Below are 276,212 nucleotides of genomic sequence, written 5' to 3' on the forward strand. Positions count from 1 at the left end.
TATTAGATTTGATTAATCTACTCTTGTCTGGCATCCATGTCAACAAGGAAGATGATTGATGTCATTGTGAGACCACTCATTCATCTTTGAGACACCAGTTAGGAGGGTTCCTTAAACCTGAATAAGGGCAACTACCATTCATATCTTAAAGAACAAGTTCACAGAAAAACATTTTGAATTCCTCACTAGTGAAAGATTAAACAGAACCTCCAATTCCACAAAGCAATGGCATGTATGTTTGACTTCAGAGTTTCTTGTTGTTGTAGAATGTGCTGCATGTGAAGTTCTTACATCCAAAGGAAGACTTGTCAGCCTGCCTGACAGAATTGTCCTGAGAGAAAAATTCGTTTTCCACAGATGATAACTTCCTAGCCTGTCTGACAATTGTTTGCAACTGTGTAGGTAATAAACATCTTTCTGTCCTATAATCTCACTCTCACCTGCTCTGACATACTAAAGAGACCTATTCAATTTACCGCAGAAATTGTAAATTACCCCGACACCATCCGAAGTATTTAGTGAAAAATTTTACTTTGGTAGTATATTTGAAAATGTATTCAGTAAATTAGTTTCCTGTCAAGTTTTCTGGACAATCTGTGTTACATTTTTGTTCTACAGTTTGGATTCCCAAGGCTACTTCAAAATACATTGTCTTAGTATTTTAGTATCACTTCTGAATGTGGAACTTCTGCAGCTCCTAAAGTAGTAAAACTAATTGAAGTATTAGCAAATAATCTACCACTTCTTTCATGTATTACAGTCCTATTGGCCTCCTTAGAAACAAAGAAGCAGTGGCCTTTTCTGGATTTGATTTACAGACACAAAAGCATTCCATGAGGTGCAGAATGAGTATTTTAACTTGCCCAAACCCAACACAGGTCATAAAAAGTTGAGAAGAACCTGACTACATAAAAACAACTCATGCAAAGAAGTATAAATAAAAGTAACTCTTTAATTCTATTTCTGCTATAAACTGCTTTTCAAAGTGATGGGATTTTTGTTTTGTTTTGTTTGTTTGTTTTTAATAGTTTAATTGAACCTTAAATAAATGACAGCCACTTGAAATACAGGGATTGTTGAAGAGCATATTGAGTAGAAATCATAATTTTCTGCAGACTGTTGCAAGGTAAGGAAGTTAAGAAGGCTCTGGTAGAAGAGAAAAGCCATTCTTTATTGACAGAGGGGGTTTTTTACCTTTTAAATGAATTTTTAGAAGAATTTTGAAAGGTAATTTGACTATATGGAAAACTGGGTAGTCAAGAGCTTTTGAAGCTCTTTTGAAGCTCTTGGACCCCCCAAAATCTTCTCTTTCCCTCCTAAAACAGCAACGGGTTTATGACTGAATTCTATACAGAAGGTGAGATATTGCACCATTTTCCCCTATTTAAGTGTCAAAGTAATCTACATTCTGAACACATAGAAAGCACCCATTCAGCTGCCTTATCACAAAATACATTAACTTGACTTTTTCTTCCCCTGGCTAATCAAGGCAGTAGCAACTATGTGAATGCTTATTTTTCCAGTCAGAGTTCAGTTTTCTTTCTAATACTTGATAGTGTTAGAGATCTATTTCCTTGCAACAGCACACCTGAGCACTGATCTGCTGGAGGAAAGCAACTGGATCCAGATGCAAGATGTGCCTTTTACAGTGGGAACTTTTGACTAACATGTCCAAACCAGCTGAGAATGGCTTTGGCTATAACCTCAGCCCCCAGACTGTAGTAATGAGCAGGTCAAGGAAGGGCAATGTCATCCAGGCAGGCCAGGAGGCTGAGATGTAGATTGGCACTCCTATAGCACTACTGAGGCAGGACTGACAGCCCCAAGCTAAGCTGACAAACAAACATTCTATTTATTCTCATTGTTTTGTGTGTCACGAGTTTCTGCATCACACACTTTTCAACTGTTCCTCTGACAACAGATGTATTATTTCTCTCCTTACGCTTTTTACAATCGCGTGGAAGTTTCTTAAAGTAATAATTTACATTTACACACCTCTCAGAAAAGTGAGAGTATTAGTCTTCTCTGTCTCTGCCCTCAATGTACAGAGTGTACTCTCCTCCCTCCTCTGCTCCTACAGAGTAGAACTGAAGTACAACCAGATTAGACTGGATGGTGTCTACTCATTCCAAATGTCAATTCAGAGATACCAAAGACCAGGTATTTTATATAGGTATTGTGTTAGTTCAGCACATTTCTCATACTGATTTGTACCTGTAAGAATTCAACAGACTTATAAACTTAACAATAATGCCTTGAATAAGCCAGCTAAAAGAATTCAGTTTGACAATTAGATATGAAAATCTTATTTTAGTGATCAGCACAGTTATCATCCAGCAATTTAATAGCAAAAACAGTGACACAGAACTGGATGATTTAGGGACCAGCTTTCTCTTCCCTAAAACTTTGATCATTGCTTCCCTGCTGTCTTGTAAAACACAGGATATACAGACTAGGACGGTCATCTCCAGTACATCTGGTACAGTCTGGGGCAAGACTGCTCTTGATGGGGGGTATTTTACTGACTGTTCACTAAGTATGCTGAAAGAGGCAAAAATGATGACTGAAAAACCTTAAAACTAGTAGCCTCTATAATTTGAGGGTTGTATAGCCCTAAACATCTACTTTGTGTCATAGCCCTGATCATGTGTCTTGTCAAATCAAAAATTGCAAGCCAGCGCACCCCAGTGATACACAGAGGGGTGGAACATAGAGATATCTGTCCCTTCAGCTCAGGAAATAACTGAAGGAGAGAAAACAGTTGTGCAGAAGGAAAGAGAAAATATACTCTAGGTAGGCCTCTAGCTAAATTCTAAATCTTTACCAATTTTGAATATGTTCTAATGGATCATAGTCCTTTGCTTGTGATTTTTTAGGGGAAAAAAAAAGACGATGTTTAACATCATCTGCCTTCTTCTCCTGCAGACCCCTTATTTATAGCCCCATTTGTCTTATATTACTCATAGCATTAGAGAAAGGCTCTGATTTTCATGACTCAGTCCCCCCAGCTGCTACTTCCAGCAGCATTCCTCATGAAACTAGTACCCTTCAATTTTCAGTTCAGCTTCTTATGCTCCTCATATCTTTGGGCTTCACAGCATTCTCAGCAATCCACTGGCCCAGTATCAGCCAGTATCAATTTATTCTGTCATTCTTCCCTATTTTCTCCCTATATCTTTTCCCTTCTGAATCCCTTCCTGCCTCTCTAACCCTTAATCACTGTTTGACAGTAAGAGTTGTCTCATTCACATCATCCCACCCACCCCTCCCAAATATTGTATGCAATCTTCATCTCTCACTTCTTCCTGGGGAAGTTGTTTAAAGTTACTTAAACTCCACAAGATCTGGTGAAAGGACAAGTCAATCCATTACTGTAATTTTCTGAACTATTAGCACATTCATAGTACACAGGCTTGTTCTCAAAGTTGCATGAGAAAGTTGGTCACAGCAAAAGGGAAACATGCTGGTCTTCTTAGCTTTTCAGAACTTGTGTGGAAACTAAAATTCAAATGTCGGGCTGAAATAAAGAGAATCGGTAGAAATCAAATTCTTACTATCACCACAAGGAGATGTACTCCTGTCACCTATGGTCTGGATGGCCCAATAAAAAAATTATACTGTCATTGCTAGTAAGAAAACCAATGCTAGCATTGCAAGGCCACAAGAACTGGTGGGCTGTTAGGTTTGTTATTAGTTTGAGTGAATTTACTCAGTGCAAACTGAAATTGGCACCAGGTGTCTTTTCTTATGATATAGAGTTTAAGTGTGGGATAATACCAGAGACCTTGAAAATATGTGCACAGGCAAAAAACAGAGGCCACAAGACTATAAACATCTCACTGGCAGTCTGTTTCTGGTTCTTGACAATTAGAATCTTAAGTGCTGAGAACACTTCTTTAGACATAACAAGGAGCACGAGGAAGCAATCAACAGCAAATGCATGTAGATTATGCACTGCTTATGAATAAGACAGATAGATTATGTGGTCATGGGAAGTTAACACCCCCAGAATTGCAGAGTATATCATCCAAGGAAAGGAGACCAGAGAATTAAAATTCACTGACAAAGTCAAGCTTTTTTGAAATGTACTAGATCTTGATATTTGAAAGGAATTGCTGCTGGCAAATGGTTGTCATCACTGGATTATCATGGAATTTTCTTCCTAAAAACTATATCAAAGCTGCAAGCACATCATCTGTTTCAAGGACCAAGGCTCTTCAAATATCTTTTATCATGCCAGTCAAGTTTTAGCGCTGTATAGAAGTCTGTGTCTGAGTACATAAACTACATGCACTGGTTGTCTCAAGCTCTGTAATTCCTGAATAAAGCATTACTGCATGTAAATTCAGTTTGCCTAGTGTGATAATTATCAGTGTGACAATCATCACACTGACAAGCCATGAAATGGTCAAGCAATTGCACTAAACAATCATTGTAGTGTCTTCCAGCTGGAAGTATTCCATTGTATTCTCTGTATGCTTCTCATTATTGTCTGTAAATACATCCATCAAATCCTCAGTGTGAGTTGGCTCTCCCACTGAAATAAAAGACAAACCTGCAACAGAACCAGGGTTTTAGACATCACACAGGAACACAGTTTCACAGAATACAATGTTGGAATTATTGTGCCCTGACCTTCATTAGGAAGTGTTAGGGAGTGTAAAACTGCCTGGTTTGGAAAAGTTCACAGTTTCTGTACTGTTATTATTTGTTTCTTACTTTAGTGCTTTACATTAGAAATATTTATATATGTGTGTGTATATATATATATATATATATATATATATATCACTGTGTGTCATCTTACTCCATTCTACTGCTTTAATACCAAATAATTAAAAGCACAGAGGCTCAATCTTCTCTCATTTTTAGGCTATACTACACAAAATGTTATTATGCCATTGCAAAATTACTCCAGAAGTTAATTACTTGTGTTCTGGAGGCATTTTTTTCCTGCTTCTTTACCTGATGACTGAACAAGGAACTTGCCCCAGGAAAGACGGGTGTGCCTGTTCTGTGGAGCTGGTGGTAAATGTTTGTGCAGGAAGAACCTAGAGCACCTAAGGAACTACAAGAACAAACTGGGCTTTTGGCCTCAAGCCATGTAGTTTAGTTGGAGAAATGTCTCATGGGGTAGGTCATATATTACAGTGTAAACTAAAATTCAGTGAAACGTAGCACATTAGAGGCTTGCTTCAGATACCACAATTTAGAAACACTTAAGGAGCTGCTTTTTCAATCAGCAAACTTTTGGGGTAAACTTCATTATAATTATTCGCAGTGATTGTATGCAAGCAGTATTAAGGTTACATTCACAAATTGTTTTGCAAAGCCAATATTGAGTGTCAGTTTTCATAAATCATTCATTTTTAGTATCCTAAAGTTCAACAGACTACAGTATCAACTCTGTAATTCCTGACATTATACTGTTTTAGCCCATATGGGGTACATCACTAATACCTGCAGTACATATACCTTCTATATTTTCTCTGGAAAATTTTCATTAAAATTTTCCAAAAAATTTTCATATATTTTTTCATAACAAATTTCATACACACAAGGTTTTTTATAGGGACTGTATTTTACTCAGATCTCTTTCTGTAACAGTCATTCAGCACCCCTAAGAAATCTATGCCTGCATTTGTATCCACCTGTGACTGTAGTCAATGTAATTGACCAGTAGAAATGGTTAGTAGGAGTTCCGTTGTCAGGAAACTTTCTCTTGTATGAGACAGCCTCAGGCAACTGACCTGCTTCTAGAGAACTGGCTGGTTTTATACAGATACAAACATTTTATATGTTTATATGGTCTGCAATTCTTGGTCACACAAAGAGGAAAAAAATTATATTTATATGGTGTTCTCATCATAATTTATAAAATTCAATCCTTTGTAAAAGGCAACATCCTTTTCAAGAGCCACTGGCATATTGCAGTGTATCACTCATCAAGACCATTTCTGATTTTAAACTGAGGCAATGTCTTAGGCTATCTCTCATGTAGTACTACACAGCTTAGAATCTGCTAGTTGTGTTCAATTAGTCACTGGAGTCTCTCAGAAGGATGCAGTTCTCCTTGGGGAACAGTCAATACCAGCAAAAATAATTACTGTACTGTAACTGTAGGACTAACATTGTGTGTCAATGAGACTCCATATCACTCACCAAAACAAAACAAATGAGATAAAACAAACAAAAAAACACGAGGCATGTACCATAAAATCATAACAATTGAAATTACTGATTTTCAGTTCCATTGAAAACCTCACAGATAGGCCCAGAATGTCACAAGTGTCAGTCAGAGAAGGATTTTGGAGTAAAATTATCTCAGAAGTGGTCTTAGCCATTGCTTTTACCACTTATTTCCATGTATCATGGAAAGTTTTGACTGAACCAAGTCTCTGCAACTCCTGAAAGGAGGGTGTAGTGAGGTGGGGGTCGGTGTCTCCTGTCAGGCCTGGCAGTGAGAGGACAAGAGGAAATGGCCTTAAGGTGAGACAGGGGAGATTCAGATTAGATACTAGAAAAAAAAATTGTCATTGTCAGGGTGGTCAGGCACTGGAATAGGTTTCCCGGAGGTGGTGGTGTCACCATCCCTGTAAGTTTTTAAGGGTCTGCTGGGTGCAGCGGCCAGCTACCGTGTGTTTCCTGGGAAGCCGCTGCCGTGGCTGCAGTGCCCGTGTCCCTGCGGCGGGTGCAGACGGGAAGCGCTGAGGGCGCGGTGCCGCGGCGCCCCCTGCCGGCCTCCCGGGGGCAGGTAGGCCTTGGGGAGGGAGTCCGCGGCCGCCGGCGGCGCCGACTGCTGCGGCTGGGAGAAGGCGCGGCCGGACCGGCAATGTCGGCGCCTATTGGTGCGGCTGGGAAGAGGCGCGGCGTGGCCGGGAGCGGCAGTGCCAATTGGTGCGGCTGGGAAGAGGCGCGGCGTGGCCGGGAGCGGCGGCGCAGTCGCGGGCGGGTCGTGGGGCTGCCGCCATCTCACCATGGCTCGCGAGTTCGAGCTGTGCCCTGGGCGGCGCGTCGGCGGCGACCAGCCCTGCTTCATCATCGCCGAGATCGGGCAAAACCACCAGGGCGACCTGGACATCGCCAAGCGTATGATCCGCATGGTCAAGGTGCGTGTGGGGGGAGGAGGGTGAGCGAGAGCGCCGGGGCGCGGCCTGGGTTTATTCCAAACACAGATTGTCTGCAGGGAGACCCTTGCATTTGACTTTGATGAAGGGTCTGGAATGCTTGTCCTGTGAGGAGCGGCTGAGGGAGCTGTGCTTGTTCAGCCTGGGGAAAAGGAGGCTCAAGGGTGACATCATCACTTTCTACAACTCCCTGAGAGGAGCTTGTGGCCAGGTGGGGATCGGCCTCTTCTACCGGGCAGCTAGTGGCAGGATGAGAGGACGTGGCCTCAAGCTGTGCCGCAGAGGTTAAGGCTGGACATCAGCAAGAATTTCTTCACAAAAAGGCCGAACAAACATCGGCATGAGCTGCCCAGAGAGGTGGTGGAGTCACTCTTCGTGGAGGAGTTTAAGGAAAGACTGGACGTGGCTCTTGGTGCCATGGTGTATTTGACAAGGCGGTGTTCAGTCACCTCAAGGACTCGATAATCTCAGACGTCCTCTCCAGCCAATTCATTGTGTGATCTTGTGTCATGGCTGCAGCCCCCAGCTGGGGCATGAGTTTATGGGGAATTTAGGAAGTATCAGGTGGCTGCTGAACCATCTCTAATGAACCTCCAGTTTGACTTGGTTGACATCAGACCTTTATAGCAGTAAAGCTTGTGTCATCCAGTAAGACAGCTAAACTGCTTTCAAATTTGATGTTATATCCATTAGATAGAAAATCACACATCATCACTGCTTGGGGCATGGTGTATTCAGTTCTGTGTAAGTGGAGACTGCTCTAATCAGGATATGTCTTCACTGTGTGACTTCAAATTAATTATTTCAGGAGGTGTTCCAGAGGTGTCTGGTGCTAGTGATGTGATCTAGAGGTAACTGTGGTGATGCTGGGTGGATAGTTGGACTGAATGACCTTAAAAGTTTCTTCCAACCTTCATGATTCTGTTTCAGATACATACTCCATGTTCCACAGAATCCTGTGTCCTTTTTTAATGTAAAATTATCAGTGACAGCTAATCTGGGAAAAACACTCCAGAAGCCAGCTCTTTGAATAAGCATAATGCATAGCTAAGTAGTTTTGTAGGTTTAATATGATTTCTCTGAACTGCTGCTCTACTAAGTGTATCAGGACTTTGAAACAAAAGGGTTCATGTGTGTGTAGGTCCACAGTAGCTCTGTGTTCATTACTGTTTCTGTGATTGCTCTGATGATAATGTGAAAACTCCACAACAGATGAGCACATCAGTTACTCACTCCTTGCCTTCAGAGTTAGGTGAGTGCAGATTCACTTGCATTTCCATTCAGTGTGCACCAGCTTGTCTTGCAGGACTGTGGAGCAGACTGTGCTAAGTTCCAGAAGAGTGAACTGGAGTACAAATTCAACAAGAAAGCCTTAGAGAGGCCCTATACCTCTAAACACTCCTGGGGAAAGACTTATGGGGAACACAAGCGCCACTTGGAGTTCAGTCATGACCAATATAGAGAGCTAAAGAAGTATGCAGAGGAGATTGGCATTTTCTTCACAGCTTCTGGCATGGATGAGGTATGTAAGCCATACTGGAATGACAAGGGGAGTCTGACTGTTGTGTCTGTTGGGTTTTACTTAGGTGTGATAGTTCTTACAGAAAAAGAATATATGGACAATCAATTTCTAACTGAGAGACCTAGAGTAATTTGCCCGTTCACCTGTGTCTCTACAATGGTTGGCTGAATATTTTGGAAGACTTGCCACCTGTGTTGAGATACATATACACAGTAAGTAATATTAGGGACAAGGCTTCATTTTGACCTTCAGCAGTTGGGGCTTTGAGAGAATAGATCAAGATGGCAATCAGACTGCTCTCTGGTGTGTTGGTTTCAAGAATATCAAACTTCGTTCTGTATTTAAACCAGATTCCTTTCTTGATCTAATCCCTCTTATTTCCCTCTTGTTTTCCTCCCTCCTTATTGTTTTCTAGATCCCCTGTGGTCTTTCTACGCAGCAGAAGTGTTTATGCCTCTATTTCTTTTACTAATCTCATGGGTGGGCTCAGCACCTTGTCCTATTACTACTGAATTATTTACTGATTTTTGCCAGTGGGTTCTTGAACAGTCAGTCACCGGCTTCACAACTCCATGAAACTCCTGCTGCTGTTCCCCCTTAAGACATGTATACTTGTAGCTGTTGCATGTCACTTGCCTCAGAATAATGATAGTGACAGTATTAACAAATGCAACATACAGTTGATATGCATAAGCTGTAAAGGTCAGGTAACACTTCAACTTCAGTATAGATGAGAGATTACAGATTTATTTTTCTCTGTGGCCTAGAAAATACAGAGAACCAAATGGAAAGAGACCCTACCAGAAGTAAGCTAGCCACTCTTGCATATGGCCAGCAGAGCAATGTCCCTGGCTTTCTGGAAGTAGACATATCCAGGATAGGACAAGGATGTGATTTTCTAAATGTTTTAAGGCAATCTATCCTGTGTTTCACTTTGCAATCAGAGACAATTCCTGATACATCAGTGTTACTTCTTCTCATTTGTTCTCCCTCTTCATCTGACGATAGACAAATATGTTTTGCGTATATGGTAATAGCTCAGTGCCATGGATTCAGAATTAGATCTGTGAAAAGAGAGTGTGGTGATGTTTCTTTTATTGCTGTCTTCACATCTAGAAGACCTACTGAACAACATTCACTCCTTTTAGAAAGGAGTAAATGAACCCAGGAGTCTTGGACTTCTGTATCTGGGATCTTAAAAGACCCATGTACCTTTGGGGGGGAAAAAAAACCCCCACATTTCTTCTTTGATGTTAAAACCTCTGGTTTCTAAAGGCTGTAGTGCAACACAGAACACCTTTTATAGGCAGCCACTGAGATCACTTTCTGCTGTTGAGATCCCTCTTTTTCTCTGCTGTGCTCCCTTGTATGTGGCTTTATCAGCTAATTAACAGAAGTGATACATGTTTGTGCCTTTTTTGAGCAGTAATTACATTACACAACTCCTAATATTTCTGGTGGCGTTTCTGCAGGACAGGGGTTTGGAACCTAAAATATTGCATAAATTGACATAAAAACTCTTTAAGAATACATTAACTCCTGGAAGTTTTTATACATTGACTTCTGTAAATTTAACATAATCTCTGGAAGTCCAGTTATGTCAAAGAGGTTAAATTTGTGTGTTTAACTATATGAGGAAATTATTTCAGTGATGTGTGAAATAAATAAAAAAAGCCTATTAATAACTTCTTTATCTATTCTGTTCCAGTGTGTACTGGAGACAAAGCAGGATCTCATTGAACCACTCCCTTTAATGTCATTCCTGTTATTTGAAATTACTTCCTGGTTCTTGAATCTCTTAAAGAAGAGCTGCTAATTTACAGAGATATTTACCTAATGAAGAGTGGCCTTAGATGCAAGGTCTACCTGTAATATTTAATTTTTTGCCATCTCCTCAGATAAGATCTGTGCCATTTTAATATAGAATACTAATTGTCTTTACGCACAATGCATCTGTATAAACTATACTAAATATTTAATAGAGAGATGTTATACATCACGGGTACAAGAAATTTAATCTCCATCATCCTGATGATAGAAAAATGAGACCGAATAAGATGTGATTATCTTCGTGGACATAAGCATTCTTTCTCTCGCATTAAGTAAATGTAACTGCAGCAAGGAAAGAGCTGAAGAAATTAAAAGTGTTTGTGGGTGGTTGATCAGGGGCATAGGTAAAATTTCATTACTTTCTCCAGAGGTGAATGGAGGATTTAAATACCTCTTGCATGTGATAGATTTGGAATTTAAATTTTCTTCCAATAAAGTGCTAATTTTTAAAAGTCTACTTACTGATGTAATACCTGTTTTCAGGAAGCCTCTAATAATTCTTGAATTGTCTTCAATATAACACTCATATTTTTAGACAAAGGCCAAGTATAATTAGCATTTAAATAAACAGTTTTATAGTCTTTGCTTTGGCATATTTTATCATCTAGTATCTCTCCTTAAAGCAAACTAATTTTGGATTTCCCTTTTTGGGCACTTTTGGGTTTTTTTTCTGGTACTTATTTAATATACTCATACAAGTTTTCAGTGTGATGAATCTATTCTACTACCTGTAGTCTTAAACACTCTGTGGCTTAATATTTCTGACCTGCAGGACGTGTGTGGCAGTGAAACTGTCTCCATGCTTGTATCACATTTCTTCTTCAACAGGCAGACTTCCATCTGCAGGTAGTTGCTCTCTCTGGTAGTGTTTTAAAAAAGAGAGAAAAAAGCAAGAATGTCATGATAGACAACAGGTTCATCTTCAAGCTGAGATGGAGCTCCCTAAGCAGCAGAATGTACAGCTGGTGTGACCAGAGACTGCCTTGAGACAGTGATCCCAGTCAAAACTCTGCACTAAAATAGAAGTACGAAAGAAGGCGTCATAATTATACTTCACCTGGAGGGAAATCAGAAACTAAAATTGTCAAGATAGCAAATGTTACTTCAGGAGCAGTGTTTTTTGGGAAGATGTCTATAATACTGACCTGTTTAATTAAGCATTGCCATGTTAAAAGGTTGTTTATTTCCAAACACAGTAGTTATTTATCCCTTTATCCAGCTGAAGTGGAGTCTTAAAACACAGTGATTTCTTCTCCTGTAGATGGCTGTGGAATTTCTACATGAACTGGATGTTCCATTTTTCAAAGTAGGATCAGGAGATACAAATAATTTTCCATATTTGGAAAAGACTGCAAAGAAAGGTAAGCATTTTCTTTGAGCCATCTTGGTGAACATCAGTAGTTCAGTTATTACATTTTTCCTCCAGTTGATTTTTGGGGAAAAAATCTGAAGTTTCTTTTAAAGAAACTCACCCTCAGACTTTGGAAAAAAAATAGTTTTACCGAGCATTCTTTTCTAGTTTTACTGAATTAATTTACTTAAAGAATTTAATTTAATCTTGGGTAGCTTTCTTGTAGACCTAGGACAAAACTTGTGAATATTTTCTAATGGCTAGGTCGCCCAATGGTGATTTCCAGTGGGATGCAGTCGATGAACACAATGCATCAGGTTTATCAGATTGTGAAGCCCATAAATCCAAACTTCTGCTTCCTGCAGTGCACCAGCGCATACCCACTTCAGCCAGAGGACGTCAATCTCCGTGTCATATCGGTCAGTGAGTAACCCAGAGCATGCTGTCGGTAGGGTAGCAGAGAAGGGTGGTGTCCTTTTAATGAGATACACTTCCAGGTCTTAAGGTGTGCTGGAATTAGCTTCTGAGAAGTTACAAGATGTGTCATGTTCCTCTAATTCACACTGAAGTAAAAAGATCCACCAGGTCTTTTTTTAGCAGAACTCATCTTTGAGGAATATGATAAAGGGTATTGCTGGAGTATTCACAGTTCATCAGAGGAAAACATGACATGTTAACAGGTTAACACTGTGGTTTATAATGCTAAGAAAAATCATGTAGACTGTTGCTGTTAAGAAGGTGCATGAAGTGAGAATGTAATTCTAAATAGGGAGCTAGACCAGAATTTTGTTAAAAAAGTTTTGTGGCAAGCACATTTCTCTCTCTCTCTCAGGATCTTTTATTGAGGTGCACAGAGAGAAATGAAAGAGAAAACAATTTCTGTTTCTGCTCCTTGTTTTTCTCTTGAGATGTGTTTGCTCTCTTTTGCAGGACCCTGCAGAAGAATTGCAGATGCAGTTTTTTTTTTTTTTATTTTTTTTAATTTATACTAAAACGGTGATATGTGACAAGCACATTTCTCTCTCTCTCTCAGGATCTTTTATTGAGGTGCACAGAGAGAAATGAAAGAGAAAACAATTTCTATTTCTGCTCCTTGTTTTTCTCTTGTGGAATGTGTTTGGAGAATTGTTTACCCAGAGTGAGCGCTTGGTTGGATCATGATGGATTGTTTGGGCCTGACGGCCAATCGGATCCACCTGTGTCTGGGCTCTGGAGAACAGGGTCACGAGTTGTGAGTTGAGATGTTAGAGAGTTAGCTATGATAGTTAGAGAAAGTAGCATGTAGTATTTAGTATCCTCTTTTATATAGCATATTAATGTATTATAACATAATAAAGCAATCATTCAGCCTTCTGGAATGGAGTTAGACATCATTATTCTTCCCATTGGGTTCACCGACATCTACAACAAAGTTTCATGTGACTATCAGAGCCATGAAGAAAATTGATTTGACCCTACTGTAGTTTCCTTCATTTGAAATGTTACTTGGATATGCTAAATAGCGATGTAAGAAAGTTTTCCCAAACTGTCCAGTGCTGAAGCACTACCTTAGATCTATGCACACATAATACATTATTTTTAATAGAATGCCACATGGCTGCATTTAAGTGCCTTTAGGATTTGGTGACTGTTCTCTATGCATGGATAAAAAGATTGCTTCAGATTTTAAATACAATGTTGAAGAAATCTGGTTTGGATACAGATTAACCAATCCACTGGGTTCTTGGATAAAAACAGGATACTATTACTGTTACATAAACTGATACAGACTTTGAAGACTTGGAGTAATAGAACTGAATTAAAAGGAGAAACAAATTATAGATGAGAACATGCTGCCTTTTTCTTGTCAGTATTGATAATATTAGTCAAATTTGGAATGTGGAGATCAGTAATGCAGTGTGACTTGTTGAATTTAACCAACTGCTTGTTTTATGGCACAGTATTTATCCACTGCAATTACCACTGTTAAATTTGCTTTGTCTTTGAAACTGCTACCTTGGTAATTCAGACCAACTCTGTCGTGATTCAAGGCATATCAGTCAGCATTTCCTGATATCCCCATTGGCTATTCGGGGCATGAAACTGGCATAGCCATTTCAGTGGCAGCTGTTGCTATGGGTGCTAAAGTACTGGAACGCCACGTGACTCTCGACAAAACATGGAAAGGAAGCGACCACCAAGCATCTCTGGAGCCAAATGAACTGGCGGAGTTAGTGAAAGCCATCCGTACTGTGGAAAAAGCAATGGGTTCTCCAATCAAACAACTCTTGCCCTGTGAAATAGCTTGCAATGAAAAGGTAACTTTTGATTTTGGTTTGTGTAAACCTGCAACTAATTTAGACCTATAGCTAATAACTCTATAATCAGAAAAATAGCTTGCAAATTGTTTATTGCAGTAGTGTTTCTGCCTCTGCATTTAAAAAATTTCACACTGCATAATGTTAGCAGTTTTGATTATAATAGAGTTCTATGTTTATAATCCAGTGGTTAACTAACTTGAGTAACAGCATGGAATCATTTAGGTTGGAAAAGACCCATGAGGTCATTCAGTCCAACTTAACACTGCCAAGTCCAACCATGTATGTTCCTAAGTGCCATGTCTACATGTTTTAAATAACTTCAGGTATCATTTCTCAATTTCTTCAATGTTCTAGACTGTTTGAGTGCTTGATCACCCTTTTAGAAAACAAATTTTTCCTAGTATCCAGTCTAACCCTCCCCTAGCATAGCTTGAGCCATTTTCTCTTGTTCTGTCACTTGCTGCCTGGGACAAGAGACCAACCTCCACCTGACTACAGCCTCCTTTCATGGAGTTGTAGAGAGTGATAAGGTCCCCTCTGAGCCTTGTTTTCTTCAGGCTAAACAACCCTAGCTCCCTCAGCCACTCTTCAAAGGACTTGTGCTCCAGACCTTTCACCAGCTTTGTGGCCCTTCTCTGGATTCACTCCAGCACTTCAATATCCTTCTTGTAATCAGGGGCCCAGAACTGGACACAGGACTCAAGGTGTGGCCTCACCAGTGCCAGGTACTTGGCAATAGTAATAGGAATAATATCTCTGTGATTGTATATGAGCTGCTTTTACACTGAGCTAAAATACCAGTTGTTCTAATCAGATTCCCTCCATTGTGATTTTGAAAAATTCCAGTGAGCCACTATCCAGTTTCAGGAAACATCTGCATGTTCCTGGCAGCTTAATTACAGTGAAAGTAACCATCTAAATTAATCTTGGAATAAGTAATGGAGAAGGCAGTTCTACACAACCCGTTCTGAAATAACTGCAGAATATTTTTTATCCTTTTTTGTTATACTAAGCTAGCAATAAATTTAACTTTAATATTGGTTTTTTTTCTCCCTTTCCTATAGCTGGGAAAGTCGGTAGTGGCAAAAGCGGCAATTCCTGAAGGTGCAATATTGACCCTTGACATGCTGACGGTGAAGGTGGGAGAGCCGAAGGGATTTCCCCCAGAATGCATCTTTGATCTGGTGGGCCAGAAGGTTAAAAAAAATATTGAAGAAGATGAAACCATCACTGAGCAAGTAGTGGAAAATCTTGTAAAAAAAGTGAAGTGCTAAACCAAAGCACTCCATTCCATATTTCTCAATGTACTACCATGCAACGTGTTTGAGAATAGCAGCATGGTAGATTAGAAGAAAGGGGTGTAATTATGAGGGTGCAAACAGGTTAGAATTTTCAGGTTCTCATTAGCAGGAAGTTTTAGAAGCAAGGGGATATAAATTATGAAGATTTTATTAGAAATTGTATAGCATTGTGCCTAGGAAATGCCATGGTCCTCTCTTGTCCGTTTCACTTAACCTAGATTAATTTGGAGTTCTGCCAAATAAAGGACCACAGTCTGCTGCTTTCCAGCTTCTCTTTTCTGTTAAGAATACAGTAAATCATGAGAATTTTATCTACACATGAATTGTTCTAGCTCTGTACCTTTTCATACTCCTCTCTTTTCTGCCATTTGCTGAGCCCCTGTGATAGCAGGACTTTAATTGGAGGACTAATGATTGGAGTTGAATACAGATAAGTAAAAGTTCACATACCCTGAACTGAAAACTACAAATGCAACCTGGATGGATTTATTTTGAAGATGAAAGTCTTAAAAGTGTCATGATAAAACAGTGGGTTGCAAGAATCTGTATTCTGTGGGAAAATGGGCTTCTTCAGAAACCTAAGTTCTCAGGAGACAGTACAAGGAAAGGAAGCGTAGGGATATATGAAAGGTTCCATTTAAGGGACAAGAGAGCCTTTTGTGAACTGAAAGACCAAAAGGTAAGCCAGAGAGATTGAGCAGGGAAGAAAAACAGATCTGAGATGAGTCAGTAGAAATAAGTTTAACTTATGCTTCAGAAATTGTGTAAAATATCTATTGCAAATTGAGTGAAGTCTGGACTATTAAGTCGATTCTGCAGAGCACTGGGTGCCTCTCTTTGGACCTGGGGGGCAACTTCTCAGGTAGGAAGCCAAATGCTGGTGAAGTTGAGCAGCTTTTTTTTTTCTGTACTAACCAGCAAATCCTCTACATTGGGGTTTTTCTCCCAACGCTGGTGTGTGAGATGGCTGAGGCTGACTGCCTGACTACATCACACCATTATGCTTCAGCATGATGATCAGTACACGCTTTGCGTGGTCTGCTCTTGCATCCCACGGGAGAAATGCAATGCCACTCCTATCACCTGCTGCCTTTCCCTGTGACCAGAAGGGAGCCATATAGCAGCAGCTGCAAACCATTCATTTTTCAACTACCTTGCTTAGCACAGAACTGCTTTGCAATAAGTCATCTGCTTTTTTTCTGTGGTGGAATCATTTACTAGTGATGGTTACTTGGAACTTGCTACCTTTTCTTCGTGAGTCGGTGAAGTATCTTGAATTTGGTGGTGAATGGTTTTGTACCTATAAACTGTTTACTTTCCAAATGTTTACCCTTGTGCATTTCTGAGGAAACTGTATTCATATCTTTAAATGGGGAAGCAGAGTCATATACTTCACCATATGTGAGCTGTGACTGATGCAGCATGCTTGCCTTACATTAAAAAAAACTACTCAATTGTTAAAAGATGTTTTTTTCATTTCAAATTTGAAAAATAAATTTAGCTTATAAAACAAGCTCTTGTTTCTGCATTTCAGCCTATGGTCAGACCTTGCCTTTGCCAGCACTGGTGATGAAGAGCCTTTAGTATTTGAACACTGTAAGATTACCTGACCAGTGTCAAGTAGCAGTGCTTTTTCACTCTGGGCTGGTCCTGGAGACTGCTGTAAGCAAAAGCTCCAGATATTTCCAGGACTTTAATTAATGTATTGGTGGGGGGAGAAATATCCATATACAGAAACTTGCAGCTGTGTTCCCTAGTTTGAATGATGCAAATATGAATGTGTATTTGCATTCATATCCTAATATGAATGTTGCAAATTGGACACAAAGATAAATGGGCTACAAATGTATTTCTGGCCTGGTGTTTTTATTGTACCTGTGAGCCCTCCAGACATTTCATCCTCTGTTAGGGGTTGTACACAGCTTTTTCTCATGCTTCCACTCAATGGAAAGAATAGGGCCACCCAGAAGTTCAATTCAGAGCTTCTGTCACATGTAAGACCAGCTAGTGACTATTAAATGTAGCCACAGAAGCTCCAACATCAGAAGAGACATTTGCAAGAGTCAGTACCAGACTTTGATTTTTCCAAGATGACACTTAAATATGAGCTAATTCACTTAGTGCATTTATTTTCCAAATGTGGCCTTGTCAATGATAACAATATGCAGTATATAATCTTGAAGCTTGAACCAAACTAAACCTGTTGCCATACACAATTGCAGGCTCTCCAGGCCGATGGGAGGAGGGAGTTCATTAAAAAAAAAAAAATCAAAAAGTCAATATCCATGTTCCAGTCTGAGTTGTAATTTGTTTCTTTCAACCTGACTTCTTCCACTTTGCAAGTTGAAAAATACTACATACAGCACTTCAGGTGGTACAGCAACACCATTTATAAGTCAAATCATCTTCCCCCATTGAAAAATATATTGGTCTTCGTGAATTTACTGTTACAAGTTGAAAAAGTACAACAGTATTACATACTGCACTTTGAGTGGTATGTCAACATCATTTCTAAAAGTCAGGTCACCTTCCCTCACTGAAAAAAAAATACACATTAAAAATCACAGTTGGTTTTCCTAAACTTACGTTACCTTCTAAAAGCATCATAATTACAACTTTGATACAACAGAGATGAATTCATTAGAGATTCAACAGAGATGAAGTGGCATTAGTAGAAAAAGCATGAAATAGTGGGCTTTATTTCACTTTGTTTCTTACGTTAGTTTGCATGTTCTAATGGACCCTTCCCAGAGTCTCAGGGCTGGATAAATTGGTTCTGTGAACTTGCAGCAGAAGGTGTGCAAATGAGCTATGCCATCGCTAACATTGTAGAATGAAAGGATTCCTGACTCATAATCTAGAAAAATGCCAATGCAATCAGGATCATCTTGTATCAGGATGGGGATTCTTTCTCCCTTGTGAAATGCCCAGTATTCAAAATCAGACTTCTTAAGGCACCAAGATGCTCTATTCCAGCCCAGTCGACAGGTTTCAGAGTCTCCTTTCCTGCCAATGGTAGGGTAGGCTGCGCCAATCCACCATGCTGCTCCAGCCTGAAGCAGGTCAACCTCCTAGTAATGGCTCCCAGAAAGGAATGCGTCTCTGCTTAGCACTTGCCATAATTTATCAAATCTCTGGGGACTACAGGGGTAAAATATTTTCCTCCAGCTACAGCTTACTTCAAGACAGTCATCTGACAACTTCAGTCTTGGGTGAATTCCTGTCGTATTCCCAGGTTGGTGATCTTGCATCTGCAGTCAAAGCCATAAACATACTTGCTACATTTCTCATGACCCTTGGAAGAAGTCCAAGTTTTAAAACACCTGCAGAGGAGCCCACAGTTGGAAGTGTCTTGGGACAGTCAGAAAGCCTGCAGTCCCAGGAACACAGGCTGGAAAAGGCCTGCCAAGGGGATCACAGCAGGGCACTAACATTGCTGCCTCCACACCTTTGTGATCTGGGCCAACCATGGTAATGGGGACCTCAGCCACAGCACCAAGGTTGCTTTACATTTAGGGTTAGGGCTCAGCCAGAAAGGCCACAGGTCCAAGGACATTGATCTGGAAAAGGCATTCCAGTGTGAGCAAGGCAGGGCCCCAACATTGCTGATTCTACGTTAGGTAGGGATGGGATTCAGCTAGCCAGATCCTACAGCTCCAAGGACACTGGAGCTGGAAAATATGCCAAGTGCATAAAGCAGCGAACCAACATTGCTGTCCCCACACCTTTCTAACCTAGGGCACCAATGTGATGGGCACCTCAACCACAGCATTAAGCTGCCATTTGGGCTAAGATCAGGATTCAGAGAGCCACAGAGCCTACAGCTCCAGAGACACTGGGACTGCAAAAGGTGTGCCAAGGGAATCACAGCAGGGCACCAATACTGATGCCTCCACACATTTCTAATTTGGGTCACTCATGGTGATGGGATAAGGTGAAGTCATACACAGAGAGTTAAGAGTCCCGTGGTCTGTTCAGCCTGGAGGAGACTGAGGGGAAACCTCATTGCAGTTCACAACCTTCTTGTGAGGGGGGAGAGAAGGGGCAGACACTGATCTCTTCTCTGTGGTGACAATGACAGGACCCAAGGGAATGACCTGAAAGATCTGTCAAGCAAGGTTCACAGAACCCCAGAGTGGGCACTAGAACAGACTCCCCAGGGAAGTGATCACAGTACCAACCCTGACAGAGTTCAAGAAGCACTTGGACAACACTCTCTAGACACATGGTCCTGTGCAGGCCCAGGAGTTGTACCCTAGTGATTTCTGTGGGTCCATTCCAGCTCAGTGATTCTAGAACTCCAGCATAACCATACTTACATTTTAAGAAAAGCAACCGATCAATAGAAGTCATGGTTTTCAGCACTGTCCCAGGCTCCTTCTTTGCAGTGGGATTAAGGCTACTGAAAATATCTGGGCAAAGATGAGAAGGAACAGCTTAGGGAGTCTGCCAGTTTTTCAACTATCATTTTCCAACTTCATGGACAAACTATGTTACTTTTTCTGAAGAGGGGCTACTCACTCTGTATGCTTTCAGTGCTCTTTGTATAGCATGGAGATGCTGGATTAATGTTGCCACAGAAATTCACAATTGAGCACAACACCACGTAATCAAACCTGATTTGTTTAAAAGTAGCACTTATCAGATTAAAATAGGCAGCTGAAGATAGCTGCAAGTGCTTGCTGCAGAGCACCTCCACCATGCTTTCTAGCACTCCTACACACATCCTGCAGTGGTCTTTCAGATCAGATCTGACCATATGCCCCAGCAACCTGCTAGAGTCTTTTCGGTGGCAATTCTCTGATAAGGGATTAAAAGGCAGCTGGGTGAAATGTGATGGCCACTGTTGCCTGCTCACTCAAAGAGCAGCAGGATTTTCCCATGGTTATTTAGTTTTGTGGCTCTGTGCCCCATTAGGAAAAACTCCTTGCCTTAATCATGCCAAAGGTCATTTAAGGATGAAGTAACAGCTCAAAGACAAAAGGATTTCTAAATAGAACATGTCAGCTCAGCTTTACAGTACTAAAAATCATCATTTTTTTTCAGACTGAGGCAGATCACCAGGTACATCAATTAGAAGAAGTTTTCAAATTTTAGAGGTACCCCAATGCCAGAGCACCTACATTCAATTGTAAGTGTAATTGTAAGTAACTGAGAGAATACATAAATTCGATAGGTGTGATGGTCTGCATTAAATTGTATTGAAATACCTGATAGAACTCTATCAGTTCTATCTGGGTGGTGGGGGGAAGAGCCAGCAGACAAACCAAAGATAATTTTCAGGGTTGGAAGAGAAATCTTACGTTCCTAAATCACCACTGCTATAACAGCATTACACCCATGCTGTCAGAAAGCAGTATCCATGCCTGAAACACTGTTGTTTCTCCAGATTATCTGGTAAAAAAATCCTGTTCTTACTTAAAAAGTACACTTTATTTGCAAAGAGAGCAGAGGAAAACAAAATTCAGTGCACTCTCCCAGGTACCTTCTTTAAGCCGGGCTTCCAATGGTTTCTGTAGAATGGACTGAAGAAGTCTGATGAAGTGTTTATAATGGTTAAGTAAGTGTTCAAACGAGAGAGGTACTGGATGCCACTTTTCTAACGGGTGCCTGGATTCCTTAATTTCCTTCTCAATTTCTGTGTACTTCTGAGGGCAGAAAGCCAAACACTACAATTAGCAGAGACTGTGACATTAAAGGACATGAAAGGACAGCTCCCATACACACATCCAGAGCAAGGACAGCGCCAACACTAGGTAAACCTATGGGCCATAACTGGCAAACTTTGCTGAGATCAGCCTGCCTTTTAGCTCATTAGCCTGCCCATTACCTCCTCCTGCCAGTGGAGCCACACCAGACACGGAGAACCCAACAGCCATCGTTAAAGAGATCCCTCCAGGATGGAAATTAGTTTAGCCTGGCCAGGACCCATTGTGGGAAATCCCATCAATGGCAAAATCAAACTATAAAATTTTAAAAGCAATCTGAAGAATAAAATCCAACCTCCCCACAAGAAAATCTCCACAAAATCACAAAGAGCACCTCCTGTATGGAAGTATGTTGCTAGCACACACAGCAAAATGCCAGGGCCATATCACAGCAATGGAAACTCAAGTCTGACACATTACAAGGATGCAAAAATGCTCCAGAGGAATCATCCTGTAAGAAATTGCATCTTTTGTCTTATGTCAGGTCATAAGCACATAGCAATACAATCTTTCCAAGGAAGGTGAAGATCATTATCTGTAGGCAAAAAGAACAACATTGCCCCCTCTGGTGAAGTGGAGGCTTATGGTGATTAGGATTTCTTGCAATTAAGGAAATTACATATTTTAACTTCCCTCCTGAGGTTTCCCGAGGGCTGGCTTTTCTCATATCTTCATATTTCACTGGACAAGAAAGACTTGATACAGCATTTGTCTTCAAGATTAAGAGACATGTATCTGTCTTTTCCATCTGTGCTTAAAATTAACATGAATTTCATACATACCTGAAATCCATGCCATAGCAGGAAGACCTAATAGCTCAAAAATCAGGAACCAAATTTGTTCACCAAAACACCAACACAAAGCAAATTAAAAAGCACTTAGGGAGATGCTGCTTACATACAGAAGGATCTATAGAAGACATCACTAGAGAAATTTAGGACTGTCAGGGTAGGAGGTAGAAAGAGAGCATACCATACCACCTCCAGCAAATTAATAGGATCACTGTCCTGTTGTATTTGTCTGATCTGATGTGTGAAGGTCTCTAGGGCTGCAAGCTGTTCTTGACAGGACCTCAAATGCTGATCATGTGTTCCCACGGCTTGCTGAGTCTTTTCATCAATGAAGTTTTTTGCCAGACTCTCTTCTTCCCGAAGAAGTAACTGAAGATCAGTCATTTTTTCTGACAGTTGCTATTTAACCATATCAACATGGGCCTATGGATAAAGCAGAAGAATGTCTCCCCCCTGCTGAACCATAAACATTTCAGACATTTCTCTTTCAGGCTTTCAGTTCTATGTTTTGGTTGAATTTTATGATTTTCTCCATCTCTTCAGAAACATGTCTCTACTCCTTAAGGGAGCACAGACATGATCTACCTGCTGATGTCTGGATGGAAACGAATGAGGGAAGATTCCAAGATGCCTATTTATGTCAAAAAATCTGTTTTCAGCTGGAATTAACAGGGTACCAACTGCAACAAGAAGCAGACCTTGTCCTTCAGTAGCAAGACTGACTGCTTTTAAAGCAAGCTAGAGACAAGTAGCTGGTAGGAAGAGAAAGGCTCCAAAACAAAGCGGCATCAGACCAAGTCTCTAAAGCCCCCTCAAGCTCTTACTGACATTTCTGTAACAGAACTGCCTAGTGATGTTCCTTAGAGCAGAAGTCATTTCATGCTCTATAAATGAGATGCAGCTTAGCATACATTCCCATTCTTAAGACAGAATCAGCAGAACTGTTCTTGTGTTAACTCTGAATCCAGAAAATTCAATAGTGCAGTTCAGTGCAATACAAGAAACGTAAGTGTAGCCAGAATAACATAGGCAGCTGGGGCTACCCACTATTCCTCTGCATAAAAATTTCACCCTTGGTCTTCCAGAGATGTTCAGCTGATCAAAGAATGAAGTCTTTGGAGACTCTCCCTCTTCCCTCTCTTCGGTAGTGTAATATATCATGATGAATACAAGGAATACATTCTTCTCCTGAGAAGTAGAGTAGCCACCCAATAGATGGCTGAGTCTTTGCATAGCTACAGAGAAAACAAAATGTCTCCCCATGGAAAATGACCATCCAGTGGAGAACGAAACCACACTTTACCTTCACATCATTTACAGCCTCCTCCATGCTCCTTCTGTTGCCATCTTCTTCCTCTTTTCTCTCTTCTAGATTCTTCAAACACAATGCCATGAGTTCCTATACAACAATGGAACAAAATAAAACACTCTTTCATAACAACATCTGTAAAAACTACAAACAACTCTCCAGCTTGATTTCCATATAGGGGGGCACTGAAATACTCCATTTCAAAATCAGAATATTTTGAATTGGAAGGTGAAACTCTTAAACAAATGGCCTTTTATGAGGCTTATTAAGGCCAGTATAGTGATGAACCATAAGGATATCAGCATTTCACCTGGTGGTTATACTGGTAAGGTTTAAACAGTTGGGCAAATTAGCACCACCTTCTTAAAGCACAGGGAAACCTAAAGTGAAAAAAACATATGCTATGATGCTGCGTATTTCAATTACGTGCTAATGCATTTAGCAGCTGAAGGGCAACTAAGTACTTTTATTGAGAGGATAAGTGGAAGGCTCCATTTAGACTCAAAATCAAATGAATGTTCAGGATGCTTCCCAGCGTACAAATGACCAATCAGATACCCCACTATCGCCACAGTGATGCTTAGTCTGAACGTCTGCAACAGCTAATAGTGTCAGCATGGCTGGTAATCAGTCACAGTATCTGTGACCCTTTGGTGTGCCCAGCACAGCATAATCAATGTTCTGCTTATGTCTTGTGCCAGTTTCTCACCTGCAGCCCTCTGAAATTGGCTGCCCTCTGCCCAGCAGGTTGAACAGTCTTGGTATGCGTCCTAATGCATTTTTGCCATCACTAACGTGAAGGATACAGTCAATGCTGCCCCACACTCTCAGTGCACTGGTGCTAAAGCAGGCCCTCAGTAAATACCAGGTAAGCTAGCACCAGCTGTAGCTGCTATCAGTGTCCTCTTCTGCAGCTGAGACCCAGTCAACAACACCTGCACGCACATCTACAAGTTCAGTGCAACAGCCCCAGGGCAGCACAGCATTTAAACTCTGCAGCATGGACAAACAGAGCATGAAGTTTCTCCTGCTCTGATGCTTGACCATCCTCAGAAAGAAAGATTTTCCTACTGTCAATCAACATTTTTCTCATTACAGCTGGAGCCATGTTGTTTCACTGTGCCTTTCTAAGGGGAGTTTTAATCTCATCTTCTCCATACGCCCATAAAGGAGCTGTAGACACCACTGAGTTCTCTGACAGAGGCTGAACAATTCCAGTTCTTTGTCTGTGTGTTTTGAAACGCTAAGCTTCAGCTCCACTACTGTGTTTGCAGCTTCTGCAGGAGGGTTTGCCTGATGGAGTCTGTGTGTGTCCTGTCCAGAGGAACGTATGTGTTAAGTAAACGTTCCCATCTGACCATTCAGGAACACTCTTGTCAGTCACACCACCAGAGACTGTAACTGCTGGGACTGAGGCCCCTTCTCAGGGGTCTCTCCAATGAGCCAAAGTAGGAGCCTGTCTCCTACTCACCTCACAGTCACACAGTCAGACAAGGCTTCCTTAACAGTTCAACCCCAGGTTTCCAGTAGCAGAATCTTAGACCTCTGGATTCCTGAAGAGATTTATTTATGGTTCAGTAACAGAGTAACAGCTCCAGCTGGTGCCTAAAGTAGGAATCCTGAACAGAGGATTACCTGGACTTTTATACCCTCACAGAAAGTCTGGGGTCTTCCTGCTGAGTCCTTGGCTCTGGCAGTGCCTCAGTGTCCAGTCACCTGGCTGGTCACAGATCCCTGTGCCCTTTGCTGTGCTATTGCTATTGGCAATTCTGGACCTCTTGCCTCAGGCTCCCAGTCAGAGCTCAGTGTGCAGCTCCCACTGCAGCTGCACCCCAAGCTACCTTCACAGAATATTCGCCCCTTTTTTGGATTGAGCATATCTGCTAATATATTAAAAGGGAAAAAGAAAGCTTTCACAACATTTTACACTGCCCTTACTTAAAACATTATTGCAAGTAACAGAATTAAGGCTAACATTGTTGTCATAGGGTAGAAATTATTGTTAAGACCATTATTATTAAGATCATGAAAGATGCTTGAAAATTATTTATTGTCCAACTTATTAATCATTCACTACTTGTTGGACATGAGACAGGTGTATCCAGTTTTCCTAACACAAAATTTTAACAACAAAATGAAAATGTTAAAGAACACAGAAAGACAGCATATGGTCCCTGCCATTTAGATTCTAATTTGAGTTTTTTGTGAGAATATCTTGCTTAGCACTACATCTGCAGGTTGTGTATAATTTACTTCTATTTCAAGTGGGCTGTGTTGATACTATTGTGCATACTTTCTTAATTCCTCTAACCCTCTCTGTATTTTATATATAAAATACTGGGTCAGGCATTCTTTTCCATGCAGAAGGTTGATCTTAGCTGGAATATAAGTTCCTGACATAGCTGAGTGGCTTCCAAAGAAACTTTCTGCCAGTGCCATGGATTGTGATGGAACATTCCAAACATTCCACAGTGCCAAATTTAAGGTTTGTGGCCATTTCAGATAAGCTCATGTGCATATTTTTTGTGTCCTGTTCATCCCCTCTACTTGTCCTGAAGATTGTGAGTGATACAGTTAGATGTAATTTTCTCTGTATTCTCAAGGACTTACACAACTGATTGTTTATATTAGCTGTAAAATGAGCACCCCTGTCTGATTCAATAGACTCTGTAGAACCCTGTATGTAGGTTTAACTTTTTAAGCCAAGGCCTTTTGTGCTCCTCTTGTGCCAGCCCTTTTTGCTGAAAAGGCTTCTGCCCAGCCTGATAGCTGATCTGCTATCACTGGCAAATGCTTACATGCAGCTGTAGGTGTCCACAGACTCTATCTGCAGTCACTGAAAAGGGAAGTAGATTCATAGTTAGTCATCTTATCTCTGAGCTTGACCTGATACTTGAGAACTTCTGGTAGACTGGGAAGCTATTGGTGATCCTTCTTGCAGCGGCATAAATTCCTGTAGCTGCGCATTTTCTTTTCTTTTTTTTATTTGGCTAGCTGTTGCCTCTGCCTCTCCACCTACTTTATTGTGAAACCTTCTAACCACACAGATTAAATATCTCTTTGGAAGAGTTGGCTTCCCCTCTGTAGACCACATTCCATCATAATCTTGTGTCACTTCCCACTTTTCCCACTTTTCTTTTCTTTTGTTGAGCAGTCCTTCTCATATATGGTCTTAGGATCTCTCAAATTTGGCCATTCACTCTGGCTAACCAGAGCCACAACAGCATGTTCTCTATCATCAGGTAGAGACATTAGGCTCACTGGATTCAATGTGTTACATCTTTTTAATATTATGTGCCATTGTGAAGATCAGTTCATATCTATGTGCCCATTGTGCTGTTAGAGCTTGGGCTGCAGACAGTCAACAGTATCTCCACATCATGTGGGATATGAACTGTTTCAGGATATAGAAGGGGAATAACTAATTTCTAATATTTTTGCTGTTGTTGTCACTGACTTAGGCTGGTGTTTCTGCTGCAAGTGAAGCTAATTTAACTGAGTAATATGCAAATGGTCTCTGATAGGGTCCTAAATTATGCTTTACCCCTCCACTGGCTATTCCTTTACATTCATGTACATACAGATTGAAGGGTTTTGTATATATAACCTAGGAGCCCAAGACCAGGAGCAGACACCAGAGCTCCTTTTATTGCTGTGTAAACTTATTCTTTCTCTAGATCCTATGCAATAGACTTTATGTCTTTGTTCTTGGTTTCCTCAGTCAGAGGCTTAGTCAATTCCTCTACTGCAGGAATATATGGCCAACAAAATCCCACAGTTCTGAGCAAACCTGGTACATGCTTTTTGTGACTGGATGTGAGCTGTCAGAGCTCTTCTCAGAGCTCCTGAGGTTATGCTCTACTGCATTGGGTGCCCCATGACACCCATCTCTGCCAGTCTGGATGCAGGGATCTGAACCCAACACCCGACTGATTGGTAGAGAGCAGGGCAGTCATTGCTCATTCATTCAGAATGGTGTTTGCCTGTCGCTCATGAGGGTATCAGCCGGGTCTCTGGTTACAAGTAATTTAATCCTGGTGTAGTAACAAAGTAAGAGTTCGAGCTGGTGCCTCGAGGAGAAACCCTGAACAAAGGATTACCTGGGCATTTATACCCTCACAGTTTGTATGCCAGAAAGTCTGGGGTCTTCCAACTAAGTCTTTGGCTCCTGCTGTGTCTCAGTGTCCAGTCCCCAGGCTGGTGCCACAGGTCCCTGTGCCCTTTCTTGTGCCAAGGGTCGGTAGTTCATGGCCTCTTGCCTCTGGCTCCCATCCAGGGCTCAGCCTGCAGCTCTCACTGCAACTGCATCCTGAGCTAACTGCACTGAATGTGTTCCTCAACATATGGCTGGTCTTCATCACCACAAAGCCACACAATGCTGATGGAAGATATCCAGCTCAGGACTCAGGTTCCTTTTCTGGAAAACTGAATCCCTGGCCTGTTGGTGCCCAGTCTTAAATGTTGCAGAGTCACTCCATGGGTTGGATAATCCCAGACACGTCTTGATCTTTGTGAAGTTCATGCTGGTGCTTTCTGCAGCACCTCACAGTCCCTCAGAAGACTGCCTGCCTGCCACTTAATCTTTCCTCATCCTCTGTTTCATACCCTCCTTGTTTGTAATGACAGCAAACTCTGAGGGCATATTCCAACCTATTGCCCTGGTTGCTGATAAGAACATTAAGGCACATTGGGCTCATCTTCTGTCCCAGAGGAATGACACTAGTACCCAGCTGCCAGTTCAGGCGTTCTAGTCTATCTATCCAAACTCAAACATAAGGTTGTCTGTAAGGACATTTCAAGACCTATTACTTGCAGCATTAGAATTTGCAAGTTATTAGTACCTAGGGAATTTCCCATTACAAATAAACTTATTGAGCTAGATTCTCTGTGCTTTCTAGTGTTTTAAATTGTTTACTGTGGAGAAGAGAGTTGTAATAAAACTAAGTCTGTTTTAGTGTACTGTTTACAGGACTTGGTGCAGATCTGGATATCTTTGCAGCCATCTACAAAAAACCAACCAACTAACTCAAAACCAAGTGGAATCACCACTTCAGCAAAGACATTGAGGACTGTAATTTGAATGGCACTAATACACCATCTAGCACCTGGTGTTCTAAACCCCAGACAGGAATGAGGCTGCATATCCAGCATGGAGATGCTCAGATCAAGGAAGACTGGTTTCATGTAGTTTAGGTGGAAGAAACAGCTAGGAAGATACAGCAAGTTTCAATGTAAACACACAGTCTGGATATGCAGCTGGGAAAGAGATTGCCACTTAAGGATAGAAAATGTAGAATTTCTGCTTGACATTCTTATCTATGCATCCCAAATGCCCACTCACCCTATTTTGTAGTGACTTAATTTTATTTTCTTCTTTTCTCTTACTTTTTTCTTGCTTCAACCATGGATTCTTTCTGTGACATCCTCTGTTTGCTACAGAGAATGCTCTAACTGGCAATGAGGCAAAGATCTTTTATTCCTTGTATTATCTTTTTCCATCTACCTCTATTTATGACAACATTCTGATTTCACTTTCTTTTTTTTCTATTTTGCTTGTTCACCAGGTTATTGATTAACATTAGCATCAAAAACACTCTCCTAGTACAGCCCTGCAAAGGTAGCATGGAAATCCCTCTGCATTCATTGGGAATTGAAATTTTCTTAAAATAGGTGTTCTCTCTGTCCTCTGCTTATTCATATTATCCTGGTGATCAGTTCTGTGTAATACTTGCTCAACACTGCCAACTGCAGAGCAGGTGGTTCTTGCCTGAATAACAGATTGTTGTCTTTTAGGGGCCAAAGTACAGCAGCTGAAGTTGCTACGCAAAAGGCACGTAACACATCTCCCCTGAAAATTTCCAGGGAAATAGAAACTGGCCCACTGAGCTGTGGCAGACAACAAGCTACAGATTTTTGGAAAAAGAGTCCATGAATATCAGCAGCTATGTAGGTACCATTTATGTACCATCTGAGGTGCAAGATATGTAATAATGTATTTTTACTATAATAAGAACAATGTAATTATTACTGTGAAATAATGGTAGCCACAGCTGCATATACACACTTAGTTCAGTCCTGCCTTACTTGTATTCAAAACCACACCAATAAATCTACATCTCAATCTGCCATAATTTAGATGCCCTGTCAATGAAATGATGCCATTTATGAACAACTTACATGGAAACCACCCTTTCAAAATGAAATATGCTCCTACACACCACTTTCCTTTTCACAGAGTCTGTCTTTCATGGAAAATGTTGGTACCTAAGGGCAGAAAGGATGCCAAGCAGAACACTTCCTGTTTGAGGACTGTGCCTTACACAGTCTGCTTGCTGCCAATTTGCAGCCCATTTTTGCCACAGTGACCCTGTCCCTCTGCATAGCCCACTCCCAGTCTCATTCACCTAATAGCAATGCTAGCAACATTTCTGAGGAGGAAAGGTACTATCTAATGTCATGGCTGTGCCAGAGAGCTTCAGCAGGACTGTAAAAGATTCAACACTTTCTGCAACATTCACAGCACCCTCCATAGCATCTAAGAGTGAGCTTAGAGACTGGTTTCCCCCAGCAGTACCATGTGGCAGCAAGGCTGAGCTGTCTGCACAGCTCACAAGGAGCTTTGTCACACTGGCAGCAATATTGTCCTTAGCTGTGTCTGTTCTGTGCTGTCATTGTCACAACAGGGAGGAAATTGGTTCAGCTTGGCAATAAACCATGACCCCTCCCACTACTGAAGGGGAGACACACGATGTGGGGAGGTGGGGGAAGACAAAAGGGAGGAGGAGGACTGGGAGTATGTAGAACTCGCATTGCATTTGAACGTTTGAACTGCAGCTCTGAGACACAGCCAGATGCACAGGGCAGTGGAGACAATGCCCCGTGCAGAAAGAATTAGTTGTTGAATTGCTGCCATCTGCAGTTCCTAGGGAGACCTGGAAGCCTTCTGCTGGTGAATGCATTTTGCCTCATCCAACGTGCACAGAGCAGCAGGAGCTCCTTGTACCTGGATACAGTCTTCTCAACCTCTCTTTGGCTAGTTTTTTCCTCCAGGTCCCAAAACAAGAACTAAATGGAAGTGTATCTTTCCATTTCCACTCTCCTACAGAGCCACCTACCTAACAGTCCATGAAATGAGGGCAGAAATTCTAGCTAACAGACTCAGCAGTGTTCCTAAAGCTCAGGGATACTGTGATATGTACCATTTGATGCTGAGATTCCCCCTAGCAACAGATCTTGCAAAATCCATCATAAGCAAAATTATGGGCTCACTGAGACAATCCCCAGGAAGACCAGAGCCCAAGGGTATTTGGTATAAGTGGATTCCCAAGGAACGGTCTCCTCAAGCTTGTGCTTGAGGGCCACACAGGACTGGAGTGGGGCTTCCCCCTTCGCTGAAGTGGCTATTTGTGAGAGCACTGGGCACGTGTGTTGCTTGTGCTTGAGGGTCACAAGGTCTGGGGCAGGGCTTCCTCCGTCACTGAGTAGCAGGCTGATTAAAAGAGGCATCTAGGGAGTGCAGTGAACAGGAGAGGGCAAACAGGGGTGTGGCACGTCTCTGAGGGCATAGCATAGCACAGCATGGCACGGCATGGCATGGCAGTTAGCGCAGGCAGGGTTGCAGGGTTTCTTGCTAGTAAGGTTCACTGTTCGTTGTACACGGTGCTTCTGTTGGTTGGTAGGTTTTAGCATTTCTGGTAGTAATGGTTTGTACACAATCAAAAACTGTAGTTAGTACAAGTGCATGTAATCAAATGGAACCCTCCAAAAAGGATGAATCTGTCCAGACCCATTCCTGTGGGGACTGTTTGAGCTTATCTGTGGTTCCAGGGGGATGTTTTGGTGGAAACCTGCCTGGGGTGTGAACAGGTGAACAACCTTCTTCTGCTTGGAAGGAGATTAGAGAGGCTGAGCTTAGAGAGGAAGTTGAAAGACTAAGGAGTATCAGGGAAAGTGAAAGGGAAATCGATTGGTGGAGTTCAGCTCTTCCATCCTTGAGGGAGGCCCACCAAGAGCTAGAGGACTCCCATGCCTCTCACTGTCAGACAATAGAAGGACACTTGGTAGATGACGAGGAGTGTAAGTGGGTACCTACTCAAGGAGGTAATAATAAAAATTCCTCCCAACCCCCACTCCCAAGCCAGGTGCCATTTCAGAATAGGTATGAACCCTGGGATCTAGAGAGTCATGATTTAGAAGCCACATGATTTAGAAGAAAATTATCTGCACAGTGAGCTTCCCAATTATGATTCATCTGTGAGAAGATTTACCACCTCTAACATCAAAAAGGAAGGAAGGGTAATCGTGGTGGGTGATTCCCTTCTCCGGGGAACAGAGAGCCCCGTATATCGACTGGACCCACCCCACAGAGAAGTTTGCTGCCTCCCTGGGACCCAGGTATGAGATATTACTGAGAGACTTTCTGGGCTGACTCAGCCCTCTGATTATTACCCACTGTTCATACTCCATGCTGGCAGTGATGAGATTGAAAAGTGGAGTGTCAAGGCAATTAAAAGGGACTTTAGGGCACTGGGACAAGTAGTTGATAGGACAGGGGTACAGGTAGTCTTTTCCTCAGTCCCTTTGCTGGCTGAGAAAACAGTGAAAGGAATGGGAGAGCTCACATTATCAATAAGTGGGTCAAGGGTTGGTGCCATCGTCAGAATTTTGGGTTCTTTGATCATGGGGCAACTTTTACAGCTCCTAGCCTGCTGGAACCAGATGGGCTCCATCTCTCTGTTAAGGGCAGAAGGTTTTTAGCTTGTGAACTGGCAGAACTTGTTGAGAGGGCTTTAAACTAGCTTTGAAGGGGGAAGAGAATGCAGTTGGGCTGTCTGGAAGCTGGCCCAAGGTTGGTAAGCCTGAGTTAGGGGTGAAATCAGCAGCCCAGCTGAGGTGCATGTGCACTAATGCACATGCACACAGCATGGGGACAAGAAGAAGAGCTGGAGGCCATGGTGCAGCAGCAGAACTATGATGTAGTTGCCATCACAGAAACCTGGTGGGATGACTCACATAGTTGGAGCACTGCACTAGATGGCTACAAGCTCTTCAGAAGAGACAGAAAAGGGAGAAGAGGTGGAGGGGTGGCCCTTTATATTAGGGAGGCTTTGGATGCCATAGATATTGTAACTTATGATGACGAAGTTGAGTCCCTATGGGTGAGAATTAAGGAGAAGGCCAACAAGATTGACATCCTACTGGGAGTCTGTTATTGTCCACCCAACCAGGAAGAAGAGGTGGACAATTCATTCTTTAAGCAGCTAAAGAATGTTTCTGGATCATCTTGTTGGCAATTTCAACCTGCCAGACATTTGCTGGGAACTCAATACAGCTGAAAAGAGGCAGTCTAGGAAATTTTTAGAGTGTATGGAGGACAGCTTTTTGTCGCAGCTGGTGAATGAGCCCGCCAGGGAAGGGACTATCTTCTGTTATTTGACAATAGAGATGAGTAGTTGGGAGATGTGGTGGTTGGAGGCTGCTTGGGGCATAGTGATCATGAAATTATAAAATTCTCAATATTTGGTGAAGTCAAGAGGAACATTAATAAGACTTTTACACTGGACTTTTGGAGGGCAGACTTTGGCCTATTCAGAAGACTTATTCAGAGAGTTCCTTGGGAAATAGTCCTTAAAAACAAGGGAGTTCAGAAAGGGTGGACGTACTTCAAACTGGAGATCTTGAGGGCACAGGAACAGACTGTCCCTGAGTGCCGAAAGACAAGTCAATGAGGCAAACGTCCAGCCTGGATGGGCAAAGAGGTTTTGGAGGAACTCGGGAGTAAAAAAGGATTTATTATGCTTGGAAGGAGGGTCAAGTTTCTCAGGTAGTACTTAAGAGGGCTGCTAGAGTACGTAGGAAAAAATTAGGGAGGCTAAAGTTCAGTTTGAATTTAAAATGGTGACTTTTGTAAAAGATAACAAAAAATGTTTTTATAAATATATTAATGGTAAAAGGAAGAGTAAGATTAACCTTTGTTCTTTATTAAATGCAGAAGGGAACTTTGTTACTGCAGATGAGGAGGAGGCAGAGGTGCTTAATGCCTTGTCTCAGTTTTTAGTGAGAAGACTTGCCTTCAGGATAACTGTCTTCTTGGGTTGCTCAATGATATCAGGGAGCAGAACGTTCCCCCCATTATCCAAGAGAAGGCAGTCAGAGAACTGCTGGGCCGCTTGGATATTCATAAATCTATGGGCTCAGAAGGGATCCATCCCAGGGTGATGAGGGAGCTGGTAGATGAAGCTTTGAAGCCACTCTCCATCATTTACCAGCAGTCCTGGCTCACTGGGGAGGTTCCAGATGACTGGAAGCTGGCCAATGTGACACCCATTCACAAAAAGGGTGGGAAGGGGGATCCTGGTAATCATAGACCAGTCAGGCTGATCTCAGTATCCAGCAAGGTAATGAAACAGTTTATACTGTGTGCCATCATGCAGCACTTAGAGGATGGCCAGGGTATCAGACCCAGCCAGCATGGGTTTAGGAGGGGTAGGTCGTGTCTGACCAATCTGATCTCCTTTTATGATCAAGTGACTCGCCTGGTGGATGCAGGAAAGGCTGTGGATGTTGTGTACCTGGACTTCAGCAAGGCCTTTGACACTGTCTCCCAGCACACTCCTGGAAAAGCTGGCAGGACATGAGCACTCTTTGCTGGGTTGGGAACTCACGGGATGGCCGGGCCCAGAGAGTGGTAGTGAATGCTGCTGCATTCAGCTGGAGCCAGTCACCAGTGGTGTCCCTCAGGGCTCTGTGCTGGGGCCAGCCAGTCCTGTTCAATATTTTTATTGATGACATGGATGAGGGTATTGAGCCTTTCATTAGCAGATTTGCAGATGACACTAAGCTGGGATCGTGTGTTGATCTGTTGGAAGGTAGGAGGGCTCTGCAGAGAGACCTGGAACAGTTGGATGGATGGGCAGAGTCCAATAAGATGAAGTTTAATAAATCCAAGTGCCGAGTCCTGCATTTTGGCCACAATAACCCCCTGCTATGCTATAGGCTGGGGATGGTGTGGCTGGACAGTACCCAGGCAGAAAGGGACCTGGGGGTAATGGCTGACAGCCAGCTGAACATGAGCCAGCAGTGTGCCCTGGTGGCCAAGAATGCCCAACGGCATCCTGGCCTTTATCAGGAATAGTGTGGCCAGCAGGAGCAGAGAGGTTATCCTTCCCCTATATTTGGGACAGGTGAGGCCGCACCTTGAGTGCTGTGTCCAGTTCTGGCCCCTCAGTTTAGGAAGGACATTGAGATGCCTGAGCATGTCCAGAGGAGGGCAGCGAGGCTGGTGAGGGGCTTGGAACACAAAGCCTGTGAGGAACAGCTGAGGGAGCTGAGGGTGTTTAGCCTGGAGAAAAGGAGACTCAGAGGTGACCTTATCACTCTCTACAACTCCCTGAAAGGTGGCTGTAGTCAGGTGGGGTTGGTCTCCAGACAGCAAGTGATAGAATCAGAGGACACAGTCTCAAGCTGCACCAAGGGAAATACAGGTTGGATATTAAGAAAAAGTTTTTTACAGGAAGGGTGATAGTTCTGGAATGGTCTGCCTGGGGAGGTGGTGGAGTCACCATCCCTGGATGTTTAAAAGATTGGATATAGCGCTCAGTGACATGGTTTAGTTGACGTGTTAGGGCATGGGTTGAACTCAATGATCTTTAAGGTCTCTTCCAACCTAGTCATTCTGTGAATTCTGTGTGAATTAATTAGCAAATAGTCTCCTTAATTCAGCAAATCTTGTCTGTGCTCTGAATTTCTCATACCCTGAGAAAGATCTACCAAAGCACATCATTCTTTCTTTTCTTAATGTATTCAGACAGGTTGTACCTTTCACTTCAGGTATGGAGTTCTGTCAAAATAGCACTCCTACCTGCTACCTCAGGATGAATTTAGCAGCTAATCATTCCACATGACCTTTAGTTAACCTGAAGGCTTGTGCTTCTGGCTCTCATCCCTAGCCCCCGCACCGTGGTAAACTGAAGTCACACAACAATTCTTTATCTGTTTCACTCTTCTTCTATTAGTAAATTGATGAAACTTGATTTGTTGAGGACATTACTCAAAAATGAGGGTACACAAATTTATATGACTATACAAATTCATTACTGTGATTGTGTTTCCTGTGACTTCCTCAGCATCTGGTATTGATATTCATGAGTAAATGTCAAACCCTACAGAAGTTGTATGGTTTCCTGTCCTTTCATGTACACTTAATGATTGTGCATTGTAGAAGCACATGCATTTGCTGAATGAAACACCCCATTAATAACAGACAGATGGTCTGGTCATAGAATTCATTTTAGCATGTGAGCGAGCAACCATCCAAGACCAAAACTGACATCTTTATTTTTAGATGCTGTGTCACTTGTAGTATTCAACTGCATTTACTCCTTTTGTGGCAAACTGATCATTCTCCATGCTGAAGTCTTAAAGACGAAGTACAATCACTTCTTTTCATGCTCTGCAACCTCCTTTCACAGCTCTGTTTCCTTAAATCTGTTCATGCTGGCCCAAGATGCAATGGTATACAGAGGAAGATGAAAAGCAGTTTGCAGTAACTAGTTTTTAAATTTGGCCTTGCTCTTCAGAAGGAAAAGACATAGCAAAATGCCTTAAGGCCAAGCAAAATGAAATCATACACACCCAAAGTGCTCCTGGCCCTGCATGTTGGACCAGATCTGGGTAGGAAGGAAGTGTATGTTGCAACAGAGTAGTAATAACCTCTGTACACAGAAGGGATATGGTCTATGATCAACAGCAGGTCAGTAAATTGCAGAACAAGAGCAAGCTGAGAGAGAACCAATACTTCAGATATTGCAAAAACATGTGTTTTAGCAGCACCAGAATGCATAATTGCTTCTTTCAATTAGCATGATTGTTTCCTGAATTCTTACAGAAATACTTCCTAATTACAATGCAACACTATCACAGCTACTTGCTAAGGATTTTTTTGAAGATGGTAGACCATATAAACATTATGGTCTATGTACCTCATCTCATTACTAGTTTGTTGCACATGAAAAAAAATTCCATTCCTTGTTTTGAGTACAGTTCCTTCTCATTTCTCTTGCTGAACTAACAGATTTATATTCAGTTTTTAAATAAGACTATATGATGGCCCAAGCTCCTAGTACTCAAATGAGCTGTGAATTGCTTCTTCTCTCTCCATATTCTTGCCTTAACTGCCTCTCAAAAAAAAATTAAACATTCTCCAAACCCTAGCAAACATGGTGTGGTGAAAATGGTTCTCCTGCACACACAAATCTATGGGAAGAAACAGTGTGACAGAGGAACTTGTGGGGTATGTCCCAGGACATTTATCATGGAGGAATGTGCTGGCTTGGGGATCTGCAGAACTGTTAACTTTAGACTCTTCTAGTGGTGCCAGGATGAGACTTTCCAAGATGTCCATTTCAAAATGAAGATTTGCTGAATTTTGTTCTAGGTACTAAAAGTCTGATAGTACTGGAGTTCTTTTACAATTGGAAACCGCACTTTGAGACACAATGATGTGTTAAGTGGCACACAGTGCAATCCATTGCAAAGGCCAGCATGTGAGACTGGCCTTTAATGAAGCTGTTGAAGAGCACAGGACTGAGGATGGAGCCCTGTGGACCACCACCAGTGATAGGTCACACCAGTCTGATGTCACCCCATTCACTATTGCCCTTTGTGCCTGATCCTTGAGCCAGCTGCTCACCCATCACGTGTTTATCCAGCTGTGGGCTGGGTGTTTTGTCCAGAAAGATACTGACAGAGACAGTATGGAAAGCTTTACTGAAACCCAAAAAGATTACATCACCTGGTTTTGCTTGGTCAGCTAGGTGGGTTATGTTGCTGTAGAAGGAAATCAGATTGGACAAGCAGGACTTTCCCCTCATGAAGCCGTGGTGGCTGTGACTGATGACTGGGTTGTCCTCCAAGTGTTTTTCAGTACTCCAAGAATAATCTTTTCCACAATTTTACCTGGCAGTGAAGTGAGACCTGTAACAGGTTGCTGTTATTTTCAACACTGCCTTTTGCCATTAATATATTTGAAAAGACTGTTTTTATTGTCCCTGTTTCTGGCCAGCTTCCACTCCAGTAGAGCTTTGGCTGCATAAATTTTCTAACTACAATGGGAGGCAGCACCTCTGCATTCTCTCTATGTTACCTGACCTTACTTCATAGGGCATATACCTTACTTTTTGCCTTATTTCCAAGAGAAGATGCCCCACCTCCCTGACTTCCAACTTTTAGGAATTGCCTGTTAACTGTGCTCCTAGGTGATGTTTAAAAAGTGACCAGCACTGATGGACCCCAGCATCTGCCTGAACATTTTCCCAGACGATTTAACTTACTAGTTCCCCGAGCAATCTGCTCTCATGTTCAGAGCTGAGATTTTGCTGGGATTTTCCCCTCACATCAACAAAGATTTTAACCACTTTGAGGTCACTGTGGCCAAGACGGAGCCAATCTCCATCCACAAGACCTCTCTGTTGACAAGGTCAAGGAGGGAATCTTTCCCAGCTGGCTCCCTTCGCTTCTGTAAAGCTGTCACCAAGGTTTTTAAGAATGTTATGACCTGGGTTGTACCACCTGTGTGATGGCTCCCAGCTGATTTCTGGCAAGTTGAAGTCCCCTGTAAGGACAAGGGCAGTTGATTTGGAAGTGTCCCCTAATTCCTCAAAGAATCAAAGACAAGGGAAGATTCTTATACTGTTAAATAAATACATCTACATCTACCAAGGTTAGCAAAGGCTAGAATTGGACAAAAGCTGCAGCAATGCCACTGCTCCTGAAAAGCCAAGCCTGTCTATTGCATATGTAAGACTAAATAAGAAATGGTATCTTAAGCATTCCTGAATCAGTTGAAAAGCAATGTGGGCATGGAAGTCATGAATGTGCAAGGCTAATCAGTTGCAAGGAAATACCACATCTGAAAGTCAGATGGTTGTGTGCATCATAGTGTGAGCTGTGGGAGAAGGAGGGTTACAGCAGACACATGAGATAGAGAAACTAGAGCTGTAGGCAGTAGTTGAAAGCAAGAAAGGAAAACAGAATCACAAAGAGTACACAGGATGCAGTATCTGGTGGCAGTGATATGATTTACTAGAAGTTAGCAACAGAAATTGTCAGCTAACTAATGAGAACGCCAGGAGACTCTCAAGGAGTGGTAACACAGGCTTGTGAGCAAAGACGGCCATTGCACAGGCTGAGGAAGAGACTGAGATGCTGTGACACAAAGGTGGGGAGCATAGACCAGATCAGGAGAGAGGAGCAGGGCAATTCTGCTCTTCAGGCTAGGACTGATCATGGCCAAACTACTGATGATGCTGGAAGCTGCTCTACAATATAGTCACGTGCAAAAATGTGACTTTGCAAGTATCTGAGCTCACAGATTGATACCTTTCTCTTTTCCAACAATTCCAAAATCCAAAAGGTATGTATGTGGACCTGCATAAGAATTCTCAAAAGTACGAATTAATCTTCAAATATGACTGAGTACCTAGAACACCTGCTATAGATGCAGCTATTAAAATTTCCTATGTAAATGAAAACCTCTTAAATAACTACATCTGTCAACTTAGATTACATTATCTTAAAATCAAAATCACACAACTCCACTTTTTTTTCTTTCTTTTTGGTTTTGTTTTACTACCAGTTTCTTGTGTGACCCTGGTTAATTAAACCATCATAATTCAGGATGCATCACTTACTATTGTTAAGGCACTGCAAAAGTGTAACACATCTCTTCAGCTGATTCACAGTGCAAATAGTATGCCTAACAAGCACTTTCATCCCTGCAAAGTTTCTTCTGGCTAAGTAAATAAGATCTTTAGAACACAAGGATTTGGGTATGTTGAATTCTCACACTCTCAGAAACATGTTACAGCATTTCAGATCAGTTTCTGAGGCTCTCTCAACATAAGGATAAAGAAAAAGTTGTGTGCTACAGTTAAGGTGGCAAAATACCTACAACACAAGTGACTGTTGCCAGTAATATTTCAATTTGCATGATGATGCACAGAAATATGCCCACTATTAAAAAAAAACCTCAGAGAAAGAACAGAACAAAATTGTGTAAGTGTACATCATACATTTATTACCGAACAACTCTCTCAACTCCAAAATTGGGCACAGGGATTAAAAATAAAAATTCATTGCACTACCTAGTAAAGCATTACTAGTAACTCTCATAAAAAAGGTACAAATTTTGTTAAAAATTTATCAAGCCTTCAAATGATTTGGTTACAGATATTTAGAATACATTTAAAACTACATGTTACATGATACAATAGCACATGATTTAAAGAAAACACTTAACAAAATATGATTCCAACAAAAACCATAAGCTGTCATAATTAGCAAGTCTGAAACACAAGTAGCAAAATGAGGTAACAATGTACCAAAGGAAAAAAACCACAGCTTTTACAAAGGCCCAAAGATAACTCAGTTAAAACTGTTTTCTACAATTAAAACAGTTGTTAAGTCTCATCCCAAGTAATATGCTTTGTGTTAACAGCTGTGAAGTCACATTCAAAAGCATGTACAAAATGACATACAACATATGGCCTTACTTCTTTTTCTAAAGAAAGCCAAAAAGTGAGACACTGGAATTATCTGTAGGCCTTGATATCCACCAAAATGTCAAATTAAATTGACAGTTTATGCAAAAAACCACAGCAATGCCAATATGATAAAGCAAACATATTGGAGGTTGAGCATTTTTGTTTTTTTTTTGATAAGTCATTGGATGGCAGAAAGGCAACAAACATAAAAGAAGTGTTGCTGAATTCAGGTGCTATCAGGCACCACGGCAGCTGTGCATAATATATGGCAATTAAGAGCTGAACATAAATCCCCTGCCCTTGACAGCCACCACAGAAGATGTGGTTGTAGCCTGTCTGAGCTAATTCAAAATATAAGCATGTGTGCTCTTTGTACACATTAACCATGGGAAGCAAGTCCCCATTCATCCAAGCAAACCAAAGAACCATTCCAGAAGAGATGAGCCATAGGAGTGCAACAATTCATTGCAGGATTTTACCAACTTAGACCATCTCCTAGATCTCCCATTGTCTTAATAAATTTTAGAGGGGGAAAAGGGACATTTCTCCAGTTCCAGAAAGAGAACTACTTTCCCTCAGCTTCAGAAGTATGTGTCCTGTTCACTTGTATCAAGTAAAGTACTCTCTTTCCATGCTTTGAACTGAATACTAAACACAGAAATGTTAGTCATGTTTGAATCTGTACACAGATTCTTTTTGTTTTGCAGATATATAAAAGAGGCTAAGTTTTGTAAGACATACGTGGCATATGCTTTTAAAACATGATTTTATTTGTTAAAAAAATAAATTTTATTACATGTAATTAAACTGCTAGGTGCTATTGTGAAAAGCCTATTCTTTAACTCCATTGGAAGAGAGGAAAAAGAAATTCTAGTATTTTGAAGTGGAAGTAACAGCATTTTTATTTATTTAGTGTTCCTAAGTATGGACAGGTATATAAAGCATCACTGCTTTTCAGAACTACGTGCATAACTAAACAGAGGGAAAAACAACTGAAACAGGGCAAAATTGTGCTTTTATTTAGCTGCACCAAGGGCTGTGACTGGTGTGTAAAATCTTCAAAGAGGAAAACCAGCATGGAGAACATCTAACACTGTTTGAAATTTTAACTGATACTAAAGCATAGCAGCATACAAAAGCATCAGAAATTATAAAGAATAAACTTAAAGTTGAGACTGGCAGCAAGTTGTAGCAATACTGGTAATTGTGCCACTTGTGCTGCTGCTGCAACCAAAGAAATGACATTGAATTTATGAGAAAAGTTTCCTTGCAAAAAGTGTATCCTTTTAATAATTGTGGCATATGCAGACCTAACTATTTTGCTAGAACACATCAGAGACGTTAACAGTGTGAATGTTACAAAAAAAGCTCATTTTTTTCAATGGCCCAAATAAAATATTACTCAGACCACTTGAATAGACGTTATCCCCTCCTTTTTCACAGCATTGTTCTGGAAAGTATTCCAAATTTCTCCTCTAGTGAAGCACTCTGGAAACTTGACTGCAATAACCTTGGAGTTCCTTCTTCCTATTACACTCATCATGAAATAAGGAAGGGAAAGAAGCAGCATCTGGGCAACTGAATTCTGCAGGTTATGACCAAAACCTACTTTGTCTTGTGATAGGGTGAAAGAAATATGAAATTCTACTTCTCTGAGAAAACGCTAAAAAATGTATTTTATTCATGAAGTCGCAGGAATAAAATTGTAACCTTTTACAAGTTATTTTAGTTACATACCAACTTCCTTGTAGATGACAAAGAACGAATGTGATTAAAGCCAATGTTTATAAGCTAAAAGATGATGTCCTTAGCAAGTACAATGGGCAAAAGTTAAGAATGTTCCACAAGACCAGGACACCCTCAGTGTACTTCCTGCTTCCCTTCATGAAAGAAACATGTAACTGGTAAACCCAGCTAGAAAAATTTGAAAGGAAAACAGAAAAACACTGATATATTAGCAATTGAAAACATTAATATTGCTAAGTATGATACTGTGACTCTACATTGATAAAATAACTTGTAAATCAGCCATTAAAAAAATCCAGACTTTTAAACATATGATAAAACCTCCAAGGTTACTCATGTATGAAGAATGAATTCATTCTTTAGTGTTACACACTTAAAGCCTCCAGTGAAGGGGAAGCATAACAGCTGTTTGAATAGTAGTAGGTAGAAAGGTCTTTACACCTGTAAGTACGTTGGGGACAAAATACTAAATGTCTGTAATTGCTGCACCCATCACATTCAGTGTGCAACTGCAAACACAAGGAAGGGAACCAGTGTACAGTACTAGTACTGTTTAAATAACTCACAAGATTATACATTGCAGCATAATTATTACTACACACATACGTTCTCAGTACATGCTGGTATATAGGTTCTCAAACACACAGGCACACCCAGTCACAAGCACACTTCACTCACCCCTCTCTCAGGCAAACACACATTCACACCATTCATATCCACTCACAGTATCTGAAGGCTCTATATAAGGTAGATTGCTATATTGTTTGGAGCTACCACTTTTTTTCCTTTTTTTTTTATATAAAAGCACATGCTAAAAGATCACATCCACAGTAATCTCGCAGCAACACTTGGAATGATCACACAAAACCCAGGGAATGTTAGTGCACACATAAAATTAAGCTAAAAAAAAATCTTTGGAGTTCCAATCACACTTGTTAGTATAACAATCCCGTAACTGTGAAGACTAATTATAAGCTTTATAATTGATTAAGTCACACAGTGCAAAGTAAGGTCCATTGACCCTTTTGTGTAAAGGGTAGGCTGGAAGCCACATGGGTAGGTAAGTTCAATAGAGAGTTCATATATACATGTGACCAGAAACACCCGAACCAGATTTGTTTGTGCTCTTAGATTGGTCATTCTGAATCACGATGCACTTCTGAAGCATCAGCTCTACAAATCGGGCAGGTACGATTTGCCTGTAAAACCAGAAAAATAGAATAGGGTTAATCAGACTGACAAATACATTGTTAAAGTAATTTGTATGTGACACTGACATCTGTGACCACTGAAGAGCAATTCAAGAGAAGACAGAATGTGCTTATGCCTTTTCTTAATTTGTTTTGTTATGTTTGAATAGTGTGGTGAGTTTGTCAATTCAAAATTACATTTACAAAAAAAATAATTGTGCCTTTTATCTTTAAAGCCAAAGCAAGACAACAAATAAGGCTCTAGCTAAGTGATGGTGGTTTCATTAACATGGATTCACAATTACAGTATATTGCAGTCAGATGGATGCAACTAACAACCTGTACTGTATGCCAAAGAAAACCACCAAAACAAACTGAGACACCCTGGGCTCAAATAAACATTTTGTTTGAAGATGTCATATTGCTACAAACTGTATTGATGAGGAATGACACCATACTCTGTTTATTCGGTTATCGTCACAGAATATATTATACAGACTTGGTCAAAGCTGAAAGAAAACCAGGGGAAAAGGGAGGGCCTTTTAGTCAAGGGGAAGGGGAATAAAAAAAATAAATAAAGAAAAGATGACCCGACCAAGCAGGTATTCAAGTAACTCACACCAGCAGGTCTAGATTTAACTTTTTAGTAAAGCACACTGAAAATATGTCCTCTGACTCACTTTTCGACTTCTACTCTATTTACTTTTCTAGCTTCCTTAAAAAGTAAGACAGATAAGAAGTAATATTCCTTAAGCTACTGGGAAAGTATTTCTGCCTTCTCATTACCCTTTTAAAATACTGGCTAATTTCATTTTAGTAAATAATGAGAAAAAGCCCCAGAAAAATGAGTCAATACTTCCCTTGCAAAGTGAAAAGTGAAGAGAGCTCTTCCCTGTCACAAATTTTCTACTTCATAGTTACCAAAACTGCAGGACCAACCACTGTACTCCAAGTCTTCTAAGGCAACAGATTTTTCAATGAAAATACAAGTGAAGAGTATCAAGAAATATGATTCTGTAGGCCAGAATTCATAATTCTTTGTCAAATATTTTAAATCCAAACAATAACTAATCCAATGAAAGTACTATGTTATTTATTACTGAAAAACATTATTCAGTAATGGAAGTTAAAGTTACAGTTTAGTTTTCCTGTCAATTTTCCTGCTGTCAACTGTTAGCACTGTCCGTACATTTTATTGCTTTGTAATTTTTGTAAATCATGAATTGGAGTATCAATTAAACTTAGATTTCTTGCTCTTTCACTAGCAGTTTCAAAATATACTTCAAAATGTCCTTAGTCAGTCATTTCATTTCATTCCATTTAATTTAATTTAATTTAATTTAATTTCATTTCATTTCATTTCATTGCATTTCATTGCATTTCATGTGCCTGATTCTAAACTGGCTAATATAATGTTTAAAATAAAAAGGTATGTTCTTAAACATTCAGTGGATTAATGAATCAAAAGCTATTAGTTTAGGTTGGTACTGAAGTAACAACCACTTGCACCACAGAACACCATTCAGTAGGAGTAATTTCCTGACAGGAATTGCAGACATAGACCTACTGGGCCAGGATTAAAATGAATACTCATGGACACCAAGCCACTGCTTTTAAAGTAACTTTTCAAGATCCTACATGAACATCTGCTTTAACTTTAGTTGCATTATTGTGTCTTTCATGAAATTAATTTCCCCCTCCTGGCATTTCATATGACTCTTTGACACCAAAAGAGGAGTGAGGGGGACATAATATTTTAATACTGACCTTCTAACTTGCCACTCTTCCAGGCAGACTTAATTTTGTGCTGTAACTACAGAGTGCGGCACAATGAATTGATTTTTTAAAAATATTTTATAGAAATTTATAGTTAAAGTGAACTGCATTTAGAATAACAAAACTATAGGGCTACTAGAATCCTCTAAAAAGCATTGCACTACATTGGTGTTAGTCTATCAGAAATAAGTTGAAGTATAGTTACAGTTTGTCTTTTCTTATATATAATACAGCATTTCCTCGTATGTTAAATATAAAGGCAGGTTGTCCTTTTAACATTGTTCTCAATTACTTTTATTTTATAGAAGAACACACTTCTCATGTGTTCATACTTGACTAGAAGAGGATATAGGGTAAGAAGGAGCCGAATACTGTGAAGCACGGGAATTGGGAATACTACAAAAAGTGAAAGGATAACCTGTCTCTTTTTAATTCTTTTGTTTCCTCCACTGTATTATATCTTCTCTTGTAAAGTCTTTGAGTTTGTTTAAATAGGGAAGTATTTTAGCTGAAGTGGGTAACTTAATGCACTGTTATAGAACATTTCCTCTTACTTGCTCTTTCTACTTACTTGCCACCTAAAAAGATAGTACCGTCACATATTCCATGCATACACAAAACACAAGCCAAAAAACATTTTTAGAGAGTTTTTTTACTTCGCCATCATCACCAACAGGCAACCCAAGAAGAATATTTTTAAAGTACTCAGTTGAATCACTAACCTTTTATTTATATCTTCCACTAAAGTGACATATGGTGAAACTTAAAAAAATTAATTTGACTCCATAGTTCTAGAAATAGTCCTAGATAACAAATACATTCTTCAAAGAAATGAGATTAAATTAGTAAAAAATAGTGACTAACCGATAATTTTTTGTCTACTTAGTGGAGTAAACATTACAAATACTGAAAGCTACAATTTTAATTTTCCCTTGTACAATTTATGAACATGATGTTGGCTGGATGATGTGAATTAGGTAGATGTGGATATAATTATACAATCAAGATACATTAAAAAAAGCTCTCAAATTCATAAAAAATGGACAGAAGCAAAACTAAAGCACAAAATATTTTCCAGTTATTATCACTTCCAGATGTTAGCTTCTTAACTGCAACCAAGTTTAGACAGAAGCAGTAACTAAAACAGACTGCTATTACAGGTTATTCGTTAGAGCTTCCAAAGCAAAATAGTGTTTATTTGCAGACACCATCTTTGTACCAGTGTAACTGAGCCCACATGGTGTAAAAGTAGTCTATTAGTGAACCTACACTATGATGGTTTAATGTTGTCTATCTTATTTTGCACTCAGCTCTGGAAAAACAATGTCAATGCAAATTCTACCAGGTTTAACTGCACCCCTCAACATTTGGATTGCGTATCTTGCACCTCATTCTAAAGACAACCTTAACAAAATACTATAGGTGAAGATCTGTTAGAAAATGTAGATTCTAAGATGGGACAGGAACATCAACAAAACAATTTCACTGCTAGAATAGTACACTATGATTATGAAAACTGACTAAACTAAATTTGGTTTTTTCACTTTGCAGTTCCAAAGTCTATTGCCAGTTCATTAGCAATTGAAAGGACTAACTCTTAACTTTTAAAGTAACACACTGAATCCAAAAGAGATTAACTCAACATGCTTGTCTGACCCCTCAGTGGGATGTCAGGTAAGAAAAGAACATTAAGAAAAAGACAAACACGCATGGTACTTTCCTGATGTGTTCCTCTAACTTCCAGAAAACTGCAGATCAGGGGTTCTATGAATCAGAGGTATATTTTTTTTTGCATTAATAGCCTGGGAAGAACTGTCTTTAAAAAAATCCACATAATAAACCTATAGCATCCACTATCTCACATGCTATGTCAGATGACATTTTCTTTTTGTTTCCCCTTCTTTCCATAAAGTGGAGAGAATACTATCCCTGGATACTCACTGTCCACACCACAACTGACTTAGACAATTTCATGCCATGAAACATTGACACATGTAGTGTGGATGCTGCTTGAGAAGAGAAGGGGGACATTGAAGACACCACTTTGATATGTATAGACTCTACTCTGAATTTATAGTAAGTGAAAAAAACTGCATACATCTAGCAGAGAAAAACTGATAATGTTATGTGGAGTCTGTGCATGTAGCTTCTTAGTATGACAATAAAACAACCAGGTGTTTAGATTACTCTTGCTGATACTTGAGCATGTGAATTCAGATACTTTTGGACCATTTCTACCAAAAACTATGAACATTACAAGCAGTTACACTAGTCCTAGATTTTGTAGGAGCTTTAGACTTAGACTGTAGACAAAGGGCAATTTGACATCCCCTGTTTTCAAATCCTTCTCATTATTCTTGGGATCTTCTTAGGAAAAAAATACTGTCAATATTGACTTGATTTTTTTCATTGTCTGCACTTTTAGCACTTGCCAAAGATATGATGCCATATTTATGATGCCGCAAAGGCAAGGGGGGTTTATTTCTTTTTCCAAAACAACAAACACCATCTGTAATTTTCTAGGGACCATATCAACATAGGATCACTGCAGTTTCGGAGGTTCCACACAATAGACTAAATGGATTAAAGCTGAATAGAATATAACAGTTAAAAAACTGAGGCAAGATGAGAATCAATACCTTGCTGGCAATAGATATGGCTCAATGCAGCCTGTAGAAATGTCTGCCATAATCTACTTGTATTTCTTGTTCTTCTCACCTTCTGCACAGCTGCTATTTAATCAGTAAGTATTTAATTAGTAAGAGCTATTTAATTAGTAAGAGCTCTTACTGGGTGGTCCTGACTCTTGAGCCTTTTTTGCTCAAATCCTCTTCGATGGGTAAATTATTTTGTACAACTGTAGTTTTTATCTATATATATTACATTTCTGTGTATATACATATACATAAATGTACATATGTAACCCACTTAATTTGCCCCAGAAACCAACATTAACAGCAAAGTGGGGAAGGAAATGTGTTGGTACTCATTCTTGCTAGGCAAGGAATGTAAAACAGTTGAAGCCACCATCATCATCAAACTCTATATCATACCTCCTATATTATTTACTTTTTCTCAAGTCTTCTTTAATGTTGTGTATTACTCAAACGCAGGGTTATTGTTTTAAGCAAATAGAAAACACAGTAAGAGCTGTCAATGAAAACAATTGTATTCATTTTCCATTGTGCCAAATATTGTGAAGAAACAATCTTCATAATTATTAGAATAATATAATATCTAGGCAGTGCTTCCATTCTGCTGGCATTTCTAAGAATCAGAAACACAAAACAAGACAAAATGAAGCTTAACAGCAAAATATCCCCACCCACTCCTATTAAACCACATAATCTATTTCATCTAAGATAGGATTACTTTTCTTACCTTCAGCCATTTATCAACACACTTGGCATGGAACTCGTGGTTACAGGGTAAGACTCTAAGTAGCTGCCTTGACTCAAAATCACACATGCACACCACACATCTAAAAAAGACAATGAAGTTCAAATGTATCTGCTATGTAAGAACAACAAATATGCAATTCCATACAAAACCTTACAGGTATGATTGCAACAAGTAGCTACTTTACTCCTTCAGAACTACAGTGATCTACAACTGACAATGGAAACTGAGAATTGACTGTGGGGTTCTATGGGTGTTTAGTTGTTTTTTTTTATTTACTGTGCTTTCACATCACAAATCAAGTATTCTTGCTCTTCTCACCTAGCTGTGACTGCAAGTTAAAGAAATGAAAATCAAGCCACCTAAATTATGGATCCTTGAAAGAGACCAATATACTTACAATGTCTGCTCTGACTGGTGATTGTTTGGATTGAACCTGTAGGATGGAAGCTGCTCAATGTCTGCTTTTGTTAATCCCCGTGGTTTGGCTTCTCCCAGACGTTCTGCTAAATTCAGCAGTGCCTGCAAAACATGGAAACTAGACATTTAAAAATTCACTGATCAAACAGGCTCTGGTTCCATTAGTGTTGGGCACTACCATCACATCTCACTACACCAGCTGCTAGCACAGAACACCCTTCTATCAAGAAATGTTTAGAAGCTTAGTTCTCCCACACAATACAAGCTCCTTGGAAAGTCTTTCAGAGCTTAACCATCTTTGTAATTATATAAGGTATTATCTCTGGGATTTCAAAACCCACTTCCCAAGGACCCAATTTCCTATCTGCATACACAGCTCAATAAATCGCTTCTGAGGGATCGTCTCTCCCTGCTATGAAATTAACAGTGCCAGTAACCAGAAAGAAATTGTCAATTTCTTTCGTAGGAATATGTGAATTTGGTCTTGTGAGAGAAATCATAAATTTAATGGGACAGTTTATGATTCCCACTCCATGTCTTGGGCTAGTTGAATTAAAATATGGAGATTTTATCCTCAATCTGGAAAACAAATACATATCATCAAACTTTAGGCACTTTTTTGGCTGCTAATTTTTATGTTAATTTTCTGTAAGCCAACTATTGCAACTAAAATCCTTTCATGTATATAATTTGCAATCTGTCATGTATTTAACTCACACTCCTTCATGAGGGGCCTAGGAAATGACATGAGTGTGACAGACAATCAATGCAGAGAGAAGATACTATGAAAGCTGAAAATGGTATTGATTTCTTACAGTATTGAACCTAGGGCCAAATTCTCAGAAGACATTGCTGCTTCTGAACCACCACAGAAGTTATTACAAAAGTGCTCATTGTTGAACTGAAGATGTGCAACTACACAGATATCTTAACGAGAGCACAGGCAAAGAGATGCAAAAGTCACAGTTAATGATGACTAATTCAAGAGAAATCAAATGGAATCCACTAGCTTCAGAACCAGCAAAGAAACAATAGCTGGAACAGCCCCATAATTATCTAGGATATTTAAGAGGGTTCTGCATTTCTAGATGTGAATTACCATCCCCTCCAGAGGGCAAGAAGAAAAGGCAGTAAGGCAATTTTATAAACATTATGTTTAGATTAATTAATCCTCTATTAAAACTACTCTGACAGTTACACTCATAGAACCAGTAACTTACCCTTTTCTTTTGAAAGTGCTTCACTTCTGTTTGGTATTTAAAAACAATTAAATTTTGAAAGGAGACGAGTAGCATGGAGAACATAAAAGTTGAACAATTTAATGATTACTAACCTGGAAAGGTGAATTCTGGGAAAGAGCAATAGACAAGAAAGAAAGCTAAACACTTCTTATATTCAGTATTATAAAAAAAATCTGAAAGTACAATTTTTGGATTCTGTCTTCACAGTCACTACATTTATTTGAAAAGCAAAACCAGGATTAAAAGCAAAATATAATAAAATTTTATCTATTGTTTGAGCTAACATCTGTTCTTTAAAGGTAGCTGTAGTTCACACACCAACCTCATAGTTTTCTACCTCTCCATCTTCCACATCCAACTCAAAGCTGAAAGCTGGTCCAACTGCCGGTGGCACTGGGAGCATTGATCTACCACAAGAGCAAACAAGGATAAGGTTCAGCATCTTGCTGAAGGAAAGCACAGAAACATCTGGCAGAGGTAATCTTCCTGATGCCTCTCAAATCAACATGTTCTCAGAACTGGCAAAAATGTTATGTTTGAAGTCAAGAATAGACATTTGAAGTGAAAGAGTCACAGGAAAATGCTTTTTCTGCTACTTTCTTATATTGGGTGTGCTGACTTATTAACTGCATGCATGTTTCACTTGATACTTTTAACCAAGCTCAGCTTTATTATAAAAATTAATCTCTTAATTATCACAGACTATAGAGACCTAAAAATGACAAAAAAATGACATTCTGGTTTTAATTAAGTTTTATTTCCTTAAGTGGATAGAAGACCATCGAAGTGGAATACTAAGTCCATTTAGATCTCAAACATAAAAGTCTTGCAACTTCTGCAAGCCTGAAACACACAGTGAAGATAAATAGGGTTTTCTACTGGACAAACCTGTCCTGAAGATAAGCACAAATTCACTTTCTCATGTACTGTGATGTTGGTAAAAGCAGAATCCCTTCAGACTGAGAGATCAAAGAGATGTTTTTCTGGTTGTACATTCAATAAGTCTTTTTATCCCCCCCAAAGTAGTACAGTGGGTCAAAACTTCATGCACAGACATGGAAATCATAAATTTAAAAGCACTAATATAGTAGAATCAGGAATTCCTGTGCCACATCATGTCCTCAATGAATAGGCAAGAAGCTATGACACTACTCCTCAGACTGCAAGATGAAAAGTTGAACAACTTTGCTGAATCAGATTTCTGGTGCCATTTTCATACTGCGTCTGATGTTGCACAGAGAGAATCTACAGATCTGGTGTCAGTGCTTGATTATTTCTTTGTCAATGTCACCTTTGTCATCAGAAACTTAATCTTTGTTTTCCAAACATTTAATTCTTACTTCTAATACAGAACACATACAGAACTCATGTCATAGACCCAAACTCTCTTCCAGAGAGTCTACCATAGCACACTACAGATAATTCCAAAATGTTAATTGTCCCACATCTTTTCCACAAACAGCTAATCAGAGGCAGAACAGAAATGTGACAGCTGTGACAAAGTAGCACTTTAGCCAATAAAGAGTAACACATCACAGCAGTCCCCACTCTTGTGTTTTATAATTAAGAACAGAACCAAATTAATTTATTCTGTAAGTGAAGACACCTACAACTTGATCAGAAACAAGAGGCTACTGTGCCTCAAAATACAAAACTACACTGGACAAAAACTGTTCACTTGTATTTTTCCTTGCTCATTGGTGTTGGTTATTAAAAATTTACACAGAAATGGAAGTTCTCTGAGACAAGTGAAATATGCCTGGTCTCTGGTAGAGTCCTACCATAAAAAGTGCCAAGATGCTTTCTGACTTCTTAATATCTTACATGGAAACAAATGTACTTTTCACTTACAGCACATAAGGTAATAGGCTGGGATGGTAAGGGTGTGGTGGTATTGGCTGCTGTGATCGGTATCTGCTGCGCCCTGTGAGTCTTCGAGTCATAAAAGGTGGGTAAGGCTGCAAGAAAGAAGAAAATAAGCTTCAACTGAAACTTGTGTCCAGTTCTGGGCTCCCCAGCACAAGACAGACATGGACATACTGGAGAGAGTCTAACAAAAGGTCACTAAGATGGGACCGGAGCATCTCATGTGTGCAAAAAGGCTGAAACAGCTGAACCTGTTCAGTCTGGAGAAGACAGGGCTCAGGGGGATCCTATCAATGTATATAAATACCAGAAGGGAGGGTGCAAAGAAGACGGAGCCAGGCTCTTTTCAGTGGTACCCAGTGGCAGGACCAGAGACATTGGGTACAGACTGAAACACAGGAGGCTCCGTCTGAACATCAGGAAACACTTCTTTACTCTGAGGGTGACTGAGTACTGGCACAGGTAGCCCAGGGAGATGGTGAAGTCTCTCTTCCTGGAGATACTCAAAAGCTGGCTGGACATAGTCCTGGACACCCAGTTTTAGGTGGCCCTGCTTGATCAGATGATCTCCTTTCCAACCTTATCCAATCTGTGAGCCCATGATTTGACATTTTCTATTCTTAATCAATAATGAAATAATGAAATCAACTTTCAATAAAGCATTGTTTAAAAAATTCAGCATCTGCAAAAATCCAACAGAATCTCAGCCTCAATTTGAAATTACTATTCCCATCTATAATATACAATCATACCAATTCATGTGAAAAAGTGGTAATAGACAACAGAAATCCTTACAAGTTCTTGTGTGTTTAGTCTACAGTTAGTATAGTTTAGGAAACAGGACAAGAATGGCTGAACCTCTTGTAAATATAAAAGGCTCAGGCGCTATTATACAGGCCTGTACATAAGCAGTTGAGTAAAGAAGCCCTTAAAAAACTCTTTAAAAATGAGAACTAAAAAAAAAAAGTCTTAAAAAAAACCTCTAACTTTTAAGTAATGGTATATACTTATATTTAGGCTTAAACGCTTGAAGCCTTTCAGGTGTAAGTAGAAGGTTTAATCAGTACAATTTCTGCAGCTGGACCACACGTGGAGAGACACTCAAGCCCAAAGTTTCAAGGCATTCATTCCATGGATAAATCAGGGCACTTTTTGTCATCTTTTACTACAATGTTTTTGTATTTTCTACAACTAATGTTTTTGAATTTTCTACAATATTTATGTATCCCTATTAAATTCATATTTGAGGGCCTTAAGACTTTTTTTTATTTGAAAGAACCCTTTAAGCCTTTACTAATATGTTTTCTTCCTACATGTTTGAAATTTGAAAGCACAAGAGCCCAACACCCCCAATGACTAATCTAAAACCCCCTAATTTTACAATAGAAACATTATGATTAGGTAGCCACGGTCATACATAAAATTAACATATGAATATGAACATATGAACATAAGAACAATGCAAAAGAGCCAAGCTTTAGTATTAGTTTATTTATTTATTTATTTATTTATTTATTATACTTTATTATTTATTTTAGTATTACTTTATAAAAGGCCACATAGTTACTTGTAATATGTCTCTATTCTACTCTTTAGCAATAAACAACACAGAGCTGAAGTATCAGAGAGGACATCTGCACAAAATGGTTATTATGTTCCTTATCTACTTTAAAAACCAAACTTAAAAATGAAGAAGTCTGACTCCAAGCAAAACATGTATGATTAGACTAGTTCATCTAACAAGCATACTGAATAAAATATAAGCAGTTTATGGAAGCTTTCAAGTGTCCTGGACTCCAGAGTGTCTCATAGTACCTGAACACTTCATTGAAAATTTGTACACCTTTAGATTAGGAGTAAGTTGGTCACTTTTTGAAATGGTGGACGTTTACTTGAACCTTTATGAAAACTGCAAGCAACCATTTGACTAGATTCTGTGATTTCAAGAAGAATAATTGAAGACAACATATCTGTATATTCCGCAGCTGCAGGGCCTAAAATTTAATTATAATTCAAAATTTAAATGACAATATGACCCTAAAACCACTGACAACTTGATGTACGTGTCAAACAATAAAAAATTTCACCACCTAAACTTGGGATCTAGCTATTTCTCCCAGCATCACACAGGCAGGAGAGGGGGTATTTTGTTTTTTTAAAGAAGTGACCTGCACAATACAACCACAACAAGAACAACAAAACCCTGATGCATCTCAGGACTAGTATAATTGTAGATTGAAGTACAAGACAAAGATCCTAGAAGCAGCACCACTGGACACACCACAGAAGCACACAATTCAACAAAATTCAACACAGACTTTATCCTGCACCACTTTTAATTTTATTTTGTGCCACTGCAGTTGAACTGCCTGTCGATCCCCTAAAAGCTGAGTTAAATCAAGCTTTATAACATATCTTTATAATATATGGTATGGTCTAAATTATGGAAGCCCTCTACAGCTGCTTAAAGAGAACTGGTTTTAAAGCATTCTGGCTTTCCCGTGCTGTGGAAACTCAACATATGATGAAGAATTAATTAGAAGTGACAACAGTTTTTCTGAACTGTACTAACCAATACCTGCAACAGAAGTCCTGGACTATGTGACAACATAGAAAGTTTTCTAAGTAAATGCTGCTGCACTCTGCAAATGATGTTATTGAAAGTAATTTTCTGGTGTCATTAAATTACCCTTAACTTGATTAACTTAGGCTTAAAGAAAATGCCACAATATGCAGCTATTCCAATAAGGGAACATGATTGCAAAAGTGTGAATTTTTCAACAAAATATACTACAGAATAAAGATCAAGAATGTCAATGCAGTATGAAAGAGAATGTAGCACAGAAAACAATACTTACTACCCCAAATGACATCTCCTGGTGTAACGGATCATGGGCTAAGAATTGAAGAGGAGCTGAGGGAGGCAAGGTTGGTGGATGGGCTGAGGGAGGATATGTAAAACCTCCTACAGGAAGATGTTCTCCAAGCAATTCTACATCATTTTCTATCCTTTGAAGTGGCTACAAAAAAAACCAGAGATAGTCTTTGTTGCAATAACAGAGATGAAATTTTTCCCCTATAAAGAACTGCAGTCCCAGCAGTATATTCTGTGCTGCCATAATCAATTTTATAGTAACTCGGTGAGCAATTCCTAGGTCATTAACACTACCCAAAAAAGCAAAGACAACACTACACATTTGATATAAATTCACCTTTTCCAGCTAGCCATGCTTATAGACCAGGAATTTATGCGATTTAGCAAATATAGGAGTGGCTGTAATTTCCTGTATCTTGCATTTTTCAGGACAAATATTTGTTCTCCTTCTTGCCAGGCTGCTCTCACTGTATAACTATGCAAGAAAAAAAAAAATAAACAACCATAGACAAGAACTGAAATTGTGCCAGAAAACTTAGAAGTGGAGGGGAATAACGATGGTTCCAGTAGATGAAACTGATAATGATATTTAGAAAGCAAGCAGATGCTTTCCTAGGAGGGTCATGCGAGCAGTCCTGAGATTTCAGAGGCATGGGATTCCAGACTGGTTTTGTTGCTAGTCAAATCTATTATATTAGTGAGGTTCAAAAGTGCCCAAGAAGCAACCAGGAATTCTCATTGTTTCACAAATACACCATTTCACAAATACACCGTTATTGACACTGAATTTCACCATTTCAAGAAATTCAGCTAAGAAAGCCACCTTGTGGAAACCAAAGGAATATACTGTTTTCCTGTAATACAGAACAAGATATTCTTAAACCACTATGATGCAAGGTTTTTGGCAGAACTGAAAGCAGACAGGCAAGCCTAGTTAAAAACCTAAGTAAGCAACTCAAAGTAAAACCTGAGTCCATAAATTTTCTAAAGCTAAGTCTCGCAAAGATTTCTACCACAAAAAACCACTTTGTTAGGATGACAGAAATTGTTCTCTCATCACTGTAATGAAGTGATTACCATCCTATCCACAACAGAGACATAGCATGAAGGAGTCTCAGCAGTGTTTGCAATAAAAAAGCTATATCCTATTTCTGTGTTACTGAAATACCTGCATCTTTTACTCAACAGGGAAAACAAATGGATACGTACTCAGATAACCACACAGAAAGAGTTGTAGGCCAGAACTGTAAATCTGATTTCCCCCTAAATTCAAAACAGAGTCACATTTTCCTGTGTTTGCATAGTCCATTTCACTAAGCCAAATCTGCTTAAGCAATATCAGTAACTTTCATAAGAGTAAAGAAAATGTCCTAGGAAAAGGACTGGTTATTTAAAAATTAATCAAGAAGTAATACAAAAGAAACATGTAATAAAAGCCACACTCTGTGCCTTTTTCTCTGCTAAGCTTTTCTCTGAGATGCCTACTATGCTTACACAACCTCCTCTGGATTCTATTCTGCTTCCTGGGAAAGAAATACCTGATAGTGAAGGAAATACCCATCTTTCTGAGAGAAGTAAAAGCGTATGGACAAACAGCACAGGCAATGACAAAACCTGAAGTGAAAAACTGAACTTCAGAAGTATTTTTTCATCTTCATAGAAAGCAGTCACAATTTGAAAGAAAATCCTTGTTTCTTCAATCAGGTATCAGTACCATGTGCCCATCCAGCCCACCAGTTCTACTGAGAGTGGGATAAGAAGCATTACTTACCGACCGTGACTGTTGTGCTTGGAAAGGAACAAACTGTCCTGGAGGAGGTAAGTGAGGAGGGTGGTGTGTAGAGATATGAGAAGGATGCAAAAGGAATGGGTCATTAGAAATGAGGGGTGGAAATGCTGCATATGGTACAGGTAGGTGCTGGACTGAGCACGCCTGAAGCATCTGAAATAAAATGAAAACAATACATTTTTGTAGCACAAACATTCCCTACACAATGATCCATATTCTATGTATTTATTACGTAAAGATATAAGTGTAACAGAACGGTTCTTTAGCCTTGCTGAAAAAGCCTCTAAAATACACATAAATAATAACTCATTAAAATACCCAAGAACAGTGATTACTACCGAACTTTTAGGAAGCTTTTACTACAGGCTTTAGGAAGCAGCATAGTATGACATCTGCTAGTTGCTCATGAGGTCACCAGGAGACTGGATTTTCAATACTCCAGGACCAGACAGGCTCCTAAGTGATGAAAAGATACAGTTATCCTAGTTAGTTTTATTTTTCCCACATACCATCATCAAAAGAACATGCCAAAGCAATGGTCTTGCAAGCACTGTAAGCTCTAGATGTAGATAAGGGACTCAGCTGTCAGACTGTGCCTAAAGACCTCTGTTGCCTCAAATACTATGAACAACTCATACAGTCTGCTTCGTTTTGCAATTTTGGGCGAGTCCTATGCTCTAAAAGCAGCTCCCTAGTGACAGATACTACAGGAAATAGCTCTTTTTCTTGCCTCCTTTAAAATGCTGAGAAAAAAGCAACTTTTGGCACTAATGTTTGAACAACAAAATGCTGAAAGCACTGCAGGGGAACAGGAATGTATTTTGTGGCATTGTTCAATTTTACTTCCACCTTTCTATACGGAGAAGCAAGGAACCTGTCATCTCCTTTTTGTTGCACTTTGATCCATTATGAGAATGTCAGGCATTTCTTTTATACCTGTAACAATTACAATAGCATTTAATTAAGATATTCATTATCAAATCTTGAAAAGAAAGATTACCCAGTTTTGATATCTCACTTTTTTTTTCTTATTAGTAGTGTCACACAGCATACATTTACATATTGACTATAATAACATAAAATGGTAAAAGGAATTAATTTAAAATTAGATTTCAGTAGTGGAGGTGAAATGATCATCTCAATTTGCTATGATCACAACCAAACAGAAACCTCCAAATGCACCAAAATACTAGTAGATTAATTTGATCCAACTATTATTTTTAATTTAAATACTGACTATTCTTTTCTTTCAGTTACTACATCATTCTTCTAAAAAATAAATACCATAAACAAGTGTTTCTATGGTTATAATAAATTTTTATTGTATTTTACTAAATTGAAAACTGTTCTCTGAAATAGCTGAAGATAGATTTGCAGGTAGAACATCTCACAGTCCTCTTCAAAGCATGTGATTTTTTGGGAAACACTGAAATAGGATTCTACATGGTAAAGATTACCATAGCTCCTATATATGTTTGATTTGTGCTATGCCCATGTCACTTTTTAAAGCCAGAGCAAATGAGGCGACACTAACTTCCAAGCAGAAAGAAATGAAAATTACCTGTTTATTCATTCAAGCTTTTAAAAAAGTTCTTCAGTTTGGACATATCATAGAATGACCTGGGTTGGAAGGTACCTTAAAGATCATTTTGTTCCAAATCCCCTGCCATGGGAAGGGACACCTTTCACTAGACCAGGTTGCTCAGAGCTTCATCCAACCTGGCCTTGAACACTTTCAGGGATGTGGCATCCATAACTTTTCTGGGCAGCCTGTTCCAGTGCCTCACCACCCTCAAAGTAAAGAAATTTCTTTTCCTAATATATAATTTAAACTTACTCTTTTTCAGTTTAAAACCATTCCCCATCTTGTTCTGTCACTACATGCCCTTGTAAAAAGTCTTGGTCCACCATTCTTGTAGGCTCCCTTCAAGTACTGAAATTAGGGTAACCCAAAGCTGCCTCTTTTCCAGGCTGAACAAACCCAATTCTCTCAGCCTTTCATCACAGGAGAGGCGCTTCCCTCTGTGATCCCTCTGATCATCTTGGTCTCTCTCCTCTGGACTCACTCCAACAGGTCCATGTCCTTCTTGTGCTGGGACCTCAGAGCTGGATGCAGGGTTCCAGGTGGGATCTGTGGGATCTCACCAGAGCAGAGCAGAGGGACAGAATCCCCTCCCTCCCCTGCTGCCCACGCTGCTTTGGATGCAGCCCAGGACACGTTTGTCTTTATGGGCTGGGAGTGCCCGTGGCTGGATCATGTCCAGCGTCTCACCCACCAGCACCCCCAAGGCCTTCTCACAGGGCTGCTCTCCATCTGTTCATCCCCAGCCCTGTGTTGGTACAACCCAGGTGCAGCACTTTGTGTTTGGTCTTGTTACACCTCATGAGATTTCACATGAGCCCATTTCTCAAGCTTGTCTATGTCCCTCTGGATGCCTTAGTCTTTGAAGAACTTTTAAAACTGATAAAGGTATTTAAATATGGTATTTGTTTACTTCATAGTTACGCATTCAGTGAGATAGACAAATATTGTGAAAATAACAAAAGGAAACTGGGAAGTTCACAGATTAAGCTGGAGGGCATGTGCTACCTTGAGATGTATTTTTATAGGCTGGAGAAATTGGCTGACAGGAACTATTTCAAGTTCAAAGGCAAACATGAAGTCTGGCACTGGAAAAGAGTAACTCCATAGATCAGGACACTCTGAGACGAATTGGTTGCAGTCAGATTTGCAGGAAAAAAAATGAGGTTGTGGTGGACACATACATAATACCCATAGTGTACTCAACCAAAAGGCCTATGGCATGCATGGCTAAGAAAGCAACTGGTGAAACTAGTGAAGTGATTCTGCCCCTCCATTCAGAAACTGTAACATTTATCTCAAGTCCTGGGCCCAGTTTTTGGGCGTCCCAGTGCCAAACATAGAATAGACAACATGATGACAAGGTCTTGGTGAAAGTCACGATGACCAGTGACTTGGAGAGAACTGCATAAAAGAGGCAGCAAAACTAGACTTGTTCTTCTTTAAAAAGAGAAAAGTAAGCAAATATCTTACCCCTATGTGTAACTACTTCCTGAGAATGGACAGGAAGAATCCAAGACCTCCTCAAGAAGCAAAGCGAAAGAGCACAAGACCAATGGGACAAAGATGCAACAAAGAAAACTCAACCAGACATACAGAGGAAATTCTTTATCACAAGGACAGTCAAACACTGAAGCAGAAACAGGCACTGTGAAATCGCCACATTTGGAAGTTGGTACTGCACCAGGTAGGCCACTAGACAACCTCCAGAGTACCCTCTTAACTTAAAACTATTCCTCAATTTTATGCTTTAACAGAAGAAAGCATAAAGTCTGCCTGCTGATACTACAGAAACCTAACTGTTTATATTCATTTGTACTGGATCTTTTCTCTCAACACACTTGATTAACTATTGTACATTCAGAACAAAAACCAGAGCTTTACTCCTATATGTATTAAAAGGACAACTGCATTGTTGAATTACAAAACCTTTTATGAATTGCACAGATAATATACCTATTCAAAGCATAGGGTAAGATTATTAGTATGGGTTGGATGGATTTCCCTACGCCCAGTACAGTTTCATATTTTTCTCTGTTGTTTCTCAGGACATGTTGCTTTTTTCCTTGCTGAATTTACTATGTAAATTTTGTTCCAGTCTCTGGGTATTCATTCTGAGATTGCTTTGCTCCACTACCACCACCAGTAAACAGAAGAAAAAGCCTGTCTCTCATGCTGCTTCAGGGATACACACCAGCTTATATAACAGATTTTCACCAATTTGACAGGTAAGGAACAGATTCTCTCAAGTACTCCAGACTAGCCAGCACCATGCTGCAGACCTTGTTACCTCTCATGGGGATAAATGTTATCTGGGCATGATAAACGCAGATTACCCTTACTCTTCAATGAGCAACCTAAAGAAATAGTTGGGTCATATCAAGGGTCACAGGCTTATTCATGTCACAGAATGCACACAGGAAAAGCAAAGTTCCACACTGCTGGCAGAGATCAACATTATACCACCATCAAAAATGTTCACTAGATGCTGTATATAGTACTGTGTATGACAGATCTGTACTAGAAAAATAGATTGAAGCTGGTGTCGTTAAGAGAGACACACTTACTGGGGGAGGCACACTGCAAACTGGAAGGTGCTGGCCACTGAAAACCACTGAGCACCCTGGGACCTGTTGCGTGCTGCAGGCTGGAATGTGCTGGCCTGTGCAAAGTGGTATCCCATGTGGAGCCACAGTTGTCACTGTGTATGAAACAGGAACTGTGCCCTGATGGATCTGCAGCAAAAGGAAAAAAAATGTATTTAATAACTTACTGCAAAGACTTAACACTGTTGTACAGCACAGTAAGATAACAAGTGTTACTTACATATCAGAAAAATAATATATTCACAAAGGAAGTGTAATAGGAGGTACATGGTTGTCATTTCTGTTCATTAAAATGTTTTAATCAATGGAATGTTATTTATTGATCAGAATTTCTGGGCAAGAGGGATCTCTCAGCTTAACATGCTAAAACTTCAGTGGCACCTTAGTCACTCACAAGCCTGCCTACCCTCCCTTCTCTCCCCCAGGTTAATTATGAAATTAACCTTCTTATGAAATAAGAAGGTGGTAACTCCCACATAAAAAGCTAATCTACAAGCAGCTCAAGAATTTTCTCAGTTCTGAAGGGACTGATATAATATTAATTCAAGGAACTTGTATCTTTGAACAACAGAACAACTTTCCAGATTTTCTTTCTTCCTTGATTAACTCTCTTGATCCACTTTCAGGTCAGCATTTAAGCTAAATTCCTCATTTAAGTAACAGAATAGCTAACTAAAAAGCTGAAAAGCAAAAGTTAACATGACTAAGAGGCAGCAGACCCTAACTGTCCAGATTCATATTAGGAAACCACGTTACCCAATTTTCTAACTAGTGGCAATCCCTAAAATTTAATCATCAAACAAAGATCCAAAGGTATTCTGGACCTAGAAACCACATGGGATGTTTGTTTGTTTGAAATTTTGTTGCTGGTTTTGTTGGATTTTTTAAACACTGAACAATCTTTTAACACTTTTATGTTCTAATAAAACTGAAAAGGCTTAAGAGTCAGGCAGCACAGATTAATTGAAAGCTTATTAATTATTTCAAAGCTCTCTCTTCCTTCATGATCAGCCAAAACAGAACCTTCTTATTTAAAATGGAACAACAACAGCTCCTCATGAAGGTGAGAATGAGTAAAGAGAGCTAAACTACCAAACTGGTAGTATACAGCCAGATAAAGAGACCACAGATAAAATAGAACACAGATCACTGAACACAGGTTAAAATCCCAAATGTCAATAATGACAGAAACCAGGCTCAGAAAAGTCACTGAACTTGAACCAGTTTTGGCTCTGCTACAAAAGTTATTTGTAAATAAGTGCAATGCTATATGTGATCCTGGAATGTTCATGCCCCTGAATTGGAAAGTAGCACCGTGGAATACCTCAGTCAGTCTGGAAATACTGACATCTGATCACAGATGGTGTTTGGCAGTAGGATGGAAATCTGTTCAATCACGCTTGTCATGAACTTACAACATAAAGCAAGAGCATTATTGGATGCCAGCAGAAGAACTGTTAAAAATGTAAGTTTGTGAGACTGCTAGAATGGCATTGGCTTCCATCCTTTCACTTGGTCCCAAATGCAAATACTTCCCTGCTGAGAACTGCTCTGCACATATAGTACGACACACCAGTGCTATGCATCTGCAGTGAATGCAAACCAGCTTTTAAGCATAGATGTTACAACTGCATTTTGTGCGCGTGCAGCTTCCGATGTGGACATCTACAGTCTATTCATAGCTATGTAGCAAGTAATGTACTTGTGCTGTGGCCTGTTAATTTAGTAAACAACAAAGGTTACCTCAACAGGATCACAGAATCATTTAGGCTGGAAAAGACCACTAAGTTCATCAAGTCCAACCATTAACCCAGCACTGCCATCCCTAAATCACATCTCTAATTGCCACACCTATGTCTCTTTTAAACACCTCCAGGCATGGTGATTCCACCACTTCCCTAGGAAGTTCCAACGCCTGACAACCCTTTCAGTAATTTTTCATAATATCCAATCTACACTACCCTTGTGCAATTTCTTCCTGTCCTGTCACTTGTTACTTGGGAAACCAATGCCCACCAGGTTACAACCTCCTTTCATGTGGTTTTAGAGATTGGTAAGGTCTTCCCAGAGCCTCCTTTTCTCCAGGCTAAACACACCCAGCTCCCTCAGTTGCTCCTTATATGATTTGTGCTCCACACCCTTTATCAGTTCCACTGCTCTTCCAAGGACATGTTCCATCAACGCAATGTGCTTCTTGTAGTGAGAGGCCCAAAACTTCTTTTATAGCTCTTCAGTTACAGAATTCTATACAAAATACTGTCACAGAGAGGAATTATTTATTTTCTGGACCAACTAGTATATCATTTTTTCATATAATTTAAGGAGGAGTTGATTAGGCATGGAGACTTAATTTAGTTATGCAACAAAACTATTGTGAGTTCTGCTGCTAGGTAGCAACCAACTATAGGTATTGTGAATTCTACCTCTAAATAATACATTTTAACTATTTAATGACTCCTAAGATACAGTGAAGTAATTCACGTGAAATAGAGGACATAATTAATAAGTATCATATCACATTTTTATTGCAAGACAGAGACAGAGAAATATGCCAATTCATGCACTGACAATTTGTTAAGTATGAATTGTTAAGTATCAATCTTGTTTATTAAGTGTGAACTTTTTGGGTTTTTTTTTCACTGCCTATTGCAATGCTTCATACACATAATATTCAACAAAGATTACTCTGTAAGAAGTCAAATAGAAATTATTGCTCTGTGACTTATATTGTCAACTATGAAATGAGATTATTTGGTGAGGAGAGATCTTGAAGATGGTGGGAAAAAGCCCTTAAAACCAAACACCACCTCTTGAACAGCCTTCTGATTGTGCTCTAAAAATTTTACCTGATCATGAATGTCAACCATCACTGCATTCTGCTGTGGTGGGTGAGCAGCTGGGTGCAACATACAAGGAGATACATTCGGTGGGCGAAAGGCTCGAGGCTCTTCTATTGCTTGCTGCTGTCCATAGGAGAGATGGTGATAGTTTTCATCCTGGCTAATAGAATTATGTCTAGACAAACGATCTCTCCTTGTTCTCTGACGTCGAACAGGAGGACTGGAAATGCATTTAAAAAATTAGAGGTTATATAAATGGCACAAATCCTTCTTAATAACTAAAACGACAGGAGAATCAAATATCAAGGAATTTTTTAAACTGGAAAATTTTACTAGAACAAGTTTATTAGATTGGAATAAATTTTTTTACTAACAGAACTGCTAGAATCTGTATAAATTACACTTTTTTCAGTATGGAAATTCTTAACAGAGCATAACTTAATGCTGTTAGGGAAACCAAGAAAAGAACTCCTATGTAAAATATCACCTTGTGAAAAAAATGACAGATTGCCACAGTAGTGCTCAAAAGTCAAGATAGCAATGTTCATTATATTCCCATGCCTTTATTCTACCTAGGTAAAAATCCTTCATTAAATGATAACAGATTTCCCCAGGGTCTTTGTTTCAACCATGCCACAGAATGATTGCTTGCTTAGTGACAGCACACAAAGCTGTAGACTTCTTTGAAGAAACAAATTAATTTTTCAGCTCTCTCATGTTGACTACATAACTGAATGCATTCTAAAATTCTCTCCAGGAGATCCCAGGAAATTATGATTGTGGTATTGTTTCTTTTCCAGAGTGGAGAACTTCTGTAGATATAGACTTAGACCAGACCATATACATGTTTGAGCAACTGATCTACATGTGTAGGATTTGATTATGTATTCTTATATAATTGTGTGCAAGTTCTGAGTAGAACTGCAACTATCTTGAGCCAAAACTTCTAGAAATCAGAGACCACTGGTTCAGGTTCAGCACTCAGAAAATTATGCATACAGATGTGATAAACTCACAGTGAGAAGTTACGAACAAGTCAGTTCTCATTTATTTGGAAGGGGAAAGCACTGAGAGCACAAAATGATCCTGCAGTACTTTCAGCACATGCCTTTCAATCTCCATAACACACACAAGTTACAGGTCCCAGAAGCAACAGCATATTAAAGCTACATGGGGTGAAATGGTTTCCCTTTTATGAAAAAAGCTAAAGGACTTAAACTGCAGAGAAGAGACAAAAAGGATCTGTGATCATTATTAGAACATGTCCTCTCCAACACTGCATGCAACAGAACTGCAATCACCAAATAAAAATCATATAAACCTGCAACCTGTTGGCAAATCCCAGATACTTCTCAGGCTGAGTCTAACTTTTGGGCTGAATGAAACAGATATACTTGGGGAAAGTGAGACCATAGCACCAGCTACCCAGATGCAACTGTGAGCATATGATAAAATGTGTCAAGCCACTATTTTTCTACCCTACCTCACAGAGATTTTTTGACACTATTGCCTCTCTTAGAACTGAAACAAATGGTAATTCTCAACAGGTAAGACAGAAAGCATAAGGCCAGGCTGTAATACAGCAAAGAAAAATCCAAACAAATTAAAAAATGAATAGCCGCCTTTATTTTTATAAAACACCATGGCAGAACATACAAGCTGTGCTTTCTTTTAACCATTGAGAACGTAAATTTTAGTTCTTACTAATGTATTTTAAATCCAGTTTTCTTTCCCGGAGTTTTTGCTGCATTCTGTATTGCTTTATTACTAATATGATACAACTGCTACATTCTCCTTAAGTAAAATTGGCATATATAATTCTAATCATGGAACTAGTAATGCAGAAGATTACTAATGAGTTTGGAGTACTCAGTTGTTTTAAATTTGCTATTTCCTGCTATGAAACAGAAATGGTCTGAATATTTTAACATAAAAATACCTATGTGAGGATTTTTTCTTTGGAAAAGCTCCAAAAATAGAGGAAAGCTACAAAAGACAGTACCAGTGCTTCAGAAGAACAGAAATTCTCCGAACTGTCGCCAGCAGTTAGACAAGGTGGCTTCTTAAACAAGGTAGTTCTCATAAACCTAGTCTTGCCTCTGTCTTGGTTGAAGGCCTGGTTTTACTTTTCCATGAACCCAGAATTATGAAAAAGCCAACAAAGGCTGGCAAAACTTCTGGAGTGTCTTTTAAAACAAATTAGTAAGTATCATTCCCTGGATAAAAGCAAAGCTGGATTTCTTCCTGTGCAGAATTATAAATATACTATCCTTTCTATCAGCAAAATTCAGAACACCTGGATACATAGCTTTATTAGCTTCTGAATTATTGGAAATTACTTCAGAATAATTGCCAAGACATGGGTCTAAACTATTACTGAACTTCAGTAATGAATTTGTGCTTGAAGTCTAAAAACAGCCACAAAAAATCCTCTGTTACTACATACACAGTATAAACATGGTAAATGCCAGGTTAAAACAAAGAGACAGGATGAAAATGGTGAAAAAATTGCAGGAATTCCTACCCTCAGGTAAGAACAGCCATCAAAAGGCATCCATAATTGCAGAGTTAGTATGTGCAGATCTTAGTATTTCTAACAAGGGTGATTTCTTTGCAGTAAGACATTCTTGAATCCCTTGAGTTCAGAATTACATTGAAGACAAGGAGGAAAGGAAGCACAGATGAAAGGTAAGGCACAACAATGGTACAGATACCCCCATTTCACAAGGGCGGATAAAGATAAATTGGAATGGCCTTCTCTGTTTCACATAGGCATGCATTATGCTTTTCCATTCATAACTTATCTGTACTATATATTTGTATCTAGACAAAAATCATCTTTCTGCAAATTCACACCAGAAGGCTATCTTTATTAATGCAGTATTTGTTTGCTTACAATGAATCAGAATAAAAAACCACAACAAATCGGGGCACTCTTGTGTTAGGCACAGTACAAAATCACTGATACCAAGAGGTAAGGTCAAAACAGTAAGGCAGGTAATGAAAAAAAAATCCAGGTAATAAAAATATGCAAGACAGACTGTCCTGACCAACAGGAGTAAACTGGTAGGACGAAGGAGTTAATGCTGATGACACTAGGGCAGTGATGTCCACACTAGACACACTTCAAAGGTTTTGCCTGCCCTTGCCCTAGCCTGTTTCCTTGAGCTCAATGACCATTTGCAGCTGGAGTGCACCTTTCATCTTAACTTAACCTGAAAAACTGGTGAACTCTGAAGCCATTCTGCAATGAGAAGAGAAAACAAAGCAGGGAAAACAAAAAATTTGCTTCAAAAGCATAGGCATAACCTCACCTAAAGCATTAATAACAGATGCACTCATAACAATCTTAAGGACTCAAGTTTTTGATCTATGAGAATGGCAATTAGTTCTGGTGTGATTCCAGAGCACTCTTAAGACTCAGAATGACTCCTGCAATACAAGAAACATGTATGTATTGCTCTCCCTAAAAACCCTGGTTCTAGAAGAAACTAGGTGCAATGCTATTGTGGAACTGACCTGGAGCTAGCTCAAATGCAACACTGCACCCAAGCTAAAAAATGCCCTGTCTCAAGTGCAGGGAAACAAAGTACTGACACATTTAAGTGTCTCTGATTAGAGCAAAAACTTATGTTATTACCCAGCAGCAGGTGAGCTGGCTCTAGAAAGAGTAATGTTTGTGTTCATAAACCTGCCGCCAACCTAACAGTTCCTGTCAGACTGAAGACGGCTTTACCATGACGTGTCTCCCTCTTTGCAAGTGGCTTACTTGCAAAAAGCCACAGGCTACTACTTCATTAGCACTTGACTGCATCTGAACATCAAGACACTTGTCCCATGCACATTCAGTTGCTACACATTTCCATTCTTATCCCACAGTACATCCAAACTGTCTAGGATTCTGCTATCTAGCATTAACCTAGCTAGATAGCTAGTTAGTTAGTTAAGCATGCTGTTTAACTCTGCAGATGTTAATGAACACTGCAAAGAAATCTGTGTAAGCTGACTGAACACCAAACAAAAATGACTGAATGCGCATAATCTAGGCATCTCAGTTCAAAACATTTGAGGTCAAGATCATTTTGTGGGCCAAATGCCCCTAACAGAGCATCCTTGTACTGAACTATATGAAAGGTATGATCTTCTGTCTTCACAACAACCCTTTTAAGTTCAGAATTTAACCTCTTTCCTAAGTCTGACAAGCTGCACTGCGAGCTGCATATTTTACATGCCACTGACTGAAAGTTTTCAAATTCGTGAAGTTGAAGCAAAGATACAAAACTAGCACCCTCTAAGCTCTCTTGCTTCAAAACTACTGGCTGATCATTGTTGCCAAATTTGATTTGTGGAATCTGAAGAAAACTAGCTAAATACATCTTAAGCCTAAATTTCATATTAATGAAAAAGGACAGACACTTTTTATTTTAGTACAAACCAAGCCAAAACATTTCTTAGAAGCAAACAGAGACAGAGTGTTTTAACTTGCATAAGATGACTCAGTATTTTTGAGGCAGAATGTGAGGCAATGAAATCTTTTGTTTTGGATCATTTGTTTAACTATAACAGCAAAAAAATCTGTGAGTTTATGTTTTGCTAGACTATCATCCATCCAGGCCCCAGTTCCAATTTCTCTCTTCCATGACGACTGGAACTTATTCCAAAATCTCTGCTTTGAGAAGTTAATGAGCTACAAGCTAAAACCAACATGAAAATCTAATTACTGCTACATGTGAATCAACCACCTCAGCAAACATTTGACAATATGCTAACCTTCTCATCTCCCCAGCTGGTGTCTCTCATCTTGATTGGTTTTAAGTACTAAAATTGTGACTGTAATGAAAATGATGGTATTACACTACATTCTTAACACCTTTAAAAGTACCCTGGTGAGAAAGATTTTGCCTTGCACTTTTCTACATGCTTTTTGCCTCAGCGCAGAGTAACAGAGAATTACATTCATGATAAAACATGTTTGGAGCGCTCTTTTCCTCAAGCTGACTTTTCACATAAATCACAAGCCTGAAATACTTCCAGTAGCCTTTTAGTCACAACTGCATTATCTTACAGCTCAAAGGAAATGTTAACATATTTACCATGTGTAATCTAGTCAGTGCCACCCAGAACACACCTTCCTTGAGCTAAAATCAGAAAGAATATGAATTTGTTTCCCAAGCTACACAGCTTCCTTACCTCCTCCTGTTTCGTGCAGGTGTGTTGCATCGTTCCCCTGAGAAGTGGTGTTGGTTGGGTCGAGCCAAAGGAGGCTGCCTATTTGATGTCATCTCCCATGGTCGCATTGGTGGTGATGGGGCTGGTGATGCTGATGTGTAGTCAAAGACTGAATGGGAAAGGCGTTGTCGCTTGGGACTAGGACTGTCTTCACTCTAAGCCAGTGCAAAGAAAACCAAACCAAAACAAAAACAAAACCAACCTCAGATGAGTGAATTGCAATCCATACTTCAGTATTCCTTTGCACCTAGCATTAAGAGTGACTCATTGAAGACACCATTAAATTTAGTACCTGCAAGTATTCACCTTTATATTGCGTTTATAAACACAGATTTTTCATGGTTCTATAACCCCTAGAAAAATTACTACTTAAACAACACTTTAGCAGCACTAAAATATTAAATTCCAACATCTATGCAAAATCAAAACTCTTATCAGAAAAGAGTAACATGAGGAAAATAAGGCATCACCTATTTTACATTCCTCCTACCTTAGCATTTACAGGCTACAGAAGCATGGGAAGATGTATAAACACAGTCTTCACAGTAATGGTATCTGTACTAGTCAGTAGGCAGCTGCCACACAGAGTTTGCTCTCTGCATTGGACCTCCTTCCTATCAGGTCTGTACCTAGCTAATCAGACATTTGCTCTGTACTGCAGCTATTTTAATTCTGATAACTCAGCACAGAGGTGCTTCATTCTTCTAGTTATTCATGTAATTATAACCATTCATACACATAACTGGAAAAAAAAAAATCATCAATCTCCGGTTATTTCTGTCTACTTAAAACTCCACAAGGCCTACAAAGTCCCTGAAATTTTCAGTGCTAGTGATGTGAAGGTCATTCACCTCCAAGCAATGTTTTCCCAGTTGGTTATGAACACACTTTCACTGTGTGTCCATGCTATCTAACAATTTAATAGAGTTGTCATTCTTCTCGGAAGGTCCCACCAATGCCTATGAAGCCAGCAGAAAATGCAATAAACTTCCCTCCCCTCCACCCCACTATTCTGCCAAAATTAAAACACATCATGCTGTTAATAGACATGACAACTGAAAATACAGAAAAGTACACATCATACTTCAGAGACCAGTAACTGAACAAAAAAAACGAAAACCACGTGAACTGCCAGTGGAACTATCCTTGAGTCTAAGCACCACATGAACTTCTCTGACAGAATTCCTACTGCAAGCAAACTCATAGTATTTAGCTGTCCTCCAACTTCTCAAGTTCCTCCACCACTTCCATTTCAGTCTACCACCACACTATTTCAATTACATTTGCATGTAATTGCAGATAGCTGAAGCAGAGAAAACAACTTGTCTGCAATGGCTGTGCGTTCCAGAACTGCCCCCTCCCCCTAGATTGTTAGAGGTCTCACTTCAGACTTAACTGTAGACTGGACTATGGACCTCTCCTGGCTCTTGGCTTTACAGGGGCATTTTATTTTCTGAACTGTATTCAGTTGCTTCTTGGTAGGTTTCCATCAACATATAGTTTGTACTCCAATACAAAAGTTTGTATTCTTTCCAATGCAAAGACATTCCTTTCAAGAACTAGAAGTTTTGTTCAGGTGTTCAAGAGACAAAAGGTATTTTTCCTCTCTTTGACTTGTGGCCATTTTTTACAAAATTTTACAGCTTTTCAGTCTCTTGTCTTCAAATACTTCAACACAGATTGTAGTTTCCCCTACTGTATCTTATCTAAAACAGTCAGCTTCCTTAGAGAACCAGCTGATAATGCATACATCTGCTTGTTGCTCAATCTCTTCTGAACTCCTTAACCACCTGCAATTTAATTTTTTAAAGAAAAATAGGTCAAAAGGCAGGTATGCACCTAATGGTTCAGGACAGCAGATGTCCAGGTAAAGGGTGACTCTTCCAGAAGACTGCTTGCCCTGAGAGGCTCAACACCAAAAAAAAACCAACCAAAAAAACCACCAAAAAAAAAAAAAAAAAAACAAAAAAAAAAAAAAAAACAAAAAAAAAAAAAAAAAAAACAAAAAACAAAAAAAAAAAAACAAAAAAAAACCAAAAAAAAACCACAAACCAAACCAAACCAAACCAAAAAAAAAAAACCAGGAACACACAGAAGCACAACTTCTGTGAAAATACATATTTTATTAGATTTCAGAGAACACTGCCAAAGGACAAATCTTAAAGGAACTATGCTACAAGAGTCAGAGAAGGATTATTTTTGGCCCAACTTTTTATACCATGATGACTAAGCCTATTCAAAGAGAAAGACAGATAATAAAAATGCTGGTAAATTAGGTATGCTGGGATTTTGTGAGTGCAAAAGAAAATGTCAAATGGAGGAAGGAAAAAAGTGATTTAGTGAAACTGGCAGAAAACAAAACCTTGAAAGAAGACAATAACCACTCCTGTCCTAACACAATCTATAGGTGCCTTTGGCTGGGGATTTCCCACTGCTACTGCCCTAATTTACATGTGACACCCATCCCAAGCATTAACACTAATATACCTTGCTCCATAGAAAGCAGTCTACTTTGTAAAAACAGTTCTTCTATTACTATTTTTTCCCTTTTGCATCAGGAGTGCACTATTTCAAAGACTGTGGAGATGTAAACTGCTAAGTAGTCTGCCTTCATCATCACTCCAGATTACTAACTCTCACAGATATTTCGAACTCTGTAAGTGCTAACTCCCTTCTGCAGTAAGCAACAGTAATTTTACTCAAAATTGTTTCCTAATAGAAAGAAAATAAAGGTAAAATAATGTTTTGGAACTACATGTACCGAGATTTAAAATGTGTCTTTTCTGTACTGAAAAAGAAGTAACCTAAAACTAAGTTCAACTTATTTGCAAACAGATGTTATAAAAACCCCAATACAAACCTAATAAATTGACGACTTGGTGTTTTGTCTTAGTTTTTATTAAGAAACCAATTCTCATGTGGTAATTGTATCAAGATAGTAGTATCATGCAGGAAAGTACAAGGAGCTAATAAGATACATATATCCTGTATAATTTTGTTTTCAGATTATTTTCAATCAGCATGTGAAATAACTATATATTGACAGTATGCTTTTTCAGTCGACATTGTTATTGCTCATTAAGTTCAGTAGTTTATTTGTGGAATATGATACTTTCCACAATGACAAGAGCTCTCCAAATCCCAAATAACTCTTATTGTTTCTTGTTAGTACTCAAAATATTTTCTAGGACTACTGTTACTTTTTCCAGCCATACGCTATGTATTTTTCTCATGTCCAACACACAAAAAGAACAGACTGGATGGCAGTCATCAAGAACACTCTTTAACTAACAAGATAAACTAGCTTAAACTAACAAGAACACCTAGCTTTAACTAACAAGATAAACTCACTGCCCTTTAAAAAAACACTGAAGCGAAAGAGCACAATGAACAGGAATACAGATTACTTCGTATTTAAAGGAACCAGTATCAGGACAAAGTCATCAGATCGTTACTAGTAAAAGAAGCAGCATATGTCAAAACACGAAAACCCTAAAAGTCAGCATTTCACTGACATTCCTAAAAGTTATCATTTCACTGACATACTGTTTGTATATTTCACTGACATACAACTGACATAGTTGTCTAATTCTCATCTGTATACCCCATAAACTCTCATAACTGTAATGGTAATAAAGGTGAATACAGAGTATGCCTGTTTGTAAAAATCCCCTTTAGAAGTGTTTGTTCTATTTCAGTATATGTTTCTTGTAGTAATGTTTTATCTGAAAGCTTTTCCATTTTATTTGCGAAAACCAGGTATTTTCACCAAGACAACACCCTGTGAGGTTTGTTTTTTTCACTGTCCTTTTCCAGTAAAATTATAAATATTGCAGCCACACACTGATTATTAACCATCACAGAAGGGAATTATTACCAAAGCAATTACTCCAAATATCTGAAAATCATTTTCCTCTCCTCTCCCTATTTATTTCCACTTAATGGTCCTGCGAAACACAACAAACTTCTCCGTATCTCCCACCTCAAATTCAGAGAATAATCTACATCTATCCTGTAGCCCACAAAAGACCTGTATTTTAAAAGTAAACTAATACTTCAGGAGTATTTTCATGCATAGCCCATAGAAGCCTTTACATAAGGACAATCTGATAGGTATACCCTATAAAACCCTACCACAGGCTGACTAGAAATCATCAGCTACATGTTTCCTCTTCATGTGTGCATACTGAAATTATTTTTCCCCATGACAATGAAGCCTTAAGTTTTAGTTTTCATATTTTTCAGATTCTGTGCTGCACAGGTATGTAGTTCTGAGCTTCATATTAAGTGTTGGTAAGCACTCTTCACAGAGTAGCTAGACAAAACAACTCCTTTTCTATCTTAGGACCTTTTCTAGCTAAGGACAACTGTTACAAGATTCAGACCCAAGAGTATAAACGACAGTGAACTGAAGAGAGAAAACGAGAAGAATGGGACTTCATAATCTGAAGTTGTAATTGGACAATTAACCCAAATATGCAAATGGACCAAAACTTAAGGAAGTGTGGGACCTTGTAACTGGTCATCCATTTTGTGACCATTTTGGGTTCATCTTGGGTGTAGCCCTGGACAGGCTCTTATACTGCCCAAGGTGTATCCTTTAAGGCCTTTTAATTTATGCCTACTTTATTCTTTAACTCTGTCTAGCCTCTGTTCTAGGTCAGCCTTCTCAAAGCATCAATACAAGTTGGTAAACATCAACTTTTTCAAGTATTTTCAAATTTAATTATAGGCATCTAATGGGCTAGCAAACTGAGTATTCTGCATATCCTACCTGCAATTCTAACAACTGTAATTTGAATTACATTTTAACATTTCTGTTGGTCTGATTGTACCTACAATAACAGTAAATTCTTGGACTGAACAGACAGTTACATCCAAATGCAGTGGCTTGTTCATAATCCAAGACAAAACTAATAATAAGCACATTTTTTTGGCCTAGGTCAAGTAAGTTCTGGAAGAGCTGTTCCCCCACAGCCCTAAAACCAAAGCAAGGGAAATCACTTATGTGACAGATGGAGCCATTGCATGCCAGATGGCTTTCTAAGCATTACTGTCTTCTTCCATCTCTCCCACAGAAAGCAGCAGCTGCAGAAGTTTAAATTCGGTGTGACTTACAAAATAGAGTTTACAAGCTCACACAACTCCGCTATAGCTGGCACTATAGATACAAATTCTGTAGGAAACCAACAAAATAATTCAGATAGCTACAGCCCCTCCAGCTCCTGCCACCAAAAGCCTCAATCACTTCTACCACTGGCACTGCAAACCTGGTTGTTGCCAACATCTCCAGTGAGACTCCAGCTGCTGGCCTAGTTTCTACTCAAACTGGTCTCACCTAGCCCCTGCAGCACTTACACACACGGTATAGAAAGTGAAATTACATAGAGGGGGCAGTTAAGAAAAGAGCTAATAAAACAGGACAGATTGCAGAGATCAGGCAGAGGGCTCAGCCAAACAAGCATAAAGACTGGCCACAGTTTGCCTGCATCAGCCCTTTTTCTGTCTGGCCCCGTTTTGTCCCTTTTACAACTTCCTTCCCTTGCAGATCACCTTCTCAGATTGCATAGTCTCACTGACCTGCCCCAACATCCTAGACTCTCAGGTTTGCATCCTTATCAGTCACAGAATCCTTGTTTGTGTGCACATTTCTAATAGCTCATCAGTTACTGTGACAGGCCAGGTTTTGTTTCTTGTCTTTGCCTCCACAAAATTTGCTGGGCAGGTTTGTGTGTCTCTCCATATTTTGTTTATGGCTTCCTCCTTTCTCTTATAATGCCATGTGATGAGGTCTACAATCAAATAATTTCACTGAATTAAACATCGCTACAATCCACATACCGTCTTCAATTACTGACTGATCAGGTGTCATCCTTTTATCTGCCTCCATTATTTTTTGGCTCAACAGATTTGTGCCTTAAAATGTTCTTAAAATTTATTACTCCTTTTCTTTTTATCCCCTTATGGCACTCAGAAGTTCCTTGACCAGACACAACTTACACAAGCTGATGTCTCTCCTTCCACATTCCCTTACATATCACAAAACTCTTTCAACGAACAACACAGAGCACAACCGTAACCACTCTGTCAGTCCAGGAAGAGTGAAATGAAGGTTACTTCTGAAAACAGTAAAAACTAAGAAGAATATGGGAATAAACAACAGCCCTTCACCCTTGCCCTAAACAAGAATATTTAATAAAATCAAAGGGTTGGTGTAGGGGATGAGAAGAATTTGTTATGGTAAACCAGAAAGTTTATCTCTCCCATCCAGATATGTAAAGTCCAAAGGACATTATATCTTCTTGCCATGATAACCCAGGATAGTTCACACACCCCCATCTGTATGTACTTTAACACTAGTACACATGACAGATGCCAGCTGCAGTTCTTGGAATCCAGACAGCAGCACCTGCACTCATCAGCCAGTTCCCTAATGAGCAAAACAGGACACTGCGTATACACTGTGTACTAATAAGCACAGGTTTTATCATCCTTCCCTGCTGCGCTTTCCCTTGAGCTTCACTCCCAATCAGGTCCCCATTTGATCAGCACTGGTGTCCTGGGTTCCCACAGTGGTAACTCTCAGCTTTCATGAAAGCCAAAGCTTTCACATGCTCATTGTCCTGCCTTAGTCCTGAGGGATCCACATCTACATTTTGTGTAACAGTGGCATCATATTAACCTGTAAGCTGACAGATGAGAAGCTCTTGGGGACCATGAAGTTTGACATTTCCTTTAAATATAGTCTTAAAATACTAGCTTTAGATAAAACCAGGAAGGAGCTACTATAAGAAGCAACAATGGGGCAGTAAATTAAAAGCCCTGTGCCACAAGTGGCAAAAAGTAACAGATTTTATGAACAAGTGGACTACTTCCAAGCCTAACTGGTGTGCTTTTTTCCAAAACAAAATAAACAAGGATTATCCAGTTGGACTCAAAGCTGTATGACAAAGGACCTGTCCATGTATAAAGATTTGCCAGCAGAATTATACTGTAATGACACACATCTTTCACTAGCAAAAGCTCTTTAGAGGAACTTCAGCTGACAAAATAAACAACAGGAATAAGAATCTTTTACTAGTATAATTTTATTTGCTCAAAGAATTTTGCTGACTTAACTGCATTGGCCAACATAGTGATATTTTTGAACCTGCCAACTGTGTGCCAGTCCAATTAGAGCATATAACATTGCCTGTTCAACTTCTGCAGGGTAAGCAGGATTCAGAACCTTTGCTTCAACTCACCACCATTCACATAACCATTACACCTCTTTTTATGAACAAGAGAACATCTGGAACAGATACAGTGACTTCTCTAGTAAGAACTGCAAATTGTTACAGCTGTTGACAATGAGTACAATCTTGGTATAACATAGTCATGAAGTCAAGGTAAATGGGTACATGGTGAGAAAATAAAAATTCTAGTATTGATGTCCACATCCTGCATCCTCCAGGCACTAGATAGAAATCCTAGAATGTAAATAATGCTTCATGGTTTAAAAAAAAAAAAAAAAAATCAAATTTTACCTAAAAACCTCACTATCAGTAATATTCAGAGCCATTTTTTATTAGCCAAGCTTTTATTTCAGAGTTGTGACCAGGACACAACTTGGAAACGTGACTGTCTGGGCACATGCTAGACAACTTTCTAATGAAGGAACAGTAAGGGAAATCTGAATTTGGTCTAATAAAAAATTGGCAAAGAAGTGCAGACTATCCCAAATCTGCAAACTGTTTCAATAAAAGCAGGTGACTGAAAGGAAGGCCAAAATGAGCCAATTCTTGCAAAGTCCTAGGAGACAGCATGTGCAGTACTGTGTGCAGTTCTGGGCTCCCCACCACAAGAGAAACACTGACATACTGGAGTCCAATGAAGGGTCACAGAGATGATGAAGCACCTAGAGCACCTCTTGTGTACATAAAGGCTGAGACAGCCTTGGACTGACTCATCAGCTTAGAAAAGAGAAGCCTCAGGGCTATGACATAGCAGGCTCCATCTAAACATGAGTTACTTGACTGTGGAGAGTGACTGAGCACCGGCACAGATTTCACAGAGGCTGTGGAGTCTTTCTTCCTGGATTACCTCAAAAGCCATGGTCCTCGGCATTTAGCTCTACCTAGCTCTGTTTCAGTAGAAATGCTGGACCAGATGACCTCCAGAAGTCCCTTCCAACTTCAGCCACTGTGATTCTGTAGTTGATTTTCATGTAATGCTAAACACAAGGCTTTTTGAAGCTTTACTCCTGTGAGAGAAGCAAAGTGCAACTCATAGGACTTCAGGGTACTTCAAGATATACCCTTGAGATATGAAGCATCCCTGTATCTACAGTTCCCCACTGAACACTAGATACATCTGAATATTCAAAAAAGGAAGATAATTTCTTTCTGCACTTCAGAACTTTTTTCATAATTTTTTGTCTTAATTCTTACACTGTCAAGAATTAAGGAAATGAATCTGTAACTAGCACTTAGGATGAAAATTCCACAGAGAACAAAAAACACTAAGCATGACAATAAAAAAATCTAAAAAAAGAAAAGGGCAGTTAAAAAAACTCATGCTCCTGGTGACATCTCTATTGATTTATGAAGAAAGTATATCAATTTGGAAAGAACAGTGCTTAGCAAGGCACATCATTCTGAAAAGAAGCCTACAATATTTTCTTTAACTTGCTTCTGAAATATGATTATGTGGCAAGAAGAAAACTAGTCACTACATCTTAATATGGAAACCAGTATTCAATAGCCATGTCAGATTGCTGGTACAAAATCTCCTGTAGCAGCTTTATATATATATCAGGTTTCTTAGTAATTTATGTGAATTAAAGAGCCCTGCTGACAGTGAAACAGCAGAACTTTCCACAATATTTAGTAAAAGGAACATAATTTGTAAAACAAGAGCAATATTACCAAACATGGTAAAAAGAAGATACAAGTTCGTATCTTTTTTTTGGTCTTTCGAAGCCATAATGGTATATATCAATTACATTGTATGTATCAATTATAGCTGTATCAACTGTACCAAGAACATGCCTCAGTAATCTTTCTGGCCATCCATGACTCACTTCTGGCTAACAGGATTAATTCATTATTTACTGACAGTGGACAGAAAAACCAATTTGTTCTTCAGCAATCAGAACTGACAATGAATCCTTCATGCAAAGTTTGTCAGTGAAGATCTGAGGCATGCAATAGCAAGTCACATAGCAATCGTACAGAACTGTTTTAAAAAAAAAGCAGGTGATTGAAAGAAAGGCCAAAAAGAGAGAATTCTTGCAGAAGTCCTAGGAGATAGGCTCTGGAGTATTGTGTGCAGTTCTGGGCTCCTACTACAAAAGAAACACTGACATACAGGTCAGTCCAATGAAGACTTGTTCTTCTTATGGTCAAAACACTATTAAATAAGCTGAATATTTGATTTGTTTCTTATTCTACATCAGATTGACACTTCTGTGTTTTTCCAGTGTCTTCTCCGTATCAGTTTCTTCTCTGAAATGCATTTCTCACTTAAGTGAATGTTTAGGATGTACAAAAAACAACGTTAAGAGACAGCTACATCTGAACTGCTGAAGTTTCACACAGTAAGTACTTGAAACACTCCTAAGAATTTGATTATTAGATACCAAATTTTCATTCCAAACACTGTAATATTACTTTGCTGCATATGAATTTAAAATACACAAAGGCACTGGAAAAATGTAAAAATATTAGCATCCTATTTAGCACTGCAGGACTCAATAGCATTTAAAAAGGAAGGAAAATTATTTAATAAGACTACATGTTTCTCATTTTCAAGTTGTACTGCTCATACAAAATGGACAGTAAAATCCATACATCACAACTGTAGCACCTCCTTTTTTAACAGTGAAGCAGGTTTAAGAACCAAGGCAGCACACAGCCATTTCAAAGTTCTTAATATTAAATTAGTATTTGCAACTGCTTGCAGTACTTGCTGCATGCAAATAATCCTTTGAAATATGAAAAGGCTTTGCAATCATTTTTTGCAGGAATGAATCAAAGCACATTAAATGCTCCAAACTCACAAAGATGTTAGCAAGTATTTATTTTTGCATCACATCATCGTATTTCTTCTGAATGGGAATCTTTAATTCTCAAATCAAAAACACCAACCAAACATCAACATGGGAAGAAACCTCAGCTATACCTCCTGTCATGGTTTGACATTGGTGCAATGTTAGTGCTCTTATGAAAATACACTTTCTTAAATAAATGCTGTGAGATGTTATTAGGAACAGAGTAGAGTAGGCTTAAGCTTAATAATAAAGGAAAAAAAATTTATTAAATTATTACTACTATAGAAGACATATATATTAAATTTAGGATGAGGACTTTTTAAAACACTTCTTCTTCTTCTTAATTTCTAAAATAATTACTATGAAATATTACTTGGGATTCTTGATTAAATTATTACTTTTTAGATAATTAATATTTAGTTTATTAAGGGAGAGAGGAATCTCTTTTGTGCTATAGACCCCCCCCCCCCAAGGAAATACAGTTGCTACTTCTTGTGTCTTTATGTTATACATGGCAACTGCTTGGAGAAAATTTGTTAGTGTGATATTTTCTTTTTTATGTTACAGTGCTCTTATTACTGTGCATGGACAGACTGTCTATAGGGCTTTTTAAAGGATGCTTTGCTATGGACTAAAAGAGGTAATAGTTTAGCTTCTTATTTTGGGACTACAGTCCCCCCTATTTTTTGTGGGGGTTAAGGGTCTAGGAACAGAGATCATTTTCTTCTTGAAGACAGAGGGCATCACTATTTTCTTTTTAGCTTTCTTTTGTTCTTGTTATTCTTGTGCTGGTGGTTGCTGAAGTAGGTTTCTTTGGGTTACTACTGCAGTTTTTATTGTAGGAGAATTTGGTTTAGTTTATGGTTAATAAGAAAAGCTTAGCTAAAAGCTACTCTATTATTTCTTCTTTTTTTCTTCTAACATCTTGGGTCTTGGACTGTCTTTCTTCTATTACAAATTGAGGAGGAGTAATATTTTATAAAGCTTTTATTTTTTAGGAAAGGGTTAAAAGTTTAGATTTTTTGGATGGCTGAAATTTTTGTTTAGTATTCTTGACTCTTACACTGAGCATTATCTCCTTCTTTTTTCTTTCTTTTCTGCTGGCAAATTTTTAGGCGTTGTCAGGCTTTCTGTCTCTTTTCCTCTGGTGTGGGGATAAAGGCATTTTTGGTTTTTTTTACTTTTCTGTCTGTAGGAGCTGGCTTAGTTTTAAACTTTCAGCTTTTTTGGCTTACTTGGATAAGGTTACATGGCTTTTCTTCTCTTACTTAGCGTGAGGCTGAATAGGAGAGAGTCTGTACTTTTTAATGACTAGAATTAAAAAGAGTTTTCCCCTAAGAGTTTTTACTTTTAACTCCCTGTGTTCTCAGAAGCATGTCTATACTTCTAGTAGTCACCCGAGGTACTAATATCCAAACCTGACCACTGACTGGTTTGACCCAACTTCCTGAAAAAAAAATTCACTTCCATATCAAACCACAACACCTCCCTATTTAAAAAAATCCAATTGCTGGAAGAATATTAATTTTACCTTAAAATCCTAATTTATGGTCACAGTTTTCAACTCAACTTTGTCAGTGGTGTGTGTGATAGAAAATGGAAAAAAAATTGTGCTATTTCTGCAGATGTTCCCTGCAATTAGTATGTTCTATGATAGCAAACATTTCAAGCTCTCTTAAAACTGAAATTGAAAGAGTTATGCAACCAACAGTACTGGTATCCAAAAAGACCTTAAAAAATATTTTCCACTGATAATTTTTATCAATCTCCAAAATGCCTACCAAAATCTGAGGTAAAATGTCCATGTTTTGACACCCACACCACCTTACACAATACATAAAGTGGTATTTCAAGTGACCGTGTTAAAAGCTATCTCTGGGCCTCCACAGAGTCCTGATCCCCTCTTACATATGTAAGCAGAAAAGAAATTTTAAATTACAGAATTACAGATATAAACTCATTTTCCTATATACAAAGCTGAAACACATAAAACTTTGCACCTGTACCATTAAAATGTAGTCATTACTGTAAGGAAATTTCTTTAAATGTCATAAAAGGTGCTGAAATTATACTTAAAATAATGCCAGGGCAAGAGTAAAGTGGGGAAATAAAGACAAGGTGTTCAGGTATAGACACATCTGAAAAAGATCACACTTTCAATTTTAAACATAATTATGCACTTTCTCCTTTGATGGGATTGGGTATCTGAAGAGAATCTGGCTCAAAACTGCTTAACAGCAAAGTCTACACACAGTTTGCATATTCAGTGTGTATTCATTAATGATTTTGCCATTTAGACATATGAAATTAACAATACAGGTACTTCAGCAGCGACAGGGTAATTAGGATATTCATTACAAGTAAAAAACCAAAATCACACTCTTTCAAGATTTTTTTTCCCTGTGTTAAACTACACATATACAGATGCATACAGGTATGCACACACATATATGAAACACAACATATGTAAATAGACAAGCCATCTTGAGCACTGAAGACTGAAATCTTTTATTTGTGTTAATGGACATTATACTGACCGTATTTGTTGACAAAGCATCAAGAGAATATCCAAACATTTATATCAATAAAAACATTTCTCACACTACTATAACTGATGTTCCCAATAGGCACAAGGACAAGTCAGCATTTGAAATCTGTTCCTAGTGAGAGGATTATGGGCATAATAACTCAACCTCTATTGTGGTAACATGTATTTATACTTGTCTGCCTTCACTGTTGTTGCTTGTCATAACAATACTGAACTGCATTATTGGAAGATGGAAGTACCTGGTCAGCACACCATACTGTTAAAAATTTCTGTGTGTAATGCAGTTTTACATGTTCTCAGTTCATGCCACAATTTTTTCTCTACATTGCTTCAGTCTCTCTGTATTGTTAGAAATTTGAAGCCCCAACAAATACTCTTCAGAAAACTACACAATGAATCCACAAAAACCTACCTACCCTACCTACTTACCTAATCAGTACAACCAAATTGTCATGTTAACAAGAAAATGCTCTTCAATATACTCACACTGGTATTAGTGGGGAAAAAAAACCCAAAAAACAAGAGAAGCAAGTCTTAAAGGATACAGCTTAAAAGAGTTGTATTTAAACACAAGCTTGAAAATTCAAAGGTCAAGATACTGAATTGTAAGAATAAGGCACTCTAAGTACAGCCTTCTTCAATTTCCTTTTTTTATGGGGAGATGCCACTGAACGAGGGAGAAAATACATCCCAAATGGCACACAGTACAACTGCAACTCTTGTCCTTAACTGTCACAGCAACCTCCAACACCAAACCTCTCACCCTGTGCATTCAGTTCTGTCCTCCTATTTATGATGCTTGATTTATTATTTCCTTATTCAACAGAATTTTATACACAAAAGCAATTTTTCACAGGTGAAATAAATACCAAGGCTTTACTCTGCTTCTTACACAGTTTAGGACAAGTAAACTCTTCATCACCTATGGCTGGACACAGCGCATCACCGAGCAAAATGTTATGATTAACATTTTGTTAAACTATTTTTTTTAAAAATTAATTTATTTTCACTACAGAGTACTACATGTTGGTACACTGCAGAAATATCCTTAACGACAGTACAATCTAGGACTCCAGGTCATAGCAGCTCATTACTTAAAAAGATGTCCTCTTTCCTTGGTAAAGAACTGGCTGAATGGCTCAGCCTAGAAAATTCTGGTGAATGGAGTTATATCCAGTTGGTGTCTGGTGACAAGTGGTATTCACAGGACTCAGTACTGGGGCCAGCCCTGCATAACATCTCTATCAACAAACTGGACAAGGTGATCAAATGACTCCTCAGTAAGTTTGCAGATTACACCAAGTTGGGCAGAAGTTGACCTGCTGGAAGGTAAGAAGGCTCTGCAGATGTAACTGGACAGGATGTACCAACACACTGAGATCAAAGTTCACAAGGCCAAGTGGCGGGTCCTGCCATTGGGTCACAACAACCCCATGCAGTGCCTAAGGCTGGGGCAGTGTCTGGAAAAGTGCCTAGCAAAAAGGATCTGGGGCTGCTGGCTGACAGCCACTGAACAGAAGCCAGGAGTGTGCCCAGGTGGCCAAGAAGGCCAGTGGCACCTGGCCTGTGTCATCAGTAGTGTGACCAGCAGGACCAGGGCAGGGATTGGCCCCCTGTACTTGGCACTGGTGAGGGCACATCTTGAGTGCGGTGTCCAGTTCTGGGCCCCTCACAACAAGAGGGGTTCCAGCACTGAGGTGCTGGAACATGGTGGGTCTGGAGCACAGGACTTATGATGAGCAGCTGAAGGAGCTGGGGTAGTTTAACCAGGAGGAAAGGAGACTCAGGGGAGACCTTCTCTCTCTCCACAGCTACCTGAAAAAACAGGCTGCAGCAAGGTAGGAGTTGATCTGTTTTCCAAGTGACAGGACAAGAAGAAATGACCTCAGTTTGCACCAGAGATGGTTTAAATCAGATACTAGGAAAATTTTCTTCACCATAAGGATTGTCAAGCATTGGAATAGGCTTCCAAGGAAAGCAGTTGAGTCACTATCCCTGGAGGTAATAAAAAAGATGTATAGACATAGGGAGGTAATTTAGTACTAGACTTGACAGTACAAGCTTAATAGCTGGACATGATGATCGTATGGATCTTTTTCGACCCAAATGATTCTTTTACGCTTTTCAAAACTCATCCAATTTAGACTATGTGCTACATAATAAAAACTACTTGATTTAAATATATACACATAATTTAGATTTTATTAACAGCTTGGATAAATTAGTAAATGTTGCTTTAAAAAGCTTAGGAGAAAAAAATGTTCTTCTCTAGAGCTGGGATTTAAACACACCTTTTATCCTTAATAGCTTGCAGAACTTCCTTTTTTACATGTGTCACACTCAGTACATGCCCTGTAACTACTGCATTATAATTATACTGCATAATGTAACTACATTAACTACTGCAATAGTGGCTGGTTCCTCTGCCCCTACAAAACACACATGTTGGGAGGCTGTCATCAAACAGGTCATGTAAATGGGTAAAGAACTCACTCCTCAATGTAAGCGACAAATTATTTGAGATAACAAAACCAAGAAAGAATTGGCATTTTCTGCTAAGTTAACCAAAACAAGGAACATGTGAGAAAACATTGCAGGTTCTCAACTTCAAAAAAGAGCTTCTACTTGTGTAGATCTTTTAATTTACTTTAGAAAACAAGATTATTCTCACACAAAGTCACGGGAAGGTCAATAAAAAACAAACCACATGATACACATTAGATGATAGGCAAACGAACATGATCATTGCTCCCCCAAACACACTCAAATATGCAGTTTGCTGACTCACTTCTTAAACCTTATTCCACATCTTTTGTAAGGAGAAAAAAATAGGCATTAAGAACTTAAACCATATAAGAAATTTGGTAAGATGTGTCCTTTTTTAAAACACTCTCAAGTCCTGCCCAATGTTGAACAAAACAACAGATAAATTTAAATATTCACTTATAGAAAGCAGACCCAAAGAGTACAAACATTACACTAGGTCTCTGTATTTGAATTCGAGAAAAAGTGCTCTGGCTGTTCTCTGATACAGTAAGGAAATTAAAAAATAGGAAGAAAGCTTCACATATGATCTGTAACCTGCGCTCAGTAGAGTTTCACATACAAAATGACTAAACGCCCATTGGTCTTACCAGGTCCTTTATGCCCATATCTGAATGTTTTTCCCAAAGCCATACTCATTCACTTGGCACTTACTTGTCTTCACAAATGCTTACAGAACACAATCTTAAATGAATTTTCTAGTCTTTTATGTCTCACATCTCTTCACTTCCCATCTTGCTTTGTATTCAGTTCTGATGTTTTACCAAGACACAAACACAGAAGACAGATCAAAAATGCCCTCCCTCAGTACATGTGAACAAAATAGTCTCAAATCTCTTTGTAAGACATTCATTTGCAAGAATTAGATTTTGAAAATGCAGCTCATCAAAAATATTCATCACACCACAAATTTTTTAAAGAACAGTCCCAACATAGGTCATCTCATAAAGTCACCTGAATAAGGAAGAAAAGTCTCAAATTTTTATCTAGAAAGCCATCTCCTAAACCTTTCATGAAGACTGCCAGAGCATCTGCTTAGCAGCACCATAAATTGTGCCATGAATGTTATCCCTTCTCACACAATTTACAGTTATTGCAGTGACCAAAAAAAAAAAAAACCCAAAACAAAACAAAAAAACAAACAAACAAAAAAAAAAAAAAAATTGGCCACTTCTGTCAGAAATTAACAAAGCTGTCAAAGATAAACCACATGGTCAAGGTAAGAGGTTCTGTAGGAAGAATGTAGCAATTCCTGAGTTTTTCTAGGACAGAGGTGTTCACAGATTTTGCAAAGGAACAAAACTGCAAGACTGATAAAATGAAAGAACTACTTAAACAGAAAGTAAGCAAAGCACAGCCTATGTAGTGGTGCTCACATGAAGCACTGGTTATTTTTTGTAGTATCTGAGGTACTAGTGGGAAATACAAAAAAAAAGCAAAGTTACTGAAAATAAACAAGAAGATAAAAAATTCTGAGACAGCAAACCTGGACTGTATTTACTGACAATCAGGAACTAAATACACTAAAGAAAGAATGTCCCTATTCTTCTGAAAGGAGAAAAGCAAAGGAATCAGTCTTTCTACTGCTACAATGCCAATAGAAGACAGTATGCAAGTCAGATATATGCTGCTTACCCACTTTTCTACCAGGTGAGGTACAGTTCCAACACAATCCAGACAGACTGGTTGGAAGGCAAATAGCAAAATACTCAAGGTGTAAAAGGGCTTCACTCTTTCCCCTTTCCACTGCTTTTAAAGAGCAGCTGTTGTTAGCATTCAGTGCTATTAAAGGCCAAAACCAGCACCAGTTTTCAGTGCTCTGACAAATAGGCAGCAGTAGAGGGCACCAAAAAGCAAAACAAGTTTCCTTATCGTTAAAGAGCTTAGTAAAAGAGGAACCTATGCGCTCCCATGAGAAACTGAAGAGTAAAAAAACTGAAAACCATCCTGTTAAATCACAGACCTCATCAAATTCTGCCCACATCAGAATTTAAATATTCTGTATTAGATAATTTAACTTCATATAAATTCTTATATAGAGAAGAAAACCACAAGTTCTACTTCCATATGAACTGATTAAGTCAAACCTGTATCTTCCACAAATTTTAAGAATCTTTCCCCCACAGTCAAAACAACTTTCTGACTAAAAATAGGAAAAAAAGAAGTTCTATCTTTCCTCTATCCTTATTTCTGCCTTTCAAATCCTTCTGAGGCAAGGTGGGGATGGTAAAGCTACACACAAATACTACCTGAGAAGTCTGTAACTCAAAAACCTGCTCTGTACAAATTCTCACTAGATCCCCAGCAATTCAGTCCACATAGTCTCTACAAACATGTATGATATATCTGACTTACAACAAGACAACAGTCTCATAGTACAAGACTACAATTCAATAGCAGGTAGATCTGAAGAAGTAACTTCCCTCCCTAACAAACACAATTTTTATATTTTAGCAAGACTTTGCATAAAAACCATCACAACTCTTAAAAGACTTTTTTAGCAAAGAGTTGAAAAAAAACTTGACTGCCTCAACAGTCCACATTAAATCATAAAATTTATCTCTTATTTTAATGTCAATAAGCCACATTAAAAAAACATACTGAGATAAGCTGACACATAAACTTGACAAATCACAACAGTAACTAAATAAACTAATATAAGCTTCTGAGCCAAATCCTTGTATTTCAGAAGACAATTATATACTGTGACTTCCATACCACTGCAGGTACAAAGCAAGGACTTAACAACATGCAACTTCAATTCAGTATTTATTATACTTTGGTTAATTAAAAAACCCCACAAAGTGAACCAGATAAGAATCAAATGAAGTTTAACCTACTCTGTAAGTCCATGAGGTAACAAAGTAAGATTCACAAAGGAGATAATGAAATCTTTACTTTTTAAGACCTTTTTATTTACATACAATTTTTCACAATTGACACTTTTCACAAGTAGTATAACTCCAAGTAACAATTCCCTGAAAACTTTCTTCATGTTATTCTATGTATGCATATATTTCATTTTTTGCCAGATATTTCGTGTGTAAGAAGATCAAAAACATTATGAACTATCACCAGCCATTAAACCTGTCACAGAACCTACTTGCTCTTCCATCTTGGACTTCATCGTCTAATGACTGCACCCTCCTTTCTCTTACTGCACACACTAGTATCCGAACAGTTTTTTACTCTCTCAGAACAGCAAATCTCCAAAACCACAGCTGCAATACCCCTCAAAGGTAAAAAAAGGTAATGTAATGTAATGCTGCGAAGCAGTTAAGGAGTCTGTTGGGTCAACAGATAGCAAGATCCCCGGCATGTGGATAAATACCATAAATTTGGCAAACTAAACCAAAGCAGTTGCTTCAGTGAATGACATTTAAGTATAAGCACATCATCAGCAACACCAAATCAAATTGTGATGTAATTGTATTCAGTACTTGAATAAGGAAAACTTCTATTAATCCGGTTCATCTTACCATCACAGTTGCCCCACTCTACATGTGAAGAACTTAGAAAATGCAGGTTTGCTTCAAATACCACCTTCAAAAACAAAAAATCTCTTTCAAAATGCAAACGGTATATATTCATAAACATTGTCATGACTTCCAGTTCAATGAATTTCTGTGTAAGTAATAATTAAGATACTTGCTCTAAACAGTTACAATTTGAAATTGGTGTCCTCAGTTAAGAACTCAATGCAGAGTCAGTTTAAAAACACACTTCTTAAGGAAACAAGATATAACTTTACAGTTCAAGAATAAAAAAAAAAAAAAAAAAAAGAAATCCCGTTTGTGTTGTTTAGGAATAGGAATTAACTCACGCGTACTAAGAAATACCGAATGCCCTAACGTGTATGCTTGCTAAATCAGTATTTCTTTAAACAGTTGCTCTTTGGACTAATTTAAAGGGCTCACAGATACCTATAGACATCAATTTACTAAATGGATGGCAGGATGTTCAGCGCTTCAGAAACACTCGCTACCGCCTTGCAAATTAACCGGCCTGTCTTGCAGACAGCACAGCAATTCAGTCCTGGATAGTCTGTTAATTTTCAGGTTCCAGTTCTGCCTTTTGCCAAACAAGATAAAGCAACTTTAACAAGATCGGACAATTACATCCCTTTCCCAGCTCTAGTCCACCTCGTGGGCCGCCCACGTGGAAGGAACTCGGGCTTCCCGTCGGCCTAGGCCACACGGCCTCCTTCACGCTCTACCTGGACGGAGGGCGGCCCGGCGCCGCCGGGACATCGCCCTCCCCGGCTGACGAGCCGCGGGCACCAGGCGGCGCCGGCGAGGCCTTGCCCCGCGCGCGCCGCCGCTCCCTGCGCCGGTACCTGGGGCCCCGCCGCCTCCGCCGCGGGGACTGCCCCGCCTCAACCTCGGGGCCGCCGCGGCCACCCCGGGCCGGGCCTGACCCTTCCGCCAGCGCTTCCGGGAGCGCGGCCCCCCACCCCCGGGTCGGTGACGTCACGCCCCGCTGGCCAGTGACGTAACACCACACCCGGCGCGAGGCGTCCTTTGCGGCCGGCGGCGGCCGCGGACCGAACGCGCTTGCGCACCGCCGAGACGGCGCGGCCCCCCCCCCCGGCCCGTCCTCATTTTACTTTCGGTTTCACAGGATCGGGGAGCGGACAACCTCGGGAGAGACCTCCGAGATCCTGCGGGCCAAGGCCAGCCTTGTCAACCAGACCGTGGCACCGGGTGTCACGTCCAGTCTTTCCTTAAACACCTTCCACGACGGCGACTCCAGCGCCTCCCCGGGCAGCCCGTTCTAGTGTGTGACTACCCGCTGAAGAAGTCCTTCCTCATGTCCAACCCAAACCTCCCCTGGCGCAGCTTGAGGCCACGTCCTCTGGTTCTGTCAATTGAGGAGACCGACCCTCACCTGGCTCTAAGTCCCTTTCGAGAGTCACTGGAGAAACAGGATCTGCCTTCTGCTGGCGGTGCCACACGAGTACGGGCTCTGGATGCAGCCCTGATCAGCAAAGGCAGCAAACGGAGCCTCACAGAACTGATTTACTCAAGCTGGTCCCCTCAAATAAGATATTACCGCCTTATTTTTCACCTTTCCAACCTCCCTGCACTCACTACCTCAGCATAGTTAAAGTTTTTCCCAACTCTGATCCAGGAAAACAACATCTGCTGTAGGTATAAAGAATTAACATTCTAAAGCAGATGACTCACTAGGCACAAAAATGGTTGAAAATTGGTAAATGACATCCTTGCAGCTGCCAGAGGTGAAATGAAAAAGGTGTAAAGCTGCTCAAAAAACACAGACAGAATGACCTGGGATTAAGAGTGTGTGGGTGTGCAGATATGACACCAATACACGCCATAAAGAATGAATCTGACCTGTCCTAATTGGACAAGAAAATTTTCCAGTTTTGAAACTGGAGGGTACAAAAGAAATTCCTCCTAATATTCCCATAGAAATTCCTCCTAATATTCCCATTTTTCTATGTACTGCCCCTCACACATTCCCCACAAGAGGTGTAGTCCTATATAATACATCATCTATAAATAAATGTGATGGGTCCTTCAAATATCTGAATTTGTGAATCCTTTTTTGTTCAGCTATGTGTGAATTTTGTAGGCTAATGCTGCCCGACATTGCACCATCCAAAGTGGAACACAAAGCTGATCATTTTTACTTTAGGATTAGAACTTAGAAATACTTCTCTTCTTGTGAAAACATCTTTTTAATGAGTTGACAGGCCTCTGTATTACAGACTGAGTACCTAATGTCCATGACAATGTCATTCAGACAAGCAAATGTGAGTAAGTTCATAGAAGCACAGAATAGTTAGGGTTAGAAGGGACCTCGGGAGATTATCCTATCCAATTCCCCTGTCAAGGCAGGGTCACCTTGAGCAGGTGACACAAAATGTGTGTGGAAGATGTACAAACTATAGCTGGGAAATTTAAAGGTTAGAAATAGTAAAATAAATTATGTAGCTAGGTATTTCAGTCGTAAGCATCAAACTGCAAAAAGAAAAAAAAATCTTTACACACTGTGAAAGTAAAATAAATGAAAAAAAGATAAAAAGGAGAAAAAAAGAGTGTAATTACCTTAGTACTAGTAAAAAAATTCCAGTGGATTGCCCCACAGTGATTTTTTTTTTTTTTTTTGTCATTACTACTAGGTGGCCAGTTTGGTTTTTAACTGCATGGAATAGATAACTTGATGAGATCTGTGAAAAGAGATGTTGCAAGAATAGTTAAGGGTTGCATCTTTGGACTTTCTTTTCAAGATGAGTTAGCATTCTTTAACGGAAGCACACCACTGGTGAAACAGCTACCCAAGGGACAAAAAAGTATTTTAAAAGCTAAATAAACTTGGTATGATTGAAAGGCTCTGCAGGATGATATACCTGCAGAGTATATAGCAATGTATCTCTAAACCTAGTAGGAATCCACTGCAGTAATATACTAAGGAATACCATTTCCTTCTTACAACTATCTTTCCCTAAATGCTTTGCTCAATAAAGAAACTTACTCAGTTCTTTAATATTTATACTTAAAAGCAAAAATCAAAGAAATTACAAACATGAAAAAACACTGCCCTGACTCATGCACTGAGCTTTACAAGTTCCCACCACCAAAGCAACAATTATTTTTAAATAAATCTCAATTCTAATCACTTAACTACACCAAATAAAATGGGAAATGTATTTTATGCCTATGCTGTATTAGATTTCTCTGTAATTCAAGTACTGCTTTTGGTGCTACAAAATTAGACAAGTTCTTAGTACTACCAATAATGCTCTCAACAATAACACATCCCTCTTAATGCAGTGAGTCTACACATGAAAAATCTTACACTTTGGTTTCCTGCTGATTGACTGAACATGAATTCAAGATTCTCATGTGCCAAGTCAACAAAATCAAGTAATTGGGGTGGAAGCCTGGGAATTGTTTTCATTAAGACTGCAACATTCCTTTAGCATGTGTGGTGTGGAACTTTTCTCATGCTGTTGTCCAGAAAATGACATCTGGGCTTCTGGAGAAACTACTGTAAAATATATGTGGATTGCCAGTCAAATACAAACCTTTACATTTCTTCTAAAATGCAAAAAACAGTTATGCACAATCAGGCAAAAAGCAGTAAATTATTTTGCTGAAATATGCCTATTGACTAATCAAACTATTTTAAATGCATGCTTTTCATAAAGTTTCCAGAATTAATACAAAAAGACCTAACAATTAATAAATTTGTAGATAAATCAATTAAATCCAGCATTTAGTATGATTTAAATGATATTCATACCAAAACAAACAGGTGGTATCTCTCAGTAATGGCAGAATAAATCAGAACCTGATTTTCAAAGTGATTCACAGTGGAAACTGTGATCAAAACTAACACAAGAATCTAGGCATATGTGAATACAAGTAAGGCATGAGAGGCAATTGCGAATGTACCCTAGTACAGGCTACTTTTTAGGAAGCACTGCTTGTGAATTAAAAAAAGTCTAAACATATACACAAACCCTTTAAAAAAACCCCAACAAACCCCAATCAGTGGGCATCCAGAGGGCAGTGGCCAAAAGCTCAGAGTCCCAATGGACATCAGTGACAGGTTGTGTCCCACAGGGATCTGTATCAGGACCAGTGTTACTCAGTACTTTTTTATCAGTGAAACAGATGAAGGGATCGAGTGCACCCTCATCAAATCTGCAGATGACACCAAGCTGAGTGATGTGGTTGACACTCCTGAAGGACAGGATGCCATCCAGAGGGACCTGGACAAGATGACTGCTGTTTTTCCAAACAAGTCACAAAATAAAAGTGTTGATTTTAATCAAGGAATCAACTAGAATTTCCTATAAAATCAAAGTCAGACAGCTTCACATATTCTAACAGGAAAATCAAACCCTAACCAAGTAAACCTGAAACCTGAGGGAAAAACATGTCTTTTAAATAGACCCAAAACCACATTCTTTCTGCTTTTTATACTAGGTCTTCTTAAGTAAAATTTACAGTTGGAAGTTCTTTCTCAATTGGTGCAGAATCAACCCTAACGAGAAAGATTGTTTTCTTTCACCATCTCTAAATATGCAAAAAATAACATTTGGCCCAGTTCCTCTATTAATATGGAGGCAGGTGGTGTGCCAAACAATTACTCTTCTGAAACTTATACCAGGTAAGCTGCCACACCCCTTCCTGCTCCCCTGCCCCCAAACCAGTGAAGCACCTAACAAATGGATTTTCCAACAAGATTTAAACCAGTTTAATTGCCTTGATATTAAATAAAAGTAAGGAAAGACAATCAGTGTAACACAAGAAATGGTCTTCCATGTAATGATTCACAAAAGGAAAATGGTTAGGTTGGTGCACTAGGATGGCTCTGAAATTAAATTTCCCCCACCCATTACTCACCCAAGAATCTTCCACTGCAGAGTACACAAGGCCCAAAAAACAAAGCAGGGAATACGGTTGAATATAGCTAACCAGAAAATCAATTGGAAACTTAAAATAATGTTAGCCATGTTCTAGATAGCATGTTTGATCAGTATCTGTAGGATGAACCAGTAACCAAATCTAAAAATAAAAATTAAACCTAAAAATACCTAAAAATAAAATTAAACTAAAAAACTAAACCACACAAAAAAACAACACCTCGAACAAAACAAAACAAAACAAAACAACCAACAAATACACACACACTACAAAAACCCAAAAACCCCCTCAAAAAATGCCAAACAAACAAAAAAAACCCCTTAAAACCCCTACAAAACAAAACAAATAAACCAACAAAAAACTCTCCATAAAACTAGAGAGAGTGAGAGAGGGAAAAAAAAATAGTAAGGCAGTAGATCAGTAAAAGAAGCTCTCTCTGAAAACAACACTAGCTCTAAGATAAGCTACAACAACTATATAATTAACTTATCCCAGAGTTTCAAAGCACAATGATTAGTGCACTTATTAAGGCAGTGCCACACAGGTTGCCTTTCACTGCGTACTCTCTTTCTTCCCGGTCTGGGGCAGCTCCGACGCCCTCCGGCGCTGCCTCCCCCCAGACTTCCGGGTCCGCTGCTTCTCTCCCGCGTGCCGCTGGCACCGGCACCCGGGTCGGGGTCTGCCGGGTTCTGTCGCCCACGCTACAGGTACAAGGTAAAGAGGGAAGGAATGTCCAGATAACCCACAAGGAGAGCAGGAAGGCTTTATTGTCTCAGAGAGCTCCAGTGGGGGGTAGCAACCCACGCTTCCCACTCCACATGAGGGAAATGGCCGTGGCACCCGGGAGGGAGCGGGATGATATAGGGGATGTGATAGGGAGGGCAGACACCACCCCCCAATGATGACGTAGGACAGCGACCAATCAGGGAACCACAGGGGCGGGCACTGAGCCTCGGGCTGAGTGGGATCGTGGGGATGGGGCAGTGGGCACGGGGTTTCCCGGGGCTGGACAGGGGAGTAATTACAGGAGCGGCAGAGGGGAGGAAATCCAACGGCAGGCAGCATGGGACCAGAAACCAGGGGGGCAGGGGGGAACGACACGGGGGAAGTGCGGGGGTACACAGGACTCGGCTAGCTAACACAAGTAAGAACCCCTAAAACCCAATCCCAGGATGCAACATTTCACTTCCCAAGAAAAATTATTTAGAATTTGACCAATACCCACCCCTTTCGAGACATGTCAAGCCAAGAAGTTAGTTTACTATTACATGTCATACTTGTATACAATGTAAGACACATTACATGTTGAACTAAAGTTAATCCATTTGCAGTATTTACAGACAATAAAGCTTAAGGTGAAACCATCAACAGCCAGTCTCACAAGCAGTTAAATGTCAAAATTACTCCTTTCTGTATGTCACAATTACAGTAGTGATCCAAGTATCACTGAACGTTTAATACCCAGTACTCTACTGACCCCCAAGCAAACTAATTTGCAAATGTGCCAAAAAAGCATTAGGGAAACTCATGCACATGACTAGACATGTTGCTATTTTGAAGCTGCACCACTGAACAAGAAGTTCCAATTTTTAAAAGCTTCAATTCCCAATTAAAAAACAGGAAAATACATCTACTGTGAAAAACAAACAAACAAACAAAAAAAAGCTTTGAGCACTTAGCTAGGATCTAATCTCTAAAGTCAGAAGAAATAAGACACCCTACCTTATATAGAAATTGGCAAAGCCATTACTGTTTTTTATTAACTGAGGGTGTCAATATGGCAAAGCAATACAAGCAAAAATAAAAACACAATATTAAGTCAAATTTCTCATTAAATGTCTAAAAAATTGTTTGGAGAAAAATATAAATCTTACTACAATAGAGACAGTTCAAAAAGTAACTCTGAAAACTGACTGCTATATCTGCAAAGCAATACATCTTTGTGTAGTAAAAGCAATATATAAAGTCCCTGCATATGCATCTTGTGGATGAAACATTCACATAAATCTCACCTTGTCACTGTCATCAGTACAAATGTGATCTTCATGGATTGAGTGGCATTGAAACGATGTACCAATACTACCTGGAAAACAAGGAGGGAAGGGAGAAAAAAAATAACTGAAGTGATAACCCAATTTCTGTGAACACTAAAAATAAAGGTAAATTTAGCAAACTTTCTTTTCTCTAAGATTTAGTTGCCAAACAGCTAGGTTTGATAACAGAAAAAGCATCCAAGGGACATTTTACAAGTGTGCCAATGTATTCACATAGATTTTTTAAAAATAATTTTAAATGGAATAAAAATATAGCTAGCTCATCAATCCAAAACAAACAAATGAAGTAAAGTACATATGCGCATATAAAAATAAGGAGAAGCTATGCAATTCAAGGTTATATACTGTACTACAGGACATTTTCAGCACCCTGGGTGATCACAAACCACCAGCCTCATTCTAGCAATAAATTAAGAATAAAAGAGGAACATTCCAAGGCTAAAGTTTTAATTGTGTCCAGTTTTCTTGTAATGGAATTTCTGCCTGCTTAATACTTCTATACAAGTTTCTTTAGGCGTAGGAACAAAAGGGACAGTACACACCTCCAAAGGTTTACCCCACTCCTGAGACTTCTGTCCAAAGAACATATGAAAATACTTTACAAAGCTTCTTTCTGACTTACCACTTCAGAAAAAAAAAATTATTTTGCTGTAGGAGTCATTGTACTGCCTTGAACAGAAGTAGTGCATGATTATACTGTATATTTTTTGTAGGAAGGGAAGGCAAAGAAGAAATCACTATACAGCTGAAGTTTCAAGGTGAAAATGGAAAAAATGAACCTGTTTTAAACTGTTTGAAATATGCAGTGCTCCCCTTCCACTTGATTTAGACTTTTGCAAACCTCAAGTGTTTCACTACGAGCACTCCATATATTTTCTTGAACTGGAATCAGTTCAAGCTCAAAAGCAAGCTACAAAACTCAGGAGAACACAGTGTTAAAGGTAAGGCTTGATATCTTTCTGACCATTAACCCAGAGGCAGAATTGATGTAAAATATAACCTTTTGAATTGGTCTAAAATAAGAAAATAGGCAACAAAAAAATAGTTAAGTTCAGCCAAATTACAACAAATACATATAAACTTGTTTCAGGCATCCACGCATGTGGATAATGAAAGGAATTTCCAGAGGTTAAATTCTTAAGACTTACTCCTGAACAAATTAAAATTCATAAATGTGGACCTTGCATTACAGGCTACATTATATACTTTACAGATAGGCTTTTCACGAAATGTGATTGCATGCACCATCACAATGATAAGCTGACTTTTTTCTAGCTATAATAGATACCAACAGTAGCAACATAGCTCCAGCAGAGCAGAGCTTCCAGTTAGTTATGCAACGTAAGACACCTGGGCAGCTCATCAGTTTTCATTATGCCATACCTTCAATTCTAACAATATCCATATTACAAAAAAAAAAAAAAAAAAAAAAAAAAAAAAAAAAAAAAAAAAAAAAAAAAATCTAGTTTGGGTTTTATCTACATGTTCCAGTCAAACTCAACTGTTCTGCAGACAACCAACCAATCTGTTCTACAGTTAGCAATGTTTTCCTTTACATTAGTTGTTTTTTTTTTTTCTCTTAACAGGATTATTCATGGCCTTTTTGACATATTTGTTTCATTTGCAGTCAATTAATACCCTACAGTACAATAACAAGATATAAGACACAATCCCTGACTGCGAGAAGTGAAGGCATTACACATATCCTGGCTGCTCTGCACCAGTGAGCTGGCTGACCTCACCAACAGCCTCACCAAAAGCTGGTTTTGGATAAGGATTTACGTGAAAGACAGCATTGATAATACAGTCCCTTGCATGAGCCAGCAGAGGTAACAGATCTGAAGACACTGACACAGCAGACTACCAGCTAAAGGCTCTGCTTCATGACAACGCAATCTATAATGTTGAGTTAAATGGTCAGGAAAATCCTGTAGGACTTTTCTGATCTTAAAAATATTTTTATATTTATACACATAAAATACAAAAGCAGTTTTTAATAACTGAGTTATGTTTCATTTTCTTTCTGACAGATTGCACTGAGACAAACCTGAAGACAGGTTAATCACATTTCACCTACCTGCAAGGAAGATCAGAGTCAGAATCTCAAAAGATGACCTCAGCAGCTCTCTAGTCTGTGTCAAAGACTTTTCAATTGTTGTTTAACTGTTAAAGATGCCCGAGGACTGAAAGGAACAAAAGGCAATTTGCATTGCACCGACTGCAGGGAGTAGATACAAATTCAGTTAAACTACCTTCATATCCCCAAATTTACAGGGAATTTCAGACCAGCTCAAGACCAACTGCACTCCAGGGCTAGCATATCCTAGGGCTACTACAATCAAAGCTTTAATTCTGACTGAAGAATTATCACTGCAAAGCTGACTTAGAGTGGAGAAAATGCCATCAAGACTCCTACATATGGGGCAGAATGTAGCAGGCAGGCCACTGCCCACAGCACCTTCCCAAACACACTTCCTTGCTACTGTGTTCAGGAGATGCAACTATGAGGTCTAATGCCCATCATTTTCTCAAAACTAGTCCCAGTTTGAACTTCCTCTCTCTCATGATCCAAAGCAATTTCCATGCTGTGCAAGTAACAGGGCACCTTGTAACCGTCAGCTGGTTTTCTCAGACTCACAGCTTCTAATACCTAGGTGACAAAAGAGTAGCTTCAATTTATTCTGAGACACCACCAAAACACAGCAGGCGTATGTGAAACATTAGATCAGGCATTCCTTCACCACTACCAGTATCAGACAGGGTAGAGAGTAATGCCCTTCAATTGATGCACTATATGTATATATAAAACCTCTTTAAACACAGTAAACTCTTTTGCACGCCCTTCTTCAAATAAAGTGATATACCCAGCTAAGTATTATGGCTTGTACTCCAGTTCTTTTGGAACAGGCAAGAAAGAAAGTGTGCTATGCTCCCCAGCTACCACAGGAAAGGGATTGTTTCTCTTCTAAACCCACACATTACACTGAACAGCAAAAAGGATCTTCAGAATTTCATGGGTGCTGTCTAACTTCTGCATTTTAATAAAAGGAAAATCAGTATCAGGCCTGAAAGGCCTGCTTCATGCTTGCCAATTTAAACCATCCAAACACACACAATGCTGGTCCAAAGGAAAAAGAGGTGTGAATTCAAACCTTTTAATACAGTAACTTCAATGCTACTGGAAGTATCTCATTGTTTAAATGAATGACACTGATTAGACTCTCCAGCACCAGTCTCATTATGAAATTGTTTGTGTATGACACCTGTACTATTAAACCTACTTTATCTAGAGTAAAGCTGTTGAGTCTTACTAACTTGCATGAATCAGACAAGTTCTGGTTGAAGTGTTTAATTTGCAGACTAGAGTCGGGAAAGTAGGAAATGCATGGAAACAAAATCTGAATTGGATCAAGCTTAGACTCTCAAGTAACTGTTCTCTTTAAAAAAACTTTGAGTTGAATGGAGTATATAGATATATCTGGTGAGATAAAGCCATGAATGGCTAGTCTACTTGAAAAAATACAAGGAAGGGATTATTATCTGTGATCTAAGAGCCTCAACTGCCAACAAAATAATGCAAACCACTCCTGCGGATTATTATAATATGCTAGTCAACAATGTTCCTCTACCTGTGGCACATTATTTAGATTTTAGATGCTCCTTCTAATTCAAGAACCTTTCAAACTGCAATGAAGAAGTTACTCAATTGGTAAACAGAATACTTTGCTGTTACAACAGAAAAGTTAGAGGTGAGTTCAATAAAAGATACAGCTTGGTCAAGTAAGAACAAGGCTGCAAATTAAGTATATTATAATACTTTTAAACTTCTTTCCCTATGTGTGCAGATCTGATCACAAAGAAGAAACATGATACCTTGTATGCTAGCTGCATACAATTCATACTAGGATTGCCATTCTTCCCTTTTTTCTTCCACTCATTTTTTTATAAACTCCAACAAATTGAAATTCCCATGGATTTGCATCCCCTTTAACTTAGGTTGTCAAAAGAATTTATTACACTCTAAGAAGTGCTAATATTTTTCAATTGCATGGTATGGGACACAAACACTGATAATTTAAAGCAACTTCTCAGCATGGAGTATACATATCTAAAGCATTGTGATAAAGTTCTGTAACACCTTCTAGCCAGGAAGCAGCCTAAAGTCACTAAAGCAGAAAAAAAAAGGTAAAATGCCTCCTGAGCTTCTCTCCTTCCTTTCCCCCTGCTTCTTCTACTTGTAAAGAAATCCATGGTCTTGTCAAACTGCAACTAGCATAGGTTTGCTGATGTATTCTGAGTTCTGGTGTCCCCTTCAATACTCTGGCCCAGTCAACCTTACTGGTTTCCCCATCACAATGCTCAGCCAGGGAATGCTGTCCTCAATTCCACACACCCAGTGAAAACTCAGATGTCTAGTAATCATCAGGAAGCATGGTAACACTCTGCAAGAAAAGCTCCCTCAGTTTTTCCTTTTTCTGCAGCTATCAGAGAAACACACAGCATGCTTACTAACCAGCAAGAAAATGGGATGAAAAGTACACAACTGAGTGTTCAAAAAAAAATCTGGGCCTACATTAGTTTCATATAAACTAAGTGTATCTTCCAGTCAAACTTCTGACTGAATGACACCTCTCAGACACTTCTGGAGAAAAGGAGAGGAACGTAAAGGGCTCTTTGTATTTTAAAAACATGAAGTCTGACATATTTTAACAATACCAGAGCTTAAAAAAAAAAGAACATACAAACTTACTTTAGTACAGCAAAAAGCCTGATTTTGAGGCAGGCCTCTGCTTCAAAAACAAAACTCATCTATAAATCAGAACTCAGGAAAGATCTTTTTACCTGAAGTTTCTGCTTTTCTCTACAAGACTGCATACACACTTTTACTTCAAGGAACATCTAATTTAAATTTGCAGGTACAAACTGGACAGCTTACTCCAGGAACTATCCACAAAATGGCCCTTACAGCAGCCATCTAATATAACCCCATCTACATACCGTTTACCTTAAGTGTTGAAAATTTTATATTATTTGGAAGTAGAAATCAGTAACTTGAATTGTTAGGATGCAAGCTGAACTTTATCTGAACTATAAGGCTATGTTGTGTAAGTCAAGGAGGTATTAAAGTAAAAACCTGGAGCTAAAAATCTGAACATTACTAATAGTTAGTAAAGACAAACCTAGCAACTTAAATAGTATTTTTAAGTAAATAGCTAGAGTAGACAGCCCATAGCTTGTGATTTATGAACAGTAACAATCATATTTCAACATGGACTATAAAACCAACAGAAACTCCCACCAAAACCAATCTAAGATGCGTGAAGATGACCACATGGCCCCTACTGGGTAACAAACGATGCACCAATGAAGAGCAAGACCCCAGACCATAACATTGCTATTTGTCCAGACTGTCACACGAGAGATGGCCAATAAACCTACCTAATGGAGATGAGAACATAGTGTCAAAAATTTCTTCAACACTGTGCTTGCAAACACGCTTATAATAATGGCCCCCTCACCTCATACAAGAAGTACTGTTGCCTAGCTATTGCCTTCTTCCTTCTCCACTAACTTTAGCAGCTACATGTTTTTTTAGTGAAGAGAACAACTACACTTCAGATGGACTGGTAACCCACAGAGTCAGCCATATAGCTTCATCCCCTCCACAGCAGTCTGGGACAAGGAAAGAGGCCACTGCTTTGGCAGCCACCCAACTTCACCTTGCAAGGTCCAAATTCTGAAAAGATCTGCATATTTTTAAGCTAAACACATACCTGCAAAAAAAAAAAAGTGAGTCACTTGCACAGGATAAAGTGTCTGAAGGATTCAAATCATCAGCAGCTTGCTTCCCCACATACCCTAACAGCTCAAGTCAGGTATCAAGTACAACATCAAAAGACTTTTTCCTGAACTAACAATGCAGCATTACTGAATAACCAAAGACTCAATAACCATGAGGTATTCTAAAATTTGTGGTTTCATATCTTTATAGTGCACATATACAAGCAAGAATTGTTTTCCATAGATTTATTGACTGCAGTTGCTTTGCTCTGGGGATCATTTTTTCCTGCTAATTCAAGGAGCTGTTCAGCAAGAAATTATCCAGTGAAAAAATTTACAGCATCAATAAACCTTCAGGAAATCAGCTTAATGCAGAAATACTACTACACCCATAAACACAGTACCAGTATGTTACTGGTGCTCTTAACACTCAAAATTTCAAGATATGAATGGTATCTGAAGAGACTACACAGCCAAGCATCAACAAAATGTTAGCAGAGTGTTAAGTCTGGTTCCTAGTAGAAGGTCAAAATTGGAGAAAAATAACTATATAAATAAGAACAGTAGAAGCACTATTTGTGTCAGATAAGCTAGTTAGACCATTCCCTCTCTGTTACCTTTGTATCCTCCTATTTCTGATGAACCGAGTTCATAAAAATCACACTGTTTCCAGCTGTCTCTTGCAAGTGTCAAACATGGAAGACTGGCAATAAATCAGGACCAGGAAATCATTTAAGAACTTTGCAACCAAAAAACCTGCATCAGATGACAGTTCAAGTCCACTGAGAAAATTCACTACTCATTCATTAGGGTACAAGCTAATTTCAAAGAATCATGGAGCCATTTGGATTTTAAGGAACCTTTAAATACCATCTAATGTAGCTATCATTAGACCAGGTTGCTCAAAACACTGTTCAACCTGCCTTTAATACTTTCTGAGATGGAATTTCTACAACTTTTCTACAACATCCACATGAGGGCAACCAGCTCCAGTATTTCTCCACCCTCACTGTCAAAACCTTCTTCCTTCCATCCTCCTTATATTATTAAATCTACCCTCTTTCCATTTAAAACCACAAAGACCACAGAGCTGGATGCAGTACTATAGATGGGGTCTCAACAGAGTGCAGTAGAAGGAGCAGAATCACCTCTCTTGACCTGCTGGCCGTCTTGCGACAGCCTCTTGCGACAGCTGAGGACATGGTTGTGAGTTGTAAACACACACTGCTGGCTCATGTGAATGTTCATCCACCAGTACACCCAAAGTTTTTCTTTGCAGGGCTGCATTCAGTCAATTCATCCGCCAGCCTCCATGGAAATGGGGGATCACACTGACCCAGAGGCAGGACTTTGCACCTGGTCAAACCATGACACCTTGTTAAACCCCATGAGGTTGACATGGCTCAATGCCATCTAGCGATGGATGACATCCCTTTCATCAACTGCACCACTCAGTGTGGTGTCATCCACAAACTTGCTGAGGTTCTGCTCAATTATTTTATGCCATTGGTTAAGGTATCAAAATGTCCCAGCAGAGACCCCTAAGAGACACCACTCCTTACTGGTTTTCACACGGATACTGAAATGTTGACTGTAACTCTTGAGACATGGCCAGCCAGCCTATGTCTTACCCATCAAACAGTACATTCATCAGATCCTATTCCCTCCAATTCAGCAACAAGAGCTGTTGTGGGTTGGTTTTATTTAGACAGTTGTTTTATTAATGTTAGTTAGGTTTGTTCCTTGTACTCCCCCATTTCTCCCCTCACAGTGGTTTGCTCCAAGTTGTTTACCCTGAGAGTTCCTGCTACTTGGATCCACAGTTACCTGTCAATGTTTCTTTTTTCCTTATTTGGTTCCATCAGTCAAGGTTTGTTCACTCCCTATTGGTTGTCAATCCTGTAACCACCCCCAGTTTCTTCAAGAAAGTTCTGTATCAATCACTCTACCTTAGCCCTTCTATTTGTCCCCGGACTCTGTACCCACCTCTGTTATGTTACCATTGGTTGTTATAATTGATGTCATCCCTCTATCATTTGTCCCCACTGGGTGAAGCAGGTTTCCACCCCTGTCCGCCCACCCCCTATTTAATCTGCTGCCATCCTGTTTTATTGGCATTTGTCTCTGCATCCGCCCCAACAGCACCTTTGTTCCTGTCCCACCTGAGGGAATAAAGACTCTTTGGGCTCGCAAACAAGTGTCCTTCTCTCATCTCTTTATCTCCTCTCAGCATGTGAAGCCACCAAAGCTGTGTTACCCACGCTGCAGCACTCAGCACTACCAGGGTGGCAGACGCCGTTTCCCTGGAGTGCCCACACACGTGGCGGCCACCCGGCCCCACACGGGCAGTGCTAGCCGGCACATCTTGACTGCTTGAGGTCACGGCAGGTAGCCGCTGCAAAGAACACTGTGTGTGACCATGTCAAAGGCTTTGCGGAAGTCCAGGGAGATAAAGCTCTTCCCTTGTCCATTGATGCAGTGGACAAGGGAAGGTCAGGCATGATTTGCCCTAGGTGAAGCCCTGCTGTCTGTCTCCAGGTACCTCCATGTCTTCCTTATGATTTGACATAGCTACCAGTAGGATCTGTTCTATGATCTTGCTGAGCACAGAGGTGAGGCTGACAAGTCAGTAATTTCCAGGGCCCTTCTTCTTACCCTTTTAAAAAGGGTGTGTGCAGAAGAAAGCCAAAAGTGCCTGCGGGATTATTGGTTTGAGGTACATGAATCTCAACCATCTCAACTGCTCTAAGGACATACAGAAATAACACCTAATATATAAACCAACCTTTGTGTGGGGAAGGGAACAATTTTCCAAAAACTGACTTAGTCCCACAATCAGTACATGTTTCTTAAGATGTACAGATTCAGCAGAGATTACTCCCATGGACATGGCAGTCAGGTACTTGAACCAAGCGAACAACACAATCACCAGTTTCTCCCCCACTAAGCTGTCATTCTCTTTAGATCTCCTCTCCTGATAAAATCATTCTGAGGTGATTTTCTGAAGAACTGACATAAACTTAAGTTGCATAACTGACATAAACTTAAGTTGCAGCTTGAAACATAGGACCTCTGCAGCTAAAGTATAAAAACATACTTTTTAACTGCTATACTACAACACTCTTACAATACCCACCTAACAAAGAATACTTGAGACACAAAGCTTGATGCTTTAAGACACAGAGGTTAAAGACAAGCATTTAATCAGTATTCTCCCCTGTGTACAGTAAGATTCACATCTCCATTCACTGCAGTTATCTCTACAATATAACAAAAATAATTAATAGTTTATTAACAAGCTAAAAGGAAACTCCGTTTCTGCATTAAAATCCTGCAAGAGAAGGACACTAAAAAATTCTGAACATCATGTCCACTTTGTGGTGCCTGGTCCTTTGCTTAGTAATTAGTCACAGTTTCCTTGCTGGTCCCTGAAGGCTGCTTCATTGGGGGTGCTTCTGTGCAAGTGTAGTCTAGTGAAGGATGCTCGCAGCCTTCATATGCACATTTACTGCCATTCCAGAGAGAACAGTAACATTCATTTATAGACAAAGAGTGAGGTGAAACTCACCACAGAAAATAGTACCGAAGGGCCAAAATACAGCAGTGCCTTTTCATAAGGAGCCTCTCCTCAAAGAAGTTCAGTATCTACTTAGAAAGAAGGAAACTTTTTGCCTGTTCTTGTCATCTTTCAAAAGGAGGCTAACAGCAGTACCAAAAGCCCAAAAGGCATCCAAACACAGTTACTATAAAGCATATGCAAACAGCTAGAAAAGGAGAGAAAATAGGTATTTCAATAACTCAAGGCTGACTTTTACTTAAAGTAAATCAACTGTAGAACAAAGAATAAAGCTGGCAAGCCACAAAGCATTTAAAAAAAGATAAAGTCTTTTAATCTTGTCCTGGAATTCAGTTTTCATCAACCACTGTGTGAGAGCTGAAGCATGAGATGCAAATACCAAGCACAACTACAAAGCACAAAAGCACAAAGGCCCGGTATGAGCATAAAAGATCACACAGATATCCTCTACACTGTTCTATTTCCATCTTTATAGGAATTTGAATTACTGTTTTTGAAGATTCAGTTGTCTTGAATTTCTAAGCCTCCTGAATCTAAGTTACTTTTCAAAAGCTAGCTGAAAATTCAAACCAGTTGTTCTTCTCTATTTGTAACTACATTATTAAACTGATTTTCTTGAAATTAATCTTCTCTTGAGAATTTAATTTAGTCCCTAAAAGATAAAAACCTGTTTATATAAACTTTCTGGATGCAATGAATAAAGGGCTTTCTATGGCTTACATTTGTTGTTACCAACATAAACCAGCCATCATTACCACAACAAAACTAAACAGGCATAGAAGCACAATATTAACTCTAAGCCTTAGCTTGTTGCTCCCTGCCTGTTTCTTTATGGTATCACTTACGAAATCTAGAATTAATTTCTATACCGCAAAGGCTCTGGTAGCTGCTTGGTTGGGGTTTTCAGTTTTGATCAGGTTGGATAGGGGAAGAGAATGCTTCAGTGGTAAAAATATTGTTGGTGCCAGTTCCTGTAGTCTTTGACACAGATAGGAAAGAGCAATGAAGTCCAATGTCAGTGAAATCCCAGAAACAAAGACTTAAATGCACCTCAGTTATTTATTTTTTTGTCTTTTACTTTCACAGTATATTCAATCTATAAAGCGAATGGTAATAAAGAGGCATTTCCTACTTAGGAACTGACCTTGCAAATATCTGTTTGAAACAGAATCAATTCTGAAAGCATGGTTAAAAGTGCATGATCAAGCCACCTCTAGGAAATAATTTCAAATTAGAGAGAGCCCAAGCTCCCTCCAAAGACAGCTGATTTAATGAAATGGGAAAACCTGAACAAAATCAAAAGTGGTCTAAGAGAGAATCCAAAGAAGTAAGAGTTAAATAGTGCTCTGTTACTGTATATGAGCTCTCCACACCCCTCACCTCCCTGCAGCCCATTAAGTGCTTACAACTGCAACTTACATTAACAATCAGTAAGGAATGACTTGCCCCAACAAAATGAAAAAGTTAATTTATATTTGACAGGCCATGAAATAACTTTCTCTCTTCCTGTCTTTCTTGGTTTTGTTGCAATTAGTAAGCATTTGTCCCAGCCTTGTTTCAAAGAAAACCATGTTAACAATCAACATTTTATGTCTTTTTCTCATACATGCAGAATATAAAGCCATCAGCAGCCTGAGACACCACACCAACTTCTCAAAAAATCACAGAAAATGTTTATTAATATTTCTGTCCCCTGGACAAACCAAGCTATGACAATAACACAGAAGTTACTTTGAAGGAAAAGAACAGAAGGTCAACAGAATTCCTCTTTTAACCCAGTGCTGCTTGTAGTAAATAATAATAGAGATTTCAATTCCACAATATCACAGTTTTCATCCCTTTCTGGATATATCCTGTCTCAAGCTGACAAGGTTTTTCTAAAGAGAGAAACATTTTGATGAACCTCAACTTGGTTTATCACAAGCAGCAGTATCATTATAATCAATAAGAAAAAGCTTCTGAAAAAATAAGAAAATTTGATATTTACATATCATCAAATGATGAATGTTTCTCTGAAAAAACAGATTCTAAGTTTTTGGAGTAACATTCAGTAAGTAAATTATATTAAGCTTTACAGAACAACAATTCTGTGCTAATTCTCTCATGGGGAATTCTTTGCAACTCCTTTTTTTTTGCGCTCTGGCTTTTAAAACCAAGATACACTACTGCTTACTATGTCCAGTCTTGGTATTCATTTTCCAAGATGCCCAGGCATCTCCACAGCTCCTAGTCCCTGTCATCACCTACATCCCAATTAACCTTGTCCACACTATGCTCATTTTCAAAACCTTTTTCTTCTGCACTGTCTATCCTGAGGAAGGATATGAACTGGTACATAATCCCCAGTTTTAGTTCTGGTGCAAATGTGAGAGACAGCTATTACAGGCAGAACCAACAGGTAAAACTACAAGTAATTCAGCCAGCAATCAGGTGTGCAGAAAGCATCAGGTTTCTTGCTTTCAGTTTCCAGCCTTTTAGAAATCTGGTTTCTTTTTTGATGATTTTGAATTTTAAAGGTTAATTTAAAGGGCATCCATAAGGAGAGTAAATCAGAACACTGGCACAGTATTCAGTGAATACCGAATACTCAGCCTTTGCCAAGTTTGAAATCGGAAAAACATACTGGGTTAACTAGAAATTTTTCAATTAAGAAATACTCTGACAAACTTACATTTAAAACTTTTGCTCCCTGTCCTGTCACTACAAGCCTTGGCAATAAATCTCTGTTCATCTTTTAAAACCTCCTTTTGAAAGGTCACAGTAAGGTCTTCCCGGAGGACTTCTCCAGACTGAACAACCCCAAATCTCAGGCTCTCCTCCAAGGAGAGGTGCTTCAGCCCTCTGACCATTTTTGTGGCCATCCTCTGGACCCATTTCAACAGGTCCATGCCTTTTGTGTACTGAGGTTCCCATAACTGGGTACAGTATTCCCACTGGGGTTTCATAAGAGCAGAGAAGAGGGGCAAAATCACTTCAGGATACAGTTAACTTCTTGAGCCAAAATGCATTTCTCTCTGTCCTGGACCCTGGAGATTTCCGAATGTATCTTCTAAAGTGCTCCCAAATTTAACACAGGAAAAATTCTTTAGTTTCTCCAGCAATACCAGCAGACAGAAAAACTCTTCTGAAAACAACCATATGCCCTAAGATAGAGGTGAAAACCTTCCAGGATTAAATATGCTTCTTTCTCAGTGTAAGAACACCCACACTTCCCTATTGAGTATCGCAAATATGGCAACTTTTCAGTATGGTTGCTTCAGTCATTGTTGCACAATGTTGTCTTTTCTCTTTTAAAAACAAAGAAATTGGTCTGTCTACATTCCATAGGCTACCAGGTCTCAGCAAGATCATTAAATGTTAATATAAGCACTCCTCTGGTACATATTCAACATTCAGATTAGAAATTTGTCAGCCATGGAATGAGTTAAATTTGTAAATGGGAGCAAATATTTACATTTATTTTATCTTTGTTAGATGTTAATAATTCTAGTAAAGAAACTCTAGAAGCTTTGATGCTTCAGAACAAATGGATAATCTTGTTGCAGTAGAGGTCAATAGCAATTCCGTCTGGAGAGAGCACAGAAGATAACACTTCATTTCTCCTTTTGGCACAGCCAAACAACAACAACAACAAAGGCTCACAACAAACAATAGTTCTGGAACCCTGGATCTGCAGGTTGCATGTGGATGGTGTTGACAAGTGAAGAGTGATACATCCATCCCCCATAAATTTGCCCTATTCTCAGTCCTCTACTTTGCATAACTAATTTAAACTCCATTCAGTTTTTCACTTCTGATAATCCTTGCATTTTCTAAAACTCATCAAAGGTTCTCAGTAGAAAAGAATCTTTTCTTCTTGGAAAGAGCATATTAAAAAAATTAGCTCTAACTAACATGCTATTTTGAAATCACTACAGGCAATATCTATCAGAAAGGTAATCTACCTTTCTGTCAATTATCTATTCAAGCAACACAAGCTGGACTGCAACCATCCATCTGCGTTAAATATTTGGAATCAAATGGCCTAATGTAGCCAACATCAAAACTAACACAATGGGTAATAGCAAGGGTAAAGTTTAGCTCCCTTTGGCTCTATAAAATATGCAGCATAGAGGCAGGTTCTCATTAATTCACACCATACAGAATACACATACAGAAATATTCTTCTACCTGGAGGTCCACTGAGACAGCCACACAGCCCCATTTTTTCGATAGTACATTCTACTTGTCAGTGTATTAAAATGTAAGATTACTGAGAAGTTCTCAGAAGGGCATTTCTATTCCAAACCCTTTAATAACAAAGGGCAAAAAATGCAGAAAAAATGAAATGCCATAGTAATACGCTAAGAAAAATCATGATGATCAATAAAAAAATTGTATGCACAACCTTGATTACGATCTCTGATCCAAGGAAGTCTTTGAATATCAGAAACCAGCAGGTAAAAATACATAAATTTAAATTAAGATACTGAATTTAAACTCAATCAAAGCTATTTTCAAATGCACTAGAAATTGAAACCTAAGTTGTCTAGAACAAAAACCAAAACGTAATAGAATACTTCAATACTTCACAGAGTGAACATTAGTCCTGAACTTTCAGGATCAGTGACGTCTCTGAAGGAAGTTCTTGGCCAATCAAATGAAGTCAGAGATGTTTAGGGCGTTCTTTCTGAAGCTGATACTTTTTGTTCCTCTACCATTAAAAAGAGTTTAATAGCTTGCTCATTCAAAGTTAGGGAAGTTATTACAAATTATAGGAGAAAGCAGTCTAATTTTTACATATTGGAAAAAGAAGGCAAAAGTGTAAATGAATACTAAATCACTAGTTCTACAAATACTACAGATCAAGAAAAAGATTCTTAAATTTGCATCTCCCTCAAATAATTTTGTTTCAATTTTCCTGATTTCTTAAAGCTACTTTATTTTCAGCATATTGACAAAGCACCTCTGCCTTTCAAGACTGTTTTAACAAGCTTGTTGTCTAAATTTAATTTATGTTTCTATTAAATAGAAGCCCATCATCAATTAAGAAATAAAAATTAATCTTATCAAGGAAAACAAAGTAAACCATACAAATTTTCAAAAGCCTAAAAAACACAGAACATAAGAAGCCAATAAAATGTGCAGTTATATAAATTCCTTAAATGTGGCTCTACATTACCTCCTTTCCTCACAAAATTTAGCAAATAAGACTTCAAATGTTATGTTCAATAGGAAATACAATTATTGACTACTAAGATTCAAGTTTTCTCTAGATGAATGCTCCAAATTAAACTGAAAACCATGAATCAAATAAGGATCCTAACTGGCAATTTAAATTAATTAAAACCAACCTAACTCAGTTTCCATATGAAGGTATTTTTGTGGCAGCCCATGGGTTTTGCTTCAGGCTTTTTCCTCCCATGTTAAAGGTAAACAGAAAGCATGCACAACCTTTATGAATGCAAAATGTAAGGCACACTAGCATAAACATATGCTAAAACGAACAACAAAGTAAGGGACATCATATCTTGACTTACAACAGCATTTGTTTTCAAGGTATGAAGCTGAAAAACCTAAGTACCTAGACTGTTTCTCTGAAATGTAAAGCAACTTGCTAATTTGTTACTGGGGTTGGGTAGCTGCTGGAAGCACTACTACAGATAAACAAAAGACCTTTGAATGGAACAATTATGAAACCACAATATAAATTATTTTTAAATAACTACAGGATGATTATTAAAAATGTTTCTGTAAAATGTTTGAACTGTTAACTGTATCAAATATTTAACCCATAGATGCTTGACAATTAACAGCCTGCTTGACAATTGCCTTCCAATTAACAGCCTCCTCTCATAGGGCTTGACTATCCAACAGTATCTACATTCATGGCCAGGCACCTGTGCTGAGCCTTTCTTTGCTACTTCACGACTTCTACAGCCATTAGCAAAAGCAGCCTGGGTCATATACAATGACAAGAGAGATCCATGACCAAGAATGCACAGAAAGTCCAGGATCTTGCAGCTAGCTTTCCTGATCAGTCTCCAACAGACCTACTTAGTGACTCCTGACACAAGAGTAGAAATATTCCTTCCTCTGCATGCATCCATAGTCTACTTAGACATCCTTTAACTCCATGCTCAGAAGTCACTAACTGACTAAGAGAGGCATTACCTGAAAAGCTGGCATAACACTAGGAGGCTCAATTGTGAATGGAACACATTGACCAAAGTCGCCCCAGCACAACTCTCTGCTATGAACAGAAGTACATCCCCTTGCCCCCCCCCCACTATAAACAGAGGTGTAGCATGAGAAGAATAACTTAAACTATTGCTCATTTTTTAAGCATCAAAAGCATGATGGATATAAAGAATTTTTTTCTTTCTATCCTAAGGATTGCATCTACTTTAAGTCTATAACTTAGAGAAATTGATTAAGAAAAGTTTCCCAATGCAGAACTGTCATTTGTTTTAATTAAAACAGTCTTGTCACTTCACTATACTTAGAAAGAATAAAGGAACAGAAAAATCAAGAGGCCGCAAATGCTTCATTCACAAAAACATGCAATGCATGGTTTGCTTGTGAATCCTTCCCAGTGCTGTTCCACCTGGCATTACAGGGTAACTAAAACCCAGTAAAACTAGGAGTACTATGGTTTGTACTGGACAGGCTTATCAGGCTGAGAGCAAAGTGCCTTCAGCTACCACACAAATGAACTAAAATCCTAAATGAACCAGAGGGAGCTCATGTTTTTCTTTCTTTCAGTGTGTGTGTGTAACTATACCTGCCTATTTGTTTGTAAAATTTGTAAAATCTGTGAGTTGCCTCAACACAGTGGCACACAAATTTCAACTTTATTACTTTAGCATCAGCTTTAAAAGGCCAAGGTACTACACGTAAACATGAACATAATTTAAAAAGAAGTCATATACACTACTTTGCTTCAAAAGCAAACCTAGGTTAAAGATAATTTTTATCTATGAGACTGAGGCAGTTTTTTCCAGCAAAATATTCTTTTGCCAATATAAACTATGTCAGAGCTGTAACCTTAGTTTCCTAAACACATCAGTAAACTTATTCTAGCTAAATGTCATGCAACACCCCCACAACTCACTACAAAACAAAGTGTTATTTACAGTCCTACTCCAGCTTTCTCTCCACAACCTACACACTGTAGGCCACTTATGAGTACAAAAGGTTCACCTACACTTTTCCAAAATGGAAGAAGCTAGCAAACAAAACTAGAACTTGATGCAGAACTACCTATCATTATACAGTAAACATCTCCTGAATAGGCTTCTCTCAAAACTACCCTCCTGCAAAGTAATTCACAAACGGAGACTTCCTTTTAATCACCTGCTCGAATCACTGGGTCACTGCACAATGCCTGCAGCAAGAAGAACTGAAAAGAATGAAGAACAATCAGAAATGTGCACGCACTCAGATGGTAGGAGATGCAGCCCAGGAAGGCTAAACTATGCTATCAGTCTCACTAGAATCAGTGGAGAGCACTCGCAGGCAAACTGAAGTTGCCAAAGTCACAGCTCTGTTTCTTCAGCTCCAACAAACTCTGGGTGTACATGTCTGTTTCTGTGATTGTGTGTTTACAGGGAAGCATTAAAATATACTCAAATGACCATTAAAAAAAAAAAAAACCTTATACATTCTGTTATATGTAACAGGTATAATTCGCGCCTTTTTTTTTTTTTTTGCATGCTATATATAATATTAAATAGTTGTTAGAATGTACCCTTTGGCATTAGAAGTCCCCCTTCTCAGGCAAAACCAGGTGTGTGTTGAAACCCGATTTACAAGCAAAGGGATGTGGCTCGCCAGGAGATGGGCCTTATCTGAGGTGATATGGAGACACCCAGGCGCTGATCATCCCGTGAACGACCGGAGATGGACATCAGGAACATCCCCGGGCCGATACATGTGAATACCGTGTTCCCGTAAATTTCATCAAGAGTTTCAACGACACCGGACTTCGAATTGTTCTGCCTTGTCGCTGAGAAGGAAATCTCATCAACTTATGGGACGCTGAATGAAACAAAGGACTGAATGCCGAAATCCTGGCTTCAGGCAAAATTTTCCCTATAAAAATCGCTTGTACCAGGATGGTGGTGTGGGAGCATACAGTGAAACCTCTGCTGAGGCTGATCTCTATGTCTTGCACCCAGCGCCGATCCCGGGCTCGGCACTGTCCTTTTCCTTGTGGCTGGCTAAGTTAGATCTCTATTGCTAAAAGAAATCCTTTTTATTTTTTTAATTTGGCTGGATCATTTTTCATTTATAACACATTCTCAACACAAGCTTTACTGTTAGTTAACAGTAAACATTCAAGTTTGATTTTAACACTGTGTACATATAATGGAAACAAGTTAAGTCACATTATTAATTACACAGCAATTTGTATACAAACAGCATATAGCTGCAGGAACTATAAACAGCAGCCAAATCCACAAAACCTCTACTACTCAGTGTTATGAACAGTTTCCACGTGCTCCCCAGAGACGTGGGCAGGGCCTTCCTAGTTCCCATGGCAACACTAAAAAAAACCTACTAACTCTAGCTAAGTATCGATATTGAAATGCTAATTAGCTAATTGCTCTTTTTGTTTTCTCTAAACTACCTGGAGATAACTGGCCTCCCCCACCTCCACGCTGCCATTCTGGGACTGACATGCAAATAAAAACCCCTTAGGCTCATGGGAGTATTTTTAGGAGATAAAAAGGAATATAAATCAAAAACTGAACACAGTAGAGGAGTCTAGGCAAATGCCCTAGCTGAGGAAGAGGGAAACACATCCCCTGATTGACTTTTAACTGTCGCCATCACCTAAGAAAGAACAGACTATATTAGGCTCTGAGAAGCAGGGCGATAGAGAGACAGAGAGCCCTGGTGCTGCCATTACAGAAGGAGCGGGGACAGCTGTTGTTCTGGACTTCAGCAACAGACTCTGCACACCACGCCTCCTCATCCTCGGGCCACCGGTGTGCCACAAGGAAAGAAGAAAGGACAGCTGCTGCTCGGACTCCAGTGACAGACTCTGCACGCCTCCTTCCTTTCGACTGCCTGGGAATGCGTTGAGCCCCCTGCCCAGCTAATCTTTTTAATAAAGAGCTGAACATTAATAAAGGCATTAGCCCTGTTCATTTCACTCAGGGTCTTTCAAATCAAAATGAAATTACGTTTTTAAATTTAAAAAGGAACAAAGAAACCAAACAGTAGCATTTACTTGGGCTCTGGCCAGGAATGCCAAATTCTATTGCCTGCAGTATGTTTTCACTGCAAAGTGATAAATCCTGCCTTGGAAGAGGTTATAGCATGAGCAGCAATCTCTAATACAACTCTAATAATTGGAACAGCCTTTAACACATTTCATAAAACTGTTAATTCTATTTTAAGATTTGAAGTTGGTCACCAAACTCTCTTCCTCTCTTCCTTTTCTTGAACAACCTTTAAAAAAAAAACAAAAACAAAACAAAAAGCAAAACCATCGAACAACCCAAAACCTCACAAACCAACACACAAGACTTTGACAAAGGAGGTACCAGTGCTTGCAACAAGCAGAAGTCAGTGTGAATGGATATTATGCCTTCCACTTACTTCCTCGCACAGCAGCATCAGTCAAGACAATATATCAATTTTTACCAGCCAAGTTACTTTCAAACTCACACCATCTCCAAACAGAAAGGGACACTCACAGATAAGTGAAGAAGTGAGGAGTAGCAGTAGAAAGAATAAAGAACCCTGAGTGACAAGAACAAGAGGCATTTAAGCAGCAACACTACAGGCTGAAGGGGCCCCTGTCTGAAGTGTACATGCAACACATGCAGTCTGAAAACACACAGGAGGAGGAACAAGAGCTCTGCATCCAGTCACCACACAACGTGACTGGAATAACTGAGATCTGGCAGGAATGACAGAGCTATGATGGACAAACAGATACTATTCAGGAAATACAGAGAAGGAAGATGAAGAAGGTAAAGGATGCCTTTATGTAAAACATCAGTTTGGATTTATGAAGCTCTTTTAGTGGACAACAGATGGGCGAGGGTTTGTGGATCCACATCAGAAAAGATGTCAGGAAATGCGGCATCATGACAAAAGACTTTTTTACAGACCTCCCACATAGACAGAGCACCCTAAACAACTTGAGGATTGCTTTTGATCACAACCTTGGTTCTTGTGAATGATTTTAATCTCCTTGACATCTCCTTGAAAAAACAACAGAGCAGGTGGAGACACACACTAAAAAGAATAGAATAGAATAGAATAGAATAGAATAGAATAGAATAGAATAGAATAGAATAGAATTTCTATAAAGAGTATCTCCTTAATATAGGTACTGGACAGGCTAACCTGGGCTGGTGTATAGCTAAGCAGATATGTGATTCACTGTCTGGGAAGTAGCAATTAAGGATACAAAAATCACTGGCAGCCTCAGCGGTAATGACCATGACATAGGGGAATTCTAAACCCTGGGGGCAGAAAGGCAGGTGACCAATAGAGTACAGACCATGGACTTTTGGAAAGCAAATTTGAGGATTGATAGGTATGATCCCACTGAAAGCTGTAATGATGGTAAAGGATCAGAAGAAAGCAAGCAAGTCAAAGGACATTCTCCATGCACAGGAACAGTTCAGTCCAATAATGTGAATATCATCCCAGCCAAAGAACTCATGGTGGAACTCCATTGCTAAAAGGCAGTATAGAGGAGGTGAAAGCAAGGGTAGGCTACAAAGGAAGCATTTAGATACATTGTCTAGGCATGCAGGGATAGCATTAGGAAAGGCAAAGCTCACCTGCAGTAAGATCTGCAGGCATCAGAAGGATACACAAGTTTCTCCTGCCCCATGAACAGTAAAAGGCTGACCTCTGAAAACACAGGATAGTTACTGAATGGAGCAGGTGATTTATAGTACCTAGGAACAGATAAGAGAGAGGTACACAATGTCTTCTTTGCCTTTGTTTTTTACCTGCAAAGTACTCCTGTTCTTATAGACAGGGTTAAAGGAGGCTCAAAGAATGGACATTAGTTGATGATGATTTAGTCAGAAATTGTATAACAGAACTTGATCCATATAAATCCACAGGATAAGACTTGCTGAACCCAACGGTACTGAGAGATGGGCAATGCAATGACAAGGTCCTCTCTCTCACACATCTGAAGTCATGTAAAAAAGCATGGAAACTGGGGAGGCCCCTAATGACTGAGAAAAGGCAAATGTTACACCAGTCAGGGGAGAAGGTCAAAAGATCATTGGGGAACTGCAGAGTGGTCAGATTCACCTTGATCCCTGAGAAAATCATGAAACAAGTAAATTCTCTGAGCATTTTTCAACACACAAGCTGTGAACAGCCAGCATTTGCTCCTGTAGTCCTCACTCTTATCACTAGTCTAAAGTTAATACGCAATCTCATGCATAGCAGTACCTGCAGCTGAAAGCAATTAAATAACCAACATATGGAGGGACAAGAGAGGATGAACAGGAGTTAAAAGTACACACCTCTAATTGGAAACCCTCTCTTAAGAGCTATGAAAGTATTAATCCAGATACTACAGCTTACATTCACTTTGAACGCCTTTTTTAAGCAAACAGATAAAACAACAATGAAATAAATGAGACAGATTTCCAGAAAAAACTAGTTTTAGAGAAACAATCACATTTTTTAGAGTAAGAACAATAGGAAAACCTCCACTAGATGCTCACAAAAGTCTCAAGTTTTTAGGAAAGAAACTGCTCTTTTAAATCCCAAACTGTCAGTATTATTGCAAGCCAATCTTTGCCACTGAAATCCAATATACAAACCCCAACACACCTTCTTAAACAGAAAGAATGGGGTTTTTTTTCCAAAAAGAGGTATATTTGCAGGTGTTCTTGAAAATTACTATCTCTGGCAGCTGTAGGTAGCTCTGAAGAACTCGGCTGGAACAGAGATACCCTCAGCATCTCCATCCTCCCAATTTGCAAAGCATGACATGACAGCACTCCTTGTGTTCTGACACAGACCACCCCTCAGACAGAAGAGGCTTACATTCTACAAATGCCAGCTGCTCCCTCATTACAACATTATTGTCCAGCAACATTCACTAAAAGCTTTTGGGCAATTTCCAGCTTCACACAGATCCTCTCTCAATCTACATCTACAGTGTTCTGCTTTTGTATCATACCAGGCTTAAAATTACTTACTGAAACCCCATGCTTATGTAACAGGATCTGTGGTACAATATCCTTTCTAAAGTCTCTTCCCTCCACAAAGCTTCTTTGTGGCTTGACTTTGAGAAAGAAAAACTGAGAATAAATGAAAACAACCATCTCTTCTCAAAAATATTGTAAGCAAATGGTTGTTTATTTTTCATTTGTTTGTTGGGGTTTTTTGCCCCCACTGTTCAAAGGTTGAATGTAAATGTGAGAGGAGAAGAAATAAAAAAGATCAGAAAAAGTACAGAGGCTATATAGTAAAAGTAAAGTTTAGTATTTTGTCTTTCTCACACAGACTTCATGGGACAATGAAGCACACAAAAATTATTTTTCTAGTAACTGTGACATGTAAAGAGATCTTCTGGTATACTTAAGAGCTATCAAGAAAACCCTGTAACCCTATGTAGGGCATGAGAAAACTATGCTGTGATAAACCAGGGTAGCTCACCTCCCCTGATCAAGTATGCAGAGTCAGGAGCATGTCTTACATTGTTGTTACAGTAGGCTGGGACAGTTTGCTTCCCAGCATCCCCAGACCAAGTATACAGAGCCTCAAGCATGTCTTATTTCCTCACAGTAACCCACTATAGTTCACCCACCCCATCTGCACATACCCTTGCACCGTTTCATATGATGGAGGCCAGCTGCTGATCTCAGAATCAGACAAAAGCATATGCACATCTTGTATCAAGCCCCTCAAGATCTGAAGCCAACTTGGCAATTTTTTTTGTTGCTCTCAATCAGCAGATGTAGCTAGACAGTTATGATTAAGCATTTGCATTGTTAACATTATATGTTTGGCTAGTGCTTGTTTTAGGCAAAAGGGAAGACAATCCCAAGATGAATGACCTGTCTGGATGAGAGCACCAGGAGTAAGGTCAGAACTGAGCAGTAACTGGGGGAAGAGGTAACTCCAGCAGTGGACCATCAACTCAGTGGCCACCTACTCCAAACAGACCCTGGAGTCAGACAGAGGGAAGAACTGCACCTGCAGACTAATTAGCATGGCAAATAGGGGGTTGAGTGCTAATTAATGGAAGTCACATAATCTGTAAGCAATGAATGCTGATGCTTTGTTTGTTAAAATGTACAAATGCTGTAAAGTTTTGATGACTGGGGAGCCAGTCTTTTGTAGGCTACCACCCTGCTTCTTTCTTTGCATAAACCAGAATAAGAGGTAGAAATACCTCACCTGGGGTGTGTGAGTTGGCACTGCACACTGGGAAAGGAGTCCACGGTTGGCACAAGTTTTTGGTAACCCAAGTGGGACAGACAGGGTGCCTTGCCCAGGTTGACTGGCCACTCCAAGCAAACAGGCTCAGTTGAACAAATTCCAGTACACACCGATCTTCTGACTGGGACTTCAGAAAACCAACCCAAAAATTAGGACAACTGGCACAACACTTTAGATAGGTATGTCATCAGTAAAAGGGGGTGATTTGGAACTGGTAAAGAGACAGGAGAATTTTGGGTTGGGGCTCTGCACAAGCTGCAGGAGCAAATATTTTGTTTCTGCACTTTGGTGAGATGTGTCTTGAATTTTTCGTATTTTGCACATACATTTTCACACTTTTTGGTAGTGTGAAAATTTGTTTTAAAGTGTGTGCATTTGGACAGTTTATGAAACATTGGGAATTTTAGTCCTGAAATGGGTTCCTCTGCTTCTACAAACAAATTGCTCTAATTTGCTCTGCCCTTGAATGCATCTTAAAGAATATCAGTAAATTTCAGAGTGAGCCCATGACTCAAGAGAAATTGAAAAGATACTGAAATCACTGCTGGCCTTAATGGGAAGTAGATTATGGTGAAAAATGGCCAGAAAATGGGTCTCTGAAATACAATGATTTTATAGCTGATGTTATTTTGTAGAAGGCAAACTTTATTAGATTAGGCCTATTACGTAGTTTTGGTTTTTGCTTTAACAAATAATTGGGTTGTAAGAAAACCACATCCACACCTGCTTTTCTTGAGCAAAATTTCAAAACTTTATAATAAGTATCTTCATCAGGCTGATAAACTTTCTTAGCTCTTATGTCTTATCCTTTTAAACCAAGTGCAAATAATCCTTTCATCATTATAAAGAGAAGAAAGGAGGTCCAACATGAAGGCCCTGATGGTATCATACATAGCACCAAAGAAAAAAACGGGAAGTACATAGATATATTAATCAAAGCCATAAACTGGATGTCCAAACACAAAACTAAACCCCTGGGTATTGCAGTTTCAGTAGACAACGTATAATGAACCATTCTTACTATCCTGGCTTACTCAGAAAAGCTGAATGAAACTCAGCTAACATTCAAACCTTAAAATGACAACACTCCCACACATCCCACATTTTAAACCAAATAGAAAAGGAATGACAAAATTATATACAGGTAGAGAAAGGTCTTTCCCAGCAATATACAGAACTTCTGTTAGGCTTTGACTATTACAGTGTAAAAATCACATTTTTCAATAATTAACTGTATTCAGGAAATCTCACACACACACAAATATTGTTGCATGCAGGACATGCTGACCTTCAATATGATTTCTAATTATAACATCTGATGCACAATTATGAAATCACAATCTGGGCTTCATAAAGACGGGAAATGTAACAATTAACCTAACTTTTAGCTAGTAAAAAACACTCTATAAGGAAGCAAAATTATATTTCCAAATGATTCCAAATTATTTGGAAAGGCAAAGAATCACTTACAAAAATTAGCTAATATGGTGACTGCAACCAGTATATACAACATTCAGGGACAACACTGTGGATAGTGCTTGGCTGTTTTTAGGTGAGGCATTTGGTTTAGACAGGAATTTCACAACCTGAACGCCACCATTTAGAATTGATTTTCAAGGTTTTCACTTTTTCCAAGTTTCCCTTAGCAAAAGACAATCCAAAGACATCTTCACTGTATAGCTTACTATTATTCTACTCAGCAGGAACAGCAAGACTGAAAGCTACACACACACACACAGAGTACAGCCCAGCTCCCAAATAAGCGAGGAATCATGACAATATATCTTAAAAAATGAGGACAGAAACACAACTGAATGCAGTATACAGACACACAAAGAGCAGTCAGACAGATTATGTCCAGATGTAGAAATCCACTGAAAAAGCTACACTAGCACCTTGCAGTAATTTTGTCTCTCAGTACTAGTCTAAAAGACCATCTAGCATGTGACAGAAACCTGAAGAAACATCTGTAACAATAATTTGGTTACCAGGTTTATTTCTAAGCTACTCTCTTGAGGATTCAGTACTGGAAATTCCTTTCTATGTTAATACATTAAACAGATAAAACAAGCTAAGAGAATACAGCACCATTACTAAATCACACCCTAATTCCTTCTACTTTCTACAAGCAGAACAGAATATTCACACTTCTTTCTGATCGGCTGAGAGAATTCGGATTGCTCAGCCGGGAAAAGGGAAGGCTTATGGGTGACCTGTTTGCAGTATTTAGCACCTGAAAGGAGTCTTCAAGACAGATGGAAAGAGATTATTTACAAAGGCATGTAATCAAAGGGCAACACCTTGAAATTGAAAGGCAGCAGATTTAGATGAGATATTAGGAAGAAATTCTTTACTGTGAGGGTGATGAGGCACAGTTTGCCCGGAAAAGTTGTGGATGCCCCATCCCTGTTCAAGGCCAAGCTGGATGGAGCTCTGAGCAACATGGTCTAGTGGAAGCAACCTGATCTAGTGGAAGCAACCTGGTCTAGTGGTCTACTCACATTACATGATCTTAAGATCCCTTCCCACCCAAGCCATTCTACAATTCTCTCATGCTACATCAGGAATAAACTAATTCAAACTCTCTTTTCTCATCCCAACAGTATTCAAGTAAGTATATACATAGCCTCCATTTAGAAAGCTATGCCATGCCAAGTTTATTTAGTCTCCTTACATGAAAAATGTCCTCCTGCAATTGCCATTGAAGGGTCTAAAGGTTCACAGCCCTCACAATGCACCCCGCTGTGTATACAAGCAGCAGCCTCTCTGCTGGCAGGCACCTGTTGGTAGGCTGATAACATCAGTAAATGGGCCTGCAGTGACACCCACACTTGACACACAACTCAGGCAGCACTCAAGCACACTGTAGTTCCTTTATAATTCCTTTTTCAAACCTAGAAAATGTCAATGAGATCTGTACAATAGGGTCAGGGTCCCTTTTGTCTGAGTTAAGCACAAAGCTACACATTTCACTAGCTCTGTAGGCAGAGAAACAGCAAGGAAGTTTGACTCCCTGTCTTTCCAACGGTTAAATGCATTTCAACTATTAAAACTCACTGATCATACCTCAAGACAGAACATTCAAGCAATTTTAAAAAACTAGGCCAAATTTGCTATGGAATTAGAGAAAAATTAGTGAAAAACACTATTAGGTTTTATGTGGGTATCTCTACCAGCTGCTGAGTGGGTTTACATTTACATTACATATACTTTACATATAAACAGAAAAACTTAATTCTCCTTGCTCAAATGATACATGAAAGAAACACACAAAGAGATCACCAGAAAAGATCTGAGGAAGTCGATGAAAGTATTAAAAAATAAGACTCCATACATCAATTGTCATCACATACTTAAAGTTAACGAAAAAACACTCTAAACTCACCCAATTGCTTTCTAAATTTGTCAATTTTAAATGTTACACATAACAGTTCATGATTACAGTTCACAGAAATAGTGCAAATAAATACAACTTGTAAAGGTCATAGAAGCAATATCTGCATTCTGTCTTTATACTACAATAAAGGATACACATGCTTAAAAACAAATTGGAAAGAGTATAAAAATCTTAAAAGTAGTGCAATTTGAGCAAAAAAGTTACCCTTTCTCAGGCTCTTTTCATGAAGAAGTGATGTATGAATTCAGTAAGGGGTGCATCTATCCTAAAATCAGTTTTCTGATCTGGAGATTTTAAAAAAAAATCCAAGTGGACACTGTCCTGGCCAACCTGTTCTAAATGACCCCACTTCAGCAAAGAGGTTGGACTAGATGATCTCAAAACATGCCTTCCAACATCAGTGCTTTTCTGATCTGCGTACAATGACAGAGCTTACTTTTGGCTAACTAAGGAAGCCATCTACTCCAGAAAAAGCTACACCATCCCAAGCAAACATGGCATTTTAAAGCTTGCCACACCCCTTTAAGGACAACACTGTATGAAATGCCATTATTAAAAATAATAACAAATTTTCCAAAAAGAGCATAAAAAGCTATTATAATAATAGTTTATGGTATTCAACATACTATCTGAATCAATTCATGATCACTGTCTCATTCTCCTGCTCTATATCCAAATACAGAGTCCATACCTGCATTTTAGGCAACTTCTTTATATTTGTAGGCAGACTATTACCACAAATCCCTGCTCTACAGTTGTCTTTCCTCCATGCCAAACAAGCCCCAATCCTCAGCCTCCCTTTGGAGTGCATGCACCCCAGATTCTGTGGTGCTTCATAGTCCTCTACTGAGCTCAGTCCAGTTCTCCATCATTTTTACTCATACTGGGGCATCAAAACTGGACACAGTATTCCAGATGCAATTTAACAAGTGACAAGTAAAGAGGAATCACTTGGTCTGATTTCCTTGTTATGCTCCTGTTAATACAGCCCAGGATGCTACTGGCTTTTATCAGTTCCAGAGCACACTCTTTGTTCCTGCATGGCCACTGTCACCCAGGATCTCTAAGAGCTTTTCAGCAGAGCAGTTCCCCAGCCAGTCAGCTCCTGTCTGAGGGACACAGCATCTCCTACTGCCTCTGTTCAATTACACAGCATGCCTGTTGGTACACTCTTCTAGCCTGTCTAGATTGTTCTGGATAGCAGCCCTTACTTCAAGTGTATAAATTCCAAACCCAGATTGGAATCATTCACAGATTTTAGTGATGTGCATGATCAGCAGCTGAACAAGGAAATGTGAAGACATTAAACAGATTTCGGGACAGATACCTATGATACTATTATCCGGAAGCCAGTAGTATTACCCACTAACTACTACCTCCAGAACTCAAACATCTATCAGTTTTTCACATACAGAATCACAGATCAAGGAACTGCAGAATATGCTGATTTGGGAGGAATCAAATTAGATCAGTCCAACTCCTGGCCCTACACAGGACATCCCCAAGAATCACTCCGCATGCCCAAGAGCATTGTCCAAATGTTTCTTGAACTTTCTCAGGCTTGGTGCTATGACCGCTTCCTGGTGAGCCTGTTGCAGTGCCCAACCACCCTTGGGGTGAAAAAACTTCTCGCAATATGCAACCTAAACCTCCCCGGACACAAGTTCAGGCCATTTCCTCGGGTTCTGTCACAGGTCAATACAGAGAGATTATCAGTGCCTGCCCCTCCTCTTCCCCTAATGAAGAAGTTGTAACTGCAATGAGGTCTCCCCTCAGTCTGAACAGACCAACGACCTCAGCCATTCTTCATACAGCTTCCTTCAAGGACCTTCACTGTCTTTGTTGCCCTCATCTAGTAGTTTTTCATCCATCCAGATTTTACCATTCCAGCTTGGATGCAAGGATGCTATGGGAGACCACAGCAAAAGCCTTGCTAAGAATAAAGACATATGACAGCCTCTACTCTCCCATCATTCATAGATCTTGTCATTTCATCACAGAAGATAATCAGGTTGATGAAACCTCCTACTTAATGTACCCAGAAATGGCTCCCAAGAGACTTTATCCCACTTAGAACAATATAGTCTAAGTCTTTCAAAATGGGGAGTATTGTGCTGTTCTGTTTCTTTTCCTAACTAATTAAAGACCCATATCACAGGAAGAGAATGTACTCATTCTCCAGCCAAGGTGAAAGGAAGGCTGTAAATGTTTTATGAGACTTGTCTGATCACATAAGCAAATTTGTAATAAACTTGTAGTAAAAAAATTTTGCTAAGGAGATTCCCCACCACTGCCTTATAACTTCTAAGTCACTTCCTCAGACAATTTCACAGAATCCATGTTTGTTGGTATTGCAGGGTTTGTATCTTCTCTTGGTGTGTCTTGCAGACCTATAATATGATCTTGCTCTGCTTTAGTTTTACCATCTGCATTTAGAAGAGTGAATGCTTGCTTTTGGCCAGCAGACATTGCAAGTGAGGGAATTTACTCACAGCACTGGACAGCAGGGTTCAACTGTTAATCTCCTGCACTGCCCACATCTAGAATGTAGGCTTAAAGTAACACAAGCTGCTTTATAAAGCACTTTGGGAATATTTAAAACTGTCTAATGAAGTACCAGAGCTTATCAACAGGTCTACAATCCAGGTAGGTTGCTAATTTAACTGCTTTGTAATGAGTGAGAACTCCCTGTACAGTCCAAGACTGGTAGAATAAACATGCACTTGACCTCTTCTAGTTTTTTGTTTGCAAGATCTCCAAAGAAAAATCAACAGTCTTTTGATTTACATAGCTACTACTGTCAAGCATACTTTTAAACAATTTTGAAAAAGACAAGTGATTGAGCTCAGCTTCTTCAAATTTCCATGGATCTTTCTTTTAAATGTGTTTTTTCCTCATAGGACAAACTGATAATAAAAACCAAGATTTCCAATCAGTAAGAACAATATACAAACTTACATCATTCCAGTACTCAAAATGACATATAAACCTGTTGTAGATGTCGGTGAACCCAATGGGAAGAATAATGATGTCTGACTTAGTTCAGAAGGTTGAATGATTTCTTTATTATAATTATGCTATAATACATTAATATACTATATAAAAGAAGATACTAAAAACTACATACTACTTTCTCTAACTATCATATCTAACTCACTCACAACTCTGTTCTCCAGAGTCCAGACACAAGTAGATCCGATTAGCCATTAGGTTCAAACAATCTACTATGATCTAACCAAGCACTCACTCTAAGTAAACAATTCTCCAAACACATTCCACAAGAGAAAAACAAAAAGCAGAAATAGAAATTGTTTTCTCTTTCATTTCTCTCTGTGCACGTCAATAAAAAATCCTGAGAGAGAGAGAAATGTACTTAGCACATAAACCCATGGGACAGTTACCAGCTTCAGGAGAGTTCATTTAGCTAGGATTTGAATGATTTGAAGATTTTTCTGTTTTCTGCCAAGTAGAAAACAGTAATCTGAATAGAGGAGGGGCAGAGGGGGAAGAGAGGGAGAGAGCTAGACACAGAGAGAAGGACTTCAACAAAAAATCCCAAGGCTTTAAGAGTTGCAAAACAGTGCACCTGACATAGAAAGAAAGCCCCACATGTTATTTGAGGGACAATGGAAGTCAGTTACTGAAGTCAGCTGTTTGGGTTGATGGAAAGCAGAAAGGCACTAAAGACAAGAAAACATGAAGCATAATTTGAGGGTTAGAAGTAGAGCAGCCTAGGAAAAACTCAGCATTATCTAAATTGAAATCTGCCAATTAGTCAAAATTATTTGGACCATTTGGTTTTGACGATGTTTCAGTGATTTGTTTTACTGTTGGGGAAACACCAAGAATTTCTGTGCTTGTGTCTTAATGCTAAACTGGCAGCCCCTTGGTTGTTTGGAGAGTCTCTTTCACTTTGATGAAAATTTAGAGCACTAGAAAAGGCTTTTCCCTGACACAGGCTAGTATCAGAAGCACCTCTACAGCAATGCAACCCATACTGGTGTTTTTCACATTCACCAACAATTCATGAGTGCTTCAGACATTAGACTAACATTTTCTAATAAAATGCACAGACTCCTGCACTGAAAGAAGTGGGGTCTGTGTAGTAAAGAGTAATAAAATGCTGTACAAATAACTTTAAATCCTTTTAAATATAAAAGGACACACACAGCACTAAAAGCTGCTATTCCATGGCAGTAGTCAAGTCACTGCACAGCAGCTGCGGTGTACAACCCTACAGGGCTGCTGGCAATTCCACAGCTTGATAAATCCATCAGTGAATCTACCATGCAAAGGAGGACACTGGCCATTAGAAGCATAAACTGCTACTGAAAAATCAAAGAACTGTGTACGTAACATGTCTGTGGTAGTAAAAATGCAGGGAGCAGTCTAAAGTGAGCTCAGTCAAGCTTTTGTCACTGCACTCAGCTGGAGCTCTAGGTTATCCAAAAGCCAACTAATATTCCTTAACTGTTGATGCAGAATTTCAGTGGCATGTTGTTAAAGAGCTCAAAAAAAATACCAGTACAACAGAATTATGAACCATTTCAGTCTGCTCAATTTCTACTGTAGTATGTGAGCAGTTTGATATAAACCTTCAAAAAGTTGTTGCAAAACACTAACATCTGGTTTCTAAAAAGATTAAAATGCTTTAGATTACTTCTAACATAAATTCTACCCTTACCAACATTTGATTACATAGGTTAGACAGTATCAGAAAGCTGGAGCAAAGAAGCAAAAGTCCAACAACCATACACACAAAAAAATCCCGTTCTCTCCTTATGTTTTCTGAACAACTTTCACAGTCAGAGTAGCTGCAATGGACAGTTACCAAACACAGGACATGCAGCTGATATTTTTTTGACAGCAATCCACAAAACAGCCAGGTCAGAAGAGACCGCTGGATTTCCACAGCACACAAAAAGTGCTCCCCTTATTAAGTAATACCATCTTTGCTAGTCCATGAATTTGTTGATGAATTTGTTATGATCTCCAAGGCTGAAAACCATGTAGCTGTTGCAAAGTGTGATGTGGGTAATTTTTCTGACGAGCTTCACTTTTGTCTAGCTGTTCTTTTGCCAGTGTCCTCTGAAAAAAGGTCCAGAATTCATTTCTATATGAAAGCCCTGGTGAACAGATTGCTTATACTACCTCCAGATGGCAAACTTCTTCACAAACTGCCAGTCCGCACTCCTACCCCAAATAATTTTTGCTGCTAAAACCTAAAATTCATATACATGGTACTTAACAAAAGCTATGTGGAGAAGTGACAGTGGGTAAAAGCTGCCCAACAGATCTTTTTGTCTTGTACATTACTCTGGAATGACATGAGCTTTTTTCTGGCAGTTCTTCTTTCATATTAAAGGGGAAAAGTTCTTTCAAGGTAAAGTACTACCTCAGCATTTAATTCAAGAATACATGAAGAGATTTTCAATTATCAGCATTTTTACTGCTGACACATCTGAATGTGTGCCTTGGTTGGACCACCTCATCTGTTTGGCACACCAGAGGCAGAATATGGATTTTCACTTTATAGAAGTTATTTGAAAAATGAAGCATTTCTTATGAATCTTTCCTTTTTTCTTCTGTCCTAAAATCTTAGAGTATGTAGTTTATCCACACATAAAACTAAAGAACTGTAAGACCTTATAATCTCAATGGGAAAACAACCATATGACCTTGTCTTCAAAAAGACTATCATAACAAAACAAGATGTTTCTGCAATAAAGCCAGCTGATTTGGTTGTGGGGCGGAGGGAGGGGTGTTTGTTTGTTTGTGGGCCTTTTGTTTGGGTTGTCTGTAGTTTTGTTTGTTTTGTTTGGGTTATTGTTTTGGGGTTTTTCTTGAGCCAGCTAAAAAGGGTTGCTTGGAGGGTTGTGTTGTCCCAGAGAAGTAGTTCTCACTCTCGCTGTATGAAACCTTCTGTCACTTCTTTTCTCTTCATGAAGTGGGAATTTTCCCAGAGGCTTACTACTTAGACTACACTTCCTTAATGACAAAGCTTTCAAGAGCTTGTGCTTCTCAGCTACATGGAAAGTTATGAACAGGATGACAAATTCAAATCAAAGCCGTTCAGTCAAAGAATACTTCTCACCTTCCTTCATAAAATTCATCTGATGTTACAAAAAACAGTCAGAAAACAGTATTTCTGGTCTCTGAAAAGCTGTCAATTCTTGTTTAAATTCAAAATTAAAGCAACAGTTGACATTCTGAAAAAAAAGTATTAAAGTTGAATTTTGCCAAATATATTACTAATGTACGAATGTACTTTAGCATAAATATGTACTTGCTTCAGGTTTCCCTCTCCTCCAAAGAGTTTACTATGGGAAGATGCCTTCTCCAAAACAGAAGCTGGGATACTCTACGTAAACTGACTTTCATCTACAACCTGCAGCTCAAACTTAACAAATATTTGATTTTTACCTTCTAAAGCGAGTATAAATCAATTTCTGGTAAAATGTTTTAATTTGAAAGGTCTCAAAAGTCACTTCCAAGTACTGGAAAAGAAAGCATTTCTGGAAGGAAGATAGTATTTTTGGAGGTAGGAACTTCCCATTTCATGCTTCAGAGAAAAATGTTTACAGCTTTTTTGATGCGGAAGAAATAATCTGCCATCATTGTTGATTACTGTGGAAACAAGTCTGCTGTAAAAAAGACAAAGAATCACAGAATAGCTGAGGTTGGAAATGGAAGGGACCATTGGAGGCTGTCATCCTGTCCGGACTATCCAGAGCAGGTTGCTCAGCACAAGGTCCAGATGAGTATCTCCAACATGGGAGACTCCAAAATCTCTCTGGGCAACTTGTGCCAAAGTGCAATCCCTCTCTCCATTTCCTGATGTCCAGAAGGAAGCTCCTGTGTTTCAGTTTGTGCTCACTGCCTCTAATCCTCAATCTCACAACCAGAGTTGTCATAACAGAAGGGAACACAGCTACTGCTTTTTCCTTTTAATTTCAGCTGCTTTTCAGAGTTGTCATAACAGAAGGGAACACAGCTACTGCTTTTTCCTTTAAATTTCAGCTGTTTTGGCCACTTCTCCACATAGCATGCAACCCACAAATGAGGATGCAAGAACATAATATACTGTCCACTTGATTTAGGGTGAGAATATATTGAGGCCAAAGAAAATGAAATTATAAAATCCTACTGGTGGTCTGCCTGTTTGGAGAACAAGGAAGAAAATCCATGAATTTTTTTTTTTTTTTTTAATGTGCATCTGCAACCTTCTCAGTTGCAACATCAAAATGTAAAAAGGCATTTTTATCCTCAGTAGGAGGTAGTATACCAGAGGAAAAGAAATGTATAGTAAAAGAACAGTTAGCTCCCCAACTACACAAGTTCAGACAATCAAAAGCTATGAATTTAGGAAACACGCTCAATTTAAAAGCTAACTTAGAAAAGTTCAATGCAAGAATTAGAAATGACTATGCCGTAACTCTTTCTTCCTCCTAAAAAAAAGGCATAATTTGGGAGAAACTTGCTGAGTAGAAGTTCTAAATCCACCATTTTAACAATGCACAATCAATTAATTCTGGCATGCATGTGACAAGAAATAGGAACAGCTACAAACCTTGAACAATAGCTCATTATAACCTGAAAACCTTTTAAAAGCTATCCACAAAATGCTCCCTTTTTTCAGCTTGCTGTTTTCTGTGTAGTTTAAGTAAGAGCAGCACAGTTACCAAGTAGAGGACCCTACATAACTGACTACAAAACAAAACTGAATATAATGCCAAAGCTGTAATCACTGTAAACACAGAATTTACATACTTATCCAAATGCTCTTACAGCAGAGCAAAAAAGCCCTGGACACAATTTATTCGCATTAAGGAAATTAATTACAACACTATTCACTATCTGTGTTCTCATCTGAAAAAGCTGTAATACAATACAGGGATCAAAAGGAAGGACTAACTACTAGAAGTAAGCAAATTAAGTTTTTTGAACAACAATGCTTCTCTTCCAGAAAACCAACTATATATATTGGTGGACTCTTGCATCAGAGATTCTGTTTCTCATGAACTTAAAAGTCTGATTAATTTCAAAGAGAAAACCTGAAGATAGCATGTGCTAAGAGAAAACAAAAGATTAAGATTCAGCAATGCTCAAACAAGGGAGTCGAGTGCTATTTATTGCACATACTGATTGCTAATTCAGACTGTCAAAACTTTGTTGTGAGGTGACACATAAGCAACAGAGACCTGGCCTTCACTATTTATTTCTAGGCAAAATGAGGAAAGAATTTAAAGAAGTTTTAAGTACAATGTGAATTCTGCTTACAGTCAGGACAGTCTTTTACCCTCCAAATGATGATATTTGATACAGAAATGAAGGAACACAGAGAATCCAACTGTACAATCTTTTCAGAATTAATATGCTTATATATAAGCACGTAGGGTTCAGTATCACATATAACTGCTTTAACTGTTCATTTTACCTTCTCTCTTAACACCAAATGTGCAACAATTCTTTGCTACTGTGACTAGATCTGCTATACCATTGTACAGAAATATCAAAACATCCATTTTTCTCACTGCAGCAGTTTTAAAAATTTATTTCACTCATCTTCCTTTGTACCTGAGGCATATTGCCAAATAATACAAGACTGACAACATGAAGTTAAACGTCTAGACAATAATCTAGACCAAACAGCATGCTAATGACAATGTACATCTCACCAAAGACTTCTTTTTAATTTAAAGTGTTAACGCTAACCAGAGAGAATCCTTCAGCTTTCTCATCCTTCAGAAGACTCAAATATTCACTTGTTTCTTAAGCTGGTCAGCAAGCAGCTGTTATGTATCAGAAAGCTTAGAACGCCAATCAAAGCTTATTTGGAAAACATGAAAGACGTGGCTGGCACATGAAGTACAGCAACTCCCAAGGGCGAATCCTTCTGCCTTTTCTCTTCCCACCAGCTCAACTGCAGATGCAAGATATAAATACTGCCTCCAGCATTTGGACTACTGCAAAAGCCCATACAAGCTTAGTCCATGCTTCTTTTGTGACACTACCTCAATAAGAAGTCAGTATATTTAGAGGAACATTTTCAGAACATAGTTCACTTTGCCTCTGAAAAACAAATTTGTAAGAACAGGGAGACTGTCCTAGTTGTACTACTACCAGTTAATAGAATTACTAACTACTAGTAGTACTACTAGTAACTAATAGTAGTAGTAATACTACTACTAGTCAGTTACATTCAGGAGATTTTTCCTCAATTGCCCTGCTCAAATCTTACTTAAGAAATTTACAGTTATTTACCCTGCAGTGTAATTAACACATGCCTTTAGTTCTCTGATTAGAACACAAACAAAGCAGACATGAGGCATACTTTTTGGTATTGCTAATTTCAAGGAAGCAACAAGTTGATTTAGCTAGTGGATAGAACCCAGACTTCTCAAGCAGGTGCAAAAACACAATTTCAAATTAGAATACAGTAAACAGCTGGAAGCACTCCTTAAAAAACCCACTAGATATGTGGGGATTTTGTAAGATCTTCCAAACTCCATCCCACTCTAGTGCAATTACAGCTTGTACACTCTGGTTTAACAGCAAGATTTCCTATTAAGATGTCTCTTAGGAATGACATGGAAAAAAGGCAATCCCAGCAGTGGAATGTGGAGTGAACACATTCCCAGAAAGCAGAGGATGGAGAGATCAGGAGATTTACTAAGTCATCTTGAAGAAGCAGTGATGGGTTACTATAAAAGCTTCCTAATTATTCATAGCAATTAAAAATTAAGGCTGTTGACCCAGTTACTTATAATTTTAAAGAGGAAAAATCATTTAAGTAACTTCATAAGTAAAAGCAAGGAGACGGCCAAAAAATACCTTCAAGGAGATGAAAGGACAAAATCATGATTGAAATCAGAGGGAGTTTCTCTGTGCAACCGTTGTTCCCATTGCCAGGGCATGGCCTCCACATTTCCAGAATATCCTCAGGACATGCAGTTTTCCCTATCTCTTCCATAACCAATCCTCCCTCTGGGAAGACATCTGCAGATAATGGGCTATTGAAATGTCACTGCGCGACTGATAAGAACTGTAACATCCCATTGTGAGATGCTCCGCCCAGAGGGAAGAGCCAAGCATTCCTAACTGGATATAATCTGGGTTTTTGAGACACCATACTCAGCCTTTTCTGCTGGATTCTGAAGAGGAATGGCTGGGTTTTTCCACTGGATCTTCAAAGGAAGACTACATCCATCTACAGGATCACTGCTCCAACAGAACCACATCTGCCACTCCAGGAGGACTGCAGCCACTCCCAATTTGGACTGCTACCAACATGCTGGCCAAAGGGGTGTCAGGTTGTATTCTGACTCTGTCAGTGTTTTTTCTTTTGTATTATTGCATGTATTTTGTTTGCTTTTTCTCTTTTCCTAATAAACTGTGTTTCTGCCTTGGAGTCCCTCACTTGTTTTGCTTTCAAACCAGAACATAAAGTAAACGTGGAAGACATGACATAGGCAGTTCCAGAGATAGGCAAATATGCTTGATTAAGTGTGGGGAGAATCGTTCAGGTAAGGAGTGTTTATCCTCATTTGTCTAACATGGTTCTGCAATTAATGGACAAGGCCTTCCAAGCTTCAAAGCAATCCATTTCAAAGCAATCCTTGTTTCCTAGTCTATTAAAATCAGCAACAGGCATGACCTGGGGTCAAATGGAAGAAAAATACCCAACAAAATTACAGAATTATGACAGTATTTAACAATAGCAAGTGAGGAGCAAATAAAGTGACTGATGAAATCCAGTGCCAGTAACTACAAAAGAGTCCACGCAAAGAGAAAGATCATTCCAGCTACACTTGTGGACTAAAACCTTCCTTTTGCCTTCTCCCCTTAAATGTACACATTCTATTTGCTCATCTGTTAATTTTATCAGAAGTTCTGCATTGAGAACAATAAGAAAAAGAGTACAGAACAAGACTGAAAAATACCTCAGGGTTTTACAGTACTTTGATAACTGCATTCTTAAGAACCTGTAATTAGTCCAAGAACACTGATTAAATACATGGGTGTGGGGAAAAGCAAGAAGACAGACCTGGACTCTTCAGCTTTTAAATTGCTTGAATGAGTATAATACTGCCAAAAAGAACATTGATGAAGAACACTCACTGTGCCTCAAAAAAGTCCAGCCCACTGAACAAAATATACCTGGTAGAACTTCCCTCTCTGGAAGTCCCTGACCAGGACTACTTGAAGCTTGGTAATATGATGGAACAGGTACAATTGACTTGTATTTGTCAGATACCGGCTTAGGACTAGCTGGTATCTGACGTATACAAAAAAAAAAAGTATACGCTTTTCCCCAAGAGCCGTTGTTCACCTGCTACAAATACTCCCCTCCAGACTTCTAAGTCCAGCTGTAGATAGGCTCCGGGTTTTGGAAAACTCTTCAGTACTTTTGTGTGGTATCAATAAAGCTGCAAGACAGAACAGGACACCATCACCAGGACTGACAGCAGTTCTTTTCAGGAGAAGAAATCTGTTAATTGACATTGTGTGGTTACTGGGGACAAGCAGTTGTTCCCAGCCCTAGTAGTCCTTATAAGACTAGTAAGTGCCCAAATAGGGCAAAAGAACATTCCTGACCTCAGGTCAGATAAAATCTATATGATACTTTCTCCTCACTCTGAAAGCAGTCTGCTTGATTACAGTTTTTCTTTTCTGCACCATCTGTTTGCAGCAGTTTGCGAAACACAGCCTCTCCAAGCACAACAGTAATATAAGTAAAAGGATTCTGCACCATGAAGAAAAAACCATGGCATGTTGTTTCCTGGTTCAGAAGCCCAATACCAACCCTGTAATTTACCTGGAACAAGACCAAGCATCAACTGTCAATTTCTAGCAGGATACAAGCACTGAGGGAAGGCTGAATTTCTTTAGACTGCTCAACATTTAGCACATGACAGACCCTTCTGGGCTCAGATACCTGGAAACTGAAATCTGAGGGAAGAGTAGCAGATAACATTAGGACTACAGAAGTCAAAAGAGAAGAATTTCTGGGGGAAATGTTTTTGTTTCTCTTCTTCCTCAAGACACCCAGAGGTGATGGATGGTAAGACAAGTTGGAACACAGGGAAATATTATTAGGAATGAGGATCTGAATATCAAGGAAATAAACAACGGTATTGTGTGGCCAAGACTTAGCAGTGGGAAAAATGGAACTGGAGAGAGCTGCTGCCAGACACAAGCTCAACCTGTCTAACATTAGAAGATTTTCACTTCTTCTAATAGTGGGATGTTATAACATATTCAAAATATCCTTTCAAGAGCACCCAGCACAGAGCAGTAACTATAGTAAGTGCTCTCAATACAATCTCTCAGAAAGACTGAAAGCCTTGCTTAGTGGCCCTAATAGACCTAGGTCCAGATCTTCTTTCAAGAGCCACTTTGACAGAGAAAAGCACAATTCAGATTATATACTTCAAGTATCAGCAGTTATCCTCAATAAATAATTTAATTTAATGTTATTTCTCCTAGAATCAAATGACTAAGCTATGCTCTGGATTTCTAGACACACAACTGCCAATGTGCAACACCTTACTATGGGAAACTTGCTATGTTTTTACAGGAAATTGTTTCTCTCCAAAATGTCAACCATACAAAAAAGCTTATGGGAATGAATAAGTTGAAAATAACTGTGATGCAAAAATGTTTTTAATGAACAGTTCATCTGGGGGAGGAAATGCAATCAAATACTTAGCTCTGTATGACAGGGTTAATGCATTTCTGTGAACTGATAACATGCTTCTGGGTGATAAGGGCAATTCAGGTTTTCTGCTTTTCATTTGATATGAAAGAAAAGCTGTCTAATATTCATTATATGCCTTGTGCATGGTTTACATCGTATTTGCTTGTGCATATCAAGTAACAGACAAAAAGCACCAACCCTGTACAATTACTGTAAAGGGGGAAAGCACTGGGGCTACATGAGCACACCGTGCAGCAGAGTCAGGTAAAAATTACATTCAGCAGTTGAGGCTGGCATTTACCAGCCTGCAAGCTTATACTTTGCAATATTATTTGGGGTCAGGCAGGAAGGATCAGTACCTTGAAGTGAGAGGTCTCTAGCTTCAGTCCCCTGATTTGTGAGGATTACTCAAAATTGCACTTAGAGTGCATAAGCTATTTTCTTTGATTAATGAACAATCTGAATCACATAAATGAAGGTAAAGTTCAAAAAAATATCTGCACATTGAGGCCTTTGTGTGTGTGAAATTTTTCATTCACTTTACACTACTGTAGAACTGTATTCAACAGAAAAAATACTTTTCTTCCTGAAAAAACAAGTTTACTCTCCTTTTCACTTCCTCCCAAGTTCCCAAGTATATCATCACTGATGCTATCTCTTTCACTATTTCCACACGCTAATTTTTTTTAAGTGACAAAAATAAAAAAATCAATGCTATCACTATTTATTTACTTTTACAAACCACTCATTTGTGTTCACTGTGTATATCCTAGTACCCTTTGAAAGAGTATCAAGATGGATTGCAATAAGTACAATGGATGACAAAAGGAGGAAACAAATGCCACCTGGAAGTTATTACACAGGCAGAAAAAAAAAACGGTTGTAATCTCTTTGCTTTCTTTTCTTGATCCCATGTTAGAGCAGCACTACCAATGAGGGAAACACTTCTAGATTTCCTATGTACTGTAGGTATGTATCTGTAAGAACACCCAGTGAACCTGGACAAGTGGTTTACCTCAGTTAACACCTACTGCTAGTGTTAAATTGCAGCAGTACATTCATTCATTTTAGGAGTATGGTGATAATGTGCAGCTACTTCTGCTATTCCTAGCTGCAGCTTAAGAATACATGAAGCTATTACCCTAGAAACAGTTTTTGGGGTATTCCAAAAACATAGCTAATAAAAAGGTAGATGCCTGATTCAGAGCTTTGTGACATGAAGTAGAGAAAACATTAATGCACCAGCCAAATGCTTTATGCACTCTGAAAAGACCAAAGATGTCCTTATCTCCCTTAAGCACCCAATGCCAACCTAACACTCAAAAAACTACCACAAACCAAACCAGCTCTTGCACAAGTCTTGATTTCAGCTTATTCCTTTGTTTTGTCCCAAAGGTCCACAGTATCATACTCAATAAAAAGGAACACTGAACTTCTAGCAATGGATTCAGATGGCGTTCTTTAAAGAGACTGCACATCATCACGGTGAAAGCTTCACAGAGGGACAATCTACCTAGGAGTTCCTGAAAAGGCCCTACACCCCCTCTTTCCAGTGAAAAACTGATCCATTCAAACACAAATCAGAAAATTTTCTTCAAACAATACAGATGTCTTTGATCACTTTGGAAAGGCTAGAAATGGGCACATTTTCACCACAGTACAAAATACAAGATGGGTCAGCTACAGCAACACCAGCTGATGCTTTCAAATACCAGTTTTTCCTTGGTATGCAAACCAAGTGCTACTCGGAAAGGAGCACTTCCTTACAAGCACTAGGACAGAAGTTATTCCCCTTATCTCCTTATTCATAAACCCATGGACTCTTCCAGAAACATAGTTTCACTGCTGAGTAAAGTTTATTAATCTCTAATCCTGTCAACAACCTTGCTGAAAATATGTTATCGAAGCTCCCTCCATTCTTGTGATGGATGTTGACTGCTTTCTGAAGTTTACTCTGAACATCACAGCCACTGACATTTTACCAGAAAATGGGTATTAGATAGATATAATCCACCTAAAAGATTGTTGCAAAAACATGCTCAAAAATCTAGGTACCAGATTTACAAAGACAACAGAAAAAGTGCCAAAATTTCAATCAAATTGCAAAGCAGCAGGTCAGTCATAAGTAGATTTTACTGAAAATTACAGATTAGTCTGAACACTACTGTTTCCATTCCATTTATATAGCTGGATTATTTCTGCAGCTTGTTAGTTCTGCAGTTGCTTTCTCTCTGATGGGAGAGGACGGGGGAGAACCAACACACAGACACACAAAAAAACCCAAACAAAATCAAAACAAACAAAGAAAAAAAATCTCACACATAAACACCATCACAAAGCCCCCACAATTTTCTGAAAGCCTCCAAGGTTAAGTTGAAAATCTGAAATCCCAAAAAAGCTAAGCAAAAGACATGATACACAAATCTCTATCTACATCAAAAAGCTGTGGTTTAGCATTTCAATTGGAATTTAATTATTTTACTTTTTTAATAATTCCAGACCTCTCCCCAACGGCAAACTTACAAGTACAAAGAGCATCTTTATTTCTGACAAGTGAGTAATCTAGTAGGATTCATAGCCTTTATCTAGCTCCTTCTCTATATTTATACTTCTTTTTTCAATATAATGGCTGCAAGGCAGTCGATTTTCAATTTTTAATGCAAGGTATAGGATGTGAAACCCAGAAAACCCTGCCTTTAGGGTCAACTACATAACCCTTTTCAGCTGTAGAACTTTTCTAGACAACAAACTGTTTAAGTCATAAGCAATCACAAACCAGAAAATACAACATTCATTCTACTGAATTCATTCTACTTCCCTGCATTAGCTTTTTCACCCAGGTCATCATACAACTCATCTTGCTCCAGGACACCCTATGGAAAGAAGCTGTGTTTCCTTCTTCAAGCAACTGTCTTGGAGCTGTGACAAAATCATGACATCAAAATCTTTCTGTAACCAAAGGTCAGATAACATTTACATACAGGCAATGTTTGTCTGCACTGGTTACTTATGCTGATAATTATTGATTTTTTTCAGACCATCTTGAGTGGCAAAGTTTTGGTGGCTGGCTACAGGGATAACCTCTGTCAGATGATGTCAGAAGCTTCCTCTATGTACAAAAGCCAATGCAGCCAACTCCAAAATAGAACCACCACTGGCCAAGGCCAAGCCCATCGGTGACAGTGACTGCATCTCTAAGAGAACATATTTAAGAAGGGGAAAACTGCACAAAAGCAGCAAAGTAGACCTCAAGGTCAGTGAAAATTCTGCTCCAGGCACTGTAGGAGACATTTTGCAGCCTGTGCTGAAGACTGTGATGAGGCAAGCTCTCTCCCGGCAGCCTACTGAGGTCCATAGTGCAGCAGAGATCACCTGCAGCCCACAGAGTCCACACCTGAGCAGGTGCCTGAAGGAGGCTGTAACCATGTTGGAAGACATACTAGGGCAGTTCATGACGAACTGCAGCCTATGGGAAGGATTCATGCTAGGAAAGTTGGGAGGGACCTCATCCTGCAGCAGGGAAAGAACATGAGGAGGCAGGAGCAGCAGAGACAAGGGTGATAAACTGACCACAGCCCCCATCCCCCATTTTCCTGAGCCACTCAGACAGAAGAGAAGAGAAATCTGGAGCTGAAGCTGGGAATAAGAGAGGAGCGGGTGAAACATGTTTTAAGGTTTGTTTTTATTTCTCATTATCCTTCTCCAGCTTTTCACTGGCAGTTAATTAAATTAATTTGGTATTAATTAATTAATACCAAGTCTGGTTTGCCATGACCATACTTGCTGAACCTTCTGTCATACTTTTTCTTCACCATCCAGGATGAGGAAGGTGAGTGATTAGAGTGGCTTTGGTGGGCAATTTGTGTTCAGTCAAAGTTATCTCATCATAACATAACCTCCTTTCTCCACTGAATTTTACTTTAGTTTCCATATTGTCTTATATGTTCTGCATGAATGAACTATACTCTGGAATTTGCTTCATGTCTCCTAATTCAGTAACATGTACAGAGGTAATGTGGATTTAGTATTTCCTTCTTTGTAGTTGCCAATTCTCAGCTTGTGATATTCTCTTTGACTTAGTAAGGTAAAGCATCTCATTGCTGGGTGATCTCGCCTGGCTAGTTATCACCCATTCTCACTCTATTCCATCAGGAATTCCCACAACCCCATCACACTCTTACCTTTCTCAAGTAAACAAGACCCAGCTCTCCCAAACACTCCTACTACCATAGCTCCTTGTGCTCCAACTGATACTCATGGTAACATCTGAAAGCAAAAGCAGCAACACAGATGCACGTCAGCCAATACCTGTGACATATCCACATAGCTCAGCAGTTTTCAGTTGTTTGTCTAGCAGCTTAGCAGCCAAAATAACCCTTTGACATGAAAACTTTGAGAAAGAGGACAAGTTACTGCAGTTATATCTAGGTCATTTTAAGAGACTAACATCTTTTGGTGGAGATTGTTATCACCAGTATTTTTATACAACTGAACAAATTACCACTGTTGCTCTTAATGAAGGCATACCTCCCTCCAGGCAAGAACACAGGGCTCCCACATTTACACAAAAAGTATATACACCAATTAAAGACACATATATAGCCCAGTTTTCTTTTAGGCATATTTCAGCAGAAGACAAGATCTCAGTAAGTAGCGTATAGAACCAGAAGAGGTTTCAAAGTAGCTGGGTCATCCAGTCCCAACAGCAAATAATTAGCTATACGACTGCATACTATAGACAAATCTCACAAAAAAAAACCCACCTTGTAAGTTTACAATGCATTCAACACACATAATTCTATGAAACCATAAAGCCAGTTTCAGCAAACCTTTTTTTTATAACTTACATAATGCACTGAGGCAATTAGAAGTAGAGGACAGTGGCCACTGCCATGTGGCAGATACTTTTAAGAGATACAGAGATTTTAAGATTTTAAGAGATACTTTTAAGAGATACAAATGACTATTTATATATATATATATATATATATATGAGGTATTTAAGTTTGTGTGTCTGTCTGTGAGCATTTCCACATGCATGTGCTGTTTGTCTCTAGAAGCAAACAAACTCAAAGTATGCATGTCAAAAGGCTTCTTTAAGATCACTAGTATGTTAATAAAAGTAATAGCCAGTGGAAAAATAAAGAATAGTCAACAGAAATGTATATGTAAATTACATACAATGAATAACAACCTTGTCACTTGAGATATATAATTTTTTTTTTGTTTCAGCACCTTTTCAATTTCAACAGCTTCTGTGTTATCTTCAAAGCAAACCAAAGATTTCTAATAGCCTCTCTATGGTAATAAAGATTAGCCACTGGAGTTCTGGAAGAATTTCTCTTGCCCTTCTCTTTACAAATACAGATTTCTGAGTACAATAGCACATGACTTGTTAAACATAGACATGAAGAGTGAAATCAACACAGACCAGTAGATCAGACATGAACAATATTTGATCTGCAAAGTTGAAGCATGACTATTTGTGGTTGATTGTGAGAATTATTTCTACACTTCTGAAAGCAATAGAGCAAATCTGCTCCTCAAAACCTGCCTGGATCTGCTCTCTTTCACAATGCTTTCTGGAAAGGAACATCTGCAGTGCTTAGGTGAGTAAATTTAGAATTTACGCTCTCACTGCCCAAATTTTTCCAAAAGAAAACATGCTACAGCCAGAGCAAAACTCTGCAAGTTCAGACTTAACCAGAGATCAGACTGCCACATTTCTTTTTTTATACACAACAACCAAAGTCCACTTCCCCTTCTTTCGTAAGTAACACATTCGTAACAACAGCAGCTTGCTTCATGTGCAAAAGTGTTTCTTGGTAACACCATAAATACAAAAGTTCTAAGCCCAGTTCATACAAAATCCAAGGAATCCAAGCAGTTGAAGCAAGACAGCATTTTGTTTACCAGTGCTGAATCACTTTCATGTCCCAGAAACGTGTCTCCCAGGACACAGTTCTTCACCCTCAGCCTGCAAGCTGTATTTGCCATTGAGCACTCCAGGCAGTCCTCGAGAACAGTAACCACATGTCCTGGTCTCCCCTCTCTTAAGACTTTGTGATAGCTCTCCCCTTTTGATGTCACTGCTCCAGTGATAACATAAAAAGCTTTAGTGGTCACAAGAATGCTGAACGTAATAATCTGGATGAGGTGCAATTCAGCCCACCAAAGGGGGCACTTTTTTACTGAAATTTGAAATTTTTTCCTCCAGCAATAGCCTTGAAAAGGACAAGCTTAATCGGCCTGGGAGGTAGTAAAAGCAAGGAAAATGCCTGGAGAGCCTTAAGAACAATGCAGGAGGTTCCAGCATGACTCCTCAAATGAGCTGAGGAGAGCACAAAATTTTTAAACACAAGGAGCAGCAAACCAAGACAGCAATGGCTAGGCAAATCAAGGCAAAGCCATAAAACACACATGTTCTATAGGAAATCACCTCTTAAATTCATCACATGGACTGACTGCAAGGAAGAAGCAGCTGACCCCCACACTCCAAAAAGGCACCACATAGGCCCCAGCATGGCTGAAAATTTATTTTCAGTACCACACACAGCTGTTAGTAACTTGAAATTTCAGACATCTAGAAGCTGGTGGTCTACATAAAAGAACACAAAAGTGTATTTGTAAACCACAATTCTTCAGATGCACTGTGTCTACAATCCAAGAAAAATGGGGTTATCAGACCAAAATGGTCATATTGATGAGTTACCCTGTTTCTCAAATAGGACAAACTCTCCCAGAATGAGCATTTCAAAGTCACTTTTATGTCTCCAAAAACCATCCTTGCCCTTTTACATATACTGATTTGAGTTACCACAGCATAACTTTCTAGCGCAGGTAATCCCTAAGCAGTAACTCCAAAGATACTGCATAATAAATATCAAAGCATGTCAGTATGCAAATATTCAACAACAGTCATACTTATGCTAACCGGTATTAAAGTATTCTCACCTACTGCTCTCTACAGAGATCATAAGATCTTTCATGGTTATGCTAGACCTTCCTCTTAAAGAGATACAATAAATCTTAGACAACATTTCTTCTTCAAATTGTGTAAATTTAAGATCTTTAGAAGATCAAAATTAAAACCATTCCAGGTGGCAATCATTCAGATATCTCTTTTCTGGACAATCAACCCTATTTTGAAAATCCATAGAGACAGAAAAGGTCAAAACTAGACATGGTGCCTTGAAAACAAAGCTCTCTTACAGCGTTGTCCAGTGGTAGAATGATCTCTTATGTCTTGCTTTTTAATCCAAACTATTAGATGACTTCTTTACCTTTCTTACTACTGCTTGAGACCAAAAAACCCCAAGGGGCTAAACCAGCAGAAAATGGAGAAACACAAAAGTGCAGAAGAACTAAGTTACTAGAAACAGTTACCTCTCTGTGACATCAGTCACGAACAGAAAATGCAGCATTCAAACAATACCTGATAGGAAACGAAAACTTGACATAATGCAGAAATGTAATGCTACAGAATAATAAATGAAACAAATGACACTACTCTTTGTTTTAAAATGCTTTAAAACCACTTTTACCCCAACCTAGCTGAAGACTCAGTAACTCCAGAACACTCTGGCATCCTTGTTTTGCTTCACTACCCACCCTGCCACACAGCCTCCACACAGCCCATAAACAAGAGATACAGATGATGCTTCAGTTAATTCACAGTAAATAAGTCTATAACAATATGGACAATTCACTTGCTTTGAAAATTCTCTTTTATGGCCCAGATGTTTTAAGAGCAATCCTCAAAAGAAATCAGTTGTTACATGAACATCAGAATAATGAAAATCTGCATTTGTGGAATTTTGTTATGTAGTTTTATGTTTTCTCCTGCAGTAAAAAAGTTTGCCTCCAAACCCTTACAATTCCCATTCCCTGCAATTCCTTTGGTTTCCCAAGCTCTCAAGATCCTCCTTTATTTCCTGTGTCCTTGTCAGAGAGACCATACACTGCAGCTGTTTGGAAGCAAAATACTGTCTAACTACCTGTGTCCACAGATCACTAAGTCAGACAAAACAGCATCAGATTCCTTCAAGCTGTTTGCTTGAGAGAGCAGACTAATTTATCTGGTACTTAACCAGTGATTTACTAGAAGTTTTTTTTTTTTTTTTAAACACTAAAAAGCCTCCCTCAAGTTTGAAGCTATTTACAGAGGAACAGGATTAAGTGAACAAGTATGACAGCTTTACATAAGAATGCCAATTTCACTTTTACATGGTAAATTACCTGAGGAGGTCATTTACCACAGTTTTTCACTCTTTTCCTACTTTTTGCTGTGTTCATATTTTATATTATTGACTGAATTCTTGTCTGTACCATTCTCCCTTAAAAATACTATAGAAAATGTATAGACTAGTAGAGTCATCGTATTACAAACACTGGTTTGGTAAAGACTAACAAAAAAGGATAAGAAAACATCAGTGAATATATTTTTATGTTTTTTACATACTCTCCAAGCTTGGAAAAAAATCCATTTCATTGCTGAACACATCTCTCAATTAATTTATCTGGCACTTTCTGAAAGCGTACCAAGGAAAGACAGAAAGACAGGAAAGACAGAACCCAACATCCCCTATACTTCTAGGACTGAAAAATAAAAACTGAAGCATATACTTTTGTCTGTCAGATGAGAACAGACAGTTTGTACATAAACCAGCAAGTATGTTAGGAAGAAAGGATGAGGCGCAGAAGTGTAACTCTGCTTTAAACACAAAGAGCTATTGATGTTTTACCCAAAAGCATTTATACATTAAATACCCATAATAAAAGGTACTTTTGGGTGTGTGGGGAGGAAGCATATGAAAAAAATCAAGGTTAAAAAAAAGCAGTCTCCAAAACTGAGGTGACATTTGCGTGCCGAAGCAAACTGAGTTCTCACCATCACTTCTGACCATGTGCAACTAAACCAGTCCCAAATTGCTGTTCCTTCTCTATTTGCAATGCCTGAAGCAGACATCCCCAAGATAAAGGTGACATGCTCACTACACAGTAACATAAAGTTTTTCAGGCTGCAAGAGACTGCTGGATATCTGATAATTCAATCCCCCTGCTCAGACCAGGCTAATTTAGAGCAGTGCCTTGTCTGTCAAAGTTCTGAATCTCTCCAAAGTTCTAAAGTCCATAATGTCCGCAGTTCTCTGCTTCAGAGTGAAAAAAGATTCTTCCTAAAAATATCTGCCACATATTTAGGTATTTCCACCTGAGCCCTATTCCCAGTGACTTGCCTTACCAGCCTGCAAAAGTCTGGCAGTATCTTTTCTTCATCTACCAGAAGAGGAGAACACAGGCCATTGGGATCTCTTAGTCGGGATCTCCCCTGGGCCATCTATTCAACCATGCTTTGCAATCCTAGTGTCCTCTACCTCTCTCCACAAGTCCCATGCTCCAGCCGTTACATCAGCTTGCTGTCCTTAAGCTCGCTCACTCCACTAGATCAGGAGCTGCTACCCACCCATTCAAGCCCCTCATGGCACACAATTCTTCTGCCCTAGTACAAGCCTCAGCCTTTGTTGAACGTCATAAGGTCCCCAGTTCTCCAGGCTGTCAAGGTCCCTCAGAATAGCACACCTGCACCCCAACATACCGACTGGTCCTCACCATATAATGTAATCAGTGAGACAGCTGAGGATCACCATATAATGTAATCAGTGAAACAGCTGAGGATTCCACCAGATAGGCATGTTGTTCCATATTTGGGTGTTTTCCAGGTTTGTAAGGTGATAAAATCCTAGTCACTACTGAATAGTTTTTACCATATTTACCACTTTCATAGCTTTTCCCTAATCCTTCACGTTCAGAATGCTTCATCAAATAAAAAGCCACCAAAATGCAACAAATCCTTTAAGTTATTTTTCCTCTGTGTCCAAATTCTTCATTAGTAATATTTTTTGGTATCTCATTGCAGAATCAATACCTTTTGGGCACAGGAGATTGACAGTGTTATAAAAATGAAATTAAGTTTTAATAAAGAAAAGAGTACTTTTCTATCTCATTCACTTTTTCAGTCCACTCAACAGGCCCTTGTGACAAACACCAACTGCATCTTGACTCTCGCTTTCTTGAAATACATCCCTGCAGTATGTACCTCACTTTGCTCATTTTTACAAGCATAATCACGTATTTCTTAAGTTTGAAGACATGTTGTCTTCAATAATAAAACCAGGACACACTTGCCACACTGGTGGCTAAAAGCTTTCACCTCCAAGCCTCCAAAAATCAAAATGCATTTCTGAAACAGCTCAGAAATCTAACCTGTACCCAACCTCCAAAACAAGCTGTAAAAGCGATTTTCAGATCGTATCATAAACACTTTATGTAACCTTGCTCAAAAACACACACAAGCCACAACGATTATAGACTCACAGGGTTTCTGTGCCAAAAGGCTCAATATCCTACGACTAAATCTGCATGATAATTCTTTCCAAAAACTACTGCTTACTCTGTTTGGCTTTGGGCCACTTCAACTTACAAATAGGAAAAAAGTGATGCCATGGAAAAGATATATACAGAAAGCCTGCACACACTAAAAAAGCAGATAAACACATTTTTTATGGAAATTCAAAAAATCATTTTAGACTGTTGACTTGTAGGTATGGAGGAAAAAAATCCACCACAATCCAAATCCCACAGACATTTGCACAGGCTCTTAATGAAAGCAAAAGTATCCATGTGCCTAAAAGTCAAAACTTTACCAAGCAAGAACCCAAGCAGAGAGTAAACCTAAATCTCCAGTATTTTCACTCTGGAACCTGAATATACTTTAGGTACCATGCAGCAAAAGATAAAGAGGAGAAAACTTTCAGCTGTGCTGAAAAAATAGGCAGCAATAGTTTCCAAACTGTATGTTGCTATTCCATGGTGCAGGTTCAATCACACGGCATGGCACAGGAGCTGTTCCAAGTATTCTCTGACAGATCCAACTGTTCTATACAAACAGCTAATGTTTCTAGCCATACTTCATGGTTTAATAGCCATTCCTTGGGCTCTTACACAACTAGAAGTCATGCAAACAAACACAGAGCATGGCTTTTAGTAATTTTTAGACTATTTAAGGGGAGTATTCCTAAGAGGGAATTTTCCAGGCATGCAGATTATGAAGTATTTTAATAAGATTCACAGAATTCATCCTTTACTCCTCCACAGGCTGGCAGAAAATGTATAACATCACTACCTTCCTTGTACCTTCCTTCCAGAAAAATGTGCACAAGCACAAATAACTTTTTTTTGGAAATAGAGATTGGTAATATTACGGAAGAAATGCAATTCCACTATTCTTAAAGGATATCAGAAACAATCATAAACACCCTCTAACAGTTTAAGCAATATTCTTTACTGATACTGGCTGCATATGCTTGTGCTACAGTCATGTGCCTTACACAGAAGAACAGAAATTCAGTTAAACACTTAATTAAGTTTTTCAGGTGGTTATTTTGCTGGAATTTTCTTCTTGTTGTTGTTTGCGGGGGGTTTGGTTTAATTTGGTTTTTGTAATTTAAATGCTAGATTATGTTTCCTTTAATATTTTAATTTCCCATTTGGGACTGTCCTAGAAGCTGGTGACCAGACCCAAATGCTTAGAGATGTGAGTTTTGAAATACTACAATGAAGGGTGGTTATTAGGGTGGTTATTATAACAGCCCATGGTCAAGAAAACCACACCAGCTGCCAGACAATGCAGCAAGCAACACAGATTATTTGTCTGGATGCAGAACCCCAGTCATTACAAAAGACATTAGAGAAACATCTTGACACACTTTCCCACCCTGAGACTGATAACAGATGTTACTTTTTCATACATCGTGGTGACAAAGGGCTTGCATGAGAGGGATGATGCAGAGACTCAACCTAAACACAGTGCCAGGGATAATGGGAACAGCAACTCAGGAGCTTAGAGCTGGGATGCCAGGCTCTCCATTGAGAAAATCTAAAGAAGAGTGTTTTTAGAATGAACATTTGGAGCATGTGTGTGCATTTCAGAAGCTCAGAAAACACTGTATATCATGCTTGCTTAAAATAGTTGTGAAAATACCTATGACATACTATTTAAAAAACTTCCTGCATCTTTCCTTAAGTGAAGTATGCATTCTTTGCCCTACATTACGCATCAAGCAACTTCCTGAAGGAAGCTTTATTTTAAGTCATCAAAACACAAGAACAGGACTATTTTTCCTATCAAGAATGGAGGATCTTTTCTTTATGCACAGAATGCTAACAACCAAGCATTTACTGTACTTCACATACACAAACAAGAAAAAAAAAAGGTTTAGAACAAGCATAGAAGAATGCAATGTGGATTTAAGAAAAAAAAAAAGGCACTAAAAAAGGTATAACATAACAAAACAAACAAAATCCAGTAAAACAAAGGTGTGGAAAAGCAGCACTATCTTACTGAAATATTCATGTAAAGGGAGCTCTCAGTGTGCCATGATTTAACCCTGAACAGGTACCAGCAGCAGCCCTCCATCACTCTCCCCCTTTGCCACTGGGATGTAAGCAAAAATCAGGAAAGGTAAAACTCGTATCCTGAGATAAGAACGGTTTAGTAATTGAAATAAAAGTAAAATACTAAAACAACATTAATGATATAGTATTATAATTATAATCAATAGGGAGATGAGGGGGTGGGGGGAAGGGTGACCCAGGAATAAAACCTAAGAGAAACAAGTGATACACAATACCATCAGTCACCACACAGAGACGGATGCCCAAGGGAAGAAAATTAACTCTATTCCAGCCAAAACCAGGGCACTGAAAAATTCGTAACATTCTCTCTTATTCTGTTACCATACCTTCCTGTTAACCCATCCACATTTTGCATTACATTTACAGTGACACCCTTATGTTTAGATGACACCTTATGTTTAGATCTCCATTTGAACTTCTAATATGAAGCAGATGCTATACGAGATCATTTAAAATACCTAGGGTGCAAGAACTAACAAAAAAGCTGCAAAGCTATCAGTTGAAAAAGATTTAAAGCCTATCTTTCTCAGGGAAAAAAAAAAAAAAAAGAAAAAAAAGTGGTTAAAAATATCCTGTCTGCATGTGGATTTCATTTAGCCAAGATAATTCATGGGTGAAAAAAGGGCTGTATAAGCAGCAAAACTAAACATTAAAAGGCAGAGAAAAAAACTCCAAACCCCATCATTATTTTTAAATTGAACACAGCTTTTCTGAGAATTTACAATGTTCTCAATCATGCTTATTAATATTCTTTACAGCAGTTTCTCATTTTGACCTTTCTGTGACAAGGCAAATATATTTCTCAAGCTCAGTATTTTGATGATTTAGACCAAAAGGATAATTTAGATTATTTCATAAGCAGATGTTACAAAGCAGAGCATGCATTTCGAAATTAAAGACATATCTCTGGTCTTCTTGCTATTATTAAACTGAAATTTGTACTTTAGAGAATATTCTGAATTTTTAATTTCCATGCTTTTGCATACTTACATCTAAAATATGCCAGATTAGACAAGGATTAAGTTGTTCATACTCTGTGAACTACAATCAAAAGAACTGTATATTAATTTTATATTCTATATTTTCTTTTAAAAAAATTTGTTTCAGTCTCACACTATCCTTAAATACTTAATGTTGGGGGCAAGGGATTGCAATATATTAACACTTGCTAGCATCCACTTCAGCTGTTTTGATACTGGCACCTAAAAGGCACACTTCCAAAGAACAACTTCAGGCCATAAAATCATAATTTCCAGTTCCTATAAATACTACAAGTTAAAAGAGGAATAAAAATATAAAAGTGATAGGCACAGAGCATGGCTTAAAATAAATGCACCTTATCTGAAAATAATTGTTAAGGAAGTACATTTGCATTTATTTTCCAAATAAATCCAATAAATATGAAACTCATATCTCTTATAACTAACTTCCTGAAACAAACATTTATTTTGTTATTAACAGATATTTATAAATGTCTGTTAACATTAAATCTGTAATTACTATATTCTATTCAAAGCACAACAAATTTATGTAAAAACATAGCCTCCTATCTTCCTTCCTATAATTCAAAAGTAGCAAAACTAACATACCAACATTATAATAAATAATTCTGATATGCTAAAGGTAATTGCAATCTCGTGTTCAAAACAGAATATGTTCAAACATGCAAAGTAACAGATTTATAATATTGTGCTAATTCTAACCAAGAAGTACCGTCAAGCCATTTCTTTGCATCACACTTTGACCAAATTAAAATGGAGAGGCTCTAATGATTGTTTCTGGTTTCAGTGGGGTTTTTTTTTGTTTGTTTGTTTATTTTTTCTTTAATCTATCAAAATCAATTGCAACTCTTGAGAAATCTCCACATACTGAACATGCTTCACTTGTTCCTACCAAGAAGCTATCTTTCCATCTCACTTTATTTCATATGGTTATAAAGCTGTGAAGGCATCACCATGTCATAAATAAAAAAACTAGTGTCTACCACCAGGCATGCCAGAATTAAATATGACTTTCACTGTAAAGCCACATTAACTGCTCTCCTGTTCGAGAACAAAACCACAAATACCACACAGAGATGATATAACTATGCACAACTGCTAAAAGCACAAGCATATACAGAATTAAGCAGAATCACTAATAATTCAGCTTTCTACTGCACTTAACTGACACCTCATATAATCTTCACAAGAAGTCCAACTCCGCACATTTTTACAATCAGCTAGGCTTGAAAACTGGCACTAATCCTTTCAATTGAAATTTCAGCTTCTCCATACTCAAAGACTTAGCAAATGCAGTTATCTGCCAAAATAAGCACCTTTCGTTACTCCTCTTAATATAGGACTTAACCTCATGTGCACCTTAAAAAACAACTAAACTAACTAAACACTTAGCTACAGAAAGAGAAAAAGCAATATTAAGTAGATTTAGCAAAGTTCATCTGATTACATCCAAAGAGCTGATATGAGTAACAAAGATGTTTAAGAGAAAAGCTGTTTTCACCAGTTATGGATAACACCATGTGTTAAATACAGCACAACTTTCAAAAGCCATCTTTCCAGAAATGAGAATGTCGATACAGACCTAAAAAAACAAAAAAAACAAATTAACAAAAGGCAAAACCCAAACAAACAAACAAACAAACAAACAAAAAAACTAGGAATTTCCACTAGAGACACACTTTTTGTAGCTGACAACCTTTCCTCTAGGTGAGTGACTCTTTTCCACCAAGGAGATACAGATACCCCAGTGGAGGCAAAATACTGTATGGAGAGTGAAATGCCTTTTAAGATCAGGATCAATCTTCTAAATGAAGTAAAGAATCATCAGCATTTCTAGTCCAGAATCCTTTCACATTTGACAGCCATGAATGGAGAAGTTCCATTTTGTTGACACATACTGGAAAAAAAACACAAAAGAAACAACACCAAAAGAGACCCAGCCATCACTGAACATTCTTCTGCTGGGAGAAACGACATAGCAAACATTCTCCTAATCTTGCATGTAAAGTACAGCAATTTCACTGCCTCTCAACGTTTCAAGATTAGATCACAATATAGGTTTTTATCAAAAGTTAATATATTAGGATCAAGAGTACAACTAAGAGGATGCTCAGCAAAACAATCAAAGTTCGGCCCTGATGCCTGAGTTTAGTTCATCGTTTTTCCCTCTGGTGACAAGTAATTGACTGAAAAAGGTAGACCTCCATGAAGAGTCTTTCCCTTTGGAGAAAAGCAAGCAAAGAAACAAACACTCCTCATGCCCAGTCTAGAAATCTCCTGGATTTGTCTGTAAATTATGACACTATTTCAAAATTAGAAGATGAATCACATATCATACTATCTGAAAATGTATGATGTATTTTTTAGACAATTATTACTAACAAGCATTTACCTGCTACTGTGACTTAAGTACACTGTAAAACTTAACCTTTCAATGTGGGTGTCTGCAAGAGCTCGTTTTGGCTATTGCAATTGCCATTAAACACAGGACTTTCAAGGGTTTTTAAACACAGGAATTGTACCAGTGAATACCAAAACTTCAGAACAAACCCCAAAAAGCCCCTCTCTGGAGAATAAAAGGTCCAGTATTCCTTAATCCAATATTAAGGTCTTTGTATACTAGGCCTGTGATGAATATGTTATATGGTAAAGTTTATCGTTTTCTCCACCGTGACTTTCCAAATCATGGAAAATACCAAAGCTTTACCTCCCAACAGCAGCATAGGATTGCTAAGAGCTTAAGAAGATTAAGAGAGGTTTTGAGATCAGGCTTTAAGATAAGGTTATCATCTACACCAGGAATATCCATGGACTTTTAAAACAAAAAGTTGAAATAGTTTCATCAGACAAAACCTCTAATTCCAAATAATGTATACTGTAAGATGTTGTTGCAACGAGATGTTTTTCTCCTAATATATTTTATTTGGGAGGCCTGGGAGAGACTAATCTGTCCCATGTACTGTGTGGTCTCAGGACATAGCTGCTTTTGAACAATATAATACAATGCAAAGGTAAAAATTCAAGTTCTCCCTCAACTTTCTGCATTGTAATCCTTTACTATGTTGTCAATCACAAATTTCAAGAGGAGCTTATCTATAAAACCTACTTCATTTTAGAGCAAGATTTTTATCATTATAAACACCCAAGTGCCCAAGACATAAGCACTACTAAAAATACATTCTAAGAAAAGACTTAATTAGACACCTCATTTCTTCACCCTCCAGGCCCAAAGAACAACGTCTTGTTTTCTGACCTTCTCCCATACCACTTCCTAATTAGTAACTTCATACACACATAAACAACTTAATTCTGGCTGCCATTCACAAAGAACAGCTCAAGAAAACATCTAAGGCCCTGATCCCAAAACCACACAAATAGTCGTTTAAATATAAGCATGTGGGAAACTCCAGCACAGCCTTGGAAGCGGCTCTTGTGTTTGACTATAAACAAGCACATCAACCCATCTGTTAGGACCACAATCCTGAAATCATCGAAGTTTCAGGATGAACGAACCACATGTTCAAAACCAGCTCCCCGGTGGGACCCCGCTGTGGAGCGGTTTCTAAGAGGAAATCCAAAAACAAGTCTATGGAACTAACGATGAGAGCCCCAAAGACACTCAACGGGCCAAAAGTCTGACTTGCAATCAGTATTTTGGAGCACCAAGAAAGAACTCGATGTGACCGGTCACTGTTCTCCGTGAATTCCCGCAGTTACCGGCAGCCCGCTGCGAGGGGCGGAGCCTGGCTCCGGGCACGGATACGGACACATCGCCCCCTCCCTCTCTCTCACACACACAAAAATCCTTCCAGGAGCGGGGCTCGGCTGGCAGGCTGCAGAAGGCCGGCGGCCGCTGCGTAAAGGAGGCAGGGCGGCCGAGGCCTCGACGCTGCCCCGGGCACATCAAAGTGTGATAAGACGCAGGCGAGAGGGCGAGCGCACACAGTGCCCCGCACAGCGCAACCCCTGCGGCTGCGCCGGCAGGCAGGGGCGCTGGGTTGGGGAGCGCCGGCGGCAGCAGCGCGACAGCCGGAGGCGCCCGCCCGAGCGCCAGCTGCCCGCGCTTCGCACCGCTGCATCCCGACCGACCGTCGGGGAAAGAGCCATCGCCGCGCCGGGCACCGGCTCAAAGGCGGCCCTGAGCACTCCGCTGCCGGCCGGGCGGCACATGGCCTGCCCCCAGCCACCGCTGCGATTCGCCCCGCCGTGCTCAGAACAGCGGGAGTTTGCCCTCCCTCACGCCCCGTCCCGCCTGTGGCCCCCACCCGGGACGGACCGCGGGCGCTGCAGAGGACAACTCCGCGGCCCTACGGGCCGGCGGCGCTACCAGCCGGGGGCGGGACACCCGGACCCGCTCCCAGTCCTCCGGGGCCCTTCTCCCGCTCACCTGGTGGCGGGGCTCTGGAGCCCGGGGCGCCGCAAGGTGCGCTGTGCCCGGCGGGGCTGCCCCGGCCCTGGCTCCGCGCTCCCGCCTCCGGCAAGCTCGGCCCGTGGAGGGGCGGCGGCGGGCAGAGGGCGGCGGGCGGCGGTAAGCGACCGGAACCGCCGCTCATGGCGAGTCCCGGGAAGCCGGAGCAGGAGCGGACACGGGCGCGGGTCTGGGGGAGTGCCGTGAGAAGGGAGGCAGCCGAGGGGGAGGTGGAGGCGGCGACGGTGGCCCCACCAGCGGGGGAGGAGGCAACGGAGGAGGCGGGGGGCGGCGGAGGGGAGGAGGAGAAGGCAGGCAGGAAGGGGGCGGCGGAAGAAGCCACCCATCTGCCGCTCCGGCCCGCCTCGCCGGCTTGACGGAGGTGCGGGTCGCCGGCGCTTTCCTCGTCGTGGGGAGCGACGCCGCGGTCCCGCTGGCGGGCAGGGGCATGAAAGCCGGCGTCGGGCTGCGCCCCGGGGGCTGCCGAGCGGGCGGCCGCCGGCATCGTTGCCCGCTCTTGCCGGCGCCGCGGCAGCCGCCGCCCCAAGAGCAGCCCCACCGCGGGAACGGCGAAGCGGTCAGCGCCAGCGGGGACGCATGGGTGGCATGGGCGGCGTGGGGAGCCTCCGGCCGGGGCGCAGCCCACCACCGGGCGGGGGGGCCGGTGCCCAGCCGTGGCGGCTGCTCCAGCCGCGCAGCTGCTTACTGCTGCCGCCGAGGAGGAGAAGGAAGTCTCCCCGCCTGCTTCCTCCCTCCCTGCCTCTCTCCGTCCCTCCCTGCTTCTAGCCCCAGCGGCCTGCCGGCATTCCGGCGCTTCCCCGAGGCCTCTCGCCGCCCACAGCAGCGCTGCTGCAGGGCGTGACGACCCGCGGGGCGCGCACAGGCGCGGCCGCCCCGCACTGCGGCGGTGTCCCCTCGGGACAGCGGGAGCGGGGTCTGTACCGGGACCCCCGGTGGGCTGCAGCCCTCCCCGAGCAACCCTTGCGCGCAGAGCCCGGAACCATCCTCGCCCTGTCCCGTGTTCCGTCTCCGCGGGCAAGGGCACCGACGCGGCCCTTCGCCCTCGCTGTCCGGCTCTGCGCCCCCCCGTCGACACGGCGCTCCGGGGACGGGGGGCAAAGGTTGCCATCGACGGGTGAGCCGGCCCCCACAGGCACGTGTAAGGAGCGGGGACCGCCCCATCCTGGCGTCAGCGGGGGGCGGTGAATACCGATCACTCACAGGGACAAACCGCGCCTGCCGGTTTATATGAAAAAAAGTCAAGGATGTCGGTTAAGGGACAGGTTAAGGACAGGGATGTCCTTAAAGTGTCACGGTGACGCCGGTTTCCTTGTCAGACGAACAGGATTCTAGCAAATCCATTGGCATGAGAAGACACCAGGAACGCAGCCAAGACGCAGCTAAGAGTTTCTCTGAAAGTGGGGAAATGTCTCTGTGCGTGCAGCAATGCGCCTCTGCGATGCGGAGAAACAGCTGCATGTGTGGAGTGAGCCCAGCGGGTTTGGCTCTCAGGAAGAGTGGAATAGTGGGAAAAATGACACATGCATTAACAAAGAAAATGCACAGCAAAATTTACTAGCCAGAGGGGTGAACTTGCTGTCCTCAGTGGAACAGCAGTAATTCTCTGAGATCTAAATGTGCAGACAGAGAGTTATTTTGCACATCACAGCAGTGCTGCCTTCTGTGCCATGCTGTGAGTGGGAAATGTTTCCACAAATCCTGCATTTGCCAGCATTGCCCCACTGTGCCAGTCTTTTCCCTCGCTTCATATCATTTGGTTGAGATTTTCATCCAATGTGGGAGCAGGTGACCATGACTCCCCACAGGATTAACAACTCTGGGGTTTGTAGCAGACTATTGATGTGATTCTTGTGTCCCAGCACTTTTTTAACATCATTCAAAACCTTTCTTGATTTGTTTGTTAAAGCTTCATGGAGTACTTCAGGTCTTCAGCCCTGAAGTCGGAAACAACTTCAACAGCTCCTTTCTCCTGACTCTGTGAAACATAAGGGTCTGAAGTACTTTCCTTACACTTCCCCTTTCCAAGGCGTCTACACTTCTTTCAGATTGCTGTTCTCTGGCATACACATGCAGCCTGCATGAAGCTCTTGGCAGTTCACAGCTGGCAGAAGGTGATGAACAGAGCCACTATTGCTTTGTAATGATTCATTTTTCACTCACTTCCTGGGGGGAAGTCGCTTTAAAGCTACACCCATATTGAAGATAATGCTTAAAAGTGCATTGTGGCACAGACTTCTTTTTTTGTGAGCCCTCCAAAAATGGCAACTTTGAATACTAATTATACACTACAGGAAAAGGTGTGAAAATAGCACCAGTCCTTCAGCTAACACAATCTTTTTAATCTTTTTGTATGTAGATTATCTTCCAGAAATAAGCAAAGAAAAGATATTTCTGCAGTATGAAGTTACTTCAGCTATTAGTCTAACACACACTCCAGACTAGAGGCTGTCTGGAAGTTCAGGAAAGCTGTTTCTGTGCAATTTGGGACAGGAGTCTTACAGACATAACCTGACAGTTGCAGTGCACTGCACTTCATTTTCTTCTGGAGCTTTGGTGTTCCTTTTTCCTGTTAGTTCTAAATTTAAATAAAGCCTTTTCAAGAAAACATCATTGCAAAAGCTAGATACAGATTTTTTTTTTCCTGGAGTCACTTTACTCAAGTATGATAAGAGATACCTTTAGTCTAATACCCTATTAGTTAGGGTAAGTGCCACATTTGGAAAACAGGCAAGCTTTTAGCAGTGTACACAAAGCCTTCAAATCTGCTTAAGGTCTTCAGGTACTTAAATACAAGGTTTTGTCTAAGGTTTAAAACAGCTGTTAACTCATTTTTCTGAACAGAAACATACTGCTGGCCATCCAGAATCACACTCCTTGGTAGTTATATCAAGTAGATCCAGGGAAAAGCTATAAAAAGCTTTTTTTTTTCTCCTTTGTTGTGATTCTTGGTATAAAGTTTACAAACTTGCAATGCTGCCTGAAAAAACAGTAAAAAAATGAAGTGTCGGTTTCCATACCTCTGCCAGTGGTCTGGAAGAATCAGTTACAGGTGTGATTTTCAGGGTTCTTATTGTGATACAATGTTGAAAACTGGGATTAGATGTATTGTTTCACTAAAAATTCAGAAAGTTAAACTGTCCCCAGAGCATCTCTTAAAAGCTGATAGCCTCTGAAATGGTGTTTAAGACTTTGCATATGCCAGACTTCGCAATGGGATGATTTCTACCATGAATCCTTCATGATCTCTGTTTTGTTTCTGTTGGTGCTGCTGAAGTCCCTGATGATTAAAAAAATTACTGCAAGTAAGGCTGGCAAGACTGAAAAAACTGATTTTAGACTTTGATATGATAACTGATCTGAGAAATGCCTCAGAGACACTGGGGACTATTCATTTGAAGAGGTGAGACAATCTGTAGCACAGGTCAAGTGCCCATGCAGCAATGCCCACAGCTGCAGCTGGAAACCACGGTGCAGCTGGAACACTGTGGTCTAATCAGTGTCACTGAGATGTGGAGGGATAAATTGCATGGCTGGAGCACTGTATCAGGGGCTATAAACTGTTCAGAAGGGACAGGCAAGGAAGGAGGAGTGGGCAGCAGTGGGAACGATGTTACCCTCTAGGTGGAAAATGGATGAACTGCAGAGAGCTGCCATGGAAAACCAGCAAGGAACAGGTAAAATGGGTAAAAACTGGGGTCAAGCCAACAAGGGAAACCTCATGGTTGATGTTTACAACAGGCCACCAGACCCAGGGGAGGATGTTAATGAAGTGTTTTTACTTCAGCTACAGGAAGATTCACACTCCAGGCTCTGATCCTGATGGGGGGCTTCAACTGCTCTGACATCTGACATCTGGGAAAGGAGCACAGCAATTTCTGTCTCCTGTAGGCAGGCCAGGAGACTCCTGGAGCACACTGAGGTCTTAATCCAGGTGATAGCCCAACCAGAGAAGAAGCTTTACCAAAATAATAAGAATAATAAGGACTTCTCTAGGTATGTGGTCAGAAAAGGAGATCAAGGAAAATATAAGCCCCCAATAAATAAGACAGGAGAACTGGTCTAGTACAGAAAAGGCTGAGGCACTCAACATTTTTTGCTCAGTTTTCAGTGGTAAACTCTCTTCCCACATTTCTTAAGCCCCTTCTACCTAATCTATATTAACCCTTCTTTGATTTAGAGTGACTCTTCTCCAATAAGTTTTGATTTGTTTGGAAAAAATACATGGTTAAAATGAGTATGATAAATACAATACAGAAGGGACTGTGCAGGCAAAAGGATAGGTGGTTTCATCATGCATTTTATTTTATCAGTGGCAGGATTTTTCTCACCTTTCAGTAGCTGCTCTGAATTAACCCTGCTAGTCAGGCTCTATGTTGATGACAAGATTTTTGCCCTGTGATGGCATAGGTTTTACACAAGAAACCCAGATAAAACAGCTTCAGTCATTCTAAATTTTTTATACTCTAGTCTTCAGATATATTAAAATGCCCATGAAAGACGGATGTTGTGAAGTTCTTCCATGTTACAGTGGAGAATATGACATTGTTTGTAGTAGATAATATAGCTTAATCCCACACTGTAAAACACCATTTATGCATCTCTCTGTTTCTGAACAAATAGTAGCAAAAATATGGACCAGCTTTTTCAAATTATTATTAGACATGGTGGCTAATATTTAAACACAATGTGAAGTTGCATGATTGTCATAGCTGCTGAGTAATGGTAGAAGAGTGTAGCCAGACTGGATGGAACATCAAACTGAAGAAAAGTAGACCTGCTATTACAGATTTAAAAGCTAACTTTTAGGCAGTTAGATTCCTAAACTGTGTTCACTCGTCTTCTGCTCAGATTTTAGCTAGTGTGTATTCAAGGGACAGTCATGGGTGGTCTCATGGGGAAAGTGGAAAAAGGTGCACCACACCGTTGGACTCACAGTTTGCGTTATGCAAATACATCCCTGGTTGTCAGTATGTTGCAAACAGCTGCTCCTTTATCCCATAGCAATCTAGTTGACATTCCACATTTTAAGTTACCTTTTAATGCTATCCATCCTATGGATTCATGAAAGAATTAGATAACTGAATTGATATTATTTTGAATTTATATTGATAGAAGAACTGATATATTAATATTATCATAATTGATAAAAGAACTAGAGCAGTGGGGAATTTGTTACCAAGTCTCATTCTCCCTGTGTAGCTGCCAGTAAAAAAATCTCATGGCACATGGTGACTGCCAATAGATTACAGAGCCTTGAATAGTGTCCCTGAACAACTCACTGCAGCTGTTCCCAGGAAAAGTGATATAGTTAATATTCTTAATGAATAAGATGCATGTACTGAACAACACCAGCAATATACTTTAAATATCTTGGTGTGGTATTCAGGAAATCAGGAGAGGATTCAACACCTATCACTCAAAAAACACAGAGTCACTTTGCTGGACTTTCAAGGGAAAGGAATAAGGGAAACTGTGAGAATGAAACTAGTCATTACTGAGGCTTGGATACAATCCAAGACTTCTTTCTTCTCCACTAGGAGCTGATAAATGAATAAGTGAAAGCTGTCATTCAACTTGCATACTACAGAAAGTAACTATCTAGAAAGTATACTAAGTATTCTCTGGAGCTTTATTAATACATTGATGATGAGGTGTTATAACTGGAGACAGTGTAGACAACATCTCAAAAGATAGGAAGATTCCTGTATCAGACAATGCTAACCCTTGCATTGAGAAGTCTGGTATTCTATATTGTAAACCCACAAAAGTTGGTAAATTCTGCAGTAACTTGAACAGTGAGGTCCAAATATCAAAAAGCTCGCATCAATGCTGGCAGAATTCTGAACTTCAACTTGGCCTGTACCCTTAGGACCAATATGGAACACAACATACTCTCAAACTGAAGAACTGGAAACCTGAAAAAAATAGATATGAAAAGGCTATTATGTAACAAAAACAAGTGACTATTGCAATCAACAATAATGCCTGCTGGAATTTTTTGAATCACAAGAGAAATTGAACAAACTGCTGGACATCATTGGTGTGATATTTTTATGGGATTCACACCATCCGTATCTGGCATATTACATCTTATATCCTGTGATCATTGTAATATTGTGTTCTGTTTTATTAGCTTTTATATTCTTGTGCTAGTATATTTGCATATTGCTTTTCTCTCCTTGTCAAAAATATATCACATTTAACACATCAATTGTTAAATGATTACGTGCCAGTAAGAATACTATCTCCTTTCAGATGTTGCATCATAGTGTATAAGAAATGTATGTATAATCAATGGAAGACCTGCAGGTACTACTCTGAAAGCTAGGTTTATATTTGCTTATTCACTGACAGAGCTTCAGAACCTGGTTTAAAGAAATAATTGGTATGCAGTCTTGAACTATGGCCAAATTTCAATTTTTATTTTTTTCCACAAAATGCCTTTAAATATCATTGTACCTTCCCTAAAGAATTAAAAGGTACAGGAAAGGAGGGAGGAACAAACAGCCATTTGATTCGGAACAGAGGCGTTATCAATCATAGTGACTGGAGTTTAATTACAGAGTGAGAAGAGGACAGGCTAGAGTAATACACCTTGAGCTAGAGCATTTACAGAATATTAGTACTGGTGGTTTTGTTTAGGTAACAGAATTTATTGTCTGCCTTGTTTAATATTTCACAGACTTTGTGTGTAGTTTCCCATCAAATGCACACTAAAGTAATTTCTCCTATCCCAGGCTGAAGCTTCCTGGAGAAATAAAACCAGAAATTTAAAAAATAGGTTTGAATGACAGAACCCATCATTAGTGACTGTGTGGGTCTGAGGGCACAAAAAGAATTTACAAGATGTCTACATTCAGAATTGACAGGCTCTGGCTCTCAGTGCCTCTGGAGGCTGCATTTCACTCTTAGGCATATTTAGCAAGAAGTAGACAAATTATTTATTCATCTACCAAAACCAGAGAACACAACTATAGAGACACTGATTACACAGTGATTTTTTTTTTTTTTTTTTTTTTTTTTTTTTTTTTTTTTTTTTTTTTTTTTTTGCTTTGACATGCTGCATTACTTTGGAGAAAAGAAAGGATTCTGCCAACAGAGCAGGAGAACATCTGTCTCTGTTAATGGAGAACCTGTACTGAGTTTCCTTCTTTTCTCCCGTGAGACCCCGACACATGAATTAGCATTTCCATGTAAATATCCATGCATACAATGAAGCAAATCTAGGATGAGGTGGCAAACATTGACATTGCTTGCTTTGCCTACTAGTCTTTGAAGGCTTTGTTATTTACAAACTTCTGGAATTAGTGTGGAGTTCTCAAAGCAAATTCATTTTAGTGGGTTAATTTAGGTTCAGACTGTTGGTGTTTGTTGAATGTCTATAATGGGGGGAGAGGATGTTGATGTGTGTGCATGAGCATATGTGAATGTCCACGTGTAGCTATTTTCCAACCAGAATGAGTGTATGAAGAAACAAACCTCCTTGTGAATGCAGAAGGAAAACTCCAGGCAATTCCAGAATCTATTTTTCAAGGAATACAGAGGAAGGAACTAAAAGAAGACTTTGTGGTAAAGTATTGGCTGACATATGAGCAAAGAAGCTGATAATTTATCCTTCTTGTGTTTAGGCAAGTATGACTTTATATTGTGTAAGAATACACAGGTAATGACTATTTTATTGTATTCCTTGGGGTGAATTAAACATGTGTTTTTACTTAAGTATGAAGAGATCCAATGGGAAGTGCCTTGGACACAGTCTTCTGTCACTGATGGTTCTCCAAGGAGTCTACAAAGATGCAGCATGAGCTGAATCTGTATGTACACTTGCACCTGCACCCACCAGATGATGCTCCATGAGGTGCATGGAGCACCTCAGCAAAGCATCGGGTTAATTCCCCAGCATAAGCTCTGTCAACCAGAGTAGCCCTGACCATTTGAATTACATGATCCTACAAGATAACACTGGAGCATTTCTTTCCTCATCAGCAAGGGAATCTTCACTCCTTTGTAAGGTGGTTGATCTGGTTTTGGCATTCCTGCTTCCAGTCAGTTAAACCAGTTCAGTAGTTAAATCTTCTTGTGAACTACACCAGGTAATTCCTCTGTCACAAGTTGCCATTGTGAGCTATTTCCATTTGAATTTCTCCTTCATGACAAAAAAACCTTTTGGTTTGATCAGGGGAAATCCTCCACATGGCCACAGACTGGCTGTTTAAGACTAAGGTTATACAGATGCAACCATGAAGTATATACATAGTTCTGTGGGCTGGCAGAATATATTGTCTGCTATGACTTTCAGATGGATGAGACAAAAAGACCTCTCAGGTGCATTCAGTCAACATGTGGAGACAGTTAAGCACTGAAGTGTACAATAGGTTAAGTGTGCTGTGTCTTACCCAACTTCTTAATGGTTCTCTCTGTGGACAGCCCTGTTTCTTCTGTAAAATAATCTCCAGAGCAAGATGCTGCTTATATCTTAATTAAAGGAGGCATGACAAGGTTCTAAAAGGAGACTCCCTCACTGGATGACATGCATGCGATACAATGAATATTTTAATTTTTCTTTGACTAAGATGCCTTTCCCTCCTGATCAGTACAACCCTGTCATATCTCAAAACAGTAGATTTTGTGGATGAGTTTGGCCAAACAAATGCCTTTTTGCCTGAGGCTGCTGGAATTACTGTCAGCATGTTACTGGTCTGCTCTTCCACTGAGCCCTTTCAAAGCCACCCTGCTAACCAGATGAAAGGGACACAACTCCTTGATTAGTACTTAAAACAAAATGTCATTTTGACTTTATCAGCATGGCTTATGAGTAACAAAATATGTTAGCAGCTGGTGCTGAAACAGATTGAGCAGCTCACACCCCTGTGATGTTTGTTAGATGTTTATTTGCTGGTGTTTGATTTGCAGCCTAGAGTGACTGATAGCGCAGGGCAAGGTACTTCAGTAACAGACAGCAGATAACAGATAGATCATGAGTCTGCATGCAGCAGATCTGGGAGCATGCAAGTTTCTGAGAGGGTTTTGTGACAGAACACACAATATATCCAGACAGTGAGGAACAAAGACTCCCAAGCAATAGCTTTCACTTGTGTATCAATAAGAATATAAATCTTCAAGGATCTCCAAAGGTCAATTTCCTGTTTCAGTAGTCAATAATATATCAAAAGAGAGTCCAGAATCACTGCATCAGACATATTTTTCAGAAAGATGAAAGAACCTTGCTGAAATCAGAGACACTGAGAGTTGGCTTTGAGGATTGACACGAGGAGGAGAGCTCAGTTAGTGTTCCACCTTTGTAGAGCCAAGAAAGACATCAGACTCATTCAGTGTTTGTATAGTGTCTGCATCTCACATCATCATGTCCAGGAGATAAAAGAAAATGCAACTGTTGTGGTCCTGAATTAACTGTGTTGGAAAGGTGTTGGTGCATGAATCAATTAAAATTCCTGCAGAAAAGTGCTTATCCCATAAACATCTGCCTGGCCAAGTCATCATAATGTATTACTGTAAATAACTTCACTTCAGGCTCCAAGTATGTCTGACAGTAGCTGTCCACAGTGAGAAGGGCCATGGGTACATATAGAGCAATAGACAGGATGGAGACAGGTCATCCCAGTGTGCAGTGGAAGAAGGTGAAAGAAGGGATGAGGTCACCCATAGGTATGATTCAGGCCATTTGATTTGTTTGTGACATATAGCCAAAAGATTCCTGAAGATAGGCCCGTATTTGAAATCAGTCCTTACTGAACTGGGACCAGAGAATCTCAGTCATTTGTACTGGGTACTTCATAGAGAGCATCACAGGACCCATGAGGTACACAAGCCCTCATTGGGGTTTTCCACTGATCTAAGGCATGGGCAAGCAAAAAGGCAGAGCAAGGACTGGTGAGTGCTTAAGCCACAATCTTTTCAGGCTCAGGTTCATCACTATGATTCCCATATTTGAAACTTGGGTGAAAGCCATACATCAGCTTAAATGGGACCAGCAGTACCAGCATTTCATTCCTTGTGTGTGACATACAGCTGAAAGACCTTCACTGAGTCTAGGGAAGAACAAGGTCCTAAAACTCTCTCTGGCCATAGATATATGCAAGGATTCTAGCTGGAAGGTCAGGATGATGGTGCCCAAGATGGCATAAGAACTCTCTAGCCCAGCTATGAGGTAGAGCTAAGTCCCCCAAATCCAACGTAGCATGTACTTGATAATATCTTCCATTCTACAAGCCTCACTATACCTCACTGCCTGTAGAGAAGATGCAAATGTCAAGCTTAATACTGGAACAAGATCCAAAATCAATTCAGACAGTCCCGAAGGAAGAGAAATTTTAGGAAATCCTCTACAACTGGATTGAATAAGCCATACTCTGGAACTGCTGCTGTGTTGGCCATGTCTTCTGCAGGTCAAGAAACTATGAGACTTCATGTTGTGTCCCAGCTGTTTCGAGTCTGTAACCCCCACTGTCCACCCCAATTCTTCTCTTCTACAATTCAGGAAGATTTACAACATGGAGGACTATGAAGCCCTGAGGTATTGTGGTACAACATTCTAGCACAAACCAAATCTCTCTCTTATTTGATCCCAGCAAGTCAACTAGATTCCACTAGTGTGTATTTTTCATCTCTGCTCTCACCTCATTTCTGATGCTATGTGAAGACCTTATTCTCAGTGAGAGATTTCAGAACCTGTGCAGCTTTACCAAATGGAGCTCTCTGAAGCACCTTAAAAATGTACAGGGACTTCCTCTGGGTTGCAGGAAGTACTGGAGAATTATTTAATTTGCGGCAGAAGAACTGAAAAAGAGGCAGGAGATGTCTAGGGTAGATAACACAAAAAATGAACTACCAGATTTTTAACAGGTGATGTTCAGTTTTTGAACTAGCTTCCAATAAATCTAGTGGGGTGTTTTTTTTGTTGTTTTGTTTTGTTTTGGTGTTTTTGTTTTTTTTTTTTTTTGAAGACTCCAAAATTGGATGAGATTGTTTTCCTGAGAAAATTGTAAGATAAGCACTAGTCTAAAGGTCCAGTATTGACGTACTTGGAAGCCAAAGCTGAAGACAGAACTGAGGTCTAAAATGACCACCTGCAAATCTTTGTAAATCTGCAATGTGTTCACTAACTAATGGAGGTTAATTTATTGTGTTGACAAGCAGTAGCTGGGGGACAGCTGTAGGCATTCGCTCCTCTATATTTGCTTCTCTGATCAAACCTGCAGAGCTTTCTAGAGTTATGCATATGACCACAGAAAGTCCTGGCATTTTTCTTGAAAGAATTGCACAGCAAACCTACCAATAATGGGATATACTCCTGCTGTGTGCATACATAGATACGGAAATATATATATGCACTTACAGGTACATGTGTACACAAATACACCCAGAAGCATAAAAGGATGAAGCAAAGATACGTAGAAACTTCATAATCTCTGAAAACTTCTCTGTAAATAAGATGTCAGTTCCTTTTTTTGTTAAAAAAAAATCCAAAACTTCTTTTGCCAATAAGTAGTCATAATCACTGCTAACTGGGTCATAAATTCCACACTGCTTATTGCTGCTTAGCTCATCACTAAAAATGGCCCAAGCAGATGAGTGCTGCTCTCTGCAAAATGCAAATTCCAAATCTACACTGCTGGCTATAGCTCAATGCTAGGAACTCTAACATTTTTCATGCTTTCAGCACACAGAAGAACATCGACCATGTGAGTGACTGCTGTTACAGTCTTCATTTTGAAGATGTGGGCTGATTAATGCAGTGAAAGCTGCTTACTCCCCCTCCTTCTCCTGTCCTCCATTCAGGCCAAGGAAGATCAAATTTGGATTTACTGAGGAGAAACTGGAAGTCATTGGACAACCCTCCTCACATGACACAAACATTAGAAGCAGAACTGCATTTTAATTGACTAAACATTAGAGGAGTAAAAAGGTCCAGATAGCTGGAAAAGATTTATGAAGGAATTTTTAATTTATGTTTTGTACATTGGTGATGATTATAGGTGAAAGACACATGATGGAGCCTTGTTTTCCTAAAGCCTGCTAAGAGGAAGTGGTGAATGAATACTTTGGCTTTCTTTGCTTGCCTGGGCAGACATTACTTTACTGATTAAACTATTTTTATCACAACACATGATTTTTCTGCCTTTAAGCCTTCTGATTGTCTTTCCCATCCCACTTGATGGGAGTGGTTATGTGGGGTTTAGCTGCCAGCTGGGGTTAGTCCATCACAATCTGTCCATCAGTAAGCTCCTGCCATGGTTTCTGAGGTGGGGAGCTTTCAAACAAAGAAGAAGAGCCATAAGACATGCATATATGCTTTTTTTTTTTTTCCTTCTTTTTCTCTGATGTTGCTAATTTTAACTTTCAATTCAGCCCAGTATTTTCTAAGCAGCAACTGTGGCTGTTGCCTGTAGACACTTCTGGAGCTATGTTGATATTCTGGCAAACCACTGGTTCCAGATTCTTCAAGCAATGTCAGAGGTGTTTTCCTGGGTAAAATGGAATTAATAATGTTAATTAAATATTTAATGCCTTTAAACAGATTGAAAATTCAAGGCATGATCAAACTATTAATGACAAAATCCTGCAAAAATGAGCAGTGCTAAAATTTGGGAATTGGTCTTTGCTAGCCTCAGCATTATCATGGAATCATAGAGTGGCATGGGTTGGAAGGGACCTTAAAAGATTATCTACTTCCAACCCTGTACACCATGGGCAGCAATGTCACCCAGTAGATTAAGGTCCTCAGGGCTACATCTGACCTGGTCTTGGGATGGGGCATCCATAACTTTTCTAGGCAATCTGTTCCAGTTCCACACTACCCTCTGAATAAAGAATTCCTTCCTACCATCTAGTAAAAATTTCCCCACATGCATGTTTTTTAAAAAAAAATTATTTTTAAAGTTCCAAACCATTTCCCCCTGTCCTATCACTATCTACCCATGTAAGCTGCCATTAGATGTGTGGTCTGCCCACCACTGATCTTTCCTTTGGCCCTGTACAGAAGTACATTGCAGCCCTGTCTGTCACTATGAGATGAGTTTTTTTTCTCACAGACCATTAACCTTTTTCATCATATATGATGGACCTGCTCTGGGTGTGAATAGTGGTTTTCCCACCCCACTACCATTTTGAAAAAAAAAGCTTATGACAGCATGTTTGTCAGTTTTTACCATTATTACACAAAACCTAAATTCTCTTGTTAAAAATATTAACTACACAATGCAAAGCATCTGCGTTGTCTTAATCAGCAGAGATACTTTTACACTTTCATTGAACAGAGAACATCTTGGAGGGAAAGAAACATCGTGACACTTATACATAGCTGCTCAGCTGGCACTGGAAGCTGTGCAAAACACTTTGCATTTCCTTTCCATCACCTTCACACTCCTTATTAAGGATGAGTGTTGATTATGCTGGTATGTTTTCCCTTGGTACAAGGTACTGCCTTTTCTCTGTTTCTTTCTGTTTCTGGATTCTAATTTTTTTAAATACCTGGTGTTGATTACAGAACAACATTTTGTGGGCCTTCATCATATAAAAAAGTCTTGTGGGTGCCTTTGGTGGAACTGTACTTTTCCTTATGTGGGAGTCCAGAAATCAATTAATGAAATGATACAAAATGGGAGGCTGAATCAGAAATATTATTGAGCATGAACACACCTATATATAGAAGTATGTAAAACTATTTTGTACTTTCCTCTACGGTGGTCAGACTTTACCTAAACCAATTAAACTTTTATGGCTACATTTTCTTCAGCAATAGAGTAGAAATGCCTTAGACTGTGGATTACACCTTACAGGAGGCTTTTGAAGCCACCCTGTTATTTGGATGCTGTAGTAATAGAAATTAAGATCTTCAGTGCATGGCAGTTCACAACCCCTTGCGGTTTATGATAAACACAACCAATCAGCAAATCAAAGACTGGAATAAACCACAAAACTTTCTACAAGCTGTGCTTGGTAAGCTGAAAATTTGCTTCAAGCAACAAATAGTTGTGAGCTGCCAATGTTAGACAAGAGATCAGTTCTTAGAAGATATTTTTTCCAAAACTGGTCTGTATGTTTGATGTAGTACCACAGAATGCAAAAGGAAGTGGCGAAGAGAGGAGAGGAGCTTATTGGTGAGGCAGTATTTTACCTGTACACTGACTACAAGATAGACTCTTTACTCTAATAATAGCTACATTTATTCTACTAACAGCATTCAGCAGAGAAATGGGATATGGGATATTTGGCTCAAATTTTGAACAGTTAGTCACAGTCAGGACTGGTATCTGCTCACAACCCTGGAGCAGATGCTGTCACATAGTGACAGTGGAGACTTTGCAGGAACTCGTGCCAACTTCCCTGAGCACTGGACTGATAACTGACTCTGCATAGTGCAGAGGCTTCCAGCTTCTCTATCAGTTCTTGAACCACTTGCCATGTGAATGTTGTGTTTCTCAAAAATGTGCCTGTTTTTTCAAAATGGACCTGATTTTTTTTTCATTGGGCCCTGGAATGTCAGGATTTCATAAAATCATAGAATGGTTTGGGTTGGAAATACCTTAAAGATTGCCTTGTTTCAACAGCCTGGCATAGGCAGGGACACTTCCCAGGTTTCTCAAAGGTCTATCCACATGGATGAAACAGGGCATCCACAACATCTATGGGCATCCTGTTCCAGTGCCTCACCACCCTCATGGTAAAGAATTTCTTCCTCATATCTAATCTAATCTTACTATCTAAATTTACTATGTAAATGTAAATTTACTATGTAATATGTAAACTTACTATGTAAATTTGAAGCCATCCTCCTTTGTCCTGTCACTGCATGCTGTTGTAAAAAATCCCTCTCCAGTTTTCCTATAGGGCCATTTTATGTACTAGAAAATTCTGTAAGATCTCTCTGGAGAATTCTCTTCTCCAGGCCTTAGAAATGCAACCCTCTCAGCCTGTTTTCATAGAGAATCTGCCCTGTCCCTGTGATAATCTTTGTGCCTCTGCTAGTCTCATTCCAACAGGCCTGATTCTTTCTTGTGTTGGGGGTCTTGTGTTGCATGAGTCTAATGATTGTCTGGCAGTTTGCTGCTAGCTAGACTGACCTGTGCTCTTCTGCCCGATAGCTCAGAACCATAAATCTGAATCCACAGTCAGATCTTGCAGGAAGTCAGCTGGGAAACAACTCCAGGGCATATCTTTAAGTCAGGGATTCATTATTCACTTCACCTTCTCTCTGTAGGACACATCACTGAGAGGATTATTCTTCCAGCAAGAAAAGTTAAGATCAGGTGTATTTCAGACCTTTGAAATAACAAGCTCTTAGACAACACATAGTTTCAGACCGAGGACTAATTTGTTAGAGAACTGAGTTTTTAGGAACCTGAGAAGGTTGCAGATGTTTTCACTCCTTACTTGTATAAAGCCTGTGCTTTCTAGAAGAGATGGTACTCTTCGCAAGCTGTTTCATTATCTGCCTCTTAAAAACACAGATGTCAACACCTATTTGAATGCTTGTCTTTCAAAGGAAGAAAGCCTGAAAAAGAAAAAAAAATAATCCTGTTTAGGGCTGTAGTGCTGGTTTGAGCTTTTTCTCATATATTATGGTTTTTGGAAGAGCATGGTTTAGATGGTCAGGAGATGCTAAATGTTAGATTGAATTTTAAGAAAGTGAAGAATTTTAGATGTTGGCATTCTTGTGGGAATTTCTGCCATGCAGGATCAGTCTGTCTTCAGAGAGTAATGATGATCAACTATCACCTTGGTATTTGTCTTTAAATTTGGTCATTCCTGAGTTATTGTCCACCATTATCTGAACTTCTATCAACAAGATAGAGTCCATTTTTATAGATGCTTCAGGCTGGTCTTACTCCAAGATATTTCTTTCAGCTGGCCATAATTTCCATTAGGGCACTATTTCAGTATATCAACCAAAAAAAATTCCTTTGACATTTTTATTTTGTTCTGTCACTCTTTTTACCCTACAGACTGTTTTTACACCTGGGCTTTTTATCCTTGAGTACAAGTCAGTCAGAGACCTTCCTATCATATCATAGTAGCTAAAGAAGAAACTGAAATGTGTAGTGAAACACAGAGCGCACATAAGAAGTTTTACCTGTTCAGTCTTGAAGAAACTCTTGTACTAAATCTACATGTATGAAGAGCAACACAGAAATGCTCCCCAAAATTCAGAGTTTGGCCAAAACAGCTCCTTCTCATTTTTTGCATGAATTGACTTGATTATCTAATTACAGCAAAACACAGCACTGTTAGTCAACTTGCCTACACCAGGAGATAGTGTTTTCTCTTGCTCTCAATAAGTCTGATTGGTCTGCTCACCCCTTGCAGAGGAAGTGGCTTTATAGCCTGAGTGAGGGCTATCAGTACTTTTGTCCAAAATACAAAAGGAGAAGAAGGTACCCTGGCAGTTACCCATTAATCTTGTTCTGTGAGTTACACTTGCACAGAAATGAGTGTGGTTCTAGGGACTGTAAATTGCAGGTAGCAAATTAGGCTGATTAGAAACATCTGTTTGCATACAGATACCACTTTCTGGCAATGAGCAAAGAAAGAAGTAATAAGGTGAGTGAGGTTTGGTAGCTGTTTGCCTGCTTGTGGTACTGGATCTCCTTTTGTGTTCATGTTCCAAATCTGAATAAATATTTAGATTCTCTTTCTAGTTATAAGAAAAAAAAAAAAACTGGATAGAAAATGGCACAATATCTATGATTTTCCATATTAATACATAGGATAGACCTGCAAGCTGCACAGTCTTTCAGAGAAAACAGGAAATAGTATAAGTCCCTTAGGAATGAGAAATACATGTTGTTTAAACCACCCATAGTCTGGCACAAAACCTGCAGTACAGTTCCTTTTTTAATGTGCACACCATTGAAAATGATAAGCCAAGTCAATTTTGCAATATTGCTCGTTTTAATACAGCCATGCAAAGTTTAAAACAAAACCTTCAATCACACAACAGTACTCCAGTCTTCCTCAGATGATTGTCACTTTACATAGAACCTTTTACACCTTTTTTCTAGAAAAAATAGAATGTTCTCATAAGAATATTAAATTTTTGTTTGTCCTTCTAGAGCATTGGCTATTAAATACAACATACATTCCAGGTGAGATTTCTTTTTCTCTATCTATATGAACAATATTTTTTTTTCCTAGTACTTTTGCAAAAACCTTTTGTTACAGTAATATAATCAATCAAATACTGCTGCTGTAGATAACTTGGAGCAGTAAGAAGTTGGAACTTCTGCATTTCATCTTCCGAATGAAAATACCACTGCTTGCATTTATCAGATCCCTCACTTTCACATTTGGAAGTCCTCAGAGGGTAACATCAAGTCTCAGATGACTAGGTGGTGAGTTTCCTATTTTGATTTTTCCCCCATCTTTTCCCTAGAAAAAGGAAAATTGGAACTTCACCTATTCTTTTTCCCTCTTAATTATAATCAGCTGGTTCTGTCTTGAAATATTCAAACAGAATAATCAATCTTAGAATTGAGAAATGATATTTCTAAGGTCTATATGTGAGAGTGTGATTGCTGATTTAGTCAAGAGGATATTTACCAATTACTGCCATGGAAATCAGCGTAGATCTGAAAGGACCACCTAAGGACTATTGCTGTTATTTGATTTTGGAAATTTTCTAATTTTTTTTCCCCATCATTCTAGATGGTGGGAGAAGCTCTGATTGCTTCAGGGCTGCCAAAAAATTATAGTGGAAAAAATGTGACCAATTCCTTGGTGTCAGTCTTTGCCCTGCACATTCTAGTTGCATTACTCCTGCTTGGGGTGGAAATGTCTGCTAGTGGTGACTTTGATATTGCAAGCTGAGTGCGAGATTACTTTAGAATCTTTTTGCCAAAAGGTCTACCTTCATTTGTCCTACTAGCCTGGTTCTCACTGAGGTTCATGCAAACCCTTTCATGAGTATGAGGAAGGAGGTTTCCAGTGTGAGTTCTTCTTAGCTAGTAAGTTTCTTATTACACATTACAGATCTGTTAGGAAGAGCAAGTTAAGGAGAGCTAGTTTGTAAGTAGAAAATTAACATTTCCCCTTCTGTCTTTTGAGATGAGAAAATAACTATGATTACTCAGCCAGGCTGGCAGAAAGGGCACAATGCCTGAGGAAGGGAAAAGTGTTAAGGTCACAAGCAGTCAGACCAAGAGAAAGAAACTTGGATCTTCTCCAAGCAGTTTCTAAACTGCTGTCTCTCCAAGATCAGACCTTCAGCTGGCACAGCCTAAGAACCCAGGATCTGGTGCCTGCCTGAGGTAAGCACAATTCCTGAGTGAGGCCACCTGGTACACAGTTTTCCTCTCAGATTCATACTGCCATCCTGAGGACGTGCAATCCTCGCGCATCACTTGTGAGAAAAAGTTTTTAAAGGCAAGGTTTTTTGTGGAAAGCTCTCTTTTAGAATGTGATGAGAAACCTGCACCATGAAAGGGATTGTGAGATGAGCTGTATCCTGTTGTGCTCACACTGCTGCAGAGAGGCAGACTTTGGCTACACACCAATCAGCGTCACTTTCCTTTCTTAATACTGAAAATACAGAGTTGTGCCATGCACACAGGGGCATAACAAACACTTCTCCACTCACAATGTTGCAAGAAATGTAGTCCTTTTACCCAGGGAGATTTCAAAGCTTACATCAGAGAAATTCTGTCATGCTTCTTCTGTTTGTTTTCCCTTACAGATTGATGGTATGAATTCTGTAGCTACTCTGACAGAAGATTTGCAAAACAACAGTGAAGACATAAGGATAAGCACATCTAAGTGACAGAAAATATGCCTGACCTTTAGTGATGTCAGCTGCCAGCATTGCCTCATGGCTGACCACAGTAGCTGGACAGACTACAAGCAGTAAAAGTGGTCAGAGGTCTGCATTTCAGGCTGCTATTGACAATACAACCTAGGACAAACCATGTGTGAAAATCTCTTGTATGTGTAATTTCCAGTTAATAATTCCTGGAAAATAAACATGCTATTTCAAGTGCTAGTCATTTAGATAATTTAAAGAATCACCATTGAGGGTATTGGCAAAAGCATGTTCAATATAAATTTGTGAAAGTGTGACTTAAAAAAGTTTGGTGGCAAGGTTCACTCTATGACCTAGCATATAGATGTAGCATACATGGAAAAATTGCATTATGAGGCATAATTGGATTAGAATCACTTTAGAATGATTCATAAACAGTCTGAGGATGCAAAATGGTAAGGCTGCAAAAGGGTAAGGGAGACCCCCCTGTTGAGCCATCAAGTTCTATGAGGCCCCCTTGCCTTCTAAACTCCTGATGGAGCCTAGATACAGCTGACCACAATCTTAGTCCCAGCCCCTTGGTCAATGGTTTATGTATAAAAGATTCGGCAGTGCATGATCATTGACAAATTTAACATTTAGAAAGAGAAGCAACAGGGTTTACTACAATTACAACAGTGACTTGATAATAGATTCAAGATGGCAAGCTCATGCTATACTTTATAGAGGATATTTAAATGAATTCAGACACACACAAACACAGATGTGTATATGGATATATATGCAAAACGTACCTGTTCAGATTGACACCAAATGTGTTTGCATCAGTGTGGGTGAAGGGTTGAGCCTCAAGGAGCTGGGTACCCACACAGGCCCTGTTCTCAGTTTTCACTTACTATTCTGAGTTCTCAAACCCATGAATTACTGAGCTCTGGGAGACCCTGCATAAGACACTGGTGCAGCCACTGCAGCCCAGAGGAGCTCAAAGGGCTTCATCTGGGACTGTTGTTCATGGGGTTGCAAGTTTCTTGGCTTCAGCCATCAGTCAGTTTCCATCCTGGCCTCAATCCAGACCAGTAATTTTCCTTAAGATTTCAGTAACAATAATATTATTCCATTTGGGCTATGATTCAGGCAAGTTAAGTTCCAAGGCTTTCAGGGTTATCTCTTGTCCTCTTCCTTGGTTAGGCAACAGAATTTCCTGCTATGGACCAGGACAAGATGTTTTTGATAAGTTCAAGGGGAGATTCATTACCTGAGAGCAATTTATCAAGGACAAAGCCTAACAAGAATTCCTGAGATCTCAGAGCAGTGCAGGAGATAGCAAGAATGCACCACTGCATGTGCTAGAAGTTACTCCTAAAATGGTGAGTTTAAATGGGCTACTAATTAGCTGATCTGAAAGCAGACTGAAAAACTAAATTACACTGCTTCACACCTGAAAATGTAGTTTGTATAAGTAATTTGATATATTGGCTAATAACCTTATTCATATGAATAATCTCTGGTTTTATCCTTTGTACAGTATGGATATGGAATAAACAGAATGAAAATAAGAAAAAAAAACAAATAAAATATTTATTACTGTAGTATTAATTCCCTGATATTACAGATCTTCCATTCCTCACTAGGTCTTATTTTGGAAAACAGTATCTTCTCTCCTGCTCAAGCAATTGTAATTAAAACAATAACCCAGAGATACATTGACATCCAGATTTTAAAAATCCTGGCCATTATAGTATCACCTTTTCTTCTCCTGAGAATGGGGCAGGAAGGAAGAATCCCCATTATTTTGAATGGGAGGTGCTAGGTTCTGAGTTAAACACTGTGATGTAAGTTGAGTTCTGTAAAATTGAGAACTCTTTTTTATAAATGAGAATGCCTGGGATTGATTCCCTGGCCCTGCAAATATAGCCACTAAATTATCCCAAAACTTTTGTGATCCAGGAGATGCTATAGTGCATGCCTCTGCTGGAAAGTTTGCCCACTGAGCTGGACATTCATACTGCTATAACAAAGGGGCCAAGCGGCGATAAGAAAATTTTGCCACAAACAAGGTGTACCTGGCAGGAAAGCTGCTCTTTCGATACTGTCCTTGAGTAGAGTTTCATTTGAACTTTTCTGTAACATAGGTCAAACTTCAGTCTTCTGATTGAGTCTTCATAGGTGGCAAAGGCAAAGGTTGATGGGGAGCACCACCACCACTATGAGCAGTGCCTCAACCTGTCCAGTTGGTTCTCATGCTTCTCTATGGCACAAAGACAGTAAATAGCTCACACAAGTGTTGACTGGCTCCAGTGCTTTTGTTAATGTTGTGCCAGGATTTTTGCTTTCCTATGGAAGTTGGAACATAAAATACCATTAAATGAGTGGAAACTTGAGAATAGGAATACAGGAGTTGAACTGAGAGTTTTCACATGGAATTTGCTCTGGGGAAACTCACTCTCTCTGGCTTGTTTCCTGGTTTTTGATATTATTTCAGGATGAACAAAAGTTACTTGGACTTTGTCAAATATTCACAGGGTTTTATTACTATACTAACTTCTACCTTCAGTATTTTCTGGTTCCATAGATAGGTTTTCCAGTATGTTGTTCAGTCCTATTGTATTAGATCATTAAAGCAAGAATTTTTTTTTTTTTTAGTGTGTTTTTTTTTTTTTTTTTTTAGTTTTTAGTTTTATAAAGCACAACAACATTCTGCAGTTTGACCAGCCATCCAAGAAACAAGTGATAATAGCAGGTAAAAATTTAGATTGAAAACTGAAGTGGTAAATATCAGTGATATTTAGTTAATTATGTTTGCATTCTTGAGTCTATCCTACAGCTCAGATCCTATTCTACAGCTATGTGCTGTAGAATATGCTCAAGGCATATTCAGGAATAGGGAATGAACCACTGTAGTGATCCTGAACAGAAGATTATTGTTCAGAGCTAATGATCTACAAAACAACTAGCCTGAGCAGATCCTGGACAGTGCTATGTTGCACTGTGCAGAATGGATGCCTTGGCCTTCAGTCCTTAATTGGTTTGACTTTTGCACTTTGACTTTTTCTGCCCAGAAGTCTGCAACTATTGCATCCTCGCTGATTTTGGCAGCCTTTAGTGAAGGTACAGCCCAAGTCATAAGATACTCCTGCTAAGCTGAATTAAAAAATTATGTCCATTCGAACTTTTCCATAAATTAGTCACTGCAAACTGACTCTCCCCTTCATCCTTTTCTTCCTCAGAATGATGAAAGACAGAGTCCATGGCCAGGTCTACAGTGTTAGGTGATTTAAAAAAAAAAATTAGTTAGGCATGGGAAAACATAATTTGAGTTCTATTGAAAGCAAAATTCTAATCATAAGCACTGCATACTTTAAGAACTTGACCATATGATACGGTTAGTAGAAAATCCTATTTTCATTGTTTTCCCTTTCCCCTTTTGAAGCTGTCCTAGTTCCATGCTGGCCATGGTGCTTCTTTTTTTGGCTGAGAGTTTTGAACTTAGAAGACAGCAAAGATTTTTGTGTTCCCAATGTTTAAATCATCTTAGGTCAAGAAAAGGCCTGAAGAAAAAAATACGTAAACTTGAAGTACATGTGCAAAACAAGTTATACAAATGGAAATTAACCTGAGAGCATAAATTCATGTCCGGGGATTCCAGCTGAAAAAATATACCTTCACTGGGCTCTAAATGTCACTGAAGTCTTTGTTTCAATTAATTATAAATTATTCTGATTTTCATGTAACTTGGTAATTATTTGTTGCTATTGGTCACATGACTTATGAGATAACTTTCAGTCTCATGACTGTTCACTTTGCAAATCTCTTGTTTTCAAGACCAGTCAGCCTCCAACATGCAGCATGCCATGCAGGAATGGCCCATTGCAGACACAATCCCTTTTTGGACTTTCAAGCAATTACAGGTTTTTCTTGCAAGGAGTCTGTATTATCTATATATGTTATCACTAATTCTACAGCCAAAACTGTAATGAAATTCACTTGAAAGCATCTTTCTGCACTTTTAAAGGCAGGATTTTCAATTGCTACTTCCAAGTGCGATGAGCAGGCCACTGTTGCATGGAACTATCTGAGTTTATGCTGCAGCCAGGGATTTCCACATCTGTGGGGCCGTGCCATACATACAGACCCAAAAAGGATAATGCAACAGTTTGGATTCTCCCTGCCTTAGGCAGTGGTAAACCCATCTGTGGGATGCTTTTCTTAAGATCCTAGGTGCACATGGTGGGTAATGCAGGAGTATGAGGAAGTCTAGAGTGTACTTAAAGGGGGTTTCATTTTGGGTGAGCATAGCCAATGAATTAAATAGTATGATGTTATTTGCTATATATATATATATATATACATACTATATATTATAATTTCTATGGCTGCTGCCCACCCTTCATCACATCGAGTGCTTCACAGTATACACCTCCACAAGTACAGATTTTCAATTGCTGTGTTAATGAGGAAGGGACTTTGATGGAACTCAATGAGCATAGTGGAATCAGAATTGTCTACAACATGCAATGATTGGACACTACACACCATCTTTCCTGCCTGATTGTTATGACAGTCCGGGGTCATGGACTACATGAATTCAACAGACCCTTACAGGGAAGCTCCATAGACCTAAGGAATGACAGCAGTGCGTACATCAATCAAAAGAAAGGAAAGGTGATGGGGAACATAGGACCTGGCATGACAAAAATGGGATAAGACTTGGATCCTCACCTGTTTTCTGCTGGGATGGAGTTAATTTTTGTCTTAATAGATGGTACAGTATGTTTTGGATTCAGTAGAAGAATAATGTTGGTAACACATCAATATTTCAGCTTTTGCTAAGTAGTTCTTGCTCTAAATCAAAGACTTTTCAGTTTCCCATGCTCTGCCACATGAACAGGTGCACAAGAAACTGGGAGGGGACACAGCCAGAACACCTGATGCTAACTGGACAAAGGGATTTTCCATCACACAGAGTGTCATGTTCAGTGTATAAACTGAGGGGAGCTGGGCAGGTGTCACCAGTCTCTGCTCAGGGACATGCTGGACACCAACCAACAGGTGGTGTGCAATTGCACTGAGCATCACTTGTTTTTCTTCAGCTGTATTCTTTTTTCTCTCTCCTATTTATTACTGCTGTTGCTTTTCTTGTTTTCATTGTTGTTGTTGCTACTATTATTATTGTTGTTGTTTTTATATTTACTTTGTTTCAATTATTAAACTGTTCCTATCTCAATCCACAAGTCTTGCCTCTTTTTTCCAATTCTTATTCTCATCCCACCATGGGTAGGAGTGTGAGTAAACAGCTCCTTGGTACTGAGTTGCCTGCTGTGGTTAACCCATTACAACTGGTTGACACAGGTTGCACCTGCTTAACTGAAATTATCTCATCACAGAAAGATCCCATGCACACTGCAGAGGTGGTGCTGGTTCATCAGTAAACCAGTGAACTACTGTAGGCAGACAGAGCCAGAAGCTTGCAGAAAACAAGCTTTGGAAGATGGGTTCCTTTGATTGTAACATAGGCAAAATTAAACAGAACATTCAGATTAGTCTGAAATATTGTAATCAGGTTTAGATAAATTATATGCATATTCATCCCTCCAGAATTAGTAAGAAAATTTCCAGTGTAAATTCTGACTTCTAGAAATATTAAAAAAAAAAAACAACCACAAAACAAAACAAAAACAAAACAAACAAACAAACAAAAAACCCAAACAAACAAACAAAAAAAACCCACCAAAAAAAACACAAAAAAAACCCCAACCCCCCCCCCCCCAAAAAAAAAAACCAACCCAGGAAATAAGAATATCTAGGGAAAAAAAAGGCAAATAATCCAGGAATGTAACAATTAGTACTAGTAATCCATAAAAATGCATATAAAAGCATCAACTCAGTCATTACTGGAGTATAAACATTTATCTCTAGAACATGCCATACTATTTCAAATACTCAATCAAAGCCATCCAGAGAGCTTCAAATGCTAAATGAGGTCCCTTTCAGCCAGTGTAGAGGATAAATACCTCACTACTGCTATGTGGGTGACAGGATATATGGCATGGGCAGTTGTATGGAATTCCTTAGCAATTTTTTCAACAGTAACACAAAAAATAACTTACTCTTCTCATGTCCATGCCCCAGTTCTACAAAATGCATAATCATTGTATAAATCCAGCCCACATACTAAGACTCTACTTAAATCTATGAAAAAGCCACCCTAGGAAAGACAGACTAAACAGCTGTGCTGAAGCTGCTCTGAGCAGAAGGAGGTGCTGAGTCAGTGGTGATTCTATTTTCATCCTTTGTTTCTTCTGCCTCTTACTGCCGTAATGATGCTGTGTGTGGTTCATAGCCTCTGAGGTTCAGAGGACACCTCTTTTTGAAAACATTCTGTGACCAAGGTTTTCAGATGCTATTGCTAGAGGATATATGAAAATGCTATTCATGCAAATAATTAGCTTTGTGCTTCCAGAAGCCTTCTCTCACAGCTGGCCTCTGGGGAGAGCAGAGGGACATGAATATGAAATAGTTGATAGAAGTATTTAGTCAACTATAATAACATGACTAATTTTACCCGGATGATAATTTCTTTCACAGCTTTAATGCATTTCAGAGAATACTACCATTTGGCCTCCAGTGGCTTTGGGAATATTTTATTCTCCATTTCCTAATATTATTCCAGATCTCATCCAGATGAAGAAATATCTTTCCGTAGTAAAGACATGGGCATATGCATTTGCACCTATACTGCTTGTTTTACAGCCAATTAGACTCGCTGTATGGTATGACATGGGAAAAATGATGAAAATTACATAATCTAAGTATGACAACTTAGATTGATTGTTGATGCAGAAATCCAGCATCAACATTGCTTTTCATTGGAGAGATATAGCAGACCAGATTCAGTTGTCAAGTGCGGCGTTAGCTTTCTTTCTTCCCGGCTGCACGCGGCTCTTCGGAGCCCGGCTGTGGCGTAGCTTCCACGTGTTGCCGGGGTTTGCTGCCACGGGTTCCCGGACACGGCTCCGTGTCTCGGGCGCATGGGCTGGCCAGCTGCTGTTACCGTGCGCTAGGGATCCGGCAAAGAAGTAAGGAATTTGCCCATTTACTCCATGCTTGGCAGGAACGGTTTATTCATCACGTGGCGCGGGTCAATGGAAAGACACAACTGCTCCCGGCACTCGCATGGGAGAAAATGGCGCCTGGGTGCCGGCAGGATAGGGCTTTATGGAGGGGCGGGGCAAGAGGATCCACAGCCTGCCGGCCAATAGGGGCGGCTGCCGTGGTGGTGACGCCACAACAGCGACCAACCAGAGAGCCCCGCAGGGGCGGGCACCGAGCCACGGGCTGAGCGGGATTGTGTGGATTGGGGTGGCAGGCACGGGGTTTCCCGGGGCCAGACGGGCGGGTGGTTACAGGAGCAGCAGAGGGGGAAGATCCGGCAGCAGGCAGCGTGGGGCCAGAAACCACGGGGGCGGGAAACGACACGGGGGGTGCGCAGGGGTACACAGGGCTCGGCTAGCTAACACAAATGAGAACCCCTAAAACCCAATCCCAGGATGCAACAGTCAATAAATGAAAAATACCTGTAAGCTTTGTCTGGCCCTTCTAAGGTGTTGCATTACATTTTGTGTCACTAAAACAATAACAACAACAACAAACAAGCATGCTTGTCAGGCACTTGTTAATGCTTGTTGAAATCACTGCTGTATGCTTCATTCCATGTTAGAAAAGTATGGATAACTCACTGAAAAAGTTTTCCAACAGTAGCACTGAACTGGGAGAAAGAAAGTGGTAAATTGCAAACCTGAGATTCTGGATTACGACTGAGTACAATGTGGCAAACACCTAGATCTGTTCATCATCGTCTGGCTAAATAATTTCTATGTTTTCACAAGATGTTAGGTTTCTAATTGGAGGGTATCTGAATGCTGTACAAAGGTAATAAATTTTATCATTCTTTGCAGAGCTCTGAGGGGTGGCAGTTGTGTATCACCTTTTAGAGTAGTTGCCTAAAGAGCCATTGCATCTAATGATACATTATTCCTCATTCTTTTCTCTTCATGAGTTAAAAACCCTAGAGAGACACAGATTTCTGGTTAAATTTAGTGCTGAGATACTTCCCCATTTGTTTTCATTAAAAGTTACCTGATAGTTTTCTGACCCACTCTCAATGAGAATATGAGCTCAGTGGAAATGTTGGTGAACCTACACTGATCACTAATGAGCTGGAGCTGACTTCTGCACTTCAGGGAGATGAATTATATCTTGCATTTATTCAATTATGACCCAGATCCTTGGAAAAAAAATAGGTCTTGTATACAAATAGCTGAAGGCAGCAAAACTTTTAAGCATATTTCATAAGTCCATGGATGAAGTTTTTGTTTATGCCCCTTGTATCTGGATTCTCACTGTAATCTGAAATTCAAGCCTTAGAAATACATAGTCAGTATTCTAATAATAATAATAAAAAAAGATAATTATTATGTACAATTGAAGGAAAACAATCTTGATTGAGTAAAGGTGATATCTGGCCTTATAACAGATCCAGTTTTCACTGCTTATCTAGACCTGCCATTGTGATCTGAAACACTCCTGTAAAATCATCAAATTGAAGATTTATACTTAGTTGGGATTAGTTTAATCTGACTGAAGAAAATCAAAGTTTCTGAGAACTTCTATCAGAGATCTGGTTCTTATTGGTATCGATATCCTAGTTTCCATGTGATTGAAACAGCCCTAATTACAAACCACACTAGTTAGGTAACTCTCATCTGCCACCAACCCCATCACGGTTACCCGGGATGCTTACATGGGTCGTGCTAGTCTAGCTCAGTCCAGAATATGGTATTGAATATGGTATCAGTTATATGTCCTGAACGGCTTTGACAAAAACTGACAGCTTAGCAAACAGGCGAGAAGGCCATGTGACAAGAACTTGGCGTGAAAACACACCCCAGAAACGCAGACACAGCACTGCGCTGTGAGGAGCAGAGATGCGGTTACCAAAGGCTGCCCCCTCTGGATGGCAGCATGAAAGCACTTTGCTGTCAATGGTGGTTTCACTACAAAATGGCAACAAATTGGGAGTAGCGTCCCCTGCACTGACAGCGTGATTCCCCTCTGGAAGGGATAATTATGTATGGGCTGTTTATTCCTGGTAAAACAGTTAAGTGACATGCATGCCACTTGCAGAAAAGCCTAGGTGAAATGGGCTTTCCCTGTAAAAGCATGTAGTAATTAGGCAGATCCACATACCCTTTCTCCCTCACAGAAGGCATGAAAGGACTAGATGGCTAGAAGCCATGTTTACCTTCTTCAGCTGCTATCTGTTCAGCTGCCTCTGCAGTTCCAGCCGTGCAATGGGGTTTGATGAAATTACAGTAATGTAGATTTGACAAGGTGTTCCCATGTTTATTGGGATGCAGAAGATTTTATGAGTTTTCCAGACTTGTGAGGCAATTAACAGGGCAGGCATTACTCCCAGGAGAAGGTATTTTTAGTTCTGTAGAATAATGCACTACCTCCACTGGTCTGATTTATACCATACTCAAGCTATCTGAGCTGTCATGCTTTTCTCTTGCATTATTGTTAACTGCATGACAGATCATATTGCATTTGTCCAAAGCATAGCAACACGTGCACCTTGCCTTGGCATCTGTCTCTGGCTTATTTTTTTACATCTGCTGGTTGTCTTTCAGAGTTCTTTCACATTTAAATGCAGGTACTCATCAGAAACGAATCACCAAAACTTGCTCGGAGTGCCATTCTAAAGATGGAAATGGTTGGATGGGATATCCTTCCAAACAGATTATTGGCCCCATTGCCATGAGGAAAATCTCACAAGGAAAAACACCTTGACTATTCTGCATGACTTTCCCTTTAATGCAAATTTTAGTCATTTTCAAACTTTCTTGCACCTTTTCCTGTAACATCCCATCTTTGACATTTTCCTTCAAGCACCAAATCTTGTGAAGCTCTCACAACATCTGAACTTCTCTGTTATATCATTGAAATACCTGCATTTAAATAGCTATTCTTAATTAAATCTTACTTTTCCACATCTTCTGTATATATGACTGTAACAATTCTTTGACATTTTGTAGTTTTCTAGGCGGATTCTAGATTCTGGGTTTTTAAGCTAATATTATGCTGGATCCTTCCTGAATTCACAAAGGTCTCTGCCAAATATGGAGACTTTGTAACAAAGTCTCCTTAAACCACTGGATACTTTTTTATTATTTTTTATTATTGCAAATAACATTTTCACGTTTTTTTCATTATGCTTACAATAATTTAAACTGGAAAAAATGAACTGCAAGTAGCACGTTTTTGATGAAAGAGGAAAGCATCTATGGCTTCATGAAAATTTCTTCTTGAAAACAGAATGTAAGAATGAAGACAGTTTCTTTTCCATAAAGAAAGGCAACTTTCACCATCTGAGCGAAATCACAGTCTTCAGTTTGGAACATAGTCTCCATTCTATGTTTTTTAAAACAATTCACAGCACCATAAAGCTTCTCTAATGAAATTGCATGCCCTCCAATATTTTAGTCAGCCACATGACCAAATTCCACTTAAATTAATCACAGCTCAAAGCCAATCAAATACAGCAATTTTTTTCTTTCTACATGTGATTACACTGTGGGACTCAGGAATCAATTGCCTGCATACTCAATAATTGACTCAAAAATACAAAATTTTGAAAGATTTTTTCAACTGCAGTTGTTGAACTTGAAACAACTGTTCTAAGTATTTCTGCTATGCTTGAAGTTATCTGGAATGCTAGTGGTAGAGTTTCCAAAAGATTTTCTGTCTGAAATTGACTCACTTTATGTAATGATAAACATCTAATTGTAATTACAACATTGTGACACATTATAATTCTGCAAAGGATCTTTAAAAGAACCTGTCCCCATTGCATTGGGTAGCATTAGGTTACAAGGGCCACAAAGTGAAATGCTCAACAAAGCAGCTCCAGGACTGCAAAATATTTCTTCCTGGCACAGGAAGTGCAATCACTGTTTCCTTCTCAGTAGAATTGGAGCTGTGAGGTGGGTGATGGAGTCAGCACTGGCATAGAGCCTCAGGGTTTCCTTTTGAGATCCAGGCCCTGATCATTCAGCACATCCAGGGCTGGATTCCAGGTGAATCACCGCTTTGGAAGGCCCAGCTAGCTCTGTAGTGATCCAAAGCAGCTGGGCAGTGGCCCAGGCCAAAGAGGAATGCTTGTTGTGCTCTCAGTGTGTTCCTGTGGAAATGCTGCCTTCACGGGCCAGGTGGCAAAGCCCCCAGAAGAGAATGGAGAGCGGAGACACCCCAGAGGCAGGGCTAAGGTCTGAGCTTCAGGGCACTGCCTAGCTGAGCTCCCTCACCTGTGCCCACCTGTGCTTCCTTCCTCAGAGGGAGCCCAAGGCTGCGGAGAAGGCAGGTGGAGGCTCTCTGAATGGAAACACCTTCATCGATGAAAAGATGTCAGGAACTGACTGAGGCAGGTAAGCCAGCTCACAGAAGGTTGACAAACAGCTGCTGGCTGTACCTCAGCAACAGGCAACAGACCCCAGGGAGAGAAAATATGCCACTTTGTCTGCAACCTGGCAGCTGCTCCAAGGCACATCTCTGCTGAAAGCCTGGCCAGCTGTACACTGAGTTTCTCTGGAGCAGATACAAAACCTGTAATTCAGTTCTCACTGCTACAGTTGCTGGCAATCATGAGGATTGACCTGCTGTGGCCTGTTAGAGAGCCAGATCCCATCCCTGCTGCAGTCTTTGCATCTTTCAAAAAATGGCCTAGGGACAGAAGGCTCTCGGGCAAGTAGACCTCTGATGAAGATAACTCTTGGCTCTTTAGGAAGCAGAGGAACAAACCTTCATGGCTGGGTCAGGGAGGTCCTAATGGGTTGCTGCCCTACTCCCTGGGCTTGGGGAGGAAAGCACAGTGGAGAATGGTCAGCAGTACCAATTGTCAGCTGTGGGGAGCCAAGGAAGGAGGTTTCAATGCCTCCTCCTCTGCTGTGGGGAAAGGGAAAATTTAATGTGAGGGTCAGCCTGGAATGGCAGAGGACAGGGCTTTCCCTGACATTGCAGGGGTGAAGTGGAGGGAGATGGGATTCTGATTGCAGCTGGGTGACACTGGACTCACAGAGGAGCATGGTGACTGGGTCTGGTTGGGATGTAGTCAACTTTCCTAGTAGCAACCACTATAGAGCTGTTCTTTGTACTGATAGCTACAATGGTGTTGATAGCACACCACTGTTTTGGTCATGCTGAACAGGGCTCACACAGCATCAAGGGTGTTTATTCATACTCCATCTGATGGCCAGTAGGCTGGAGGTGGGCAAGAGTTTGGGAGCACACATAGCCAGGACAAATCAAAGGGGATATTTCATAATCAAAGGGGATAGTTCATACTATGTGATGTACTTGGCAAAAAAAAAAAAAAAAAAAAAAAAAAAAGTTAAGGATCATGGGAGGGATTTGTTATTAAGGCGCTTGTCTTCCAAAGTAATCACTACACATACTGAGGCCCAGCTTCCCAGGACACTACCTGACAATGAAAATGAGAGAATAAATATTTTTGCTTTGCTTTGCTTCCACACATAGCCTTTGCTTTTCTTCATTGAACTGCCTTTATCTCGACCTTTAATTTTTTTCATCTTATTTTCTCCCCTGTCCTGTTGAGTAATAGAGCTGCTTGTGGCCACTTGGCATCCAGCCAGCTCACCACAATCTTTTTTGGCACCCAGCATGTGGATTGAGCCAATGGGAGTTCTGAATTGAGCATGCTATAGCTATAGCAGTTATTAATTGGCAGGTTTTTGTGTCTTTGAAGCTGGCTGGCTGCTTTGGAGCATTTTAGTACAAACGTTGTGCATTTAACTATGCTGGGGAAGTTATCTTGCAGACAGAATGAGGGAATACACCTCCTCTTCACTGAGATTGATACTGATAGTTTTACTGCATGGACTTCCACAGTTTTTGTTCACCCTTATGTGAGGTGTTTAGTACTACTAACTGATATATAGTTGGGTTTGGCAAAAACACCTTATTCTGGACAGTCTTGGAGGCCTCATGTATCCTTGGCATAGACTACCTGAGGACAGTGTACTTCAAGAGTCCAAAAGGGCACCAATGAGTTTTCAGTGTAGCCATCATGAATATGGAGAAGGTTAGACAGCTGATTAGCTTGTCTGGGCTCTCAGAACATTTCTCTGTTGTGGCATTACTGTGGGTGGATGAATGGCAAGCTGATTGCCCCCATGACAGTGCACCAGCAGTGATACTGCAGCAGCTGAGACTCCCTGGCTCCCACCCGCAGGCTGATTCACCCATTGGAGACCCAAAGAATGATCATTGTCCTTTAAATATATCATATGGCCCATGCAAAAGTCCGGTGGAAGGTGAAAATTAACAGGGACTACTGTGTCCTGAATGAATATGTCACACTGCTGCTGAGCGCTGCTATACTTGATATGCTGGAGTCCCTATGCCAGCTGGAGTCAAGGACAGAGGAGTGGTATGCTGCAACAGATATTATCAATCTTTTTTTCTCAATTCCTTTGGCAGCAGAAGCAAAAATTTGCTTTCATGTGACAGGGTGTCAGTACACCTGGAATGAACCCCACCAGGCTGGAAGCACAGTCCTACCATTTGTCATGGACTATCAGAGCTGCACAATCACCAGAATGATCCCCCTGAACACTTATCATACATTGATGACATCAACAGGTGGGATAAAAAAAGCGTGCTAGGTGGGCAGCAGGGTTTATAGGGGTAGGAGTCCATGATTCGATTTCTAAGGAATTAAGTAGTAGAGTCTATTTAGAGTATGGTGAAGAGGTCACCATATATGGGGGGTTCTTTTGGTGTTGAGAAAACAGTTGGCACTAGCAGTTAGAGCAAAGCAGGGCTAATGAGCAACAGGGCACCTGGGCTCCCTGGAAAACAGCAGGATCTAGCGCTTCTTTTCCCAGCCTCACCTCTTACAAGACGCACCTTCTGCCAGTTGTACCTGTGCTGAGGGTTGATGGGTATGTCTCCTTCCTTGGTGCTGTAGGTGGTTTTGCAGCGATATCCCATTACTTAGCTGAACTTGGACCCTCAAAGGATCCTGCTGAAGTCTGCCTCACGAGGGAGCTGTGTTCCCAGGAAAAGAGAGTGTGAATTGATTTCCCCCTGTACATCAGTCCTAGAGACCCAAAATGGGGTTGAAGGAAATCTCCCTTCCCTCTTCCTGTACTCTCTATCTAAGGAGTGTGTCTCTACACCCCATAGAGACACAGCAGCAGGGAACAGGAGGATTTAAGGCTGTGGGAGACAGGATAGGGCGATATGAGCCTACAGAAAACAGGATCACTGCCTGCCTGTGGGAGGGATCCACTTCTGGAGGAGTTTCCTTATACTCTGTATCTATACTGAACAGAGCCCCATCTCAGGCCAAGCTGGGGTGTATTAAGTCCTCACAAAGCTGGAGGACCTTCTCTGTAATCCAGTAGTGCCTTAGTGATTAAGACCTGGAGAATGTTGGCAGCTCTAGGCAGAGAGAAAACACAGCCCTATCCCCTTCCTCCCCTTCAGAGTCCTGGAGATTGCACTGTCTGACTGGCTGCATCAAAACCAAATATGCTGGGAGTGGCCACAAATTTAATTTTCCATCAAAATGTTCATAATTTTTTTTAATTTTCCAAGATTCAAACCAAAATATTTGACAGTTACATTTCAGCTTTTCAAGTAGGTAGGCAAAAGAAGGAGGAATGGGAGATTAAGATGAAGGAAGGAAAGAAGAAACACACCTGGAGAGACAAATATAAAAACCTAAACGAGCACAAGCAGGCCAAACACAACTTCCATTTTAATTGTTCCTGTTGTTGAAATAAACAAAATTCTAGGATTCGGTAACAAGAAAATTCAATATAGGGAAAAATAATTATATGACGAAAATTAAGTTAGGTTTTAGCATTAAAAATAAAATTAAGATTAAAAATAAAATTTAGATTAAAAAATCAATTAAGAAATAGTAATAGTCCCCACTATAATTGATTCGGGTTTGGTTAGCATGTAATTTCTTTAAAAGCAGGAAAATTTTGTTTTGCCCATGAACCAGCCTGCTTCTGCAGACACTGGGTGGCCACAGCTGTAAATGGAAGATGTTAAAACTGCAGGAAGGATGTAGATGCAAGCACTTGGCAGCTCAGTGTGTAAAAAACAGAGCAGTTCAGCAGCTTTGGCCATCCTAGAATAATATCTCTTGCTGTCAAGCTCCATTTTCACATGACCTCTATAGAAACAAAAACTACAGCTGGAGCAAGATGCAGAGTTATTTTTTGTTTGTTTGTCTCTCTGTTTGTTTTTCCTCACATGATTCTGAGCCAGCAAGTCTCAGTCTCTGACTACTACTCAGTCTCCAGTAGTAACACAGCAGGTGCATGTAGGATCATAGAAAGCCTGAGGCTAAGCCTGAAAACCAAGGTGATGTGTCAGGATCCAGGTCAGAATCAACGAGACACAAGGCAATGAATGACAGAAGCGAAGATACTACAGAGGTAGGGGTCAGTAGCAAAATCTGAGTTTAAATGCAGCTTCCAAGTGCAAAAGGAGCATGCTCTCACCTTTGGTTTTTTTCACAAGAGCTCCTATTAGTGATAGAGCAGACACTGGACTCTGCAACGCAAACTCTTTCATTCAGCCAATTTTCAGCACCTTGAAATCAGAATTATTCAGACATTCACATGGTGACAGCACAGAAGACAAGTAAGAGAAGGGACAGTTTAGTTTCTTTAACAGAGGTGAAGAACTGCCTTAACAGCAGTAAAACTGATGCAGCTAATGGCTGGAGGATGTCTGGGCCATAGTAATCATGAAATGATAGAATTAAGGAATGTGGTTAGAATTACCAGCTTGGACTTCTGTCGGGAAGCCTTTGGCCTCCTTGACAGTCTCTTGGAAGACACTTCAAATAAGGTATTGAGGTGCTGGGGTGAGTCCAGAGAAGGGCAGTGAAGTTGGAGAAAGGTCTAGAGGATAAGTCCTATTAGGAGAGGATGAGGGACCTAGGGTTGTTTAGTCTGGAGAAAAGGAGGCTCAGGGGTGACCTTGCTGCTCTCAAAAATCCCATAGAGAAAGTTGTAGCTAGTTGGGGGTTGGCTTCTTCTCCTAGGCAATTAGTTACAGGATGAGAGGACACAGCCTCAAGCTGTGCCAGAGGAGATTCAGCTATCAGGAGGAATTTCTTGATGGAAAGGGTTGTTAAACATTGGCATGGGCTGTGCAGGGAGGTGGTGAAGTCATCATCCTTGCAGGTGTTCATGAAAGGACTGGACATAAGACATGGTGCAATGGTCTAGTTGACAAGGTGCTGATCAGTCAAAGACTGGTCTCAATGGTCCAGAGGTCTTTCCCAGCCTAAAGGATTCTGTGCATTCTTGAAGAACAAAGTAATCTAGGCAGGCTAGCAATTTTTGAAGAAAAAAATCTTAAAGCTGCAGAAATACCGTCCTGAATGCCAAAAGACCTGTGGTGGAGGGGAAGAAAACCAGTTTGAACAAGAGAGTTTTGGCTGTAATTCAGTAACGAAAAGAGTTTATGACCTTTGGAAGAAGTGGGTCTCTGCTCAGGAAGACTACCAAGTCCCAAATTTGTATGGAGAGAAAATTTAAAGGGCCAAAGCCCAACTAGAATTTAATTTGGCTACCACAGTAAAAGACAAAATGTTTCTATCAATAAATTTGGTGATCTGGAAGACACAGATGGGAAACAGAATGATGGCCTAATAATCCAGGAGGCGAAAAATTAACAATCTGCTACATATCTTAGACACACAAAAATCTATGAGGCCAAATGACTTCCTCTGAAGGGTACTGAGGGAGCTGGTGGAAGAGCTCATTGAGTCATTTTTAATCATTTAGCAGCAGTCCTGACTAACCAGGAAGATCCCAGGAGAATGGAAATTGGCCAATATGATGCCCTTCTACAAGGGCTGAAAGAAAGATCTATAAGGTGCTGGGGCACTATAGGCCTGCCAGCCTGGGGAAGGTCATGGAACAGATCATGCTGAGTGCCATCATACGGTATGTGCAAGACAACCAGAGATCAGGCCCAGACAGCAAGGATTTAGGGAAGGCAGGTGCTATGTGACCAACCTGATCTATGACAAGGTGACCCAGTTAATAGATGAGGGAAAGGCTTTGGATGTTGTCTATCATGACTTGAGCAAAGCCTTTGACATTATCTCCCACAGCATTCTCCCAGAGAAACTGGAGGATGACTTGGATGAGTGCTCTGTTTATTGGGTAACAAAGTGTCTGGATGGCCAGGTCCAGAGAGTGGTGGTGAATGGAGCTACATCCATCCAGTCACAAGTGCTTTTTCCAGGGATCAGTACTGGGGCCAGTTTTGGTTAACAGCTAGTTTGCTGATCTGGATGAGAGAACTGAGCATACTCTCAGCCATTTTGTAGACAACACCAGGCTGGGTGGGAGTATTGACCTGCTGGAGGGCAGGAAGGCTCTGCAGAGGGATCTGGACAGGCTGGATTGATGGGCTGAGGCCAACAGTGTGAGATTCCGTAAGGCTAAGTCTCAGGTCCTGCCCTTGGGTCACAACAACTTCACTCAGCACTACAGATGGGGGGGCAGAGTGTCTGGAAAGCTGCCCAGCAAAGGACCTGGGGTGATATGGTCGACATCTGGCTGAACACAAAGAAGCAGTGTGCCTAAGTGGCTAAGAAGGCCAATGGCATCCTGGCCTGTATCAGCAATAATGTGGCTAGCAGGACCAGGGCAACGATTGTCCCCCTGTACCCAGCACTGGTGAGGCCACGCCTTGAGTTCTTTGTTCAGTTCTGGGCCTCTCACTTCAAAAAGAACACTGAGGTGCTGGGGTGTGACCAGAGAAGCTACTGGTGAAGGGTCTGGAGCACAAAACCTGTGAAGAGCAGCTGATGGGACTGGGTGTGTTAAGCCTGTAGAAAAGGAGTCTCAGGGAAACTTCAACTCTGCAACTACAGGGAAGGAGGGTTTAGTAAGGTGGGGGTCAGCCTTTTCTCCCAACAAATGAGAGGATGAGAAGGAACAGCCTCAAGTTGTACCAGTGGTGGTTTAGACAGCGTTAATATGGAAATAATTCACTACTGAAAGGCCTATCAGTCACAGACCAGGCTGCTCAGGAAAGTGGTTCAGTTCACTGCCTGGAGATATTTAAAAGATATGGCATTTAAGGACATGGATAAAGGGTGGATTTGGAAGTGTTAGGTTAAATGCTGGACTTGATGACCTAAATAATTCTATACAGATATGTTTATATGGAAATAAAAATAGTCTTAATATGTAGAAAAAAACAGACAGATGACAAGATTTTATAGGCTGCCCTCTCTATGAATGGATCTAATTACTGGAGGTAAATAATAAGATGATTTCAGAGGAAAGTTTACTACATTTGTGCTGAAAGGAGATTATGAACAAACAACAAAAGTCAAAGACATTTTTTTACATGGCCCTTATTTTCACAGAACTGGTAATACTCCAGTTGAAACCATGGTCCATCCTGGCCATACAAAGTTACTAACTGGAATCCTTTTATTATAATAATTTATCACAATTATATCACATAACTTTATATTTTAAAAAAAATGAAAAAATGAACAATAATTAATTCATAATAGAGAGTTTAGACCTGGTTTTTGCAGTAAAAGTTAAAATGAAAGTGCAGAGTCTAAATGAAGTCAGATCCAAAAACATTTTTGATATTGATATCTGTGATGTCAGCCATGAGAAACGAGACCTTCCTGTTCCACAGGACAGTCCAGAAGAGAAGTTGGTTTGATCAGTGTAGTCCTTGTCCTATGTGGTAGACCACATATTCTGGGAGAGAAGTCAGGATTGTCAGTGTATCAGTTCCAGCCTTACTGTGTGCAGTCTCTAAGGATGTAGGGTCCCTTGTATTTCTCCCAAGGTATTCCTGAATTCTCCCCTTTTCCTCCCCAGGATTTTGTTTGAAGTCTCTTCTGAGTCTCTCTGGATTCTCATAATTTCTTTAGTCTCTCCTTAAAATCTCTTTGTGTGGGTTACTTCTTGTAGGTACCTTCTGTGTCTCTCTTGAGAGACCCTGGACAATATCTATTACCGACTGCTAGAGAATGCCTGGTTCCTGTATTCAAATCCTCTCAGTATCTCACACTTGACTCTTGCCTCACTGCCATTCAGTCTGCCCTTTCTGAAAGTATCTCCACACTTTCTCCATGACACTTTTACAACTTTCACAGCAGTTAATAAGCTGTTTACTTGTAAGGTTACCTTATCCTTCTCTATTCTTTCATAGCTAAATTTCAGCCAGGGCCCGTCCATACTACTTGACACAATCTAGCCATTACTCTATAAACAATCCTATAATTCTTCCTATATATTAACTTCATATAATCATCATGTTTCAGTCATTCCCATGGATTATGCAATTCAGTGGATTTCCACCCATCCTTTTTATATTTATGCTGTGGTGAGAACCATTGTTTCTTGGGGGCAGACTTGGGGAATGGGTTAATATGATCAACTTGGCAACAAGCTTCACCAAGCTTGTGTCTTGGAATTGTCAGCAGCAACAAATGCAATTCAGGGACCCTGAAAGCAAAGGCAATGTTTGGTCTAATCTTATCATTGAACTAAATACAAAGGTGCAGAGCTCTGAAGTCACCACATTATCTCTAGATTGTGCATACCTTGTTTGCAGAGGAAGCTCAAGGCTTGAGACAGGAAATCACATGCTGCAGAAAATTGGATTGTACATGATCATCCCTTGCAACATATGAACATTTCTTTTCAGTTGGACTTCTATCTGCTTCATTTCAGATCAACAGCTTTGCTCAGCTGCTGTGATTTCTGTCCTTGCTTTCTTCTTACCTTCTTTCTGAGGCCTCCAGAAATAAGTAATAAAAGAAAGCAATATGCGGTATTTTATGTGGGATCATTGCAGATCATTAAAAAAGAAAAAAAATGTATGAAAACCAGTCGACTCTCCTTTTTATTTCCTTCACTCCTTGCTCAGACCAGGAGTACAAACAGTTCTGTTCCAAATCGGTTTTGTTTTACCCTTTCTACAGGGAGATATTAGAGTAGTGTGTGGGGTGAGGTCTTCAATTTATTTATTTAATATTCTGTTAAGACCTTGCTTGTTTTGCTCAGGCACCACTTGAGGCACCACCCAAGGACAGCATGAATAACTTACAGCAGCAGAGAACTGAGTCCACCAGAGTATAGCTTAGCAGTATAGCAGTGTTGAAATGGAATCAGAGCCTGGATAATAGATATAATTTGTGGACTCCACCAACATTGCCACATGGTGTTTGTGTTGCCAGCTTGAGCCATGACATCAAGATAAAGTGCAAAACCCAATGGAACGCTGAGGAGCAGCACACAAATGTGTCATCCTCCAAGCAGTAAGCATTTTCCTCAGAGTATAGATTCAGGCCATGTTCTTTGAGAAGCAGAAAATGTCTGCTTTGTACCTTTGCATTTAATTCAGCCATGTACTTTGCATCCTATCTCTGAAGACTTAATTTCAATGTAAGACAATAATCTGTTATCAAGTAGAGAAACCATGGTGATGACTGTACTTCCACAAGCCTAAATGATTTTCCAATTATGGAAGGAGCTGTGAAATCCAACCTTGGCCACTAAAGTTCTCCTACACATCATACAGATGTTCACAGCCTTCACCATGCTCATCAAAATAGAAGCCTAATTAACACCTCATACAAAGACTGCAAAAAGTGACTCACCAGTGTTATGCTGTTAGAAGCAATAACTGGATTCCTTGGACACCACCAGCAATATCATTCACACATGGACCCATGTCAGCCCTTGTAAAGGTGCACATTATCAAGAGAATTAGTCAGGGTAGAACTGAGATATATGATTTTCCAGACTCCAAAATTACAACCTAATGATTACTTTCACAACACAGTTGAGACAAACACAAGTTGTTATAAAAGGCTGCTTCAATTATTAGCTATTCATGACAATCTGAGTACACAAGGACAATCAGAGGAAAAAAAGGGAAAGGTTTATACTTCTTTTTAAAATAAACTTTTAATGTGCAATATAGGCATGATCACTACAAGATCTTCCACCTATACGCAATACTATACACTGTTAACACACCACATTTTCACTGTACATTAAAAAAATCTGAGAAGAATATTCCTTCACTGGAAAAATATCATACAATCACTTAAATAAACAGAGACAACATTACAGTGCAAACAAAATCCTGGTTTTATTTATTCTGCAATTACTGAGTACTTTCTAAAAGTCTTTTAGAAAAATAATAAAAAAACCTTCCCATGGACAACCAAAACGTTCCGAGATGATCTCCTCTTACTGATCCAAGAACCTTGATCTGATCCTTGAAGCTGTAATAAGCAGTATACTCATTTGTATGATGCACATTCACATAATTTGTATCAAACAATAGATCCCAACCCAAAATTTGCAGACAGCAAGAAAATGGCACTTGCTGGCTTCATCTGACTTTTGATCAGACCCATGACAAGAAAGGTCTGGTACAATAGTTATCCCCATGAATTAAAGACAAAGTGCTTAAGGAAGCCAGACAAGGCCTTGGTTAATGATGCTATTGGTTTCTACTGGTAATTGCTGTTAGACAGAGTAGGGGCATACTTTTTTTTTCCCTTTAAAGAAGAATAACAGACTATGGAACAGCAATCATGCCAGATTCAATACGCAAAAGAAGAAACAACACATATTTCTGTCCCAAAGGGCATGATAATGTTGCTTGAGCCCACAAAGGCCAAGACTCAGAGCAGATGTCACCTGATTCCTAATCTGTGTGAACTCTGCCACCTTCATAAACTCCTACTCTGGTGAGAGAATATACTAACTTAAAAGTGCCTGTATGCTCTTGTCAGTTGGGTGATGTTAAGAGAGTAAAGAGTTTAGTTTTAGCTTTCATATTTTTCAGTTTCTATGCTGCTTTAGTGTGTAGCTCTGGGCCTCATATTAAGTGTTAGTAAGTTCTCTTCACAGGGTAGGTAGAGAAAACAATTCCATTTCCAGCTTGACTAGGACAACTGATACAAGCTCCAGGCCCAAAAAGTATAAACAACAGTGAATTGAAGAGAGAAAACAAGGAGGATGGAACTTCATAACCTAAACCTATAATTGGACAATTAGCTCCAATATGCTAAGGGACCAAAACTTATAAAAGTGTGAGACCTTGTGACTGGTGGTCCATTTTGTAACCATTTTGGGTTCATCTTGGGTGTAGCCCTGGCCAGGCTCTTACAGTGCCCAAGGTGTATCCTTTAAGGCCTTTTAATAAATACCTACTTTATTCTTTAACTCTGTCTAGCCTCTGTTCTAGATCAGCCTTCTCAAGGCATCAAGTACACGAAAAGGGGATGCTTGTTTTCACTTGGAGAGGAATGTTGTCCTCCACTGAGGCACCCTCCTTGGAAAACTAGAAAACCTATTTCAATGCAGCTTCCAATTCTGGGTAAGACAGACAGTTTGACCCACTACCATTACTGCACAGAAGGACACTGGGCTCTTCACACACATATGATCAACTTCTGTTCAATCTGCATTGGATGCCATTTAAAGAATAAGGCAGGCTTAAAAGGAAACAGAATATTTAGCACCAGTAAGAGTATATGGGTCATCCTTGAGGTTCTTAACAGATTAGACAATACCATGAAGAACTACTTTTACAGGCAGTAAGTGGTTATTCCATCACAATTTTCAGATTTGCACTTCTTTCTAAGCATACATAAAAAAAATAGTAATAGCTAAGAAAGCTGAATTAAATAGCACACAATTTCACAGTCCTATTGCTGTCTGTAAAATACATAACCTGCATATAACCAGTTTGCTACTATACTAGCTGATGGGTTAATTCACAACATTCTAGATGTATGTGGGAGATGGCACAACAAGAGGACTATAAGGCTATAGATTCCCCAATTCCAGCCTGTGTACAATTATAATTTTTCACTTATCTCACTGAATGAGCACACAGAGCATGTAGAAAATATGTCCCAAGTGGATGGGCACTGATTTGGCAGGACTAAGATACAGAGCAGCTTCCCCAGTGCTTCTGGCTGACAGTGACTGAAATACAGCAGGAGGCAGGCTTCTGCTCATGGTGAAAAAGAGCACTGGCCAGAAAGTATGTGCCAATGGGCCTGTGCCTTAAGAATGCCTTGGCAGACCATTGAGACCAGAAAAACAAAATTCTGCTCTGCTACATACTCCAGTTCTCACAGCTGCAAAAGCCATCTTGTGGAAAGACAGTGTGATACACATGTTAGCCTGCTACATCAGTAGGACAGCTGTTTGATCCAGATGAATGAGCAAGTGAAGATTTTGCCTACTAAAGCTTTATAAAAGCCTTTGACCACCCTCATGCATAAATACTAACCCACATATCAAAATTACTTATCCTAACTACTTAAAACATTATGGTGTAACTGCCCCAAACAGAATTAGCTGCCTGTACCTACAAATGAAACTTGCAAATGAAGAGAGTAAACATTGAGATTATTGTACCAAAAAGGATAAAAATATATAACAAACTACTGTTTAATTACATCCCCTATTCATAAGTAAATGACCATGATTTGCTCTCACAAAACTATTTTAAGATTGTGTGTCTAATAGAAGTTCAATATTTCACTACCCCAAGAAACTGCATTAAAAAAATCCCAAACCCATCAAGTTATGTGACCAGAGCCAGAGACTTGCTTGCTAAGCAGCTCCTTCTCAGGTCCATCAAGAACACCCTAGGGTCCCTCAGAGTAAGGTTACTCTTTCTCATGGAGAAGTTTCTCAGGGTAGCAAGAGAATACAAGTTGTTGGTTTTTTACTGCTGAGAAGAACTTGCTGAATCTTCTCAAAACATGAAGAAAGAACTTTTGTTGGGAAGCACTTTCATTCACATAGAAAGTCTGGGAAGGTTATCTGCTCTCCTTGCACTAAAATAAGTGTTCTTTCTCTTACACGGCAATACAATTCTAGAGGCATGCTGCAGCACAAGTGTATCACACACACAGTCCCATAGACAACTCTGCAGAGAGCCCACATTCACAAGACTAAATGCTGCCTCTCTCCATCATAGACTCAAGCTCTAAATTCTGGCAATGAATTCTGTGCAACCCAGCTTATCTCTCACCTCCCAACCACAGGAAGGGGTGAGACTAGGTTATTAGAGAGTCCGTACAGCCACAGGGTAGAGCAAGGACAAGTGTTCTGCTCCTTTGATAGGCAGCTTTTTTGTAGTGTAGTAGTGGATGACTTCAGGAACACTGTCGAAGGGAGGGCTGTTCTGACCCAGGATGTATTTCTCTTTAGTTTTCGTCAGCTTCATATGCATAAAACCTTGACTGCTCCTGCAAGGAAAGCAAAGTGTAAGTTCATGCTTGTGCATAGAGAAGAGGGGCGCAGCACCACAACAAGCTCTCCTTATGGAGGGGAAAGTAGGAGAACAAAATGCCAGTAGTTGCTGGGTGGCAGGCCAAGACAGTGGCCAGACTGACTCCAACTGCTAGTTGCAAATCCCCATGGACAGTTCACCACAAAGACAGCCTAATGTAGTATTTTGTTTTCAGCACCTGTGCTGCCTTGATCCACATCCATGGCTGTCTCACACAGAAAATTATCCAGAGGCATGGCAGAAGACAATCCATTTCCTTCCCATGGCCCCTCTCTCCAGCCCCTTCAATATTTTCCTGTGAACATTTATTTTCACTATAGCCAGTCATTACTTCTGGACCCAAATATCTGTGGTGTTGGCCTGTCAGAGGCCTTAGGGTCCCTTCATAGGTACAAGCAGGCCATGAACCTTGCTTAGCTAGGCAAGACAAGACCTGTCCTGTTCTACCCTGGATGGCTTATCTGTGGATGCCTCAGGGTAGACCTCGCCCATTACACCTGGGCAGCAACTGTCCAGAACAGATCTCTGTGCATAATCTGGTGGCTTCAGGTAGGAAAACTACTCCAGGTAAGCATGTTCCCAAGGTGCATGGCATAGTACTGCTTTAGACTGAGCACTATACTGAGCAAGGACTGCTGTCCTGTGATCTTTCTGCAGGCACTTTCTTTGAGAGAAGGCTCATGATTACACAGCTAGGAGAAGAGTGTCATGGAACTCATGGGAACTGCCCTGCCTGCTCTTGGAAAAGCAACCTGTCCAACAGAATTCCACTCTGATGGGTAGCACCCACACTACCATACAGCACCAGAGGTAAAGTAGGTCTCAGCTCTTCCCAGAAGCAACCCTTCAGTGTCTGCTGTTTTAATATAACATATAGGCTACTTTAAAAGCGTAGAGTTCACCAGGGCAACACAAGTGCAAAGAACAGCTCCTACACATCAAGATGTTAAATGAGGCTTAGAAGGTTTTTACAGCTTGTTTGAGGTACCAATCCCTAACCTTCTAGCTCTGAGGCATTGTTTCTTCTAGGTGTGTCCAGGGACAGAGACAGTAGTGTTAAAATTGGAGTTGGTCTGTGTCAGGGAAAAAACCCAATTCAAGATGACACAGAAAACTGCAGCAGGAAAACAAATTATATTAAAACCAGCTTCTCTAAAATCTGCCATATTCTAGTGAGCAGGTGCAGCGTTCCATTTGTAAGTGCCTGTATTATAACCAAGCTTATATCTTTCAGATGTATTCAACAATTCTCTGACGAAGAGAAACCTGGTGCACAGAAACTATGGCAGGCACTGTAATTATAGCTCTACATGCTTCAAATCATGCTTTAAATATCAATTTCTTAGTGGGAAAATATATCTTTCAAGTAATAATTAATCTCTAAATTATTTCCCTTAAATAAGAGTGACCTCTTTAAATACTTATTATGAGGACAGATGTATTGCTCTCTTTCTTCAGTTGACTATGAATCTGCTTTGCCACAAAATGACTTAAAAGTGTGCAGGTACATTATTGGAATAAGGTGCATGCTAATTTCAGAAGTATGGCAAGGACTGAAGAACGATCTTTTAAGTGCACTTTAGTGCAGAGAAGGAAGAGACACAAACATTTTTTGAACAGGAGTGTTCAGGTTTTGAACAGGAATGCATGTTGTATGAACAAATTGCTACAAGTCATGTATTCATGACAGACAGCTGTTGCTTCCTCAAGAAGGATCTATGTTATATATTCAGGTTTGTGTAGCACATAGTTATTGAGCTCATACAGAAAGAAAACCTGCTATATATCCTGACGGGTGAGCCTTCTGGAAGGCCACATTGTTTGTGAGGGTGAGGGAAAAAGAATGTGAGCTAAAAGTTAGGAATAGCAGGCTAATGGAATGTAGACAAGGCTAATCCATAGCTTCTTCCCTTGGGATGGAACAAACCCAATCAGCAATGCAAGCTGGGTCACAATGGGCCAGAAAAGGAACTATGGTAGGGAGGACACATGGTGGAAAGGAGACTGATACAATGATCTGCCCATGAAGTCTGACTGCAGCCCTGAGTTCTGTAGCAAAGTGCAGCCAGCTGCTGGAAGATAGTGACTACTACTTCTACAGAGCACTTGTGAGACTGCATCTGTAACTGGTGAGAGGGTGTCCCATGATAAAAGGGATGTCAATACTGGAGCATATCCACAGCAGGACCACTATACATGGTCTGGGGATGGGAATACCTGACATACGAGGATAGGCTTGAGGGAATTGTGCCTGTTTAGTCTCCAGGAGAAGAAAAGGTGGGATGGAGGATGTCAGATTGCAATCATCCACTGCCTAAAAGGGAGAGTTACAGAGAAAACAGAAATTTCTCAGTCAACAAGCACAAGCTGCAAGGGAGCTCCCACTAGACACAGGGACTTTTCCTTGTAGGAGTCCTAGAGCCCAGGAACCAGGATAAAGCAGGTGAGAAGGGTTTTATCCTCACAAGTTTTCCAAAGCACTCAGCAGCCTGATAAGCATGTACTGCTTGGAGCAGGGGATTGGACTAGACATCTCCAGAGGTCCATTTTCAACTAGATCTCTCTAGGCAACTGGAAGGTATGTTAAACAGATTTTAAAGCTTTGCAGTGTCTCACACGCAAATTTTCTGTTCACAAAGGAGTAGAACTGAGAGGCAAGAACATTCAGTCAATGAACTGGTTTTGCTTACTGCTAATGTTTGCAGCCACATTGTTAGTGATAGACCTGATCTCTATCCTGGCTACTTTCCTGGCTGTCCAGAACTCTTTAAACTGAGCATTATTTCAGGCTTACTGGTGGATGAAAGCAAAGATTACGTTTTCAAGTGTTTTCCTCCTTCACTCCCTTTCCACCCTCTTTTAGTGTCCAAAAATTACACCATGAAGGTGCTATCTGTCCTCCCTGTTTCAAATGAACTGTCACTGGTTGCAGTTAGACATATCAAACCAGACAATTCTCATCATCTATAATGTAGGACAAATTAAGTTGGAAGAAGATCAACTCAGCAGCTTGAAATCATGCCCTTGAATTAAACCCTTTCAACTGTAAACTATTCTGTGAAACTATTCACATCAATACTAAGGATCCTTCTGTACTGTCTCACCTTCTCTATTTGTCCTTAAAATCTGTCTCACAGTCTCCCCTCTTCTGGTATGCCTGGACTCAGAGAATCAGTGCCTTTAGTAACAGGTAAGGGCAAAATGCATCTGTACGTGATTAATAGCACCAGTGCTGTAGACCAGTGACTAGAATTACAGAGACCATGTCAAAAAGAATCTGGAAGTCATACTCCCTCTTCCTCTCCTCCAAACATTGATTTTAGTATGCAAAGAAATTACAGAAATTTCAGGTAATGACAGGGAAAAAAATCTTAGTGGTTGAAGTGATTGTAAATAAGTTTCTGCTTAGTTTTTGAATCACTGTTGTAGTCTACCTGAACAAGTGCCTGACTGAGTAGGCCTGGTTTTGGAATGACTATTTTTTCAGCTCAGCAACAACTATTAGAATTTGCTAGGCCCAAGCTTTTCAAAGAAAAGAACCTAAATAGTGATCCCAAGTTCACACTGGTGAACACTGCTGAAGAGTCAGTGCCTTATGTGAACCCTGGTGAGAGCCAGTGCCTTGAAGAGACAAGACATACACATTTTGTAAGAGAAGGTGCTGGGACCTGAACTACAGCATGTAATGTTGTTACTGTGTGAATTCTGAATGTCATTGTGGTTTTTCAAATGTTGCAATAACTCTTCACCACATTTGCATTCAATTGACAAACAGTGACAAAACAATGCTACTAGAGACAATATTCTACCCTTTCTTTCCTTTTTGCAACCATTCCTATGAGTTTCAAACACAGAAGAAAATTGCTAATTGCTGATCCCTGCACCAAATTTCTTTGGAACTCTCAAGCACAGATGTTTACACAGACACAAACTTGATACATGACTAATAGTCAGTCACACCTTGTTTAAAATGTTTGGCAACACAACCATAACACCAAGAGACTTTGAATTGCAACCTCCCCACATATTTTCTCTCAGTTTTTAAAACTCAGTGAGGATGGGAAAGGAATTGGGCAGACAATTAATCAGAATGTGCTTTATTGATCTTATGCATGAAGTGTGATAAAAGCAGGTTTAATAAATATTAATGAGATATTAAACCTAGTATTTTTTCCAGGAAATATTAATGGCTTTGATTCAGTGTTTACAATCAGAAAGTTTGGCCAAGTCTTCTGAACCCTATTTTTGCTGAAGAAAGCATTGTTTTGTCAGAACAGATTTTCTGCATTAATTTTGATGAAACGTCACTTGCATAAAGAAAAAAGTAACAATTTTGCAATATCATCAGAAAAAAAAAAGCTAGCAATGTATGAAATATATGTTGTGTTGTTTTTCCATTCTGAAATTATTTTCCATTCCATAATCTTAACTTGTGTTACATGTTGTTACTTTGAACAAAGCCTATGTTTCATGTCAATGTATAGCAACAAAAATAAAATAAACCTCCTCTGAAAAATAAACTCACTGCTTAACTCCAGCAAAAAAAAAAAAAAAAAAACCCTAAAAAACCCCAAAAACAAGAAAATTGAAAAATCATTTACTGGAGACATTAAGAGGCTGGCCTATGAACTGGTTTTCCTGTTTCAGCTTTGCTTTTTCAAGCATATTATACACAACATTGTCATTTTACACCTGAAGGACACTGTCTCCATGATAAAATAAACATCTCTTCCCCTACAAACAAGGTGTAGAAGTGTTAATTTGCACCCAGTGTGTGAAAATCACTACTAAGCCCAGGCTCCATCTGCTGCTTTGAAGGTAGTGAGAATCCTCAGCTTGTTGGATTTTCCACAGATATCACAGAATCCATACTTTCTGCTAACAGACAGGACCTTATTATGGTGTAGGCTAACAACAGACTGGTAATACATTTTAAATACTTTTATTCAACTGCTAATTTAGAGACACATAAAAAATCCCATGACCTCTTTGTAAACTATACTGACAGGAAGAAACTTCTTTTTATAATATTACAAGAGTTACTTCCAAGAACAAAAATCAACAGAAAGGTGAAAGTCCAGCATTTATCCAGAACCCAGAACTACCCAAAGTTTATGTACTCAACTTTGGAAATCAGGACCACTTCTACAGACTGTAATGACAAAAAACCCCTATAGTTTGCAGTTTCCTTTGCTATTCAGGGAAACCACATGCCTGTTTATGAGTCCAGAGGATCAGGATGTCAAAAGGCACCACCCTCTCTGAATTCAGCTCTGTACTTCCAGTGGCTGTGATTGTGCAGGAACTATCTGACAGAACAGAAAGCAATGCCTATTTTTGCTCACAGACTGCACATTTAGTTAACTTGTGAGATAATCCTTATCTAAAATTAAGAACAGCCACATTTCGCAAAACTGAAATGTGAGTCAGGAAATGAAGTTGTGTGGGCACGGTGCACACTGCTGCAAGCCTTGGGAGGGGGAAATCCTGACTCAAAGGATTAGCTAGTAGAGCCCAGTTGGTCCCTGGTCTTCACTGGGCAAGACTGAAACATGATAACCCCATCCTGAGATCCTGTTCTATTGCTACATTAGAAAGGCATCTCTGTGATCTTGATGCTTACTGAAGTAATTGCTGAACACCTAAAACATAAGTATGAAATGGCTCTCCCTCTTTCATTTGCACATCTACTTCTACCTTTTTCACCAGTGTGCTTGTTAGTAAAGAACAGGTCTCAGACAAGGAATTTGAAACCAGGCATTTCAATAGCAGCCAGAAATTTCTGGTTACAACACAGTTACCAGGAGTATGGGTCTCCAATTTTTACCCAGCCTTCTGCAATTATAATTGTGTTTAAGGAAAGAGTGGGTGGGTATGAGCGAGCCAAATATCTACAACCCTGAAGGAATGCAGAGAAGAGGAAACACAGGGAACAATCCAGGGCTGACAGAGGAGATTCAAGACAATGTACAGCTGCTCCTCATGCCTTTGGGATACTTTTGTTCTGGGAAGGTAGATTATATTCTTTTCCTCTTCTGCTGTGCAGAATTTAAATAATGCTGGCAAGGAGGCTTAGCTGTTTGGATCCCAATCCATAGAAAGATGCTTTTAGCTTCAAACACTTGTCACCAACAATACCAATTCCTTGCTTCTAACTGAAATGGGCAACATAAATGTGTACTTCAATAAAACCTTCTCTGATGCCCCCAGAGATAGCTAATCCACATGCAATTAAATTTCACTGGGTAAACTACACCATCTCAAAGCAACATGACATGAGCAACTTAAACTACCTCAATGACTGTTTTATACACAGATGCATTTTAATTTAGCAATAAAGCTATTTTCACACTCATTTCATTATATTTGTAATGATAATTTTTGGATTTTGAACCAGACAGATATCTCACACAAATTCCCCATGCAAGTCAAGTCTGTCTGGCTCTCTCAATGTCCACAGAACATAAAAAGACTTCCTGCTATTGGAAAAAATGGTCTTCAGAGATGTCTCCATTATGAAATATTCAGTTATATTAAAAGAAAATGAGCAAGCTCTACCATCTTTTCACTTTTCAAATACAGGTAATGTTTGGGTAGATTCTCATTGCTGTGTTTGGGAAACAATCTTTTGTTATTAGAGACAAGAAAACTAAAAAACTAGAATGAAGTGGTTTGAGTTTGGTTTTTGCTTTCTGTTTTGTTTTTAGAAAAACCTTGTCACATGAAACAGAGGATTGTAAATCACTGTTACTTAATCTCAGTACAAAAACAAGGTGTGATTCTTACTATTTCCCTGAAGCAGAAATGAAACATTTAACCGAAAAAAAAGCTAACTCACACATGGTACTAAAGGTCCCTAAGAAGCACAAACACACCTAATAGACAATGGAAACAGTGTAGTTCTGTCCAAACAGACTACAAAAGGATACTAAAGGCATGATCTCAGCTGTCCAAAGTAGCAAAATATAATTTTAACTGTCACCTTTTCCTCTGGAAGTTGTGCTCTAGCAGAAAAACAAGAATCACTGGGCTAATGCAAGAATTAAATGAAATACTTTTAAAAATAGGTCATATTCCAAGACTTAGAATTTAAGAGAAAATTTAGGCCTGAGGGAATATTTATATCATAGCTTGTGCCATTAATGCTTCAGTGTTTGAAAATATCTAGAAGACACCTATATCAGAGTATACAAAGATCAAATTACAAAAGAGATAACAGGAACTCAACCACGATTCTAAAGCAGATATGTTCCAACTCAAAGCAAACCTCTGCATTACAGAGAGATCCCAAAAATAATAGCAGAGGAATAATGATTTAAAATATACTCCTACAAAATATTTTTCTTCTCAAGTCCTAGAACGGAATTTTAAACTTATAAAAAAAAGGATCTGCTTTGGTGCCATTTAAAAAAACATTTGTTACAACCAGGTATCACCATCATCCCAGCAGTAAAATGTGTTTTCAGAGCAGACCTGTGAAGAAATGGCATAAATGCCAAACTCACAGGAGTAATGCCTGTGAAAAGGGCAAGCTGGCCTGTACCCTAGACCTACTTGGAAGGTTAGGTGTTGCATCTGTCACTCTTGTAACCACTCCCTGCCAACTCCTGAGGATTCCATGCCCGTCACCCCATTCCCGCGGTCCCAGTCGCCCCGTGTCCACCCCTGCTGTGTTCCCATTGGTCGCTGTAGTACACGTCATTGCCATGGCGTCTGTATTCATTGGGCGGGAGGACTCCCCATCCCACCCCTATATCATCCCGCTCCCCCCCCCCCCCCCAGTCCCGGTGCCACTTTCGTCCACGCAAGGTTGGGAGCGGGCTGCGGCCTGTACATCGCGGCTCTCGCAGCCAATAAAGCATCCAGCCGCCACGCGGACGGATTTGGACTTTTTCCCTGCCTCTTCGTTTCCTCCCTCGCACCGACGGCAAAGCGTGACCAGCAGCCCGCCCTGGAGTGCAGCAGCAGAAGCGCCCAGAAATCGCGGCAAGCGCCGGCCCCGATGAGAAGCCGAAATGCCCAAGCCGCGCACTTGAGAGCTGACCAGGGCCGAGAAAAGTAACGCACTGCTGCTGTTAGGTTCCACATCAGACCCTATCCTGCATGAAGGAAAGAAAGGAAACATTTCTCTTTGCACCTGTACAGCCTATACCAAGGCAAAGGGGCTTTTTTTTCTCTGGCACACAAAACCTTGACAATCTTCCTCAGCTAGAAAATGAAGTGAACTTATAATCCTGTCATGGGTGGGAGAGGTAGGCTAGATGATCTTTGATCCTCCCTTCCAACCCCAACTGTTTATGAATTTTTATTATGTTATGTTGAAGACATCTGTAATGCACCCTGCTCAGCCTAAGCTAGGTAAGGCAAATTCAGAGCAGTGCTAAGACTGGAATACTGCTAATTTTCCTAATTCTATAGATCTTTCACCCTCAATCCTTGGCTTTTTACTTCAAAATGCTGTACAGCTTTACTCCAGTAAAGCACACAAAACAAAATAAATAAAATCCCCAAACAATACAGTTCCTTACTCAGCCTAAAGCAGAAGCAGCAGGAGCATTTCAAATTAAAATAAGAAAAAAAAAAATAATCCAAGTTTATTTAGTTAAATGGACACCAAATGAAGACTAAAAATCTCTTAATATCTCCAGATAGGAAGGTACTAATTCAGTGGCTGTAACTATACATCATGTAGTCCCAAACACTCTGGAGTCCTTTGGAGCTAAAACAGTGCAGCAACAAACTGAATTATTTTCTCATATGGCACCATAGAAGTTAGGGCTTATAAATACATTTACTGTGTTTTACTAACAAGTACTTACTTCAGTGAAAGAGAATAGTCATGCTTGCTTGTTTGACTATTTCTTACAAGATAGCTACACTCCTTACATAAACGTAACAGGTTTTCTGCATCTGTCCGACTGATTGCTCCATGATACCATCTAGAAAAAAGCAAAGAGCTTAATAAACACACAGAAATATTCCCACTCATACTGCTTTCACTACTTTTCTGTTTAAGGTGTGAATTGTTATCAATAGCACATGGATACCTTTAATATCTAATATATTATGGATAAAGAGCACTGGATGAAGTTATTACAAATTGTGGAAGCTTCTCATTCCCGTCAGCTGAGGGGAAAAACCTCAGATCAGGAAACCACGCAATAAGATTGGCGTACATATTTATGTAAGAAATTCCCATTTAGAGAAACACATTATAATCTGTCTTGCAAACAGATCCATGATATACAATTTGCTCTATTTCATCCCTGGGATATATCAATTTTTAAACTAATACACAAAATAAACAACAAGAGCAAAGAAACTGAAGATCATACATGGAGAATATGAACAGTTAACAGTGGAAAAGATTTGCTAAAACAAATCTTTGAAAAAGGAGATGAGTTATAAAGTGTGAAAATCTATCAAAAAGGCACATTCTAAACAGAGCTGTGGCAATTCTGAGAGCTTTAGATAAATCTCTAGTGGATCTGTGGAGTGGATGTGAACAACTCAGGGAAAAAAGGAAATTGAGTGAGGAGAGGTGGGTCCTTCATTGAACTAGCCACTGCCAACACAGAAGCTTCCCAGTGCATGCTGCTCTGTATCAGGTTTCAAAACCTCAGACTCTACAAGTAAGCTCTTTGACCCTTCCCTAAGTTTCCAGAGCAGTGTACTGCATCTAACCTTGTACTGTGTCAAATGTAGCTCTGAGGAAGATCTCTCCCTCCCTGCAATTGCCAGCTGCACTTTGAAACACTGTGTGACACTACCACATCTGCCAAAGCAAGACAATGAACACATCAGAAGTGCTCTCTGTTCTTACCAGGAACTGTTGCTTGCTTAGTGTAAAAGAGTTTCATTCCATTTGTTCTTACTCTAAGAAAGATGCTCCAACTAAAAGATAGGTGAATAAAGACCAGATAAGCCTCTTTGACAGAAATCATGCCCTTAACTGCCTTTTACTGGTGTCTCCATTGTCAAATCTGATGACTGTGCTAAAAAAATAAAGTTGGTGCCCAACTTAAAAATTCATTGAGTGCTTGATTAAAACCTAAGTCTGCATTAGAGGGAACAAGAGGTTGTACTTTGTATAGTCAAGACAGACTAGAAAGGGAGGCCCTGACAGCTTAATCACTTCGCAAATAAGATGGAGACACAGATACAAATGATTTCAGGCAGTCTCCTTCTCATCTCCCACTAGATATTTACTGGTGAAGGATATTTCTTAACGAGCAATTTAAAGACTAGATTGCCTTCTGAGTGTGGCAGAATAATATTAACGCAAGTGTGAATCAAGAAATGGATTTGGGAGAATTTAAAAACTTTTCCTATTAGCTACAATTATCTTTATTTTCTTTTCTCCCCAAAGGGCCAAATAAAACGAAAGTGAACTATTACCTTACAAAAGTAAGGGAGATGCCGAACTCTGATATTCAGAGAGAAATGGAAAAAGAACACAGGGCTGGTTTGAGGAAGAAAAACCTGCTTTTAAGAGTTGAAAGTAAAACCGTGGATGAGACAACATCTGATTCAGATGTGATGTCTGGAAGCTGTTTTGGCTACACCTGACAGTAAGCAGCAGTATCCAGAAGTGTAATTGTTTGTGAGTCTCATGCCCATGTAATTGGGACACACTGATTGCTCCTGTTCCAGCTACCTAGTGTGATAAGCAAAATGTGATAATCAGCTTTAAGTTCCTGAGAGATTTGCTGTTCAACTGTATTGGGTCTGTTTGTCCTGGGTGTGCTCATTTTTTGGAATGTCAGCATATAAGCATTTGTGAAGTAAGGTCAAAAATTCAAACATCAGTGATGTAGTTTTAAAGTGTAATAACAGCTTGTGAAAGACACCAGTGCAAAAGTATGGAACAACCTGAATGTCTTCTAAGATAGCATGGAAAACACATGCACACAATGCATACCTGAAAACAAAATTCTAACATAATCACACACTTTGACCCTTAACAGGATCTCCTCCCAAGTTTCTAAGTACCCTGATTGTGGTTTACAGAATGCTCTTCCTGATGCCCCTTACTTTGTCAAAGGTCAGGTTTCAGCCACGAAGGGGCCACAGCTCCACTGAAGAAAGGAGAGCAGCATCAATTATACAGTAAGTATAGTAAGTTATTACAGCTTATATAATGCACAACACTACTCTGTTTCTGAGTTAGAGCAAAATGGGAAACCACAAGATCTTGATTATAAGGCTGGGAGGGATTCATTTTCAATAAGACAATGGAAACAGCAGAACACACTTTTTTCTTTACACTGTTATTGAGGAAATAGAACAAATTACATTGATTCCCCTGGGTCCGTGAGTTAATAAGTTCATAGTTACAGATTCCTCAGTCACAAGTAACTAAAAATATTTTCTTAATATACTAACTCACCTTGGTATTTCTGCCTGTTTGGGGAATATCCTAACCTACTCATCCACTTGCCAATTTGTGTGCATCCTTTTCTTTAGATCTTGTATTCCTTTCTGCAAAAACAGACTCCGCTTTTGCAGTAAAAGAAGGAAGGGTTTGGCATGTGTTGTGGAGATGTCTCAAACTACTAAAACAAGTAATTTGAATTATTATGAATCATCTATGGTAAAATAAATGCGGAGTATTTCACTTTATGATGCATCATTGTTAACTGCATTCATTAGGTTTGATCCATCATGCTGAAGAAACAAAAAAAACCCTCATGTCACTGACATTTGAATAGTTAAGAAGAAAAAACTAGACCTGCAGTTTTCAATTGTAACATTTAACTGCAGTTATACTAAAAGACAGAACACCACCACAGCATATATGAGTCAAAAATTAGGTAACAGAAACTCACCTTCCTGCAGGTATTTTCAATGTATAAGCTGGAACTACCCGACTTGGAGGACCAAATTTATAGTTAAATTTACAGCCTTTTAGTTATTTACCTAACAGTATCAGTGACTGATTTCACAATAATGGTTGTTGCTACTTCCTCTATTGGAGATAAGTATACAATCAGTCAATGGGCAGATAGTTCAAAGGCTGAGGTTAATTAGACGGAACATGACAACATGCAGATGATATTATCTGTTTCAAACTTAAGCTTCCAAATACTGCCTGAAAAATAGAATGTCAAAGGAAAAGCAATTTCTGGAACTACCTTCTCTCAAACATGAGGAGAGGATTCCCTCCTACTGAGGGCTCTAAGTGTAAAAGTGTTAATCCTCTCAATACCACTAGCATTAAGGAAAAAAGTATTCTCACAAAGTGCATACTCACATCCATGCCTTCCCTCTCCAGCGCAAATAAATTCTACCTCTAACCCAGAATGACAGTTTCTGGAGTGGACTGCCTTCAGGGATTCAAGACACAGCTTATCACTTTATTGCATGAATCCACTGGCTTCTCAGTGACCAGGAGTATCAGTTTAACTTTTGTAAATTGCTCTACTTTTTCACTTTTCAGGATTTTTCTCTGTGTAGCAGGAATTCTGGCCCCTTCTGTGAGGCTGCACCTTTGGTATGATACAGGACAGTGGGTCATTCCATCACACAAGCCAGTCTGCCCAAACTATTCAAAGAAGGGAATTAATAAGAAAGGACAGGGCCCACTCTTGTGGATACCCTACATTTACTACAGGGAATTCATCCGGAAGCTGAATTTGAAGCTGATAGAAGTGCATTTAAATGTCGCCCTCAAGTTTGATAGCACAAGGATAGAAATAATAATCTGTTTTCTGAAAGCTGTTTAAGTGGTCTTATCATTCTCTCCCTGGAAGAGAATCACTGCCAGATGCAAGGCAAATCTGACGTATTAGAAACATGCTCTGCAGCCACAAATGTATTGGATTATGCACTTTTAAAAAGAATTTGGTTACATGTGATATACAACTTTTTTCCCCTAATGCAGTATAAACAACAAGGTTGAAAATGGAATAACTGAACATAGTTGACAGATAAAATTCACTGTTCCTGAGATGAGTTTCCTGTTTAACACTATTTTGCTCCCCCACAAAAATTACTTACACTTTGTGGGATTAGTAAGAGTAAGTCTTTGGGGTTTTAAGGATACTGAGGAGGGAAGCTGAACAACAGGATCTGGGTGCTTACTGCTCCTGTAAGTGGGGAGGCAAAGAGCTAGAGAGCAATTACTGTGCTTACTTACATCTGCTTTTCCAGTTGAATAGTTGGATCTATTCTCTCTCCCAGGATCCCACAAAATTCTGGACTGCCATGTTTGATAGGTTTAAAGCCTCCTCCAGGTGCTCTTGACTGCATGTGCTGGTCATTTGAGGGAGAATGAGATGCTTGCCATTTCCCACTTCCATTAAACTGGGCTGCAAGATACACAAGAATTACCTCTCCAGGCAAGGTTAGCAAGGACCAAAAGAGTTGTAGCACTTAGAGTGGTTGTCACACCCCACAGAGAATAAGCATATACCCACTAGCATTAAGATGCTTTATCTACAAAGTTATATGCATCATATAAAGTTTTTCTTACTATGCAGAGTACAGTCCTAAAACTCTCGTGTTTTTCCAGTAATAAAATTCACACTCTTCTAAACCTTCTCATAGTATTTACTGCTTGACATTTGATATTTTGATCCTCCAGAGTTGATGCTGTTAAACAAGTAACAGTAACAAGCCATCAGTCACCTGCCATAATTCCAAAAAGAAGTAAGTGTGAACATCAGTCTGCCTCAGGTTATGTGGTATCATCCTAACAGTGACGTGGGGGCAAATCAGGCAGCTAACATCCATATCAGAAATAGTGTCAATCAGCAAAGAATTAACAGTGCATCCACTCACACATGGCTGGCACAAAGCTTTTGCCTTTAAATTCTAGGAAGCAGATGACAAAAGAAAAATAGCCTTTAATCATTTCTCTCACTAACTACATTATTCCAAGAAAAGAAATACAACTTATTTTGCAAAGATGTAATTTGTTAGAACACTGCAACACCTGTAGCCAAGCACATACTAATTATGTCAGTATTCTCATTCTACACTTACAGATTCCACATAGCTACAATTAAAAAAAAATACTAAAGGACAGAATGTTGACAGGAACAGTGAAAGAATCTACCCACACCATATTCCTGACTCTCATTGCCTTCTCTGGTTTGCCACTTCATCAAAAACTAACATTTCCAGCTGCAAATGATTGTATATTAAGGCCGTCTAGTGAGGATCAGACAGAGAGCCTTCACTGTGTCAGGAGGTAAAAATCACAGTGCTCACAAGCACAAACAGCTCAATCAGCCCCTTTGTGAGTTTCAACAGCAATCCTGGAGAAATATGTTACAAGGAAAACTGAAGGGACTCCCTACAAAACTTATAGACCTCATGCACTTAAAAGTGAACTTACTATAACACAAAGCCAAGTAGGCATGTGGGTAACAGAATTAAGTGTTTTAAAGCAGATGGCTGCAATGTTCAAGTTCAAAAAGAGAATGCACAGAGATGTTGGATGAGGAAAGTGTTTTGAAGCTATTTTTAAAAATTTATTTATGCTTTTGTCATGAAGCTTAGGACACTTCCAAATTCCCCCTCTACTCAGAGAAAGTAGGCACAAATTTTTATTGCAAAATTTGGGCAAACGTATTCAATCACATTCCTAAGTATGCACGGTGGAAATATGCTGATTCTTTCTTAATATAAACTCAGATTTAACCTCATTACTGAATAATAAAAGCTGATCAGCATAACAAAGAGAAACACTGCATGTGGATACTTGCCCATGACATATATGAGCAGTATTATTTTAACTCTAAGAAAAACACCCGGATGTAACTTGGGTACTCTCTGAAAACCAGTGAGCTTATTGTCACCTTCTGAACAAGGAACATCTTTCAAACATCAAAAAATTCAGTTCACATGACTGTTAACAACATATCATTACAACACAATATCAAAGAATGGCTTTAGTTGGAAGTGGCATTAATGATTATTTAGTTGCAAACCCCTAAGAGCAGGGAGATGCCAGCATAGGCAGTGATGTCACATTATTCAGAGCCCCATCCAACCTGGCTTTGAACTGTTCCAGGGAAGGGCCATCCACAATGTCACACACAGCAACCTGCTCCATTGCTTCACCATTTTTGACTAAAAAATTTCTTCCTAACATCTAATGTAAATTGCTCTTCTTTTAGTTTAAAACCATTCCCTCTTTTTTTATCTCTATATGCTTGTGTAAAAAATCACTAACATGATGATAAGAGGTAGGAACTATTCTCCAAAACCAGGACAAAGTCAAATTTCAGATGCTTTTGAATGTTGGGGCAGATTAAAGTGACAAGTGTGATACCCAGTCTGGTACCTACTGACCCAGTGCTGTAGTCAGGCTGCTATGAATCCTCTTTTGGCTGCTATAAATCCTCTTTTAAACAAAGCTAAAGTATATCCAGCCACTGCAGTTATGGAACTGACTGCAATACCTGACACTTCCAAACTCTCCATGTGGCCTCTCTTCCACTACCCTGTAATTCCTGCCCTAGCCCTGTGACAGTGGCATGCCAGAACTCCCTTGCTTTAGGTCACTCAGGGTCCTAGGCAACACCTTTCCATTCAACAGCAGTAGAAGCCAGAAAAATTTTGGCATTTATAAAACCTTCCTTGAAACCATGATCAGAGCTGGAAACTACTACCAAATGGCCCTCTTGACCATTGAGACCCTCTTTGTAGGAGCGGGTCACATATTCTGTAAAGCAATACTAAGATTGGCTTTACAGACTTCACAAGCATTTCCTTTACCCAAAGGTTTTCTGTGCCCACACGACAGTTTGAAGAGGACAGATTTCTTATGAACTCACGGGAACCAGTGTCAGTGTGACATTCTTCAATGGGCCCTCCAGTGCCCATGCTATCTTCTATCTATCCAGTGGGCTCTCCCTAGTGTTATCTCCTTTTCTAGCCAGACTTGTGTACCTGGAAGCTACTTTGTTCCTGTTACTTTTCCAGCCTCAACTCTACTGGGCAAACCAGTCTGCCCAGCTTAGCAGAAGTTCTAAGAAGACCTGCTTGCTTCCCGTAAAAGTAATCAAAAACACATTTTAGCTTCAGCTGGACAGCCTCCAATAAAACAACCCCAAATTTGTTTGTGAAAGCACTCCAGCTGCAGACAGTCAAAATGCTGCATTCCAGTTCTGCTACACAGAGACACATCTTTTAGCACAGCAAAATCCATAGGCTATGTACATCTTGCTCCATCCACAACGCCAGCATGACACCAGCCTCAGGCCCATCCTTAGGAGTCAGAGCACACACACAGTGCCCTCAGCCTCAGCCTTTTCATAGTTTGTGCACTTTCATTCTGACAAATCTCAAAGTCCAAGTTGGAGATAAACAGGTTTTAGCTATGCTTCAGCAAAAAATCTTGAAATCATGGCAGAAGAACAATTTTTTTCCTTCAAAGACTTACATGAGTAATTAGGTTCATGCTAATTCTAGTGTTGCTGGTGATTTTGGTTTGTTTCTACAGTCAAAAACATTTCCTGCATAAGTCTCTGTGTCTGCAATTCTCATCACAAATATATGTTGCTCCCTCCAGATGAATTTCACAAAATAGGAGTTTCAGCAGAGGGTCCATCCAGGATCTCAACAGTTCCATGGAACTGGGAGATGGTAATTGTGGGGCTGTAAAGTGGGACTTACCCATTGCTAGAATTTTTAACAGTTAGACCAACACTGCACTTTTCAGAAAAATCCACCTCAGCTAAGAACTGAAAAAACCCTTTCCTGGGCTACACTATGGAACCACTGACAAAGTCAGAAGAGCACTTCATACATCTCAGCAGGCGGTCAACACGTCTCCATTGCAAACTTTCCACCATTTCAAACTTCAAAGCTGGACCTCTTCATTCCTTATTTTAAACATTTACTACTCCTAGGACAAAGATAAATTCTAGAGACACTAGATGAAACAGCAGCTTGAAATCTAGCTTGCAGTCAATCCTTAGACATTTCTTTGTGACAAAAGAAATTCTTGTACCTAAAATAACCTTGTATCTAAAACAAATTAATTTATAATGAATGGCAGATGTAATGAGAGAAATCTAATTAATCTCAAAAAGTGTTTACTCTTCTTATTTTAAATAAGAATTCTCTATCCTGAACCTGTAAGTAAACCAACCATATCATAATACCATTTAATTAAACCTCTTTAGTCTATTAATTCTGTAAAGCAATATTTTGCTCTGTGTGCTTTCATAACTGCATAGTACTTGAAAGAATATTTACACATAAGCCAATCATAAAATCTTGTATTGGACTGACCTTAATTTACAGTTACATGTAAAAAATGAAAAGTAGATATTAAGAAAAAAAATTAACAAAATGAATATTCTTTATTTTAAAACAACTCAGAAAAACCCTATTTCAGAATTTACCTGATAAAGACCAAAAAAGTGGACACAAAGATGAATACAGAGGTTAAGAGAAGATCCAAATGAATTAAAACTCATAGATTTCATATAATATGACCAATATATGAAGGACAATAATTTACAATATTTACATATTTAAAATTTTAATTCATTTACAATTTTACAATTTATTTACAATTTACAATATTTACATATACCCGTATATGACTCTTTAGACTTAACTTTTAAAATCCAGTCTATGTAGCTGCTATATTACTATTTGGAAAATTTGTGAAATGTGATCTCACTGGAGATGTATACTGGTCCCACAGCTTGTATCTCAGCATCATTAAGCAATGAAGTAGCTGGTTTTTGAAAGTTTGCTGGTTTTTTCTTTCTTTTTTGAAAGAAAAATTACTTCTGGGTAGCACACAATCATTGACCTTGTGTGGGAAGTTATGTGATCAAATCAGGTTGTGTATCCAGTCATTTCTTCCCACAGGATGAAAAAAATCTGAAGATGGAGATTGCAAGAGCTCCTTGAATAATTGTTTCCAGTGCTTAAGTGTTCTTGCAGAGAAAAAATCAACTTGAGTCAGAGTGTCTACTGATTTATCTTATATCTCATCTTCCCATCACACACTTGCTCAGTTGTGAAGAAATTGGCTCCATCTTATTGAGGATCTCCTCACAGACATTAGAAAGTTCCCACTATGTCCCACCCAAAGTATTCTCTTCTCCAGGCTAAGCAAGCCCAGTTCTCTCAGCATCTCTTCATATGTGCTGCCATGCACTGCAGTTTTTTGTCATTTTGTTGGCTCTGTGCTAACAAAAATGTTTATCAACATCCCTCTTATATCAGAATCCTGCCACAGCATTATGCATAGTTCATAGTATGCATAGTTCCAGAGTAATGAGGAACAGTCACTTTGCTTCATCCACTGGCTTGCTCCTATTCACACAGACTAGCAGGCTCCTAGCCTTCATCATGGTGAGAAGCATTGCTAGCCACATTTAGCTCACTTTCCCCCAGGACTGTTTAAGCCCCTTCTAGCAAAGCTGTATCCCAGCAAGTCAACCAGATCTAGGTCCATATCATTGCAGGGGGTTAGTTTGCTCCAGATGCAAGTCTTTGAGTCTGTTCTCATTAGGATTAGTAAGCTTGTTGTCAGTCCATTTCTCCAGCCTGTTCAGGTCCCTCAGAATGTTTGCGCACACCCTCTCCTCATTTGGCTGTTATTCCAAGCTTGATAAGGGGCATTTCCTCTCCTTCTGCTCGTGGATACTAATAACTGCTAAACAGGAAGGGTTCCAGAACGTATCCTTGGAGGAATCACACTTGTAACCAGATTCCAGGAAGAGTATGAATCACTAACACTACCCTTTGAGGTCAATAACTCTGATAGGCTTTCACAGATCTACTAGTCCACCCATCTGGACTACAACATTCCAAACACAGCTGATGCCACAGCACAACATGCTGAAAGCTAAAGTCTACATAGATGACACCTACTGCTCTCTTTCCATTAAGCAATCTAGTAGTTTTAACAGAAAGCAAACAGGTTTGTCGAGCAGGATTTACCTAGGGTAAATGCACACTGACTACCCAGTAATCATTGCTCTCAAGCTTCTTCCATGCTCAGTCCCAGAGCCACACCTCTTTTCTTCCTACCTTACCCCAACACTTCATCACACTGTCCCTTTGAAAATAGCTCCACAATTTCAGGACCCTTCAAAGCAACTTCCTCACCATAGAGATACTCAACAATAAACACTATCTACATCCCATCCATTCAAATGAGGGTAGAGACAAGGACTGGGAGAATCAGAAGTTTACTTTTATGAAACTAAGATGATTGACAACAGGTTGACTGAAGTACCAAACAAAAAGTGCAGTTCCATATTTCTGCAGCAGGTAAAGATTTGAGATGACCCACATTCACTTTTCAGACATTTCTTCACACACACATACACAAAAGAGCATAAGTATTTGATTTACCCCTAAGGCAAGTATATATGGTATAACTGTGAGAAAGAATTTTGAGGGTGGGATCTAGGAATCCTACCTGCCAAAGCTGGGATGCTGACTTTGTTCCACTCCCACGGCTGATCATACTCATCTGCAGGCCTGTCATCATCTTGTGGCAATTTGCTTTCTCGTACATGGCGACTCACCACACTTTCAGAATCGGATTCCACACCACTGCCTTCTGGTTCATAGGGTGTGTCATAGAGCTGCATGTTTTTCTGATGGGACTTCATGCCTTCCTGCTGTTGAAACTCTGTTGGCAAGGAGGAAAATTGCATCAGAATCACTACTAACCATGTCTTATCATTACAGTCTATAATTTTAGAGCATTCAACTTCCACCCATTTCTTAATAGCCATGTAATTATAGAGATGACAAGCTTGTACAAGACTTCTAAATTCCACCTCTACATTGGTAACTGGCTGGAAGCAAAAGTTTGCTCCAGTTAACAACCACAACTTCATGCCTCCACCAACATTTCCCAACTTGTACAGAGCCAGACTGCAGGAAGCACACAATCACTGTAAGCTGCTAAAAAGCACACTCACAAGCAACTGTACATAAATTCCCAAGAACACTGAAATTTGTGTATAGTTAGCTCTTCAGGAGGAGATGGTTCTGAAGTGAAATTTGAAGACATAAAGAACATTAAAAAGTAAATCCCACAGTACAATTGTATATGCTGATAATGAAGAATTGTCTGTGTTTACACCTAGAGAATATCAACAAAAAATGAACTAGGACTAGAGTAAAAACACTAAACAAAAGCATTAGAGCTTATCTCACATCAAGGGGGTTGTAACAGCAGTTCTCAGCTGCCTGAAAAGCAGTCAGAACCAAACCTTCTTGGGCAGAATCAGAAGAAGCAGTAAGGAGAAACAGGCACAAGAGGTAGCTCAAGAGATCCAAGTGGTACATTGTGGGTACCTTCTTCCCCTTGTGTGAGGTGCAGCCCTGGGATAGGTTACCAGGTAGGTCATGGCAAGTGTCTTCATTCTTTACAGCACCTTGGTTAGGCAAAGCCACAGTCCCTCCATATACTGATACAAAACTGGGTGGAGTGAGTGATAGACCAGGTGGCTGTGCTACCATTCAAAGGAACCCAGGGAGGCTGGGAAATGGCAGACTAACAGCCTAGAAAGCTGCTCAGCAGAGAAGGACTTCGGAGTCCTGTATGGCAGCAAGTTAAACACAAGCCAGCAATGCACCTTCACAGGAATGAGGGACAACCCAACCTGGGGTACATCAGGAGTGCTGAATGCAGATCAAGAGATGTGATTCTTCCTCTCTACTCAGCACTGGTGAGCACTGGGAATGCTGAGTCCAGTTCTCATCTGCCCAGCACAAGAAAAACAGAACACTCTAGGAAGTTTCAGCAAAAGGCTGTGAAGCTTAATAATGGGACTGAAGCGCTTTTCACATGAGGAGAGACTGAAAGAGTTGAGACTGGCTAGCTGGGAGAAAATAAGTTTTAGTGGGGACATTATCAATGCATATAAATACCTGATGGAAGAGAGAGAAGACAGAGACAGACTTACTGACAGTGCACAATGACAGGCCAAGATATAACAGGCACAAGTCAAAATATATGCAATTCCATTTGAATTCCTCTGAACACAAGAAAACACATTTTGACTGTGAAAATGGTCAAACATAGAAATAGGTTGCCTGGAGAGGCTGTGAAGTATCCATCTTTGGAAATATTCAAGATCTGACTGGACATAGTTATGAACAACCTATTCTAGCTGAACCTGCTTGAACAGGATTTTTCATTAGATAGCATCAAGAGGTCCCTTCCAACTTCAGATGTGTGATTATACAGACCACTGTAACAACAAAATAAGAACACCAATAATGTAGCAAATTGCAAAGTTATGAAAAGACTCAGAGAGACAACTTTTAAAGCTACAAATGAAGCAAAGACCTAGAGTAGTTCTCTCTGTTAAAACAACAAAAGTCATAAATCAAGTCATACATCAACAAGAATATTATAATCAAGTCACTTCTCCAAACCACTTCAAAGTACAGTGAAAAGTCTGCAAAATGACAGTGCCCTTATTCCTTCAAAAATAATTTCATTTACACATTAAAAATACGGTAAATTTGAAGAAATATACATCCAAAATTGAAGATACAAGCAAGATACATCCTGTTAATTTCTAGTTATGAACAATCACATCAAGAAAAAATGCTGCATTGAGAAAAAAAAACTGTACTAGAAAGAATACACTGCTCTCTTGAATACTCTGGTTCAAAAAGATAAACATTTTGTTTTCTGAAGTCAGAAAAGTGGTATTTATCTTTTTTTTTCTTTCAGTACTGTGGACCCAGTCAATGCTACACCAAGAAATGTGCATTTCTGAGGAACAGAAGCTAAATCAGTTGTAAGTGCCAAACACAAATTTGTGTGCCAAATACAGCTACGCAATTGGCTCTTTGTGTGTGAGCATATTTCAGTACAAGAACTCTTGCCTGATATTTTTCTTTTACCCAGAAGACCAAAGCATCAGGCCATATAGAAAGATTTACCAGTAAATAGAAGGTGGTTCATGTTCAGGAAGCATAATTAGAAAAATTATGAATATTTTATTCTAAAGCAGAAATGTTTTTCTAGGAAAAGCTACAACCTAGATGGAGGGAGGTACAGGGCTAGGAGCTGGACTTAATGATCCTTGTGGATCCCTTTCAACTCATAATATTCTGTGATTCTGTGATATATAAAAAGATATGCATGTATGCACATACGCTTCTACACACATATCTCCAATCTTTTTTGTAAAGCTTTGTATAAGCATGCTTGAAAATTCACCTTTGAGAGTATTTGTCAATAAAAGTAATTTTACTAAAAGCTAAATCAGAAAAAGTTCAATTCAATAAACAAAAGCACAGCTGAATCTGTACCATAAGCAGTAATAGCATTATACACATTGATAGCTCAGTGCAAACTTGATATTCAAGAATCAGATAGTAGAAGACAACAGCACACTTGTGATGAAGCATTTCTCATGGTAATTTTACATTTTCTAACAGTGACAGCTCTAAGGGCTAAAATAGTCTTTGGAAAGATTAGGAAGTAAAAAACTCTGTTAATTTAACTTTTTCTTTATCAATTCACTTTTGTGAACCATAAAATTGGAATTCTTATTGCTGATTAAAAGTACATTTGTATACAATTCAGCATTAAGTTAATAGCTATCAGAAGAAGCAACAGTTGAAGTTTGAAAGCAGTAATTTTGCTAGCAGCCTGGAATATATACTATATATACTGGAATATATATACCACATATAATTTCTGTTCTCACAGATCAGCGGTTATTACAGAATCAGGCTCCAGAAGTCTGGGCTCCTGTATAAAACCAAGAACCTGACTAGAACAGGTACCAAAACTGAAACAACACTATGAGATACAAGACCCAACTTGTCATTGTTCTTCCCACTTGGTGAACAAGTCTGATACATACAGAACAGAGCTCTACAGGACAAACAGCCACATCAGCCACACCAAACACCTTAATAGCCCTAAATAACTGAACAGGATTACACATAGATACACTATATTTCTGAAAGTAGTTTGAAGAGAATTAGGGGATATATCATCAAGGGAACAGAACAGCTATCACGCGAACAAAGTAATCTTTGCAACATTTCCTTACTTGCTTACCGAACCCAACAGGTGAACTTCTACAGCTTGCCTTCCAAAAGGATGCAACAGACTGAAAAACAGCCAGACCATTCTATAATGGCCAGATGCCAATAGATATTTCCTTCATCTCAAACTCAAGCATGCAGTAACAAGAGGTCAAACAATGTAGTTGCACTATTAAAAAAAGTTCTGATAATATAAAAGCCCATTTTTCCCAAATCAAGCACATCTGTAAATGTCACCAGGCAGTAATAAACTCAATGCCATTTTACAGCCCATTTTTAACATCTCTTTTGATGAAACAAGAGACAAGCAAAATGCAGGAGCCTTACTGCCACAATCATGTAAGGAATGTTAGTTACAAAGAGGTTCCCTGAAGTTAAGGGCTTGCAAGAGTTTTTGTTCTGTGTGGTGAAAGACAATGAACAATGACTGTGCAGGTTGGGAAGCTAAGAGAGGTAACAGTAACCTCACATCTCAATCACAGTAACAGCACATCTTGCTTGTCTACATCTAATATGCAGGAAGAGTTTAAACCTGCAGGAGACCAAATCACTACCTTATATCAATTCCCTGATTTTTTCAATCTCTGCTATTCTATTGAGAAACCATTTAAACAAATTACATGCAACCAATCACAGCATCAGTGGTTAGACAGACATAGGTGGCTCTTTATCAGTCTGACAGCCATCTGTAATTTTTGCATACTCCACTGAAAACCAGGGAAAACTATAGTGGAATTGGATACAATCACATTAACTTACAGATTGATCAACAGCAGCACAATAAAGCTGTTTTGACTTGCCAGCATGTCAGATTTCAAAGTGCACTGGCCCATACATATCAGGTACAAAAGTGATAAACTAGACCCCTCTCCATCTCAGCTACCACTTTCAAGACTAGTGACAAATTAAAATTACAGTCCTACCAGTTCTTCAGCTGCTTTCTCTAGCCAGAAGCCCTGTCCTAATGAGACAAATCTGACTATGAAGGTCTCATGCTGGAAACAGTACAAAGATGCAAGGTCAATTTTTGAAAAGCTACCACTGAAATTGACTTTCAAGAAAAGTACAAGGGTTATCACAGCTCTTTGTATCTCACAAGCCTAAGAGCAATACTCAGGACAGAAAACAGAATTCTATTGAAGGGATCTTACAGGGGACATTTAGCTGCGCTCTGCTCCATTCAACAGTACAGAACTCACAGAGTTTATCTGGCCACATTGCTGAATAAAGCTTCATCCTATTTCAGAAAGCATGAAACAAAATACTTGGAAATACTCCTAACACCAGCAAGCAGCTGTTGCTAGAAACCCTTCAATGTAAGTCTAATGATTTTCAATGTCACTTTTGCATGCGGTTAAATTTGTTCAAGTACACAGTTATTTGCAGGAAGCCCAGTAGATTTTTTATTCATTTATTAAATGCACATTAACATATAAACACTATGCTGGAACAAGATTCTACAGAGGACAACTGTCAAGCTGTCAGCTAGAAGAATTTCTGTCCTCCTACCTCTGGATTCAGACTACAGGTCTAGTCCAGACGGTTGTTTTTCTTCTGCTCTCTTTCCAGAAGTCCAAGTTTAAACAACTTCAATCCCACTGACCTGGATTTAGTTTCCCACTAACCAAATAAAAAACACAACCTGCTATTAGCTACACGCAAAACTGTAACCAGCCTGTAGTGAACACCAAATACTGTGCTGCTCTTCTCAATGAATACATTTGTGTCACTCAAATCTACCAGATAATTCCAGTGACAATGATCTCAACACTGAAGAGACATTATCTGGAACTTACAAAACTTTTCAAGGCACACAGACAGACCAAACATTTATCATCAGAAAGATACAGGTGTACAGAAAGATACAGTTATATTTTAAAATTTGTTATGTCCAAGAGATGGTGATTCATCTTCATCTACATTTAATTCAAGCAAGCAAGCAAACAACTATATCCTTAACAGAGTCAACTTCTTTCATCTTTTCCTCCTGTATACACAAAATTCCCCATAGGAAGAGGGAGTGCTTCTGCAATGAGAGAATATACTAACCTCTCTAAGATAGTCAGAGCAGAATTGTGAACAGCAGAACTTTTGAAGTGTGGACTCAAGCACTTTATATTCAAAAGCCCTAAAAGGGCAGTCCACAAAGTGTTTGGAGGACTTGTTATAAGCACACTGGCTTTTTGTGGATAAGTCTGGGAAAAATAAATACCATATTTAAAAAAAAAAAAAAAAAGTATGTGAGAACATAACTCAGGAACAGGGCTTGTTTAAGGACAACAGCCAATTGCATTTCTTGATTTCTTGTATTCTCACCTATCACTGAAAACCAGAAGCTATCAGCGGAAGCAGAAAAAAACTTGAAAATGCTCAGGTTCACATTGAGAGGTATTGCTGAGTATCTAATGCATTTCCCCCCACATTATCCTGACAGCCTGGCAGTCTCTAGCAGGTAAAGGTCACATCAGGGCCAGATCTGATCACGGACAACAAAGACCCACCTGCAGGAGTGCTTGCTATCAAGGTATAAGTTTTTCTGAAATGTTCAAACCTCTGCTTTGCACATGTTCTGCTCTTGAGGCCTCTAATGGAAAATCACTGAACTGGCAAGTAATGACATTGAAGGGCAGTGAGCTGTTTGCTCCAGGTATATGGGCAGGCAACAATCAACCAGTAACTTGCTGGTTTGCCACAGGCATAAGACAGATTAATGCAAAGATCACCCTGATATGAACATTTGCTTCCATTGAATTAATTCCCAGATAAACAGGTCAAAATACTCAGCCAACTGCTTACTTATCCAAGCCTCACCATTACGGTTTCTTTTCACATCCATTCTGGAAAGACAGTCTGAAAATATTTCAGGACTTGTGATGCAGAATTCTCATTTTATTACTGCAAAGCCTATTCACTAGAGAAGCTAAGTTTTAACTCTGTTCAAATTTCACCTCAGATCACCAGAAATCAAACTGCTTTTTCCTCTACTTCCAAATCCAGCTGGATGCCTCCAACTGCTGGGACACAAGGGAACACCAATTATATTCCAGTGGCAGGGAGGGCTGTTTTGCTTTGAGACTGCAGCAATTGCCACCCAATGGTAATTATTCCAGATTTTGCTGCAGGAAAAGCTGGATATGAGAAGGTCTTCCTTTTCTCATATTTTCTTCTGAACAAAAGCCAAATGACTCAGAAGTGAGCCACTTTCCAGGAATGAACAGACATTTGTTCCCCTGTTCTCTGTGAGGGCTTGGCATAACCACATGATGTGAAAACCAACATCTTCACATTGCCTGCATCATGCCGCAAATACTACTAAACTCCAAGTATGACTCATTACCCCAGGAAAAAGCATTCAAAGCAACCTTACATTCCAACAATCTTGATAAACAAAAGTTGTTAGGCCAGTCAGAGCAGGGGCAGGCAGGGAGAAGACTGTTTATGATAAGTATCAATAAACCAGCAAAAAAACCCCATTAATATTTTCCACAGAAGGTATGTACTGAATTAAAACAAGCAACCACTACCCTACCCAAGAAGACAGGAAGCACATGTTTGTCTTTGTAGGTGGGAAGGGTGAGGAAGAGGAGGGGTAGGTGTTGGTGGAGTTGAAGGATGCTGATTAAAAAAAAAAAACACATGGGAAGAAAACCTAAATCCTGGTGGCCTGGACGGACAGCCATACTGTTTCTAAAGGACACAAAAATTATCTTTGGAGATGTATTTCTTTTTTGGCAGAGGCAAAGAAATTAAAAAATTCACTTTATTCAGTTTACTGGAGGCAGAAATTTATTCTATAAAGCCTTCCACCTCAACACCATATTTTCTGATAAGTAAGCAGTGTTTAACTGTCAGTTTTAAATTCTTGATTTCTGCAGACTTTGCCTCTTTGGAGATGCTTTGATGCTGCTGACCTACTTACTCGTTGCACATTTTTCAGTAAGACAGGAGTAGGGATGCCCTTTTTATTTAGATAAGGGGAAAAAGAATCCAAAAAACTATGGAACTCTGTACGTTTACTGCTGCTTGACCAAGAGCCAGCTCCAGATGCTGCTACAGGAAGTTACATCACAGTGCTATATTCCTGGTTTAAAACCTGTAGGTTTTCTTACCTTCCTGGAGTACTGATCATTAGGTTTCAAGGATCATTGTTTCATGGCCTAAACAGAGCAATCCAAGTGGTAACAGTGCAAGCCAAAAAATTCAATATCCTAATTTCATACTCCAAAACTTCCAAGCTGTGTAAAAGAACATTCATTTCTTGTGTTAAGAGGGAACATAAGCCCTCTGGGAAACAGAACGCTGCGCTGGGATTTCCATGTACACTAGTCAGTACAAGGGTTTTCATCCGCCCAGGACAAACTACAGCATCCCAAAAGATTTGCTTTAAGATTAGCACAAACAGAACAAATTCTCCTTGAAAGCCATCCTAGACCAAGGTCTAAATGCCTATTTTAAGCAAGCTAAAACAGTACCATGTCAGGACAGAGAAGTTTGTAGTGAATATGACTGTTTCCTGCAATTAGATCAGTCCTGCTGCTCATGCCTGCTACTGATGCCCCCCATGTCCTTGCTAGTGCTCTTCATGAACACAGTATCTGACCTTCACAGGAAGCACCTTGAGAGAGGGCAGGAGTGGAAGAAGAAATCATTCATAATTTAAATGCTCTTCAAGACTCACATAGAAGGAAGATATTTTCTTGCATCATGTCTGCCTGTGAGAGTCTGCTGAAAGATTACTCAAAAGAACAAATGAGATATGCACTGATCAAAATTATTTTTTAATTTTTTTTTTCAAAATATATATATATATATACTTGGGATGATATTGCAAGGAATAACCAGATGTGAGCAAAAGGCAGTTTATACAACTAAGACAAAATAGGGAATTGTTTCCTGAGAGCTGGAGGTTTAATTCTATGAGAATTATGGAGAAGGTACTTATCTTTTCTGCATGTTACTGACTTTGAGCACAGCCTCCTAGGGATGTGGGAGAGGGCAGAAAAGGATAAGTAGATAGAGGCCTCCCTCCAGACTTCCTCCTTGTGATACAAATAGTGGGAAGAAATTCCCTACAGGTACAACTTACATGGTATAGTAAGGCAGTAGATTTTTGTAGCCAGAAGAAATGCCATATCTAATTTAACAAACTCAGATGAGATGTATTCTCAGCCAGATGATACATGTTATCTTCTTTTAGCCACCTGCTAGCATTTGCCATAGAGAAGACAAGGCAGGGAGAAGAACTGCTACTTAATTCCTACAACAGATTTATTCCATAGATCTGGTGGCTACATCATTAAGAGGAACACATAAATGTGAATTGTGCATTGTTTTCATCCAGCATGTGAATGATTGTGTCACTATGATTAAAAAAAAACGAAAACTAACCAACAAAAAAACCCCTCAAAAATCCCCAACTGCCAGCTGAAAACATAGCCTGAAATTTTCCTGGTAACTAATGCCCCTTATTTTATCTTTATTAGTATTTTTTGCAAAGAAAATGCTAAGAAAAAGCAAAGTCAAAGCTTTGGAAGCAATATCTGATGCATTTGCAAGAGCTCTTTCCCTCCTCTTTCCCCAAACAGCATTCCAGGAAGAGCAGGCACTATCAGTATTGTTTTCTCCTTTGGCAGGACTTAAAAGCCACACAGCATCTGCATACTAAACCATCTGGTTTTTCTCCTGTTCACTGCAAGGAACAGCCACAGTGATTATTTGCCACAGTGATCATTTGCAATATTCCAACTGGCAAGTTGCAAGCAGCAGAGATCAGCACCCTGGTTATTTGCAATTTTCCCCACTTTTACATGTTTTCCCTAAGGGAAGCATTGTCCTAGTTCCAATCTTTCTGTTCTGTCATTCAAGCTGAGCTATGGGGATAATCTAGCAACACTGATCAGCACCTAAGCACCTAATGAAGATGAATCAACACTTCTTGGACATAACAAGCTTTCAAATATAACTCCAAATGTTAAACTCCAATGTAAATTTACATGCTGTAAGGATCATTAATGTAGACATAACAAATGATTTGCATTTGCTGTGCAGCTCTGGAGACAAAAATGGTTTCATTTAGAATTCTACCTTCTCATGATTAGATGAAGAAAGCTGCTCAGTTGTCATTAAATGCAACCATAGATTTTACTTATCACAACCCAAGGCCTTGCATGCATTAAATAAATGACAGCTGACAAAACAGAGAAAGTGACAGGGATATGAAAACTGAAATTACTGGGAAAATGTTTCAATTCATCCTCTTTGGCCTATGATCTCTTTACTCATTGTGTCAAGTAGGTCAGCAAGGGATTGATGGAAGGAGAAACTTGTGTCTAGCATTTGTAAGTTTCAAATACTCTGCACTGAGCTATGCAGCTGCTAATATTCAGTACCTTGCCCCTGTTTGCAGATTTATCTGTAGTTATTTTACTACTCGGGTAAACCCTGATTGGATATCCATTCCTAGTTAGAAGCTCACTTGCAGAGTAATCTGTCAATTACACAGTGTTAGGTTTTCCTCTTGGACAGGACCAATATAACAGTACAGAACATGCACCAGTGTTTGCATGTATGCAATATACAGTCTATCACATCATCACTCAAGAGCATTTGTGCTTACACTGATATATAACAGCAAATAAATGTGGCTAGCATTCAGCACAGGATCATTAAGAACAGGTGCTTTAAGAAAGCAAATGACAGTCATGTGCAAACAATAAATCAGTACTTTTTTTCACTTCTTGCAATGGAAGTATCACAAATCTGTAAGAGCAATACTTAATATTTTCCAATTAGGTCAAGGCAGAAAATGTCCTGTTATAAAAATTCATTGCAATCATGATCCTGATGCATACAACTGAGTCAACATTTTCTGGTAAATTTTCCAGTTACACTCTTACTTTCCAATATGCATCTCTAAACCACCAACCAAGGAACACAGAAACGTTTACAATGCACAAAACCACACCCATGGAGACAATTGTGGAAGGCTGTATTTTTTGCTGTGTTTTTTTGTTATTTGTTTTAATAGACAGACACAAAAAGATCCTTTAAAAAATAGTTAGGAGAGGCTGTCTTTTGTTATGCTCTATATTCTACCATGATGCCAGGATCTCAGTGATGGTGCATGTCACAGCCAAAGAAAAGAGCAATAGTATGTGCTACTCAGCAAAAATATAATACAAAATCAAGAGTATATATGAAAGACATATTTTTATTTTTCATCAAGACTTTTCTTTTAACTTGATTTCACTCTTCCCTTTCTATTTCAACTGAGGCAGCAGCAGACACCTTCAAGACAATCTCAGGCTGCATTAGAGCCCTAACTGCTTCTGCAGGATTTGCTTAGAAAAAGCTTACATTTTTCTGTCTTGCAGCCTATCCCAGACAAGTACAACTGTTGTTCGACTGTACAACCAAAACCAGATGAGGCTTACCTGACCTCAGCCAGAAGGAACAGGCTGCTCCTGACAATTGCCTCTAATAATTTTAGCCGGAATGACAATGAACAGCTGGGTTTGCACAGATGTTTGAGCTCCTCCAAAGGAGCATTTTCAAACAGAGTTCTTCATAGCCAGAAATTAGAGAAAGAGAGAAGCTGTACGTTTTTCCCACTCTACATAAAATGCAAAGAGCACAGAAATTGTGTTTCTCACCACTTCTCACTGAAGTTTTAAGTTCATTCTATGACACTGGTGTGAAGCCACAGCCATTAAACTGTTAGTACACTGATATGGCAAGATGTACAGTCTCTGTGGCAAAAGTAGACACAGAACTAACCGCTTCAAGTCTCGTTTACTTCTAAGGATATGAAAGCACTCATCTGGTTTGGGTTCCCTAACTGAAAAAGGCACAGGAGAAACTGTAGTTACTACATTACAGCTGATGTCAGAAACAGACTTCATTTAATGAAGGTTTCACTCATATTTTGCCACTAGGGATTTTCAGAGTGTGGTTGTAAAACCAGCAGGCAAAACTTTTATTCATTTACTAGCAAGCTAAGCACAACAAAGATGGCAAAATATCAGAGCTGAAAGGGTATCTTGTTCCTTCAAAGAACTATTCTGTTTACCTCATGCTTAACTAATACTTCCTGCACCAGCTTTTTTGAGCTTATTTAACTCTTCTGTACAGTGCAGATAAAAAACCCAAAGTGATTTGACTAAGTGAGAGTATAATATGAAAGAATGATTAAGAAAGTTCTTCTGAGAAAAAATTCTCACTAGTTTAGTGCAGGAAAAATAAAGAACCCCCCCAAGTAGGACCTTTGAGTTGAGCACTGCTAGCTGGGGAAAGGGTAGAAATTCCTTTTGACTTGCCAGCATGTGTTATGTCCACTATTTGCCTTTAAAAAACAATAAATCCAGGTAATCTAGAAATATCAATTTCCCATGGTTGTCATCCTGACACTAGTTTGTTTATTAACATGCTAAACATTTTCACATTTCCTCTGACTAAAAGCCTCTTTGCAAAAGAATAAGAGGAAAGAGAAAAGGAAGACAAAGCATAATTGGAGATACATACAAGCATAACAAGGGATTTTTGTATCATTTTTTGTCCCAAGTGCATGTCTCATTTTTTCTTTTAGTGTCACCAATACATCTCCATATAACAAATCCCTGTAAAACTCATCAACAGCAGTCTACATCTCCTACACACTGCTGATTATTCGTGTAACAAAATCTCCACATTCTGCTTTTAAGCCATGTTGCAAAAAGCAACAGAGGTGGCACCAGCTTGAAAAGATTGAGAGCTGAACTGATAAGCTTGCAAGATGTATCTCTGATGTCCCCCTACCTAATAAAATAACACTCCTCCCACTCAGACCCAAAAATCAGTTTACAGTGTTCCTTTGCTGTGGCAGGCCACAATGGTATCACCTATACTTCCATCATACCTCCACCTGGAAATCACCCAGAATTCCTGCCAACAGAGTCCAGAAGTGCACATACAGGCCAAGTGCAGTCTGGAAGCCCACCTGTTCAGCCGCTGCTCCCTCTCCCCACAAAGTGATAGTGAACAGCTGTCAAGAGTCAGACTTCCTTGCTGCAACAACATGCTTTCAGCATGGTTTCTGCCCATCTAGAGTTACCTCCACAAAACTGGAATATTTGTGCATAAGCCCCTGCTCAAGCTACATTTCAGCAGACTGTTTCCTCCCAGAGATAAAGTTTAAAAGGGTTAGTATTGGGACTATACTGTCATGGTGGTGAAGCTGGAAATTGACTGAGACTAAACAAACATGGGTTCCAGTAGTCTGGGACATACTGACTCTCACTGCCACTTCTCACTTTCACAAATCAGTTGCAGGATCATAAAATAAGCTAGGTTAAATAAGATCTCAGGAAGTGGAAGTCATCTTGTTCAATGTCCTACCCAAAGCAGGTTTTAGATATGGAGTCAGACAAAGTCGTTCATATTCTGGTTTCTCAGTCCAGTCTTAAAAAATTCCAAAGATGGGGACTACACAATCTCACTAGGCAACCTTCTCCACAATTTTACTGTCCTCATAGTAAGATTTTTTTTTTCCTTGTATTCAATGAACCTCTTGTTTCAGTTTGTGTTCACTGCCTCTAAGCCTTTCCAGGCATGGAAGGAACAGATGGTACACTGATTAAATCAGAAGGAATCACAGTCTACAGAGGTCTGATTACAAGGGAAAATGCAAAGCAGTTTCATTTTTTATTTACTTTACCCAATTTAAGGGTTTTTTACAACTCACACCACACAGGGCAGACAGAAGATCCCTTCATGGCCATATACGTTCATGTATGTTCTACCTAAGAAAATCCTTTGCACCAAGATGAAGTATATCTTTTCTATACCCCTAGATGACCAGAGAAGTGAGACACCTTCAAATTCAACATACATGGTACTAGAGGGTAGGATCTGGGGGTAGGAAGGTAGAGGTGGGATGGGAGGGAGATCAAAAGGACTTGAACTGGTCAGCAGGACACAAAATGAGGAAACAGTAGCTCTTTCACCTTTGTAACTAAAATACCAATATTCTAATTTACTGAATTATTTTCACTCTAGGGTCACAGATCTCTTTTTCATATTTCTCAAGACACAGCTGCTGGAGTGCTAAAATTACCGATCCTGTTGGATCACACAGACCTCAGTGCTACTCAAACTGCTGCCATGCTGCCAGAAGCATTGCTGTCTTGAAGGGACAGCCAATTCACATCCTATATTAAAAGCATCATTGTTCTTAGGAAAAGCAGTCCAAAATCTTGAAACTTATCTGAGGATGAGAAGGATAGAGTAGAGGGAAGACCTGTGGTAACTGGCAGGTAAAAACAGACATAGAATCAAAGCAGCATATTAAGAAACACAAATATAACTCCCTATGCCACAGGCAACGCTGCATGCAAAGCACAGGTAGGCACCAGGGAAAAAGCACCTGCATTCATTACACATGTTGCTTGTATTAGGAAAGCAGATAGATTTTGTCAAACTAACCATCTTCATGAAAAGTGGCTTGAAACTTCTGCTTCTTTGCCAAAACCAGTCTTCCAGACTGCAGGCAAGTGGTAAATAGCATTTGACCTCATTAGTTTCTCTTTCCCAAACATCCATTCCTTCACTTTGGTTTTTATACAAGTACATAGGCCAGATTCATCAGATAGTGAGCAAGGAAATGGAACGAACGAAGTTACAGTCCTTCAACATGCATCCTCAAATAGTCTACTATAATTCTGATGTACATTTCCAAAGTTCCGGACATCTTGTTTCTATTATTTTGGGCATAAACTTTGTCTTAAACCTGAACAAGAGTCAAGAAACTGTGAAAAACTCAATTTTTATTCAGGCTTGTGATTTAAGTTTCACATTTAGTCCATTTCCAAACTATATCAAATCAAAAGAGCAAGATTAAGGTGTTGAAACAGGAAAAAAACCCCACAAACAAAACAAACATTAATTTAAACTTGTCGTATTAAACATTAAAGAGGACACCTTAAATCTTTCTAGGGGAGGAGACATCTCTAAACAGAAAGAAATTGTATTCATTTTATGCACAGCTGGTTTCCAGCCCAGTGATGCACCTAATTGTAGCAACCATAACATATTGCAGTTTCTCACTTCATGAGAAACTAGGCTCTCCCCTTTCTGGCTTTATCTTCTTACAATCACTGATGGGGTACGAACTGCTCATGAAGACAGAAAGAGAAGTACTGATGATCCTGGCAACTGGACATGCTTCTAAACTGGTAGGGTTTCACAGCACGTGTGAGGTCTATTGCTTTGCTCAGAGAACTCAAGGACTTGTGTTGAAGCAGGTCCAGCACTATTTCAAACATTACTCAATTTATGCACATTAGACCTAATGCCAAGGAAGAAGTTCTCTTCTGTAATTGTTCCTAGACGATTTCTTTCCTTTAAATCATTGCCCAATAGAATGTCTGTCCAAATTCCAAATTAAGTAAGAAACAACTTGAAATAGATGTTGAAGTCCAGGAGGTTTCTAATTAACATTGCATCTAGCATACTTTAAAGAAGAAGCACAGCTGTTCAGAGCACATGTCCTCACTTCTCATAAGCTGCAGGGAATCTCGCACTACAGGATAGCAGAAGGTGACAGTAACACTAGCACTATGCTCCAAATGATGGGGAATGCTCAGAACACATCAGACATCCCTCCTTTGTCACTTCTAGGAAGAGCTCCCCAAGATTTCTAGTGCTGCTCTACAGGAAACTCCCAATATGTAAATAAAACCATCTTCTTACCAATCACAAACTTACTTCTGTGTGGTACTGATCTTCTTCAAATCCTACCCCGTGGCTCTCCACGTTGCAAATGTTGAGATGAGAGCACATACACATTGAATTTAAAGAGTGAAGAGTTACCTTGCACTTTTCCACACTTTTAAAGAAAAAAAAAAATCTTAAAAATTTTCTACTAGAATGACCAGTATGTAGTCTATTTATGTCATCTGGAAACCAGATGATAATGGTGCTAATGAGGAATTCACAATACCACATGAAGTGCATTGACAATGGATCGATTCTCATTTGGGGCTCATTTCCAGTCATGGCTAGCCTATTGTTAGACCCTCAAAGAGAACTAGAATTGAAACACACAAATGTAGGAACAAGAGAAGGAGCTTAAATTTTTTTGAAAATTATGCCAGCTGTTGAGCTTAGTGGACAAATACACTGCTTCTCCTGTGTTTGCTACAGCTGTCTGCCATGCTCCAGTACAGACAGACAGCAAACCTTACACAGAGCCACTACAGTGCTTAGAGATCTGGTTAACTTGCTAGGCTCAGTGATTTTCAATAGGCCAAAAATATTCTTCCTAAACTTCCCATGCTGTACATGCTAATCTAGGCATCCTAATCAAAGTCTTTATCAAAGTAATTATCATTGCTCTTCTTATATTATTTGCAGTTGCAAACCCGGTGCCAACAAGCAACAATGCCAGAGGCCACCTGGTAAAGAATTTTACAAGATCTGACTCACCACCAATGTGCTCTAGTGACTATTCAGATGAAGTTACATGTCTGAACAAAAAAACAGCCTTTCTAGTTACAGGGAAACTGACACCCAAGACCTTTTGAAGTAGGTCCAGGTTCATGGGAATGCTGTTTTCCCCATACTCCCAGCATTTCTGTAATAGCTTGCATGAAGACTGAGCTACTTCTCCCAGCATGTCCATGGGAAGCTCCCAGTTAAGGCAGGTGCACTGTTTTTGCTAGGCTGCCTCTCATGCATTAGAGATTCCATTGTGATGCAGCCATGGACTCTTACCTCAGTCCCTAGAAGGAAACAGTGAAGTGAAAGAAGGCATTTACACTCTTCTAGCACTGTCTGCACCAATAGAGGAGTCTCAACTTCCTGCATCCTCAGAGAAAAAAGGCCAAGCACAAAATCTCTAACTATGAGCTAGTTAGACTTCCTCACTGCTGTTCTGTGTGGAGACAGTATGATAAATACACAGAAAAAGAAGAAAAGAAGAGGATGCTAATATTGTAAGCCTATGAACAAATCTGTGATTTTTCTCTTGGAATTCTCTCTAATAATCCCTTGTTTAATTTTAAAAGACCTCCCTATTTGTCAGCCTACCATTAGGTTGACAAAATGCTCACATTCATTAAAGCCCCTCTAGATGAAAACCCTGCTCTTCCTCATCACACACTTCCCTTACTTTATGCTCTCTTTCGCTAGTAGAGCAAATGTGTAATTGCTTAGGTTGATGAAAGCATTGAACAACACAGGCAAGAAAACAGGTATCTCTGTAACATGATCCTAATGCTCTAGAACATCCCTAGGAATAGATTCCAGCTGTTCAGGTCCATTACACAGATCCTTCTGCCACATCACTCATCTAACCCTGGAGCATGCACACAAGCTCATCTGTTCATTTTGAAACTTGAATTCAGCTTTCCATTTATGGCCAGAAGCCTTTTTGTGACTTACATAGATTTTCCAGTGTTCAAGGAGTAGTGGAAGCATGCTTCTGTGTCGATTTGGGACTTGCCAAATGCACATTGAGCACTTTCCCTGATCTCATGGGTTGGCACATCCCACCTACAAGATCTAACATGCCCAGTCCCCAGGACAGTTGTGTGACTAGACTCTTGTGAGAAATGCATCAGTAATAAATTGAATTCCTTCCTCCTGTAACACCTACTTAGTCCAAAAGGAGATATTTTATGCCCTGAGGACCCTCTCAAGCAACCCTGATCAGAACAAAGGCACAGTGTATATTTTATCAATAGTCCTATGACAGCCTTCTTAAGTCTGCACACAAGCATTTGCCCCATGAGGAATACCACATGGTATGTTACATCTCAGGGAAAGCAACTGCTTGCAGAAACGCTACCCATTTAAGTATTCAGAATTCTGAGACACAGGAGAGTTTTTACTCCCTGGCTACCACATCCTTGAGGCAGATGCATCACCTAGAGGCCAGAACCTCATAAAGAAGCTGATGTCTCTGGCACAGTCCTAGGTCATACCTATAAAAGCAAAGGAAAAACATGATGTATATCAAGACTGTCCGGGCATAGACCTGAGGCATTCCTAGATCTCTAAGAAATCAAGGCACTGATGCACCACATGCTTAACTCGCCTTTCAAATCATTGTCCTAACTCAAGGGCTTAACCTCCCCTACTTCTCCTTCCCTGACCATTCTAAAGAACAGAAGATACAATTCCTGATCCAGAAAAAAACAGAAGTGATTTTGCCAACATACTTTTCTCAAGGTAGGCATCATATCCCGATAATGCTTTCTATTTCCTCTCTCACCAAACACCCCCACCCCTTACCCAGCCATTTTTCATGATGTGGTTTCAAAATATTTTGAGACTTAAAATGACCTTAATTTTACAGTTGTTTAAGTAAGCTGAATTATATATTATAGTACCTGCTAGGAGTTTCATACTAGGGGTTATCATGCCAGGGGATTCATACTCAAGAGATCATAAACTGTTCTGATCAGGGTAACTTTAGAGGTTATTCAGGGCATAAAATATCTTCTTTTGGAAGCAAGATGCTCTCTTCAAATCCAAGCACCAAGTAGGACAACAGATGCAATTTATTAACTCAATCCCTGTAGCCAGTATTCCTTATCATACCTTAAAATGACACAATTGTTTGTGCAACAAATTGCCTAGCAGCATATCTCCATTTGAATAATGATCCAAAACTGGATCCTTCTCTAAAGGCAAGTTTTAGATTTACTCCATGATGCAGCACACAGAAGGCTGTGGTATAGGCAGCCTTGATCTGGCATTTAATTGCAAATGTTTCATGCAATCTGAGGACTGGTGTTAATTTTTTCTGAAAGGCAGAGATGCCTGGAAGAGCTATGTCAACATGCACAGCTGTCAGGAGAAAGAGGAAAGGCACAACTGTAAGGCTATAGCTAGAATAGGGCCTTCTGACTTTTAGGGGATTTTAAAGGAAAAAAAATGCACACATTTTCCCCAACCATTGCCATAGTCATATCCGTGAATTAAGGAAACCTTTTCTCCTCTCAGGTAAGGGATTACCACAGAAAACAAACAGACCCTTCTCCAGAATTTGACATTCAGTGCAGGCTGATGGGAGTAAATACTCAAGTGGAACTTAACTTCTCTTCCCCTAGCATTCCCTGAGAGGAATGGATGACAGAGAGGCCTGGATGTTATGATCACCATCACTCTCACATTTAATCTCAGCCATTCACTTCTGTTCAAATGCAGCATCTGCAGCCACTGCTTCTCTGCAGAACTCTCTCTCAAGTATGAAGAACATCCTACACCTGATCCAAGCAGTGATGCTTGGTTACAGTCTAGGTAAAGCAGTACATGCTTTTTTCTGTGACAGGCCACATGTCACTGCAGCAACTACAGACTGACACCAGGGAAGAAGTAAGGTCCACCTACTACTCAGGATCCTTAGAAATCAGCATTGTTGCTATCAAGCATGCCATGACAGCAATAGAGATAGCTATCTCTTCTATGCATAGTCCAGGATACTTCACATCATATACCACAGAAAACTTCCTTTATGCTCATGTAGTTACTCTGGGACATCAAATCTCCAAAGAGGTTGTGGACAAGGCAAAGATGCAACATCTGTTGTTGTGGCTTTGGGTGCACACCTAGCCAAGCTGAGATTCCCACCATACAGCACTTCAGGAACTGGATTGCCAGGGATTCTCTCTGAACCTTTGTCATGGATTTCCTGTAGACAGGACAGACACTTATGAATATCAATACCACAGCAGGTGTGCTCAGCCACAAAAGATGATAGCTTCTTAACAACATGCATTCATATCAACATACTCTACCTTAGCCTCAGGTCAAGTCTTTCTTTGAGAAGCCTTTCCAAACCTTGTCATAAAGGTTGCTCTTTTTTCCAGTCATCACAACCACAAATCTGGGGATTTTTGGGGGGCACTATCAGCAGAAGAAACTTCAAGCCTGACTGAACTCAATTCTAACCACAGATAGCATGGGAACAGATAGACCATTCAATAATTAATTGAAATAAATCAACTCAGGGACTGCCTATTCTTTTAAATTAAACATCAGCTCAGAACAAACTGCCTGACAACTGCAAGACCATAGAACTTTTACGAAGAAAGGATAAGCTCTGAATAAAAATATTAGTTACTTCAGACATCATGCATTTCTATTCAGATGTAAGCTTACTTTCTCATATTGAAATCACAGGGTCTTATTTCACATGGACACCTGCTTTTGCCTAATCCTCTACTAACTCAAGGAGCACGTACCATGCACGAAAGTTTTAGGGCTGTATTTCAGCTACCCTTACACTGGGTCTCCAGAGTTCAAGAGTTAAGGTACACCAGTAAACATGGAATAACTGATAAAAAGCTGTTTTATTTTCTGTCTCTCCTACAGTGCATTCCGCTGGGTTATGCAAATTCCTGCTCTCTAGGATTAAGCCACTTTAAATGCAATCAGAATGATTTAATCAGATTAGTCAGGCTAAACAGATAGCCATCAGATGTTCTTCTATTCATCAGACAACAAAACTAACAAACATAACAAAGCAGTAAATATTTTGAGGCAAGTAAAACTTTAGTCAAAAGGTCTTCTTCAGAAGCAGTAGATACATAATATAAACAGAACCTTTAAAAACTCTCCGACAATATGCCTTTGGATTTTTATTTATCAAGTAAAGTGCAAAGGCAACACCTGAGCAATAACAAAATCCCCACACATAAAACTAAATGCTTGAATACAGTCAACATAACCTGATGCCATGGAGGTTTATGGGGAGACTTGCTCTATCCACATTAGGACAAGATGACTGGAAACTAAATACCCATATCTCAAAACACTGAACATCTTCACAGGTATATCAATCATCTTCTACTTGCTCAGTCACATGAATATTCAGAACACTTGCTCTATCATTATAATCAATTAAACCCTATTTTCAAAAGTGCCTTTTAGAATCTTGGAGAGCTCCTCATGTTTCCTTTATAATGACATGGAGCAGATATAACAGCTTATCAGTTGCACCAAGCACCCATTAGGCAAAAGGATGTCTTGTAATTGCAATGGCTCATAAACCTACTGTCCCTTACTGCAGCTAAGCCATCCATTATCATCCACTAAATATCTTATTTGTTATGACTAATCTGAAAAAGAAGAGAGAACGAACTCCAGTCCTAAATGCAGGAAGAAACAAGCCAATGCACTATAAACTTAATAATTTAAATTACAAGTGCTCATCACTGCTGTATAAAGAGCAAGAAATTATTTGGACTGAATTGATTTTCTGAGAAATTCCTTGACTTATAATTAATAGATTTACACTAATGAGAAGTAACAGCTCCCAGGTATATAAGGGAGCTATAAGGTACTGAAAACTTCCAAAGAAATGTTTCCATGTCATTTCCTGTGTCTCTCTTCAGAAATGCTTTAAGAAAAGAAAAATAGGAACACTTGCATGAAAAAAGGATCTTTGCATCCAACAGCCTCATCTTCCCCCACTGATTAATCTTTCCTGAGGGCCCAAAACAGGAGCTGCCAATAGAAAAGGAAAGCATACAATCAACTTAACCGGGCACAAGAGTGACTTTTACCACAAAATGAGAAAAAAAGGACTTGCTGTACAAATCCAAGAAATGTACATTTGATCTGCACAAAGATATGTGTTGACTGGTCAAATTGTCACAAATTAAAAACATATGGCCCAATACCTCAGAACATTTTACAGACTGTACAGCCAAGAAGTAGGATATTGATCCTGATAAAGAAAATACACGAAAAATAGAGTTGCATAATGCCGGTACAAGGGGTTTAAATAGTTCCAAGGCATACAACAACATCACCACTAACCATTTCCCTACATGACAGAAAAGGAAGGACACTACTGAGAATAGCAATTAAAGGTTCACAGGCATCCCATAGTGTCTCATTTTGACTACTGGTAAAAAAAAAATGAGAGAAGCAAGGAAAGAAAGACAAAGCTACAGAAAGATGTAGCTCTGCAGCCCTCCTCCAACACTAAGAAGTCCAAATCTGATTGAGGAAAAAAGTCCATAAACAAGCTGATCAACTGTTTTTAAGTGGAATAACACAATGTCATGCTTTGGCCATCTCAACCACATACACACGACAGCCTTCATATTGCTAAGAGGAGCAATATACACTCCAACTCCCATTGCTCTTATTTTTTCATCTTATCACATGACAGTACAAAAATTCTATATTTAAAAGCGAGGTATAGAGTGGTATTTTTGGGTATAAAGGCACATGCAGGAAAATGCAGTGCTTATATGGCATTTGCTGCTGCCAACCTAAGCATCTTCAGAAACACTGTTTCCCATGCCAAACGACATTTCTGTTTCATAGCAGCTATAATATACAGGTGAACTGCCATGCAACTGGAGCTCACACGTGCAACTGTCATTTCTTACCAGCCATTATTCTCTGGGCTTCGTATGGTTCCATATAGCCAGTGTTCTCCCCTTTTCCCATTCTGTTCAACTCACTTTTGGCATCAAACGGATCTGAGTAGTCATCAGCTATCAATACCTGAAAGACAGGAAGGTAACTGTTACTGAAGTCTCCAGTCAGATGTGCAAAGCAGAAGGCAATGACACCCTATCAGCAAATAAAACCAGTTTCACTTGGCTGCATCCTATGCCATCTTCAAAGTACAGTCTTGGTTCAGAGGATAAATACACAATTGCCACAGATCAGTTACTAAATGGTACTGAAATAGAATAAATAGCTCCTATTTATACCAGAAACCTCATAAAGGCAGACTCCGTGTCAAAAGGATTTCTGATTAGCACAAGCAATGGAATAATTGGGATGGACAAATTAAAAAGAGCCAGTCAGCAAATTCAATCCAGTGCAAATCTTATCAGAGAAGTCTGCTAATATTCAGGAAAAAAACACTCTTTCCCTTTCACATACTTCATCTTCTCTGCTTTTAAGGTTTAAGAGCTACAACTGAATATATTGCTAGAAATTTTTAAAATAAATATTCTAAGGCTACTCTTTTCACTGCATTAATAAGAAGCCTTTTCATGTTATGAAAAGACAAAGACACAAAAAAAATTTGAAAAATTTCAAATTGAAAAAAACAAGACACAAAACAAATTTCTTGGCTAAACTTAAATCCCCAAACCCACCTGTGCCATTCTTTCTCTCAAAGGAACATTATTTTTATTTATATTTTGTGAACTGAGACCAAATATAGCAAAAAGAAATTATCTGTCAGAACACATTTTCTTTCTCCACTAGGAGATTAAAAAAATCTGAAGGTTAGAAAATCTCACACTTGACCTTACATTAGTACGCTTTCCTGACCACTGCAAAATCATTATGCTCTGTAGGTCCCATCTATAGTTTTTTTATCAGTCAATTCAAGTCATAGGAATCATTCCTCCCTATAGCTGAAGTGGTAGAGCTAATCTTTGTTTCTGGAATGTGACAAGCAGACTGGGTCAAAGGCAGAAATCGTCATATGAGAATTATTGCAGAGCACAGAGATAGAATCTACAGCAGGCAAAAGAGTGTGGAGCAAACAAAAGCAGGCAGAGGCAGGCTTCAACATCAGAATCCCTAAAAAATCATAAGATTATTCAGGTGGGAAAGAACCACAAGAGATCACCCTATCCAACTCATCACTCAAAGCAGGGCAAGCCTAAAGGGTTTTGCCCTGACTACTTACTTTATTTACGAGGGATTTTTCAACTGAGTTACTTTACATTTTTAAGACAAGCACTAGTAAGACTTACAGCACAGTGCTATTCCAACAGTTTCAATCTTTTCAACAAAGAACCAGGAATACACTGCCAGCTAAGAGACTGAGGCAGCATCTGCTTCTGTCTCCTGCTGCCAGCATATCCCACCAGTCAGAGAAGAAAAACCAGACACACAAGTATTCACGGATCAAACACCTGCACAACTACCATGGGATAAATGAGCACTCTATTATGAAAGGCAGAGATCTCCTTTTAGATTAGGAAACAAAGCGTCTAACACACTTCAGAGTCATTACTCAGGCCCTGTAACACTGGCACATTGCAATTTTATACTACTTATTTTGCTTATTTTACTACCAAGATTGACATTTTAATTATGGGTTTTTGTGTTTTCCTCCACTCAGTTTAAAGTGACTGGAAGCTTTTTTTTGACCAGAAATCACCAGACTGACATGGATCATCGAGAGAGGAAAACATAATTCTTTCTTTCACTTGGTGTCCAAAATTACTCCCTCATTATTTTGAAAAACAGTTAATACAAAGGGGAAAAGTCCCCTCCCCCCGCCTGGCAACATATACCCAAGCAGCAAATCAAGTGACAGCAGCTGCACACACTTGAGACAAAGACAACAATATGTAACATGCAGCAGTAATTTCTCCTAGTCACAAGGGTAGTTTTATTTCCAAAAGTGATGCAGATGAAATACCATATATGTAGTCTTCTGCTCCGACCCTGTCAAGACCTGCTAGGTGGTTGCATGTGCTCTGTGCTGCTCTCCTTTGCAAATGCTGACATAGTACTCAACAATCCTTTGCATAACTGTACTAGAACATGAAACAGAAAGTAGACTTAGCACAGATATTTGACATTTCTTCTTCTCCATTTGTCCAAAGTATACTAGGAGGAAAATTATACTTAAAAGATGCTGTCAAACAAAACCCACCCCCCCAAAAAATTCCAACCTAAACAACACTGTTCCACAGCAAATCCCAAACCCACTTTTCAGCACTCAGGCAGAAAGAGCAGCCTGCTTCACCTTTCCTGGAACTGTATATCTTATTACAAGTGGATTTACAATGCTGAGCTGTCAAAGAAAGCCTCAAGTATTTCTACTTCTTTCAAAAAAAACCCAAATGAGTATGATTGCTAGTTCTACTATAATATACTTACTGTAAATGTCTGAACTCCTTTTGACAACCCTATTTCAGAGGATTATTTTTCCTGTTTTCAGAGATCTCAACCAGAAAAAGAGTTCCTAGTCTGCAAGTCTTTTTGCCATCTCCACATAAGCTACTTTTAGCTTAATGAGCTCACCTTCCAAGCCTCTATGCTTGGTTAGACAAAGTACAGAAAAAACTTTTGATGAAATAGAAGGTTCTGAGTACATGAATTTTCTAGTTAAACAAAACACTTGCTTTATGATAGATGGTATTAATACACTGCTCTCATACCCCTTTCATGCTATCCTGAGAAAGAAAAAGTGTGCCAATGTTACACAAATATCACAGGTACATGCCTTGCATGTGCAGTGGGGGTTCTGCAGATCATGATCTTGATCACCTCTATGCCACACAGGGAAGATCCACTGTGATAACACCATACTGCAACACCTCTTCCCCACAGGCATGTAGGAGCAGGTCTTTCTATGTGATAACCAATGTGCTCCTGTGTTCAGCAGAAATCATTAGCTTTCCAGAAAGAGGCATTTTGTTTGTTTATATTTCTTCCAACAGTCTTTCAAGCACTGCCCAGAAAACTGGTCTCAGTCAGGCATTTGTTTTCTACAGTTCAGAGACCAAGGCAAGCACAGGAGATCCTAGGTTAGGGCCTGCATGCAGCGACCCTTCCTGCTTTGATTTAGCACACTTCCAAGGCAAATGACTGGAAGTCATCTGGTAGTTGTTTGACTGGTCTCCAAACTGATCTTTCATGTTATTGACTGACAAACACTGGACAGAAAGTAGAAGATAATGGACAGCATCCATTGTCTACCAATGCATCCCTCCTAGAAGTCTCAGCTAGTTAGATTATCCAGGATCTAATACTGTACTCCCCACATCTTCCCTGGACACAATCAGAGGAATGGCAACATGTTGAAATTTTCTAAGCACAGCTAAAGACAGCATTCATACACAGAGGATGACCTTTGGAGTAGGACACATTCAATTTGGCTCCCTGCTCTGTCAAATCCAGCCACCTTAGTCACAGATCCTGTCCTTCAAATTGAAAACACGGTTATCAGGAATCCCCAGAAGGTAGTCATCCAGATTCCAAATTAATATCGAAACCAGTTGCATTTGTCAGGTTTATTGTCAAAGACCTGTGGCTTATCTCTTGACAGAATGCAAGATCTACATTCTGAGTGTGGACTATGAGCTCCTACAACTACTGATTCCTGCTCTGTTCATGTCTGTTCTATAGCATTCCATACATATATGATACTATTTTCTATTTTTGTACATGTAGTAGCAGTATTTCGAGACATCAGTAGCATCAAGCAAAATAAACTTTAACACGCAAATAGAAGTGCAGGTATTAAAATAAGTCAATAAGGATTTAGAGAACACTTGCAGGGGCTCTTCCTTGCAGGTTGTTAGTTAAAAGTCAGAAGACAGAGAAAAATAGTACCAGCTCAGTTAGCAGACAAGTTGACAAATCAAAAACCATAACTCTAGCTAAAAAGTTAATCAGCAGATACAAGATGAAAAACCTAATAATCACTTCACCCCCCAGAAAATTAAATACAAGCTGGGACTGCTGTTGGTTTATCCCTCTATTATATATTAACTGAGTTGCAAGCTTCACTTGCACTTGTTGAGGCATAGTCTTTGTTCTTCTACAGTCTTTAAAAAAGTCTGACAAATATTATCATATTAAACACAAATTCAAATGGGTATCTGCATATACAAAAGCATGATTTGCATATGCAGCCACAGGAAGAAATGAAAGAAGACACCTAAGTGCATAATTTCACAGGTATCTCTATCTAACTAAACCAAACATTTTAAGGGAATGAAAAAAAAGGAAACAAATGAGAATTCACCACGCTGAAAAAATAGAGGTAATATCTTTTTTGAATTGAAAGGAAATGTAGAAGATCAAACAGCAACATCAGCACAGAATTGTTAACTATTTCACTAATTTAGTGGCTACTGTGATTAAGGACACACTGTTCTAGAAGAATCCAAGAGGAATTATAATAAACAACATGAAGCAAAAAATCTAAAAGACTTCGCCTGCCCACCAGGCCTTTGGAGAATTTATTAGGGGATATTTATTTTAAAGATTTCTTTTTATAAAATAATAGATATATTTATATTATCAATATTAAATAATAGAATGGTTTGGGTTGGAATGGACCTTAAAGATTCTCTAGTTCCAATCTCCTTGCCATGGGCAGGCACATACTTAAATAACTGTATAAAGTCAGACCGTATATTCGTCTCAATTTCTGTGAGTTGCAATTAAGTCCACCAATATCATAGATGACAGCATGTGTCCATCAGCAAAGATACAGGAGACAAGGGCACTTAAAAACTGTGACTATATCTCTGAGAACATCACAGTTAACACATTCAACACAAAGTAAGGAAAATTCTTCATCCTCTCTGAGAATTTGTATTCACAAAAGACCAGTCCCTAGCTACAGTAGAAGTCACTCTATATTATCATAGAATGGCCTGGGTTGGATAGGACCTTAAAGATCATCTCGTTCCAACCCCTCTGCTAAGGACAGGGACACCTTTAGATAGACCAGGCTGCTTAGAGCCCCATCCAAACTGGCCTGGTACACTTCCGGGGATGGGGCATCTATGGCTTCTCTGGGCAAGCTGTGCCTGTGCCTCATCACCTTCACAGTAAAGAACTTCTTCCTAAAATGCAGTGTAAATCTTCTCTCATTTTTAAGCCATTTTCCCTTGCCCTGTCACTACATGCCCTTGTAAAAAGTCCCCCTCCAGATTTCTTGTAGGCTCCCTTCAGATTCTGGAAGGTTCCATTTAGGGGACCCCAAAGCCTTCTCTTCTCCAGGCTGAACAACCTCAGTTCCCTCAACCTTTCCTCATATGAGAGGTGCTCTATCCATCTAATCATCATGGTGGCCAAAAATGATTAACAATATTACATGGTGGGAGTTGTGCTGTTATTTTGTTTGGTTGGTGTTGGGTTGTATTGGTTGGAGATTTTTTGTGGGGGTACATTTGGGGTTGTTTTTAAAACATGATATTTTCTCTCTTTGACCTCAAGGAACCACCAGGTCTTACATCCCAAACATGCCCTAAGCAGATGTTTCCTAAAAAATTATATTTTCATGTAATATTCAGGCAACTAGACATCAGAAACATTTCTGATATTGAAGCCTGGACAAAGCTCAGGCTGCATACAGCAAGACTGTGAAGTTTGATCTTTATTTGTTTTCCATATTAATAAAGACTTCCACTTAGGTTTTCTTCCACAAAGCATTGAATTCAAGAACCTGTAGGATAATCCTCCCTGTAGCCTAAGTACCACTTTTTGTTCAAAATAAATCTCACAGCCTTGGAAAACATGCTAATAGAGTGATCTGTACATGGTCAGATTCCTGAGAATACGAGGAAAAAAAACATCAGGGACCTTTAAAACCTTGCTAACAATCAGAAATTTAGGATATGATTCTAGAGAACTGCCCTACAGATAAAGTGTATATAGAGCCTGTCCTCCTTGTCCTAAATTTGAGTATTAGAAAGACCAGCACTAGCTCTGCCCCTGGAAGGAATCACAGGCCTCATTCATAGTGGTGACTTCCAGAGACTGACACCTCTCATCTAAAAGGTAATTGAAACACAAATTGGAAAATGTGGTGCCTAAATTTCTCAGAGAGTTGTGAACTGATAGTGAGAGGCTGGGGAAAAAAACCAAAAACAACAGTATTTAATAACAGGATTTCAAGAGCTATTCTCCCACATACAAGCTTTAGTGCTTAGTGAAAGTGAATTGCTCTTCAGTTTTTACAAGTCCACACACTCACAGGGACAGAACTGAACTGCTAATAAGCTGATACAAATAACAGTTCTTGCCTTCTTGCCCCTCCATTTCTCTCCTGTATTCCCAAGCAGTAATTGAAGTCCCCTGCTATCCCATATGTGTCACTGCTTCATATAGGGCAATGCAGACTACTCTTCACACAGCAGGCAATGCAGCACTTCCTGCTCAAAGTTGAAAAATGCAGTTGCACCTGCTTTCACCTCAGAAAGAAATAGGTGCTTCCTTGACCCATCCACTCAAGTATTTTAAATTTGAAAATACACCTTCAAGCATTTTTCAGTAGATCTAAAAGGTATTGAAGGAAGGACAGGCAGAACAATTAACAGATATTGTTCCCTCTAGAAAACAAAGTTTAAAAAAATTGCATCCCTGTAATGTCATTAGCAGAATATATTTTGCAAAACAATTTTCCGCACTTCCTAGACAATGCACAACTACTCCAAACCCACATTTTATGTGTTTCCTTGTAAACAGACTGTCTAATGGTAACATTTACAAAAACAGTGACCTATCCAGGAAGATCTGCACCACAGTCCTTTCATATCTCTTGCTAGAATCCACCATTATGCTGTTTCAACTGCTCAGTCTCGTATCACTTCCTCCACTTTCAAACCATGCCTAGCATACTGTTAGTTAAGGATACATCCACACTGACACAGGGCAGCAACGGAGTGAAATTATCTCTCTCATTGTCAGTGAGCCTGGGGAGCATAGAATCTTGTAAAAACAGACATTTCTTCAGTGATCCAAGCAAATACAACGATAAACTGGCAATAAGATCAGATTGCAAACTAAAAGATTACATGCAAACTTGATGTTGTAAAAGAGAAACACAGCTTCATCTTTTTCCTTTCTAGATCCTTTCTCCTCATTAATCAGGCTAAAATACTTACATGACTTCCCATACAGTTCTTGCTGTGCCTAATTTCTCATTTAGAGTTAGAAGACCATTTGAATCATAGTAAACGGCATAACCTTATTTAGCTTATAGAAGGTTTTACTTCCATATATACAACAGTCTTAATGCTAACAATTGCTGTGCAAGTTCACCCAAAGGTGGATACGTAAAATAGTGTAATACAGATGTCTTTCCTCATCTGGACAGTTTTGAAGAAAAGTCTGCAGGTAATATGTGTGCTATTATGCAGTAGTAAGAAAGCTGCATTTATGGTGACCCCAGTGCTGTAGCAGAACAGCAAGTCCATCCCCTTGTTTGAAGGCAGTATCTGAGGAACTTTCTTACAATAGCACTGAGATGCTTACTGCAAAGGTATACACGTGATACACTCTTCCACAAGTCTACCACCCTCTCCTTAAATCTCCAGGTCTTCCAACTGCTTCATACTCCTTCCTCTCTCTGCTTGGATGTATTTGTGCCCAAAAGTCTGATAATTTGGATAGCTTCCAAAGCTGAGAGTGTTCCAAGCTGTGCATACAGTGCAGATGCCAGGCAAACTTGTAACTGAACAGCCCACCGCATCATTCCAAAAAAAGCCCTGAAGTTACCAAGACTCCAAAGTCTCAGGTCGTATCTAAATATCCTCCTGTTCACAAGACTGGTATAGATCCTTAATCATGAGACTGACATACGTGAAAAAAATTGCTTTTCTAGCTGCATTACAGCTGCCCTATAACAACATAGATATGCAGAAAAAATATAACTTTCTGCCTTAATGTATGGCCTTGCCTAAGCAATTCATGCACAACCAGCATGCACAACCATGAGTATTTTTTTTTCTTTTACGTAAAGATAGAGCCATATAACAATGGGAACCACATGCAGAGAGGAAGACTATTTCGGAGTAGAACCGACTGTACAGAGAGGCAGTGTGAAACTCTGCTGCTATGGATTAAACATGGGAATAAGACACCAAGGTACATTTGTAGTTTAGGATTTCTAGAAATAATATTCTCTGATACAAATAACCCAAACACTGCTTAGACATCTTTCAAGTGTTTTCTCAGTGCACTTGAAATATCAGCTGCAAGATTCTCTTAAAAGCACAACTTGTTCTCAGTTTAAAGATCAAATAAAATATAGACCTTCCATATACAGAAATAAGACAAGCATCTGCTCAACTCTAAAACAGTATTTTAATAATATAAAGATATTAATAAGGTTGTATGGAGTCCAATCACTTTTATGCAAGATGTCAGAAGTTCAAAAAGCTAGATTACTTTGCTAGTCTAGTAAAAGGCACCTATTTCTTACACATAGATAGTGTTTTCAGAACTTTGTACATTAAGTCAGCAACTCTTCTGTCCTGAACAGTTGCCTGGTTGGCTGGACAGTTGTCTGCTTGACTGCTGCACAATATTCACATAATTTTGCACTAGATCCACTCTGTGCAGAATCAAGTTATTCTCTACTGCATCAGATACATCCTGTCTTGCCATTGAAAATTTTTTACTATTTGAAAGTAGTTGAGTGCTTGTTTGACAAAAGTAGCTAGAATTGTTAGGCTGTAAGTTGAACTATATTGGAACTATAAGGCTATGCTCTGTAAGTTGAACAGAGATTATAGTACAGCCTGGAGCTAACAATATGTACATTAATAATAATTAAACTGGACAAAACTAGCATTTTAAATAATAGGTCGCAGCTAATATGCAACAACCATATTACAACACGGATGGCGAACCAGCTAAACACAGAGCAAGCAGCTGGTAACAAAACAAAATCAGAATTATGAAGACCCCAGACCCCAATGCTGCTGTTTGTCCAGACTGTCATGTGAGGGATAGGGAGTTTGGATTCTAAGTGTAAAACTGCCCAGGGATTTATTTGTTCAGAGTCCCTGTCTTGAGGCACTATCAGACATCATAACTGACCTGTGCCAACAAACCTATCTAATGGGGAAGAGAGATTAATGTCAAAATTTTTTTAACACCTGTGGAAATAGATCTGCAATGTCTTCTGCATTCAATATAAAGAACTGTTAGATTGTTCTGTCTCCAATGAACAGAGATAGTGCAAAATGCTGCTCATTATGAAATAAATGTCTTTTAAAGGACAATATGATATGAACCCAGCTTTTAAATCTTAAGAACTTCCTGTGATGAAGTATAATATAGCTTGTTTTTGGGAATTATCCCAGGTTCTTCAGCTACAAAACCTGGCAGAGAAATGGTTAGGTTCAAATACATAATAGATGAAAACGTATCTGAAGTATCCTTTCACACAGACACTTCCCCCTCAGTTATCACTTCATGGATTTACACACACATGGTGTGTGTAAATCCAGATAGAGGACAATTGCTCAGGAAGATCAGCTTTTAATCTCCATTCACAAGTGGTTTGCCTAGTGAGCTGGCCTTAAACCAAGTCTCGTGTTTATTCTTACACAAATACAGGAGATGCCAGATTGATCCAGAATACAACCATATGTTGTTTCAACTTGCCCACACTCCCTAGCTTCTTTGTGGCAAGCAAGTAAGTTAAGCTCTCACAAGCCAGCACTAAAAATGGAAGCCAATAATTTCTTTATCTGCCATACTGGAGGACCTGAACTGCTTCAGCCATTAATTCTAACACACCCTGCTCTCCCTCGTCTGAAGGTAAACATCACACTTAAAGTCCCCAAACCCCCAAATTGTATTACCTAAATAATAAAAAAGTCCACCCAACAACTGGAATTCAAAGACATCTGGAAATGATGACTCTCACTGGGCATCTGTTGTAGAGGTTAGTCACCTCATTACTAAAAGGTGCATGGCAATTTGGGTTCATCTTCTTCAGCTTTAATTGGTATTTCCACTGCTACACATCAAAACTACCTGAATCCCAGATACATTACATCTCTGTGGTTATTTTACCAGCCTTTGTCTAAAATCTTGCATAATATAATCCTGTCTGCCACCACTTTAAATCTCCATCCCCTTTATTCCCTGAATCAGTTAGTTTACAATTTTTCTTCTCTGGGAATTTCAGCTAACCAATTTGCCACTATCTGTACTTTGCCATTTGCCCTTTATAAGTAACCACACCAAACCAGCACCTCCCTGAATCTCCTTCCCATTCCAGTAACTCTTTCAAGTATGACACACAACTAAGCTTTTCAGCCAGTTATTTACTGATGACAAACCACAGAAGATATAAAATTGTTCACTGAATTTGTTGAAACCCCTACTTCTCACTTCTCCATCAACACATAAAGGAAAACAGCACTCTATCCTTGTAAATGAAATCAGAAAAAAAAAAAAAACACTGAAAACAGCAATGCTGGGGTGAAACACAAACATTTAACAGGCATTATTGGATCATTAAACATTAACATACTTCTATGAAGACAGACCTATACAGCACTTAGTTGGTTTTTTTTTTTCATTCCTAAAATGTTTATTGGCTTATGCTATGTTACACACAGCATAAAAAAACCAGTTTTTAAAATGTTTTTAGCATGTCTGTGAATTCTTCTGAGCAGCAGACCTCTAGCTTTGGGGACTTTTATTCCATCTTTACTGTTTTCCTTTTCTTTCTTAGAGAAGTTTATTTTCAATTGCTTTGTTCATTACTGTACTACAGACATTTGGTTAACTAAGTTCCTGAATTTTCTTCCTCAGTGAATCATAGGTGTAGAAGAGAAGCAGTTTCCTGCCAGCCCACTATGATCTCTACTTACCAAGTTCACCTGTCAAACTCTACATTTCAGGGCTGTGAAAGAAAAGAGATTTCATATCCATTGCTGGGATAAAACAACACAATTGAACAAAAAGCAAGCTATGTTGCATACAAATGCTGTTGCAGGCAGGCACAGTTGGCTTTTTGAGGCACAGGGACAATTTTATTTCTTAGATATATTCAGATTTCCTGCTTGGCACATATAGTTCTCTCTCTCGATAATTGGGAAAAAAAAAGCCCAATATGGCTGAGAATTTTTGCCTACAAGTTTCAGAACCTGCAACAGGGGCTTGGGAGCAGCATACAGATTTATGACCATTACAAAGTAGCAGGCTACCTAGCAACAAATAGGTATTTTCTGATGAAAATTGCTTCAGTAGGGTCTAAAATTGAACAGTGATTTTAAAAAAAGAAAGAGATACATTTTGCCCCAAGCACTTGTTTTTGCTGAAAGGCGGTCCCTAAAAGAGGATACCTAGTATCAATGTAGGAACTTTAAAGAAGACTGAATAGATTGTAACATATAGTGTAAAACATAGTGAGATGCTAACTTTTAATCAATCACTTCCACAAAAGAAGTTGCTTCCAGTCAGGAGCACATATTAAGACAACAGAATAAATCCTAGATTTTTCACCCTATATCATCACTGTCACAAGCAAATTTCTTTGGAATTCCACCTGGACAGATATAATTTATCAAGTTGTCATGGAAGTGTGGCAAAGCAATCATGTTACATATTTAAATATGTACACACAGATCACTTAGACTGATAACATTCAGCACATACCTGAAATTCCTGTGATGTGACTATTATCCTGGAGTTGAAAATGCCAATTAACAAAATAGGGAAACATTTATTTCCAATACATGAGAAAAGCTGAACTATACTCGTATACAGGCAGGAGGATGTGCTGGGCTTAAAAAACAATTAATGTTATTCCCTCTCTAACTTGAGTTCCCAAGTCCCGTATTTTCCAGTGTTGTGTCTAGAATGTTTTGTTAAAATTTGAAGAGAATGACCAGTAAAAGACAAGATAACGTTTGTAACTGGGCAAGTATCTATGGAATTTGCTTCAGCTACATGCCAAACAGAAACACATCAATTTTGGAAGTTGCCATGCCATTGTAACACAGGAATTTGAACCACCTCACCTTTAACACTGAACTAGGAGGTAAAAAGTTTATAAATAAACAAATGACAAACTGTCTCCGTAAAAACAGTTTATTTTTTATATATGACTGCCCCATACGACATACAGTAGGGCTGAGACCTCAGCCTGGGATCACAAGCACAAGGCATTTCAAGCATTCCCCTAACGACTCATATCCTGTTCTGCAGGGGCACACCAAGAGCCTTGGTACCCATCACGAGGCTGACAGTGAACTGTGCCTCAAAGCAAGGCTACACACACCTGTGAACCTGCCTCATCAGAAGGAAGGTAAGCTTGAAAGCCAAAAGGACAGGGCACCATCACTTCATGTACTACCCATGCACATGCCCTGCATGACCTGAAGTATTAAAAAGGGCCAGGCTACCCCATGAAGGATGGCTGACAACAGCGGCAACTCCAGATGTACAGTAGCTGGTCCCCTCGCCAAAAATCCTGGCAGGGGCTGACGTAGCCCCAGCCCTACTACCTAGCCTACAGGGGTGGAAACAGGAACACAGCACTTACTTTATCTTTCATGGCAGAGGGGGCAGCAACAGTCGGCTGCTTGGAGCCCTTGTTGAGCTTCTTGCCCGCGCCGTCGCTGCCTCCACCGCCGCTCTCCACCTTGATCAGCCGGTGCTTTGGAGAAACGTACTTCACGTCGGGTGGCGTCGCCGGGCGGCGCTCGCTGTGGCTGCGGAAGAGGTGCGGGGAGCCGGTGGTGGGAGGCGTGGCGCAGCACGACGAAGAGGAGGAGGAGGAAGAAGCCTTGAGGGCTGCCTCGCCCAGGTCCTCAGGCGCCGAGTAGTCCGGGCGGCACATGGCGCGCAGCTTGTGCAGGGACGAGCCGGGCCCGCTGTAGGGGTCCTCGAAGTCGCGGTCCTTCTGGGCGCGGTAGGCGCGGAGCAGGTCGCTGGTGTCGTCGCGCAGACGGCGGCGCGAAAAGCCGGGCGAGGTGTGGTGGTGGAGGTGGAGGTGCGGCGGCCCCTCGGGGCGGGGCGCGCTGCTGGCACCGTTGCGCTTCTCCCGGTAGTCGGGCCTCGGAGGCTGCGGAGGGCTCTTGGTCTTGCTATTGCCCAGGCTGAAGTACTTGTTCAGCCATTTGGCCATCGTCTCTCCTGGTTGCGGCCTCAGCACCGCTACGCGCTGCCCCCGGCGCCCCGCGCCCCAGCTCCGCTCGCCACCCGCATGGAGGAGTGGGTCGGCGGGGCGGGCCGGGCGCCCCGCTCCGCGCACTCCCCGCTCTCCCGCTGCCAGTGGCTGGAAGGGCCCCGCCGAGCCCCACGGCTTCCCGGCGGGAGGGAGCCGCTCCCGGCCCGAGCCAAGCGCTCGCCGTAGCTCCGCGTCCGCCCCCGCGGCTCCGGGTCTGCCGCGACCTCAGCCCCGCTGCTCCGCGCTGGCAGCACAGCCCAGCCTGACCTCAGCACGCACCGGAGAGGCGGGGGACGCATCTGCATGCGGAGCCCGCCCACTGCCGCGGCCGGGCGGGGCCGCGCCAGGTGCCGGTGGGGCGGTGCGGATGGGCCGGCCCTGCGCGGGCCGGTGCCGGTGCCGGTGCCGGTGTAGCCGCCCTTCGCGTTCCGGCGCGACGTGATCCGCCGAGGCTTCCCCGCTGCGCCCTCGAATGGGCCGGGAGGGGAGCTGCCGCCCTGAGGAGAACGTAGGTGCCTTTCCGTTCCTTTCCTAGGTGCCTCCGCCTGTCGACTGGAGTGGCCGTGGGACCCGCAGCCACCTGCGGAGTTTGAACTCTGAATTCTCTACTACCGCTACCTGCGTGTTCCCCCTTCCCATCCGTGATGGGGTAGGAGTGTTCCAGCTGGCATCTAAAAAAGGAACCAAGCCCTGGTTTTGGCTAGGGCTGATGCTAAACAAACAGGATGTTGTGTATTTTTTGGTAGGTACCTTTCCCATGTGTGTTCCTAGGTAAGGGCTACAGTAAATCAAATGCAGAGATGATACTTCTGCAAATCACACTGCTCAGCTTGTGTCTTGTCCTCCTTGTGACAAGAAGGACTTGTCATCTGGGCCACCACAGTCACAGCCACTTATTATTGCTCTTTTAATCTTTCTTCGTCTGCCCAAAGCTAAACATATACTAGAGCAGGTTTTCCCAAGTTCTGTCTGCCCAGCTGTGACAGTCTCACTCTATTTTTAGTCCTCATCCTAGTGCTGATTTGGTCTGGTTGTAGGGATTGCTGGAGACACTGAATGGATGTTCAAGTGGGGATAGGAATACCTGCAGGCTGCTCCAGGCCTATCTCTGGCCTCTGCCACAATAAAAAGTTAAGCAAACAGAAGAACTACTCAGCTTGACCTGTGGTGCTTCAATTCTACATTATGATCAGTGACAGGAGAGATTTGTTGCAGTTTTGTTCTGTCTACACTGCATAGTGGAAAGCAATTTCAAATGAAGAGTTAGCGAACGCCTCACAATTGCATTTTTTAAAATCTTCCGCTAATCAGAATTCAGATATATCAATAAACGAAATAAAAAAGCTTTTCATTCCCCCAATACAAATCTGTATTTTTCAGAGACAGAGTTTTCCAGAGCTATATCTTCATGCGAAGTATCATTTTCCCATTGCTTTATCAAGTCCATCAATGCAGAGAGATGAGCAAGAAGGGGAACCCTTTTCATGTAGTTCAAAAATCTGCACAAGAACATTGCAGTTTCACTAGGAGCTGTGGACATGTTCCTAATATGATGTGCTGGTTTTGGCTTGGGTACAGTTAATTTTCTTCACAATAGCTATTACGGTGCTATTTGTGCTGAAAATAGCATCATTAACACAGGGGGGTTTTTTGTGTTTTGTTGTTGTTGTTGTTGTTGTTTTTTGTTACTGATGAGCAGTGCTTACACAGAGCCAAGGTCTTGTCTTCTCACACCGCCCCAGCCGCAAGCAGACTGGGGGTGCACAAAAGCTTGGGATGGCACAAGCCAGGACAGCTGACCTTAACCAACCAGATGGATATTCCATATCATATGGCATCATGCTCAGCATATAAAACTGGGGGGAGAAGAAGGAAGGGGAGGATATTCAGAGTGTTAACGTCTGTCTTCCCTAACACACTTTCTGCACAGAAGGGATGCAACCCTGTTTTGAAGATGAGAAAGGCAATGTCATGCACAGTTGGAGAGGGGTGTGCAGATGTCAGGCACAGTCGTGTTTTGCACTATTGTTTTTAATCATTTGGGCGTTGGAGCTCTTTTAACCTTTTTAGAATCAGAAAGTGGAGGGAAGAGAAGAGGAAACCTTTATCTACTTACTGCTACAAGTCATCTGTGTATTGCCCTGTTGCATTTTGGCAAACACCTGTGTAGCTCCCTGTTGGCATTGTTGAAGCTCAATGTCATACCTGTACTGTATTTACACACCCACAAGCCAGTCATGAATTATGAGGGCAAAATGGACTCAGCTATATTCATGAGTTAATTCTCTTTATGAAATAAAGATGGACTAGATTTACATACAAAGTTTTTATCTGGTTTTATGGACCCTTTTAACCTTGCTCTTGGCTACATATTCTCTATAAAAAGCCTCACTCTCCCTGAGTTTGGGCACTGTCCTTGTAGTTTGCTAAACATAGGCATGTCTGTATGTTTTACTGAGTGCCTGAGAACAAACCTCCTCCCCTGTGAGTACAGGCTTCAATTGTAATTCCTTCCTGCAGCATTTTCATCAGCTTGTGTGGAAAGGAGAGTTGCATGCGCCTTTTACTGTCATCAGCAAATTTTTACTTTTACGTCCTTAGTGTTGGTCTCCTGTCTCTGCTCAGCATATTCATCCTGTCTGACTATAGAAGTATTTTTTTCTCAGAGCAACTTCTTAGCCTGAGCCTGAGCAGTGTCCTGTTTCTTGACTGGCTAGTACCTGGGTCCCTCAGGGGTTGCAAGACTCCCAGTAGCTGCTGATTCAGGAATGGTATATTCTAAGCCCTTTGTATGAGAGAGATTTTTTGCCCTGTAGGAAGATGAGTCTCAATTTCGATAAAACTCAAAGGCTCTTATTACCCAGAAGTCTATCGGCTCCCTTATTCCTGTTCTGCCTGTCATGGGAGGGGCAAGAAAGCCCCAGCAGTCAAACTCAGCCTGATACTGTCTCTTGTGGCTCAGTGAGGAACCACGTTCTCTTCCCGGCATTTACAGGCAGCTTGTGAGGTGACAAGTGAGCAAAAGCATATCGATGCAGGGAAGCTTCACTAGTATTTCAGAATTTCTCTTAAGTTGTTCCCCAGCAGTGTGAGAGATAGGAACTATGGGTGTACAGGATAACCCTAGGAAAACCCAAACCTGGATAAATATCTACAAATGAATAATCTGAATACCTAAAGAATAATCTGTAAAAGAGGCATAGCAGGGAAGTAAAATCAAGAATTCCGTTGTCTCTCTAATCTCAGAGATTCTTCCAATATAAATCTGCAAGGCCTACAACATTTTTGCATGTGCACAAGATGCTTTCCAATCTCAGTCTGCTCATGCAGGGTACACCTACACCTGCAGGACTCCTAGTCCCTGCTCTGAGTCATTTTCACACGGTTTTTTTGAAGGAAACAGGCTTTGTCGTTTTTAGAACTCTGACCACATTTTTAAGTTCTAGTGGGCAGATTTCTAGCATATTTTTTTGCCAAACATAAGGATGTTTGGTGATGATGAAAATGAACTTTTTCTGTGAAATAACAAATCCTAAAATGTATTGATCTGAACAGAATATCTACTTCTTCTCAGATCTGCATCTCTTGAAGTAGAAATAATTCAGAGTTTGTTTCAACTTACATTTCAATCTTACATTTTGATACAGGCATATCTTTGCACACAAGTCACTAATTTGTGCTAAGTGTTCACACTACTGATCATATTAATTTAATTAAATAATGAAGTTAAGTAGCATCTACTGTGGAATTTATAAGGTCTTGTTTCCTCTCATACTTCTGATTTCCATGTGTAATAAGAGTTGCAGTACATGCAGTGCATTTCAAATAAAGATAAAAAAGAAAAAGCAGAAGTAACATGCAGAGCAAAGTACTTTCTGTATTAATAGACACTCAAGCAGTGCTGCCAAGTCTAACTTTACAGTTATCTTCCAGGAAAACAACAACAACAACAACAAAGAGGCACTTCTTCTTTCCTGGTGACTAGTGTCAGATAGTTCAGAAAGGGTATGTAGCATCCATAACACATTTGGATTTCTCCTATTTGTGCATGTTGCATCACACAAATCATACCCAGGTAATGACTGGAGATCAATTTGTTCTTCACAGTCTATGAAAATGCTGAATGTTTTCCTTCTTGTGAATATATATGACTAAATATAGGAAGTTCTGATTTTAGGAAGTTATTAGGAAGTTCTCATTTTTCTACTTTCCAGGGTGACATCTTCCTGGGAATTAGTTTATTCCCAAGTAAGGAGAAATTCTTATACTGTGAGCATGTGTTAGTTATTTAAGCCCAACTAATTTGTCCCATATTCTCATGCTGCAGAGAAAAAAACCTAACCAGACATTCCTCTTGAATGCTACTTTTGTGATGATCGCTTTGCCTCCAAAAACAAGTTCACATCAATCACCTTTAGTTTTCTTAAATCGCATGGGCAGTTCAAAATCAGATTTTCAAGGGTTTTGTCATCTACAGTTATCCTGCAGAATTTGCAAAAGCAGTTTCATAAAGCCAGCTGGATTTAGAGTACAGGGTGCTTGCAGACAATCCATTTGTCATCTTCTTGTATTTTTTGGTGCCTCTCTGGAAAGCTCTGGCTCAAGTGACCACTATGATCTGCAGCATATATTTGCTTTGAGCACACGTAGTGTGTAGCCATTGGAATTATGTACTTCAATCCCAGCTACTCTTCAGACAATGGCACATTCTGGCAAAGAGGCAGCTGTAAAAGTACAGGGTTCTCCACGGATTGCAGATTTTGTCTAGAACCTTGAATTAGCCTGAACTCAACTGGATAAATGGAAGCTCTTTGGTGCAAGGAGTAATTTTGGTGCAAGCACTCTTCCTTGTTGTTTTTTGGGTTTGGGGTTTTGTTTGTTTGTTTGTTTTTGGTTGGGTTTTTTTTGTGGTTTTTTGGTGGTTTTTTTTTTGTTTTTTTTTTTTGTTTTTTTTTTTTTGGTTTGGTTTGGGTTTTTTGTTTTTTTTTTTTTTTTTTTCTGCAATTGCACATTGCAATGTGCAATTATCTCAGGATTCTGACCTTCCTGCTCTGAGTTCCAGTGCAACACAGGACCTTTGGGTAGTAACGGGGTCTCCCACACAGTGAGGAGAAGTTGAGCACTGGTAGAGAGTGGTAATGACATCTCCATTGCTGGAAACTGAGACGTCAAATAGAGAGGGCCCTGAATACCCAGATTTAGACTGGCCCAGCTTTCAGCAAGACAGTGGTCCAGAAATATCTGGAGGTTCTGTTCAACCTAAAATGAAGCTGCTCTCCTATCCATATTCTTTCCAGTCCTTGTGTTTCTGTGCTGTATAAGGCAGGACACAGACCAAAAGCCCTCACTGGCACAACAGGACAATTTTCCATATGAATATGCCTGATTGCAACCCCACTGAGATGACACTATTCAATCTTAAATTGAAAATGGTTGTCCTATAATTCTACTTACCAACTGCAACTGTAAGGACAAACTGATTCCTTTGGAGAACCTCAATAGAATGATGGCACTAGATTGTAATTACAATTAAATATCTATTTTTTAAAAACATCATTTTATGATCAGCATAGTATAGAATTTTATGATCACAGCAGCACAGGATGTTTTTGTAACTGGTATCAGTGTAGCATGATTTTATAAGTATCATAGCACCAAATTTAAAATCACATCTTAATTGATGTTTCTTAATCACCTGGACTCTGCAGATTGGGTGGTTGGCTTGCAGTGTAAATAAAACAATCATAATCTATAGTCAATCTTCAGAGGAAGCAGACAACAGTGGAGGAGTCCCTGGTCCCTGGGGGATCATGGATTTTGCTGTCTAGAAGCAGCTGTGGGCCAAGTCCCACTTAGGACTTGTAACTTCTCCATTTTGCAGAGTACTCTCTCTCTCTGTGATGTTATGTTTCATTTTTCTGTGACTGAAAAATCACAACTTTTTTGTCCTGAGACCTTCAAGGCTGTAAGGAGGTGAGAAGGTGGGCTGATGCCCAGGAACATTGTGGATGATATAGAGGTGGATGTCTGCCTGGTGTGCGGTATCTTCAAGAGCTGATAAAGGGAAGGAAGGGAGCTGACACGTGACCACTCAGTCACAGGAGCAGCTCTTTGCCATATTAAATGGCATTAGTCATGCTAACCATATTGCCATGTGTCAGGAGCACAGGAGTGGGGCACCAGAAACTGCAGGAAAAGAACAGGTCCCTAGATTCAATAATGAGGGAAATTTTTGATACAGCACAGGAAGAGATGCAAGATCCTGCTGGCAGTGGTACTGTTGCATTGCTTCAGGTACATTGTTCAGGAGCCATAATTTTAAAATCATTTCAGTTAAATTCCAGAGCCTTCTGGTAACAAAAAATGTAATGAATTTATAAAAAATTTCCCCTTTGTTCTGAACTTATTTCTAGTTTCTGTTCTAAATAGGTTCCTGTTTCTAAATAGGTTTTCTAATTAGGAAACACATCTGGTTCAAAGGGTTTCACATCATATTGTTGGAATGTGTGGAAGCAGCAATCTGGAGACTCACAAAGAGCTACTAGATTTGCTACAAAATTCGAAAAAAAATCTCCATTCTTTTTAACTCTTGTTCACATCAGGCTTGGAAAACCTAATTACTTTTTCAATATGATAATGAAGAAGAAATTGTACTTTACAGGCATCAACCTGTGTAGTTCTCAAGAAAATTATCAGACTAATATCAAAACATCAGGATAATTCCTCATCAGGATAATCCTCATCATTTATTAATGACCAACTTTCACTGGTCAAAGATAGGAAAGATTTATTCATAATAAGCTTCTCAGCAGAGGATTAGAACTGAAGCAGAGACAGTTCTGCATGCTAAAAAATATTTAACTGCCTTGATCAATTGCAGGGAATTGAGGTATAGCTCAAGTACAAAGACTCCAGGAAATTAACACTACAGTCTCAGCAACTGGGCAAGTAATCATACCTCTGAAATACATTAGTGGCAACTACTGGGACCAGAGATGTGAGAAATTTCATTATCTTCTTTTCAAATTGGTCTGTATGAAGCAGGAAAGTAATATTGAACACAGGCTTCCAACAAGCAATCCATACAGTAACGGTGCAGTAATTGAGTCTGGATTCTATGAAAACACAAAGCATGACTCTGTAATTAAAGGCTAAATCATAGCAACTGCAAGTAAGATACTGAATTAAGTTTCTAACATTTCCAAATCTACAGTGCAGAGTATTTATTATGTTATTGGTTATGTTTTAACATTTCCCTAGTTCAAGCAGAACAATGAATTAATGACTCTCAGAAGTCTTGTCTTACCTCATTTTCATGAGGTTTTAGTTATCACAGAAAGAGGAACAGTTCTGCAGTTCAGTTTTTCAGATTGGCCATATTGTACCCTCATACTACTATTGGAACATGGACCTGCAGATTTTGCTGTTGATTTCTTGCTCTTTGTGGATCTAATGAAGAAGAATTCTATTCCAGATAATCTGTGTCAAGTGTTGCTTCAGCCTCTGACAACCAGCAACAGTCTTTTAGAACGTGTTTGTGTGTCTTGGTGCTCTTCTGTGCAGTAAACAGCTCCTACGGTCCTTCTCTGGTCACAAGTTCCCTGATTCACAGTTTTCCTGTCAGGCTCTGGATATCCATCAGGAACACAAACCGTGTTTGTAGCTTCTGATTGCACTGTGTTGACAAAAAGGACTTCTTGGACTTTGGACTCTCAACACCTGCACTTCCCTACAAGTACATTTTGTTGGTCATTTTTCTTCTGTAGCTTGTACAAAGAGAAAAATAATCTGTAACCAAATCAAATACTGAGGAGTTTCATAATAATCAATCTCCTACTGTGGAAGCATACACACAGTAGTTGCTGAAGCCTGAAATTCTGATTCTATAGAGGGAGATCGTTTGGTGACTTGGATACTGGCATATGCTGCAAGGCAACCAAGACAGCTCTGTTCTTTGATAAATTACTCCTATGCCTTGAGTCACGGTCCTCCTCTCTCAACATTTCATTCCATTGGACTCAATATAAGGTTAATTACTCCCATTTAGTGTCTGCTGGCTTATGGATGTCCAAATGTGGCCATTTTACATAATGAGAGATTTTGCAATTGCCTTGCAAGTAATCCAGATGCAGATTTGCATTTTAGCATGCTTGGAAACAATAAAAGGAGTTTTAAACATAATCAGATTGTTCAAATGCAGTTAAATGGCTGACTTCTCAGTTAGGATAATGTAACTCACACAAATAATATAACTCACCCAAATGCCAGGGATTTTTCTGCACATACCTATTACAGCCTTTACACTTGTGTTTAGTCTGTCTGAGGTGGAGTTCATTTTCCCACAGCAGTCCTCCCAGTGCTGTGCTTTGCATTAGTAGCTGGAAAGGTGTTGACAGCACAGAGTGCCTTGGCTGCTGCTGAACAGTGCTAGCACAGCACCAGCCTCTCTCTCCAACATTCCACCCCACACAGGCTAGCAGTCTGGGGGTGGGCAGGATCCTGGGAGGGCACGTAGCTGGGACAGCCAGTCCAAACAGACCAAAGGAGTATACCATATCATAGGATGTCTAAGCAGGCACAAAACTTAAGGAAAAGGAGGAGGAAGGTGTGGCCTTCATTGCCTATGGTGTTTGCCTTTTGGACTATCTGCTGCATGCGCTGAAGCCTTGCTTCCTAGGAAGTGGATATCATTCACTGGTGGGAAGTAAAGAATAAAATATTTCAAGGTTTTTTTCCCCCTTTTCTTGCACACAGGCAAGATTCTCTTTTGTTTTATTAAACTGACTTTATCTCAACCCATGCAAGTTTGTTTCCCATCTTATTTTCCTTCTGCTTCCACTGGCTGAGGAGAATCATAAAGAAGTTTGGTGGGCTCCTGGGTCCCAAACAAGGTCAATCTCCCATATCACTGTCACCTTGAAGCTCCCAGAGTTCACCAAGTTTTAAAAAATATTCATAGTTTGAACCACAAAGAGACAAGAGGCTGCTGATTATCCACAGAGGACTTCTTAACAGTCCATGATTGGCAAAGAAACTTTTCTTTTTGAGAAAAAGTGTTGGTGACCCTTGCTATCTCCCTTTAAAACATTAATTGCAAATGCAAGTGGAGGATGTCTGTCAGCTGGTGTCTGTGATCACTTTTAATAAAGAATGGTGAAATGCAATGGCCTTTTAAATACAAAAAATAGTTTTAGGGTGTTGTATACTTTCACCTTGAAACATAAATGATACTTTGAAGGAATTCAGATTAGATATTCTTCAACAACACAACATGAGGTATTTAATAATTTGAATAGTTAAGGTTTGAAGGAACATTTAAAGGTTATCTAGTACAACTCAGCCCTGCAACACAGGGGAGCTCTTTAATAATAATAATGTCCCTGAGCAGGGATATCCTTCAACTAGATCAAGCTGCTCAGAGCTCTGTCCAAACTGATCACTTCTGGAATGGACCAAAGCAAAAAAAAAAAAACAAAACAGTATTTGCAAAAATTTTCCTGAGGACTGCATCTCTTTAACTATCTCAATTCCTTATAAAATATTATGTGTGGAACAGTAAGCAAGAAGTAATACATCAGCTATTATAACTTGGCAAAATTCCATCTTGCCAGTGCCAACAGTCACCCACTTTGCAGGAACAGACCTACCAAAACTTGGAGTTATATCTACCTGTTGCTAGCCATGAGACATAATGCTCTGTGGAGAGAAACAATGAGATAAGACTACACATGCACTCTGCATTTCTCAAAAGCAGCAAAAATTTGCTTATTCTTAGTTTCTCCATCAATCATTCATCTTCTTGAAGTGGAAAGTAGGTGCAAGAGAAGCCTTTGAAGTGAACTAACAGAGAAACTTTCTCTGCAGGCTGTGAATCTCATGAAGCCTTATCTGTACCACTGGTTCTGACATGATGTCAGAATGTCAGATGTCTGCTGGTAAAAAGAATTAAAGAAGAATAGTCTTTGCTACTATTCCCACCTGAACAGACATAAGAAATGTGCCACTTGTTGCCCAGAGGAGACAATGTCACAACTGTGGTCATAATGCAGCTGCCCGGAAGAGGGGATCTCGACTGTATACAGATGCTTCCTCACTTTTCAGTACCCAGTACGGTGGATTGACCCTGGCTGGATGCAGGGCGCCCATCAAAGCCACTCTATCACATCCCAACTTCTCAGCTGAAAAGAGGAGGGAAAACTGAACCAAAGGCTCATGTGTCAAGATAAGGACGGGGAGAGATCACTCACTAATTACCATTAGAAATAGAATTGAATTGGGGAAATTTGTTTAATTGATTTCCAATCAGAGTAAGATAAATACAAATAAATTCAAATTTTAAAACACCTTCCCCCATCCCTCCTTACTTCCTGAGTTTAATTTCACTCTCTATTTTCTCCACCTGCTCCATTTCCTAGAAGCACAAAAGGATGAGGAATGTGGGCTGAGGTGAGTTCTTAACACATCTCTTATACTTCTTCCTCCTCACAGGAAGGACTCCTCACAGTCCTTCATTGCTTTAGTGTAGGGTCCCTTGCAGAAGAGACAGTTCTTAATGAATGTCTCACATGTTCATCATGAGTTGTTCCAGCATGGGTCCTTTTCATGGGATGCAGTCCTTAAGGAACAGACTGTCCCAGCATGGCTCCATCACAGGGTCACAAGTTCTGCCAGCAAACCTACTCCAGCATGGGCTCCTCTCTCCACAGGGCCGCAGGCTCCACCTGCTTCACTGCACATTTTCTGTAGTCACAGCCTCCTTCAGACATATCCACCTGCTCCAGTATGGATCTGTTGTACTCTAACACCAGAGTGAACCAGCACTGCTAAAGGAAAGGCATGCTCCGCATCCACACTGCACTTTTCTTCTCCTCAACAACATTTCTACCCAGAGGCCACTGGCTGACCACATGGCCAGCAGCACAAAAGCAGTGGCTGGGATTATGAATCTTCTTTCTTTCACAAATACAGTTTTGGTAGGATTTTAGAGTATGTCTGGATTGTGGACTACTACAGAGGTTCCTGGCACAGACTTTCCTACTGCTGAATAAAGCATCATATGTGCAAGTCCCCAGTGACTGAATCCAGCTTTGAGGAATAACCCCATCATAAAAATTAACTAGAAAGTATAGATATATTTATTTTTCAAGACTGCAACTTGTAAACTTGTTTAACACATTAACCAATTTGTTTATCACTCTTTCACTCATTAAATTACATTCCCTCATGAACTTTGCCTTTTACACTAACTCAGTAAAACATTATTATTTCAGGTACCAGAGCTTAATATCCTTTTAATTCTTGGCGCTGAGTCCAGATAGTTGTTTTCCAGGAGTTACTCATTTATGACCATAAACTTACTTAAGGCATGTAATAGCCATTATGTCTTTAATTGACATTATTTTCCAGTCATTCTAATGGAGTCTGAATATTTGTTTTAATTTAATAAAAAACAAAGAAAACCCTGTCTCATTGAAATCTCATATGGTCATCTGCTGCTTTCCCAAATTGGCATGTGGTATTATGAGGGGAGGAAGTATTCTTATATAATTACAAAGGTGCAACAGTATATGTGCTGTTGCAGTCAAAATAATTACTGCCTTTCTAGTAATAGAAGAACAGTGGAAAAAAAGAGAATATTTTTTTCATAAGAAACACTGACATTTCCTAATTATATTATTGGTGAATCACCATTAAAAGCCAAAGCATTCCTGAAATATCAAAGGTGAAAGGTAGGTTATTTACTTTCCAGTACAAGGTCCTACACCTGGGTCATGGCAATACCAGCCACAGCTACAGGCTGGATGGAAAAGTGATTGAGAGCAGCTCCGAGGAAAAGGACTTGGGGGTTGATGGTTGATGAAAAACACAACACGACCCAGCCATGATCACTCCCAGCCCAGAAAGGCAATGGGATCCTGGGCTGAATCCAGAGCAGCGTGGGCAGCAGGGAAGGGAGGGGATTTTGCCACTCTGCTCTGCTCTGCTCTGTTCAGCTGGTGAGACCCCAGCTGGAACACTGCATCCAGCTCTGGAGTCTTCAGCACAAGTCCAGAGGAGGGCCATGAAGTAGGTAAGAGGACTGGAGCACCTCCCTCAGAAAGACAGACTGAGAAATATGCATTCATTCATCCTGGAGAAGGCTGTGTAGACACCTCATAGCAACCTTCCATTATCTCAAGGGTCCTACACGGAAGCTGGAGAGGGATTCTTCATAAGGTAGTATAGTGATAAAAGAAGAAGTAATGGGTACAAAGTAAAAGAGGGGAAATTTAAGTTAGATATTAGAAAGAAATTCTTTACTGTGAGGAGGTGAAACACTAGAACAAGTTGCTCAGGCAGGTTGTGGGTGTCCCAAACTTGGCACTGTTCAAGGTGAGGTGGGATAAAGCCTGGAGCAAACCGGGAAGTATCCCTCCCCATGGCAGCAGGAATTGGGACTGAATGATCTTTAAGGTTGTTTTCAACCTTAACATAACTAGCAAATTAAGTAAGTAAATATATTTCATACGGCATAGTTGACATAAAATTATTTTCAAAGAGTAATAATATTAATTTAAATAAAATTACAGAGAAAAGAAACAGACGTAATCCATATTTACCTGCAGAAATTTTTTCTTCATAGAAATTGAAGTAATTATGTAACATTATGTAACCTGATTATCTTTTTAGCTAAGAACTGGACTTTGGTGACTTCAGGAAGTTGCCACAGTTCACATTTTTATATATATCTGTCTGAATACCACACCTGGCTGGACAGTTTTGCCTGGGAAACTGGTAAGAATGAGAAGGTCTAAATGTTAGTAGTATTCATTTGAAGTTTTTTTGTAATGGGTTGACCCTAGCTGGATGCCAGCCACCCACCAATGCTGCTCACTCACTCCCCTCTGCAGCTGGACAGGGGAGAGAAACTATAACAAAAAGTTTATGAGTTGAGATAAGGACTGGGAGAAATCATTCATCAAACACTGTCACGAGCAAAATAGAATTGAATTACAGATATTAATTGAATTTATTACTAACAAAATCAGAGCACAATAATGAGAAATAAAAAAAGACCTTAGAAACACCTTCCCTCACTTCCCTTCTTCCCAACCCTACCTCCTCCCACTCACCAGCACAAGGAGACAGGGAATGGGTGCTATGGTCAGCTCATCACATGTTTCTTCTGCTGCTCAGGGACAGGCATCCTTTCCCTGCTCCACTCTGGTGTCCTTCCCACAGAAGACAGCTCTGCATGAGCTTCTCCATTGTGAGTCCATCCCACAAGCAACAGTTCTCCACAAACCACTGCAGTGTGGGTCACTCTTCCACAGGATACAGTCCTCCAGGCACATGTCGGTCCCCCATGGGATCACAAGTATTGCCAGGAAACCAGCTCCAGCATGGATCTTCTCTCCACAGGTCTGCAGGTCCTTGCCAGTACCCTGCTCCAGCATGGGCATCCCACAGAGTCATCCCACAGAGTCACAGCCTCCTCTCAGGCATCCACTTACTCCAGCATGGGGCTTCTCCATGCTGTGCAGATGGATCTCTACATCCCATGGATCTCCATTGGCTGCATGGGAACAGCTCCTTCACCATGATCTGCACCATGGGTTGCAGGAGAATGTCAGAATGTCAGAAGGTATCTGAAGCACCTTCTACCTTTCCATCTCAACTGACTTTGGTGACTTCAGAATGGTTCCTCTCACATATTCTCATTCCTGTCATATTCTCACCCCTCTCTTCTCTGTCCACAATTAAATCTGCACAATAACTTTTTTTTTCCTTCTTATAAATGTTATCACAGAGTCATTACTACCATTTCTTACTGGCACAGCCTTGGCCAGCAGTCGGTCTGTCTTGGAGACTTATGGATTTGGACCTGCCAGACACAGGGGAAACTTCCAGCATCTTCTCACAGAAGTGACTGCATCTGCCCCACTACCAAAGCTTGGCCACACAAACTCAGCACATGAGCACTAACTGAATCAAAACCAATGCAAGGCTTCTCACATCTCCTGCCTTAGACATTTGGTGACACACAGTCTCGTGAAGGTTTGCTTCGACCATTCTCAAGCTACTCAGCTCTGCCAAACTGATTATGAGCTCTTGTCTTTCTTAATGACAGGTTTTCTGGGCTACAATATCTTCTAGCATATGATAAATTTCTGGGTGTGCTGCACCTCCACCCTTTCCCTCACTCTCCCCCTGCCTCCCATTCTTCCCATCCCCTCACTCCCCTCTCCTCCTCTTCCTCATTCTCCGTTTAATTAAGAAGTTATTTTGACAGCAAGTGGATTGGAAATTGTGGGAAATAAGGCCTTCTACTAGGTGGTTTACTTTTCAAGCAGTCTAAAAGATGTGTTAGTAGGAAACAAATGAGAAATACCTTTGTGTATGTGCCTTAATTACAATTAGATCAAAACTTCATATATTATTATCGAATACTTTTTAGCAATTTCTCTCTTACCATTCATAATATTTTTCTTTCCTGTTTTTCAGTTCTGGAAAACTTTTCCAGATTATTTGGAGTACTTAACTGGAAAGACACAGACATCACATATGACTCCTTAGGGTTGAACCAAGATCTGCTACCTCAGCCCTGTATCTGTAAACTGCAGCTGCATCTTAGAAGTCATGCATTCTTGTATTCCTCTTCTTAAGTATTTTCCCTATGGTTTGTGGATTTTTCCATTAAGGTAAAGTACATGGGCTTTAACCATATTATTACTCTTCTCATAAGTACATCATGAATTATGTAACAGATGCCAGGCAAAATGATCACAAAAGGCAAAGCAAGTAGAAAATTACTTGTTAGTAAGAAATTTAAAAGAGAAAATAGAAAAATTAACACCTGGTCAGCTAGGCAAGGAAATAACTGGCCTACCTTAGAAGATAAACCAAACTTTCCCAGAGTGGTTGCAGTACAAAGAACTGACATTTTGGTTAATACTTAATAACAGCTTGTCCTGAGGTATAGTCTTATTTTGTCCCATCTGCTGCTTGTCAGCTGTAATAATGTCAAACAAGGAATGTAACACATCTCTCTGATTTGCAGTTCTTATGCTTTCCATGTAGTATAAGAATACAAATGCCTTCACTGAACTTCCTTATTCCTTGATTCTGCCAGCTGGTGTAATTATATAGTACAGTGTGCCAGTTCTGCTCCTTCATGAGTGATGAAAACTCCTCAGGTATTTTCTTCTGTCCACCACTCTGTTTATGGACCAGAACACTGTTTCTTGCTCCTGTGATCTCATGTACTGAGAGGCTTTAGCTCATGTGTTAATATGAGCTACCCCAGCTCAGCAGTGAGTGCCATAGCTGGCTAACCATTAGCATGCTCAGGAAGGACAGACTGTCAGAAAGGCAGAGCAATAAATGTCCAGTAAAATCATCTCTGTCTTGTATATTGGGCAGATTTCCAGCTGCTTGAAAAAATGCAGTATGTGTGTTCATTCAGCTATTAACTTGAACTGGAATCATTAGCTTCTAACGTGAAAACTTGGCTGCCTTTTGTATTAGTCAAATATAAATTCAATGGAGAATTAATAATGAGTGAGAATATGACCTCATTATATGCATGTGAAATATTTTCTTTGCAGATTTAAAATTCTGATTATTTTCTTTAGTTTTTATAAAACCCATATTATTTTCATGAAAAAATTCCACAAAATCATAGACAGTCATCTCACTGCAAGCTATTTTCTGAATGCAAATATGAACTTTTATAATGCTTCACTACTAAGTCAATATGAGAGAAAAATATCAAGTGCATTAAACAAAATCACAGCAAATATAATGTAAGATGGTTGTCACGGACACACTTGACCCTCACCCATGCCTTTGTTCAGATTGACTAAGGAGCAACAGACCTCATGCCTGTGGTGAACTGTATCTGCGTGCTGTGGTCACAGGGAAAATGTTCCCCAGCCAGCTCACTCCCCTAGACCGGTGTACAGTCATGAGAGTGGCCACCCCCGGATCTTCACTGAGTTCCCCCAGGTGCAGTGCTTACAGGGGCTCGCAGCTCCCTGCAGCAGACGGCTGTGGCTGGGGAACATAGCAGCAGAACAGTATGTGAAACCAGGCAAAGGAATAGAGAGGGGTCACTTCTTGAGCTTCAGGAAAGTTTCATTCCCCAGAGGATTCAAGTGACGATAACTGAGGGCAAAAAGCTGCTTTTAAGGAGAGGTGGGAATAAGGGGAGGACACAACCTTTTACCAATAGGAAGGCATTAGGGGAGGAGTGCAGGGTAAGGGCTATCTAATAGAAGCCACCAAGGGGGTGGAGCAAGCCCTGCACCCCAGTCTTGCTTCGAGGAGGGGATGAAGGACAGGGAACAGTCCAGAAGGGAACAAAGGAGGTACAAGGAGATTGGCAGATGTACGGTGGGAGAATCTTGGGGTAAACAACTCAGGACTGAACCATCAGGGAAGCCAAATGGGGTACATGGAATGAACCATTACAAACTTATAACAAGGAGTATTTAAAACCTCCTACAGAGGAACAAACTGCAAAACAACGGACTACCACAGTGAACTTGAATGGTGTTAAGCTCCTGGCTCATGTATAAAGGAGTGAAAATGCCTCATAAAAATATTTCCAGAGATGGTTTCAAACCCCAAAATTACAAGATAACTAAAGCACAGAACAAGATGGTACGGCCAAAATGAAGACATCTGTCTTGTCTTTATTACTGACTAGCAGCCAACTACTCCACTCTGCAAATATCACTGTCAGGAAGGGCCCAATTTGAGCTCTCCCTAACTACAGCTGAACTGAATGCCAGGTGACTCCCCTCTTCAGCACAGCTGCCTCATGAGGTTTGAAATTCCGTACCTTGGACTAGGATAGCCTTTCTTACCCAAGGTAGAGAGATCCCTTAAATTTGACAGATCCTTGGTAAGTGATTGAAATAATGCTGATTTAATAGTAAAGAAATGTTACTAATCGATGTAGCTACTTCTTCTTCTTCTTATAATAATAATAATAATAATAACAATAATAATAATAATAATGAGAAGAAGAAGAATATTCTTCTTCTCAATTTACTACTACTACTACTACTATTATTATTATTATTATTATTATTATTATTATCATTATCATTATTATTATTATTATTATTAACGTTGCATAGGTTAATTTCCTTGCACATAAACCCAACACTAAGACTGGATTTAGCTCTCCCTAGGATTCATAAGGAGTTTAGAAAAGAAGGTGGCCTGTTCTGAACCTTGTGACTTAACAAGGGGATCTCCTTTTTTCTTTGTGTTCCTGGTCTCTGTGTGACTTGTTCTAACTCAATTCACTTATATTTTAATAAAAATACTTTTTAAAATTCCTGACAGATGTTCTACTGTAATACTGTATGCTTCTTGTTCCTTCAGCTCAACAGAGTTAAAAATGCTGGAGATGACTAGTACCAACAAGCAGCTTGTACTTTGAACTGCTCAATAAGTAGTCCTCAATGGCATGTGTTCTCACCTGATTTAAGTGATTTGCAGCTCTTTGAACCTTCAAAGGAAAAATACACTTGCAAATACAGGTTTCTAAAATAATGTCAAATCTCTAAAATCCTGTCAGTGTGCTAATGCTCTGATTATCACAGATGGTGTTCATCTCTCCAACGGAAACTCTGAGGAAGCTGTAGGTGCTTCTCTTCTCCTTAGATTACCTCTGATAAGCAATGTAGTGTTATCCAAGTTGCATCAGCCTTCTGGGACAGCCAAATAGCTACTGAGCTAGCTACTAGCCAGATTTACTACTGAGAAGTGCTGCTCAATGCGATTCTAATTTTTTTTTTTGAGGTAAGTCAGTTTAATAAACTGTATTTTCTTCTTTTTTTCTTTTGCACTTTTAAAAGTATCATTTCATAATGTAAATAGCTGTCAGGACCAAGGATCTGTCTCTATTACAGAGGCAGAGAGAAATAAATTAGAAAGTACAGGTGATTATCTATTGCAACTGCAGAAGAAACGAAGCATTCAGTCCATACATTCTTCTGGGAAATGAACAAAGAACTAGATAAAGGCAACAGTTTTAACTTAATCTACAGGGAGATTAAACTAATATAGAGTCATTCTTCTAATAGTAACAAACAATTTTACAAAAATTTTGTCTAACGAGTCACTCTTACTGGCTGTCGTAGTAAAGAAGTGCTTTTAATGGGAATTGTGTTTCTGTACATAAAAGGAAATTAAAAAGAAACTCAATTATGAGAAACACTGCGAGGATACAATTCCAGTATTATAATTATTGCTGAAAAATATTTATATTCATCTTCACACATTTAAATCAGCTTTTTTCTCTGTTAGAACTAGTTATTCTGGGAGTGCATTTTACTTTTTCCAGGGGCGAGTTCAAAGACATTAGACCTACCAACAAAAGCATAGAATACCACAATTAATCCCATTAAAGTTATGTCTTAGAGTATTGGAGCATGACTGGATGATTAGAGGAAAGAAGATAAGGTAAAGTTTGGATATTTAGCTAATCAAGGATAAGTTTAGCCCAAAGTCTGTGTTAGTTCAGACTTCATTTCTACATTATGCTATGAGCTAGTGTCCTCCTAATGTATTGCCATAGTCAGTATTTCCTACTACCATAGTATGTGTAGCCCTTCTTAAATGATACAGAAAGAGATTTAATCTTCTGGTAACTGTGTTTGTATTCAGGCTTTACTTTGGAAAACATACATAGCTCAGAAAACAGACATGCATTTGATCAACAATCACTGTCTCACTCAAGTTTTCTGGAAGCTGAAAAATTGTGTTTGTATTTATTCCTTTGTTTCCTATACTTATTTATTAAGCACTGGCAATGGGCTACCTTTAGGGACCACATATTGTGCCAAAGAATTTAAAACCAAAGTCAATTTTTTCACTAGTAAGCTCTTATTAAAATAAAAGTGAATTTCTTATTAAGAAAACTGTCCTATAAGGAGTTATTTTAATCACTGTTTGTAGGAGGAGGGGTTGGGGAAGGCAGTCTAGGGTTGCCATGGGAAACAGCAGTTGTATGAGCTCCCCATCCCCTTTGTAAGAGAATTGTATCCTCCCCCTGTCCTGTCAGTTATTGTTCAAGTCTGCCCCTTAGCCTAGAATCTTCTCTGTTCCATGTTTCCCCTTTGGTTCCTCCACCAAGAACACTCCTTTCCCTTTTCCCCACTGGTTAATGTTATATCTCCCCTCCCTTTAGCCCTTTCCTGATTGTCCCCTCGTATGCTGGGCCCTCCTACCCTTACACAGTTAAAAGATCCCTCACCCCGCCCCTCGGGGCTCTCAGAACTTGCCTCCCTTCTGCTTCGTGGTCTCCCTGTCTGCCCCTTCTGCGATCCTTCAATAAACGAGCAGGATTTCAGCAGCCCGAGTGTCCCTCCCGTTCTTCTGGTGGACCCTCAGATGTACCAGCTATCTGAGCTTCGTGCGGAGAGGCTACAAGCCCCCACGGCTCGGCAACTATTAAGAGTTCTGCAAAACTACGCAGATGCTCTATTGCATGACATGATAACTTCCTCTGTTCCTTGATATAAAACCTATCTCAAGAAAGATGTAGCCAAAAGACCCGAGCAGAACTTATTATAAATTAGAGCCATAATGGGCTGGAGCATTGCTTTGCAGAAAAACAAGCTCACTTTACTCCTGTGATCTTACGAATTTTCACGTGTCACTGGTTAGGAAGATGCAGCCTCTCCTCATGCACAGCCTTAGAAGTCAGGATAAGGAAAATTCACAAGTGTGGTTATATATTTTAAAGTCATGGTTTACCTTTCTACTGTATTTGATAGAAAATATTCTTCTGGTAGAGAAGATTTGCTTGACTAAAGCTGACCCAGATCAGGCACTGATTGACATGTCTTTATTTAGTTGTGTATAAACCTCTGGAGAACCGTGGATTGTGGCTGTAAATCAATGGGATTATCATTAGATATCATCATTAGGATCATCAGACAGCTGGGCAAAAATCTCAACAGCCTCAGACCAGCTGCTGAATCAAGGTTAAAAATTATTGATATGACGTCTGATATATATGATCTAAGCACCATATCTCAGTAATATCTTGACCAGATGTTACTGAGAATTACTGTCTAAAGAGTCATCGGATCAGATGACTCTTTAGATTTATGATGAGCAACTTTCTTGTGAGTATTTTACAGGCACATCCTAAACCAGAGAATATGGCTGATCCATGTTCTACAACTCTCTGTCTCCAGTCATTCTGCTCCCCAGTTTCTGCCCCTAGTGATATGACAGAAAGAAAAACAGAGTAGACAACCTAACGCCAACAGAGCAAATCATTGGTACCTCATATTCAGCACGGACAAGGATTGCCTTATTCAGGCTGAGTTAAATATCCAATGCAGACATATCCTAAGACACCTGCATTTTAGAATACTACTGTTACTGCCAAGTAATTAATTAGATTAATTTATCTTTAAATCCATCTAGGAATTCCACATCTGATGTCAAAATACTTTGCCAACTAACATTTTATTGCTAATAGCACATTTCTGGGGGAAAATTGCAGTTTGGCAAGCAATATTTTTCCAAAGTGTACATTTGTACTCTAAAAGCTCTCAACTGGTTCTAGGAAGTGCCTGGGTTTTCCTCTAATATTTTGCTATTTATCACACTCAGTATTTCCAAGCATAAATGTACAAGACGTATGTCAATGTACCTCCAATTTTTAACAGCTGAAGCCTACATTTTTCCTTTAGCTTAAATACATTGTCCATAAGATAAAATATACCAAATAACTGGATCTCAAAAGTAGTTAGGCAAGTAGGAATATTTCAATATTATCAGGCACATGACACCTTAAATTTGTTTTAAGAATATTGTATTTCTGGCCTCTTATACATCAGTCAACATTTGAAAGGGGGATATAAAAAAACCCTGACGTGACATCACCTCATCTTGCTGGCATAACCTCAGGGTTTGTTTGGGTTTTTTTTTAGTTTTTTAAATCTAACTTCTTTCTAGTATCTTATCACAACTGAATGAAGAAAAAGTTCTGTTCCTTATCTTGGCACCTCTTTTTTGGTGAGATGGTTGAAGCAAAATTAAATAAAACTAAGTATATTCAAATCTCAAACAAATACACACTGTAAAATCAACTAACATCACACATATAAAGTATATGTGTAAAACCATCTCATCATACATAGAGAATTTAGACCTTTTACATGCCTAAGAACTTTTTGTCTTTCTACTTGATTTCTTTTTCACTTGGATTTGCAAGAAGCTAAACACCTGTGTTTGCAAGAGTCGTTAGAAGGGGAATCTGGATGCAAGAAAATTCCTTGCAGAAGACTCCAGTGTCTTCTGAGGAATTTAGTCCAAATGTTTAATGCAGCTCATGTCCAACATTAGTGCCATAAAGCTGACTGTCTTGGGGAGGCAGTATACTCCCGCTGCTTTCCAGCCCCAGCCTCGCTTGTTTATGATCAGCTCAGATTTCTCCACGTGTGGGTGTGCCCAGAAACCTTTGCCATAGAAAGAGATCGTGTGAGGCAATGCTATTATTACATACAAGCATCCTTCAGGCACACACTCGTCTCACAGAATTTTTTGTTAAATATGGAAGTGACATCTTGTCTGCTGCCTATGGAGGTTTTTTCTTCTTAGTAGCCTTCTCATATTAATGTGACTGGTTTTGTTTGCAGTTTGTCTTCACATTTGGCAGTTGTAAAGCATTATCTATGCTTGAAACATACTGCTGTGAATCAGAAATTCGAGGCAGTTGTTGGATGTTCAGTTCACTGCCCTTGACATTGTTATGTGCTGATTCTATTGCCTATTCCTAGTATCTCTTCTCAGAACACTGATGTTTCAAAATGCATGCTCTGCATTCCAGACACACATTCTATCAAGCATCATTCTGTTCTGAGTGCATCTCCCGGTGTTCATGAGGGTTTTGTAAGATTCTCTCCAGGCATGAAAAGTACTTTGAAAGTTTTACCTACAGCATAGTCTTACAAGCCTTCTTATAGCCTTTATACAGCTCTCTTCCTTCAAGACACTGATATTTTTCCAAGGTAGCACTGGTGAGTGCTAAACTTCTCAGAACAAGGCTGCTGCACATACAATCCAAGACATGTGAATTCCTCAGAAACAAGACTGCAAGACTCTTGGATGCTATTCACAATCATCTATTTTATTTTCAATAGATATGCACTTCCTAAGACTGTTGAAGTGACTCTAACCACTATTTGGTCACTGTTGTTGCTGTGTCACTGTGGATGACTCCAGGTTTATGTAAAAAGTTCAAAGATGTACACTTCAAGTGAGCTGTTCTCCATACACTATTCTTATGAGCTTGGTCCAAGGTTTCTGAACAGTAGCTTAGGCTTTCGGCTTAGTTTTCCTATACTGTTGAGCTTAATGAGGTGGGTGAAGAGAGTAGAAAAGAAAGAATGGCATTTTAATTATGATAGGGACTGATAAGTGCAGACATGCTGTGGGTACTTTGGAAAACAATCTAGGATGTTGCAACATCAGGTTAGTAATTACATAAGCATACTCATAGTTAGTTGTTCTAGAGAATGATTGCCTTGCCTTGCCTTGCCTTCTCCTGAGTTGGAAATGTACTGGTGTAATGGACTATCCTAATTCACCAATCATGACAAAACTACTGTGAAACACAGAGCTCTGTTTCTTCTCTCCCTGGCTCGCAGCTATGCTGGAGACATGTTATTGCATCATAGTGGTGATGATTCTATACTTGCATAGAAATAATCTGTGTGAGAACTAAGCATATTCTTTCAACAAGTGTGCAGGTATTATGCTTTATTCCCATGGTTTCATTTTCAGGAAGGATAGCCATTTTTTCACTCTCTCATACCAGTCAATGGGAAAGCTAGTCATCAGTCTGGAAATTATGGAGTTAAATCATTAGCTTTCATAATTAATTATAAAACTACTGAGGGCAAATAGAGCTACGTCAGTCTACCCATTCATATCAGCAGTGTGGCCTGTTAACATTATAGTATACACACAGTCTTGAGAACTGGGGTCTATCTAATAAATTTTTTTAAATTGATGTATTTAAAGTATTGCATACAGGAATAAAAGTAGACAGGACTAGTTATCTCTGAGTCCTTAGGTGGGCATTTAATATTATTTGATTCTTAAATAAGTTATGCTCTATTTCATTCTTGTGGGTTTTTTTTCTTCTCTGCGACACTATCTTGTTTTACTGTATGACTCAGTCTTAAAGGAACTACCACAGTGAAAGGTGTCAAGAAAACAAAGGGACCACCAGCCACTTTATAGGAGCATGAGAACTTCAGATAAATCCCCTCAGGAAAGCTGAACTACAAAATTACTTCTTTTTTTAGTTCAAGGGCTTGTCAATATTTGAAAAGTATTCGAGAAAAAATGTCATTATTCAGTACTATGCCCAGAAACAGTTTTGTACATTAATGGTGCTTTCATTACTGGTAATTATTTCCTGCATTTGGAGCCAGAAATGGGAGAATTACGAATTTCTAATCCATATCAAGTTTTGCTAACTGATAGTGGTACCTGTCCTGTAAATTATGTTGCTTTTCAGCTATTTAGATTGTCTGTCAGGGTACATCTATATCATCTACTGGGTCAAAGTTAGCCTGACCAAATGGCCAGTTGATTTTAAATTGATGTTTTTGTACACCACCTAGAACTATCTTTCCCATCTGCCATCAGCTGCAAATTTCACATACCTGTGTGTGTGAGATAATATTTCTTACCCATGAGGATTCACGCCATTATTTTGTGACTCAGACTGCATTTACTTTCTCTGTAGAAATCTTGTAAACATACTGCTATTCTAATAAGAAGAATCACACAAAATCAGTATTTCTTAATGTGGTTGTGGATAAAATGTATGAACAGAGACTTCTCGAAGGACAGACGTAGACTATAATTTTAATATTAGCAACAATTCTATAACTAGTTTCTCACAATAGCACAAACTACCATCAAGCAGCAGTACAAATGCCTCATTAAGTTCAATCTACTGCTTAGAATGGATAACAGGAATAAAAAAGGGCTAAAAACATTAAGATTTAAGCATTAGCATTAGCATTCAGCATTAAAGTATTACCATTTAAGCATTATTCCTTAAAAAAAAAGAAAATAAAAGGATTGTATTAACACCTGAAATTGTTTTCAATTTTTATTTAAAAACTTAGTAATTACAATGTTTGATCAGAAGTAAATCAGAAGTATATCTCTTCAACACAGCGTCATCAAGTCATTTGCTACCTGCCTTTCTCAAAGATTTGTTCTTAAAGAAACACTGCCAACATGGGGATAGACTTTCAGTGAAATAAATACACCACTGAAAAATTCACCACAGGTAAATGGAAAGAACTCTAGTTTCTGAATATATCATTGATTTAGAGCTCAAACACATTGGCCAGACTTTATGCTTTCTTGTTGTCCTGAGATGCTGTAAGTTAGAATACTATGGTTTAATAGATGCCACTGGCATGTGCACCTTGTTTAGTGTATATATGTTCTCTATCCTTCAACATATGCTATCTGACTGAAGGCTACATTTTTGTTGCAAGTAAAAGCTCTACAGTTTACTAAATAATTTAAGACTATGAGAGAGCATAACTAAAGTATGCTATTTTGCTACAGAAGTATTTGTCAAGCTGTTTTCGCACAATTTCCTTTTATAATTTTTAATGGGTGCAAGGGGTTTTGCCCTCATTGCCCTGTGCAAACAGAATCAAACTAGACGTGTCAACACTGAACACTTCAGAGAGGTATATATATATGGATGTTTTACATTGACTATTCCACTACACCTTGTGCTTACTTCTGCTTTATGGAAGATTGAGAACGCATCAACGAGGTTAGTACCTTACGGTAGGCATGTTCACCAAACTCAGTGTATCAGGAGCAGTTACTTTGGACGGTTCATCAGTCTCATATTTCTCATATTCAATACTTGCCTGATTCACATCACTTAACTTTGTAGTATTAGACAAAGATTAAGAAATACATTAATAAAAATACATGAAATAAATAGTGTTTTTCTTTGCATCTGATAAGTGGCTGACAATTTCAGGTCATAGCTCTTCAGCAGCTCTCCAGTTTGAAAAGGAGAAAGTAATACTATTCAGCTGCTTAATGGAGTACTTCAGAGATGAGCCGTGAGCATGGATGACTTCTTAAATTCCAGTGTTATTCTGGCTATAAAAAATTAGATACTTATGCTTGTATCTTATTTATTAATAATCCTGTTTATATCTTATTCATTAAGCACAGTAATTGAAGCTCTCAAAATCCATAACCATTGTTGCTTTACTACTGTTGCATTACTATTCATTTAGTGTTGATTTCAAGAAGAAGTAAGTCTTGTCAATCCTAAGTGTTTTTAAAATGCTCAGTGTACATTTATTCTGGGCAGACTTCCTACTTTATAAAACTTCCATCTTAGTGAATCAATTTACTACCATTTTTTCTCAGTACTTAAGAATGGTTATTTTCAATGCTATATAGCTTCAATTTATGGTGGATAAGAGAAAGTGACTGCTTCCTGAGCTGAGCTGAGAATGCAATCACTGAAAAGAGAGACAAACCTAGGGATGATCTACAGATCAGCTGAAGAACAGAACCCTAAGGGGCAGACTGGCACAGACAGTTTATTACTGGAAGCAGAGGAGAATTCTGAGCTGAGGTTGCTTAGCTGCATGTTTATGAGCCCTCCTGTTGCTATTGTTATCCACATACTTTGCAGATACCAATAAAACTCTGTAATGTAGCAGTCAGAGGCCCTGCAGAGCCTCCATGGCAGTCACTAGCCTAATATAAGAAATGCAGAGTCATGATGAGTGGACCAGAGCTGCCCCTCTTCCACACTCAGACCCCTTTTATCTCCCTGTAAGGTTATAGGTTGTATTCTCCTTGACCCCAGCTATTGGAGGATTTCCAATTCCCTAGTACCCTACTTAAACCCTCACCTCTGCCCCGTTCAGCAGAAGAGCTGTCACTGGAACCCTTTGCAGAAGCTGCCAATAAAGACATCTCCACAGAACTCCACACAGCCTTCACCTCTCTCCATCCCTGCGTCTGCTGAGGCACTTTGCGAGCACAGAGCTGAAATCACTAAGACCTGAAATCACTCCACAAGTGTGGAGTGCCTGCGGCTCAGAGCTAGCCAGAGGGCTCAGACAGGCTGCGCCTCATCAGCACAGTGCTATCCGGGACACCTACGGCAGCTGCTACCCAGGGGTCAGACAGACCCCCGGGATTTCAGGCCGTGATACTGTAACCCAAAATTAAATTTTTTGGTTATTTATCCACTATTTTGGTGAACTAGTTTTCTGCCGGATTAGGCAGCTGAAAAGTTGAAATCAGCCTGTAGAGGAATATAACAAGCATTAGAGTTGGTGTAAGGTAAGCAGTGAAACATGAGGCAAGAACTGAGCAGGGAAAAGCGGCAATTTTGCAAAGCCATTAGATCTGCCTAAATCATCACACTTAACTCTATCCTAATTTCTCCTGTGGAAAAAGCAACTTTTGAATCATGCCCCATAGCATTCTAGCCACAAAAACTGGCAAATTACTTCTGTGCTACCTGGTGGATATATTTATAGTACATGATAGTTTCTAGCTAGTACATATTTTTTTAAAGAAATGAAACAATAGATGTAGGTCTTTAGAACTGAGATATAAACATGCTAACAATATTCCAAGACAAAGAGAAAAATGGTTTAATTTTAGGACCTGAAAGTTCTTACAGTAGCTTACTTATTTTTATGATTTAAACAAAATCAGCAAAGCAAGAAAAGCGCTTATGATGGAGTGACTAGGACTCTTCCTTACAATAGCTTGGGGCTTTTTATCTGTAATGTAGCATTGTAATCTTCCCAACAGCTCATGTACCACAGGTGTTTATTTCTACATGAAAATGGGACTGCAACTTGGGCTAGGCACTATGTCAAAGCTTTGTTCTAGGCCACAAAGAATAAAAAGCTTTCTGGATTCTAAGAAAATACACAGTGGCCTTAATGTTTCTGAAAGAGACATGGCAAGAGGCAAGGTAACTCTGTGAACTTAACCACACTCTATTAAAAAGAGGAATGCATATCTAGGAAGTATTGCTGAAAGGTAAGTTGTAAGACAACACAAAGCAGATAGCAATGACACTTCCGAGGAAGCAGCTGCTTCTCCTAGCAAGAATCTGCAATGAGTTAAGATATGCGAAAACAACCATGCCTCATTTAGCTCCACTATTCACAAAATTATTTACTTTAATTATTTAACTGGTTACACATGTAGAGATAGATAGATAGATAGATAGATAGATAGATAGATAGATAGATAGATAGATAAGGATATTTACTTTGCAAACATGGTGCTATGGATTGCTTGGGACAGTACTCTGTGCAAAAAGTGGTTACAAGTGGCTGTAATTCATGCTGACAGGGGATGAGGGTGTCAGATTTGTTCAGAGTGGTGTGCACACCAAAGAAACAATATTGGCTTTAAATAGAAAAACTCATATTGAGGAAGAAGTTAACAACATTAATTAGTAGTATTAATCATTTAGTCAACGAATAAAAAGAACTTTCCTATTCCTTATCTCTCAGCTCAAGCTTTAAGCACAAGTATTTGTTGGGACAATTTTTTCATCTTATTTTAAGGTTGTCAGACAAATGATTCATCAGTTCCACACCTGAGTCTGGGCAACTTCTGACCTGTTTTAGCA

General features: G+C 39.7%; 4 protein-coding genes across 12 annotated transcripts; 1 reads left to right on the forward strand and 3 right to left on the reverse strand.

The window, feature by feature from the left end:
• The first annotated feature begins 6,930 nt into the window (after positions 1 to 6,930).
• NANS (N-acetylneuraminate synthase) lies at positions 6,931 to 16,944 on the forward strand. 2 transcript variants are annotated; one of them, XM_054004171.1, is made up of 6 exons: positions 6,931 to 7,109; positions 8,422 to 8,649; positions 11,741 to 11,840; positions 12,095 to 12,249; positions 13,861 to 14,127; positions 15,195 to 16,944. In XM_054004171.1, the coding sequence occupies exons 1-6, from the start codon at positions 6,978 to 6,980 to the stop codon at positions 15,402 to 15,404; spliced, it is 1,092 nt and encodes a 363-aa protein (XP_053860146.1). In that variant the 5' UTR covers positions 6,931 to 6,977; the 3' UTR covers positions 15,405 to 16,944. The 2 variants fall into 2 exon arrangements, with proteins under 2 accessions (XP_053860146.1, XP_053860147.1); XM_054004172.1 differs by having other exon boundaries at positions 6,932 to 7,109; positions 8,434 to 8,649.
• Positions 16,945 to 18,145: 1,201 nt separating this feature from the next.
• TRIM14 (tripartite motif containing 14) lies at positions 18,146 to 23,323 on the reverse strand. Its single transcript, XM_054003889.1, is given in 6 exon segments — positions 18,146 to 18,652; positions 18,654 to 18,682; positions 19,751 to 19,843; positions 20,917 to 21,079; positions 22,120 to 22,353; positions 23,234 to 23,323. Coding segments are annotated over 6 exon segments (1,116 nt in total).
• A 15,976-nt stretch (positions 23,324 to 39,299) lies between these two features.
• Positions 39,300 to 151,179, reverse strand: RNF38 (ring finger protein 38). 8 transcript variants are annotated; one of them, XM_054003133.1, is made up of 13 exons: positions 150,654 to 150,740; positions 136,973 to 137,057; positions 93,873 to 93,943; positions 68,301 to 68,494; positions 63,117 to 63,330; positions 60,232 to 60,399; positions 56,065 to 56,235; positions 54,277 to 54,438; positions 51,404 to 51,510; positions 49,875 to 49,959; positions 48,292 to 48,413; positions 47,874 to 47,973; positions 39,300 to 42,725 (listed from the first exon to the last, which is right to left on the reverse strand). In XM_054003133.1, the coding sequence occupies exons 2-13, from the start codon at positions 137,019 to 137,021 to the stop codon at positions 42,663 to 42,665; spliced, it is 1,506 nt and encodes a 501-aa protein (XP_053859108.1). In that variant the 5' UTR covers positions 137,022 to 137,057; positions 150,654 to 150,740; the 3' UTR covers positions 39,300 to 42,662. The 8 variants fall into 8 exon arrangements, with proteins under 8 accessions (XP_053859108.1, XP_053859105.1, XP_053859112.1 ...); XM_054003130.1 differs by lacking the exon at positions 136,973 to 137,057 and having other exon boundaries at positions 150,654 to 151,179; XM_054003137.1 differs by lacking the exons at positions 136,973 to 137,057; positions 150,654 to 150,740 and adding an exon at positions 95,988 to 96,046 and having other exon boundaries at positions 93,873 to 93,939.
• A 39,506-nt stretch (positions 151,180 to 190,685) lies between these two features.
• SHB (SH2 domain containing adaptor protein B) lies at positions 190,686 to 248,673 on the reverse strand. The gene is made up of 6 exons (XM_054004259.1): positions 247,892 to 248,673; positions 235,272 to 235,389; positions 213,278 to 213,493; positions 207,014 to 207,185; positions 202,695 to 202,814; positions 190,686 to 193,831 (listed from the first exon to the last, which is right to left on the reverse strand). Exons 1-6 carry the CDS (start codon positions 248,474 to 248,476, stop codon positions 193,648 to 193,650), a joined length of 1,395 nt encoding a protein of 464 aa, XP_053860234.1. The 5' UTR covers positions 248,477 to 248,673; the 3' UTR covers positions 190,686 to 193,647.
• Between the last annotated feature and the right edge of the window lie 27,539 nt (positions 248,674 to 276,212).

This window comes from Vidua macroura, chromosome Z, assembly GCF_024509145.1.
Source record: "Vidua macroura isolate BioBank_ID:100142 chromosome Z, ASM2450914v1, whole genome shotgun sequence".
In the NCBI taxonomy this organism is placed as follows: domain Eukaryota; kingdom Metazoa; phylum Chordata; class Aves; order Passeriformes; family Viduidae; genus Vidua; species Vidua macroura.

Bases quoted from the DNA above. Each gene is read 5' to 3' on its own strand.
- NANS (XM_054004171.1), top strand. From the start codon at position 6,978: ATGGCTCGCGAGTTCGAGCTGTGCCCTGGGCGGCGCGTCGGCGGCGAC. The intron at 7,110-8,421 runs GTGCGTGTGGGG...AGTGTGCACCAG, and splicing joins GTATGATCCGCATGGTCAAG to CTTGTCTTGCAGGACTGTGG. The intron at 12,250-13,860 runs GTCAGTGAGTAA...TCGTGATTCAAG, and splicing joins TCAATCTCCGTGTCATATCG to GCATATCAGTCAGCATTTCC.
- RNF38 (XM_054003130.1), bottom strand. From the start codon at position 151,179: ATGCCGGCGGCCGCCCGCTCGGCAGCCCCCGGGGCGCAGCCCGACGCC. The intron at 56,236-60,231 runs GTAAGTGTGTCT...ATTTTATTTCAG, and splicing joins TTTGCAGTGTGCCTCCCCCA to ATGCTTCAGGCGTGCTCAGT. The intron at 49,960-51,403 runs GTAAGTGAAAAG...CTCTTGTGGTAG, and splicing joins AGCCTATTACCTTATGTGCT to ATCAATGCTCCCAGTGCCAC.
- SHB (XM_054004259.1), bottom strand. From the start codon at position 248,476: ATGGCCAAATGGCTGAACAAGTACTTCAGCCTGGGCAATAGCAAGACC. The intron at 235,390-247,891 runs GTAAGTGCTGTG...CCTGTCTTTCAG, and splicing joins CCTCTGCCATGAAAGATAAA to GTATTGATAGCTGATGACTA. The intron at 213,494-235,271 runs GTAAGAAATGAC...CCTTGCCAACAG, and splicing joins AGCCCAGAGAATAATGGCTG to AGTTTCAACAGCAGGAAGGC.